Source organism: Equus przewalskii, chromosome 8 (assembly GCF_037783145.1).
Source record: "Equus przewalskii isolate Varuska chromosome 8, EquPr2, whole genome shotgun sequence".
NCBI classification, from domain to species: Eukaryota; Metazoa; Chordata; class Mammalia; order Perissodactyla; family Equidae; genus Equus; species Equus przewalskii.
The window spans coordinates 49,285,086-49,573,443 of NC_091838.1; the positions used below are offsets into that span (position 1 = coordinate 49,285,086).

The 288,358-nt window shown below is 41.0% G+C and overlaps 2 protein-coding genes and 7 long non-coding RNA genes across 28 annotated transcripts; 6 read left to right on the top strand and 3 right to left on the bottom strand.

The window, feature by feature from the left end:
• Positions 1-286: 286 nt before the first annotated feature.
• UBR5 (ubiquitin protein ligase E3 component n-recognin 5) lies at positions 287-124,007 on the bottom strand. Of its 16 annotated transcripts, none has more exons than XM_070630701.1 (60): positions 123,246-123,343; positions 107,766-107,798; positions 81,936-81,980; positions 80,983-81,064; positions 80,444-80,520; positions 79,601-79,720; positions 76,152-76,341; positions 75,804-75,963; positions 75,061-75,210; positions 73,084-73,277; positions 65,014-65,130; positions 64,818-64,928; positions 64,032-64,186; positions 63,076-63,193; positions 59,624-59,808; positions 57,191-57,300; positions 56,245-56,357; positions 54,743-54,886; positions 54,536-54,647; positions 54,130-54,284; positions 53,656-53,853; positions 49,320-49,530; positions 48,250-48,373; positions 44,165-44,316; positions 43,631-43,726; positions 43,138-43,261; positions 36,971-37,068; positions 36,026-36,174; positions 35,419-35,510; positions 34,054-34,200; positions 33,843-33,961; positions 33,603-33,729; positions 33,376-33,505; positions 32,098-32,258; positions 31,740-31,979; positions 27,834-27,957; positions 27,126-27,237; positions 25,899-26,030; positions 25,449-25,706; positions 24,626-24,894; positions 24,242-24,453; positions 22,805-23,035; positions 22,228-22,301; positions 20,833-21,005; positions 20,624-20,737; positions 19,430-19,650; positions 17,945-18,065; positions 17,763-17,861; positions 14,994-15,237; positions 13,440-13,551; positions 12,644-12,788; positions 11,573-11,703; positions 10,146-10,206; positions 8,106-8,281; positions 7,796-7,880; positions 6,164-6,319; positions 5,673-5,786; positions 4,031-4,175; positions 2,353-2,438; positions 287-895 (listed from the first exon to the last, which is right to left on the bottom strand). In XM_070630701.1, the coding sequence occupies exons 1-60, from the start codon at positions 123,305-123,307 to the stop codon at positions 683-685; spliced, it is 8,409 nt and encodes a 2,802-aa protein (XP_070486802.1). In that variant the 5' UTR covers positions 123,308-123,343; the 3' UTR covers positions 287-682. The 16 variants fall into 16 exon arrangements, with proteins under 16 accessions (XP_070486802.1, XP_070486801.1, XP_070486798.1 ...); XM_070630700.1 differs by having other exon boundaries at positions 48,250-48,376; positions 123,246-123,322; XM_070630697.1 differs by having other exon boundaries at positions 73,084-73,295; positions 123,246-123,322.
• Positions 124,008-154,916: 30,909 nt separating this feature from the next.
• Positions 154,917-164,776, top strand: LOC103565041 (uncharacterized). The gene is made up of 3 exons (XR_548196.2): positions 154,917-155,107; positions 161,780-161,950; positions 162,427-164,776. It is a non-coding gene; the product is annotated as an uncharacterized lncRNA (long non-coding RNA).
• Positions 164,777-177,847: 13,071 nt separating this feature from the next.
• LOC139085263 (uncharacterized) lies at positions 177,848-195,949 on the bottom strand. Of its 2 annotated transcripts, none has more exons than XR_011543483.1 (5): positions 195,824-195,949; positions 188,987-189,137; positions 179,786-179,831; positions 179,019-179,247; positions 177,848-178,739 (listed from the first exon to the last, which is right to left on the bottom strand). It is a non-coding gene; the product is annotated as an uncharacterized lncRNA (long non-coding RNA). The 2 variants fall into 2 exon arrangements; XR_011543484.1 differs by having other exon boundaries at positions 188,987-189,116; positions 195,824-195,939.
• On the top strand, positions 179,170-189,705 carry LOC103565036 (uncharacterized). The gene is made up of 3 exons (XR_011543485.1): positions 179,170-179,293; positions 183,862-184,051; positions 185,179-189,705. It is a non-coding gene; the product is annotated as an uncharacterized lncRNA (long non-coding RNA).
• Positions 195,950-228,087: 32,138 nt separating the features above from the next.
• ODF1 (outer dense fiber of sperm tails 1) lies at positions 228,088-237,210 on the top strand. The gene is made up of 2 exons (XM_008540997.2): positions 228,088-228,574; positions 236,641-237,210. Exons 1-2 carry the CDS (start codon positions 228,255-228,257, stop codon positions 237,080-237,082), a joined length of 762 nt encoding a protein of 253 aa, XP_008539219.1. The 5' UTR covers positions 228,088-228,254; the 3' UTR covers positions 237,083-237,210.
• Positions 237,211-254,887: 17,677 nt separating this feature from the next.
• LOC103565055 (uncharacterized) lies at positions 254,888-261,392 on the top strand. Of its 4 annotated transcripts, none has more exons than XR_011543113.1 (4): positions 254,894-255,393; positions 258,357-259,035; positions 259,174-259,261; positions 260,196-261,392. It is a non-coding gene; the product is annotated as an uncharacterized lncRNA (long non-coding RNA). The 4 variants fall into 4 exon arrangements; XR_011543114.1 differs by having other exon boundaries at positions 255,316-255,393; positions 258,390-259,035; XR_011543115.1 differs by having other exon boundaries at positions 255,325-255,393; positions 258,357-258,623.
• Positions 261,393-264,640: 3,248 nt separating this feature from the next.
• LOC139085087 (uncharacterized) lies at positions 264,641-267,383 on the bottom strand. Its single transcript, XR_011543117.1, has 3 exons — positions 267,237-267,383; positions 265,502-266,018; positions 264,641-265,003 (listed from the first exon to the last, which is right to left on the bottom strand). It is a non-coding gene; the product is annotated as an uncharacterized lncRNA (long non-coding RNA).
• Positions 267,327-271,132, top strand: LOC139085086 (uncharacterized). The gene is made up of 2 exons (XR_011543116.1): positions 267,327-267,497; positions 269,561-271,132. It is a non-coding gene; the product is annotated as an uncharacterized lncRNA (long non-coding RNA).
• Positions 271,133-278,855: 7,723 nt separating this feature from the next.
• Positions 278,856-281,177, top strand: LOC139085089 (uncharacterized). The gene is made up of 2 exons (XR_011543118.1): positions 278,856-279,645; positions 280,326-281,177. It is a non-coding gene; the product is annotated as an uncharacterized lncRNA (long non-coding RNA).
• The last annotated feature ends 7,181 nt before the right edge of the window (positions 281,178-288,358 follow it).

Below are 288,358 nucleotides of genomic sequence, written 5' to 3' on the forward strand. Positions count from 1 at the left end.
AAGTTGATAGTGATAAAGTATTGTGCATTGGCCCCATCATATGTACAAAAAAGTGCCCTCACTCAAATGAACAAATTACATGCAAAATATTAGTGATATCATTTAATATCCTAGAGCTCAATGCAGCCAAAATAAACCGCAATAAAAGTGGTTTTTATAGGTAAAAGTGATTTCATCTCTAAGATATGAATGTCCAGAACTTTTTACAAGTTCCATATACATGATACACAATTGCAGCCAACCACAAATTAAACACCATAAAAAAAGTTAAAATGAAAACACAGAACATACTTAATTTTTTATTTTGAAATTCCCTATTCCCTCTATACAAGAACCTTTGCTGAAACACTTTCCACAAAGGCAGCAGTGAATTTTCAGAACATTTTACATTTTTTCCCCTCAGCAAAAAGATAAATCACAGTGTAAATTATATTGTTCTGCTGTCATCTTTGGCTGGGGTTAGACCCAGAAGTTGTTGACTAGCAAACCATTATAGTCATATGTTGCTAGTGCTCCTCAGGCCTTTAAGCTACAAACTCAGCAAGGAATGTTTGCATTTAATCTCTTTAAGGTACCACCAGGGGGTGTGACAGCATTAACTTCCATAAACTTTTATAGACAAATGGAAAAAATCTACAAAATTAGCTAGTAATATTACACAGCAATACACACTTTTTATACTCTACACAAAACCAAAATTCTTGGTCTTAATGGCGAGTAGCAATTTCTGTTTGAGAATCTGTTTAGAGGAATAGAGTGGGACGTAAAGTCGAGAAATGCAAGTATTTGCGGTAGGAAGATGTTGGTCATCTGGCGGTCTTATTGTGATTGAGGGCATAGGCTGAAATCCTTCTTCACTGGCTGGTAATGATGGGCTTGATGTCCAAAAGTAAACCTAAACAGGAGTATAATAATTATAATTTTGGCTTTTAACAGATTAACATTCAACCCTTAATTCTGGCATATATACATAGACCCCCATTCTGGTGTTAAAACCTACAAAGGGGTAGTATTTTGAACTGGGTTTTAAATTTATTTCTTGTACTGAAAAGGAAAGGTTCAGGGTCAGAAGAGAAAAAAGTGTCAGATATGGAGAAAAATGACTGTTTCAGGGCCTCAGTTTCTCATCTGTAACATGAGGCTGTTGGACCAAATGTTCTCTAAGGGCCTTTCCAGTGGCTAAATTCCATGGAGTATCTCTTAGGGGAAATAAGGCACAAGGTCTCCAAAATAAAAACCTTCAAAATTCACACAGGTTATCAGAAAAGTTACTTTACATTTTATCTACTAGCAAAATAATCCTGTATTTTCACAGCATTGTGATACAGAATAATTTTGTAATAGTAATTAAGAGCTGGGGAGCATCTCCTGTACATCAAAATCCATGTAATAAGCCATATTGAGTTTTACTACACATCTGTTTTGTCCAACATAGTGGAAATAAGATAAATGATAACTTCTACTTTACTTTCCTGAAATATTTGTTTTTATTAATACACATCATTCCTCACTGATCCGTACATATATACATACATATCATTCTTCATTGATAGTAAGACAGTGCCTTTCTCTTAAGGTAAAGCTTTTTAAATCTAATGCATTTATAGTGTACAACTAAACAGACAAATATACCCAACATCCCAGAGTGACTAGGAAACCTGAACGAACTAATCTGCTATTTTCTGAAGCACGGTTTTATGAGAAATCTCATCTAGAATTCTATAGAAGGGGACAGAAAAAGAAACTCTGGTAAGTGTCAGGGTCTGTAGAATCTTCAAAGAAACATAAAAGGGATGGAAGGTACTCTAGAGATAAAGCTGGTCCAGTCCACTCATTTTATAGGTAAAAACAAGCTTAATGTAAAGGGTTTCTCCTCCAAGGATAAATGTGGTTAACCAGGGTAGATGACTATATCACTGGACATCCAAGAAGCTGGACGAAGAAAAATAATGGGGGACCTCTCAAAACTTCTACTAGTGAACTGTGACTCTTGAAGAGGGAAATAAATGATGTCGTTTTACCCAATAACCCTAGAAACTGTTTAATTTACAGGACTAATAATTCAAGGAAGAACAGTTTGGGAAACTGTGTTATATTTTCTTGTCCTCCTGCTCTTCCCCTCAGACACAACAGGATAAAACCAGCAATATGTGAAGGATGACCTCCCCAAAAGAGGAAGGAGAAGAACAGAAAAACAAAACTGTCTTTTATTTCTTTTATTTCTGACCTTCCATAATTTCCTTAGCCAAATTAAAATGATCAACCATTAAAAACTTAAAACAAAAGGCTATCATACACAGTATTTTAGAATTTTATATTTTCTTTTACAAATTTTGTGAAACTTTAACTTACAAGATCTTGTCGTTCTGTCATGCTCATCTTCTCTACTATTGACCAGAACCAACGCTTGAACTGCAAGAGCTTCTCAGCATTTTCTCCTAAGAATCAAGAATATAAATTCAGTATACTGTATTAGTTATATTTTTAGCGTGGTGTTTCTTATAAAAATAAGATATAAAATCAAAATGTTATTTAGGATGGGGAGGTCTGATTCCTGATACAGGAAATTAGGACCATTTGCATAATGTAAAATCTTATAGTTCATTAGTCAATCCTGACTCATGATGACCAAGACTATAAAAATGAACCACTAGCCTCAGAATTGCTAATCACGTAACTTTAATCCCATCTGTACATCAGGATTCTTCTAATGACCTTAATTAAATTAGTGCTTCTCAAATTTTAATGAGTTTACAAATCACTTGGGGGCGGGTCTTTTTAAAATGCAGATCCATTCACTAGGTCTGGGGGAAGACAGGGGAAAGGATCCAGAGACTATGCATTTCTAAAAAGCTTCCAGCTGATGCCAGTGTTGCTGATCTGAGGATTATACTTAAGAATGTCTTTATACATACATACATAAATATATATATTTTTTCCTTCCTAGGTTTTTGGTTTGTAACTGAGACAAATTCTTACAAGTATTGAAAATGGTATTATGGGGCCGGCCCTGTGGCCCAGTGGTTAAGCTTGCGTGCTCCACTTCGGCAGCCCAGGGTTTTGCAGGTTCAAATCCTGGACGCGGACATGGCACTGCTCATTAGGCCATGCTGAGGCGGCATCCCTCATGCCGCAACTGGAAGGACCCACAACTAAAAATACACAACTATGTACCGGGTGGCTTTAGGGAGAAAAAGGAAAAATAAAATCTTAAAAAAAAATTATATTAAAAAGTAGCACAAGAACTATTATACAATAATCTATATGTTGCCAGGCATGAAGGAAAAATAAAAACTTATCCAAATTTAGCTTACTATAATTTAGCTGAAGCTGTTCATAAAATACGAAAAATAAAGGGGAAAAATAGTACCTTCATGGATGCAATAATCTTAATTACAGGTATAATCCTCTCATAATGAATTTCTTGGAGGTTCCAGTGTTTTACTGGCTAGTCATAGCTAAAAAATCTATTACTAGACAATAGGACTTTGAAAGAAAGAGTTGCAGCAAATCAAGCACCGAAGGTAAATGTTATTCCAGGAGGATTATCACTACCTCTTGTTATTCTTTCTAGATTCTCCATGTGTTTGTGGGCTGTTATGCATTTCTAAGTGTGCTGTGGGTCCAGCTCTACAAAGCAAACATCATGCAAATTCTTTAACTAGGGAGTTTAAGAGACATGAATCAATCGGGAAAGACCAACAGAATTGTCATACAGACTATTTTATCTTCATATATAAAAATCCTTTTTACACGGTTGCTCACCACAAGAATTTTTAATTGTATTCACACTAAACCATATATTCTTTAAAACCTAGAATAATTAAGCAATAAAAGAATTAAGAATAACCAAATGCTAAACCATCATAGTTCAATCATATCTTAAAAAAATGTAAAAAAAATTTTAAACCTGAGTAATACAGCATTTCTCAAGCCCTGTAAATATATGTAAGAACCAGAAACTCAGAAAATGCTGACTGACCAAACTATATAGTTTATTCCTGAAATAAACATTTAAAAAGTTTCATACCTGACTCATCATTGAAAGAGGTGAAACTGATCAGCATTTGCACATTAACTTCACCACAGCCATTTACCAAAAGCCTGAAATCTTCTGCTGTTAAATCTTCTAATGAATTTTTCGGAAGCACATCCAATAGACCTTTCCTCATTGCCTAGAGAATTTCAAAAATTACCCTTTTATTACTGCCAGTACTTAATTTTCCATGTAGCATTTATTGTTGTTAAAGCCCACTAGCTAAGTTTAGTAGCCTCTCTAAGAAAAGTAGTTCTCATTTTAAACCAGAGAGAAAAAATTAATTTCTATATTTTTAATTTATTAACAGATTCAACAGGCAGAGGGAAAAAAAAAAAACGTATCGTGAAGAGACTACAGGTTCAAAAGTGAGTTAGTATTGTTATATACCAGAAGTTAACTGAAATAATTTTTAAAATTATGTTAATAACAAACAGGATAGCCATTAAATAAATAAGAATAGATTCTATTTGTCAAATCTGCTATCCTGTCAACATACTAGGAAAAGTAATGATAATGACCAAAACAAAACATCCCTGACACAAACCCTAAATCTAGAAGCTTACTGAGAAATTACCGTGTGCCAAGAACTGTTCTAAGCACCTTACATGGATTAATTCCTTTAATCCTATCCTCATTTTGCAGAGGAGGGAACCAAGGTACAAAATACTTAAGTAGTTTGCTCATGTCATACAGCTAGAGCGTGGTGCTGCCATGATTTGAACCCTGACAGTACGACTCCAGAGCCTGCACAATTATTTCCAGCACAGGGATCAGCAACACTTGAAAAATATTTTACCATAGAAGGGGAAAGAGTTAATATAAGCAGGTCTGATGTTGCTCTTTAGAAGGGCCTCATTGGGGGGGATGGCCGTTGGCTGGCATTTAGAAACTTGGATTTTAGAATGTTCCCTACATTACTGATATGGCTATTTTGAATGACTGGGGCAATGAACCCTGCTGTAACAGGCTGCCTAGACTATTTATGCAAACAATGTGATTTATGATGAGCACATGCTTTCCTCTGGGAGTCTGAATTTCAGTGATCAGAGCTGATTGCACAGACAGAAAATGCTTATGGGATTGGCCTCCAATAAAACCCTGGGCTGCGACTCTTACGTAGGCTTCCCTAAGCACAGACACTGCACACATATTGCTGTAATTCACTGCTGGAGGAGTAAGTGTGTTCTGTGTGCCCCCAGAGAGAGAACTTTGGAAGGCTGCACCTGGATTCCACCAGACTTGGTCTGATGTATTTTTTTTCCCTTGCTGAGAATCCTTTTGCTATAATAAACCATAACTATGAGTACAACTGCCTCTGAGTCCTAGGAGTCCTTCTAGTGGGACACCAAAAGGATGGGTGGTTGTAGGACCCCAAAATAGTTGTTTCAGTCCCAGAAGCATCCTTTCCAAACTTTTACTCACTAAGGCTACTTTGTGATGATTACAGGGTTTTTCCAAGTAGTTTTACTCAAAAGAAAATAAGTACTTGGTCTGGATTCAGGTGTAGTTTACACTGTATATAAACTGATTGACTTTTCATAAGTAGGTTGAATACGCTCTGAGCTTAGTTTACCACACAGGAGGACACAAATAGCCTCATCAGATCAAGGAACACTTTCTAGAAAACACTTACATGTAATGGCTGTTCTGCAACTACCAACATTCTGTGCTCTGCATATTTCCGCACATACTCATACACATTCTGGGGAGTGACTGGTATATTTACACCATTAGGAATAAGTTCAACCTGTAAAAAATTTAGCAGTTCCTTTAAAAGCAATTTTGTCAAAGCAATAATAACTTAACAGTTCCTAAAACAATTTCCTAAAAACAGTTTCTAAAACTTTTAAATCTAAAGATAATTCTGTATCTGACAAGTATCTAAGAGATGCAAACATTTTAGGCCTTAAATAAGTAAAAGAAACTCTTCTGCCTCTTAGTCTGTCTCACTAATTCTCCATCCATCTCTCTCTCTACCTCTAGTACTGTCTTTTTTCTATGTGTATTTGTGTGTCTGTGTCGTCTTCTCTTTATTGGTCACTATCCATCTAAATTGTTTCCATACAAGACAACAGACTAACCAAATTTTCTTGCCAGAATCAGAAAATTACATATTTGCTTTACCTGTCCTCCACCCTCTTCTTTACACAGGTCAATTGCAAATGCCAAATCCATTGCTGAGAAAACAGCATCAGCATCTGAACTCTGAGAAGCGAGGATAAGTTGCCGCAAACTCTCATACATCACAGGGTCAAAAAAGGCAAAATCATGCCAATTGACCTAAGAACGTAATCATAAGAAACTCAATTATGAAAGAAACATCCTTACTGAATTCATTAGTAAATTAAAGTCTATGATAAAGAATTTTATCTAATTTGAAGATAACACTGACAGTGATAAACAATAATCTTCCACTAAATATATAGAGGCAAAATTTTAATAAATATTTGGCTCTGGTAATACATTTAATTTTTAAAGTATAAAAAGTGTAATATATATTTTGAAAAAAATTTAAAGCCAATAGTGTAATAATTCTAAGTTCCAAGTAATTTATTTGCAAAAACCAGCACTAAGTATTAAACAGTGATTATGCTGAGCAGCTGGTCCTAAACTAAATACACATCCTGTTTGGTCTTAACGATCATAAAATATAGATTATTAATTCCAGATGATAAATTTGATGCTTGAAGAAATTCAGTAACTTGCTGAACGTCACATTATTGGGTTAAACCTGAGTCTATTTGATTCCATGATCTTCTCCATAATCCTTGTTAAAGGCTCAACAAATGAATATTTCTAGGATGCTGAGCTTTTTAAATCCAGTTCTTTGCACAAGAACATTTTAGCTGAAACACTTTAAGAATTCAATAGGGTCAGAATTAAGAAAAAAAAGAATAAAAAAAGAAAAACTATATATATCATAATATGATATGTGGTATTACAAGAAAACAATATTCATCAGTGGGCTTGATTAGAGAAAATATTAACAGACTACAGCTTTAGCAATGCTAATTCATATCAGATCAGTGATGTGCATCGCTGGAAAAAGACTATAAAATATTTTATTGTTTTGTGTCAAGTAATTCCTTTGAAATACCTTTAGGAACACTGGCAGTTGTGTTTTAAGTCAAAAGCTGCATAATTAGTATTATACACTAATTTTAAAGGATGTGTTTTTCCCCTCCCCCTAATCATAAAGCAATGTGCAGGTTGTCAAACTATCAAAACATACAAGGAAAATAAGCTAATTCTACCACCCGAAGATAAGTATCAAGCATGCTGTGCTATATTTTCTTACATTCTTTAGTCCCTCCTCCCCCATGTACATCTTACATATAATTTTGAAGCTGGAGATGCTCTTTTCAATACAATACTACTACTCTTCCACTACTCCCTGCTAGAACTAATAATGATGGTTAAAATCTACTGGAGCACTTACTATTTTCCAGGAACTAGACTGTTTTCCTTACCATTTTATAATGAGGAAATATGCCTTAGGGATCAGGGGATTTGTCTGCAACAGGATCCAGGTCTGTCAGAAACCCCCAACCCCACCTGTGTCACTCACTGTGTTATGCTATCTCCTCCATGTTTTGAGATTTTTCCCATGTTATTAAATGTTTGAAAATGACTTATAATGGCAAAAATGCTTTCAAACTTAATACTAAGTTAATGCCATAAACAGTATGATATAATTATTTTATAAAAGAAAAGTTTGCAATTGTAAAAGCAGTTAGGTTCATTAAAATCACTTACTTTCCTGCCAAGCAACACTTTAATTACGTGTCTATTCAATGTGATAGGACATAGTTCATTCTGTAACAGACATAGTCCAAGAATCCTAAAAACAGGGAAATAATATTTAAATTCAAAAACAATTCTAGAACACATACAACCCCACACTACATACATAATATACATACAATATTTTTAGAATTTTTCTACAGCCTCATTTCTAATCAGTATGAAATAGAGCATACACACATTTTAAAAGCTAATATATTTTAGAAAGTCTCATAAACTGAAAGTTTTTAAAAGTTCAAATATAAGATTAGAGTTATTTTACCTGCCAATGTTTCTGAAACAATTCAGCCTTGCTTCTGTGTTTTTGCCAGGCCTTGGAGTATAAAATCCTCTTTTTCCAGGTTGGTAAAACAAAGGGGCATTGTCATCCCCATCATCTGTATCATCTAAATCCATATCTACTACACTTCGACTAGAGCCATGACGCTTTCGGTTTTCCTAATAACAGAATATCAGAGATTAAGCCCCAGTTTGATTTTAAAAATAAAACCTAAGAACTTGTTCTCAAAATCACTCAAAGTGAAGTCAGATAGAGCAACCTTCATATTTAAATGTAAATAAACTTTTTAATTCATCCTTTCAGAATTGTAATATACAAAACTTGTGCCTTTTAAGTCTTTAAATTCTCAGTCCATTTAAATAAAATCACTTAATGTAACTTTTTGCTTCTTTCACGTTAATTCCTCAAAGATATTTTCACTGGGTATAGAATTCTGGATTGACAATTCTTAAAGCACTTTAAGGATGATGTTCCACTGTCTTCTTCGCCTCCACAGTTTCTGATAGGAAATCCAATGTCTTTCAAATCATTGTTTTCCTGTGTGTAAGGCACTGTTGTTTGCTGCTTAGTTTTACAGCAGTTTGATAATAATGTATCTAAACAGTTTTCCTTCAGTTTATCCTGGTTAGGATTCAATGACCTTCTTGAATCTGTAAATCTATGTCTGAGACCAAATTTGAAAGTTTTCAACTATTATTTCTTCAAATATTTTTCTGTAGCAATCTCTTTCTCCTCTTCTGAGTAGTCCCACAGTAACTCCTGTGGGATCTTATGATATGGTCCCACAGGTCCCCAAAGCTGTTCTTTTGTTTGTTCTTTGAAATCTTCTCTCTCTGTTCTTCACAACGGATAATTTCTATCTTCAAAGTGACTGACAATTTTCCTGTCATCTTCATTCTGCTATTAACCTATCCAGTGAATTTTTTTCTTTCAGATATTGTACTTTTAATTCTAAAATTTTCCCCTGGTTCTCTTTTAAAGTTTCTGTTTCTCTGCTATGAACCTCATTAGTGTTTACCTTTATCTCATAGGACATAAGATAAAGTCTTTGATAATTCCAACAAGTAGGTCATCTCAAGGTTGGCATACTGGTTCTTTTCCCAGGAGAACTGGTCAGTCTTTCCTAGTTCTTTGTGGTCGAGTAATTGTGGAGTGTATCCTGGACATTTTGAATAAAGTTATGAAACTGTGAGTCTTGTTAAAATGATAGAGAGAACGTTAATGGTTTTTGGCTTTACTAGGCAATCAGCCTGGTTAGGTTCATATTGGAAATGTCATCTTCTTAATTTTCAAAGCCTTTTATTTTTTATTATACTGTTTGGGTCTGCCCTGCATATGCCACATCTGAGATAGTTTGGGACCTGGACAGTGATTTATACTATAGTTTAATTCTCAGAGCCTTTGCTCTCCCAGCTAAGATGAAGTAACAAGGATCAGCTTTGCTCTTCTGCCTGAAACAATGCCATAACAGCTTTTTTAAGTTTTGACTTCCCTCTCAAATCTGTGTGCTACAGGCAGTTCCTTTTTGTCTTCTGTCCAGTTATTAGTTGTAATCAGTGGAAGAGATTGGGTTTGCTCCTTCTTGGCTGGCAGTGAAATTCTCAGGTAGCTTAAGAATGAAAAACATCATGCACTAAAAGCCTTCCTTACTGCTATACCGTATGTCCTATTTTCTCTGCATCTTTGGCACTCACTGCTTTCTTGAGGAACAAACCCAGGGATTCCATACTGCCTCTCTCCTTCTCTGCTATTAATTCATGACATCTCTAAATTAAAGCTTAATTCAGGCTGTGCTCGATTGGAGGCAACCAGTGAGTGGCATTACACTGAGCCCTAACTAAACCAATCTTATTATTTGATTCTGTACATGACACCTTTATACCTATCTTTACTTTTTTCTCTACTATAATCAAGCATGTTACTTATAAACACATAATTTCTTCATAAATGCAGCTTTCCTCCCCCTTCTGTAATTTAAATTCCAAGTGCTTATTATTAGCACATGTATAAAACATCCCTTACCTGTACCTTTTCTGAGGAGTCTAATAATCCAAGATCCAAGATACTGTCAGCTCCATTTTCCCTAAAAACAAACAAAAACCTTTCAGATTCCGGATAACTGAAACTTCTAGAATTTAGTGTAGAGAAAACATTAACATTTAAATTTATAAGAATTTATAAATACACTTAAGTTTTGAAGTAAATAAATATCCAGGACACTTACTGGTCTTAATGCAGTTCTAAGAGCAGTCAATAATGTACAAAAAAATGCACTACATGCTATATGTATGATTCAAAATAATGAAGCTAAAAGGCTACCTGATTTAAGACACAATAATTATAGTCGTCACAGGGATACCAAAACTTAAGTTCAGGGGGAGCATTGTAAAAGAACAGAAAGATGTTTAGAAGGCAATCACAATAGGAATCAAATTCTTTAATGTATTTAATTATTCTAGAACACTAATAAATTCACTGTTCACTCCATAAAGCTAGGTGAAAGCAGTCAATATTATATATTATTTGCATTCAATAGAAAATACTACTAAATTAGCAACCTTACATATATTTACAACAATCTTATCAAAAATGCACATTCCTCAGAACTTTTTATATAATGGGCTGAGATGTATCAGTGTGCTAGTACCTGTAGAAATAGGGAGGAGTAATAAAGAAACCATACATAAAAGTCAAGAAAAGAAAAATGTAGCAACAGCAAAGAAAATGAACTTTCAGCACTAGTCTTTGGCGTGGACCATTCAAAGGCTCTGAAACAGGAAAGTGGCTGGAACAGGTTAAGTGGCTGTTTAGTTTCAGTGGTTAGCCTACCTGCTTATCCATCTCTAGGACTATATGTAATTCATGACCAGGAAGAAAACACAGAAATTTTCCTCTAAAATAATTGACACTTCAAAGCCTCAAACTGGATATTAGAGCAGCCCCAGGAGAGAAGCACAGAATAAGTATGGCATATCTTTCTAATGTTACTTTTCTTTGTCACGTTGGGAAAAGAAGGATAAATAACTGTTAGATATATTGTTAAGTTTTAAAACAAATATATTACGCAACAGAAAGCAAAAACTTGCATGGATTTTTAAGGTAAAAAATGAGGAGGCCTAAAAGAAATGTCATGCTTATGGCAAGAACTCAGTGATTGTACCCCAATTCCTCGAGGTATTTGGCCTCTGCCATTGGGGTATTATGGCGGCGAACTAGAGATGAACTTCTTACAATTAATTTCTAAATATCAGGTACATAAAATATCTTCAGAACTTAAGTGACTGCTAAAATTCTTTGTAATACATGTGAAACTCGGCTGTCTCACCCATGGATTTTTAAGCCATCTCTTAAGAAACCATTTAAAGTCTTATACTTCATAGCATAAATTTCAAGATATGGCAGCACCCACATCCTAAAAATAAAGTAGCCTTCCCAACTGTGCACATTACCGTCCATGTGCAATAATGAGTTCCATGGCTTCATCCACTCTTGCTCTCAAAGAATCTTCACTTGCTAGAAGGAGAAGCAGCTGAGCTGGGGATAATTCCAGCAGCATGCCAGTGATTTTACTTGCAAATGCCTGTAAATAATGAACAAATGTTATTTGCCCCTACTCTCTGAAACTTCTTGTCTAAACCAGCAATCTTTTATCCAAAAAAAAAGAAGAAAAAAAAGTAAGAAACCTGGATAACAAATACGATAATTTCTAAACCAGCGAGGTATTTTATTAAATAAAACTGGAAGCTTAATTATAGAGAACTTTGGTAGGGAACGAACAGTCCATGCACTAGCAGAGTCTTGTTAAAGCTAGTTTAATACTTGTATGACAAGCCTTTTTTAAAGGTTTTTGATATCCATGAGTAAACACACAAATACTCAGTTTCCACTTTTTTTCCTCATCAGAGAGCCAAGAACGTTTCTTTCCTTTAGGGTAAAAAAGAAAAAAAGGGGAAGGAAGAAGTAAAGGAGTAAAAAGAGAGAAAAAGATGCCTGTATTTAAGGCTAAAGATTTACTGAAAGAAATAGATAATTGGTTTTCTCTGTTTTATTCTTTTGCTTAATATGTACATACGGTTATCTATGTAGACAAAAAACACAACTAGTTTATATGTTTCATATTAGAGGAAAGAAACCTCTGACAGAACATTCAAAATAAAAATCTTCCTGCAATACATATCAGCAGTAAAGTACATTATTTGCAATGTGTTCTAGCTACAGCTTGATAACAGGTAAAAAGTCTGCTTCAAAAAGTAACAATAATTGGTACAAGTAAATACAACACACAGATAATTCTTTAGCACAGAAGGAACCTGCAAGGTAGAATGCCAACCTAGCATAGGCAGGAAAAACAAACAAATCTCAACCTATATAATACAGTTACCCTTCAGCAAATGGTGCTCCTATCCCTCCTAAGCTTCCTTTTTACTGTAGTCCTCAATGACATGGCTTGCCAGTACCTGACAACTTTTAAAATACTAACTATAATTCAAAAGCAAAAATGCCAAGTGCACTGTACATACTGGTTGCATTGCTTGTACACGGGGATAAAGTCTCTCTCCAAGTGCCTGACGATGCGCTGGCAGAGGATCAGGATCATCACTGGGATTCCCTTCAGAGGCTGGTCTGAAGGGCCTAGTGTCGATGGAAAGCTGCCTTCTAAAGTCTCTGAAAAAAAACCAAAGCTATTATGACTTTATTTCCCTTGTCTGCAAAATGAAAATATTAGCACCAATAGTCATGAAGTTGGAAAACCTGAGAATACAGATAGCTCTGGTTATGGTACCAAGGAAGCAGAATGCCTAAACAGATAATGGTTGGGAAATAAAGATTATGTAGATTTTGTCACTTGAAAATCTGTGTATTTGCAATGCATAGTTCAATTTGATTCTAAGGGAGTAGGACCTTGAAATACCAGAAATCAAGAGGCCCACCCATAATTCCTGGAAATTTTAGCCAAAGTAAAATGCCACCCATCCTAATAGGAGAAAAATTGAAGAGTTTAAATAACACAATTGCCACAATTAAAATTTTACAACAAATTTCAGAAAGAATGATATAAAGTTAATAAGAATTTCCAATGATGAAGAACTTGAGTGGGATAAATAAAAAGCCAACAGAATTTCAACTGCCCTTGGGTTTATAAAGCAGAACACTTGCCTAACATTTGGCTAGACTATTTTAGCTATGATATATATATATCCAAATATTAGAACTTTCATTTTCTAAAAAATAGTCCATAACTGAGACTTATTTATAGGCCTACCTCTAATTCATCCCAAAAGGTGGTATTCAATAAAAGATAGAAAACTGTCTCACCTGTCCCGATCTCTCCGAGAACCTGCTCGCAAGCCACTACTCCTCCTCATTTCCCTTTCTCTCTCTCTTTCCCGATCCCTTTCTCCTCTGTTCCTTAATCTCTGCATTAAACCTGGAAGAAAATATAAAATATTCTTTGTTTAGATGAATGTAAATGCAACTACTTTAAATTTTAAAGTCAATGTGAGGACATGAGACAAACGTAGTAAGAATATGACAGCTAAAGATCACCTTCCTTAGCTGCTGTGTTAGTGCCTTTCTCGCACTCTCCCCATGGTTTGAGGGGTGGGAGTGATTGTGCAGAATGTGCCTGACATGTAATAGATGTTCACTCAGTAACTGTTTAATGAATTTATCCCCTTGTCGTGTGAAAGCTGTGAAATAATATGTAGCAACAGGAGCTATGTTAGTTTTACCATAAATAATGCTGAGATTTCTTACATGATTAAAGTCATATGTGAAATCTTCTCTACCCTTAGTTTTTGTCCTTAAGCATTATAACCACCAAGAACATTAGCTATTCTTATTTTAAAACCATAAGCATAAACTGAAGTATCGTTTCCTAAAGAGTGTGCAGCAAAGTTATTTTGAAACATTATGATTTCCCAGGTTTCCTCATTCACATTTGCCCATTTCTTTTTATTACAGGACTAGAGAAAGTCAAATGGTGAAACTAATGATGAAAGGCTGGGGTACTCTCCCCATCTTTCATCCTCAGTCCTTTCTAGAACTCATTCACAGCCTCTATGGAGGCAGTTTACAGAACCCCAATAAGATACAGCTACAGCCTAGGTAAAATAACAGGAATTTAGTAACTCCCTCTCTTTCAATTACTATATCCATCCACCTATAAGAGTGACAGTCTTCTGCCCCTACTTTTCATAAATCCCCAATTATCACCTACTTAAGGCTTTTGTAATTTTCAGAGATTTTTAAATTTGCTAACTATTATCTTGAAAATTAGGTAAGAATCCTAATTCCAAAGTGCTGGTCCTCAAGGAGGTAAAGAGCTTGCACCAGGGTATTAATATAGAAAATCTTACTACTAAAAAACAAAGTCTGGCTAAATTAAGCTATGAGGTTAGTGATATCGCTGATTTACATTTGGTTGCAGGCTCCATATCTCTTTGGGAACCGGTAGCAACTCTGCAAATCATACTTTGAATAGCAATGCTCTAGAGAATTGCATTTTCTTTTCAAGTATCTGTACTAATTAAATACAGGGATGGGGGCAATACTGCAATCTGCTCATTGAATTTTTATATTACCATAGATCTTACAACCTCCCACACTCCAAACATGTAACAACTGAGATGAAAAACTTACTAGTATAAGCACAAAGTTATGAAAATAATATGTCAGTAAAAGAGCAAACTGCTAAACTGTCTATTAGAGTACTTTAAACAAGATTAAATAATTAACCTAGAATAAAATTGTATAAAAATGTAAACGTACATTAAAGTTCTCCCACTATAAATACTTATAAAACCATGATTATCATTGTTTCGATCAAACAAGGAAAGAATTTTTATGATGCTTGTTATCTGTACTTACTTGTATGAGTGCCTTTGTTGGCATTTTGGATACAATCTAGATTTGGCAGTTTTTCATTTGACAAAAAAGCTTGTGCAATGGCTGTATAAAAACTTCGTGCTACACCACTGCCCTCTCCTGGCTCATCCTTAAATGTGACTTTTACTCTGTGTACAGCCATTGGTGTCGTTGCACATCTTCGGCCAAAGTGATTGTTAAGCTGCCTCATGGTCTGCTGAATAAGAAGATCTCGATCCCGATCAACCTATTATAACACACCAAAAAAGTAGTAAACTCAGTGCTGGAAACCACCTTAAAATTTTTCTATGTAAAATCTGAAAATCTAATTTTAGCTTTTCTCTGACAGTTTAAATAACTACAAAAGTAATGTGGGTTCTCGGAAGCTGATACATTCCAAATAAATAACATTCTAAAGCTTGCAAGAATGTCCTGCATTAAATCAGGATAATGGAATTTAACTCAATTCTAACACTTTCTTAAAAGGTCTACTGGAAAATGGCAATTCATTCAATTTCAGAATACACCAGGGGTAAATTTTAAGTGGCTCAAAAGTGTAATTTTTTTTTTTAAATAGCAAATACTAGAAGAAAACATGGCATATTCCATTGGTGACAGAACATCACAGGCAAAGTAAAAGAAAAACAAGAAACTGGGAAAAACATTTGCACATTCTATTATAGACAAACATACATATTGATGAATAGTGCACATATCACCTAAAGATAAAGTGCTTCTAAAAAACTAACGATAAAAAAAAAATGGGCAAGACATATCACCAAACAGTTCACAGAAAAATACCCTTAAATATATGAAATAATGTTTAATTTTTGCTAATAAGAGAAAAGCAAATTAAAACTATATTGACATGCCATTTCTTACCTATCAGATTGGCAAAAATCTGACAACAAACTGCTGACAAGTCTATGGGGAATCAGGCATTCTTGTATTGATGTTGAAAGTGCAAAAATATACAATTATTATCCAGACGTATTTGGCTAGATCATATATGCACATACCCTTTGCCTATATCTAGGATCCATGTCTAGGAATCCATCTCAAAGACACACTAGCCAAAAAGTGAAACAAACATCTGGCTATTCATCAACATCACTATTAATAACAGCAAAAGATTGGAAACAAACCTAAATGTCAATTAATAGGAATCTGGCTGAAAAAACTATGATACAACCATAAAAGGCAGTAATAAGACTAAGCAGCTATAAAAAAGGAAGGCAAAACATCTCTATATACACCTACGGCTTTCTCTCTGGGATATACTGTTAACTGGGAAAATAAGTATGAAGCTAAATGTATAGCATGCTCAGGGTGGGGAGTCAAGGAGAGAGATGGGTAAATGAATACACACAAGATCATACTTTTTTAAAAGGGCGGCGGGGGGATAACTAAAAAAAAACCTGAAGTGGGAAGGGGGACATGGTAAAAGAGAGGAAGGGAAATAGCTCTCTCTGAATATACCTTCTTCTGTAGAGTTGGCCTTCCAACACTGTAGAGGTTTTACATTAATTCTGAATCAAAACAAAATTTAAAAGAAAGCAATCCCTAAAAATTGAAATCAAAATGAAACGAAAGGCCCTAATTATATGGAGATGGTAGCAAAACCACATAAAGAGGAATTATTTCAAATGACTTTCAAACAAAGTAACTTGTACATGACCAATTGGATATGCTCTAAGGACAAAAAAGTGCAAATAAATCTTAAGCTAGTTTCAATAATCATTTCGTTGGTGGTGCTGATGTGATTCTGACTGTTGTGTGTATGCTGTGGGATAAAAGCAAATGAGTAATTTTATCAATGTTGTTCTAAAGTTGAATATTCAGTTAGGAAGAAAGGAGATAAAGACTAAGAGGTGAAAATAAACAAAACAACCCTGTAGTCCTAAATCTTGCATTTGAATTGGTAATAAGAACTCATGATGTAATTTTTCTTCTTTTTTTTTTAAAGATTTTATTTTTAATTTTTCCTTCATCTCCCCAAAGCCCCCTAGTACACAGTTGTATATTCTAGTTGCAGGTCCTTCTGGTTGTGCTAAGTGGGATGCCACCTCAGCATGGCCTGATGAGCGGTGCCATGTCTGCGCCCAGAATCCGAACTGGCGAAACCCCAGGCCACCGAAGCGGAGTGCGCAAACCCAACCACTCGGCCATGGGGCCGGCCCCCTTTCTTCTTCTTTTTAAAACAACATTTCCTAGCTCTATCCACTAAAAGGGCCTAGAAACAATGACCAAGCCAATAGGCAGTGAGCAACCCTAGAGCCCAGATTATAATCTCAAAATACAATTTCCTACTAAAAGGAACCAGGGCTTCTTGAAGAAATGGCTGATTTAAGGTCTGCAACAGGAAATACACAAGATGAGACATAGCAAAAAGTAAGAAAGTTATCAAAGACTATTGGAGTCATGTCACAAGGACTCAGGAGCCAAAAAGGACCCAGGACACCCACTAGCCAAAGAAGAGACAATCTGAGCATCAATGGAATAATAACTTCAGTGGAATGAAGCACATCGAAAATGTTTAAATCCATGTATTCATAATGATACTTTAAAAAAAAAAAAAAACAACTCTAGAGGATGTTAGGAGACCAACTGCCAGAGATAAATGCTACTCTAAATTTGCTGGTTACCATTTATTTTCTTTACATTTTTAATTACACAGTCTATATCCCTAAACAAGATTGTTATTTTTTGTTTTTAAACTTTATATAAATGGCATATCATATGTATGGTATAGCGAAATTGAAATACCTTTACCTCTAGTGATAAATCTCTTGACTGCTGGTTTCTCAGTTTTTCCATTTCTCTACGGAATTTTGATTCTTTTACCTCAAAACCACCCAATTCGGTCAGGATCTTAAAAAAAAAATGCATGACAATTATTCTCTGAAGTATGTTCTTATCAGGCAGAAGAGAATTTAAAACGCTCATATACATACAGATCCAGGTTCTGCTCCAACATCTTCCATGAATACCCTGCCGAACAGTTCTAAAGAAAGGCGCCAACGTCCCAGCAGCATATCATGGGAAATAACCATTCCCATGAAGCTACACTGGGGCCTGGAAGAATTTAAGGGGAGAGAGAGAAGTAATTCAGCCAACTCTAGAAATTTCCTGGTTTTGGTTCAATGATAGTAATTTACTTGGTCTTTTAACATTCTGAGGTGTTAAGTACTTCAAACCACATCTTCTCTAAGGAGAACTTTTCTATAGCTATTCCTTCCTTGCAGAACATCTCATTGTTACTCCATTGTCTCTTCTGTCCTTTACGTAAAGATAAATCCCCAGGCTGCCACCCATCCTTCTCTTTCATTTTACCTCTTCTCCTTAAAGTCTAATGTCCATCTCCATCTAGGTGATTCCAAGATCCCTCTCTAGTTCGAATGATAGTCAGCTCAAATTCAACATGGTGAAATGGGATATGGCCTTTTCACTACAATGACATTGCCTCCTGATTTTTCAGTAGTACCATCTATTTCCCTATTGCACAGATTTGAAACAAATTTTAATTTTTCTTCCCCCCGTTCCTCCAAAGTGATCAAGTCCTTTATGAATTTCTCTTCCTTTCTATGATTTCCTTTCCATGCTTAAAGGCAGTATGCTACGTCAGCCTCTTTTTTACCACTAGCGAGAACTAATAGCAGCTTTCTAACTTGTCTCCCTACCTCTCATTCTTTTCTCCTTCTTCTATCTGCTTCTACATATTCTAACCATCTCAGCTCAACCATCTTGTCTCTAGGAAGCTTGGGCCACCCCAGTCCACAATTCTTCCTTGTCTTTTGTGTATATAAAATGTATATAGTTTCTTTAGGCAGCTTAACTCCTAAGCAAAAAAATTATCTGACATTACATAATCAAAATCACAGAACATAAAGCAGATACTCAACAAATCATTTGAGTGATTAGCCATACTGAGCCACAGTATATACTAGCAAATTTTTACTGGGAAGGCAAAGACCCTACCTCTTGCAAGAGAATTACCAAGTGTGAACCTGGCAAAGGAGTCCAAGTGAGTGTTAGAACCACAAATTTAGAAAGCTCTCTCTAGTTATTCACATGTTCCCCTTAGCTGAGCTGCTGGTAACAAGTCTATAATTGGTAATTTGACAAGGATATATACTTCAACGCAGTACTAAACATTAAAAACATAGCCTTAGAATTTCCTCAGTAAAGTGAGGAGAAAATAAGAATGCGGATAAATGACAAAATAGTGACATACACACAAAAAACACAAAAATCCAGAAAACTCAAATTTGACATTTAAATATCTGATTATATATAAGGAAAATACAAAAATAGTAAAATAACATGTAATTCTATTATATACACAAATTAAAGAAAATTATGAAATTTCTAAATAAAAATTCTTACAAGAATTATTACAAAGAAATGCAACAGAAAAACTATCTTCACGTAGCAAATACCTGAAAGACGTAAGAGGTGGCCCTTCACTTTCAGTCAGTCCTATTTCTGCTAGTAAACTGCTTTTCAATTGTGCAGCAAGATCATGAGCAGATGGCCCTGGTTTTGAACTCTCAGCTTCTTCTGGCACCAGGCTCTGTTCTTCTCCTTCTTTTTTCTGCCGATTTTGCATGTTCATTACATTTTTCAAATTGGCAGCATAAGACATTTTAGTTGGAAGAACCTAAGAATTTTTACATTTAAAAGTTAAACATTAAAAAAAAATGACTAGATTTCCATTTCAACTTACTAATACTCCAAAGAAATCACATGGAAGTTAAGTAATTCCTTTCTGGCACTTCAACTTGTAGTCTATTTCTTGTCTATCTGATTCCCCTGGCTGACCACCAATTTCAGTGCATTTACCACAGCAGCCTCTGAGAACTTTTAAAGAAATCTTAATAGTATCTGTGGTTACTTAAGTCTCTTACATTTTCATATTTTCAGTATTGCATTCTCCTTTATCATGTAGATGATAAAGAAAATTCTATTCAGCTACATTTCTTCTAGGCCTGCTCTTAAACAAGTTAGTACTTTTTCATTGGAGAAATAGTATGGTATAATTTTATGCTCTCAAATCAGACTTTTATCTGAAAACTGGATCTCTCACTTAAATAGCTGTATAACAACTGACATTCCCCCATGAAATTTATGTAATCTCTCTAAGCCTCAATTTCTTACCCATTAAATCAGGATAATAATGTTTCCTGCTCAACATGGTTATAAAGATTGAGACAGTGCCCATGAGATAGAATTATTCAACAAATGTTAGGTATCATTATTATTATTACCATATTTATTCACATTCTAGATTCAAAAAGAAAAGTTTCAAGCTAATATTATATCTGCTCGTATTTAAAAATATATATAAATTTAAATTTTCAGCAGCAGTACAACAATCAACTCTGAAACAGGCAAAGCACTTAATGAAACTGCCATTTTATAGATGAAGTAACCTGACACAGAGCAAGTTAAGTCTCAAAGCAGGGTACTGACACTGCTGGAATTCCTTTGGTTATGTCATAAGGCAGGAATTTCTGATACTTCCAGTATTTGGGGAAATACAATATTCTGAATTCATGCATTTCCAAAAATCTGGAAGGTGGGACAAGTGCTCATTCACAAATATTATATTGCAAAGACTTTTACTATCTTACCTCAAGGCAGTTTCTATCCACTGTAACCTCCATTAAGCATTTCCCACTACTGGCAGATGAAGAATAAAGACCCTGACTTGGACGGCCAAAAAGATCCTCCTTTCTAGCATTTGGCTGGAATTTTAACAGAAATATTCTAGTTACAAAGAACACTTTAAAAAAATAAATTCAGTTAAAAAGAAACCTTAAGATTATTTTATTTAAATCACCTGCAACAGATGTGGCTGATCAGCCAAGGGGATGGCTTCAGCCAGAGGCACTTCAAATGGATTTGGGGGTATACACCCAAGGAACGTCATGGAGTCTGAGCGTCGGAAAAATGGATGGTTTTGGCCAGTTTCTGCAGGAAGAGAGTCATCATCCTTATCATTCAAAGTAGCACCTAAACATAAAGAGAAAATGTTTGTTTTTTAGAGAAATTAATTATTGGAGAAGGATAAAAGAATCTTAACCTGCTCAATCCAAAACTGCCATTATTTCTTTATATAAAATTTTAATGCCTCTCAAAAACAAGTTACTAAGCCAAAATTCTGATAATATCTTTAAGTGATAATTCAGAATATTAGCAGTTTAAAATGGTTACAATGGTAAATTCTGTTGGTGTATTTTAACATAACAGTAAAAACTTGGAAAACAAATTAGCAGTAACAAATAGTATTCCATTTTGTACTGGACAGATGTTTCCCATCTCTCTTTATCTCTCTAGAGATTCAAACCTGAATACGGCTACATTCCTGACCATATTCAGGACCTGGCTCACTGATGACACCAAAAGGGAGGAGACAGACAGGAGCTGAAATTTAAGCATTTGCTTACTTGTAAGTTCTGCTTCCTCTATAAGAAGATAAACAGAGAAATATCTGGGCAATTCATGCACTCCAACAGGAAGTCGACACAGCAGCACTAACTCCCCTTAATGGAACAAAACTTTTGACAGTGCTTACAGTGTGCTGTGGAAGCAGCAGTGAGCTACGACTGGGTTCTCACAAAATAGCAGTTAGGTCAGCTGTGGTTCCCTGAGCTAAATAAAAGTATCAGCTGACAATACTTAAAAGGCAAGTGGACTATTTGACCTCACTTTAAAAATTTCTAAAGTCCACTTGAAATAGCTGAAAACTACAAGTAGACTGCAGAAGACCTTAAAATTCCTTGAGTTTAGAGTATTTCCTCTCTTTATTATATTAACTGTTAAAAGTTTTGATATTTGGAAGTTAAAATTGGTATTTCTTTTTCTTGACTAAATCTATTCTGCATCACTATTAACAAAAGTTCTGCCAAGACATTATTTAATTGTAGTACCTATACACTTAAGAGGAAAGGTAAACATAAAACTAAGAGAAATGCAAAGAAGAGATACAAAGATAAAATTGAAAATATATCAACTGTTGAAAAGTTCATAAAATTTCTTTAATTCATCCTTATTTATGAAACAAATAATGCAAGAATGTATAAGGAAAAATGGATAGAAAATGCAAGAAATGGGACATAGAGAAGAAAAGAGAAATTCCCACCCAGACAGAAAATAATGAAGTTAAAAAGCTTGAAGGGGAAATACTGAGGCAGCCATTTCTTGAAGTAGATTAGCAGATTTTCTGTACACTAACTTTGATTGGTGTCATCATCATTTTCATGTTCTGAATCTTCATTATCAATACCCAGTTCCAAGAGTTCTCGTGTCCTTTAAAAAGACAAGTGAGTCATTTCATATGAAGTATTTGTACAATATGAACAGGAGCAAAGGTCATGGGAACTATAAGCAAAAAAATACTGAAAAGGTTAGTTAAGTATCTAACCAATTTCAAACACTGTGATAAAAGTTTCAGACTCTGGGAATGGTAGACTGAGCAGGCAAATGTACTATAATTATAAAAGAGGCTCAACAGAAGCAAAAGCTAATCACACCATGAAATCATGAGTGCTTACACAAACTCTAAAAGAAAACATGATAAACAATCAGGCCAAACTATCTCAAGCATAATGCTTAACTGGATTCTTAAGTTTCCCGTTTTGTGAGTAGTAGCTACGGAGAGAGATCGGATAGACTCAAGCCTACTTTCCACATTAAATGTTCCTGTACTATCTGTCTTCTGTAATGCTGTTCTCTTTACTCCAAAAAATGTACTAACGGAGACCACACTGAGCAAGTATTTCTTAAACCAACCTCATGGCAAGTATGGATACCTTTTGCGTTCCAGTTGAGGTGTATCCAGTGTTGTCTGCTGATTCATTGCTTTAATCCAATATATAAGGGCTTGAAAAACATATGCCACATGCTTCAATGAGCAAACATCCAAAACTGGAAGAACATCAGAATGCTCATCATTATGAGACCGCATTAAAGACAGAGCATAATTTAGGAAGTCCCCTCGAGCAGACATCATTCCTTGACGGGCACTAAGCAATGTGGCACGTCTAGAGGAATAAAAAGAAACGAAAATGTTTACCAAAAGAACACAAATATGAAATTTACCACTATCATAAATATGCAAAATTAGGAACTGAGAATATCCATAAATACAAATTCACTAAGGCTATAGCTCTGCTTTAGAAATATAACCATTATGTATGATTTAGTCTGATACTTTTGTACAGGAAAGGAATTCCACTGTCCTTTGGAATGGTGGAGGGAACTCCTTCCCTAAAGACAATGGCTCTCAAACTTTAGTATCCATCAAAATCACCTGGAGGTGACTGTTAAAACAGATGGTATAATAATGATGGTTTATCAATGATGCTCAACCTTTATACTCTCTGCTTAAAGTTAACCAACGAAAACCCCTCAACTGGACTGAAGAAAATCAAAACGCCTTTGAAACCATTAAGCAGTCTCCTTTCAATGCTTGTCTCTCCTCCTTCCTGGCCTCCACTGCCCTACTTTAGTAACTCTTACCTCTCTTGTAGACTCCAACCATAGTCTTGTTAAGTTTCCTAAGCAGTCTCTTAGACCCTTGTCTCTCACCCTTTTATGATCCACTCAAAGTAGCAAGGTTGTAGCCTGAGCCAAAGCTACACCAAATCCTAGGACTGGGACTTCAGGTACTTTGACTATACGGTACTGCTAACTGCTCTACTGTTCAATGTGGGCTAATTCCTAGTCTTGACAAAGGTCATTTTATAACTGAATAAAAAGAACACAACAGATACATAAAGAAACATACTTTAATTATGATTCACCAGGCTGGGGGAAGCAGAAAAAGAAATTGGATTTGAGAAACGAAAGAGCAGCCTTGGTAATTACAAAGACTTTCCCCTTCCCTGGTATAAAGAACATTCATAGTGAATCATGGTCAAAATAAGTCTTTCCATGAATATGTGCCTTTCAAGGGGGAGGGAGGCAGGCCTGGGGGATAATGCAGTAAAGACGTAGACCAACTCCTTCAAAAATGCTAAGTATTTAGTATCAGATTCCTACAATACAAATGAATTTTTTAAAAACAGCATGGATTATAATTAATTTATTTTGCTTCAACTACACGACAATTTAGAAAGAAGTAATGCAAGGCACATACTTCCTTCACAATAGAGTAAGCGCTTATGTAATAGCAATCAAAAAGCTCTACCTTTCTAGGATATAAGGGCTCTGTCTAAACATACAAGCATACATGAAGAATTTCATACCGTCTGCCTTCAAGCGTTCGTAAACTAGCCTCTTCTCGTGCAGTCATCCTCTCTCTTCGAGCTGAATTCTGAGAAGCATGAAGAGGATGATTTGGATGTCCTGGATCGCCAGCAGATGCTAATGCAGAACCATAACGTAATTGAGCTTCAGTAGAATCCATAATACTGACCATCCAGTTCCAAGTGGGAATAAGCTTTTCTTCTACATAGTTCTATGAAGACCAAACTAAAATAGTTAAAACTATCCAAATAAACTTAAATTCGATATAGAAGTATTACATAAACATTTAAATATTTGCAACATTAATTCCCATTATATGGCAATTCTCATAAGTGACAGCCAAAAAATATATCTGAACGAGTAACTTTCCAGTGATTTCATACCTGTAAGTTGACTGCATCTTGGTAAGTCAATTTCACAGCTGCTGGAATCTGAGAGTACACTAGGTGATTATACTTAGGAATAAGGCCCATCAAGTCCGAGATTTGTCTGATGACAATGCTGTAAGCCCTGGCTAAACTGCTTGCAGATGTTAAGTAGCTGCTGGCATTGCTAGCTTCCAAAGCAGCTGCTGCAGCGGCAGCACTCGTGCTGATGGTACCACTCCGGCGTAAGTTTGAAGGGTCAATATAAATCAAACCCGCTGAACTTGCTATAAGGAAAAAAGGACAACCACAATAAGCTAATGTCAGTTGCTAATTGTGTTTCTCTAGTACTATGTCTGTTTAAGTAAGCTAAAAGACCAATTGCATTAACAAATAAAGTAACCGAGCAAAAACTTCTCTTAAACCACACTAGTTTAGGGAGGGGAATGATGAAGGGGACAAGAATTCCTATAACGTTCTCAACCAGATGTGATTTTGCCACCGCCCCTCCCCACCAAAAGGGGGAAATCTGGCAATGTTTGCAGACATTTTTGGTTATCACAACTGGGGACGGGGGGTGCTACTGGCATCTAGTGGGTAGTGGTCAAGGATGCTGCTCAATATCCTACAATGCACCATCACAGATAAAGAATTATTCAGCCTAAAGTAGCAATGGTGCAGGGGCTGAGAACCTTGCTCTAAGCACATATAAATAATTTTTGTATTTGAACTCAGCAAAACAAAAGAATTATTATGAAACTATTTGTTCTCTAGGATGAACATGCATAATTTTAAAAATCTATTTTAGGCACTCTTGGGAATACCAAGTTTTTAGACTTGCCTGCTGGTGTGGATGTGCTGGAAGGGGCTGTACTGGCTGCCCGCTGATGCTGGGTGTTGCGGACAGCCCACTGCATGGAACGGGGAGCTTGGGCAGCACCGTTGGCATGAGAGCTATTCGTGGTTCTCTCTAACGGCTCATCAAGCATAAAGGTCTCCTGTTCTATGTCGTCACTCTGACTACTGCTGCTATCAGAATCACTTGAGTCATTTGATTGCGAATCATCTTCAGAAAAGAAGGCAGGAACACTGCTCGCACCTATATTTTTCATTTTTAAAACCAAAACCACTGTAAGTTTGTTGATATTTAATCTATAGGGGGAAAGAATGAAGTCATAAAAATGCTTAGCCACCCTGGTGCATATCATACTGAGTATAGTTTAACCAATTTGTGCTGAATACACACATATCCTTAGTATAAGCAAGAAGTTGCCAAAATAAGGTAATATACCTGCTTCTGAGCCAGCTGTTGCTGCAGTGACAACACTTCTACGCCCACTAGCATTATCTTGGTTGCTATGGTTACTTTCACTGTCACTTTCGGTTTCAGCTGCTGCTAGCAAGTCTAGCTCCATGTCACTCCCTAGAAAATATATTTAAAGAAGAAGAAAAAAAGTACAAACTCACTGTGGATCAAGACAGTGTCTAATAAGCCAGCGTGTAACAATGGTGGGAACTAAGAAGGGAAGGGCAGAGAGAAGTGATAACTACTACAGTGAGCATAACTGCCTGCTTAACAGAAGAATGACTTGGTAAATTATGGGATTCAGTGGACCATTACATAGCAATTCAAAATCTGTCCTGCACAGCCTTAGGTATAAAGTGCTGGGGAAGCAGACTTTAGCCAGTGGGCAGAGCTCTGGGCTAGGTCCACTGCTCCATTTTCATCTATTTTACATATTGGGATTGCGAAAGGGGAAGGAAGTTAAAAGTGTCTATCTTCTATATTTTTACGGGATATATATATATACACATACATGGCAAAACACGTAAAATTTATAAATTTTAAATATGTGCAGTTTATTGTATGTCAATGACACCTCAAAAAAGCTGATCCCCAAAAAGTCTATCCTATGACTACTAATAAGAATGGTTACGATAACTATGTAGCAGAAAGGCCAAAATGATTATTCTAAGTGAAAAAAGAAAGTCATACAGATTATACATACAGTATCTAAAAGACATGCATGGGAATGGGGTAGTACAGGGGAAGACTAAAAGTAAAAATACAAACTGTTAGTGTCTGGATGAGATTATGGGTCATTTGTTATCCTTTTCTCTAATTTCCAAATGTTTCCTAATGTAGTTATGATTATTTTAATTTCTAAAACTCTTTTAAGAAAAGAGAAAGTGGGACTGGCCCAGTGGCATAGTGGGTAAGTTCGCAGACTCCACTTCAGTGGCCCAGGGTTCAAAGGTTCAGATCCTGGGCGCAGACCTACACACTGCTCGTCAAGCCATGCTATGGTGGCATCCCACATACAAAATAGAGGAAGAATGGCAAAGATGATAGCTCAGGGACAATCTTCCTCACCAAAAAAAAAAAGAAAGAAAAGAGAAAGTGACTTAAACCAAAAGGTAAAGGGAGGAGAGGATAAATTATTTCATACATATAATCTCTCTCTTTAAAGGTACCTGATTTATTCGTATTGAATAATTTCTCAAATAACCTGCATACCGTCTTCATCATGCTCATCGTGTTGTCCTTCTGCCTCAGCGTTTTCTTCCCCATGTTCTTCCTGTTCATCATGATGATCCTCTTCTCCAGCCACACCCTCCACCACCTCAACCTAAATCCAGAATCTTATTTGTATACAAAGTACATAATAAACCGCATCTCTACCAGTGTTCCTTCACAGCAATTAGTAAACTACAATATAAAGATCCCTAACTATGGGGAATTGTAACACTAAGCAGTTTCGAAAATCTTCATTTGCTAGTGACAATTTGCTATCAAAAATCATGTCAACATATCCCAAAGCTTATGATTACTGTTTATGTGTAAAGCCTTAAAATTAGAAATATAACAATTATGTGGAGAGTGTTTTTGTAAGCTTCCACAATTATAAAATGTACCTATTAAATATGCAGTATCCCCTCTCCCTTCACATACATTGCACAAAACTACTAAAACTCTTTTTAACATTGAGAATATCTTTTCTATTAACCCTTAAGTAAAAACAAGTTTATTTTACCAATTTCATATTAACCAGTAAATCAAGGATCATTAAAATATTTTTAAAATGCAAAACCACAAATGAGAACATACAACAAAAGTCTAAAAGCTGGAAGCAAATACATCTAATAGTGGTAAGCTAATGACTACTTTCCCTTCCCTCCCAAATAAAAGCCTCTCATCTACCACAGTTAAAACAATTAACACCACCTCTTCCACATCTGCCGAAACAATATCATCCTGTTCTTCGTCTCTGCCCCGAACAGGCTGCGACTGGCTGATGCGCCTCTGCTGTGGATTCCGGATGATGTAGGACGACTGAGACTGACTGGAGCTGTACGGAATCAGGAGTTTATGAGTGCACTGCCACCACAGCTCTGACACACATCACAGACTTTTACGTTTCTCAGTGTTATTCACTGTGATTCACTTGCTAGGATGCTATTTTAAATCTGACCTAAAAATTCCTGGAATCCAACAACAATTCATCTATAGTATATCAGAAAATATGAACCCCAAAGAAATTATTTTACCATAGAGATTTAACAAATATCTCAGAATTGTTTTTACTTTTTAGTAGGTCATTTCAAATCGGCATTAGTGCACATACTTTTATGAGTCTCTCCCACTGAAATATATTCCACAGGGAAGATTTTTCCTTTTCCATTGCTTGTAACACTAGCAGTTTTCAATTTCCAAAGGCTCCCAGAGCAGCATTCATCCATTAACAAGTATGCTTAAGACAAGTGATCTACTCTTTAAGAGACCTAACATGACCTACTTTGCATCAGCTTATTAACCATTGACTTGCTGATGTGTGTGGGGGAAAAAACATCAGTTCATAAGTATGATTTTAAAATAGAATCATAATGAAAGGTGGGGTCACAAAATAGTTTCACTTCCCTAAAAATCTGACTTGGAAACAGCCAAGAAAAGACAGATGCCTCCCCTTGGACAGAAGGGGAGAATCCAGAGAATGCAGCTTAAGATGCAGGTCTGAGATCAGAAGATGGTGCTAAATAAATAACCCTGTGACCTAACTATTATCCTTTATTTACAGATTGAGAATCACAGTGTAAAAGAGACTACAGTTAAAGGACCTGTAAGTGTTTACACTGATACTGTTCTTTCCTCACCTCAGCTGCTCTGAGAAACAAGAATCAAACCAGGCTGACTTCAAATAAACAGACAAGTAGTCTCAATATGCTGTTTAATACTAGAAATTTAACTAAGTAACTGGTAATTCAGACAGTGAATTACAAAGCATGTGAAGAGAGAGGCTCAAAGAAAATGTGAAGAGATGAAAAGGTTATTTCCAATCACTAAGATTTCAAACATTTTTGTTTTCCAATATTAAAAACAAAAGTCAACATCGTGTGAAGCCACAATTAATGAGTTAAAAAAAAAAAAAAACCTGGAACAAACATCCAAAGTAGCTACTTTAAGAAGTTATGTGCTTAGTACGTATGACACTGCCAATAAACAAAATATAACTCCCCATTGAGAAATGGAGCTTCAGTTTTTTTCACACCACAATTCAACGTTTTTCCCACTAGACTTCCTGGCACAATGAAGCACCAGAGTCCTGAAATCTGTGGACTTATTTCTGGCAATTTGCCAGACTGCGCAGAGAAATCCCTCCTGGCATGGAACGCCTAAATATGCTAGATAAAATATTAAAGCAAAAACAAAGCACCAGAATCCTGGTGATAAAGGCAAACAATCACACTGAATCAGCTTGAGAGTAATGGTGCCACCATTTACACCAAAGGCATCTGCTGATGTGTCTTAGGCTAGAAGAGTTTCAAGGAACCACAGATCTCACAGGAGACAGTCTGGGGAGACAGGAAAAACATCTCTTCAGAGTTTAGGACTGCAATTTGCACTATGAGGCAGGGTGGGCTTCCATGCTGATTAACCCAATGCCTCAACACTAACAATAAGCACCAAGCAGCAATTTCTCTCTCTACTCTGCATCTAATATTCAGGAGTATAGGAAAAAGGAAAATATCTGTCTAGAACTATCTCTAAATATCTCTAAACTTTAATAGCTGTGTGACCTAGGACAAGTTACTAACCTCTCTGAGCCTCAGTTTCTTCACTTTTAATATTAGGATGATAGTGGGTATCTATGAGTTACTGGGAAGATTAAAAGAAGTAACGCATCTACAATGCTTAGGAAGTTTCTAGTTCATACTAAAATTTCAGTAACGGTTGTTATATGAGGCATGGAGATAGAGTAGAAAAAGATTAGTTAGTAAGGACATAAGAGTTTTAAAGAGGTGGAGGAAAGCAACAGAATCAGCAAAACTACGAAACTCAAGACTTTACACTCAATGGAGTGATATACACCATCTACCATCCAACACAAGGGAAATCCCAGGGACTAGTCAGTGGATACTTTTTATTTAAGACATGCTTGGAACACTGGTCAAAATACACCCTTATGAGAAGAAGTGACTGTACTCTATTATAATGAAAGACTTCTATATTATATCAACAGTTGTAGAAAACATTGGCACTATTATCTCTTGATTATCAAATGAGATCTCCTTCTAGGAAGACATGAGAGATTGGCCCAAGAATCAACCAAGAGGAATGGAGCTTAAGAGTGCACAACTAAAAAGACTATGAAGCAGGGCAAGGTAACACAAAAACCTGAAACTAAGCAGGAACAGGTTCATGGGCACTGTTCAGAGATGAGATGATATGATCCCAAAATCTGCTCAATGGATAAAAAAAATTTTATGTTCTGGAACAAAACCAAGGGAAGGGTACAAAGAATTCATAAGGTAATACCACTTAAGTAATTAGGGGGTTTTCTCACAGGTATCAGGATCAGGAACATCATATGGAGCCAAAGCAGATTTTGCTGGTAGAAACACTGGATATACTGGATATATTTGGCAAGCCTTATACATATGTAGCTTGATTTACAACAGTTTTCAGCAAATCCTGGAAGTGTATCAGTGACAAGGCTACCATATGAGAGCTCTGACAGACAAATCTGGATTTAGATTCCAGGACATCTTAGGAGACCTGAGAATAACGGAAAAGTTAGGACACATAGACTGGCATATAGAGTAGTAAGGAGAACAGTGAGAGAGCAGATACTCAACACCAACCCAGATGAAACCCAGGGATGAAGTCTTGGGAAGTGTCCCAAACACTACAGCAGGCCATCCTTAACACACAGATGTTTCCAGAAAAGAGGAAGAGGGGGCTTTAGGTACCTAAAGATCCTTATTAAAACATTATTACACGTACACACAGTAACAAAATCAGACTAGAGAAAACCAAATAAAATAAATATTTGCTAGAGCCTTACAACTCAAAAATGTGGCCCTTAAATCAGCAGCATCGGCAGTGAGAGTTTATAAGAAATACAGAAATCTCAAGCCCCACCCAGACGTCCAGAATCAGTCTCTCCATTTTAATAAGATCCCCAAGTGATATGCATGCATATTAAAGTTCAAGAAGCACTGTGCTGAAAGACACCAGAACGTGTCAGTTTCTAAACATTCTGACTCAACAAACTTACAGTCTAGTTAAGGAAACTATCAAACAAATGGAAAAGATGAATGAGATTTAAGAATAATCTTATCACTAGAAACTTTTTATTATTGAGTTATTCTAGGCTTATCTCAGATAAGGTCGCTGTAGAGAATATTAAAAAATCCCAGCATTCCGGCTATTTAGATTACACAGTAACAAGCTGCCCCCCTAGCCCAAGCCTTTGGACAGAGAAAGTTAAATGGTCTTTTCATTTCTCAGCTTGGTCTTACAGCAGGCTACATTTAAAGGTAAGAAAAAACAAAAAATAATGATGTCTACAGAAGCCTAAAATAAACATTCTTATCAGATTACTTTATTGGCATAATAAAAATAGTGCCTTTCCAAACCAAAAACAACACTCACAATATGTATATTACCTTAGGTATGTAGACACAGATAATTTTTAACGTGCTTTCACATATTCCAAAGTAAAATCTTCACCATTTGTCACACAAATGAACATGTATACTATTGGAGTATTTAAGCAAAGGTTTTAGTAAGCCAAACATGACATTTCCAGAGGAAGAATTAATCACAATCTGTTACCACATAGAAATTTACCTGCTAGACTGATCAGATGATGGTCGTGGTGGCAGGGGCTCCACTGAAAATAATTCTTCACTGCCTTGCATGGCATCTATGCTAGTGCTAGCCAGAGTAAAAGGTGCAGTTGGGCGAGCAATCCCCATCCTGACAGGAACAATCAGCGACTCAGCTACGTTGCACAGTTCTTCCACAGCATAAGGTAGCAGCGCTTGGAATACACGCTTGCATTTTCCAATTGGCTGTGGAATAAAGTTGCTAAAGCAAAAAGGAAAATACAGGAATCTTTTATGAATCCTCTCTCATATATCATATCGTTAACACAAGAAATGTGTGCAAAATGATATAAAAGCCAAAATCAAAAAGGATGTCTTACTTTTTCTTTTTGGATGAAGCCATTTCCACACTAAGAATGACAAAAACTCTTGCTACTGAACGCAAAAACCTCATGGTCACAGCAATAGCTTCTTCTCTACGTCCAGGTGTATATTTGTTTTGGAGTTCTTTCACTAGGGTACCTAGTAGAGTATCTAGAAGCTTTAAAAAATTGTAATCACTCTATTAACATGGAGACGTGTCATAAAATGTTTACACATTCATAAAGTAAAAACTTCTAACGTTTTATTCAGTACTAACATTTCATAATAAAAATCTCAAAATAAATTTAACCAAACATTTACAACATCAGTGATTAATTTATGCCACATACCTACCACTGTGATTGACCTACAGTGGGTCTTAAATGTCTGATTTCTTGTTTTTAGTCTCATAGTCCTATGTATATCAATTAATATTTAGAAGAATACCAAATAAATCAGAAGAAGAATATATTTCACTCAATATAGGCTAATTACTGAAATAGCAAAGCAAATTCAGATACTTATATTAATAAGTTCCTAATTCCATCCCTCTCACGTAACCATTATTACTTCCTCTCATTTCTACGTAGCATCTATCATATAGATATTAATTACAGAGAACACCCAATTTCATGTTCTGTTTTCTCTGTTTTTTTAAAAATATTACTTAACCTTTTAACTTTTAAATTGCTGCACTACATTTCAGTAAGTGGTTGGGCTATAATTGATTCAATAGTCCATTGTTATTAGATTCATAAAGTATTTCCATTTCTTAATTTTACATTGTTCTGTGACATGATTTTTTTCTTTCTCATACCATAAATTATTTCTTTACGACAAGTTCTGAGGACAACAATATTTTTACAGCTCTTGACGCTACCAATTTGTTTTCCAAAAGAGTACCAAATGCAATGCCACCCCATGAGTGTCTGAGGTGTTCGTTTTACCATAACCTCATCAACACTGGGTTTTCTAGTTTATATTGTTCTCTAATTTCATAGCAAAAAGGTGTGCTGAAAAAAATTTTGCACTGAGTTACTATTAGTTTTGAACACTGCTCCATGTATTTTTATACTGTTGTATTTTAAACACATTTTAAGATCTTTATTTAGAATGAAAGGAGCTTCTGCTGTTAACTGAGATATTTAAATCACCCCCAAAATTCCATTCTCCTTCATGTACTGTTTAATTAGAGTTTATCAGTGCTTACGAGTTTGGATTAGTAAAATTACGGGAAGCTGAGTAGGAAAAACATCCTTTTCATATGCTTGTAAATAAATAGTCAAAGGACTTACCAAAATATCTGCTGTGCACTTCACTATAAGGCAATGAGTGAAACAGTCCAGCCGGATTGTGCCACTTTGCTGATTGAGGTACACTTGCTCTTCTGGCAAAAGATGGCCTATCCTACTGCTGGCACTGAGACTTGAGGGTGGAAGGAAAGACAGAAGAGAATGCACTGTGATTGCCTAGACTAACATGCCAAATGCATAAATCTAAAGAGTTTCTAGTGAATACATACGGATCTTTATTCTCCTGTGACCCAAACATAATCATGGATTTCAAAGCATTCCAGTCCTGTAGAACACGCTCCAATGCAAGCTGGGCAAACCTTGGGGGCTCTAAATCATGATCAGGCATATCCGAATCTAAAAAGGAAAAGAAACATTGGCTAAGACAGAAATAAATGTAATTGTGAATGTTTATTACCTTTACAGTTACAAATAAACATTCCAACGTCGTAACTGTCAAATTCACTCACCTTCAGGATTCGCTGTTTTCCGGTTCCGATCCTCCCTGATTCGAGGAGGTCTGTACTGGCAGTGCTCTACTGTCTGCCTTGCAACTGTCTGCACTAAAAAGAGTAAGAGGTGCTCTCCCCTGCAAAACGGAAGATTGTTGTGAGGGGGGAAGGCTACTTGGATGTGCTGTGCTTTTTCAACTTAATTTATGTCCTAAAAAATCCCACTTGCCTGCTGTTTGGCAGAGTGACTAGATTAGTAGCAGTAAGCAGGCGATAGAGCAGATCAAGACGAGCAGATTTCTGTCCAGCAATTAGAGTTTTACATTTACATTTCTCCCAACAATCACAATAGGCTGTGGGTGATGTCCGTTTGAGTCTAGAAAGAATTCATACACAAGTACAAAAATCGAAATTTAAAACAAATACAAAGCTCTACATTGAAATTGTGGAAGCCTAACTCATGGAAACCAGATAGAATCCTTGTTAATTTTTAAATGTGAAGTATAACTGTTAAAGTATACATAACAAGAAGGATTACTTAGTGGTATGAAGTCTATAAAGCAACACAAAACTCTCATGAGAAGAGGGATCTTGTCATGACTCGGGTATGTCCACTTCCTGGCAAGTCTCCCCTAATCCCACAGCCCCAGTTCAGTTTAAGCGGCCCTCCTATGTACACTAATGGGCCCTAACACCTTATGGGCAGGTGTTTCTTGTTTGTGTCCTCAGAAAGGACGGTAAATCCTGTGAGGACAGGGACTATTTTGTCACCACCCCCCTAGCATCTAGCCAATGAGTACAATTAGTAAGCAATCGGGAATAAATATATTATCACTTTTAGATGTTTAAAATAAGGAAGACAAACATATTATTTAAAATTCTTTTAATAAAAGTCACAAATAATGCAATATCTATAAAAATTTTCCACTTGTCCTATATAATTGCTTATTTTAAAGCACAACAGATGGTTTTTACAAACCAAGTCTCTATTGACTATAACATCTACACATGTGTAGCAGTTAAGCTGATGTTCCTATTAAGACTGAGACACTACAAATGGTAGTGCTGGGGCGGGGGTGTTTTGCTTCTTAGGTCTGTAAAAACTAACAAACTAGCCATGGTAACTCTATTGCTGGGTGAAAGGTTATTACATCTAGTTTAAGAAGTAAATAAGGCCCAGGCTTAACATTCACCATGCTTCTCTTACTGCCTGCAGCAATTTCCTGCTGGTAGACCCGACTGCAGGAGGCCAGAGACTGGCCGGAGAATATAGACAAAAATACTCTGTAGATATGTTTCTCAAAAGACTAATCTGATCCTAGTCACAATGTATGATCACATATTCCTTAGCATATTAGCCTACTTTTATTTAAAGAGGGCTACATTAGAATTAGCAAACATTTGAAAGTACACTTTAAATCAAGAATCACATTTTATTATATAAATTAGCTCAAAGAGGACAACCTGAGAAAACCTCATGCTTTCTGAATTATGAAACAATTAAAATATGACTTGGTACAGATTATTTTAATACAGCAATATGAATCTAAACAGTTTATAATATTAAAGCAAAAAAAACTAGAATTGTACTCACTTGCAATCATGACCTTTATGACAAACCCGTGCACATTCTGTACAACAACAGAGTGACTCCAGCAAGCCACAAGTTCGACACTCAAAAATATCCTAAAATTAAGAGTATACTTTTTAAAAGAATAATAATACATATATCTCACCTAATGATTATTTCTGGTATTTTCTAAAACAATTCAATCACGACAGCAAAGCAAAATTAATGTGCTCTGGAAACAAAGAGTCCTAGATGGGTACAATGAATACGCATTTTACAATATTATACAAATAAAAATCAAATATTACCAGTAAGGCAAAAATAATTTGTATCATCCAAAGAAAGGAATTATGGTTATGAAATCTCTATCAAGAGTTGTGGATCCGATTATACTACCCCATTAACATTTCTAATTTTCATAGTATTTCATAACTAATTTAACAATCAACTCCTGTCACATTTAAGAATTAAATAAAAATTAATTTTCTTTGGAGAATTTTATAACTCAGAGTAAAAGGAAATATCAGACTTGTAATTCCAAAGCTAAACTATAACTCTAACGATGGTCAAAGGGAAAAAAAGAAAACCTGAAGATAGCATAAACAACATAAGGAAATATAAAATAACTGACCTGGTTAATGTGCTCTGCTCCAGTCCATGTGAAACTGCAGGTATCATTACAACATAAGACATACAAAGGAGAGTCATCAGGGTTGGTACCTGATGGGCAAACCATTCCCATAAATACATCTTCCTCTTTTTCACTTGAGGATACTTCAGCTAAAAAGATTAAGAACACAATAGTTCATATATTAAGAAAGGACCTAGTCCCAGCCATCTACTACTTTCCTCAAATGGATAAGTTCTAACATTTACACAGTATAAATCAGAAACTACTATATATTAATTTTAACAATTGATATACAAAGTCCACGTACAAGGAAATCCAATCAATTCAGCTACAAAGTGTAATTATATCATAAGCACATAGGAGGGTTACACAAACCACACGTCAGCCGCCTGAATCCTTAACTCTGCGTTATACAGTGAGGATTCGAGTTCTAGCTCTATTTAACAAATTATAGACAATCACATAAATTATTTATAGCCAGTATTTTTAAAAAGATAATCACTTTAATCTTTTAAAGGCTGGATGGCAGGAACTGATACTCTTTAATGCTTGCTATTAAGCAGGAATTCCAAGTCTGAAGAACAATAAGACATTTGGGCCTATTATTTCTATAAAATTTTACCATTACCACCAATTAACCACTGACAGGTTCTATCCATCTTCATTTTCAAAAGACTAGTCATTAACTATTCATTATGGAATTTGTTTTTAATTTAAGAAATTTATACCAGCTTCTTTTTGATGGAAAGTTAGAAGATACAATATACTTTAAAAAAGTAAAAACACATGAATTTTACACACACACAAAAGAATTATCTTGATAGTTTCTAATCAATTATTTTTATATATAAAAATTAGGTCTGAATAATTATGAAATTTTATGTACAGAAGAGTATATATTCAAATTAAAAAATAAGAACTCATTGAAGACTTGAAATAAATTACCTTTTGCAATTTTCTGGGCTGTTTCTAAGATGGTAATTGCAGCTGGATAAGCTCGGCCACTTACAGCTGACATAAATGGGGTCATTCCTCTTGCATCCCTAAAATGAGAAAAACTGTACATTAAAATATTTTACTAACTCTTGTCCTTCCTGGTTATAAAAAAAAATCTGTTCCTGATGAAACAAAAACTAGTTTTGTTTTATTAATTAATGTCCCACCACTCAAAAAAATCATTGGTGGTATTTTCTGGCCTCATATTACCACATTTAAGAAAGAAAACCACCTCTGTAGAGTCCTTGTCTCTCTAAACCACACTCTCCTTTCTTGGCCTTAGTGACACTAAAGAATAGATTAGCAAGGGCTCTAAAGTCAAACTAATACTTTCTAGATCTGGGGATAGTAACAGGCTCTATCTTATACAATTGCGATAAGGATTAAATGAACTATTGCTTAAAAAGCTTTTAGCACAATGCCTAGCAAATAACATGTACTCAATAAAGATTAGCTATTATTATCATGCATTTTCTCTTAAAAATGTACCTTGGATATTCTTCACTGAATTTCTACTCCCTCCTGGATCTTGTGCATTTCCCAAAATTCAGTCCTCAACCATTTGTGCCTCCCTCTCTCATCCACCAGAGCAACTACCACTTCTATGACGATAACATAGTTCCAACATCTACATCTGATTACTTGACAAGTCTACTTGGGATTTCCCAGTGATACCTCACATTCAACATGTCTAACAACCTGCTCTCTACCTGATTTATCTATGGCAGTCAACTAAGAAACTAAGACAAAAACTTGCATTCTTCATGAAGTCTTCCTTCTAAATCAGTTTTTTACTATTGCAACTAATCTTTCTTTTCACTTTCAACAACTCATTAGTTCAGCTATTACAACACAGATATTAAAGGCTCCAGGTAGACATACAAAACATAGCCTCTATTCTAGTCTCTACTCTTGCCTATTTTAATCCTTTTTTATACCATTATCACACTATTATTCTTTTAACTCCACTTTGGTTCTATTACAGTCTAACCAAAACCATTATTCAGAAGATGCGAGCCCAACGAACAGAAACCAAAGTGGTGGTTTTAACCTAATTTTCCAGATTCACTGGCTATTGTTCTCCTCTTCTAATCCTCCACTTTTAATTGAATGAATCGCTGTTGCTGAAAATATTTATACTTCTCCATGTCTATGTTGTTGCTCATTCTTTTCCCTTCCTATTCCTCCTCATGGCTCTACTCAAGCTTCATCTTCATAAAGCTACCTAAAACAGAATAAACACATTTCTCCCTGCGGTTTACTCCAAAATACACTTATGTATCCCTCCTACCCCAAATTAATGTACATGTTACAAATGTCTAATATATACCCCAATTTAATTATGGGTTACCAGACAGCAGAGATAAAGTTTTAAAGTTTCCACAGTGCAATGTTTTTCATTTTTTAAAAAACATGTCCACACTTTTAATTAAAAACAAAACAACATACCAAAAAAAGCTTCATACTACTTCTCTCCTCACATTAAGTATGAGTTGGTTGAGAATTATAGAATACTTTGCATCTTTAGTAACCAGGATGATTTTATCAAAATTTACTTTCTTTAGCTTATATTATAAAAACAAAATCCAACCACCCACACCTGGGATTGGAGGGAGGTTGGGGGGGACCCTTAAATTGAAAATAATGAATATTCTTTTTTCAAATCCTTCATCCTCAACACATATGCACCTCTATCACCATTATGCTCAAACAGAGATTCAGAGCTCTGACGTATTCTCCCAGCACTTTATATATTGCCAAACACAATTAAGAATAAAACTTTTCTTAACTGAGTCATCTATATGGTAACTTATTTCCAAATATACCACTTAGGGAATTTTTTTTTTTTCCTGAGGAAGATTAGCCCTGAGCTAACTGCTGCCAATCCTCCTCTTTTTGCTGAGGAAGACTGGCCCTGAGCTAACATACGTGCCCAGCTTCCTCTACTTTGTATGTGGGATGCCTGCCACAGCATGGCTTGCCAAGTGGTGCCATGTCCACACCCAGAATCTGAACTGGTGAACCCTGGGCCACTGAAGCGGAACATGCACACTTAATTGCTGGGCCAGCCCCCCACTTAGGAAATTTTATTAGGGAAAAAAAGACCAATTTGAGAATCTCCATGCTTATCACCTAAAAGTCAGGAAAAAAAACTTTGCCTCTCCTCTAATTTGTTTCAAAGCTGCCATGACTACCAGCTTATTAACGGAATGACATATTGAGAGTTTTCCAGATATTTTACATATTTTCTCATATAAAGGGGAAAAAATCAACCATTATGAATATACTAAATTAAAGGACTAGTGAAATATAAATTAATTACAGAAATGCAAAATGGATTAAAAACAAAGAGAAAATGAATAAGAACATATGGTAAATTGTTAAACACCACCAAATGATTCTGAAGAAATTATACAAAGAGGATATTGCTTAAAAACACCATAAAAAGAAACTAAAAATGACAACTGAGAAAACAAAAATAGAAAGTTACACTGTATTTGTATATACATTTTTATCTATGTATCACACCACTAATAAATCACTAAGCTGCCTCTGTAGTATTAACTTTACTTATAAGCCAATGACTTTTTTTTTTTTTTTTACTAGTGGGGCAGCATTCATTACAGTAATCATAAATTCATAAAATGGGTCATTTTCATCATAAGGTCAATAAGGTTTAAACATAAAAACTTGCCCTCAAAAACAGAAAACTCAAAACACTTTCTTGTACTTAATTATGGGGAGGTGGCATAAAGGTGATGATTGAGAGTTTCAGTTCTGGAATCAAGAGATGAACTAGGGTTGGAACTCCAGCTATACCACTTACTAGAGTTTTGTGACTCTGGGCAAGTTAATTAACCTCTAAGCCTGTTTCTTCAAATGTGAAATGGGGATAATATTACCTACTCCAGATGCTTATTACTAGAATTAAAAGAGTTACAGCAAGTAGAGTTTGGTACAGACAATAGCTAACTTTTATAAAAATGTTTATTATTATAATGAGTTTATAAAAGAAGATAAACAATCACGCTGAAAGCAAAGAAATAATCTATAAATGGTTAATAAGCATTTATCCAGAATACTTATCAAAAACGCTGAATATCTCATGATGATTCTGCAAGTCAAAAAGATTTCTAAAGAAACCATCAGAATCATCCACGGTGTTTTAAAAGCTAGACTCCAGGCTCCATCCCAGACCTACAGAGTCACAGGTCTAGGGCAGAGCCTGAGGAAGAGTCTGTATAGCTTTTAAAGTTCTCCAGGTGACAGTGATAGAACTAGTTTATGGATTCACATTTGAGAATAACTATACTGTGATCTTTTAAAGATATAAATATATACCCTGATCAAGCTAACATAAAATTGATTTGTATTCATTTAGTGTATACTATATTATATCGAGAAGGCCCCTTTCTCTTTCACTGAAAGAAAGCTCTGTAACAGGAATACAATGCTAGATCCTGATTTGTTGTCAGCACCATCAAGTTAGTAGATTCTGACTCCTAGAAATCCTGTGTACAGCAGAGCACAACCCTACCTGGTATTTTTGTGCCATCCTCTCATCTTCTGGTGCTGTATCAGACTATGCACCACTATTATAGGGTTTTCATGGCCATTTTTTTCAGAAGTGGGTGGCCAGGTCCTTCTTCCTAGTCTGTCTTAGTCTGGAAGCTCCACTGAAACCTTCCACCCTGGGTGACCCTGCTATTATTTGAAATAACTGTGGCATAGCTTTCAGCATCACAGCAACATGCAGCTGCCACAGTAGGACAACTGACAGACCAGTGGTATGGTACAGTTCCATGACCAGCAAACAAACCAGGGCCACAGTGGTGAGAGTGCCAAATCTTAACCACTAGACCAGGGCTAGCTTAGATTCTGATAAATTACTTTAAGTTCACAGAAGATAACTGTTGTCCATACACTGCAAGAAGATCAACTTGAACAGTAAAAAGGAGCTAAGCTAAATCTTCACATCCAAAATATATTAAGGAAGTGACATCAGCATCGTGGCAGAGAAAGCTCTCCCCTTAGCCTCTCCCCCGCTAAGATATAACAAAAAGGACATTCATATACCAACAAAGGACATTCACACAACACAAAAGACATCTGAGAGACCCACGTAGCCATACGCCTGAAGGTGGAGGTTGCTGGACACCGCCCCAAAGGAAGTAGAAGATGGTAAAGGGAATCTCCTCTCCCTCTGCCAACAGCAGTGACCCTGGGCTCCGGATGGTGCAGCTCTGAGAGGAGAGGGGCATGGGGTGGCCCTCTACAAGAACACCTTTGCTCTCTAAGTTCCCTCACAGCCCGTGGGAAAATCCCACCTAGAGGTGACTAAGCTATTGCAGAGGTGTCTTCATCAAGCTAGCACCCCAGAAGAGCAGATAGTGAGGGCAGAGTGAGAACACTCCTAGGGTGGTGCAAGGGAAAACAAGCACCCCTCCCTGGCCCGGCACTCTAGCTCAGCTGGTCAGCCAGAGTGCCCACACAGATAGAAAAGCAGCAGCTGAGAGTGAGCAGGCTGCAGATCACAGCAGGTTCAGAATACACAGCTTTTGAACCACACCCAGTGGCAGCAGGTGGAAGCCATGAGCAGATACTATCACTATGCGGAGGCACAAATCCACACCATCAAACAGTATGAAAAAATATATTCAGTCCACAGAAGGAGAATGACAGGCACCCAGAAATCAATCCTGAAATACAGAAATTTATAATGTAAATGACAGAGAATTCAAATAGCTATCATGAAAAAAACTCAATGAGTTACAAAGAAAATACAGATAGACAGTTCAAAGAAATCAAGAACTTCTTCACAAAGAGATTGAAACTATAAAGAAGAACCAATCAGAAATGTTGGAGATGAAAAATACAACAGATGAGATAAAGAAGACTCTAGACTTCCTAAGTAACAGAGCCGGTATTACAGAGGAATGAATCACCAGTTTGGAGGACAGAAATATAGAAATGCTCCAGATGGAGGAGGAGAGAGAACTAAGACAAAAAAGAAATGAAGAAATTTTCCAAGAAATATTCAACTCAACTAAGAAATGCAACATAAGGGTTATAGGTATTCCAGTGGGAGAAGAGAAGGAGAATGGAACGATAACTTGTTCAAAGAAATAATAGCTGAGAACTTCCCAAACCTGGGGAAGGAGCTGGAAATAAAAGTGAAAGAAGCCAATACATCTCCTAACTGTAGCAATGTAAAAAAACCTTCTCCAAGGCATGCAGTAGTAAAGCTGGTAGAAGTCAATGACAAAGAAAAAATATTGAGGGCAGCAAGGCAGAAGAAAATAACTTACAAAGGAACCCCTATCAGGCTTTCAGCAGATTTCTTAGCAGAAACCTCACAGGCTAGGTGAGACTGGAATGACACATTCAAAATTCTGAACGACAAAAACTTTCAGCCACAAATACTATATCCAGTGAAAATATCCTTCAGATATGATGGAGAAATAAAAACTTTCTCAGATAAACAAAAGCTAAGGGAATTCATCCCCCAAAGAACCGCCCCCCCCCCCAAGAAATGTTCAAGAAGGCCCTCATACCTGAAAAAAAAGGGACTACAAAGCCTTGAGCAAAGAGATAAAGAGGTAGACAAAACCAGAAAATTGCAGTTCCCTATCAGAACAGGTTAGCAAACAATTAGAACATTAAAGATAAAGGGAAGGAAAACACCAAAAATAAATATAATCTCGTCATTTTAACCACAGACTCACAACACAAGATGGACTAAGTTGTGACAATAATAACTGAGTAGGGGAAGAGGCAAGACCTGGAATCGGCTTAGTCTAAGGAAATAAGAGGCTATCAGAAAATGGACAGATATAGCTCATCTATAAGATTTTTTTATACAAACCTCATAGTAACCACTAAAAAAATAATCAGAACAGACACAAATGATAAATAAAGAGAAAACTAAGGAAACCATCACAGAAAACTACCTAACTGAATTGGTAGTCCAAAATACACAGGATGAGAAACAAAGGAAATGCAGAAGAGCCAGAAAACGAGCGATAAAATGGCAGCATTAGGCCCTCATACATCAATAATCACTCTAAATGTAAATGGACTGAATTCTCCAATCAAAAGTATATTAAACTTCTTACTTGGCAGAGAGGAGTTCTCGTAGATAGGGCTGCAGAACAACACTGTCACATAACAATTTTAATATAAAGTGAGCGTTGGCCTTTCGATCCTTAGATTCTACTACAGATGGCTCTGTGGAAGGACCTGTAATTAAGCAGAGCCATTTGGTAACAAAATAAGAGTAAACAAGACAGAGTGAAAGAATATTCTGGAATAACATACCAAATACCTATTAAATAAACCACCAGACAAATATTCTACTATTAGTAATAAATAATTTCATTACAGAGAATTTAAACACATTAACACACTTTACAAATCTCAAGTGATGAAATATATGTACATAAACACCACAATTTCACTGACATATGGAAGGTAATTCAGAGACTTAGATGCTTTTCAAGCCAAGGAAAGTCTCCTTAAGATAAAATGTGGATCTGTAAAAACCTATATCCAAAATGTGTCCTTCTATCTTCCAAAGGCCAAAGCAGATAAAATAATACAGATTCTCACCTGGAATGGTAGAGGTGCTTGGTCCTTGACCGGTGCCAGTCGCTGCTGTGGTAAGAGATCCCACAGCAGGGGCCAGGATAAAATCAATGTCACCATCTTTCAGTAAACAGAACAGCAGGATGTACATCATTATAGGCAACATATCCCTAACATGTTCTCTTAACTGGCCTTAAGGCTTTTCTCTGCAAGCCAAAGGTCAAATCAGACAGAGGTTTAAGTGGAAATTTCTTTTCCAAACTCTAAGGGAAGGAATCCACTAGGCAAATTATTGATTTATCTTGATATGTTACTAGCTAGCTTGTTACCAGTATGGAAATACTTATTTCAATAAAAGAGGGATACCTGCCAAGAGCTTCTAGAATTCGAATTTTTAAATTACAAACCCCTTAAACCAAATCTTTATAACTAGTTATAATACTCATTATGCTACTTTTAAATATTTCAGATTTCTAAATGTCCTATTAAAATATTCAATTTCTTTTCTTTCATGACCTTGTCTTTTTGTTAAACACTAAATAAAATAATAGATCTTACCAGGATCCATTGCAGGAGGGTCAGGAACCCAACTAGGGGGAGCTATGGGGGGTGAAACTGGATCCTGGTGGTCACTGGATGAAGCTCCAGCTTCATGTCTACCCAAACCAGCCGCTCTCAATGAACGTCTCATCATTTCCCGTAATCTCAAACTAGAGGAACATAGACAAAATCAGGGCTCACCACTATGTCTAAATATAATGAAAAGGTGCACAGAACTTCTCATCTGAGATCAAAGTTTGCTCTATAAGCAAATAATCCAGGCAAGGGAAGTGAAGTACAAATGCCATTCTGGAATCACAGAATAAGTCAGTGAGGGAGAGAAATGCAACTGGGGGCTCCTAGTACCCAGTTCAGCACTAAACCCACTAGAGTAAGCTCCCACAAACTTAAGCACAGGGAACAAAAGTTGCGATGAAGTAAGATTAAAAAATAATCTTTCATACAGTTAAGATAAATGAACAGCTGATCATTGAAACAAAAAATTTTTCTGTCCCCTGTTTATAATCAAGAATTAAGTTTAATAATAGACATCAGCAAACACACTGATTAGCACAAAACCAATATTGTTAGCCCACTAAATCCCTTTTCTGTGATCTCAAAAGTTACTGAACTAATAATCACACAGTAAGTAGTTTTAAAACAAAGACCAATTTAGATTTATTTTTTATACAAAAAATGTTTTTTTAGCAGCACAACTTGCATCCCAAGGAAATGAATGAATGAAATTAGAGCTTGTAAAATGTGTTGTTAATGTCTGGGCGTGACATTTTTTCTCCTGCTATATCAAAAAAAAAGAAAAATACTGCACAGATGTGCACATCACTAAAAAGGAAAAGAAATAATCACAAACACAGACCTCTTCAGGGGAAGTGGTAACTACCTGTATAAAAATCTATACCTCTGAATAAAAGTTTACAAATGCTACAAAATGAACACATTAAGAACTAACAGCAATTAAGAGAGAGCACAATAGGCAAATCCCTTCACTCAGCCACAATTTTAGAGCTTCTAAATGAATAAAGAGTAAAAATTTAATTTTAAGGGCCAGGCAACACACAAGGGGCTTCATTCTCCCATGCAGATTTAACCCCAAAGACATGACATTTCTGATGTGAAAGATCTTACACCTTACCAGGTGAACATTATATATCTAAAAATAAGTAATCTAGAAAGACTTTTATTAACGTTTGAATCTCTAATTATAATTACTATTTAATCCAAGGCTAAATGTGTTTTTCCACATCAATACACTTCCAGTTTTATAAGAAAAAAATTTTTTAAAGCATTTACAAAAATGTCTTTTAGAGGCTACTTTCAGGAACACGTCTATTTTATAAGATTTGTGTATGATGAAGCACCTTTGGGAACAGACACATTCTTTGGAAGATTCTGCAAAGTAAATTTTTTAATGTCTCAAGTAAATATATTAGTTATTATAGTATTCACTATTAAAAATACCTATAGTTAATTCTTTTACGGTATCAATTTCTTCTCTCTCCCAATTTAGAAATCGGAGTCTAAGAGGTTTTATAATATGGAGGGGAGCGGGGCACAGAGATTATTTCAGTTGAGGTCACTTCTCTGTCCAAAGTCACCACCCAAAGAGAAAGACAGGCTCCTTTCCAGCGACAGCACACACCAGGGTGACTGTTCACACTGTGATACTCCTTTACAATTTTAATTAAGCTCAACATAGACACTCGGTACCCTAATGGGTCTTACTCAAAACACAGAGAGAGGAAGAAAAAATCAGCAATAACTGGGAAGCACTGCAAATAATCCGAAAATAAATGCATGTTTTGGGCTTATCAAGAAGAATGCTTACACCAGGGTCACAAACTCAATGCCTACTGGCCCAGAAGGTAAAATAAACTGAGGGAAGGGCAGTCAGGTGTAAGTAGGGAGTAACAGCAAACTAGAGGCATACATGCTCATCTAAAGGCATTCAAATTTTAAGGAAAAAAAATTCTGAACATAGCACAGGCCAAACAAAACATGTGGGCTATTCTCCAACCTCTAGCTTAGAGTAGTTTAAGAATAAATGAAGATAAATTGAGACCATAGTCTCATCTTGAACTTGCAAACTCTCAACTTTGTTGTTGTGATGTAGTCAATTCAATATTAAGTGAGGGGGTCATTCCTTGTCATTTAAAAAATTGTCCTTAACCTCTTTTCTTCATTAGGTCTCGGGAACATTTTTAAGTACAATGCCCAGCTCCTCATATAGATTCTTTAAAAACAAAAAACCAAAAACAAAAAAAAGAAAATTATTCTTCAAGATGTTGTACACAATTCATGAAGATTCACCTGTATCCTCAGTGGCTGAGGACAATACTGAGGAGATACCACCTTGGCTGCTAAGATTCAGAGTTTTGACATTTCTTCGTATAGGCTTGCCTGGAGTCATCGTATTTTCTGACAATATGGAAGAATTCAAGGATGATGTAATTTCCTCTTTGTAAGCACGTTATATCCATGCTACAGAAGCCTTAGAATCCAGTCATGTTCAAACATAACACTGTGACAAAAAAGCGAAGGTCATGTGTCTTCCAGATTAACAATCTCTAGAGTACATACACCTGCAATCAGATGCATCAATCAAGCTTTCCACTAAATCTGCCCTTTGTACTCAGGAATTATTGAGTCACATAACAAAACTTCTGAGTCAAATCATCATCTGAAGGCATTTAACAGTACTCCATTCAATATTGAAATTGCATCAGTTTTGAGCTTACAGCTCATGAATCCCAGCCTGCATACTCATCAAGGGGCATCGCCTAGAAAATCCATTGTAGGCTAGAGGAGGGTTTCACTTCAATGAAGCAGTCTGTGGACTTCCTACTGCCCGGCGTGGATAATAAGACTCCTGTGCTTTCATCTGTTCAACCGGCAGCCCTGAGTTTGAACTGGTTAAGAGCACTGCAGTGAAATCTTCGGCAAATGCCTCAAAGGAGCTTACTCTGCAAATTATTTCTGTGAGCAACACATCACCCACTCTTGAAGCTCCTTTTAGTCTTTGCCTTCAAAATAATCCTTACATGAAAAAAGATGGCAGCACTGGCATTGGACCAACCATATCAGAGTCCAACTTGATTTGCACCTGTATTTTCCCTGAGGAAATGAAATACCTGAAATAATTCAGACACTAATTTCTTCAACAAGAATTTAAGTTGCTTTCCATTGTAGACCAAACATTTTGTCTGCCTAGTATAGTCCTAAACAAATAAGCTGGTGATAGTTTCCATTTTGTATAGTCTACATGTTTTAAATTATAATTTGGTCACTCACAGTTTTTGATAAATCTCACTTCAGGATGTTTTTTGAACCTTGGAAGCTATCAAGTTGGTACCAATTTTAGAAGAATCATTTTTAAAGGGAAAGTTGAATATGGAACAGAAAATAGGCAAAGAGAGTCTTCATTTTAAGTAGACTTTACAACCTATCACATTAGCACAGTGAGCAGTGCTTCCCTTTATGATCTGTCACGTATCCAAGAATTTTGGTTCTCATGTCTAATGTAAATGTGCATTTTCTTCAGGAAAAAACCCAACTATATCCTGAATTCTTTATATTCTTCATCTATTCAAACATCTAGTGATTTTTAATGTAAGATTTGTCCATCCCACAACTCAGAAAGCCTGAAAATTTAAAATATCAAACATTCATAATACACACCAGCTTTTCATTTCTTCCCAGATCTTTAAGACATCTGAGAAAGTAACCTAAATAAGCACTCTGAAAATAAAGGATTGATGTTCTTCCAATTATTGTTATTACTTGTTCTCCAACTAAAGAAAATAACTTCCTAGGAAACAAGAACGATGAATTTAAAACACATTCAAAGAATCAAGTTTGAACTACTTGTCTAAATTATCCCCAATTTTTGAAGCATCCTAGGCCCTACTGTTCTATACTTAAACTCTAAATATTATCAGGTATTTTTCCCAGGGTGATATTGGGAGCAACAATAAAAAAACAAAAAGACCCACCAATTCATGCATATGATGGGTAAGAGATACATTTCTTCCTGTACTTGGATTATGTTTCCGCCAATTAAACTTCCCTGGTAAAAATCACATTACCTTCGACTACTTGATGATCCAGCCCGATTACCTGGGCCATTGCTTGAAACGACTGATATTGCATTTGCAATGGCCTCAACAGCAGAAAGCCTTTCTGCGAATGTATTTCTTTCAGAGCGCTCTGCTTCTGAAACATAAGAGAAAAAATTAGGATCAACTTAAACTTCAAAGATAATTAAGAGATTGTGTAAGTATAGGCCTCTAAATGCTAACTGCTCTGTATTTTAGTGCTCAGTTTACATACTAGAGCTAATTAATAGCTTAGTTTTTCCTCCTTAGAGCAACAAACACTTAAGACAGACAGAACTCTGACTTTTAATCTGTGAATTATTTCCTTATTTTGCCTTACTTTTCAACTCCAAAGGTCAAAAATAAGATTATTCATAAGCAGACTGAAATTTAGCTTTCACTGCCAAGGAAGAAAGACCCACTCATCAGACCCTCAGTCTCAACTTATACACTGCTCATACTCCCTTAATGATCATGAGCTAAAGGTCAGAACCTGCCAACCACTATTCAAAACTGCAGCTAACAGAACAGCTTCAGCAGAAGTCAAAATAAGGAAAACACTATGACTTACACAGCTGCAACTTAGGTTTTCAGTTTCCACCTTCATTTAGCCAATTTTTAAAAAAGCTTATTTACTTTTCCAAAAACATCTAACAATTCACTAGGTTATTTTTCCTTCTCCATTCTGAAAAGTGGGATACAAAGTGCCTCAATATAACTTGCTAAATAATTCTCATGGTAATAAAAATAATCTGCAATTATAAAATCAGTAAAGCTTATTATATATTACACACATAGTTTGTATATATCATAGAGAACAGAACTCAAGACACCAAAAACACATTGATAATTTTATTTGCTTATATTACATACCCATCCTAATAAGAGGACAGGCATTTTTACCTTCTGAGAATGTCAAATCTCCTAGATTTTAGAAAACAAGGTAAAGAACACACAAATTCTTTACAGTGATTTCCTTTTCTTTCCTTTAATAGTTATAAAATATTTTCAAAATTGCCTAAAATTCCTTTTAAAGACCTTGTTATATTTCTTAATCTTACCCTCTTCTTCTTTAGTTTCCTTATTGCTGGTTGGAAAGCAAACTGATACACAAGCATGTAAAATATTTCGATTTCCATCACATCTGTGGCTGATGAACGTCTGCAGCATCTGTAGATTCTGCTCTAACACAACCGCTTGCTCAAGATTCATAAGATATTGTCGACAGGCCTCATAGTCACAGCGCAGGATGTGCTGCATTAAGGTTTGTTTCTGTGCTCAGACAAATTAGGGAAAAAACTTCAATGAATCTGAACAGCACATTACACACTTCAAAAATTCCTCATGGCCAACACAGTAAGATAATCAGCTCTGCAGATAAGTAGAGACAATTTCAAGTAGCCTAGCAAAAGGAAATGAACTTGAGGGTACCCTCTAAGCAGAGTATACAACTGACAGGAATGGAAGAGTGGGTAAATTTTCTGTAAAGGACAAGTAAATATTTTCAGCTTTTGCAACTAACGCAAGTCTGTGGCTGTAGCGGGAAAGCAGCCACATACAATGCACTAATGAATGGGAAGGGCTGGATTTGGCCTGCAGGCCTGAGTCCGCCAAACCTTGGTTTATAATGTATGTAACTATTGAGTTAAAACCCTATTAGCATTGCTAACCAACTAAGCAAAGGATATTTATTTTACTTCAGGCTTCCTTAACACCCTCTTAGGCTCTTAATATATTACACTGTGATACCTTCAACTCCCGAGAAATCATGATACATGCAATTTCCTAAAGGTGACAACTAACATATTTCGTTGTCAAAGACAAGGTAGTACATATCATTAACTACCTGAGGAACAGCATGCTACAGACTAAATATCTGTGTTCCCTTCAAAATTCATATGTTGAAACCTAATCCCCAATGTGATGGTGTTTAGAGGTTGGGCCTTAAGGAGGTGATTCAGTCACAAGGGTGGAGTCCCTACGACTGAGACTACTGCCCTCTAAAGGGGCCAAAGAGAGTGGAGATCTCCTTCTACCATGTGAGGGCACATGGCCATCTACGAACTAGTGAGCAGGCCCTCACCAGACACCAAATTTGCCCACACCTTGATCCTGGACTTCCACCCTCCAGAACCAAAAGAAATAAACTTCTGTTGTTTATAAGCCACTCGGTCTACAGCAGCTTGAATGGACTAAGATACAGCATGAACATACCAAGGAGATCAAACACACTTCTTTCAGAATGTGAAACTATAGTTATGGGATATTGAGTAGACTGAATATAAAGCATTAGTTTTGGAAAACAAGTAAATTTGTTCATTTTAACTAGAATTAGGAAGTGGAAAAAGGCAGGTGGACAAAGAGCGTGTAGGAACACAAAGGGAAGGACAATCTGCCGCCTCGCCCAAACTGCCTCAACAGCCTACCCCTTCCCCGAACCTTTTCCCAGGACCTGCCACACATGAGACTGACCATTTTGATTGTGGAAATAAGGCTCTGAGGTGACCCCATAAATTACAAGCTCCAGTTCAAGAGTATGAGGTGGGCCACATACCACTAAACTTGCCAAAGTCTGGCGACACACATGCATTAATCCATTGATTAATGCACTGAGAGTATGTCAAAGTCTCGCCAAAGAATAAAAAGCACAGAGCTTTTAAAAATAACTAAAATCAAGATACTCTGCTGCACACTGCTGTGATGGAGAACATTTTCAAGCAATCAGCCAGTCATCTGGCCGGAAGCAGCTACTCTTACAGGGAACTCCCATCTCCAACCTCCCGGACTGTACAGGCTCTCACACTGAGAGTATCACCACATTTACTGTGTTACAAGCAAAAAAGCTAATTCTGCATCACTATATGTTGGATTTGTCACTTACTCTTTTGGCAAAAGGAAGGAGATTTCAGTAAAAAATTTCTTTACAGGCCTGCTATGTGCCAAGCCTTAGTCACTGAGGCACAAAGATAAATGAAGACACACTTTATCCCCACCCAGGGGGATGATGACACCTTTTACCTTTACCCTTGAGATGCTGACAAAGTGCAGGGGTCAAAGAATCAAATGCCTACAGAAGCATTTTAGACAACATAAATGAGTGGAGGAGGCTGGGTGTAAAAAAGATAACACAAGCTGTACCATAAATAAATGGCAACAACATTTGGACTCAGAGCAATAAATTTTAAGTAGTAGGAACTGCAATGAATTGGAGACCACGTATAGCCTCTAAAAGGGGCTAATGTTTTTATGATAGCCCAGTGTTACTAAATCTTCTAATTTTTAAGAGCAAGTGAAAATCAGGATTTTAAATATAAGTCCTGTGATTTTTTAAATGTTGGCAACTAATCAAGAATTCTAAAACGATGTGAAGGCTATTTCTATCGGCTAAATTCAGGCCACAGCCACCTCCTTAATCAAACAGCCCTACCAGTTCAGAACTAGTCTAGCAAGGTTACAATCAAAACTAAACTAAGAATACGAGCACTGTCTCTCTAAACAAAAGCTTACAGGCAGCTTTCAGGAGCACCTGGTTTCAGACTATTTAGATGCAGTTCTCACAAGTTTGCTTATCATCTCCAGCCTAATGGAAGCTAAATAAGCTCCCACACTAAGCTCCATTTCCATCCTTTACAGAAAACCCCCTCAAAAAAGTTGTGGATATTTATTGTCCAGTTCCTCACCTCCCCTTTCCTCCTTAGCTCCCTCTAACGAGGTTTTCATCCCCAGTGTCAACAGTGACCTAGATGGAGCCAAATCCAGTACTTGCCATACCTGGCCCCCAGCATCATTTGACACAGTTGATCACTGCATCCTACTTGACTCATGCTCTTCACTTTGCTTCCAAGATAACACTCATTCTAGTTTTCCTCCAACCCTTGTAGATGCCCCTTCTCAGTGGCTTGTGCACATTCCTCAGTATATCCCTGGTATTTAAATGCTGAGACTATTCTCATGGCTCAGACCTTTTCTCTTCTCCATGACCTTGGTAATCTCATTCAGTATAATTCCTTTAAACGTTACAGATGTACTGACAACTCCTAAGCATATTTCTTCAGCTTGGTCCTCTCTCTCCTGGTCTTCAGACTTACACAGCTAACTCTCTATTCAACATCTCCGCTTGGATAGCTGATAGGCATCTTAAACTTAACATGCCTAAAAACAAATTCCTGATATCACCCCCTCTCCCTCCTGACCCTGCTTCATCCCTACAGTTTTCACCTTAATAAATGGCAACTTCATTTTTCCAAACCTTTCACCTGCTTGCTTCCTCTATTTCACTTACCATGCCATAAGCAAATCCTGTTGGTTTTACCTTAAAACATATCTAGTATATCTAGAATCTAATCACTTCTCACTCATAACTCCACCTCCTGGGCCAAGCCACCATCACCTCCCACCTGGATTATTTTAATTACCTCCTAAATGGTTTCCCTACTTCCACTCTGTCCCCCTCGTATTCTTTGCATGTCAGCAATGATCCTTGGAAAATGTTAAGTGAAATCAGGTCAATCTCTACTCAAATTGCTCCAATAACTTCCAGTGGTATTGCCTCTACATCTAACAAATACCACAACTACATGTTCAAAACTAAACTCGCTCTCTTCCCTTATCCCAATTGTTTTCCCTATTTTTCCTCTCCCCATCTCCCCATCAACCATACCCAAATCAGAAGCTTTCTAATTCCTTCCTTTCATTTACTGCTGATGTCCAGTCACCAAGCTTTAGAGCTTCTACTTCCTTAAGATCTGTCAAATCCATGCCTCTTCCTCATTTCCAAGAGTTCAAGCTTACTTGGTTTCTAACCTGGATAAATGCATTAGCCATTTTATCCGGTCTCTCAACTTCTGTTCTCTGTCCAGTGCTAATCTTTTTGTTTTTTTAAAAGGCAGCTTAAAATCCTTCTCCTCGTAGCTCTCAGGGGAACCTTTACACCACTCAGGTTAGCACACAAAGCACCCTACGGCTTTTCTCCAGCCATATCTGTTATAAGCGCTACTTTCTGCCTTCTGCTTATAGCAGAAGAATGTACACCAAACACATGATGAGAGTCACAAAGGCTGCTTCCTGCCTGGGATAATACCTCCCACCTTCATCTTGAGTCTAGCAGACCCCCATCTGATTATGCACAGCTGTGTCCGGGCCTCACCTCCTCAGAGAAACCTTCTTTACAGTCACAGTCTGGTTTCTATCCTTCCCTTTTGTGTTCCTACCACACTGTGCACACCTTTCTCAAACACTTAGATTACACTGTAATCAATGGTTTACTCATCTCTCTTGTCCTAAGAGACTATTAGCTCCTGTAAAGAAGTGGCAATGAATGATCTGCTCAAGATTATTTCCCTAGACTAGCAGTGTCTTCTGAGTTAAAATGCCAAGTACTTTCAAAAGTCAAATTACCTCTACAGCCATGATGATAATAGCAGCTTTCTTTTTGATTGTTGAGTTGGCAGGAAGATTTATTAAAGAATGTACACCCATTCCAAGACTACTAATAGGTGGAAGATCAAGCCAATCAGGATCCCTTATTCCTCCCATGCAATCTTTGGCCATTGGGTAAATAGTACCATTTCCATCTCGAAGAATAATAGGAGACTCCTATAACAGAGGGAAAATAATAAGTTTGGCATCCAATCAAAAGTGTATCTCTGATTTTTACAACAGATACGTTTATTTTCAAATTATATTAGTTTTATATACATATATATAGGTTATAATATTGACCAAATGAGAAGCTTAGTATTAAAATGTGCTAAATATTCAAAATTCTTCACTGGCTTAATAACAAGCAAACTAGAGCCAAACCCTAAGGTTCACGGAAATGCCAATGTTGTCATCGTATTACTTTTCAAAAGCAAAAATAAGCCTCTATACCTGCCCAGCAGTAAAAATGGCTACATTCCTCTCATTCTGACCAAGGAAAGCAATGCTGCTTGTGGGGAAATTATTTTCCTGTTCTGCTTTTCCTGTAGCAAGATCAAAGATACAGTATCGTACCCAATTTCCAGTCTTCAAAACAGCATGCACACCTTCAGAAACACATAAATGTAAAAAAAAGAAAAAAAAGTTACACACCTTCAGTAATCTCTAATAAGTACCTACCAAATTTTAACATCTCTGGCCACATTTGAAATGTAGATACATTTCATTCCATAACATTATTAAACACGGGGAACAAAAACTACCAAATGCCCCAAACCACTTTATCTTATTCCCATTTACTGTTCAAGCATTAATAGGATATGGAATATGTCAGTTGAAAAAGTTACAAAATCTGTACCTTTGGAATCCACATTCACTGCTAATATTTCTGTTTTTTCAGGTATACAAAGCTTTTTAGGAGTCCTTTGGAAACAGTCAGGAACTTTTGGTGTTCCACCAGTTTTGACAACCTGCACGACACAAAAGGAATTTTGCTCTCAAAGTCCATAACACACTCAAGGTGCCAGTCCCAATACTCACCTGCTGGCGATTCCCCTATACTTACCTGCAGTTCATCAATTCTAAGTAACCTACAATCTTGCAGGAGAGAAGAAGGGTCAGCATCGGAAGCAGAGCTGCTCTGACAGTTTGCATTACTGGACGTTCCTGGGAATTTCACAGCAACATAGGCACCATCCACTTTTAGCACCTAGAAGTACAAGTAAATACGCTGAATATTAACACTAACTAATATGGAATCAATATGCAAATTATATTCATTGAACTAATTTAACATTGAAAGCATTTAATTCCTTAGGAGTATGTTTCTTCAATGATCACCAAGTTATAAAATTAACCTGAACAGACTCATCAAAGCTTTGTTGTACGTCTATATTTGAGGCTTATTTTCTAGAGAAAAACTGACCCAGTGGCCAGTGATTACAGTCTGTGGATGTCTAGAAATCAACTGAAAAAATTAAGTATAAGCCACACAATCCTCCCACCCTCCCTCTATTAGTTTAGAGCCCCACTCTGCAAAAGAACTTTTGCGATCATGTTAATGTTCCATATCTGCCCTGTCCACTACGGCAGCCATTAGCCGTAAGTGGCTACTGAGCACTTGAAATGGAGCTAATGTGACTGAGGAGCTGACTTTTTAATGTTATTTAACTTTAATAAATTTAATGAGCACATATATAGCTAGTGGCTGCTGTATTGGACAACACAGGTATAGAGTCACCAATGCACAGAAAGATAAGCACAGGACTTGAAACCAGGATACTTGAGTCCCACCTCTGCTACTTACTGCTTTTGATTTTGAGCCAGACTCATCTCAGAAGAAAATACCTGCCCACAAACTACAGTTCTACTTTGAGAGTCAAATGGAATAGTGTATGAGAAAGGCCTTTGTAAATTACAGCGCATGGGCTATCTACTCTTTCAAGTAAAAATGAAATACCATCACATTTCAGAAACTAATGAGCAATCAGGAAAACCTTTACTTTGCAGATATCCTACAGCTATAGATCCATTTTGTTTTCAAGTGTGTGTGGAGAAGTAGGTGTGTGGAATTAAGTATGTGTGTAGAATTGATGGCACTCCAGGTGATGGACTCTAATCACTTGCTTTCTTAGAAGGCAAGACCCTTACCAGGAAGAGGGAAAGAGAAAGTGGAGGATGACTTACAGTAGTAAGATTCTTTTAATGTTATAGAATATGATCTCCATTAGAACTGTCTAATAGTTCCAAAGAACAAACTGGATCAAAAAGTAGTATATCTCTTGGCAAATCTTCTATAAATCTAAAATTATTCCAAAATAAATTTTTTTTAAAAAGCAACATATCACCATAAATGCTCAAGGAGAGGCCTAAGAACCATCTGTTCATCTGTCAGGGACGGGGAGAGAGCTGTATCTGAATAAGGGGCGGGATTAAAGCAATCCCTGTAGGGGATAAATAAAGCAGCCATGAAGAAAGGGCTGATGAACACTCACCAAGCATAAACTCTTGGATAACCAGTACCAGCACAGTTCACTTAGCAGTTAACTCTTAGCTATTTGAACAAACCTTGCCAACAGGAACATTCTTAACATCTTCCACAAAAACGACTTCCCGAAGAGACCACTGCTCTTCGTTCACCTTTTCCTCCTCCTTCGGGGCAGGGGTGGACCGTCGTCGTTCTTAGACAACAACAAAATGGTAAGTACCAAAAAGAAAATGTGAAAGACACTTTATAGATTTCATCTAAATATGTGAAAGAAGATCATTTTTAAAGGGATACATAATTAAGATACCTAAATAGAAATTTAGTGAACTACTGCTTTATAAATTGTGGTTTTATGACCGACTTTCACTTCAAATGAATTCACAATAAAAAAATGACCATATCTGTTAATGCCTACCTATGCTGACATTACTACAAACAACCGCAAAGAAATAAGGAACATATTTTGGGCACTCAAAATTAGGGCTATCTAACCAAGGTTTATGAACAAAGATCTGTTGGGTTGTCCCTAAAACTATCAGATAACTATTAAAGTCTAACTTTCATTTTCCTCAGGTGCAAAGCAACTATACTATAAAATAAATTTATTTTGAGGAGCTTTAAAAAAACTCTTTAAATCCAAGGTGCAGCAGTAAGTCTAGGCTTATAAATTCTACAAATTCTGAGCAAAAGTCGTGACCAAGCCATAACCAATTTACCATAATAACAGTCTCAACAAAGGTGGGCAGATTCCCATGGAGTGGCAGTTATTTCCTTCTATTACTGCAACGCATTTTGCATACTGGAAAAAATTACTAACTCTCAAAAACAACAGGAATAGTCAACACTGCAAATAGTATTTTTCCATTTAAATAAAGCTGCACACAAAAATAAATCAAACTAGTAGAAACACTTTTACATAAAAAGATGATAGAAATGGTATGAGTTGCCTCAAATCAGAAACAAACTCAACACAGCTGTCTGCCTGGGACCTTATTTTGACCAGTGTGTACTACACATAAAACTTACTGTATGGCATGGACGCACTGCTGGCGATTGAGGACGCATCACTACACGTGGACGCCGGGGATGGCGGAGGACCCATTTCTGTTTTCACTGGTTCCTGCTTACTTTCAGGCCTGAGATTAGAAATAAGATTCTCCTCATAATTAAGAAAATGAAATATCAGGAATTTGTCAAGAGGTTTATTTTCAAGAGTCTAATTATTCTTATAAGGGAACGAAACATTAAAAAACATGAAAAACAAAACAGTAGGTTTTTAGGATTCTAGGTACTGACAAAGTACACAATGCATACTTCAAATTTTTAACATTTTAAAATAGAAAAGAAAAATATACCATATATAAAGCTATCAACAATTGGAACAATGATTCAGAGAAGCCTTATCTAGGAATAACAACCAAAGCTACACTCGATTTTGCCTCCTGAGCAAATAAGTTTCACAGTTCAGTGAACCCTGCCTTGAACACAGGATTTTAACTGAGAAAATGGTAAAGGTAAATAAATAAAAAGCCCACTAAATCATTAATTTCTTAGAGTTCAAAGAAAGAACTCTACTCAAATGGTTTACAAAAGTTTATTCTTGAACCACCTAGTGATGAAACATCACCTGCTATAACTGAAATGAGAAATTACAGCATTAATACTCTAACCCTCTTCGTTGAATTATTTTATTAATTATACTCAAGAAGATACCTACAGCAACTATACAATATACTACAGATGGTAAAACCATAAATATTTTTATTCATTAAAGGGCAGAAGTCAACTTTCAGTTGGAAACATATTACTCAGAAATGCATTACATACAGATCATTCAGGTACATATTATAATCAGGGCCATCATCTTAACTCCTTCATCTCCTATTACCCCCACCTGGAATTTCACCTGAGTATACAAATAGTCCACAGAAAGTCAATTTTATTTCCACCAGCATCTTTGGAAAATGCACAGCACAAGCACACATGAACACTCATGGCTGCTCTGCAAGTCGCATGATGCGGCAAGCCAGCTGACACTGACTCGTCACTAACAAGCCCTCAGAGTGAACACACTTCATGACTAGCACAGAAGAGAGTCTCTGACATGAAAATGATTACCTTAATGTTTCATTTTACTTAGCTCTTTTGCTAAGTTTATTAATACAGATGGCAAATTTCAAGGAAGATCCTGAAAAGTCTCATAAAGTACAGGATTTAAATAGCATATTCTATTTGAATCTTGTTTATATTTATAAATATCAAAAACATTTCAAACGTTTTACGAAGTTTCATAAACAATGAAAATGTGTTTTGTTACTTTTATTTTTAGGATAAAAATCAATGTAATTAGGAAGACAGTCTATAAATGTATTTTTAAAACAAGACAGAGAGCACTAAAACAAAGCAAAAAAAACCTTAATTAGGCATAAATTACAATAGCTTTGGTTTAATAAAGATTATTTTTGAACTCATTTAACAGTAATCTGTGTTTTCTGGATTTCAATTTGCATCTTTAACGTGAAGAGGAACAGCAGCACCAAAGATAGCAGATTTACAATCATTCCATCATGTGAGCAAACTAAAACATTTCACAACTTTAAAAACCTGTTGTATGTGTAGTAAAAAACCTGATGTATGTACAGTACATCTCCAATCATTTCTTTGCAATGCCTGCATATATTTAGGAAAAAATAATATACATCAAAATATTTAAAATGTTATTCTGGAATGTGATATTATTACTCTTCCATGTAGCTATAATGGTCACATATTTTTACAAGTTTAAGAAAAAAAGTTATTTAAAAACTTTATTAAAGTTTTTTAGTTCATGTACCAAACAACCAAATTATAATACACATGAACATTTTTAAAAATGAGTAGATGTTTCTAAAAGTACAGGTGTTAAGATCTGTGTACCTGGTTCGCAATAAGCCAGCCCCAGAATGCGGGCTATACACAGTTCAGAGGTGTTTCTGTTTGCACCTCTCTCCAACCCAAAACTTTACAAACCCTTTATATAATTTCCCTTCCCAGCACATTAACCTATAAAACCCTTCCAATGATCAAGATGCAGGCAAGATGTTAGGTAAAAATTAAGATGATCACACAGAGAGGAGGAGAAAGCTGGCCTAATACAGTAAGGCTGAACACATTATTACTGCTATATGCACCTGCAGAGCACACGCTCTAAGCACAAAACAAGACATCAAAAGAGAACTTGACATTCATTCTGGCCACTAAACATCAAGAACAACTATAATATACAAATAACTAACAAAGCTGTAAACAGTAAATTTTACCAATTCCTTTCAAAACTCCTGAGGATTTTAACAAGAACCCATCCTGTTGGCACCTTTCTTCATCACTGTACACCTCTAAGTCTCCCTGGATTACTCCCCTTCATATACAGAGCAAACCAGAACGGTGTAAAATCAAACTTAGTTAAGGTAGAGTACTTACTTAGCTTCAGTAGTTTTGCTAGCTTTGTCCATGCTTTTCAAGCTCTCAGGAGATCTAAGTTGAAATCTACAGCTATCATTCATATTCCAAACTGATTCCATTAAGACACCAACTTTAGGAATCCCAGCACTAATTGAAAATGCAACTGCTCCAGCATGATAAAGAGGATTATTTCTTAAGCACACCTAGCAAACAAAAGAAAAATCACCATCAAGATGAGATATTTTTAAAACACACTATCAGATTTATTTCAAATGTATGAAAATACAATATATAAAAGTATTGCTTCTTACATTTTCTAAATACAATCTTACACAATCAAGACAGCTGATAAACCATTGACCTAAAGGTCTCCATCAAGAAAATCTGTTCCCCAAATTAAGGAGCAGGGATAATTTTAGCACATTTGCTAAAAATTAACTTTAAAGTTGCATGCAGCAAATACTCTGAGCATTCTGCTACAAGGAAGTAGAATAGAACCAGTAGAGAAGAAACTAAAGAAGTTGTCATTAAAAAAGTAAAATATGAACAAAACAATTACATTTTTTGTCTGTTTCTTATAATTCAAAATTATTTTCTTCCTTAATTCATCATGCTCTCTATAGGCTCTATAACTTCATCTCTATGGATGTTTGTTTCCCCCCAGAAAACTGCTGTTTTCTACAAGCCAGAAGCTTTACTGTATAACATAAGTTTTCTCTCAAATTAAAAAAGACTATGTGGGGCTGGCCCTGTGACCTAGTGGTTGGGTTCACGGGCACCGCTTCGGTGGCCCGGGGTTTTGCCGGTTTGGATCTCGGGTGCAGACCTAGTACCACTTGTTAAGCCACGCTGAGATGGCATCCCACATAGCACAACTAGAAGGACCTACAACTACGTACTGGGGGGCTTTGGGGAAAAGAAGAAAAGAAAAGATCATGTAACACTGGTGTTAGACACTAACTGAGTTCAGCAGTGAACAGCCTATAAATTGTCACTGCCAGAGAGCACAATCAGGTCATACTCTCAACCAACAACTTGCAAGGTGACAGTGTGAAACACACCAACAATAGCTCCAAATGAGATATGAACCATTACTTTTGGAAATCTCTGGTGATTTCTCCAATAGCCCAATCTTACTGACATTCTGTTCAGTCATCCAACAACTAATGACTATGTTGTACGTGACAGTGGCATATATGAGCGTCATGTTTTATGGTGGTTTATAACAAAATATAAGTGACGTCGAAGAAGGTGGAACACTTGAGAAGCACGGGAACTGAAAATATTGGTGTAGAGCTGCTGTTTCATCAAACAGTTGTGTTGTCACTAAATACAGTTTTGTGGCATAGAAGGAACAGGTCATAAGAGCCAACTTCTTTAAAAAGGTATGTCCTGCTTAGCTGTGACTTAAAGGGAAGTTTCATCCCAAATTTTCAGAAAGGACCAGTAAAAACTTAAAGCCTAAAAGAGGCTCAATAAGAAAAAGGCTGTAATTGAAAGAGAAATGTGGCAAGATATATTAGAAGATAAGTTATTTATTAATGTCTTCTTATAAAAATAAATGCACCTTAAAAACAAGGAGGTGTGTATTCAGGATCCAGCATGTAACAAGATATGCAAAGAATACTGAATATTTGCTAAATACACTATCCTCAATAATTATGATCTGCGAGTGCAGGTGTAGCTGAAAACCATAACTGATCAACAATCCTTTCTGATTGTTAACACATGAATGCTGTCCTTGTTCTGTAGCTGTGACTATCTTAAACCCCCAGTTTTCTATAGGTTTAAAACAAAATCTTAATTCTATACCAGTGTATTTTAATATGCTGCTATCTTTCAGCAATTTAGTGTCAAGGTATTTTGTTTAAAGCTTTTCTTCAGTTCATCTTTAAAGTGTTCTTCTGCCCTCTTTGGCTATAGTCATGTCATCCCACATGCCAATAAGGCAGCTGCGAGGATATCCTGCCATCATGTGAGTCCAGGGAACAAGCAGCTGTGAGAACACCAGAAATCAGTATTTGAACTAAATAGGAGGAGAGCTCCTAGGAGAAAGAGATGTCTCCAAAGCAAGTGACAAATAATGAAGGCTGAACACTAACATTCAAAATAGTAGGTAATCGCTGAAAACTTCCTCGTTGGAAGGCCAGCAAAGGAGTAAGAACAAGACAACCATGAACAGAACAAGAACCTGAGCCACCGACAAAAAGAAGAGGTACCTTCACGCTGGCTTCTGGAGAAAAGTAACAGCTAAAGAAGTGACTAGTTTTTAAGACATAGGGAATTTAAGTGAAACCACCTTGTAGTGATGAGAAAAAAGCTGAACTGAAATAAAGTGTTAGGTGAGGAAACAAGTACCACATTACATAATAAAAACCACCATTTGTCTAAGCATTAGGGATTATAAAGTCCTTAAACATTCATTGCAGCACTTGCTATAATGAATATAAGCATCAAGTTTTGTCCTGAAGATTAACTTCTACAAAAGCCTAATGTATTAGAAGTAGAAGAACAGATCTCAAACTCTTTATCTCAGGACCGTTTTCCCTATTAAATGTTACTAAGGACCCAAAAATCTTTGGTTTATGTGGGTCATTTCTAGGTAGTATGTAATGTATTAGTAATTAAAACTGAGAAACTTAAAAATATTTAACAGTAAAAAAAACTCCATGTCAATATAAACAATTCTTATAAAAAGTAACATTTTCAAAAAAAAATCAGCAAGAACAGTGGCATTATTTATATTTTTGCAAATCTCTTCAAGTCTGATTTAATAGAAGACAGCTAGATTCCCATGTCTGCTTCTCCATTCAATCTGCTATGGTATGTTAACGGTGACTAAAGTATACGAAGACAGTTCAACCACACACAGATACATAATTGGAAAAAGAAGGACTCTGCAGACTCTCTGAAAGGGTCGAGAAGCCAGCAGGAGTTCCTAGACCGCACTTTGAGAACCACTGGGGTATTAGAAAAATCACCTTCCATAAGATAGCTATAGGAGCCAAAACTATCTCAGAGTCAAAAACAGAAACTGGTGGAAACACGGGATTTGACGAAGCCTCCTGCCTCAGGCTGACAATATCCCCAGAGAGCAGTATCTTTCAAACTGCTTGGTCCTAAGAATCCCCTGAGATGTCTGTTAAACACAGTGATGCCTGGGCCCTGTCACCAGAGAAACTGAAGAGATGTTTCAGGTAAGTGGCTCCAGACTCTGCATTTAAATACCAAATGAGTCTTAAAACGAGGCAAATCTGGGAACCCTGCCCCATAAGGAAACCAACCCACTGACACTGGAGCAGAATCCATACATTACTCAACTACTGAATAAAGACTGATGCGGCACACACATGCTACCAGAACGTGGTCCTTCAAATGACATTGCTCATGGGGGAGTTACTTACAGAGGAAGAAAGTGATTTTGAAGAGAAACAACATCCTTTAGGACAGGCTTAATTCTAATCACTCACCTGGGTACCAACAGTGATGTTCGGCATGGAAGAAATACCAGCACTAGATTTGGGCTTTTTATTTTTCGCTCTAGCTTTCTCTAACATTTTTTTCCTTTGACTAAAAGGGACTACACCCCTGAAAAGGAAAAACATAAACTGGTCAAACAAGCAGGGAAGAAGCCCATTAAATAAATCTGAAATTACACATATTACCTATTATCTAACCATTTCTGGTGTATTCCTTCTCTAATATTTTTGCTTCAGAATAATATTAACATGTGCAATTATTAATCGTAAATTGATCATAGGTTTTATAAATAACTGGCTCCGTTTTTCTCAAACATATAAGACTAAAATTTACAGGAAATTCATCATTTGATATTTTCTTCCAAATAATATTTCATTAGTAGATTCCCCTATATATTATTTCTGCCAGTGCATACTTACTAATAACTCCTTAAAACATAACAGAGAATGCATTTAAAGTCCTTTTCTAACAGTAAAGGAATAATTAAGCGAGGCATAGAATATGCATACAATGAAATACTTTAATAACCTTTAAAACTATATTTTAAGTAATATTGTTGAATGAATAAAGCATGAAAAAATACCGTATAACCTAAGCTTCCAATTATGTAAAAGCAAAGCACACATTTATGTACAGAACAAAAGATTAAAATACCCCTAAAGGTTAACAGTAGTTATCTTTGGGTTGTAGGATATAGGTGATTTTTGTTTCTATTTTATACTTTTATAAAATTTCATAATTATAGTCACTAAGTATGCATTTTCTATAAGCTTTTCTTTTTTTAAGGTCTTTTTTTACTGTTACTTTGCTCCAAAGTGAAATTTCCCTCTCTACACAGCATTGTCTTTCGACTGACCTTCTCAGGTCAGTATTCCAGTACTCAGCACACCTATCTCTGCACGTGAAAGCATTCACAGATAAGAAACACGCCTCTCTGCACACTCACCACCAATATAAATTGTTCTCTAGCTGGGCGCAGGTATAAAGGGCACAGCAGTGTAAAGAAACAATCCGTTCGCCTTGCAGTTCTGAGTAAGTCTGAGCAGTGTGCTCTAACTTAGAAGCCACAGAGCTTAAAGTCTCATCCACCCATGTAGCAACCTAAAGAAGAAAATATTAGATGTTTAAATAAAAATAAAAACAATGATGGTTGTCAAAACTAGGGCTAGGCATACATACTCTATGGACTGGAATTCTAAAATGTTTTGATCTGAATGCTAGAAAAATAAGTCATTCAGAAAAGGTTCTTAATAAGACTAGAAACTAAAATACCTCCTTCACACAAATAAATAAAAATAGCAGTTATTGAAAGGAATGTCTAAAAGCCATCTCTAAGACATTAATCAAAAGTAAACATTTGCTCCAATAATTTTTAAAAGAATTTAGTAATTCTAAAGCCAAACTGATCATCTGAGGTATAGTATCCATACTTTCTCAATGTATCTATTATGGCTTTTCAATATCTCCCCTTTTTGTAAGCACTGATCTTCAATATTTATTCCCTTCCCTTAAAGTACAAAGCTACCCTAAAGCTGGATTATAATATAGAAGTAAACCAGCAACATGTATAAAAGATTATACACTAGATTACTTTGCTAAGGCTTGAGACACTTTGTATTTGTGGATCTAGTCAGAAAGACAGAAAATGAAAAGATGGAAAACAGGCAGGGAGAGGAAGAAACCCAAGAACTGAAACATGAAACGGTATCAATCCATGCAAAGTGTGTCATACCTTGTTATTTTCTGTAGCTACAGTTGCTCTTATGCTATTTGCAGACAGGAGGACTATCTTTTCATTGGTTAACCCCAAAAATGTTGCTCGTGGATGATGTAATGAAGGATTCTTTGAAAGCATTAAGAAAAATGATTACCATTTTGTATGTTCATTTGTAGCACTATTTGACGCAAGATTTAATATAGTAAAATACCTGTGCATTTCTGTAAGGCTCAGATTCACTCCACTTCCACTGATAAAGTTCTCCTTTACTGCTGACAGCCAAAAGCTCAGAATATAGAGCCCCAATACAGATGAATTTTGTTCCATCCTATAAAGTAAAAATAATACAATGGTATAAATATTACAACTGCCAAACCTAATGATATGGATACAACACTTTAACCACTCCATCAAATCTGGATTAATTACGTGAACACACAAACCATAGCTACGCAAAGTCTTTAGCACAGCCTGCAAGGCCCTCCGTAACGTGGCCCCGGCTCCCTCCCTGAACTCACTCCCCTCCAGTCACAAGGCCCTTCTTCCTGCTCCTGGACCATGTCCACCAGGACCCCACCATGTCCTTGTTGTTTCTCAAGTGACTCATTCCCTCCCCTCAATTGAGTCTGCTCAAATGAGACCTTGTCTGACCACACTACCTACAAAACCACCACTCTATTATTCTATCTTCTTACTCTGCTTTCTTTTTACTTCCTAGCATTTCACAACTTGACACGTGTTTAGTTGTTTACAGTCTATCTTACTTGAACATAGGCTTTTTCGTGGTCACTACTGTATCCTCAGTTCTTAGAAAAGCGCACTAACTAGGTGCTCAATAAATGTGTTGACTAAATGAAGGGGAAAAAACTCAGTAAGGAGCTGAAGCAGGGAAGCCGAGTGTCAAAACAGACGCTTCCTTCCCTGCAGGCTCTTCCGAGCTGCTGAAACCAACGTCCAGGTTGTTTTCAAGGTAAAAGTTCATCTAGTCTTAAAGCAATGCATATGCAATGAGTTGGAATACAATTAAATTATAAAAAGCTTAGACAATAAATGTAAATAAACAGTACCAATGATAATTTTTTTTTACATAAGACGAATATGATCAGAGTCATAAAGCTACCCAAAAACCCGACAGCAAAACCTGCCAAAAACAGATTTTAGGATGTACATTTTGCTATTGGTCTATACACAACTACTCTGCTCTGTGAAATTCTGGCTCCAGAGGATGCTAAATTAATTGTGTCTTTTTGGTTTGCTGTCAACTTTCAATCTTATTTGGTCAGATGTATTATGGTACTTGGCTAATGCCTGTGAAGTCTGCCAAGATTTATAATATAAGTACAAGAGGTTATGCCTCAAGTTGTACAGAAAGAACACTAATTTTAATCTTCTATTTTACCAGTACCAGTCAGCTCTATTTTCAAGTCACTTCTATAGAAGGATGGGAGAGAGACCAAATTTGAAATTCTCCAAGTTAGCAATTCTTCTCTTCCCATCACCAAGGGTATCTGAAAACCACCGTCTACTCTCTCCTGCTGCATCAGATCTTAACACTTCTACCTCACAATTCCTTCTCAACCCCTTGGTCAAAAGGATGATAGAATCAAACCAAGTGAGTCCAAAACCTGGATCCAATACTTATTAAGTATGTGACATCATGTGAGTTATTTCTCTGAACCCATTTCTTCATCTCTAAAATGGGAATAATAATAATAATAGTACATTGAGGAGAGGAGGATAAAAACCAAATAAAGTAACATAAAAAGTAAACAGCACAGAGCCCAGCACTAATAAGTGCTCAGTGAAATTCATCTATCATTACTCTGCCCCTGACTTCATTTCCTACTCACCCAGAAAGCACAAGCTTCCTGAATATTCCTATTTCTAAGATTTATTTAACGAAAAAACACAATTCTCTCCTCTTGCCCTCCTCCATCTCAGAGAAAGAAGTGTCTTCCTCTCCTCTTTAAAGACAAACCTCATACAACTGGGTGCAACCCTCTCTCATAACCCCAACCACCATCAAAACCCATCTCTTCCTCAGTTCTACTCATGGGAAAGTGAACTGTTACTTGGCATACGTCTCACCTCACCAGATTTCACTGACAGCTGTAACTGCACTTCCAACAGCCATATCAACGCCCCATGCATTTAATTAACCCACCTTATCTTTAAACTCCTCAAACCATTTAACCCTGTTCACCATCTGTTTGGAACCTCTCCTCTGCCTTGTTCACAGGTCACTACTCTTTACTGGTCTTCCTCCTATCTTCACAACTACTTTCTCCATCTCCCTCGCACCACCATGCACTCCCTGCCCCAGATTCTATCCTTGTCCCTTTATTCACATTATGTTCCACCCTCAGCCTTAGTGACAGCATCCACTAGGGCACCATGCTTTTAAACAAGTAAATCTCCTACCTCCAGAATGTCCTGCAAGGGCTCTCTACCCTGGATGTCTTAAAAGCACCGTAACATCTCCAAAATGAATTCATCTCCTCCTCCAAAGCTGCATGTCCTCTGCAGGCCTCCTCTCCATGAATGACATCCAGCACCCACCCGGTAAGAAAAGAGAGACTTGGGAACCTGGGCCTCTCCTCAACTCCTCCTCCTTTTCTCTCAACAATATACTGACTAGAAAACCATGTGGCACTTTGCTCAAATTCCTCTCAGGTTCTTTCCTTCCGCTTGTCCCCACTGCCATTGCTTTGGCTGAGATTCTCACAATTCCTTTCTTTCACAATTGTACCAGTCTCTTAACTGACTAGATTTTTCCTATTACTATCTTTCTCCCACAATGTCAATAGTGTTCACTTCCTTAAAAACAAACAAAACCTCACCAATCTCATCATGTCACTTCTCTAAGAATTCTGTTGGCTTCCTAGTGACTACAGGACAACATCTTAACTCCTTGCAAGTTGTCCAGGGCCCTTTGCAGTCTTACTCATCTTGCTCTTCTACTCCCTACCACAGAGCAGCAATTCTGAATTTCTCTTTGTTCTGCAAACAAACATACTGTGACCTTTCATGACTCTAGGCCCATGCCTGATATGTTTAGAATGCCTCTGCATCTTGGTGAACACCTACTTAACCTTAAAAATGCTGCTTAAATGTCATCTCCTCTGTGATGTCTTTGCCAAATCTCTCAGGTGGTATTAGTCAGTCTCCACTATGAACCCCTAAGCACTGTATTCTCACCTCCAATCTAGCACTGATCACACTGTGAACACATTATATTGCATGTGATTTTAACAAAAATCAAATCATCAGAGGTTGGATCTAATCAGGAAACTTTCAACTGTCTGAATAACATTAAACAGGTCATCAATCAAACTAGAAATTCCTCCCCAAAGGGAGAAGAAACTGTTAAAAATATTATAAAAATTATCTAGTGGCCAAAGCTTAAAAAAAACCCCACTCAGCCAGCAACAAGAACCCCCACCCCTACATCTACATTTAGTCATTTATATTTTGAAAAAGCTGGCCTTTCCATTCCTAAATTTCTCCCCACAAAACTTGGTTTGCATCCTTTTTTTAATTTTCCTACTATCAGCAAACACTAGTCTTCCCATTAAGTGGTAGCTCCAACAGTGCTGTGCTGTTTCTGTCACTGAACTAGACGGAGTGCAACTACAAGCTATACTGCACAATATGGCCACCTGTACTGGTTCACACTTGGCCTCTCCCCGCCTGTCTACTTTTCTGGAGTCTCCTTATACCTGGCTTCTGTTCCCTCTTTTGACCATTTCTCCTTTTGCTCTATTTCATCATTAAACAGCATTTGTGACACACCTAGCTAAGTCCTCACAGATACTCCCTGGAAACTTCGAAGTGTCAATAAGACAAAGACCTCCCAACCCAACTTCCACTTCCAGAACCCTGAAGGTAAAGCAATACACCCACAAGTTTGATTCCAACAAAAAGGCTGCTCCAAATAGCTTACGTAAGGAGCCAAATGTCATGGGGCTATTTCCTCTCAACACCATTCAAAGAAACAGAATAACAAACAACTCTACAATTCAAAAGGCCAGAGGGAATAAATTGCCTCATTTTTCCTAGATTATATGAAAATAGTTCCAGAACTATAAAGGATATGACTATAAATTAACAGTACTCACTTGCTGAATCAGTTTTATTTCTTCATCACCCACCATACAACTCTCACCAAACTCTTCTCTGAGAGCTTATTAGAAATCAAGGATGTGTGCAGCCTTTAAATTGAAAGGGTTTGTTTTGTTACAAGACACAAAGCAAAGTTCCTATGTTTAGCTTCAGCAGATTTACTTAGCATGGATTTCCATGTAATTTTTCTCCCTTCCATATTTATTACTTAGCTCTTATCTTTGCAATCTACTTGAACAGTCTCTGTTACTACTCTAACTGCATTTTTCTTCCCCTTGTAAGTCACTTTAGATTCTTGCTGGAAGTAGGTTGGTATAAATACATATATAGTTACAATTTACATGTACACATTCAACAACATAGAACTACATTTCTAGCCTGAGAAAAGTAAACCGCAAAAATGACACAGAGGTGAAAAGGGAGCCATGTCAGACAATCACCTAATTGAAACATTTCATCTTCTCATCAAACTAACTGAATTATCAAAGCTATTTCCAGAAATATAAAGCACAAAAAGCATAAAGAGGGAAGGTCAGAGATGGGGGAGAGAAAGAAGTGTTGAGGGGACAGGGGAAAGGAAGGAAAAATGGATGGATGGAAGGATGGACAGACAGATGGTTGTCGGGGACAGAGTTAATGAGAAAGTTGGGTAAAACGACTCAGAAACTAAGTTGGCTAATGAGCATCAGGGACTTGGACTTAGAGGCACACTTAGGCCCTCTCGCCGCGTCTCACTTTGGTACATAAAGACTGAGTGCTAAATTCCTATTATGCTAAATTATTATTGTAATAAAATGTTCGCATTATTTGCATTTTAGTCCAGTCAGACAAGGGGCATGGTATGTATCTCTTTCAGGTTGTACCCAATTCTCTACTAGCAGAGAACCAGGCCACATGGACCCACTCGGAATATCCAAACGCACTGGGCTCGCTCACCCTTCCCCGATCTGCAGAACCTGCCTGTTCTCTTTGTAGAACAAGACCGTTTGTAGAAGCTTCCCCTTGCTCTTTACACTTTACATACACGAACTCATTCAATTCTCCTAACAATACCACAAGGTAAAAACCATTATCCCCATCTCAGAGATGAGAAAACAAAGTCCCAGGGAGGTTAAAGAATTTGACCAAGGCCAAACAGCTAGTAAGTGGCAGAGCCAGGATATGAACTCCAGCAGCCTGGCTCCAGAGTCCATACTCAGCAATCACTCTGTGTGACGTCTTGCAATTCCCCAGAGTCTCGTATCTAATTCTATTATTGTATTTTCTCAAAAGTACTGACATAATTTTTCTGCCTTCCTACAAAATTTTCACCCTAACACCTAAGCAAAAGGCTTAATAGATAGTACGCATTTAATCAAGGCTACTAAATTAATACTGATTGAATGACCCTCACCTCTATCTTCATGGAGCTTTTAACATCTTTATGGTAATTTTCAATTACACTTTTCTACTAGTTTTGACATTTACCTCAAAGAATAATTCATGGAAATATCTAAAGTTTAAAGTAGCCTCAAATATTTTCAGTTCAAGATTATACCGGCTTAAAGGCTTAAAGAAAATGTTCCACCATTAAAGGAGCTTTATTAGCCTACAAAATGATGAAATTTTGAAGAAGTGAGTGTTCCCCTAAATGGGAAAGTCAGTACTAATCCAGATAACTTATCAACAGAATTTCACATGTACCCTAAAAAAAGGAAGAATGAAAATTCACAGATACTAACCAAAATCACAATTTAAAAACACTGGATTAGGTCATTTCCGAAATTAAGCTGGAATGTATATTTTGACCAAAAAATAAAAGACAGAGAGACTACTTCCAAGTAGGGCGCTGTGCCACCCCACCTCCCTGCACTCTTCATCGCCTAGCAAGCCTCCCCCAAACCTCTTCAGGGCTCACTACCCACAACTGTGAAGGACCAACGTGGTATTTATCCTATGCACTTGCATGACAGTTTTGTATACTGTCCTAAAGTTACCTGAAGGTAAGGTCTTTTTTTCCCTTAAGGACTTTTTGCATTCTCTTTGTTCGTGGAGCATTGAGCCCTGCAAACAAGCATCTACTGGTATTTGTTGATAACTGTGACCCTATTCAACAGCTTAGTCAGGCTTAAGCTGTTTTCTTTCCCTGAATTAAAATTTTTGATGACTAAATTTCAATCACTAATTAATAAAAAGTGGTTCTTTTTCAATGACAAGATTTTAAATTAGGTGTTTATCTACTAGGAAAAAAAGGTATAGGTAGGACATACTTTGTTTCACATACTGCTATTCCTCCTTCGTTCAATGTCTAAACAAACCAAGGAAATAACATACTAAGTAAGGTCTGGGGCCAGCCTGATGGCACAGCAGTTAAGAGTGCACGTTCCACTTCAGCAGCCTGGGGTTCGCTGGTTCGGATCCCAGGTGCGGACATGGTGCCACATGACAAGCCATGTTGTGGTAGGTGTCCCACATAGAAAGTGGAGGAAGATGGGTATGGATGTTAGCTCAGGGCCAGTCTTCCTCAGCAAAAAGAGGAGGATTGGCAGCAGTTAGCTCAGGGCTAACCTTCCTCAAAAAAAAGAAAAAAAACTAAGTAAGGTCTGTAGAGTGTCAAGATTTCAGGAGGCACTCAGTAACTACCTCTGAAAACAAGCTGTACCTAAAAACATTCCTATGCATAAAGGCCAACAAAGACTGGCTAAATCTAACAGAGGGTACCCTGGCCAGGGAAAAAGTTTGCTAAACTTGTACTATTCAAAACACTTTATCATTAACCAAAAATACTACATGATAAAGAATTCTAGACTAATATGTATGTGATGGTACTATTAAAACAAGATTCGTGAGTCCTCTATTATTTCCTGCCAACTGAAGTAGACACAGGCCTAATATGATCCAGGCAACAGAAAGAGGAAACACAGAACAATGTATTAAAAAAAGAAACAAAGAAAAGAAAAGGAAAAAGCCCAGTGGTTTCAATCACCTTCTGCCATTGAAGTAAAAGTAGAACTTGAGACATTTCCAGGTTCATGGAAATAAGTAAGAGAAGGCAATTCAGGGAACGTTTGCCAGCGGGCAAAAACAGAATAACCTTCTGCTTACAAAAAGAGTGATTAAAATTCATGTTCCTTCTTGCATTCAAGCTTTCCACATGAGCTGAATGCAGAGGAAAAGAAATCAACTACATCAAGATTCACAATAACTACAAAAAATAAACAAATTCAGAAAGTTAAATAATATTTTCCTTTAATATCCCAATTACAAATTCAACTTCAATGAAAGAAAAGAAATCCCTATTAGAATCTCCCTATTTGCTAGAGATTAACCTCAAAGTTCTTATCTTCTTTTACTTTAGTTGTACTTAAGAAAATTTCCTACTGGCTCAGGAACTAAGAACAAACAGGCACTCCAAAAGAGATGAAAAACACACAGCGTCCTACAGGAGCCGTCGAAGACGAACAACCAAGCACCTGAGACAACGAAACCTACACGCCATCCATCAACAGGACGCACAGGCTCACTTGTGGCCAGGATGGATTTTTTAAAAGAGTCAAATCAACTTAAATTCTGGATGTTCTCTAGAAGCCAGTCATTGTACTTCTCCTCAGGATGCAGAGCAGAACTCCCCCAGTCCATTCCTGTTCAGCCTGTTCTGAGGTCTCCCACAGCATTTAGAGCAAAGGCCTGTCAAAATTCTCTGCCAGCAAACAGGACAGCTAATTTATCAAAGAAACGTGGATCCTAATCTTGCCCTGACATGCAGGCTTGTGTCAATGACCACAAACTTGCCCTGCAGAACTGGGGTCCACTTGGCATTACAAAACAAATTTCTACCAAGGGATATACCATCAGTTACCGGAGTAATTATCACCAAAAATAAAGCCCTGAAGCAGAATGCTCATGTGTTACCTGCAACTACCATTTCAAATTCTCTGATTTACTTCATCACGTAGAAAAAAACTGCACCACCAAACACATTTTATTAAGATGACTCATGTGGTGCCAAATAAAGATGCTCTACCTATATTTTGAAACAAAATAAAAATATCACTTTATGTCTGTGTGTGTGTTTCTAATACGTAATAGTAGTACAAAATCTGAAAATCTCCCTTGAGGGGGTTGGGGGTGTGGAGGTGGAATCCATTTAAATGGAAAGGGAGATTTTTTTCCCAAATACCTTATCAGGCCACCACTGCAAATCTTCTCCTAGAGACACTGGACTTTGTACAGGCGTGTTCTTCTTATCCACGTTCGGCTCTCCTTCCTTGCTGGTAGAGCCCCTTTCATTATCAAATGAGGCTCCGTCAAGCCACCTTCGTTCACGTAAACGTAAAACGGACTCACGTTCACGCAACAGCTCAGAGTCTCTCTCTAAGGGAAGAAGGAGAACTGGTATGCAATTGGGTCACACCAGTGGGATAAAAGTAAGCCACTCTCTAGTAAAGACCCTTCAGGATGCAACTAACAGCAGTTTATCTACTCACAAAAACTTAATGCAAATGTGTATCTAATAAGCCTGACATGCAACATTCAAAACATTAACTCTTTCAAGAAAATGTATGAAAATTATAAACTAGTATCTTTAAGAACTATTTAGAGGCAGATTTTTCTGAAACCCAAATACATGTTTTTAGAGCAGAACTGCTTTATTTTAAATTGGATTTTTAAAATGGAGTTTAAAATTTCTGGCTCTGATTAAAAATGCTTACCATAACTTTTTTATCTATTCAAAAACGTGCATAAATTAGAATTTCAACACATTAGATACATAAATTTTTATAAAACAAGTATTTGTTAGAAAGTCTTCAGTTACTAAAAAAAAAACTACACATACAGGAAAAAACACTTGACAGGGTTAAACTACAAACCCATTAACTATAAAACTTCTGATAAAGCCCTGGTTTAGAGTAATTTTAGAGGCTGGATTTTTATGGATACGTCTTATTTAAAAATTTTTGAGAAACTAGACAGGCATTTTTTTCTCTTAAGAATCTTTATAGAAAGATTTCCTTATAAAAATGCTTACTCTGCAACTGGCCTACGAACTCTCTAAAGCCAGTTTTTTTTCAGCCTGCTCATACCTTATGTTTTGAACAGGTAATCAAAATTTACTTTCCAAGACTTGGATAAGAAGGACTAAAAACAATATTAAGTTGAGCCATATGAAACTGCCACCCATGCAAGTCAAAAATGGTCAAGTACCAGCAATTTCATATGGTTCAAAGTAAACAGTGCCAAGAGAGAACGATGATCTACAGAAAAGCAAAAAGGAGAAATTTAGAAGGAATTATTTGTGTTAGATATTGAATTTTTGAAAATGTAATACTTGATGCATTTAAGGTATACTTTACTATACATTTATTTAAAAATTTTTTAAGCTATTACATAATAGGTTCAATATATTAAAAGATCATCATAAGTTTCTTATTTTAAAATTCTGCTTTTAAGTGTTAGGTGTTTGCAGCAAGGTCTTTTCCAGTTCACTAACGTTAGTAAAAGATTCAGCTGATTCTTGTCTATTATTTGAATCAAGCAGTTTGACATTCTGGAAGGTAAAAATATTGACTTAATAAAAGTTAAAATGCAACTAAATCGATACCAACATATACAGAGAAAGTCTTATATTTGTTATGATTTCAAAATCTTCTTTCGAACCTCTACTATGTACTATACCTAAGGATTTCAAACTTTTGGAAATAGCATTCTACTAAGCTAAACATTTCTATATATTTACTATTGGCCAATCCCATTCTAGTAACTTTTCTCCTATTTCACTCTTCCATCTAACCAGGATTTAACATGAACAGAATAATCACTTTATTTTAATCAATTAAATTAAAGAGACTTGTTTTCTGAATGCTGCATGTCACTGTAAAGTAGAATTCTGCTTTTAGTTCAGAATCCATATTCCTAATTAAAAACATAGTTAGGTAAGTCATAACCCTTGATAAGTATTCCACCATGTAGATAAGAGCATCTGTAAAGTACTATTGCAGTCTTCAAAATCAGTAATAACTAGTTTTAATGCCAAAGCATCCAAAAACACTAATAAGTAATGAGTTTATTCCTGTAATATTAAAAGTTCAAATATAGTGAATTCTACCATTCTCTCTCCATACAGTCAATGATCACAAAGAAATAAATGCAAAATTACCTCGAGATGAGCCTAGCCTGGAAAGCGATGAACGACGAAAAGAAGGGTAACCAAAATAGCTAATGTCCTCAGAAAACATGGCATCCGCATCAATAATGACACTTGGGTGGGCAGAATGAATGTCAGCATCAAGAAGAGACATAAGATCCTCTATAAACAGAAACAAATACGAATAAAGCAGATATAGAGAAAACATCTGTAGACCAACTGAAAGCTCTCTGAAAAGTAAAATAAATTAAAATCAGGGACTGACTACTTACATAACCTGAGAAAAAAAGCAACAACTATGCAGGAAATAAAGTTAACATTATTAAGAAAGATTTTAAGGAACATGAAATGGATGATCATTGCTTGGGCTACCTACTAAATCATAAGAAAAAAGATATGTCTTTAAGATACTTGCGACATCAGAGAGATAATACAGTCAAAATCTAAATACAGTTATTACACATTCAGTAATACGGGCATCAAAAAACACATTCCAGAGCCACCTATGAGCAAGTGATAAAGCCATGCACGTATATCCACGTCTTTATTAGGACCAAACACAAATCCACTGAGCGAAAACATTTCTCTGGTTTTCCCTTAAAAAGAATTTTACAATCAAATCAAACACTATAGTGAGAAGTATACACCACCTTGGAAAGAACAGTGAGAAAATCCAATGCACTTTAAAATTCCATTCCCTAGGCAAAAACTCTCTCCCCCTAGAGATGATAAAACCATGATGGTGATCCACCAACCTCCAGGCAAATAAGATTCACTGGCTGTATCATCCCCATCGTCTCCATCTTCATCATCCCGGCTAAGTAAATTATTTACAGCAAGGTTTACATCAAGATTTGTTCGCTGAAGCTCCCGAATAATGACACTTCTGGATTTGCCTTGTAAAACAACTTGGGCCTGAAATTATAAAAAAAAGAGTGCTATGCTAATTTTCTTTTGATAAATTCTTTATGAAAATCAGCTTCCTAGGATCAATACTTCAGTATCTCACAATTCATGATGAGTCATGACTACAGCCCCACTATGTTCCATCAAACCTCACCTTGTCCTGTTGTCTTACATTAAGCCTTCTACAAGAGCCATACCTGTGAAATCAGCTCCTCTGGAATGACGGAGGCTGGAATAACTGGCTGGGGCTGACTGCCCAAAAGCCCAGACCCTCGATCCCGTCCGGTCCGAATGACTCGAGTCTGTCGGCGGGAATCGCGAGCTCCAGCTGACGACCTACCAGAGGACCCTCCTCCACTTCCACCGACTCCAGAACTCCAGCGACTTCTAAACAGTGGAGAATTTACAGAATTAAATGCACTTTAAATCTCCATTCTGAAAAGACTGCTTTGGGTCTCATTCTCATTCTCTTAAGCTAAGATAAAGCTATTTGTCTGATACATATTTTATAGTAGTATTTTGATAGAACAAGTTAACAGAACTGACCTTTAAAATAACACTGTTCCCATTTTTTTAATGCTTATAAACACATTCACTTTTTACAAAGAGAACAATCACACTTTTGCATCTTTTAAATAATTTTTTAAACATCCACATACCAAGTATTTCTATAGTTACAACTCTAAAATGAGTTATAGAATACATCTCACCTTTGCATGAAAGACCCATCAGACATAACTACCAACAATCTGCTACACAAAAAGTAAAATTCATTGAGGACTCCAAGTGCTTTGCATGAAATAAAACATTCATTTACAAAGATAGTAGCTCATTAATATTTAGCACCATTAACCTCTTCGACTAAGGGGAAGCCACTATTTGAAACATTCATTAATTTTTTCTTAAGTATGGGAAAACAACTTAGAAAGGGCATGTCTACATTTTCACATATTGCCCCAAACATGAGAATTAAGAATCTTCTGGCCTTGGGGCTTGGCCCGTGGTCGAGTGGTTAAGTTCGCGTGCTCCGCTTGTGCGGCCCAGGGTTTTCGCCAGTTCAAATCCTGGGCGTGGACATGGCACCACTCATCAAGCCATGCTGAGGTGGCATCCCACATGGCACAACTAGAAGGACCCACCACTAAGAATATACAACTATGTACCAGAGGGCTCTGGGGAGAAAAAGGAAAAAAATAAAATCTTAAAAAAAAAGAGAGAGAAACAATCTTCTGGCCCTGTGGCATAGTGGTTAAGTTCAGTACGCTTCACTTTGGTGACCCGGGTTCATGGGTTCGAATCTCAGACATAGACCTACACCACTCATCAGTCATGCTGGAGCAGTGATTCACATACAAAATAGAGGAAGACTGGCACAGATGTTACTCAGGGCATATCTTCCTCAGGAAAAAGGAAGAATCACAACCATAATACAATTGTTTTTCTGCATTCAATCAGATCTAAAAGATAAAGATCACACAAATAATGTTATTAGCCTTTAAATTATGACAGTGCTGGCTCTCTTAAAAATGAATCTACTATGTACTTAGAGATCATTCAATCTAGAGAGAAGTACTTTATTTCCAACTCCTCTTCATTGCACTCACCTAAGAGTGAAACCTTCAACCTCCTATCGCAAACAGATTTAGTTTAAATTTGATCTTCCAAGCCTTTCTTTTTTCCCCTTAAAAATGTTTGAATATACTAACCACTAACAATGCTCAAATCAATACACAACAAACTTCTTGGTCTCTCTTCTCACTTAACTGGAAAGCCCAATATCTGTCTAAACAAACAAAACACTTTACTTACTTATTTATTTCTTTTGCTAAGGAAGATTCGCCCTGAGCTAACAATCTTCCTCTATTTTTCAGTATGTGAGCCACCAGCACAGCATGGCCTCTAACAGAACAGTGTAGGTCCATGCCTAGAAACCAAACCCTGGCCACTGAAGCAGAACGCACTGAACTTAACCACTGGGCCACCAGGGCTGGCCCAAAAAACACTTTTTAAATAGCTGCCTCAGTAAAAAAAAAAACTCCAGGGGGCTGGCCCCGTGGCCGAGTGGTTAAGTTCGCACGCTCTGCTGCAGGCGGTCCAGTGTTCGTTGGTTCGAATCCTGGGCGCAGACATGGCCCTGCTCATCAAACCACGCTGAGGCAGCGTCCCACATGCCACAACTAGAAGGACCCACAACGAAGAATATACAACTATGTACTGGGGGGCTTTGGGGAGAAAAAGGAAAAAATAAAATCTTTAAAAAAAAAAAAAAAAACTCCAGAAAACCTGGTGTCAAACTTCTTCCAGGTTTATCAAAATGAAATGAAAATTTCATTTATTACATATTATTTTGAGAATTATCATACACGGTTATGTTAGTTGTGTGCATAGGACCATTAAAAGGAGATACATCACATTTTAATAAAGACCAGAGCTATGTTTCCTATTAACAGCTCTAGCACAGAATGAGTTAAAAAGGATACACTCATCTAAATGACCTTCCTCTACCTCAAAATAAACTTAGGTCAGCATAAAAACAAAAAAGCAAAGAAGGTAAGCATCTTGGGATCTCAATTTTTAAACCTAACTTTACCAAGAAAGCAGTGTCAAAATAAGAAAAATGTTTAAAACCTTCCTCCTCTCCTTGAAACAATTTAAATTGCTTCTAGTTATATTCCTCTGATCAGCCTTTGAACACATGCCAAGCTGACTGATTTGGCATTACCTAATCATCAATTGGGTAACTTCAGAAAATCAAGAATCAAGGTATAAAATGAGCTAAAGTGAAATCATCTGGCTTAGAATTTGTATATTATTTCTTTAGTTTGATAGCATACCAATTTTAGATAAAATGTAAGAAGAGTTGAATATCTAGTTTAAAAGGTATATATTTCATAAATAATTTAAAAAGTAAAAATAAGGTACAGAATTCCAGTCATAGAATAAGTAAGTTATGGGGTATAAGGTACAGCATGATGACTATAGTTAATAACACTATATTGCACATGTGAAAGATGCTAAGAGAGTAGATCTTAAAAGCCCTCATGACAAGGAAAAAGAATTTTTTTTAACTACATGTGGTGATGGATGTTAACAAAACTTACTGGGATCATTTCACAATATATACAAATATGGAATCATTTTGCTGTACACTTTAAACTAATATAATGTTATATGTCAATTACAACTCAATTTTTAAAAAGTAAAAATAACTTTAGTAAAGCCTGTAAGGTTTAGTTACATGATTCTCAAACCTCACTATATTAACTCAGAAAAAACTACTAAATAGGTAGTAGTCTTTTCTAAATAGGATACCAAAAAGGAATAAATGTTACATATTTTTTACCCAAGATTAAGTCACAAATAAGACAAAAGATGGTATCTTTGAAAATTTTAAATAACACAAATGGCATAATAAACGCATGTAAACATCAGACATTTTTAAAAGGTCAAGAGCCCCGGGGTAATGGTAGTTAGCCTGTGTGGGTTATTTTTATCCTGGTGGCTCGCCACGAGCAACATGCGCTCCAGCCCAGAGTTCAGGAGAGTTTCCTCATCCCATCCCTAGCTGATACTGAAGACGATCACTCAGAGCGTACTACAGGCGGTGGCCTAGACCACCGCAGGCCATCATCCGGCCACAACTTACCCCAGGGTGTTGCCTGCCAGCCTGCCCAGAGTCTCGGAACCTGAGAGAAACCATGGGGAGTCGCTTGTCCTACCAGGCCTCGATGTCCTCCCCGCCCCCGAGTTGCTGTTCAACTTTGACCTGGGGAAAAACAAGAAGTAGAACAATCACAGGACAGTCCCCAAATGCTAGGAACAAGCCTGGAATCCCAGGCCTCACCACTCCAGGGCCTACTGTGGGAAAACACTGCCAGTCTAGTAATTCTCTCTCACTCCCACTGAGACGCACACTTCCTATCAAAGAACAAACCCAACAACCTGCAGCCTCGTAACAATCCAGAGTTCTTTCCTGGATGAAACTGCTTTCATGGTTTGCTTGCAAATGCATCCTTTAGATTTTTAAAGTAATGATGCTTTCTTTAGAAAGAATCAATTGAAACTCATCATACAGTATCTAGCAACCTTTTTTGTATGCCATCACTTACAAAGACCAAAATTTTAAAGACCCTGTCATTTTCAAGTATTAAAAGAGAAAAAATGTGATCTAAAAAGTCATTTCAATCAAAGAACAGATCTGACTCAGGACCCACTAAACACATAACACCATTCTTCTGGTAACCTATTTCTGTTAAGCGATGATCCACTCCTCTGCTACTTCTAATGCTAAATACTTCAGCTGAAAATCAGTGCTTGCAGAAAAATTAAAATCAAACTACAAAGTAACCATTTCACTCTATTTTAAACCTATTTTCTACCATAATGCTTTTTTTTTTAACTTGAGGGTTACTAAAATCAAAACACGAGTTCAATATAATACCTTTTAAGAGCTAAATATTAACTAAATAGAAAGGACATAACGTCTTACCCATCATTATTATCAGGTTTACCCAATTCCAATCTGTCTGGCTGTACTGAAAAACCGATCCTGCAAACTCTACCATCCTAAAAGCAAAGAAAGTAGAAGAAATTTCCAAAGTAAAAATACATAGTATTAAAATGTGAATTCATTCAACAAACAGATTATGTATCTATCACTGTCAATTCAGAAGACAACTCCCTTCCAGAAGGTGCTCATACCTGAGTTGGGGAAATATGATTTACATACACTATCAAGAAAGCAGTACAAATAATTTAAAATATCTCAGTCTAACAGAATTTAGAGTAAGGAAATGACTGGATATCGTGAACTTCTGCATTCTGTTACTAACTGGTTTCAAGCTCTATTAAATCCTGTAAGCTTTCTCTGGACCAGAGAATTTACACACGAAGGAAATGGACCTGGGTGATCTCTGAAATAACTCTTGCAAGAAACTGCTGTTTTCCATGGTTAAAAAGGAAGGCACATGATGACACACAGTTGTATTTTAACTGTTCATTTTCATTTCTCTATTTTAAACAATTTACCTCAAGAAGAAAGGCAGCATGATTTGGTCCCACCACACACTGTTTAATAGTAGCCTGTTCCAACACATTCAAAGGGGGATGGCTGGAGAATTAAAAAAAGAAAAGTATGCAAGTAAAGTTATTTTTAAATGATAAACATATCCTAGGTTTTTTTTTAACCAATTAAGAGAAGAAAAAAGTAGGTGGCAAAATGGCAAAAATTGTTTTAAAAAACTAATATTTTGAAGCAATCATTGAAAATAATAATTATGATATCCCCAGTTATTACAGCTCCTTGGCATGCTAGATTTTTTAAAAACTAGTATGAACAGAAACTATACTTCAATTGACCCAACTCATAAAAAGCAGATATTTAGATTAAAATATTCTCACTTTTTTTTTTTTTTTTTAAGATTTTATTTTTTTCCTTTTTCTCCCCAAAGCCCCCTGGTACATAGTTGCATATTCTTTGTCGTGGGTCTTTCTAGTTGTGACATGTGGGACGCTGCCTCAGCGTGGTTTGATGAGCAGTGCCATGTCCGCACCCAGGATTCGAACCAACGAAACACTGGACCGCCTGCAGCGGAGCACGCACTCAGCCACGGGGCCAGCCCCTAAAATATTCTCACTTTTTTAAAGATTGGCCCTGAGCTAACATCTGTTGCCAATTTTTTTTTCTTTTTTTCCTTCTTCTTCCCAAAGCCCCTTAGTACAGAGGTATACATTCTACTTCTAGGTCCTTCTAGTTCTGCTATGTGAGATGCCACCTCAGCATGACCTGATGAGTGGTGCCAGGTCTGTGCCCAGGATCTGAACCTGCGAAAGCCCGGGCCACTGAGGCGGAGCACGCGAACTTTAACCACCTGACTGGCCCCTAAAATACTCTTAAATAGCTGCTGCCTAAATATGAGTTCTTTCTCCTAATAAAAAGATTGTTCTTTGTCAGGAAATTTAAAATATCTTAAAATTCTTACCTGTTTAAATTATATTTGTTCAGTTTCTCTGAAACTTCCCGTAACCTTTAAAAGCAAAACAAAACGTAAATAAACCACATGTACAGATCTTTTGTAGAGAAAACAGTTGTGATGGGTACTTGTACCATTATTTTGAGGGTTTCTAACAGTAGTATACATAAAATTTGCTTTGGCAAGAATGTTTTTTATACTATCTTTGATTTCTGTCCCCCAAAAGATCACAAGTTAACTCTACAATCCCTTCCCTCACCATGCCATTAGCAACTTAAATAATATTTTTTTAATATTTTCTTTTTTTTTTTAAGATTTTGTTTTTTTCCTTTTTCTCCCCAAAGCCTCCCAGTACATAGTTGTATATTCTTCGTTGTGGGTCCTTCTAGTTGTGGCATGTGGGACGCTGCCTCAGCGTGGTTTGAGAGCAGTGCCATGTCCGCGCCCAAGATTCGAACCAATGAAACACTGGACCGCCTGCAGCAGAGCGCGCGAATTTAACCACTCAGCCACGGGGCCGGCCCCTTAAACAATAATATTAATCCCATTTTACAAATGAGGAAACTGAGGCTTCTAGAGTTTATATAACAAAAAGTGGCAGCAGAGCCAGTATTTGAACCAATGCTCAATGGAAAGCCACTTTTTTTTTTTTTTCCCCTTTTTCTCCCCAAAGCCCCCCGGTACATAGTTGTGTATTCTTCGTTGTGGGTTCTTCTAGTTGTGGCATGTGGAACGCTGCCTCAGCATGGTCTGACGAGCAGTGCCATCTCCGCGCCCAGGATTCGAACTAAGGAAACACTGGGCCGCCTGCAGCGGAGCGCGCGAACTTAACCACTCAGCCACGGGGCCAGCCCCAATGGAAAGCCACTTTTTAAACACTGTGCTATACACGCCAAAAGAGATCCTTGAATGTACACGTATATCATGAAATGAAAATCTACTAAGAATTTAATACAACAGGGCAGAAAAAGCCTGAAAGCCTAATTGACTTAAGACAGGGCTTCAAGTTCTTAAAGGACCTTATGACACAAAACTATGCAAATTAAAACCTCCATGTCACAGCCAGCCTGGTAATGCAGCAGTTAAGTTCATGCGCTCCACTTCAGCAGCCCAGGGTTCGTAGGTTCAGATCCCGGGCACAGATCTATGTACCACTTATCAAGCCATGCTGTGGCAGGCATCCCACATATAAAACAGAGGAAGATGGGAAAAGATGTTCACTAAGGGCCAATCTTCCTCAGCAAAAAGAGGATTGGTGGCGGATGTTAACTCAGGGCTAATCTTCCTCAAAATAAAAAAACTCCACACGCATATATATAAAACAAGGATAACATCTCCTTCCCCACCACCTTTTTTTTTTTTTTGCTGAGGAAGGTTTTCCCTGAGCTAACATCCGTGCCAACTTTCCTCTATTTTTCAGTATGTGGGCCACCAGCACATCATGGCCGCTAACAGAGCAGTATACGTCTGCACCCAAGAACCGAACCCTGGCCACTGCAGTGGAGCATGCCAAACTTAACCACTAGGCCACCAGGGCTGGCCCCAACATCTCCCTTTTTTTTTTTTTTTTTTTAAAGATTTTATTTTTTCCTTTTTCTCCCCAAAGCCCCCCGGTACATAGTTGTATATTCTTCGATGTGGGTCCTTCTAGTTGTGGCATGTGGGATGCTGCCTCAGCGTGGTTTGATGAGCAGTGTCATGTCCGCGCCCAGGATTCGAACCAACGAAACACTGGGCCGCCTGCAGCGGAGCGCGCGAACTTAACCGCTCGGCCACGGGGCCAGCCCCTCAACATCTCCCATTTTTAAGAATACTGAATGCTTAGAAAAATCTCAAAAGGCTGCATAACAAAAAGATATTAACTCGTATTACCTATTATGATTTTGTTGTTTCTCTCAAAGAAATAGTCTTGAATTAATATAAAATATCATAATACTCATTTAAACTAGGCACTTTTGTCAACCTAAGGAAGTCATTTTATAATGTAAAGATGTAACCAAATCTTATTCCTAAGCAAGAATAACTTTCAAATGATGCCACACTTAATTTCTCTCCCAGTAAGTAGATACTCACTGGTGACTTTATTCTCACTCCCAAAAACTCCCAAAGAATAGCCTCTGATCAAGTGTGATGTGGCCCCCAACAAAATACCTTTTTGTAGCCTAATGTCGCATTTACTTTTATTAACAAAAACGTGTTTTCACTGATCCTGTAAAGTCAAGCTTTTTCACCAAATCCCAGTTTGCTCATTTACAAGGCACACTTCTGTGTTCCAAGACAAGATAAAACATCCTAAGAGTAAGGCACTATGGAACTCATGAGCCCTGAGAGAAGGCTGACTAGAAAACGGGAGAAAAATAAACTGGGACGCTCCGTTCTGGGCAATAACAACAGGCTTCAGAAGACCCAGAGCAGAGGCGGGAGCTCTGATCCTCTTCGGCCCACATTTACCATGAGCAATTTAAAAACTTTTCACCAGGACAAGAGCCAAGAGAGTGAGAAAATGCTGGGAAAGGTTTTACTTCCCAATACCATAGTAGTGACACTTTCAAAAGGTACTCGTTCACTGGTATACAACTAAACCATTCATTTCCATTCCTTTCTTAGCCCAACACTGTCTTTGGAGCGTTCAGCAAAGTTTACAGCTCCGGATGGGGGGCGGATAAAATCTGTCAAAGTCTTTCAAAACTGGACAATAACTGAGATTAAGAATTAAATGCTGCTTTCACGGCTTCAAATATTCAATACACAATATTTATAAAACTAAAATAAGCTCTGAGGAAATCAAAATGTGAGAAAGTAGTAACTCAAGAACTCAATAGCAAATTTCAGGCTACTTAGGGGATAGAAAAAATGGTTACTGCCATCTAATTTTAAAAACCATTCTAATCTTAAAAATCATGGTAGACCCCTAACCACATCTGAAATGTACACCTATTTGTACTGGAAACAATACCCACTGGAGAGCAAGAAATCTGGGGTTTACTCCCAGCTCATCTACTAACTGGGCTCATTTTAAGCCCATTAGGTCTCAGGTTCTCATCTACGTGGGGAAAGACTAATAAGTCATCTCTGGTTCTTTTCAGTCCTGAAATTCTTATGAACGTATGAAAAGCAAATACATCAGTGGAGGATGTATATGGAATGTTTATATGGAAATAGCACTTACTAATTGTCATATTCAATTTCATCTTACCCATCTGAAACTTTCACATACAAACTGATTTTACATGGACACTTAAACTGTCTCCCCAAATACCAAATTTTTTAAATTTCTTAAATTCAATCCCCAAAATTTACACAAAACATATCATTCTTTCAAATCTCAAGACAGTTATCATGACTAAATTGGCCCTCTACACACTAGTTTACATAGATCCCAGATGATAGTAACAAAGAAACCTTCAAGCAAAAAAAAAAAGTGAACTATAAAATCAGGAGTATTTGCTTCCCTTTACCATCACAGTCCTCGGCAGACATGTGAACTGCAGAATAGTGCAGGCCAGGGAGCGCATTCATCTAATTCACTAAGTCACCGAGCGTCTCCACACAGGTACTAACACGCATCACTCTCACGGCTCTTCCTCCGAAAGTTCACAGTGCTTAGTTATTAACTGTATCTCCTTTCAGAGCAACATTAACAAAAGTTTTCCCTGTTTTTAAAATAAAAGGAAAATCACGCTAGCGTTCACCAAATTCCATTTCAGAATAAATCTTTACATGTGGTTGTGATGGAAAACAATTTTAAGAGTACAGCGTAACATTACAAAATAACCTCCTAACTCAGCATTTAATCTCACTGAGGGACAGACAGGAAAGCCTCTGTGGGGTGGCTGTAACACACAATGGATAGGTTAGCAACAACCTTTTGACAATCCTTGGTACTCCTAGACCAAAGATTTATTCTATATTCCGATTTAATGACCTATTTTATTCCTTTAAATCTACAGACATTTTACAGACCCAGAGGCTGGAATTTTCTTTTTAAAGCACTAAGGTAAAGTAACAGCAAACTGGTGGTAACAGACAAGAAATCAAAGTATAACAGTACCTGCTAAAAGCTAACACATTTCATGGCTGCCCTTGAAATCCCCTATAATTTCAGTCTCATTTTCCTCAAATTTAACATAATAATTTCAAAGATAATTCATCTTCTCACTTATCCTCAACTGGCAAAAGCGCTCAGTGAGGTTCTACAGTATTATAATTCTCTGCCTGCTCCACCACACAACAATCCTGCCTGTTCAGACACACATACCCTTAAACTGAATGAAAACTGATGGATTTCTAGCTGAATTTCTAAGCCTAAAAAATTTAGGCATCTTTAGATCCCTAAAAGGCTCCAATTCTCCAGGACAGAAAGCTATCCCTGACATCCCATGTTCTATAAGATGATGGTTTCCGTATACCCGCAACTGTAAGACAAGCTACACCCATCATGTTCCAGGTTTACCAGCAATCACTTTCATGGTGGAAAATGGCATAATCTGTGCCGAACACATTTCCTCCGGTCTCATTCCCACTTATTTTCAGGCCCAGCTCGAATGCCTCCTTCTCCATGAACTTCGCCGGGTAGCCCTAACTTTCTTCCTACAGAAGTCTACGGCTTCTCCCTTAGGGAGGACCTTCACTGTCTGCTTTACATTCTCGCCATTGGGGTTTCTGTCTCAAGTGGCTTCACAGACTCTAAACAAAGAGAAGATAAAACTTACCGAGTCTTTCTGCACTCTTTCACTTCTTTAGATACAGTTCCAACAGTAAAAAAGGTACAATAATACTTGCATACAATCCATTTCAGAGGCAGAAACGGTTCCTGATCTTAATCTCAACAAAACTAACTCTCCAGGTCTTGCACCTCAAATTAAAGCTTAGAACAAGCAAGAGAAGTGAATATACAGATTTCTTTTCAGATAGCTGCCCATATAACTCTTATAAGCAGACCAGGCAAAACAGAGAAACATTTAATGACTCACTACTTACCCAATGATCACATTAGCAAACTGCCTTTCAAGTGACCCCACTCCAACCTCCAGATATCCACCCACGGAATAAACCTTTTACACACATATAATTTTATTTTGGAGTAAAGGGTTTAATAATCCATACAAAAAAACAAAAGCCAACAGTCAGTAGGGGTTACCTCCAACACTAAACTTCATAGACACCCACAGAAAACGTCTTCAAACCCACCTCTTGCCATCCATGTGAGAGAAGGCAGGTACTGCCAAAACCCAAGTGCAGTACATTAAAAACCTGTGTCCAGATTATTTTCTTGTAGAAAAAGATACACAGTAGGAATACTTCTGGGAGTTCTCCAAAAGCAAACTCTAAATCTTAAAACAGAAAACTCAAAAAGCAATGAAAATGCACATAAACATGGAGCAACAACTACATTCCTATTACTGGACAGATGGTAGAGACAGGAGCCAAACCCACCTCTAACCACAGAACACGGTCTTTCCACTACATCAGCATACACTTTCCTAAGTATGGGCAGTCAGTCCTTAACTGTCACACAGCGTTCTTTTATACAACTGCTGCACCATATTGTACACTGCCACCTCTGAACTGCTTCTTTGCATGCCAAGTGTTCACATTATCACTAACATCAATACATTCAAGCTATCACATAGTGGTCCCACCTGCCAGCCACTGTCGCTGGGAGAAGAGGCTGTGCTTCAGGCAAAGTCGCAGAGAGCATTTTGCGATGGTCATTTACTTGTGCCACATCTAGTAGGCACATCCCCACCCCTACCAGTAAACTGAAAGCCTGGAGAAAGCTTATTAATCCAGTCCAGAGGGCATCCAACCCAAAGCCCCTTTCCACACAGTACTGGAGAAAGTCAACAGCAAACCGCCTAAGGCATGCTCACAGGGGAGCCCCTTTAAGGGGTCTTGGGTGTAAGATGGTCAACTGAGACTTCTCCTCATGCTGCCCTGTGGATCTGCTTTTGTGTAAAGGGATAAAGTCTTCCCCCCTATCTACCCACTCTCTGTTGTGGCTTAAATATTAGGAGCCACCTTGGCCCACGGGGCTGAGGATGGCAGGGAAGAGCCTGGAAGGAATAGGGTTGCCTTGTCCCATGCCAGAAGCACCAGCACATTAGGGATGATTCTCTTCATCTCTGTGCTTATGAAAGACTCTCACTGTATGTCTAAAATTTAACTTCAAGACATTCAATTTTCAGATACACTTTTTTAAATCCATTTTGTACTGCTTCTATCTGAACCTAACCCTGATCATGGGCTCCCCAACTTCGGGATTTCACGGAACAGTAAAGAGGAGTGAGGTGGGTGGAAAATGAGAGAGGCGATATAACTATTTGGACAACACACACAGAGAAAAAAGAATCACTATACCATTTTCACAGCAAAAACGTAAGAAGGCCATAACCCTAGAATAAAATAAATTTAGCTATATTAAAAACTCTGTATTTTGTCCTTAATTTTCTCCTGTCACAGCTGACTACAGAAAACTTCAAGGTTTAACATTAAGGAGCTAAGGAGTAAGAATATTGTAACGGCCCAACAGGAACTACAGATGTTCCCAGAAACAAAACAGAAGATTTCAAGGCTTTGAGAAAGCAGACCATAAGTTTATTTTTTTGTATCTCCTATGGAAGGGTTTTCTCTAAAAGTACATAAGGATCTCTGTATGTGATGTGTATTTTTCACCTCCTCAAATAAATTAAGAGTCTTCTCAACAGCCTCCCTTCCCAATCCCTCATAATGTATTTTAATGATTCTCAAACATTTTAATCTCAGGACCACTTTACACTCAAAAATTATTAAGGACCCCAAAAAGCTTTTGTTTATGTGGGTTACATCCACGATATTTATAATATTAAAGTAAAAACCAAGAAAATTGTGAATATTTATTTTAAAAATAGAAAACCCATTACATATTGACATAAATTAGCTATATATTATGAAAAATAACTGTGATGGGAGACTGTTTTACACGTTTGTGGACCTCTTTCTTATCAATCTTAACATAAGATAGCTAGATTCTCAGATCTGCTTCTGCATTCACTATGTCACACTATATTGTTTTGGTTGAAGTATATGAAGGAAAGCTGGCCCTATGTAGACAACTTGTTGGACAGGGCAGGAATATTTTAATACCCTTTCCTGATCATTGTAGATATTTTTCTCTGATATTACACCGAAACTCAACAAGTGACAGTTTCTTAAAAGTTGGCTGCAATGTAGAATCTGAAACTCAATCAACGAACTTTTCATATTGTTATACTAAAACCCATTGGTGCATCTTGCACTCTGAATAAATCATTTATCCATGGATGATTCTTTTTAGATATAAAATGGCACAGCAAAGTGGCATGAAGTAGCATAAAGCATATTAAAAAATTTAATACTGTCTCCTGATAGTATTAAACTCCCAAAAAGGGCAGTGAGCGTCCGTCCGTCATTCACTTGCCAGTGGTTCTCAGTTGGGGAGTAGGTGGCAGTAGGGGCAAGGATACAAAAGAACCTCTTTAAGACTTACATGCAAAAGCTACAGTCAACTACTAGAAGGAGGTAGGGGGAGCCTTAAGGAGATGTCACAAACCACCCGCCTACGGATGTACACATGATATTGAATCACACGGCATTTTAAATTTTTTAAAGATTTAAAAAATTCTTGGCTAACATTTAAACTTGGAAGATTTCAAGCAGAATTTCAGATTTCTAGCTTCTTTTGAAAAATGAGATCTAACAACTGCACTGGTGACTAGAGGCGCCCTTGTCTGCCTAGTACCTGCAGGCCTCTGGGTAACTGAGCTGGTGACTAGAGGCGCCCTTGTCTGCCTAGCACTTGCAGGCCTCTGGGTTTGAGAGGCTGATACCAGAAGTACTCCTCCCACTCTCTGAACAAGGACATTTCCTTGGTGAAGAGGAATACGATCACAGTTTTATAATTCCAATCTCAGCTTGTACATTGATCCCTAATATATTTTTGCTCAGCCATAAGTCTTAACCACATTTTATTTCTTTAAATTTGATTTGATAATTTCTAAAATAGCAGTCTGACTTTTCTCACTTTTTGCCTACTCAAAAAAAATTATGCCAAGTAGCAAACATCTGACTTTACTCTTGAAAGACCCCAAATTACACAAATGATGGCTTTTGTAGAGGGAAAATCCATCTGTCAGCTTCCTGAATGACAATTATACGTAGGACTTATACATACTTTATGCTTACGGAGATGACAAATGCCAGTTTATATAATGTGTTCACTTTACCCTAAATAAATGATACAGGACATTCACCTTCAAGATGCATTCAAGACCAAAAAGAAAAGAAGTTTCTAAATAAATATTATAAACGTATAAAATGATACAAATTTTTTAAATGGGAAATTCTTGTAACTATTCCCCTTAAAACGGTTTTCAGTTGAAACTGTTCAAAGATTTCTATAAGACTAAGATGAGAAAATTCACGTTACAGAAACACTCTGCAAACTATCATAGAAAAAAATGACATTATACTTACAAATAATTTCTTCTCCTAACCTGGAAAATATTCTGGTTGGAAACTCTTATATATATAGTGTCATAAATAACATCTTTCCTAATAAAATGAAAAGGAGACCAAAATCCCAAACTACTGTGCCATTTGAAAGATAAACACATCTCTGAGAAACTAAATGCTAAACACAACAAAATGAGTCATTTTCCTTAAAGCCAAACCAAGAATGTTATTTTCAGCTTCATTCAAAACAGGAAAAGGGAAATACACATGCCAAATAGACAAGAAGAAATTTGGTAGAAAAAATACAAGATATGGCCTTCATCCATTAATTCTTCCTGACAATTTCTTAAGCTCTTCTGTCTCATCTAATTTCACTCCCTAACAGTAAGACTATACATCTATACAAGAATCAAACTGTGCCAACAGACAGGATAAGAAAATTTCTTTAGAGCTCCATCTAAAAAGTATTAGCATCCAGGCCAAAATTTCAAGAGAAAATTCTTGGTCTTCTTCACCCTTAGGCCATATCCACATTCGGACTATCTGCAACATCGTTCATTAAAGTATCTGCCAAATGCAGATAATGTATCAAATCGTTACAAACCCAATCTTACCTCTCCATGCAAATCAAATGTCTCAGGAGAAAACTGATGCACTTCACAGTATAAATACTGCCATCTGGCGAGTTATTCAGTCCTTGACATAGAACTGTAAACTCAAGTAAAATACCTATAATGAAATGCAATTTTTCCATAGAAACAAGACAATGAGGAGATTATATTCCTGAGCAAGGATCGTGATGCCATTAGATTCAGGAAAGCTTCTTTAAACCGGAGCTACTACTGGATGGCTTCTCGTTGCCCTTTAGCATCAAAGATGAAGCAGCAGTTTCACTGCCTTTGAAACAGCCGTTTTACATTGCTGAGCTGCCAATCCATCTGCCCCGGCAACCACACCTGCAGTCTTGTGAGGGCTAGCACGGTGGAGAGGGAAAAGAAAAAGCTGTGGAGTCAGACAGACAAACCTAGCTTCAATTCCACCCCTACTGCTAACTGGCTCTGAAGACTTGGGCAAGCGTACTTTAACCTCCCAGAGCTTGGACAAGGTTTCTTGGTCTGTTAAATGGAGATAAAACCACTTGTCTGGTAGTGCTGCTGTAAGGATTAAACGTAATTTTGTAATGTACCTTGGAAAAGCCAAGCACTTAAATGCTCAATAAATGGCAGCCATTATCATTATCACTGAACTATACTTGTCATCCTTGGATAGCTTGCTATATATATTGCTGCTTCAAATCCACCAAGTTCTGGCTTGACCTGGTTGCCAAACTAAATAGCCCAATTTGAATCCTGAGATCTGGCAGGAATCTGAGCATCCAGGGAGTGACAGCTAAGTCTGGGAATTCTTGGAACCGGAAATCTCCAGGGGCACTGTAACTCTCTGTGTCTTGTGCATGGGTTTTTATTTCACAACGAGTGAAAGATTACCTCCTCTTCTCGCCCCTACTACCTCCAATCTCATCTCCTCACTCTTCCAGAGCATTCTACATGCCAAACATCACTATACTCTCACAATTCCTTAACTAAAGTACCCTTACAAACTACTCTCTCTCTTTTTGGGGGGACACACCTATTCCCTCAGCCTAGAATAACTATACGTATACACCACGCCTTCTACACATCTAGCTACTCTTCACTCGAGGTGAGGCTGAAAGAACCTGTGGGAAACCTTAACTCCCCTTCCATGCCAATGACACCTGGGGCACACTTCCTCCACAGCACTTCTTATGCTGTAACTACTGTTTGACGGAGTATTTGTCTCCTTCACCGTCTCACGAACTCTATGAAGACAAGAACCATGTCTTACTAGTTTCTAAATCCCCAGCACCTGACACATAATAAATCCTTAGTAACTGTGCAGGCCAAGAGATGTGTGACTGAACAAATGCATGGACGTTTATATGTCTTGGCTCTGAGTCCTACACTGCCTCAAAATGGTGGGTTCACAGCTTTTTTATTCTTTTCATAGGCTTTTTTTTCTTTTTAAGATTTTTAGATGTTCCGGTATGCTCAATATGATGAGACTAAGTTTTTTAAAACACACCAAAGGAATGTCGTCCTATAATAACCCCTCTGGAGGCTCTACCCTAATTCAAAAGGTCCTGGGGTACTATGAGGAATCTCTGAAACTCTTTGAGAATCATCCCCAGAAAGAGTTTACCAGACAGGAAAATCACTCAGTACTTTACGGCCTGGGAGACTCCCCCAGGCCCCTCTGCTTAGAGGACAGACGGTCTTCTTTCTCCCTCCCTCCCTCCCTCCTCTGTGGTTTAATCTGGTGTTAGGAAATGTGCTGAAGGGCCAAAAGGAAGGTGGAAACAAAGGGAAGAGGGAAGGAGAGATCATCAGGAAGAAAATTACAGATAAAAGCCCAGTGTGCAGTTGCCTGCTTAAGTGCCTGAAACCGATAACATGAGTCTAACTGGTTAAGTGCCTTAAAATGCAAACTACAGAAAGTCTGTTCACTGACATCTATTGGCATGTAATGCAATAAAATATTCTAACATTTAATGCTATAGCAAAATAGGAAGAATTGGATATAAACAGCTGTATTAATTTTTCATTTGTTTGTAGCCACGAAAAGGTAAAATTAGAGTCAGTTGGTCCTACCTAGATACCCAAAAAAGCCCTGGGTTTTGAGTCTCAGCTCTACCATTAAAAGATGGAAGAGGACCTTGAGGAGGTCACTTAGCATCTTCTGCTCTCATGTTTCCACCTCTGCCTAAAATGGCGGTTACCATATCTGTTTCACAGAGTTGTTTTAAGAATATGATAATACGCCACATGCAAAAATAATGTGTACCATCTAAAATAACAGTGTCTAAATCTGGCTAATCATCACAAGGTCCAGGGAACGTTTTAAAGACATATTCCCAGGCCCCACCCAAACCTACTAAATCAGAAATCTCCAAATACAAGGCTCGGTAATTTATATTCTGGCTAAATAAATTATGGCACATGCATGAAATCTCTCTGGAAGGAATAACATTAGTCACCTACAAGGAAAGGAAGTAGGCAGCTAGGGAACAGAGCAGGAAGGGAAACTTTCCACTGTGTGCCAAGGTACACTTTCTGAATTTTAAAAACCACATATATAGATTATCAACTCAGAATTTAAAAAAAAATTTCTAAGCTCCCAAAGTGATTCTGATTATCAACTAAGTTTGAAAATCACTACTCTAAAATACCACAAATACATGTAAGGATTGCTTAAAATAGGCACAAGATTACTAATCCATTTAAGGAGATATTAATAACCCCACTATTTCAGGTTTTGGAAACGCTTAGGACAGCCCCTCTTAGAAATTCACAATTCACACATCTCTATTAGACTCTGGAAGCCCTACAATATAGAAACCCATTTAACTATGCTTAGCCTTGTGTTTTCCAAACTGAAGCTGCACACAGAACACCGTTCAGGACACTGGTTTGAGATTTAAGCTCCCTGAGGTATAGACCATGTCTTACTCATCTCTCTACCCCAGCACCCTGGAGAGTGCCCAGCACAGCCTCTCCAAGAGGCAGAGCTCAACGTGGTGACGCACTGCCTTTCCTGTCTTTTCTCTTTATCTAAACAAAAGCGATCCCCCCCATTTTCTTATCTAATCAACTTCAAGGACAAAAAAAAAATAAACAGCATAAACAATCCCATTCTGTCTAAAATTATATTGTTAAAAAACGCAAACTATCTACAGCAGATTTTTTTTTAATTAAAATAAGATGGGGACAGGTATTTTTATTCCTTTAAGTGGAAAAATAAAAGATCTTTAACTATGATTCAAAATCATCTACTTTTAGGAGACAGCAATGGATTTCAGTATCATTTTCCTTCTACAGAATAAGCAGACCTTGCTGGGCATCTTTATTCCCATGAAGCCAGACTAATCGAGTGAACTTTATAATCAAACTGCCGAACTATCTTCCTTACTGCTGAAAGGATGCTCATCGGTGTTCAGGGTGGGGGGAGTGAAAGCTGTATCAAACGGTTTCTTTGAAATCTGCACCTACTGGCTTCCTGACATTGGGTCTCTAACCCAGAAAACCTTCCTTTAGGCATAATCCAGAGATCTAAAACCAAAGGAGTCAAACAAATGTCATCAAAATTATAAACCACCAAATCTAAGGGCTCAACCAGATCTCTACTGTTTTACTAATCTGGAACACAAACAAACACAAATTTCTCCGCTCTGGCAACACAGCTACCATAGCAAATGCCTGGCTCCCACATCTGGCCTTCAGGGATGCACCATTAACGCTTCCAATCCATCTAACAACAAATACTCAACCCAATCAATGCCGACTCAACAAGCAGTCTTCCATTTCCAGATGGACACTCTTGCAGAGAGGCCCTCACCTGTCTCAGTGCCCACCCTCTTCACTTCCCAACCACTAAAAAACACATTGGTGCTTTTAAATAGTGTGTGGATATGACAGAGCTAATCCTGGGAAAGATTAGGAAGGAGAGCGGCCTATCTGTCTACCAATCCCTAATTATCACCCCCAAACTGCTGGCTTTCTTCTCCATGCCTTTTTCTTTAATGCCTGACTTACTAGTCAGAGATACCATGTTCTTTGTTTTTTTTTTTTTAAAGACTGGCACCTGAGCTAACATCTGTTGCCAATCTTTCTTTTTTTCTTCTGCTTCTCCCCAAAGCCCCTGAGCGCATAGTTGTAGGTCCTTCTAGTTGTGGCATGTGGGATGCCACCTCAGCATGGCCTGATGAGCGGTGCCATGTCCACACCTGTGATCCGAACCACCGAAACCCTGGGCCACCGAAGCAGAGCACGTGAACTTAACCACTCTGCCATGGGGCCGCCCCAGAGATACCATGTTCTTAATCTTGAGGCACCAGGCACTAATAAGTTTATTGTTTAATCAGCTACCTCCTCTCTTCATAACTAACTTTGACTATGGAGAGGGAGAGACAGTGGGATAGGGAGTGAGTTACATGAAACATTTCCTCATCTCCAGCCTGGCGCTCTTCACACTCTCCACCATCGCAGACCTGTCCTAGCCATCACCAGGTCAGAACAGGAATGCCTGCAAAACTCAGTCTCCATCATCATAGCTACAGCCCACAGCATAGCCCTTCTGTGCCCCACAAAAACAACGGGTATCATATAATGCTTTAGTGTTTACAAAGCAAAACAGTTAACAAACCTAACAAAAACAGAGCCTACAACAAGAATACTATTAATAAATATCATCACTTCACACTAGGACCCTACAGTTGCTCTGAACTAGACTAAATTCTCTACACCTCCTTCCTTCTCTGAACACTGAGCACCCCACCAAGCCTGATGTAGACAGTCAACAAAGAGGTCATTCCACAGGTCTGAGGGGTCCTGTTCTCTTCACTTTCTCTCTTTTCCATCTAAAGCTAAAAACAGTAAAGTAGGTAAAACTAAAACAAACAGAGGGGAAAAAAACGTGTAAGATACTTATCAATTAACAAGTCTTCGCTGTATATAATGTGCAGGTGTGCAGACAGGGGTGGAAGACTGGGTGAGTAGAGACGGTGCAGTGAGTTCACTTTGGGAAAAACTCTCCTACTCTGAACATACAACTACGAAAAACAACTGAGAAAAAGAGAAACCCAAAACACAAAGCCAAGATCAAATGTAAGAGAAACAATCTCCACAGAGGCCAAAGGAGCTCCAAGTGCTCCCCAGTGAGAGGCTGGGCACCAGGGTCAGGTGCATCCTGGAAGCTGGAGCTGGGCTCACAGTTTTGTTAGAAAACATAGCTGAAAATTTTTACAGTAACCACTAAAAGAATAGAAATACAATCTATGGCTTCCAAATCAAAAGGCGGTGGGGGAGGAAGGGAACGCAGAAAGCTAGAACCCTAACAGAGGGAAAAAAAGCAGCAAATAAAAGATCAGAATATATGAAATTCAGACAGTAGAAATAAATTTACTTACTGGTTCACCTCACACATTAAAAGTCAAAGATTATCACAGTGAAGGAAAAGAAAGCATTAATTGGGATAAAGAGAGACACTATACAAACAACAAAAGGAACAATTCACCAAGAAGAACATTCAACATGCATGAATTTGAACCTCAAAAATATACCTAGCAAAAACTGACCATTTGAGAAACTGTCAACTCCAATGAGAAATTTAACATACTTCTACTGGAAACAGTTCAAGCAGAAAAATATTAGTAAAGACAGAAACTTTGAAAAGGAATGCTAACAAGCTTGATCTAACAAATAAAGATGTAGAAACCTGTTCCCCAAACTGGGGTGTCAGAGACTTTTTTCTTAAAGCATAAAGCACAGTGTTACCTCTGACTTCTGGATTTAACAGATAAATAAAATTTCCTTCGAATTATAAGGACAATCACAAGGCTGTCAACTTTTCATTTTGCCAAGTTTCAGAAAAAACAACCAACTACTGTTAACAATATTTCATAAAAAGAAAGATGTATTTAAAAAGAAGAAAGACAATCTGAAATAAAAAATTTGTCTCATTAACCATGGACTGTGAAAGCTTTCTTAGAAACTGGCACCAGTACAGAATTGTACTTAATCCAGTAGTTCTTAACTTTTTTTTTGATCTCAGGAAAACAAACACATACAGATTTTTTTCATCTAATATTGTGTCCTTGATATAACAGTCCCCTTGTTTGCCAACTGAGAAAACAGAAGACTACACCGGTTAAGCGATTTACCCGCACATACTCAATTAAGGGGTGGGAGAGAGAGTGCGAGACAAAACCTCTCCAGGCCTCCATTCTTGCCATCACTCCACACCTGCCTAGGGTCCAATTCAATCAACAAATACCTCCTCAACGCCCAGAGTATAAAGGCCTGGTGTTAAGTATTACAGGAAATAAACTGTACTATAAAGTACACTGGGGAGGGGGGAGACAAGAGAAGCACCTGAGGGGGGTTGCTACATACTGGGGGACAGCACCCCTAATCTAAGCCACAGCTACAGAAGACAGCATGAGCTCCCCCTGAGGAAGCCTGAGGAAAAAGGAAAGTTGAAAACCACTGATTCAATCCATGCATCTTAAGTAATTTACGATCTACTTTTAAAAACAAAATATATACATAGAAAGACAAAAAAATAAAACAGTAAACCAGGTGCCAAGATGAGTGCTATAAACAAAAATTACTACGAGAAGGCAGAATTCATTTGGGGTTAGAAGAGTCAGTGAGGGCCAGGGCTACAGGGGAGTCAGGATTTTGAAAAGGGCCCTTGAAGGGGGTTGGGATCCATCATCTCAGAAAAGGGGGAATATTCTAGTGGAAACATTTACAATGATTTATCTATTAAACAAAAAAAGTTCGGCTCTTAGACGACTAAAAAAGTTACAGTTCTCCAAAACACTTCAGGAAGCCAAGAAGATAATTCTAGGATTTGGAATTATGTAACTTTTCTTACAAGTCATCTGAAATGGACAGTGCTAGAGAAAGTCTACTAGTCAAAATATAAGTGCATGAATAAAAAAGACACACTATATACCACCTTTCTATGATCAAAGAATTACTCTTTTTGAAATCAAAATCTCCCCTCAAATAAGGCTAAATATCAAAATAGACTATTTAAAGGCAGCCAATATGACAAAACAGTAAAAAGGAAAGACCAATGACAGATGCAGCTCTCAGAACAGCAGATACAAGGGACACAGATCAGCAAGCCTTCCACTTGGCTACGTGGTGTGGACGTGAAATCACACAAAACGAAGGCTGCACGGAAGAACACGAATGCTCTGAGGAGAACCTTAATAAACGGGAAAGCAAAGTAAAAAACCTTTCTTCCCGCCCCTCACTAGACGTAGAAGAAAATAAAAAAGAAAACATGTCAAAAAAAGGCAATAAAAAAAAACATAGGCCCTGATTACAATAAGTTTTGAAGAACTTTTTCCACGCCTGAAGACCAAGGGAAGCCTCCCAAAATTCTATTTTGAGTTGGGCTTGAATACATTTTGAATTATTAAACCAGCACATCCTGGGATACTCATTTTCAGAAGAAAACGGGAGGGTTACTCTAAAGCCAAGAGCAAGCTTCAAGCCTCTCCTGAGAGCACACAGGGCCATGGCCAAGAACCACAGACAGAGGAGCAGAAATTACGGGAAAAGCGTACAAGCCAAAGAAAGAATCACATAAAAATCATAAACATCATCCTGCGTGCTACAGACTGAATGTCTGTGTCCCCCCAAAATTCCTATGTTGAAACCCTAATCTCCAGTGTGATGGTATTTGGAGGTAGGGCCTTTGGGAGGTCATGAGGGCGGAACCCTTGTGATGGGACTGGTGCCCTTGTAAGAGACAGGGAAGGGCTGGCTTCCTCTCTGCTCTTGCCGTGTGAGGATACAAGGAGAAGCAATCATCCACAAGCCAAGAAGCAATGCTGCACCAAAATCCGACCACTATGGCACCCTGATCTCAGACTCCCAGCCTCCAGAACTGAGAGAAGTAAACGTCTGTTGGTTAAGCCACACAGTATGGTATTCTGTTACAGCATCCTGAGCAGACTAAGACATCTAGTTACCGTATTCAGAGCAAACAGGAATCACTTTCTTGTCTAGAACTTGTAGTTAAACATAAGTTTATCTCCACTATCCACTGCAAACCCACTAAAATGACACGTGAGTTTTAAAGTTTTAAGGACAAAGAGAAAGAGAGAAGGCTAGAGCGTTTAAGCAAGAGATGCCAACAAACTTTTGGAAGCTGGAGGGCAGACAGCAGGGAAAACTGAAACCTCAAGTCTGCAGGAGGAAAGCCAGAAATGAACAGACCAACTCTTAGAAATTGGAGGCACCATGTACCTCTGAAATCTGGGAGTAACCCCAAACAGGAAGACTGTTGAACTTTTGAATAAGAAGCAGTTAAGATCCCTAGCCTACAGACAGGAGACTGCCCTTCCCAGACTCGGACAGAACTGTTCCCTACTTACAAAATCCAACCAGGATAATAGCCTGGGGATGCCCAGCTAGGCAGGTGTGGGCCACTGGAAGCAGTGAGAGCTGCGTATTGAAATGAAGAGTCCACTAGCCCCCACCACAGAATGCTTGCAGCCACACCGACCTGCCAGTATTCCTCTCTGGGGAAACTGGCCCAACAGGAGAAAAAGATCTTCGATGTAATATAAAACAAAAAGTCAAAGCGATGGAAAACAGGGAGAAAAGGTAAATAAATCAGAGTAGCAATAGAGGTGTCAAGCATCCAACTACTAGGAGTTCCAAAAAAAGAAAAATGAGAAAATGGATAAGAGAAAAAAGTACTAAAGAAATAATCTAACAAAATTTCCTAGAACTGAATATGAGCTTCCAGAATAAAGGGATCTATAAAGTGTTTGAGGCCCAAACTACAGTGAATAAGAAAAGGACCTATATCAACATGAAATTTCTCAGCACCGGCAACTGAGGGAAGACCCTAAAAGCTTGGGAGGGGTGGGGTTGGAGCAGGTCAAGTAGTAAGAACCAGGAGTCAAAACAGCACTGAACACCTCAAAAGAAACACTCTATAGAAGCAATGTGACGATGGTGCAATGCCTTCAACATTTTGAGGAAAAATTATTCCCAACCAGAAATTAAATGCCTAGCCAACAACGACATACAGACAAAAATTCAATTTGCCTTCATCTAAGTAAAGTAATAAAATGGCACACTGGTGACAGAATAGAGACAAGCTTTTAAAAAAAAACTTTGAAACTATCAAAACTAGATCCAAAATTCCTTTAAGTGTTACCCAAACTGTGAACTAAGTTAGAAACAAAACCAAAAACTTCCATTCTCCCTCCTGCCTTTTTGGATACAGAAAGTACATAGACTCACTTGTCCAACACACCTCAGAGCAGTGACCGCGGCCACATCTACGAAATGATGGCCAAGTAAAGGTACTATTTGTGTTTAAAGTGTATATGTGCAACTTTACACACCTTTAAATAGTCTGAAGATTACTGGACATCAACAAAGCCAAGAGCCGGGGATAACGGAAAAGAGCAAGTAACAGAGCAAAATCCAAAATCAAACAAAACAAAAAAAACCCTAGGGTCAAAAAATCTCTATTAAAAATAAATAAATAAATAAGGGAAGGGCTCACTGAGCTTACGAAGGTCCTTGATCCTCCTTCCTTAAACTCTCTTACCAGTTTCTCGAGTTACTGGCTTGAGCAGAGTCTATAAAGTAGACAAGCCAGAAAAATTCTAACCACAACAATCAGGATGTAAAAGACTGACCTTTACACTAAATCAAGAATTTTGATTTCAAATACTCAGAAAGGGCTGTTGAGTCCCTCAACACATCCAAGAAATAATTTAGACCATAAATTCACTTCTATCATGGTAAAGTTTACTTACACATTTAAACCAATGGGGTACTGTAGCACATAATGTGCTTAGTACAGAGCTTGGCACAAAATATTAACTGCTTCTGCTATTACAGTCATGTCACGTAACAACAACAGGAATATACTCTGAGAAACACATCGTTAGGTGATTTCATCATTGTGCCTAGATGGTTTAGCCTCCTACACACCTAGCTATATGGTACCAATCTTATGGGACCACCGTCATCTATGCGTTCCAGCAGTGACTGAAACATCGTTATGCAGTACATGACTGTACTGTCATTACTGCTGCTGACTGAATGAAAGAAAAGGAACTGCTAAATGGGAACTGGCGAAAAGGAATTTGGGGATGCAGAACTGCTATTACTGATGGGCAGTACCACTTTGGATGAAGACAGCGAAGAGTGAATCCAAATATCTACCATCATACGCCATTAAAAAACAGGCACTGAAAGATATCTGAAATAGACCTCATGACTAACACATAACAATACCAACTAGACATAACTGAAGCTCACGGATGAAACTGTACTTGTCAGTTCACACTCACTGTAAAATGAACGTGAAGCCAGCATCTACCAAATCCTGGTTATCTCAACTTCTCCAAGTTACATTTAGAATTGCCTCTATCCTACCGAAATATCTACAAAAACTATAATGAAGATACTACAGTCCAGTGGGCACTTCCTCTTTTGTACTCCTCTAGAACTTCTCATTAATTCTATTCAATTTTGCATTTAAATATTTACTGCTTTGAACTGCTGTCTCTGATACTGCTATTGTACTTATTACATTTCTAATTCATTTTCCCAACTACCCAGTGAGCATCTTGACTTAACTTTTTTCACATTTAGTAATTAGTATTTAGTACACTGTAGGTACTGCATAGACTGACTAAAGCTACTAGAATATTATCCAAAACCAGAGACCAACTGTTCACCACACTGCTTACCCAAACAACACATAAAGGATAAAACAATTCAGCGTCTCTATGGTAATGATTCTAACGCGTCCCCCAGCCCACCATCTCACACTCTAGCATGTCAGGATGGGGAGTGCAGGAGAGCTTAACACATAAGTACTGGCATACTGGCTTCAGAAATGAACAACGGTCCTACTTTCAACAGCACTCAACTGAGCACCAAGACTACCTGTCACTGTATACATGGTCCCCTCTCCTCTATCAAACCCTAGGCAAGAGGGAAGAAAATATACACAATGATGATCCCATCCTCTGCAAAGAGATTGAAATTTTAAAGCAATAAAAAAATGTATTCATGTAGGCACAAGATAATTAATTACTGCTTTTAAAGGCTAGAGCATGGTCCTTTACCATGACATGTTGTTTTTATCTACAAATATTTAAAACTTCGGTTCACAGAGAAGTACCCAAGAGCCTCAGCAGCAGAGCCTGTTCAGGCAACTTCCTAATGAAGGGTCTGTACTCAGAGACCTATCACTCCACAGCCTGGGAACTATGTGGAATCTCCTTCAACTCAAGGTTCCTCCGCAACAGTGCTGCCAGGTGTTAAATGAGAAGTCTGGAAAATAAAATGCTTCATACGTAGTATGAAGTAACAACAGTAAACCATTAATAGTAGTTAATTAATTAATAATAGTAAATGGAGTAAGAGTAGTAAAATTAATGTTTAAAGTGAGCAAACCTCATGATTTACAGGATCAGCATCTAAACATTATATAATTCTAAACCAGAGAGTTACCCTCCTCAGTCCCCAAAGAGGGGCCGCCACAAAGCAAGGACTCAGGGGCTGGCCCCGTGGCCAAGTGGTTAAGTTCGCGCGCTCCACTGCAGGCGGCCCAGTGTTTCATTGGTTTGAATCCTGGGCGTGGACATGGCACTGCTCATCAAACCACGCTGAGGCAGCGTCCCACATGCCACAACTAGAAGGACCCACAACAAAGAATATACAACTATGTACCGGAGGGGCTTTGGGGAGAAAAAGGAAAAAATAAAATCTTAAAAACAAGGACTCATAACTTCAGTTTGTACCAGTGCTCAATATAGTCACATAAAGAAAACTTCTCTGTCAATCATAAAACTCGCTGTCCATTAAGCTTTTTAATGTCTCTAAATGTAAAAAAGATTCACTAAAAATTTACCTCAGAGCATGATTATGAAAGTTTCTCTCCGATATAACATAAGCAGTGTAATTTTTTAGCCATTGCTTTTTGTCTTGGCTGCCAGAAGCCCAAAGTATGATTCAACTTAAACTGTCACTTCACTGACACCTCCTACGATCTTTACCAGCCAGAACTTCTCCCCACTCTCTTCTCAGCTTTGAGGGTTAGACCTGGGAAGGCCCTTAGAAACTGTCCAGTCCCACGTCCTCCTTTTCTAATGACAACAATAAGGCCTCTTTAAAGAGACAAAACAACAAATGGTACCATATGTGCAAAATAAATACAAGGTCTTTCTTTTCCACATTCACACAAAAGATGCTGCAATTTCATCACATATTCCATTTAATAAAAACTGCAAAACACCAAGAAAAATGACACATGACTAATATCACTTTAAAATTGATCACAAATAATATCAAAATACTACCTTAGGCAAAGCTATAAAATAATAAGGCCTATTTCTAACAAACTTTACATGCAAATAGATGTCGTCTTCATATTAATCATACTGGTAAGCTCCACATACATTGCAACAATAATGACCCTGTCCAAAAGATTTCTGGAAGTCTCCTCTTGGAATAGGCTGTAAGATTTCTTCTGAATGCCACTACACAGCCAGTAGCTAGTACAATGCTTGGCACATAGTAAGCATGAAAATGATTATTAAAATAAATAGACTCAACAGGAAAATATAGACATTTCAGGGCAGATGTATCTCTGGAAACAGAAAACACTAAGTCCTAAAACTGACTAATCAAATGGATGATGAAGCTGAGTAGTTCTTGTCCAAAGAAAATTCTGTTTCACGGGAACTAACACCTGGCAAGTCTGAGCAGTCACGGTAAAGAACTAATCACTAGCCCACATTTCAATCTTTAAGTCGCAGAACATACCAAATGTTTCACATTTTCTAAATAAATGCACCCAACCAACCACCTGATTGTACAGGTAATACCAGTGATGTCAAAGAAAAACATTTATATTAACTTTCCTTTTATTCTGACCTGGATGCTTTTTGGGGGACTTCTGTGATGTTAAGCTGTTGAACTGTCAATGTTAACACTTCTGTGTGAAATTATTGTGTTCGTTAATATGCATTTGTGTTCCACAAAATGCATTATGTCCAGAGCCGTAAATGTCAAGTCTTGACTGTTTCTATTTTCAAACACATGGTATCAATCTTTTCTAAAACTTTCATGGTACCCAAATCTCCTTGTGAATAATTATACTTTACTATTAGTTTATCATCTCTTCTAGTGGTCACGGTGATTTAGAAAAATATCTATACGTTCTTTGACACTCCTCCCATCAAGAGGTGGAGTCTAATCATCCCCCCTTGAATATGGACCTTATACCTTGCTTCTTGAGAAAAGAATGAGGCAGCATTGACTCTGCCTGATTTTTAAGGCTCTATCATAAAAAGGCACTCCACTGCAGTCTGGCTCTCTCCTCCTTGGGACACAAGCCTTCAAAACGCTGAGCTGCCTCGTAAGAAGTCTAGCTACCTCAAAGTCTCCTCGCTGCAGAGACCACCCAGAAAGACCACCCAGAGGGAGAAATGCCTGAGGAAGCTCAGCTGCTCCAGATCCCTGCTGTCTGAGGCTTCTAGATGCCTCTGGCTACCTACCACTTGACTGTAGCCGCATAAGAACCTAGAATAAGACCCACCTAGCTGAGGATTGTCAATCCCCAGAAATAACAACCATAAATGACTGATGCTTTACACCAGTAAGTGCACACAACAACAAAAAACCAGAATGATCAAAGAAAACCTCAACATTTTCTTTGGTCCTAGTTCCACTGGTATATGAATAAAGCCTCAGTTATGCTTCATTTTTGATATCTTCCTTTGATATCTTGCCAAGTTTAAAAAACAAAACTTTATATTACCTATACCTGTGAACTTCCTTAAACATTTATTTCAAATTCTTATTTACAAATCTATTTAACCTTAGATTCATCTGAATAGTAAATCTTTGCTCAAAATAAAAGCCAATCTTTATGTAACATCAACAAAACCTCATCCTTCTATATACTCTAGTGACTAACACAACACTGACAGGCCAAGTCTCCTGTCAATCACACCAGGAAGCAGAGTGATAGAATGTTCTCATCTCCTCACTCCCGCAGTCAAAAACCTGCATAAGGAAACAAAAGCTGACAAGGCCAAGGCCTTCACCAGCCCTGATCTTTTATTAAAATGGTCTCCATCCAACCCTGCAAGTTTAACAAGTGCACAATCACCGGCCAATCACTGCCACACCTTTTGTAGCCAAGGTGCTGTTGATTATAGGATGTTATCTGACAAGACAATGTAATCCAATGCAAAATACACACAAAGTGAAAGGGCAAATCTTACAAAAGAGGCAAGATTTCCTAAGGTCCAGGAAAAGCAGTACTGGAAAATTCATCAAAACACACACATAGGGGCCGGCCCAGTAGCTCAGCAGTTAAGCACACGTTCTGCTTCAGAGGCCCATGGTTCACCAGTTCAGATCCTAGGTACGGACCTACGCAGCGCTTGTCAAGCCACGCTGTGGCAGGCGTCCCACATAAAATAGAGGAAGATGGGCACGAATGTTAGCTTAGGACCAGTCTTCCTCAAAAAAAAACAGAAACACACGCACACACATAGCACTGACAAATGAAAATTGTATACATAGACGAATTGAAAGCTCAAAGAAATTGAAAACAATGACACAATTGTGCTTTCAAATAAAAAAATTTCAATATTTTAATGACTAAGTGTGGCCCTTGGAAAAACAGCAAATATTTTTACAAAAATGACTCCGTGACAAAATTCAAATGAAGCCAAATGCAATGTGTGAACTCTGATTGAATTCTGGTTTGAAAAATCTGCTATTATTTACAGACACTCTGAAGATAAGTGGAGAAAAGTGAATATACGCTGGCTATTAGATGGCATTACGGAATTCTTGTTAATTTTCTAAGGTGTAATAATGGTATGGTGGTTGTACAGAAGGTCCAAGTTCTTAGGAGATGCAAGGACATGTATTTAAAGATAAAGCATTACGGGGGCCAGACCCATGGCCGAGTGGTTAAGTTTGTGCACTCCACTGCAGCAGCCCAGGGTTTCGCCAGTTCGGATCCTGGGTGTGGACATGGCACTGCTCGTCAGGCCACGCTGAGGCGGCGTCCCACATGCCACAGGTAGAAGGACCTGCAACTAATATGTACAACTATGTACGGGGCGGGGTTTGGGGAGATAAAGCAGGAAAAAGAAAAAAGACTGGCAACAGTTGTTAGCTCAGGTGCCAATCTTAAAAAAAAAAAGATAAAGCATTATGGTGACTGCAACTTCTGAACGGTTTAACAGTCATTTATATATACATGTATATTTTGCAAATTTCACAAAATGCTAATATTGAATCTAGAAGGTGAATAACCAGATAAATCATTTTCATTCTTTCAATTTTTCTGCATGTTTGAAAAAGTTTACAGTAGAATATTGGAGAGAAAAAAAAAACTAACCTTACCAAAAATACACACACACACAGTCAAGGATCACCATTTAAGGAGGGCCACTTACATAAAATATGGGGCGGGGGAGTCAAATGAAGTTGTACTGTGGTATCTTTCAATGTTATTGGAATAGTACATGCAAAAAAAAACCCCAAACACTTCATTCATTCCCATTCCAAAAATGAGAATAGAGTTGCAATAACTAACTTATTAAAATAAATTATTTTACTCATTTTTGAAATTCAGATTAATGTAATAACAAACATGTACTAACATCCATCAGGTCCCAGGAATGCAGAGACCACAAGGAGCCCGTCTTCAGAGAGGCCACCTCTCCCTCTCTTGTCGGCGCTCATGGGCTCACCCGGAGGAAGGGCCAGTTTAAAGAGTGGCCCAGCACTTCAAGGATACTGCGCAACCAACCATTTAAGGATATGATAAAGACCAGTTAATTCAGTGGGCTTGGCCATCATTTCTAACTCATCACAATTTTTAATAAGAACACATTTTAAATAGATGTAACGGAAATTAAAAACCACACTTTCCAAAAGACATGTTTCACAATTATTAACAAGCATAAAGCATGTCACTAGAACGTAAGCTCCACAAGGGCAGGGATTTTTGCCTCTTCTGTTCCCAATGCAGCCCAAGTATCTGGCCCAAAGCAAGCCCTCAATAAATATCTGTTGACTAACAACAAATAAATGAATGAAACTTTTAAGTCGAATTTTGGCTTTCTGAGAACGTTCATTCATATTTAAGTTATGATGAAAATTCTGGTCACCTTACTAAAAGAAAAGAAGTGCTTAAATTTTACCACAATTATTTTTACAAGCTGTCTTCTCCCTGAGTGAACTCTGACTGTAAAATGGAAATGGGAAATTCCTGTCCAAAATCCAAAAGGCTTTCATTACACACCATTTCTTTGGGGCAGGGCTGTGAACAAATATTCTGTAAGCTCAAATCAGAAACAATGCATACATCTGGATCCTAATGGGCTTTGTTCAATATCAAAACTCAAAATAAATTTTCAAAAATATAGAATCACCCTCAATTAGTTTTACACAAAGAATTATAGTTCCGGGGCCAGCCCTGTGGCCAAGTGGTTAATTCCGCATGCTCCACTTCAGTGGCCCAGGGTTTGCCAGTTCGGATCCTGGGCAAAGACCTAGCACCGCTCACCAAGCTATGCTGAGGCAGTATCCTGCAAAGAAGAACTAGAAGAACCCACACCTAGGATACACAACTATGTACTTGGGGGCTTTGGGGAGGAAAAAACAAAAGAAGAGTAGGAAGACTGGCAACAAATGTTAGCTCAGGGCCAATCTTCCTCACAAAAAAAGAAAAAGGAGGAAAGAAAGAAAGAAAAAAGCATACCTTAAAGAAAATTGCATTTCCTGTAAGTGGTTTCTAGAGAAAAAATTGTAATCAAATTAAATCAGTATTCTTTACACAATGCTTTTCATGTTTTTGTTTTAGGAGAATAACTAAACTAAAACACCTTCCTAGGGATTTATTCTTTTTCTATTATTAAAATAATAACATACTTGTATAGAAGTATATAAAATACTGAAACACAGTAGCAGATATCAAAATGAATTATCCATAACCCAGGAAGAAGTTCACCGTCATTTTCTTTCATCACTTATGAAACTTTCGTCTTTATATGGCTAAGACCATAGACTGTTTTATCCCTTAGACAAATGCTCCATCTTCTATTCATCCCAGTGATATTACCGGCCCATGGGAGGATTTGCACTGTCTTCCCAACAGCAGTGAAGCATTTGAACTGAACCATCCATCCAAGTTTGTTCGTCCCCATTAACAATAGCAAACACCAACAACTTGGCTGGACGGAGGTGAAGGAGGCTATTTGTAGCAATGAAATCAAGCAACTGGCCTAAACTGAGATGGAATTCACACCCTTTACTGCACTGGTTCAGTTACTTTAAGTCCAATGCACTAAATTAACCAATCGCAGCCAATACATGACCTAGCACATCAAATTTACTTTATCATGATAATACCAAGCTCATTACTGAAGACAGTTCACAGGGTATCCTTTTCTACAAGAAAAATATTCAACTGATTTGAAACCCTATGTCCTTGTTACTCCAAGCACTCTGGGCTTCTTTTAATTCTTCGAATGCACTGCACTCTCTCATCTTAGTTAGGGTCTTCACACATGCTGTTCCTTCTGCCTAGAAAACTCTGCCAGTCCTCAACAGCCTGCCCTCCATCATACAGCTCCCCTACCAGCCCCTCAGCCTACCTCCTATTCAGAATCCTGATCCTCCTTTTACAGTAGTTCCCCCTTATCTGCAGTTTCAGTAACCTGTGGTCAATGGCAGTCTGAAAATATTAAATGGAAAATTCCAGAAATAAAGAATTCCTAAGTTTTAAATTGCACACCATTCTGAGTAGCATGAAGGAATCTCGTGCCCTCCCTCGCCATCCCGCCCAGGACGTGAATCATCCCTTTGTCCAGCGTATCCACGCTGTATCCACTACCCGCCCATTAGTCACCTTGCAGCCATCTCCGTTATCAGATGACTGTCGTGGTATCGAAGTGCTTGTGTTCGAATAACCCTTATTTTACCTAATAATGTCTTCAAGGCACAAGAGCAGAAATGCTGGCAATTCGGACATGCCAAAGAGAAGCCGTAATGTGCTTCCTTTAAGTGAAAAGGTAAAAGCTCTCCACGTAAGAAAAGAAAAAAACCATATGCTGCGGTTGCTAAGTTCTGTGCTCTTACTATAGTATACTGTTATAATTGTTCTATTTTATTACTAGTTATTGTTAATCTCGTACTGTGCCTAATTTATAAATTAAACTACTGTAGAAAAACATAGTATATCTAGAGTTCAGTACTAAACACAGTTTTAGGCAGCCACTGGGGCTCTGGGACAGTACTCCATGCAGAGAAGGGGGCTGTGGGGTACCGTAAACATCTCTTCTTCCAGTAAGCTTTCCTTCTTCAAAAGCCTGCGCTATGTGCCTCTGGGAAAGAATCCTGGACTTCCTCTTTCTTTTTTTAAAGATTTTAGTTTTCCTTTTTCTCCCAAAGCCCCCCAGTACATAGTTGTGTATTTTCAGTTGTGGGTCCTTTTAGTTGTGGCATGTGGGATGCCGCCTCAGCGTGGCTTGATAAGCAGTGCCATGTCCGCACCCAGGATTCGAACCAGCGAAACCCTAAGCCGATGAAGCGGAGTGCACGAACTTAACCACTCGGCCCCAGGGGCAGGCCCCTTCCTCTTTCACTGTACTCATCACAGTGCCCTGCCCTGTAATGGCCTGTCTTTCCCATACACTAAGCTCCACCACCATACACCTAAGACTAGAACTGACATGTAGAAGCTCCCCAAAATGTGCTGAATTAAATGAGATACTTTTTTAATGGCACACACATATATATTATACATACACACTGTGTGTGTACACATAGTAGTATTTAATTGCATTTATATACATTAATATATATGTGTGTGTCATAAAAACAAGTAACTTTCCATGCCCGTTCCAAAAAGAAAAGGAAAAGCAGTAAAGCTGAGTTACTGCAGAGTCTAGTCTGTGCCACTTAACTAGTCATCTGGGCACTCCAGCCCTCAATTTCCTCAGCTGTAAAATATGAAAATCCTAAAATCCTCCTTGGTGTAAAATTTTGAAAATCTCAAAAACAACTTTCTACTCAGCAGTCAAAGTCCAGCAGACTTGCAGTCTACTCAAGTCAAAGATAACATCAATTATGATGGCCTAACATACAGAATGATAATAGGTATCCCTGAAAATAGAAGATAAATTCCCACTGAGCACCTAGCAGCACTGGGATCTCCTAAACAGCCTTCCAGAAGACAGCAGTCAGTTCCACCCACTGGAACTCAGAGGTGAGCAACCACTCCCCAGCCCAGAGGTGGTGCCGTGCCGTCAATGTGCTTTTGCTTTATCACACTATTTCAAACAGGCTTTTGCCACACCGAAACTTCTCCCATTAAATTTATACGGAAAGCATAATTAAAAGATAATATAGTTGTATTACATTCATGTCAGATTAAATATATCAGCCCTAGCAGTTTAAAATTTAAAAAAAATAAACCCAGTAAGGAAGAGTTGGGCTGGTTTTTAAGAGCTCCCCTCCAGTTAAACAAACAAGGTGCTAAGAGTTTAGAAAGCCCACTGCTTCTGAATACCCACTAGAGCGAGTACAAAAGGGCAGAGGAGCAGGTCTGAGGCAGGAAATAAACATCAAATCTTAAAATGGCAAAGCTGACCAACATACAGCAAATACAACTCATGAAACAGTATCTACAGGCCTAGAGTCACAGAGATTCAAAACTGAAATGAACCCTCAGACCTCAAATACATCCCTTCACCTCACAAATGACAGTTAAACTAAGACTCACTGCAGGGAAGTGACTTGCCCACAGTGACACAACTGGCAGATGAAGGAAGGATCAAGCCTCCCAAAGCCGAGTCTAATGTCTTCCCAGTTCTCAGAGCTCTCTCCCCATCAGGGCCTGTCTATGGTACGCAAAATCTTTCAGACACACAGTAACATTCCCAAATTCTATAAGAATTATAATACTTGATAACGAATGTCACTATCATAAAACAAAGCTTCTGAAGACAAAAATGTATTACAAAACAAAGGAGTAAACAGCTCCATCTGAACACAGAAATGTATTTTTGACTATTTCATCTTATCTTGGCGTCTTAGAAGACTGAATCTGATACAAAATTCTATATCCACTAAAACACTTATATCACATGAGTATCTATAACCGTAAATAATCTTGAAATATTTATTGGCAATGCATCATATGAAATTAAGTATTTTAAACCAAGACAATAACGAAAGAGTCAGGACACTTGGTCTCATTTTTAAGTGTCTCTGCGCTATAGCACCACTCTCTTGGCAGCATTCAAGGTGGCCCCAGGGTCAATCCCAGCCTGTGCACAATGAGTGAACAGAAAGGAGAACAGACTCCCAACACAAGCTCTGCAAGCGTCCCCCCTCCCCTGCTTGCCAACTGCCAACATCATCTCTTCCAGCACTAAGTCAAAGCATTAGGATGAAGCAACCAACCGGTTTTCACATCCTGATGGGCCATTATCTTCTTGTCTTCTTATCCCTAGACAGTATCTTTGGCAAACAAAAAGCACAGGAACAAAAAATCAGTCTCTATGTAAACTGTCCTCATACAGCACAAAAGTTCTAGACTATTATTAAAACTCCCATTATCAATATCAAATGCAGGGACCTATGATGAACCCCCGATTGCTAACAGTATCTTCAATGCCTGTAAATGAAAATTCCTTAGGCTCAAGAGAACACCCTGCCACCTTGTCTTCAAAGCTCTTCGTAAGCACATTTACTCATCAGATCCTTCTTTCCTGTCACTTAATTATCTATTAGCACTTACTTCTTTATTTACATGTCTGCCTCCCCATTAAATTGAAAGATCCATGAGGACAGAGGCCATCATCTTTGTATCCCGATGCATATAATTAGGTTGGCAAAATACCCACTGAATTGAGTAAAAGAGTAAAATTTATTTTCCCACTTTCCTTGTTCATTTCTTCCATTCATCAACAAAATTTAGGTAAAAGAAATCAGACAACCATACACTCACAGTTCTTTCTCCCTCTGAGCCATTTTACAATACAAAACCTTTTCCCTACCACAATCCTAAGAGCAGAGAAATTGGAGTGCGAAAGACCTAAATGATCTTACCCAATTCTTTCATTTTATAAATGAGAGTCATATCATTTATTCTTGGTCACAGGGCCAGTGTCAGAGACACACGCACACACCCCCCAAAAAAAAATCCCTCACCCCTGACTTCCTCCAATTTATATTCTATTCACCATCATCTCAAAGACAGACTGACTAAAAACTTAAACGCTGCCTAGTACATATATCATCAATTCAAAATCATCCAAGAATACCAAGCTTTCTTTAAATTTATGTCTTCTAATCCATGTTATCTTAACAGAGAAATAAATTTTTGAAACTGCACATGGGGAAAATGCCCCTTTCCATCTCCAGTACAAGGATGTCGACAATACCCGACCCAATCAAGATGCTACCATTGGAGGAAGCTGGGTTATGGGGACACAGGACCTCTCTGCACTGTTTTTGCAACTTCTCGTGAGTCTCTAATTATTTCAAAGTAAAATTTAAAGAAAAATACACGGCACCTTCTCCTGATGCCAATCCCTGGGCCTGCTAACCTATCACTTCACACTTCAAATTTTCCCAGTGAGCCATAAAAAGTTCCAGCTACTTCTCAACGCAAAGTTCTAGGAAGGGCTGGTGCGGCAAGTGAAACACGGCGGCCACCCCTGGCCTAGCACGGTGTTTGAGAAGCACACAAACACTGACTGAACAGGAAAACTAATCTAACACTGTTCTCAAACTCCATTCAGGCAACAACATGGCAAATATTTACCCAGGCCAAACTCAACTAACTCTTTCACCAGTCTTTCAATCTGCTACTCGCCTGTGGACCAGCTTCATGCCCCCAACTAGACTGTAAGCCTCTCAGCACTGACATGCGCTTTTAAAAAACTATACACTCAGTGTCTTACAGTTCTAGGGAGGACCTAATATTTATGTAACTTAACCCAAATTTTAAAAATTTCATTTGTAAAAACAGACAAGCAAAAAAATTACTCTAGCTTCAAGGAGCAGGAAAATACCCTACTTTCAAACAGACAGCTATAGAACCTTAGTCTAAGGGGGAAAGGATGGCTGGGGGCAGTGAGGAACTGGCAAGGTTGGCACTATTTGCTGTCATCAATCAATTTTAAGACCAAAATAACCTGCATAAGAGCCTTTTCTACAATGGTCCTCAAGCTTCTGTGCTCCTAAGGATGGTGGTCCATTTTGACACTATGAGAAACACTACTTTAAACTTTAAAGAATCTCTTAATCAGGAAGAGACAGCACAATAAATGATTTTACTACAATTCGGTTAGGTTATATTACTCTCATACAACTTCAACATTATTGTCAGAAAATCTTTCCATTAAAAAAAAAAAAAGGGAAGGGGCTGGCCCCATGGCCGAGTGGTTAAGTTCGCGCAGTCCGCAGCAGGCGGCCCAGTGCTTCGTTGTTTGAATCCTGGGCACGGACATGGCACTGCTCATCGAGCCACACTGAGGCAGTGTCCCACATGTCACAACTAGGAGGACCCACAACAAAGAATATACAACTATGTACTGGGGGGATTTGGGGAGAAAAAGGAAAAAAATAAAATCTTAAAAAAAAAAAAAAAGGGTTTAAACACACCATGCCCAAATGCAAATGCTATCACCCCTCCAGAATGTCTTATGCGACAACATGGATGGACCTTGAGGGAAGTCGGACAGAAAAAGGAGACAGTCAAATACTGTTATGATTTTACTCATAAGTAGAAGATAAAAGCACCAACAACAATTTTTTCTATTTCCAAAGGGTTTTCTAAGGACTCAAGAGGCCCTGGAGAAGAAAAGCAAAAGACCAACTGCCCTAGAGTCCCTGCCACTCAACAGAGTTCTGTGAAACCAGAAACACCGTGGGATGCTATGGGTGGCGGCTAACCGCATACGGATTCCTGTCGCTGGATGCGGGTGTTGTAGGTATTTTTTCAGTAGCTCTCAGCTCTCAGAAGTAGCAGAAAGATGAGCAGCTGCCAACACAATCAGCCCACATGTCAGCTCTGACCTGCAGACCAACCTCACCTACAGAAGACACCCATTCCTGGTTCTGCATCCCCTCAGCAGTGACAGAAACCTAACAGGGAATCAAGAGGAACATGTGGCGGCAGTTTGTATTCATCCCTGCTAGCAACTGCAGGAGGTGAAGAAAAAAGTAGTTCCTAAAGATCCCCAAAGAAGCACCAGAGAAACGAAAGGGCACACTGCCCATCCAGAGCATCCAAGTACTCCCTCTCCCGCAGTGTTCTCCACCCACGTATAATAATCAGAGCACCCGGGAGGCAGGAAACACAGCCACTTAAGGAGAACATCAAGGGATTTCTAGATGAAGACTTAGGTTTAAACCCACTAGAAACATAAGCATACTTAGAGAATGAAAGTTTAAACTAGATTTGCACACAATTTAAGAAAAAATCACTTGACTGGTGCTTCCTTTAAAAAGCAGGGTTTCTGCATGCAGATGATGACACAGAGCAGTAAGTGGACTAGTTCAAGTTACTTTGGACAGGAAACAAAGCCACTCCTACGACATGAGAAAACAGACGATGAACTGCACAAACCCAATGCGCCTCCCCTCAAAGCCTCTGATATAAAAACCCTGTCTTCATCATGTAGACATTAAAATAACCCTACCACATTGTCTCTGGTTTTTTGACTTTCTTCATCAAATTAACTTCCTATTCTCAAATTTGGCTTTTTCTTTAAAGCTTACAAAACCCATCATCCTCCACTTCTCACATCACAGCAAGCAGGCTGTCACAAAAAAACACTAGATGAATCTCCACCGTGCCCCTAGGTAAGGGTCTCTGGAGTTTCAGGTCTTCTGTGAGGAAGACCTGGTACCTGCGTTCACGCAGAGACCTGGAACACCTCATAGCCTGAAGCCTGGAACAGCAGATTCAGGATGAACCAAAGCCAATTTCCTGAAATGGTAGGTTCTCAAAACTTTTTCTTCTATGCTACAAAAATGGGGTCTGACCTCATGGGAAAGGAAATAAAAACCTATCTATTGATTCATTCGCAATTCACAGTGTTTCCTAGACTGGAAACTATCATAACCTTTATAACTAGCAATCTAGAATACCACTATTACTAATGAAATTCTAAAATATAACCTCTTTATATATACTAATACATGTATTTTTAATTAGCATAAAAATTTACTATGAAGGAAAATGTAAATTTTTAAATGATGACTGGCTTTTTCCTATGAAAAATATATTAAAGTCAAGAAAAACTCGAAATATATAAAATTATACCCAGGATGATCACGATTATATAAAAATGCACCAAAAAAAATCCATGTATAGAAAAAAAAAAACTGGAAAGTCACCAAAACGTTAACAGTGATAGCACTATTGTTAGATTTCTAAATTGATCTTCTGTATTTTCCAGATCTTCTATGAGAATCTTTTTTATAAAAAGGAATTTAAAAAAATAAACAAAGACTAGGGAATAGGCAGAAACTGAAAACAACCCAAATTTACATCAGCAAGAAAACAGATTTAAAAATTGTGGCATATCCAAACCATGAAATACTACCATTAATACAAAAGGAGAAAACCTACTACAGGTGCTAAGTAAAAACACCAGACACACAGTTCCATTTGTACACTACTCTAAAAAAAGGCAAAATCACAGTGAGAGAAAGCACAACAGTGGTTTTCAGGGGCAGGGAGTACACAGCGGGTGAGGGACAGACAATGCAAAGGGACACCAGGGAACTTTCTGGGATGATGAAAATGTTCTATATCTTGATTGTGGTGGTGGCTACACAGCATATACATTTGTCAAAACTCACAAACTGTACACTTAAAATGGGTGAATTTCATTGTATGTAAATTATACTTCAATAAAGCTGATTTATAAAATAAATAAGAGTAGAGAAAGTTGAAAACATTTTATTAAGGTGAATGACACCATCAAAAACTGAACAAACAACACTACTTTTGCTGTATAGGTAAGACAAATTGTGTCTTTTTTTACATATAAAATAACATTAATTTTTAACGCTTTATTTAATATCCCAACAAAAATGAGAATGTCACAAAGCACAGCTATCTAAAAATTTACCATATTTCTCATTTTGAAGGGGTTTATTACTACTACACTGCCTCTAACAAGAAAGTGATATGAAGTATGATCTCATTAGACAATAAGTTCTAATAGCCACGTTCAATTTACTAATAGTCTCACCTGTAGATTTTAACGTAGAAGAATGTAACAAACTTCTCACAAGACTTAATCTTATTCGTCAATGTGCCCCACAGAACATCGCTTCATTTCAAGAATCCCATCTTACCATCGTTACATAACCATTACAAAGCGAGTGCTGATAAAGCGCTATCACACTGGAGGCTAAGAGACAGCACTGAGCTGTAAAGAACCTTAGGAGTCCAGTGGGATGCCGCCCCTCTGTCTAAGGCTACAATCCAAACAAGTTCTCTCTCTTTCTTAAGAATGTCAAGTTTTCTAACATGTTAGAACCCAATTAGTCTTATCATGTAAAATTATCAAAACTGTCAATCAAAAATAAGCATTTATGGGGCCGGCCCAGTGGCGCAGCAGTTAAGTTTGCAAGTTCCGCTTCGGCAGCCCGGGGTTCACAGGTTCAGATCCCGGTTGTGGACATGGCACCGTTTGGCAAGCCATGCTGTGGCAGGAGTCCCACATATAAAGTAGAGGAAGATGGGCACAGATGTTAGCTCAGGGCCAGTATTCCTCAGCAAAAAGAGGAGGATTGCCAGCAGTTAGCTCAGGGCTAATCTTCCTCAAAAATAAAAAAAAAAATAAGCATTTATGTGACAGCAGGATTTCTAAACAGATTAAATTTTAATATTAAGGTTTTTTTAGGTGTACATGTTTTTTAAAGTCTTCAAATCTGAGATACATACTGAAAGTTTATCAATTATCTGATGGAAGGGAATCAAGAGGGAAGAGGCTTGAAACCAGACTGGCCATGAGTTGCTAACTGTTGAGACTGGGTGATGACTGTCGTACATGAGTGTTCGTTTCACCATCCTCTCTATTTTTGTACATGCTTGAAATTTTCAATAAAAAGCTTACAAATAATTGTCAGAATAAAACTTAAAACTCAACTATAAAAACAAATCAACAATTCATAATCACAGGGAGCCAGGAGAGCAGGCTATTTTCACTTGCTCAGAAAGCCAAGGTGTCAAAATGACAGAAACACACACCATAACGGGCATTTGTTTTCTTAATCAGAAGTATGCATGATAAACACAGGAGGAAGAAGACACAAGTAGATCCTCCTGCAACACAAAATCGCTCCCTTCAATACACCCTCTAAGATCCACTGAAGAGTAATCTGACACAGTTTTCAGTGATTAAACTGTTCTTTAGAGACTATTTCTTTTCTTTTTAAAGACTTTTTTCCTTTTCCTCCCCAAAGCCCCCAGTACATAGTTGTATGTTTTAGTTGTGGGTCCTTCTAGTTGTGGCATGCCGCCTCAGCGTGGTGCAATGAGCGGTGCCATGTCCGCGCGCAGGATTTGAACCGAGGAAACACTGGGCCGCCTGCAGCAGAGCGCAGGAACTCATCACTTGGCCACGGGGCTGGCCCCTTTAGGCACTATTTCTTAAAAAACCTAATTGTTAAGGGAAAATCCTGACCCTTCTTAAGTCCATCGCATTATTCCCAGTTGTACTCCAGCGTAATGTGTCATTTCCATCACAGATGTCTGCCTACTCCTAAGCCTACAATTTAGTCAATGATTTCTTGATTTATAAAATTGACCTGCCCTTGTTTGTTTTGATTTTCAATTTTTTCTTTGGCTACTTCATACCCTGTCTTTAATCTTACTTTCCTTAATCAACTTCATTTCATCATTTTAGTTAAGCTCACCTGTACTTTCCCAGGACAGTCACTCTAGCATTGTTGTTTCTAGGTAACAACCTCAGTAATCAAATAGTGAGATTTCCCACTGGTTTGGTGATGCGATGCTCTATCCCACACAGACTAATACTTGTGTTTTTGGTGTAGCACACTGAAATTTTAGGCAGCTTTCAGCTATTATAACCTCTTCCCACCACAACCTTTGTTCAGCTCCACATAATCCCTGTTATATTTTCTGGCTCCTGCTGAGAGGGTGAGCATATGCCGGAGTCTTTAAAACCCAACAGTTTCTAATAAAAATAAGGACTACTTACTAAATGCCACACTCTATGCAAAAAATCACTTTCTATGTCAATGCTGTCCAACAGAACTGTCAGTGATGATGGCACCATTCTACATCTGCACTCTCCAACATGGTGGCCACAAGCGACATGCGGCTACAGAGCACTGGAAACATGGATAGTGTTACTAAGGAACTGACTTTTTAATTTTATTTCATTTTAATTAAAAATTTCAATGTAAATAGTCACATTTTGAGACCAACCATTTTTATTGCTCAAATTTTTCTTCATAAAAGTCATTTCCACTTAGTTTTACATCTGTACCTACGCATTCAAGATCTAGGACAGAGTTCCTCAACCTCAGCACAACTTGGACAGGATAATACTTTGTTGTGGTGGGCTGTCCTGTGCATTACAGGATGTTTAGCAGCATCTCTGGCCTCTCTCCACTACAGGCCAATAACAATGCCCCAGCTATGACAATCAAAAATATCTCCAAACACTGCCAAATATCCGCTGGGGGGCAAAACCGCACCCCGCTGAGAACCACTGAGCTAAGACTAAGAGTCTGGATTCTGCACTCAATGCTAACGACATTCTAGGGCAATTTCTTTGAGTTCCTGCTTTTCTATTTGGAAACCATTAACACATAAGAGTAGTTAAAAGTAACCATCTCTTCACAGTATTTTCCACAGAACTATATTATAATATTTGTGTTTTCCCACTCAATATCTCGACTGTTCCACATCCACCTTGAGGTGGGTACTATGCCTGATTTAGAGACTGCAGTGTGTAGGGGGTGGGGAGGAGGAGAGACAGGGAGTGAGGTTCTAAGTGGTGAAATGACTCGCCTATCATAACACAGTTAATAAGCAGGTGGGCAGAGACTAACCCAGGTTTAGAAATTCCAAATTTCAAACTCCCCTCTACACTATCTTACCTTGTAGGCTTATAGCACCTAAAGGGGAACCGCCTTAGAGAAAAACTCTTTTGATATGACAGTGTCAACCAAGACTGTTTATGATTGCACGACACATTACAACGCCAAAAAACTCAAAGGACAATTCCACACGTAGACAAACAGTGAGAAATGGTTTGTACTGTAACCAATCTGCATCCCAGGGAGTAATTCAGGACAGGGACAAGTCATGCCACACCCACACCACCTTAAAAAGGCCTCTCCTAACCTAGTACTAGGAAAGGGTTAAGAGGGTCAGCCCCTGACAAAAGGCCTAAGGCAATCTGGAGCCCTGGAGGGAGAAGTTGAGGAGAAGAGGAAATCAAAACTCCAAAAAGACAGGTGTCTGCTCTAAGGCTGGGATGCCCCAGAAAGCAGAAATATCCCTGAACACAGGCCACATGGAAGAAGGGAAAGAGCCCCAGACTTTAAAAAGTCAGAAGACTGAGCCAGCCCTGATGGCCTAGTGGTTGAAGTTCAAGGCACTCTGCTTTGGTGGCCAGATTCAGTTCCCAAGCACGGAACCACACTACTCACCTGTCAATAGCCATGTTGTGGCAGTGGCTCACGCAGAAGAACCAGAAGAACTTACAACTATACACAACTATATACTGGGGTTTTGGGGGAGGAATAAGAAAAAAGGAGAAAGACTAGCCACAGAGGTTAGCCTAGGGCAAATCTTCCCCTGCAAAAAAAAAAACAGTGAGTAGACCCATCACGTGGACCTCACTTGTCAGTAACTCACTGTGTACCCCTGGATAAATTCAGTAAATCTCTGGGCATGTTATGCAATTCATTAGTGAAAAGATTGGTCTACATGACTGGCATTTTCCAGGTCTTACTGAGCAGGCACTTCCAGCTCTCCTCTCAACCTCAACATGCAGAACTATGTTCATAAAACTGTTTTTGCTATTTCTCTGAGACAGTCAGGAACAAAGCAGTAACTCAAGAAATTCACCAGAAAGAAAATCAAAATGTCACAAAAATATCTGAGCACTGAATGGTTTCAATCCAACACAATGAATATTTGCTGAGGGCCAGCCACTCTGCACCAGGGACCTTGTAATCACTTCAGGAAGCCATAACCAACTCCTAGGCTCTCTGAATTCCCCTATTTGCCCTAGCGATCCCCACCTATATTCATCAACTGCATTCATTATTTGGTCTCCCAGGGCCAATAATTAAAGATTTTAACCAAATATACAAAGACTATCACAGAATTAGCAAGTTTGAAAACACAAAGTAAGAGAAAAATATCAGATACAACTTTCTTTTTAATGCTGAGTGCATTTTAGATGTTTGAGACATCACACTATTTCATGAACAAAATATTTGACTTTTAACAGGATGTGGCTATTTAAAGAAAAACTTATTTGCAGAAGAAAAAATTGATGTTTGAGGGCCTAAGTTTTAACTGAGCAATTTATTTGCAGTACCATACTGCCTGTCCAACCTTATGCTTTTGGGGTAAAGAATAAAGTCTACCTACTGACAGCCTTTTTCATCCAAAACTATCATTTATTCATTTGTGACATTTTAGATACATTTTTCATATAAAAATCCAGCCATGGTAGCACACTCTTTTCTATTACCAAAACTTACTAAACCTTGGTAAAGTTTTTATCTGAAGGCAAAAATATTCTGGGCTTCTTGTTCTAGCTAGTTAAATGGTTTCAGAAAACCAACCTCTTTTGGGAACTGATTTTTCTCAAGCAATGCAACAATAAGTTGATCCTACTACTCTGCAACTAGGTATGCAGAGGATCCTTCCTTTTGAAGGGGAGACACAGAAAAGCTCCACCATAAGTTAGCTACTTCAAAACTTAGGGTGGATGACCTCCTCAGGGGCTGCCTTCATAAATGTCAACAGAGCAGCCATTTTTACAGCTACCAGACACAACTATATGTCCCTAAAATTTTACCTAGTCTTTTCCCATTTTTTCAAATATCTGCCACTGTGAGGCACACATTTTATGATCTGAATCAAGTCCACTTGTCTTTTTTTAATTCCATGAAATGAAAATTCAAGATGACCTAAATATTCTTAATATTGTACACTGACACTACAGAAATTAAAAACAAAGCTGATTACCTGTTTATGCTAGGAACAAAAAAAAGAAAAGGTAGCTTAAAAAAAGATACATTACTTGTAAATTTCTCAGACTAACTGAAGCAAAAGGCAGGCTCAAAAATGAATCAAAGTGCCCAATGCAACTGGAAAAGAGGTTTTGGCATGCACAGTCAATTGAGTAAGCTAGTCAGGACTCTCGGTATATAAAGTGAAGACTAATATAGAAAACATGCCCTACTTTTCTCCTCCCCGTGCAATTTTCTAAGTTACAAGACAAGTTACACCACAAGCACTACCAACTTGGTTCTATGAATGACAGGAGAGCTATTCTCACCACTAGCCTGGTTCTAAAATTTACCAAAAAATCTTATGTCAATGTCTTAAAAAGACCTCAACGAAATAGGATCAAAGTAAGGCTCACATAACAAAATGTTAAAATGAGTGACTCAAAACTCCAAATGGTTAATATTTTCAGAAAGTATTCCAAAAGTTTCACAAACATGTTAAACACAATATGGCTGCAGCAAAGATTAGACAAATCTGAACTCAGTGCCAGAAACCCAGCCGCCAGCTCCCGGATTGAAAAGCTGTCCGCCCCACCTGAGGCGGTTAGATACTCCGAGACAGAGGCTAGGATCTCAGCAGCAAGTTAGGCCTCTTCCTCCCTCCGGGAAGCGCATGACAAACAGGGCGTCATGCAATTTGTCACCCGGTCACTTAGCAAAAATTCTATCTAACTTCTGAACTTGGGTCCAGCCAGCCTTCTATACTCAAAAGAAACAGCAGCCAAAGTATTGGGGGAGAGGCAGGCTTAAAATGCCCCACTTTCTGACCCTACAGACATTTACCCCATTAGATCTCAGTCCCAGATTCTAAGACTTGCTTTAATGGAGGCCTCCCTCAACCACCTCGGAGTCTCTGTTTTGCAACGGTGAAGGAACTTTTCCTGCTTTATCTCAGTTCTTGAGAGCATGCGGCTCTGCAATTCAATATCCTAAACTGGCAGGGAACGGCAGAGGAGGGAAGGGGGAAAATCCACGGCCAAAACAGCCTTCTTATGAAAGACAAAAAAAATCTTAATTCCTCCTCCGCCCATAGCAAAACCCATCCCAGAAATTTACAGCGCGTTAAGAAAGGCAGCATTGCGAACTGCAAACGTAAGAGTTTTCCTTTGACTCTACGCACGGTTTTCAGCTGTCAAATTACAACTCAGGAAAACACTACCATTAGAATAAAAAAGGAAACAAAAAAAGCTCGCACCATAGGGGCTGGGAGCAGGAGCTGCCAGCACCGTTCCGGGAGAAGGAGAGCAAAGGGAATCCAAACCACTTCCCCACCCCCGCCTGAATTCAACCCCTCCCCAGGCTGGCAAACCTCACTGCAGGGGCTCAAATTTAATAATAATAACAATAATCATGGCGCTTCCTCCCTGCCCCCACCCCCACCGCGATCTGCCGGGAATCAGCCTCCCCCCTCCCCCGGGATCTCCAGGCTTGGCTGGTCCAGACCACCCCACCGGACACTGCTCCCGGGGGCTCGGGCGAACCCAGCCTACCCCGGGGCCCCTCGCCCCGCTTCTCTTCTTCCCTCTCTTTTTACCTCCACCATCCCCCATCCGCATTGTCTGTCTCAATTCAACTTTGACTAATATGGATTCCTCGGGCCTGGGCCGGGCGGTAATTACAGCCCGCCCCCCCGGGAGCCGGATCCCCCCCCCCATCTCCGCGGAGTTCAACACGGCTCCTCGGAGGGATACCGGGGGGAGGCTGCAGCGCGCTTTCCCGTCTACACCGCGCTCCCCCCACGGCCCCGGACCCCCGGGACCAGAAGTTTGCCCCGGAAGGGGCCTAGCCGGGGGCAACGAGGACCCCCTCGCCGGCCGGCCGGCGCGTAAACACGGGCGCCTGCCCCGGCGCGGCCCCGTGGGGGAGGGGAGGGCGGGGAGGCGCCCCTCCCCCCGCCCGCCCGCCCGCCCGCCGGCCCTATTACCTGTCATTGAGCTGGTCCTCGGTGCCCGGCAGCGGGTGAACCACGAAATGGATGGACGTCATGGTGCTTCCTTCTCGTCCTCCTCCCGAGGACGGCCCCCTCCCGCTCTCGCCCGCCCCCCCGTACCCCCTTCCCCTCCCCAAAACCCACAGCGCCGCCGCCGCCGCCGCCGCCTCCCAGTCCCCAAATGGAGGGAAGCAAATGCGCAGGGGCCGCCGCCACCTCCCTGCCGGGCGTGTGTCCGCGGCCCCGCGGTCCGGCGGGGCGGGCAGGAGGGCGGATCAACACGCCACCCGCTCCCCGGGCGACAGCGCGCAGGAGTGCGAGGCCGGCGGCCGGGACCCGGGGCGCGCAGCCGCCAGCGGCAGCCGGGCGGCGGGAGAGGGGGCGACTGGGGAGGGCGGAGCGGGGCGGGCGGCGGGCTGCGGGGACGGTGTGGTCCCGGCGGCGGACGGGGACTAGGGAGAGGTGGGGAGGGAGATGAGCCCGCACCGCGCGTCACTGGCGAGAAGCCGCCGCCGCCGCCAGCGCCGCCGCCGCCATCTTCACTTCTGCCCCAGTTTCTCCGTCTCGCAGGCTCCGCTCCCGAGCGGCGGGGGAGGGGCGAACGGGAGGAGGAGGAGACCGGCGGGCGGGGGCCCGGCTGCGAGGGGGCGGGGCTCCGGGAAACGGGCGGTAAGGCCCTTTCGATTGGGCGGCTCAACGTTGTCGGGCCACGACGCTGTAAGGTGCGTGTGGATTGGCCCGCTCGGCCCCGAGCCCAGCCCCCCGGGGGGTGGGCCAGCTCCCGAACGAGTGTTCCGGAGAGCACGTGTTAGGGAAGGCGGAGGCGGAGGGGCGAGCCCGCCCGGCGGCGGGAGGCCGGGAGGGAGGCGGAGAGTGTGTCCCCGGGGAGGTGGGAGGGAAGAGGGGCTCCAGCGCTCTCTCCCTTTGATTTCCCTGAGGCAGCCCTAATTATTTTGCGGACCCTGAGGGGTTTTTTGTTGTTGTTTCTCTTTCTTTATCCGCAATTGTATTTAAAGTGGCAGTGTAAAATCGGTTAAGGGGCAAGAAATGCACAACCTTTATTGGAGAAGTAAGGTAGTTATATAAGGACCTTTCCAGAAAGTCCTATCGTAGGATCTTAGGGCTGACTTTGCAGCAACTTCTTTATCACCCTAGTCTCTCCCAATTTCTCCACCACCACCGTCGTCACGTACCCGCACAAAGACAAAATGTGGAAATTTCCACCCATTTCCTGATGTAAATGATTCATGATTTTTTTTTACTACTTTTAAATGAAAGCTGATATATCACTTTTACAAAGGCGTGCTTCAACTTATGTTCAGTGGGATCCTAACGGGGAATTCCTGAATGGATCAATCTGCTTTTTTCCAGGGAACCAGCTCATAGCTTTCTTCTCAAAGGCTTCCATGGCCCCTTCAAAAAATCGAGTATTTCTTTCAAGACAAAAAGTGAAAACATGAAGCCTCTTCTCCAGCCTGCATGGATGTTCGTTAAATCAGGGGTCCTGTGAACCGTTTTTAATGTTAAATACCACTGTTCTTCTGTTAACGCATTATATACAAATACACTTCTGCTTAGGAAGTTCTTTTGAGCAAAATATATGAAAATTTATTTATAAATCAGGATAGAGTAGGTACCCCTTGAGACAGATAACGGAACACTTTTGTAGGTCACCAGCTCCAAATTTGGCCCAGATTAGTTTATACTAAGAAGTGATTTCAAGGCCACTATTTATTAGAAGTCCGTGCCAGCCATGGGGAAGCAGGTAGATCAATGGACACAGCTAGTTTGAGAGCCAGACAGACCTGGATTTGTGTCCTATTTCTGCTAGTTTACTATGTGACCTTGATTAAGTTATTTAACCTATCACAGTGTCTGTTTTTCATTTGTAAAATGTTGCATAGTAATAGATCTACCTAGGGTTGTGGTGAAGTCTATGTAAGATAATGTATGTCAAGCACCTGGAGCACTTCATAACACTTAGTAGGCTCAGGAAATGGAAGTTTTTATTTGTCAGGTGCTCACTCTGTACCACTTTATACACTCATGCCTTTTAATACTCAAATCACACTGCGGGGGGTGGGGGGGGCAGTAATATTATCCCTGTTGTACAGATGAGGACACTGAGGCTCAACACCTCTGGTAAGTGCTGAAGCTGAGACTTAAACCCGAGTCACCTAACTCTGATTCCATTGCTCTTTCCACTATAGCACAGCTGCCATCTACTTAATAATTTAAAAGGAACAGACTATTCAAAGCCAATAGGAAAAATGTGATATGATAAATGCAATAAGAGTGCTGTGGAAGTTAAAGGAGAAAGTGATTCCTGCCAAGAGAATTAAGAAAAGTCATTTAAGCTGAGCTTTCAAGAATGTTCTGGACAGAGTATCTAGCTTAAACCTAGTCATTTTTAGATTTACCCCCAGAACAAACTCCACACCATACCCATACTTGGCTTCATTACTCTTTCTTCCAAATCTGTCTTTCTTCATCTTTTTGTTGTGCTTCCACCTTGCTTCCAACTTGATTTACCCACTCCTAGTTTCCTAGAGCTGAGACTTTCTCTCCTGGTTGAAGGCCGGTCTCCTGCCTCTAGGCAGTCCATTCAGACTGCCCACTTGGTCTTTATTTGACAACCATCTTGGCATTGCGACCTTTTTGTTGTCCCAGGCTGGCACATTAGAGAGAATTTTCCTCTCCCAGGGCCCCAAAACTTTGCTGGGTCACACTTTGAACAAGGAAAAACAAGAATACAGACATGGAGTTGTGCATGCCCGTCACGTGGGGGGAGGAGCAGGGAATATAGGTAGGGAATGGTGGTAAGCAGTGTTCAAGCAGAAGCTCTTTGAAGAGTCAAAGTGGAATACAAGCCTAGAAAAGGAGGCTGAAGGGCTGCTTTTCTAATAATTTGCACTAATTCTTCCTTTGAGAACAACTAGAAAAGTCAGACAAAATATTTCTTTAAATCTGCTTAAAAGCACAGGAGAGTTAACAAAATAATGATAAATTACCAAACCGGGATCCAAAGGATGAATAAGACCCAAAAAAGTGAGTCCTCTGTTTGGAGCCACTTTTTCTGCTGGAATAAGTGCCAATTCCAGGAAGAGGGAGAAACCAAGAGGCTGAGCGGTTCTTCTGACAAGTGCTCAGAGCTAAGACAACAGGGATTGAAGTCCAGGGTCCCCCAATGCAGTGTGGAGTGCTAAGGAACCCCTCTCACTTTGTGTTGAACCCTGAAGGACTGCACCCCCGAAATAGGTCATGTCTTAGATTTGGTTTCCCTGAAAACAGACCTCGAGACAAGGATTTGGCTATAAATAGTTTATTTAGGAAGTGATTGCAGGAAGCACTGTGTGGGGATGGAGAAATGAGACAGGGAAGGGAGAAAATCTAATAAAAGATGGGCCATAAATGTTTTACCACTGTGGGCCACTGGAATTCAATCCCACTGGGGACCATCTGAGAGGCTGTGTGGGACACACCTCAAAGTTATCTTCACTGAGCAGGGAGGGAGCTGTAGGTATTTATCCATCAACCCATCCCTTGGGTTGTTAACTCTCTGACAGTTCCAGCTTTCCCCACTTGTGCACAGAACACATTCATACAGCCAAAGATAGCTCAAGAATGAAAGAGAAATAAAGACATTCACACACAAAAAAAAGAAATGTGAGAAATTTTTAGCAGTCAACTCATACTAAAGGGTATTCTTTAAGCAAAAGGAAAAGAATTCCCCAGTGTAAGTTCAGAGATGCATAAAAAGATGAAGAAGAATGAAAAGGGAAAATATGTAGGTATATGAATGTTGACTGATGAAACAATGGGGCTTAAAAATCCAAAACACTGACCACACGAAGTGCTAGCAAGGATGTAGAGCAACAAGAAGTCTCATCCATTGTTGTTGGGAATGCATGATGGTGCAGCCACTTTTGAAGAAGTTTGGTGGTTTCTTACAAAACCAAACATACTCTTAACATATGACCCAGCAGTCGTGCTCCTTGGTATTTACCCAAAGCATTTGAAAATTTATGACCATACAAAAACCTGCACGCAGATGTTTATAGCAGCTTTAGTCATAATTGCCAAAACTTGGAAGCAACCAAGATGTCCTTCAGTAGGTGAAGGCATAAATAAACTGTGGTACATCTACACAATGGAATATCACTCAGCACTAAAAAGAAATGAGGTATCAAACCATGAAAAAACATGGAGGAACCATAAATGCATGTTACTAAGTGAAAGAAGCCAGTCTAAATGGGAACATACTCTAGATTCCAACTATATGACATTCTGGAAAAGGTAAAACTATGGAGCCAGTAAAAAGATCAGGGGTTGCCAGAGGTTAGTAGAGAGAGAAAGATGAATAAGCAGAGCACAGAGGATTTTTAGGGCAGTGAAAATAGTCTTTATAATGCTATAATGGTGCATACATGTCATTATAAATTTTCCCAAACCCGTAGAATATACAACACCAGGAGTGAACCCTACTGTGAACTATGAACTCTGGGTGGTAATGATGTGTCAATGTGGGTTAGTCCATTGTAACAAATGCACCACTCTGGAGGAGGATGTTGATAATAGATGAGGCTGCGCATGTATGGAGGCAGGGGGTATATGGGAAATCTCTGTACCTTCCTTTCAGTTTTACTGTGAACCTAAAACTGCTCTAAAGAATAAAGTCTATTTTAACAAATTCTTAAATATTAACAAAACAAATTTATCAAGATATTGCAAGGATAGTAGATCATAAACAAATTGGATGATCTGACATGAAAATCAACCAATGTAATTCACCATGTTAACAGAATAAAGGAGAAAAATCATTAAATCATTTCAATAGAGTAAGAAAAAGAATGTTATAAAATTCTATAACCATCCATGAAGAAAATTTCTTAGCACCTATGAATAGAAGGAGGCCTGTTTAATTTTATGCAGTGTTTCTAAAGACACTACAGGAAATGTCTTTTATAATCACGACATGTTGAAAGTTTTTCCCCTGAGGTTGGAAACAAGGGTGTCTATTCTCACCATTGCACTAGGGTTCCAGCTAATGCAATAAGACAAGAAAAAAAAATGTAAATATAGGGATTAAATTTCCAAGGCAGCTGCCAAAGTTGGCAGAAGGGCAGATCCTGGAGCTCAATGGTTGCAACCATCTCCAGGGCCACCACCTGGAAGCCAGAGTGGCCAGGCAGATACTGCTGGGCTGGAAAGTGGTGGTCACACGCTGTGAGGACATTAACATTTCTGGCAATTTCTACAGAATTAAGTGGAAGTACTAGGCCTTGGTCTTCTTCCAGAACGATATAGACACCGACCCGTCTCATGATCTCTTGCACTTTCAGATGCTCAAGCACGTCTTCAGGACTGCAATGCATGCTGTCCCACAAGATCAAGTGTGGTCAAGCCATTTAAGACCACCTCAAAGTGTGTTTGACAAGAAAAAGTAGATGATAATTTCTGCTCACACTTTTGTGTGTGAAGTCTGCACATAAGTTTGCCTACCCGAGGCACCTGACTTGGAAGGCTGGCTGGAAGTACTAGGTGAACACATAAACAAAGGTCCTCAAGACTCACAGACCCCTCATCTGAGCCCAGTGAAAACTGTCCCTCAAAAAAAAAAAGTTTTGGGAAGGAAGATATAAAAATATCATTATTTTCGCAGGACATATTTTAATATATATAAAAGTTAGAATTAACAAGCAGGTTTAACAAAATAGCTAGAAATAAGTGAGTGTCCCACAAAACTCAATTGTTTTTATATACCAAAAAAGAAAAACCTGAAAAGAATTAGAAAATGAAAAATTTTAAATAGCATTTAAAATAAATTTAGAACTATCTAATATCTAAGAACAAATTCAATAAAAGATGTGTAAAACCTCTACACAGAGAAATTTTTTTTGATGATTTTATTTTTTCTTTTTCTCCCCAAAGTCCCCTGGTACATAGTTGTATATTTTAGTTGTGGGTCCTTCTAGTTGTGGCATGTGGGACACCACCTCAACATGGCCTGATGAGTGGTGCCATGTCCATGCCCAGGATCCGAACCGGCACAACCCTGGGCCGCCAAAGCAGAGCGCACACACTTAACCACTCAGTCACAGAGCCGGCCCCTACGTAGAGAATTTTTAAACATTTTTGAGAGAAATCAAAGATGATCTAAAAAAATGGAGGAATATACCATGTTCATGGGCTATTACAACTAATATTGTGAAATTGTCAAGTCTCCCTAAACTGATCTATAGATTTGGTGCAATCTCAATCAAAATTCCAACACTTCTCCTCTAGCCCAGTGAAGCTTCACAAGTTGTTTTTCAAACTTATATAGACATGTAAGGAGAGACAAAGAGATCAATGAAATAAAATAAAGAGCTCAGATATAGATCAAACGTTAATGAACACACGATTGACAAAATAGGCACTTCAGGGCAGTTTGGAAAGGAAGGTGTTTGCAATAAGTTGTGCTGAGATGATTGGGTATCATTATTTTAAAAAATTAACCTCTACCCACATCATGCACAAAGATCCAGGTGTATTGCAGATCTAAATGTAAAAGGCAGATAATAAAATCTCTAAGATAATATAGAAGGATATCTATATGACCTTAGGATAGGAAAAACCTTCCCAAACTGGACATAAAAGCTGTAATCATAAAGAAACAGGATCATTATCTTATACTACATTATAAATAAGAATTTTTGTTCATCAAAAAGACATTAAGAGATTGAAAAACTAAGCCATAGAATGGAAGAAGATATTTGCAACATGTATTATTGACGAAAGACTTGCATCCAGAATATATTTTAAAATTCTTAGAAATTACATATTAAAGAAAAAGGCAGAAAACCAAAAAAGTTTTTTTGAGGAAGATTAGCCCTGAGCTAACACCTGCCACCAATCTTTTTCTGAGAAAAACTGGCCCTGAGCTAACATCCGTGCCCATCTTCTTCTGTTTTATGTGGGATGCCTGCCACAGCATGGCTTGACAAGCAGTGTGTAGGTCCACACCTGGGATTCAAAATGGCGAACCCCATTGTCACCAAAGCGGAACATGTGAAGTTAACTGCTGCACCACCAGGCCAGCCCCCCAATTTTTTTTTTAATGAGCAAAAGACTAGAATTGGCATTCCACCAAAGAAATATACAAATGATCAATAAATATATAAAAAAGGTGCTCCACCTCACTTGCCATCAGGGAAAAGGAAATTAAAACCACAATGAAATACCATTGCCCACCCTCCAGGCTGGCTAAAATCGAACAGACTTACAATAAAAAGTGTTGGTGAGGGTGTGGAACAAGAGCACTTATTTACCGCTGGTGAGAGCTTAACCAGATACAATCACTTTGGAAAACAGTTTGTCATTTTCTTCTAAAGTGAAACATACACATGTCCAACAATTCCACTCCAAGGTATGCACCAAATATACGTCCATGCCAGTGCACCAAGTAACAAGGAAAAGAGTGTTCATAGCAGCACTATTTATAAAAGCCCCAAACTGTAAACAACTCAAATAACCATCAAAAATAGGATATCATGACATGTTCATGCAAAGTAATACCATTCAGAAATAAATATGAATGATCTATAGCTACTTGCAAAACCTGAAAGAATCTCCAAAAAAATGTTGAATAAAAGAAGCCAGAGATGGTACAATTCCGTTGATATGAGCGTCAAAAATTGGCAAAGTGAAACTATATTGTTGGGGATGCATGTATAGGTAGTAAAACTAAGAAAAGCAAACCAAGGCTTACATTAAAGGGTAGCAGATGCTTCATGGGTTAGGGGTACTGATCACAAAGTAGCATGATGGGACTTTCTGAATGCTGACAGTGTTCTATTTCCTGACCTGCATGTTGGTTACAGGGGGTTTGTTTTATCATAATCTATTTAGCTGTACATTTATTTTGTGTACTTTCCTATATGTGTGCTAAATTTCACTATAGGAAAGGATTTTTTTTTTCTCTTTTTGCTGAGAAAGATTTGCTCTGAGCTAACATCCACTGCCAATCTTCCTCTTTTTGTATGTGAGCTGCCACCACAGCATGGCCACTGACAGACAAGAGGTGTAGGTTTGTGCCCGGGAACCGAACCCGGGCTGCCAAAGTGGAACATGCTGAACTTAACCACTAAGCCACCAGGGCTGGCCCAGGAAAGGGTTTTTTAAAAAGGAAAAGTGACTCTACCTCATGCCATATAGAAATATTAACTCAAAATGGATCATAGACCTAAATGTAAGAGATAAAGCTTTAAAACTCTTAGAAGAAAAAGTAGGAGTAAATCTTTGTAACCTCAGATAAGGCAATAGTTTCTGAGACAAAAGCACAGACAACTAAAAAAAAATAGGCAAACTAGACTTCATCAAAATTTAACACTTTTGTGCTTTGTTCAAAGGACACCATCAAGAAAACAGAAAGGTAGCCCATGGAATGGGAGAAAATATTTGCAAATCATATATCCGATACAGGACTAGCGTCCAGGATATATAAAGAACTCCCACAAATCAACGATAAAAAGACCAATAATCCAATTCAAAAATGAGTAAAGGGGAAAGAGGAGGCTGAGAATGAGCTAAAGTTTATGACAGAGGAAGATGAACAGAGGCTAAAGGCCTGGTTTGTGGAGCTGTAGTAATGTAACAGGTAGAGAGAGAAGGCAGAGTGTGTTAGTCCTGACTGCTGCATCACAGGGTGCAGCCTGGAAAATATAGGAATACATATTGTAAAGGTGAAAAATTAAAGTTCATATTATGAGAAAGGCTATCACAGAGCATCGAGTTGTCTTAAATGAAGTCAAGCCTCTAGACCCAGATAACCTATATGCTATAGTGCCCAATACAGCTTAAAAAATCTTAGGGGGAAAAATGGGTGAAGGCTTTGAATGATATTTCTCCAAAGAATATATTCAAATGGCCAATAAGCACATGAAAAGATGCTCAACATCATTAGTCCTGAGGGAAATGCAAATCAAACCCACCATGAGATATTACTTTTCATCCACTGGGATGGCTAAAATAAAAAAGCCAATAACAAATGTTGGAGAGGGTGTGGAGAAACCAAAACCCTCATACATTGTTGATGGAATTGTAGAATGGAGCAGCCACTCAGAAAACAGTTTGACAGTTTTGACAGTTCCTCAAAAAGTCAAACATAGAGTCACCATAAGACCACCCCCAGGTATATACCAAAGAGAACTGAAAACTTACATCCACACAAAAATTTGTACATGAATGCTCATCATAACATTATTCATAATAGAGGAAAAAGTGGGAAACAACCCAAATGTCTACCAACTTATAAATGGATAAGTAAAATGAAATATTATTTGCCATAGAAAAGAATGAAGTACTGATACACCCTACAGCATAAATGAATCTTGAAAAGTGAAAGAAGCCAGACACAAAAGGCCAAGTATTGTATGTTCCCATTTATGTGACGTATCCAGAATAGGCACATCCATAGAGACAGAAAGTAGATTAGTAGTTGCCAGGGGCTGGAAGGAGGAGGGAATGAAAAGTGACTACTAATGGGCATGGGTTTTTTTGGGGGGTGGTGAAAATGTTCTGGAATTAGACAACGGTGATGGTTGCACAAATCTGTGAATATACTTAAAAAACTGAATTATATACTTTAAAAGGGTTAATTTTATGGTACGTGAATTGTATTTTAATAAATTTGTTATTCAAACAAAAGGAAAGAAAAGAGGTTGTATGACTTCATACTCCAACTAGCAGGGAATTGAGTTCAGGCTGGTATATACAAATTTTAATTAACTAAACTAGCTTCTACCTTCTCACTGCATTTTTTTAAATGTCTCTGTCATTCATCCAAAGAATGATTTACTGAGCGACTACTGTATGTCAAGCACTACGTATTACAAATAGATGCAATAGGATAGGCAAGGTCTCTGCCCTCATGGGGCTTCCAATCCAGCGGCTTGGGTGACAGATGGGGGTTACAGATACTTTAACAAGAGGTGAGTCACTTGCATAAAGTCACACAGTTAGTAAGTAGCAAGATCAAGTCCAATAGGACTCCAGTGGTCATTTAATCTAATGCTCTCATTTCACAGAAGAGTCTGAGGCTCAGAGAGGTTAAAGTGCCCAGTGACACATGGTTTGTTACACATTATCATGAATGTACAAGCATCTCAAGTTTGGGAGCCCGAGGGGACTCTAGAAAACTTTCAAAGTCAATCCATCTAAGACCTCTTTCATCCAACCTAAAGGGCCTTGGCAGGTCAAGATGCCCCTTGGAAATGGAAAAGCCCTCCAACATGCATTTCACAGCTATTCATTGTTTGCCACGTGCTGGGTATTCTGCCACACGCTGGGAACGGAACCTGGCCGTGAGCAAGACCGAGGCAGTTCTTTCCCTGTGGCTTTGTGGAGTCTGGCAGTTCCCAAGTGCAGGGTGACAGCTGTTTCATTGGAGACCTAAGAGTCATATTGGGAGACAAAGATACCTACAGAGTTTTGAGCCCCTCCCGGATTGTGATTCCGTTGGTCTGGAGTGGGTTTTGGATCTGTATTTTTGACGTTCTCTGAAGGCAACTCTGGTGAGCAGTCAGGTTTGGGAACCACTGACCTAGTGCATCCCACAACTTGGCTTGTAGAGTTGAGAAAAGCAAGACCTGGAAAGATTCACCCAATCTCACAACTAGATGAAATCTATTTAATGCCCAAACCCTGGGGCAAAGCACTTATTCATTCTTAAACAAATATTGAGCACCTACCATGTACCATGCCATCTGCCAGGAGCTAGGAATACAGCGAAGATGAGACAGCATGTTCCTGCTCTCTCGGGCAGGTGGGGGCAGAAGTGAGAAGCAGGGAGGAAGCCAAGAAAGAAAGAAACCAGATAATTTCAACTCTGATAATGAGAAGTACTACAGAGTGAGACCAAGTGAGTGCCAAGTCAGCAGGAGAGAATACGTTAGGTTGAACCATGTAAAATCGCCAATATTTGAAATTTTTAATCTACAGGAACAACAATTTCATGTGGTTCAGCTTTAACAAATAGGGGTTAGAGGCTGAGTCCTTTCTCCCCAGGAAAAAAGGGGAAAGTGGTCTCACAAGATGGATATGATTTGAACATGAGAATGACAGATAAAAGCCTAGAGGAAGGGTTTTGTTAGAGCAGAGTCTCCGAGGAGAAATTGTGGAAGAGAAGCTGGAAAGAAGAACATTCGTTCCAGATGTGTATGGAACACTGTGTAGAAGCTGCACAGCCATATAAGAAGTGTAATGCACAATCATTATTCCTAACAAAGTTATTTACACCTTGATTAAAGACACACTCAATAAACACCGTGAATAATAAAAAATCAAATACTCACTTCCACACAAAGATTCATGCTATACTCACTGCCGAAAGCTGTCCGTCCTCTGTCTCTGACCCAAATGTCCCTTTTTCTGTGATGTTATCCCTCATCTCCATAGTCAGGTGAGATTGCTCCCTCCCCTGAACCTCCATGGTTCACTCTTCACACTTCTCTCTCCACCTGCTGTACCACAGTTGTGTATGCGCTTAACTCCCCTCTTCGCTCAGTGTGCTTCCTAGAGAAGAAATGAATGAATGGATGAAGGAATGATTGAATGAATGATGACTATCTCCGGATTTGTGTTGTATTTAAGGTTATCTAAGGCTGCAGTAAATTGTCCCAAGTAACTAATTTAGGGATTAAAGGACAGTTTAGGCCTGCAGTGAACTACTTGCCAAAGTTAAGGTCCCCATCCCATGGGCACCTTTAAGCTCCATTTCACAAAGATAAACCTTTCAGTGTTAGAGGTCAGCCTATGTTTGCTCAACACGATTAAACTCCGTGACAGTGACTGCCCCCAGGCTACGTCGGGAAGGGGCAGTCTGGCCCAGTGCATAATCAGGTCACAGCCCCTCTGGCGCTGGCTTTGGCTGTCCCATTGCCCTATCGTACAGAAATCTCCCACCCGACTGACCTCAAGAGATCTTCATCCTCACCACCTGCCAGTCCCATTTTCTGTGGAAATGGCACACAGCTACCCGCCACGTTTCCTGCAGTCACCCTGCGTGTGCTTGGAAATCATTAGGTTCCCTCCCATCTATCTTTTCTGTAGAGCAAATAATGCCTTCTGCTTTTCCTCATAGGCCCCATTTTCCGGCTGCTGAAGTTGCCATCAGGGCTCTGTACTGGACCCAGCCTAGCAAAGTGTATATGATCCAGGAGCTGGTTATTCCAGTTTGTGAATTACCTAGGACTTTTGCTTTTTTTCCTCTCTGCTTCTGCTCTTTATGTGTGAGGAAATTTCACTGCTCAGTAACATCTCCCTCAGTGTCTGGGAGGAATACTAATACTTACATTTGTTCAGTGCTTTGCAGTCTACAAAATGACATTACCTGTACAAACTTATTTTAGCCTCCTAACAGTGCTGTGGAATAGATTTCATTACTCTCTTTTTCCAGCTAAGCAATGATAAATGACTCGTCTGCGATCACACAGCCAGAAAGTACAACAATTGGGTCTTGAACCCAGCTTCTGATTCTCTGTCCAGAGTTGTTACTGCTAAACCCATCAAGGAATGCAAATTTCCCACTTTGTCATCCATTAGAAGTCATAGAAAGAGCTGGATGGGAAAGTGGTTTCCTGATACTACAATTAGGAGTTATCTGCAGATTTCATTTTGTCAGTCTGGCTGGCTGGAAGTTTCCACTCTGGCAGCAAAGCTGTGGCATCCACCCTTGAGTAGTCCACAGATTCAACAATCATACGGCTTTGGCCCCAAATTGTCACACTTTCTGAGAAGTGTATTTTTCAAATTTATTGTCTCTCCTGGGGGTAAGAGTGTGCATCCTATTGACATTCTGTCCACTGGATCACAGTGTATTAATCACTCAAATAAACAAAAATCAACATTTACATTGTACTGTACAAGTTTCAAACCATTTTGTAACAATCCTCTGCACCATATATGGAAGGAAAATAACAATATTAATAACCCTACTTTAAAGATGAGAAGAAGAAAGCTCAGAGAACAACTCTGAGCAACTTTTCAAGGTCACACATCTGGGGGCCGTGAAGGGAGGAGTGTCTTCTGACTCCAAATTTTATGCTCTTTCTAGAAAGACTAGTTATCCACAAAGTTATATATAACGATAATAATTAACATGTGTATAGGGCTTTAAAGTTTTACCAGGCATTTTCACATATATTAGTTCATTTAATCCTCAATAACCCCTGTAGGTTGATACTGTTATTAATTATCTCACCATTACTTTTAAATTCTCAGCCCTATTATCATCATATGCATTCACCTCAGAGTAGTAAATGCAGCTCTCAAGAACATTCATTTATTGATTCAACAAATGTTTTTGAGCACCTCTGTGTAAGACCCTGCACTGGTTACTGTGGTCAGAGCCTATGATTTCTGCACTCCTGTCTCTCCTGGTATGCTGCTACCAGGATGGGGACACCATATTTGTGATCAGCTGGGAAATGACAAGGGCAGATAGACCAACCTGCTATTTTGTAATCAGAAATGGGGTGACTAGTTTTACAAGAGGGAAGTGACCTACCACAGGGCAAAAAGGGCAGGCTCACAAATGGCCCCAGTTGCTTCAATTAGTGGCTGTTTCCACAGACTAGAAAATAGGTTTTATATGTGCAGCCTAAAAAGGAACACTGGCCTGGCCTTGCTCTATAAGCCGTGTTCACACACAAAGATACCAATCATTATGAGTAATGTCATCATCAAATGCTGAGAATAATATTACAGGCCTTGGTTATTGAATCAACAAACGATTAAAGGTTGGCTCCAGAGCCCTTCCTCCATGGGGTTCAAGTGCTCACAGGCCCACACATGGGGAAATCAGTAGGGCATCTTCTCAATGCTTAAGAGAGGAAGAGGAAAAGGCCACACACTATCATTTCTTCACTTCTTCCTTCTCCTCTTCTTACTCTCTTTTCTCTATAGCTACCCAGTGAGGAAAGGTCAAGAACTAAATGGAGACACAAGAGACTAAATTGGAGAAGGTGTATGCGACATTGCTGGCCTGGGGAGACTGGATTCTGTGGTCGGAACCCATGATTTATGCACTCGTGATTCTCCTGGTACCCTGGGTAAAGGATGAGATTGGTGGAGATGTAGGTTTGCCCTGACATGTTAACCCACACGAGGGCAATTCACCACTGCTCCTATTGTTCAGTGCCACTCTGACTGCCACCAAGCTGCTGAGCAATCAGCCAGGAGACAGGCATGATTTCTCTCACCTTTCCATGAGAAGTGTAGCGGGGAGGAGCAAGTGGAGAACAGGGTAAACGTTTACACCCCCTGAAGACATTCTCCCAAACTGGTGCCTTTTCAGCAATCATTTAGGTACTGTTTTGACTTGATGAGTCATTGGCAGAAGCAGTGTGAAAGCAAGACTGTGAAAAATTAAAAGAAGGTAGTCAGAGTGCTAGCAATTTATGTGTTTGCTCTGCACCCACACTAACCCATACGCCCTCCAACCAAGGGTGCAGGCCCCACCTGTGCTGGACAGTCTACTGCCTCTCCAGATCCACTCCACACCCTTCATCACAGTGCTCTGGCCCTAGGAGGCTGACCTCTGTTTTCTGCATCAATGAGGCTCCTTTGCTTTCTGGTCTCTAGTTGCGTGAGGCCAATAGGTGGCACTAGTGGGAGATCAAAGTGTTGGAGGAGAGAGAGATTGGACATTTATTCCCCCAGCACTCTCCATACTGGGATGAGGTTTCATAGGGATTACATTCCTGACAGAAGGCCACACCTGTCTCCTACAGCTATGGCTCTCCCCAGGTTCCAATAACTGCTCCTTCTTCTTTCCTCTTCAGGCTGGGGATGATAATAGCTTCCAGCTGTTCACCCCCTGGTGCTTCACCAAGTCTTGTTGGTTTTTCTAAATATAGTCATCCCTTGGTATTGGCATGGGGTGTTGGTTCCAGGACTCCCACAGATTCCAAAATCCGTGGATGCTCAAGTCTCTTATATAAAATGGTGTAGTACTTGCATGTAACCTCTGCACATCCTCCAGTATACTTTAAATCATCTCTAGGTTACTTATAACACCTAATGCAATATAAATGCTATGTAAATAGATGCTATACTGTATTGTTTAGGGAATAATGACAAGAAAAAAGTCTATGCATGTTCGGTACAAACACAGCTATGGTAGGCTTTTCAATCCGTGGTTGGTAGAACCCTCGGATAGGGACCTTGCTGATAAGGAGGGTTGACTGTAGTTGCTTCATTAAATGTTATTTGATCACCTCTTTTGAGAGTGCCATCTGATTTCAGGCGGGCCCCTAACCATTATACTATCCCAAAGCTTGCTCCTCCTAAGGTTTCCACCTGTCCATGTCCACTTTCCACCCCCTTCACTGAGATCCCACCCCCTATGCCTCCTTTCCTCCTTCCTCAGTTTACAAATTCAAAGCTCCTAATCTTCTTCCTTGCCACTTCCTTTAGTGCTCATCTGGGTCATTCCAATTAATCCACATGAAAGTAATACATCCTAAGGCAATGTTTCTTGACCTCAACCAAAAAAAAAAAATCTCCTCTAAGAAACGGAATTGTCAGGCTCTCTTCTAAAGTGAATTTCCATGGACAGCCATGTGCAAAAGAATGAAAATAAACTATTCTTTTGCACCATACACAAAAATTTACTCAAAATGGATTAAAGACTTGAATGTAAGACCTTAAACCATAAAACTCTGAGAAGACAACCTAGGTACTACGCTCTTTGACATCAGTTTTACCAGTATCTTTTTGAATATCGTGTCTTGTGAGGCAAGGGAACCAAAAGCAAAAATAAACAAATGGAACTACATCAAACTAAAAAGCTTCTGCAAGGCAAATGAAAGCATCAACAAAACGAAAAGACAACCCACCAACTGGGAGAAAATATTTGCAAGTAGTATGTCTGACAAGGGGTTAATTTCCAAAATATATAAAGAACTCATACAACTCAACAACAAAAAAATGATCAACACTATAAAAAAGTGAACAAAGGATATGAACAGACATTTTTCCAAAGAAAATATACAGATGGACAACAGGCACATGAGAAGATATTCAACATCACTAATCATTAGGGAAATGCAAATTAAAACTATAATGTGATATCACCTCACACCCATCAGAATGGCTATTATTAAAAAGACAAGAAATACCAAGTGTTGGAGAAGATGTGGAAAAACAGAAACCCTCATACTCTGCTGGTGGGAATGTAAATTGGTGCAGCCACTCTGGAAAACAGTATGGAGATTTCTTAAAAAAATAAAAATAGAAATACCATATGATCCAGCTATTTCACTTCTGGGTATTTATCCAAAGAACACGAAAACACTAATTCAAAAAGATATGTGCACCCTTATGTTCATTGCAGCATGACAAGAAATTTTCACATATTGAGGTATATGGTTTAAAACTGATTCAACTTGAACTAAAGAAGCCTGACCTATGGCCTATCAAATGTACATTGTACATCTGCTTTAACCATTAAAGTAGAAGAATGTACTCTTTGAAGATAAAAATGCATACTTACCCTCCTACTAGTATCGGTAATGCCCGTATCAGTACTCCTGAAGATAAGTTCCCTTTTCCACACATCACGGTCATGTTGACCTGATAATTTGCAACTGAATATCTCTTTGACACTTTGATAAATATGTATCTTGAGCATATTTGACGTATGTTCTTGTTCCGAAAACCACACTTCTGCGGAACACTTTCTTCCTTTGTGGAGACTGCCTTCCTGTATCATAGTCCTCACTCTGGCTCAAGTAAAGGTCACCTTATCTCTCTCTCATCTGTGGAATGGCTATGGTTTATTTTGGGTCGACAAGCATTATTCACAATAGTCAAGAATTGGAAGCAACCTAAGTGACCACCAATGGATGAATCAATAAGGAAGATGTGGTAGAGATATATGTATACACACATATGTATCTATATACACAACAGGATACTACTCAGCCGTAAGAAAGATGAAATTTTGCCATTTGTGACAACATGGATGGACTTTGAGGGTACTACGTTAAGTGAAGTAAGTCAGACTGAAAATGACAATTACTGTATGACTTCACTCTTATGTGGAAAATAAACAAACAAACACATAGATAAGGAGACCAGATTGGTGGTTAATAGGTGGGAAGTGGGTAGGGGGAGGGTGAAAGGGGTAAAGGGATACTTGTGTATGGTGACAGATGGAAACTAGACTTTTGTGGTGAACACGACGCAGTCTACACAGAAGTTGAAATATAATGATGTACACCTGAAATTTATATAATGTCATAAACCAATGTAAAATATAAATAAATAAATAGCTTTGTAAGAAAAATAAAAATAAATTTAAAAAAGTGAATTGCACCCAAAATAAATGTAAGCAAATCGAAACAGTGCGTCAAAGGGCAGCATGGTCAACTAGGCCTTCCCACTTGCTTTAAGATGCCTCCTCATCTCCTAGGAATCTCTAAAATATGGATGAGATTTCTCCTTAATAGGAGTCATTTGAATTTAAAAAAAAGATTTTTTTTCATTCTAAATGAACCTGCAGAAGTTAGAATGAAAGGACTGAAGACTTGGGGTCTTTTCCCTGGAGTCTCCTCTTGGGATGGCTTCTTGGGCTCTATAATTAACTGCAGCTGAATATAAAATACTTAATCCAGGAGATTTGTGGTGGGGTTTGTTGTGTAAGACGGATGCCGAACCAAGTGTGGAACTCCTGTCCACACTCCAGACGCGGGAGTCCGTCTGGTCTGAAAGATCCAGCAGAGAAAGAGAAAAAAGAAGGGAGAGTAGAGAAACTGCATGGCTTCATTTCCAGAACTACGAGTGGAGAAGGGGGTGGTTGGATAACAGAAAACCTTCCTGCCACAAACTCCTTTAAATGCTGGATAGAACACCACAAACATCCCTTGAAATGTGTAGCTGAGCTCCTGAGAAAGAAAGAGAATCTCCAAAGTCCCAAATGAAAGATGAAACTAAAAACTAGAGAGAGAAGGGCTGCGTTGCTGCTGCAGCAGCTCAGATCGGGTGTTTGCCCCCACGAGGTGATCAGGGCACTGGGGATTTTATGGCCACAAGGGGACAGTAGAGTAGGCAGAGAGTGGAACTCGAGCGATGCCTGTAGCTACAACCCTCGAAGCGTTATATTCTGGGGGAAGGGAAGAACTGGGAAATATCCACCCACCAGCATAGGGAGACTGGAAGAAAGCTGTCTGTTTCAGGCCAGGCTCTGGGTGGAGATAAAAAAGGGTCACAGCTGATAATTTCTCACCCTGGCTTACCCTCATATGAGTTTGGCGCTCCAGCGTATTCTACTTCTGTGATTTGCAGATCTTCAAGCTAAGACATTAATTCAGAATGTGGTTCTAGGCCAATGATACACCTATGGACTCCAGCAGAAGTGTGCAAGCTTGCGTGTGTGTGTGCACACACACACGCACATCTGAAAAACACCCCTTCAACTCAGATTGCACAGGAGCTCTCCTGGTAAAAGCCTGCTGAAGATACGATTACAACAGAAAATTCAATATTCACACTAACTTCCAAGCAGAATAAATAAAATTAAATCCACACCTTGACATGTTGTGGGAAATTTCAAAACACCAAAGAGAGTGAGAGAGAGAAGAGTTTATGTCCACAAGAACAACACTTAGGCTGACAGCAACAGCAACAATAGAAACTAGAAACCGATGGAGTAATATTTTCAAAGTGCTGAGAGAAAATAACTGCCAACCTAGTTTATCCATAACTGTAGAAAACAATGAAATACAGATATTTGCAGGCATAACAGACAGCTGCCCACCAAGAGAGCCTTACTGAAGGGACAAAAAAGAGTACGTTTAGAAGAAGGACACTGAACACAGAAGGAGGGAGGAGTACTCAAAATGCACAGGTGGACAAAGAAATCAGTAAACATATGGACAAATCCAAACGAGAATTGATGACATAAAACAAGACAATAGTAACAACTACTTAGGGAACATAAAAGAGGGAGACTAAAACCCTGGAATAATATGTAAGCCAGGGGCAGACCAATCACAGTGAAGTCACTCTACAGTCCTAGTCTAGTTTGAGAGAAGGGTAGAGATGTGGCACGGTTCATTAACTTAGACTTTGTCAAATTACATTACACTTAATTAAAAATTTAAGGGTAGGGCCCTGCCCCATGGTTGAGTGGTTAAGTCTGTGTGCTCCACTTCAGTGGTCTGGGGTTCACCAGTTCAGATCCTGGGTGCAGACATACACACTGCTTGTCAAGCCATGCTGTGGCAGCATCCCACGTAGAAGAACTAGAATGACCTATAATTAGGATATATAACTATGTACTGGGGCTTTGGGGAGAAAAAAAAGAGAGAAAGGTTGACAACAGATGTTAGGGCCAATATTCCTCACTAAAAAGCAAACAAAAAAAAAAAAATGTAAGGGTAACCAGGAAAATAATAGAAATTGAATGAATGACTCCTAAACCAGAAGAGAAGAAAACAGGTAGTGGTCTCAGAGAGGAGAAAGGCAATTCCACCAGAGCAGATCTGGAAGGAATCTCCCACCCACACCGGCCAGTGCTCATGGAGAAGTCCAGGCCCAAGATGAGGGGAAACTTGATCTTAGGTGACAATGCACCCAGAGGGGGTCTTCAAAGAGTCCAAGGTCAGCAGAATTCCAGGAAAGCTGAGAAGTCTGATTAGAGACAGACATCTGAGCTCAGGGCTTACGGGTGGGATGAATGGAGAGTCAGTGGCAAAGCTGTCCAGGAAAGCTGTCTCTCTGAGCCATTTACACACTTAATGTTGGAAGTGTGTCTGCTCCCTACTGTTTTCTGTTGATTAAACTTCAAAAAATAGCATTTATTTCTAATTTAAAAATAATACGTTTGAAATTCAGAATGTACAAAGAAGAATTCAACTTCTTAATGCAATTATGTGGTTAGAGCATCTCTACCGTTATTTCAAGTGTTGCACCAGCTCAGCCATCGGTCCTGAACCCCTGCCTCTGGAACCTACCATTCGGATGCCCTGGGAGAGGAGACTCCTGCCGTACCTCCACACTATCTCTGGACACCCATTCTCCTCCCTTCCACTGTGAGTGGAAACACAAAAAACCAGGGTCATAACTCAGAGAAAGAGCACGGAGCCATCTCAGTAAAACCCGAGTATTTTGAAATGGGAATGAAGTCCATAAATGCAGAGCGCCCTTTCCATGTTCAAATTGCCCAAGGAAGGCTAAATAAAACATCACTTTACTCATAGAATCTTCTAAAAGTGTGTGTTTTGTTAAACATACCAGTTTCATCCTTAGTTTTTCCCCGTTTTATTTTTAGACAACAGTTCTATGCTAGGTCACTTGTGGTCCATTTATTGCTTGATTTGTTTATTTTTCTTATGAGACATTTTGCTCCCCATGGAAGTGGTTATCAATAGCATCCTCACCTCTGTAAGCCTCAACTTCCTCCTTATGCTGTGGAGATGCTTGGACCTACTGCACTGAGATACTTGAGCTATAAATATTTTATGTCTATTAACTGGCACTTAGTAGGTGTTCACTTAATGTCATCCCCCTTCTAGTTAATCTAGAAATCATTTGCAAGCTGAATCCAGACAGCGTATGAGTTTGACTCACAGTTTTGTTTGTTTTTTAATTAAATTATTTGCTAAATTGCAGATTAAGGGAGGTCGCATAAAATCCAGATAGCCAAAATTACTTAAAAATTTTTGAGTTCCCCTCACCCGCATCCCCGTCTCTCAGCACCTGCCTCTTCAGACGGAACACACACTCTTAGTTGGGCCCTGTCTCCACTATTCCCCTTGTCATGTGGGGCCACCCTCATTGACTGTGTCCTCTACATGGCCCTGCTAGGCATTTGACTCTGACGCTACTCTAATCTTTTATTTCCCATCCTGGCTTACTGCCTGAAATAATTCCTCAATAACTCAATACGTATGGTAAAACAGTCGTATTTAAGTACACAGAAGTCATAAAATGTCAAAAATTAAAGTCCCCTACTATAGGTAACATGTCACTTTCATCTAGTTACCAAAGTTACACTATCAAATATTTTTATCCTCAATATTAAAAATTAATCCAGGGATTACACAAGTTGTTGATTTGCAAATATCCTAAATTTTCTTTCTGGATATTCCTGCCTCTGTTTTCTATTAGTGAAAAATCACTTCTTAATCACTTCCTGCTTCAAACTACGTAACATCACAAGACAGTGTCTAAAATTATAATTGTTTCAATATCCTTAATGTTCAGCAACTTCAGTAATCTCCAAAATAGAATGTAATCAGGGAATTAACTTTTATACAGTTTGGTTATTCTTTGCTTGAAATATGAAACAGATCTCTTTCTGGGCATTTGGTTTTGATACATTTCAGAAAGTTTGTTAGTTTTTAGTTTCTTAGCTCCCCCACATCCCTGCAATTTTCTTATACAATTATCTACTTACAATAGGTTTCATGAAAAAAGGCATGTAACTGGCGTCTAATTTTATACTGCTGGCCTATTTGCTTTGTTTTAGCCAGAGTTTGGCAGACTTTGTAGAATAAAACGAAATCTCGCCCTAAAACTTCTAACACTTAAATAGTCAAAATACACTAGTTTTGTTGCTCTGCCAAAAATCTCTGTGCTCATGTTCTACTGAAATTGAGCTGTGGGAAAAAATATACACAACTTTTTCTCAAAAGGATTCAGAAGTCATTTAAAGTTAATTTCTCAGCAATGATTAGAGAAGACTCTCTCAGGAAGCATACCTCAAAAGCACATGGAGAATTTTCGTGACCCTCTCTGCAGGGTGTCACACAGCATTTTAAAAGTCATTGAATATAATTTGAACTTAGTTTTGAGCAAGATGTATATCTACAATCCAGAAAATTCTATTTGCCAAGTTAGTGATTAAAAATTTCAAAGGCCTTTTCCAACTGCCTTTCAAAATTCTTATTTTGTTCTTCTTTCTTATCTTTTACTTCTACCTTCCTCAACTTCCTCATCTTTTCTTTTCTCAACTTTTTCTCCATGAAATATACTGGTTTTCCCAGACCTTCTGGTTCCTTCTCATTGTATGACACTACAATACAACAACAAAAGAGTGAATCAGTTATTCACTAAAATGTGGGGGGGAATTGTTTTGCTGTATTACAGAATTCAACTTTACTTTAGGAAACTACTTCTAATTAATATACCTTTTAGTTATTCAAGAAATTGGATTTTGGGGGTGGTGGTGAAGTCGTCTTAAAAAAATGAAAATAAAGAAAGATCTAAATAAACAAACACATGGACAAAGACAACACATTAGTGGTTACCAGAGGGGAAGGGGGTTGGGGGATGGGCATAAGGGGTAAAGGGGCGCATACATATGGTGACTGACAAATAAGAACGTACAGCAAAAATTGCACAGTGGGGGCCAGCTGCGCAGCTGAGTGGTTAAGATTGTGTGCTCTGCTTCGGTGGCCCAGGGTTTCACAGGTTCGAATCCTGGTCACGGACCTAGCACCACTCATCAAGCCACGCTGAGGCAGCATCGCACATGCCACAACTGGAAGGACACACAACTGAAAATATACAACTATGTACCCCGGGGCTTTGGGGAGAAGAAGGAAAAATAAAAGCTTTAAAAAAAAAATGCACAATGTTATAAACTATTATGACCTCAATAAAATAAAAATAAATAAATAAATAAAATTTACTCTTTTCTCCCCCTCCTCAACAAAAAGATCTGAAACGCAGCTGGCCAGGGGCGTGAACTTAGTGCTAGCGGTCGCTAACAGGCTCTCTGGTTGGTCACGGGACTTGCCACTCCCTGTTGCTTACGCCAGCCCGGTTACTTCCTTTCTCCTGCTTTCCTCATTCAGGTGACCCGCCTCACGCCTAAAGCGTTTCAGTTTGTAGCCCCCGAGACAGGAAAAACCTGAAATGCTGAGGTCAGGAATGTCTCATCTCTGCAATTCAAGGGCTTCTGCGCAGTGGGGAGACTTCAGGTCCTACTCGATTCTGGTAACAATTCATGGCACCTAGTGAAACCTTCTCACGTTTACAACACGTGCAGCTGCAGATGGAGAGCCACTGGTCATCAGCCCAGAAAGGCAAGGCCCTCCCAGGATAACGGGCACCATTCTGCAGAGAGCTCGTAGTGAAAAACAGCATTGCACAAATCTAGAGTAGCCAGTAATGACAGGAGTGTAGCACTTATCAACAAAGCCATTGCTAAGCCACTACTTTACAGGAGAAACTCTCTGACCAGAGGCAATCAGGACTTTTAGTTTGTCTATTAATCAAAAAAACTTGCTTAGAGTATGAAACCTTTTAAAAAAAGACACATAGATAACTTATACATTTTACTTTAACTTAAATATACAAACACTAGTCTTTAAATGTAGGACCAATTTATACAGCTAACTCAAAATATATAAACACCAGTCTTTAAATGTAGAGCTGAGTTCTTTTAGTAGGAATCAAGGGGTCTCTGGGTTGTCTTTCCTGCAAAGGCCATGCTCATAAGAGATGCCTTCGATTTCCAGTTTGGGGGCAACAAAAGTGAACAAAACCTTGTGAAGCAAATGGAAGGTATTTTTCTGCAAAATTTTTGCAATCTTCTTTCCAATCTTTTGCAATTGTCATGTTCACATCAAATTCAAAAGCAGCTTTTTTCAGCAACTCATCTTATCAAATCTTTTCAAAGTAATAAATTTAGTTTTCAATAGTGTATTAGTTTCCTATGGCTGCTGTAACAAATGACCACAACCTTAGCTACATAAAACAACACTCATTGACTGTCTCACAGGTCTATAGGTCAAAAGTTTAGTGGGCTCTGCTTAGGGTCCCACAAAGCTGAACTTGAGGTGTTGGCAGAGTTTCATTCCTTACAGGAGGCTCTTGAGGGAGACTTGCTTCTAGAATCATTTGGGTTGTTGGCAGGATTTAGTTCCATGAGGTTGTAGGACTGAGGTCCCCTTTTCCTGGTGGGCTCTTGGCTGGGGGCCATTCTTACCTTCTAGAGGCTGCCCACATTCTCTGGCTCTTGGCATCGTTTCTCAGTCTTCAAAGCCACCAATACTGGGTGAGTCCTTCTCACACATGAGGCAGAAGGGGAGATCAGGAAGATCTCTCCTCATCTCTCCTGCCTTCCTTCTCTGCTTTTAAGGGCTCATGTGATTACTTTGAAGCTATCCAGAAATTCCAGGATAATCTCTCTATTTTAAGGTCAGCTGATTAATAACCTTAATTCTATCTGCAAAGTCCCTTTAAAGCAGTACCTAGATTACTGTTTGAATTACCAAGGGATGAGAACTGTGGGGGAAATCCTTAGAATTCTGCCTACTCCAAATAGAATGAATAGCTCTTTCACTTCCTACTATTACTATTATTTTGCCAAATTACAAAATATTTGATTAAATTAAGTATTTTTAAAATAACGAGTGGCAAAAAGCAATTTGAGGACAAACAACAACTGAACAAATCAATTTGTAGGGACAGAAGTATGTGATGGTACTAGAGAGTAGCCTACAGCTGTGAGCATGCACTATACAGTAGTCCCTCCCTCAGTTTCACTTCCCTCAGTGTCAGTTACCCACGGTCAACTGAGCTCTGGAAATATTAAATGGAAAATTCATTACGTCACAATGCGTACGTCACTCACTTCACTTCATCTCATCATGCAGACATTGTATCAATTCACATCATCATGAGAAGAAGGGTGAGTATAGTACGAAAAGATATTCTGAGAGAGACCACATTCACATAACTGCTACTACAGTATATAATTGTTCCAGTTACAAGTGTTCTATTTTATTGTTAATTATCATTGTTAATCTCTTACTGTGCCTAATTTACAAATTAAACTTTATGTAGGTACATAAGTATAGGAAAAAGCATAGTATATATGGGGTTTGGTACTATCCCTAGTTTTAGGCATCCACTGGGGATCTTGGAACATATCTCCTGCAGATGGGGGAGACAAGAGATGATGAGCACTGGTCAGTAAAATGTAAGCTGATTGAGAGAGTTCTGCTGTAACAGATGAGAGGAGAAAAGCATGAGATCATTTTGATAGATGCCGATTGGAAGCTCTGAGTGATTGGGGGTGTTCTGATGGCATTTTCTCAAGGGTAATTGAATGGGGTCCCAGCCTATTTTTGGCAACTCTCCCAGATTAAAGTTGGGAAATTGAAGTTTCTTCTTTGAGCTGACCGCTTTCTCTGGAGGGTAATCCTCTAGAGCTCAGTCTGGGGTGGAGCTGGTGGTAGGAATAAGCCCAGCCTCTAGTGTTAGGGGAGCCAAGCTTGGGAATGGGGCCAGAATGTAGACATTTAACTTTTTCTGTCATTGTTTTCAGCCTGTCTACTTCCTCCCTGTGTTCAGAATGACCTGATACTGCCAATTTCTTGAGTTCTGCTGGTTCATGTTGTGTTTCCTGCCTGAAATTACCTAGGTTTCAGCTCTCTCTTCTCTGCTAAATCTTACCTCTCAGCTTACCTACAGCTTTAAAATTTTTGTTTCCTCTTGTCTCTGTTTCTACAACATCTGAAGCACATGTCTCCTTACTTGGCACTTAGTACACTTTTCAAAATGTTTACACATGATTTGGACATTTTACCAATTTTATTGGGAATGTAACTTGAGACTTCCTTCCCATCAGATTGTTAAAAATATTGCACTGAATTTGGGGAATGTAAATATAAATTTTTTCCAAGTAAACACCAGCCAAAAAATCTTGTACTGTGATATATGCATATATTAAAAACTAAGAAGCATTTTATTGATAAAACATTGAATAGAAAGGTATTCTGTAGGATAAAGCTTCTTTGCGAGAAGAAAATTTGCTCTACCCAAAGGAAAGAAAGAAGAAAAAATAAAAGTAGAAATATGAAATGTCAAATAAGAAATAAATCCTAACACAATATTAATTAAAGTAAAGGTAAACGGTAACGTTACTGTATTAGTGCTCTCTAGAGAAACAGAACCGGTAGGATGTATATATATAGTAAGGAACTGGCTCATGTGATTACGGAGGCTGACAAGTCCCCAGATCTGCAGTCAGCAAGCTGGAGACCCAGGACAGCCCATGGGGTATTTCTAGTCCAAATACCAGCAGACTTGAGACTCCGGAGGAGTCGATGTTTCAGTTCAGACACAAAGGCAGGAAAAAACAATATCCCTGCTCAAGACAGTCAGGCAGGGGAAAATTCCCTCTCTCTTGCTGGAGGGTCAGGCTTTTTGTTCCATTTGGGCCTTCATCTTATTGGACGAGACCCAGTAACATTGGGGAGAGTAATCTGGTCTACTCGGTCTACTGAGCCAAATACTTTTCTCACGTAAGAGCACCCTCATAGACACGCCCAGAACAACGTCTGACCAAATATCTGGGCACCCTGTGGCCTAGTCAAGTTGACGCATAAAATTACCCATCACAATTACTAACTAAAAGAAAGAGATGTCCATGTCGGATTGAAAGAAAGATATTATATAGAAAAAACACACTTAAAGCGGAAAGACACATAAAATTTAGAAACAGAAGGATAAGAAAAGATATTCTAGACAAAAATAAGAAATTAAAAGAAAGTTGAGGTAGCAATCTTAATATTTGACAAAATAAAGTTCAGGTAAAAAAAGCATAAACGTTAGTAAGGCTAGTAATAAATGCCAGATGATGTAGCCATCATGCATGCATACACACTTGATAAAGCAGTCTCAAATATATAGTAAACAACAACTGACGGAAACAGAGAAGTCAACAATTACAGTTGGAGATTTTAACTGATAGATCAAGCAGATAAAAAATAATAGAGATGAAGGTATTTCTGAAAAATGTAATTAATAAGCTTGAGCTGACTGAGAAAAGTAAAAAGGAGAAGGAGATCCTCAGCACAATGTCATTTGTGTAAATTTTTTAAAAGTTCACAAAGAATATCATCACTAATCATCAGGGAAATGCAAATCAAAACTACACTAAGATATCACCTTTCACCTGTTAGAATGGCAAAAATATCCAAAACCAAGAGTGACAAATGTTGGAGAGGCTGTGGAGAAAAGGGAACCCTCATACACTGTTGGTGGGAATGCAAACTGGTGCAGCCACTATGGAAAACAGTATGGAGATTCCTCAAAAAGTTAAGAATAGAAATACCTTATGACCCAGCCATCCCACTACTGGGTATATATCCTAAGAACCTGAAATCAGCAATTTCAGAAGCTCCATGCACCCCTATCTTCATTGCAGCATTATTCACAATAGCCAAGTCATGGAACCAACCTAAGTGCCCAGCAACTGATGATTGGATAAAGATGTTGAGGTATATATATATACAATGGAATACTACTCAGCCATAAAAAAGGACAAAGTTGTCCCATTCACCACAACATGGATAGACCTTGAGAGTATTATGTTGAGTGAAATAAGCCAGACAGAGAAAGACGAACTCTGTGTGACTCCACTCATGGGTGGTAGTTAACACATGGACAAAGAGAACTGATCGGTGGTTGCCAGGGGAAAGGGGGGTCGGGGGAGGGCACTAGGGGTGAAGTGGTGTACCTACAACATGACTAATAATAATGTACAACTGTAATTTCACAAGGATGTTAACTTTTATAACATTAATAAAAAAAAGTTCACAAAGAATAATGATGCGTATTTTACTGGTATACATACAAGTAGAAGGATATGTGTCACTCATGGTAAAATGGTTGCCTAGTGGAAGGAGAGGGAGGGGGATAAGGAATGGGGAAAAATACATTTAAAAAATAAAGAGAGAGGCCTCGCATGAACCAATAATTATGGAAATATTAAATCAGATCTTATAAAACAATGACAACAAAATTCCCATACCTATAACTCTTGATGAATAAATAATAAGCATAGGATATATTGGAGTATATGAGGAAGCCATTTGGTTTAAAACTAATTCAGCCTGACCTTGTTTTTCCAAAAAGGCCTAATGTGGCCTATTGAACATGCATTGTACATCTGCCTTAAACATTTACAACGTCCCAAAGACAAGAATGATACTCTCAAAAATAGGGATGTAGCTTCCCCCATATCAGCACTGCCTTAAGGATAAGCATCCCTTCCTAGAGACTAAGGATTAATCACCAAGCTGCTGTGTTCATCTGGTGACCATTGACTTGCTGACCACCAGCCCGCTGAGTTCCTATCATATGTGATGTACGCTTTTTGTTCCAACACTGTATATAACCACTCTGTACAACCCACTTCTTTGGAGTGCTTCCCTCCTTCATGAAGGTACTCTCCCAGGTTTTATGGTCCTTAGGGTTGGCTCATAATAAACTCAACCCAATTTTGATTTATAGATTGATTATGGATTATTTACATTGACACCCTTCTTACCCCTCACAAAGGAAATACTCCTATTTATAAAGGTTAAGTCTCAAACAGTGTTGAAAATGAATTGAGCCCTCTGTTTCAGGACGGTGAACTGATGAGGGAAGCCATCAACTGACGAGAATTTGCACACATTTCTGGAGACAGAAAGCAGAAAATGAAGTGGTAACTGCTGAAACATGGTACAGGAAACTGCTTCTTGGAATGCGTAAGAGTGACCTGCAACCGAGAAGGGGGCGGACTTTCCTGTAGAAACTCAGAGAGGTTCAAAGACTTAAAAGTGGCAGCTGCAACAGAGGGCAAAAGTGAAGTGTGGCAAAAAACAGGAGTCTGCATATGGAGCAGTCACTTTTCCTGGCCCTGGTCAGGGGATATGAGGCCGCCCTGAGTGTACCCCCAAGATTAAACTAAATAGGAAGGTACTTCTCCAAGGAAATGGACTAATCTGCTTGGAGACAACTAGATAACAGTGCAGGACCTCTGCATTTTGGTGTTTTGGAGTCCCCCAAGCAAATTGGCTGATCCCTAACTGCTCAGCTAAAAACAAAGCCTGCCATTCAACAAGCCCATCCACACAGCCAACCTCCCAATGAATGAGCTTTTCTGTTGCCTCGTTTTTAAATATGAATGAGCAACCAAAGATCACTAGACATTGGAGAAAAGGCTGCAACAAGAAAAAGAAGGACAAAATTAAACAGAGAAATTGATCCAACAAGAGACAAGTAATTCAGAAAACAGCGGATAACTTTAAAAAAAATACCCTTTTGTCTATCCAGAAATAATTGAAAAATAAGAATTACACCTTTAAAACAAGAAAAGGATGCTGTAAAATTGGTAGCACTAGAGAACAAGAAAGAAATCTTGGAAATTTAAACTGGTTGCTAAATTTTAAAAATTCAATAGAAGGCTTAGAAGATAAAGTTGAAGAAATCTCTCAGAAAGTAGAAAAAATAAACAGAGAGGTGGAAAATATGAGAGTAATGAGGTCTAGATAGCATAAATTAGAATTACAGAAAAAGAGAATAGAAACAAAGGGGTGGAAATGAAATCATGGGGAAAAAATTGATTTTTAATGAATTCTTGTACCTGTAGACAATCTAAAGTTGCAACTGACTAATGAATGTAATTCTAACATGAATGTTGGTTAATATTTTTCTCTACATTAATGAGTTAGACGAAACTGAAATAATGGAGTATGTTTGAACTTCACTCGGTTGTCAATGATGTGAGCACCTTTGCTGAATTAGATAATAGTTTTCAAATATTGGAAGAATGTTTCCTCATTTTTCTGTGCTATTTACCATGTAATGGCTACAGATATGACGTGCTTTTAAATTTAATCTGCATTTTTAACATTTTCTCCACTACTTTCCCAAATCTAGAAATCAACAAAACTCAAGCCCAGACTTATAGCATTTGTCGATTTCTGTGGTGCAAATGAAATCAGCTACCATGGCCCATTTCAAACTACCAACATGACATCACTGAATGCAGAGCTGGGAAGAGATGTCCAGTAACATATATCTACACATGTTATATATTTCCACCATACAGATACAATGCACATAAATGACCTTAAGAGCATGGATAATAGTAAGGCATAGTAAAATAATTAGGAAGTTTTGAGTACTCTTTTCAGTATAATTTATTTAATCATAAATTTATATAATTTAATTTTTAATGATGGCTGTGTTTAACAACCGACTCACAAATTCCTAAAAATGAAAACAATTGGGTGTCAGAGCTCGTTTGCACGGACTCCAGCCACACCACTAGAACTCACCCATGCCACCAGTGCCGGGTGCAGCAGACTCTCACCGACACCCCAGAAGGCCCTCCTGCCCTTGCCAGGCACTGCCACCCTGAAAGATACCCGCTATTCTGACTTCACGGGGTGCACTTTTGGGGTGAAGAATGTTATTTGGGAAAGTTCGAAACGTGACTTGAATGTTTGTAATGTTTCTAAATGCCATAGCAACGAACAAAAACAACTGTAGCAATCAACGAATATTTAAAATTGTATTTTAGCTATGTTTTTATTTGCTTTTAATTATATTTCACAGAATACCTTGTTTCTTTTTCTATTTTGCAACTTTTTTAAAAGTTTGTTTCATTCATCTTCATTTTCCGACATGAACTCCTGGTCTGTATTCGAGATCTCTGCTTTTCATTTTGGTTAGACTATCGGTTAGACTCATAGCACAACGTTTGTGCAAGAAATGGATGCCCAGGCCCGAAGAGCCATTGAGACTTGATGAAGCGGGGAATACCTTGGCGTGGAGCTCTTCCTCAGAAGCTGGGAACATAAGGGCTACTGGACGTTGTTGTGTTCCCAGTCCTCACCCACATGGATGATATTTTACAAAGAGATGTCATTAGCAGACAACAGTGGCCATTTAAGCTGGTCATATTGTCATTTCTCCTCAGTTTTTCTAGGAGTGATAATGCACTATCAATTTCATTGACTTTGAACTCTTGATTTGCAAGTGAAATGGTTCGGGCTGTCTCAAGCTCATCTTTGAAAGTTCTTAACTCTGCAAGAAGGGCTTCAGTTGCTTGTGAAACCGTTCTCTGGACCCTGTGATAGCCGCCTATTTGCAGACCTGTGGCAAATAAGAACACTTGATATTTTGCTGCTAAGCTTTGCTTCCTTTCTTTCTAGCTCCTTTTGTAATCCTGTCATTTCCTCTCTGAAATCATTGCCAAATGCACTTGAAAGCATACTTTAAAATATTACTGATTAATGACCTCAAAGGAGAACACCACAGCCTCCCTTTCTCAACTACGGAATAATAAAGTACTTAGGTTTCTATAAAAAATATCATATACTAAAAATCAGGCTTATACTTAAGTGGGTATTATTTGTTTCCTCAAAGAACTGCATAAGTATAATGTCAAGGTAGAACAAGGATAGGGTAGTGGTGGAGAAGGGAGTGGTGTGGTGGGCATGGGCCTACCTAACCTTCCAGAGGAAACAATAGTTTATCTCAAAGCAGCTAAGTAAATTATAAGATGTAAGTCATTGCTCTATTTATCTTGTGAAAACGTAAAAATATCCAATTTTTCATATAGACAAAAAATAAAGAAAAACTAGGGACACATTGTGGACTGAATGTTTGTGCCCACCCAAAATTCGTGTGTGGCATCTCTACCTCTCACTGTGATGATATTAGGAGGTGGGGCCTTTGGGAGGTAATTAAGATTACTTGGGAGGTAATTAAAATGGGGTCCTGAGAGCGGAGACCTCATGAATGGGGTTAATGCCCCTTTAAGAGTCAGAGAGAGTGTGTTTCCCCTCTTAGCTCTCCGCCCTGTGAGGACACAAGGAGAAGTCAGCTGTTTAAGAACCAGGAAGTGTGTTTTCACCAGACACTCAATCTAACGGCACCTTGATCTTGAACTTCCAGCCTTCAGAACTGTGAGAAATACATTTCTGTTGTTTATAAGCCACTCAGTCTACGGTATTTTTGTTACCGCAGCTTGAACGGACTAAGACAGGACACTATTGAGCATCTCTCCTGAGATGATGGTGAGTCCTGGCCTTGTTCTGTGGTTGAAATGTTTTGCCTGTGTCCCCATGTGGACTTGTTTATTCCTGTCAACAACTGAACGCTTTTGCAAGTCTTGGTCCAAACATTTTGTTGTTCTTCTTCTTCTTTAGCAGTGTGATATTTCAATCGTGGTAGTTGTGTGTGCCTGTGGGAGTTTTGTTTGTTTTGGAACTATGGTTATTTTAGAACACTGTCAAAATAAGTCTGTCATTATCTTTAACAAAATGGGCTAATATTCCATTGTAAATTGAAGAATGATGCTGATGATGGTGACATGTAATGGAGGGCCTTCTCATCAGCAACAAAATTAATCAGAGTTCATCTATGAGCCAGAGAATGATTCAGCTTCCACTTGCGATCCTGCATATAGATTGAAGTTCATGAAATGATATGATAGGCGGATCAACACAAAGTTAGCTGAAGATTATGAAGCATGTCAGGTAAATTGCAAAGCTTTAAGAAAATTGTTTCAATGGTTGGAATGTGGTATTACAAAGAAAGCAATATTCTGTTACTTATACTTACTGGTCTCTCCCACTTAAAAAAATCAATCATGAAGAATTTCTGATGAAAATTAGTCTTGAAAATTTTTAGGAAGCATTGACAATTTTCAGAAAGCATGAAAGAGTTGAAATACACTTGAAAATACTGCGACTCAAGAGAGAATATTGATTTTTGTGGTAAAATCATTGATAAAAGATTATCTTCACTCATTCAAGACAAGTTGAAAAGAGTATAATATACCTGAAAATCGTAGGTGAAAATATTTTATTTTTCTTGGAAAATATCATTTATTCTTAGGAGTTTAATTCATCTGTATATAAAAGCAATTTTTTAGCATTCATGAGTTGATTTCTATAAATGTACAAATGTACAGTCACTGGAATGATAAAGAGAGGATAATTGCAGGATGCGATAAAAAGATCATTTTCCTTGCTTACTCAATACTATTTTACAAGAAGACTGATAGTGCAAATCAAAAACAACTATTGATTAATGCAAGATGACCACAGAAAACAAAGTCTATACTTAACCAGAGTTTCATTGATAATAAAGAGATGGCCAAGATGTGCTCTTCTTGGTTATAAAATTTTTGCAATAAACCAGAGTCGATAAGAATTAAATGCAAGATTTTGCCTATGATACTGCTGCCAACATGAATGGAAAGTTAACAGACAGTTGCAGTGAAGCGTAAGTAAGAAAAGCCAAGACTGTTCCTTCTCGTGCCATGTCATGCTCGTCCTCTAGATTAGTCATACGAGGTATGGAGGGAAATCAAAAAACATCAAAGTTCTCTCAATACTGTCAATTCTTTGTTTTCTACCACTCATGTATCTGTGAAAATATTGGCAATATAAAAACATTTATAAACGCAGTTGAAAGTGTAAAGCACTGGAAGCGATGTGATTCTTTTGAAACCTATAGATCTGGACATCATAGCTCATTATCAGCAGTGAAGAACTTCCAGAGACTTTTGGAAGAATCCAAAAGCATTTGCAATTGGCTCTTTAGTTACACCAGTAACTAGTGAATGGAACAGTTTGCTAGTATAAATTTCCAAACGTGACTTCCTGTTTGCTTAAACTGTCTTTATCACATGCTAAGTAAGTATGTGCTTGGGTAATATACAATTGTCACTGTAGTCATTTTAGAATTTCTAAAATAGCTTACCATTGACAAGAATTAAATAAAATATACTCTATCATTTTGAATACAAATATCTGCCTTTGCTTTTGTTAGGTCTAGCTTAAATTGGAAACGTTGAAGGAAAGAAAGTACAGTATGATCAAATGCTTGTGCTTTTTGGTCTACTTTCACTGCTGAATGCAATCAGACACTAAGTCCTGGTGCTTTGACGAGGCGGGGTTCTGCCAATGTAAACCGGGGGGCAACAAATCTCAAGGAGCACCTGACATTTCTACATCCCCAAATAGATCTCAGACAGTGTGGATGAATGAGAAGAATGCTGTTTCAGAAATACTAAAATCTCATCAAACGGATTCATCTCAAATGAAGAGACTTATTTTGAAGCGTCTTGAAAGACTGTTCATCCTATTGCCAAGCCAAGGAATCCCCATATGATTGGAGAGACCTTGGCAAAAGCACATGCCCTGAAATTCAACTATTTGGGGCCTTGAAGCTGAGATGGAATATTTCAGTTGATGTCACCCACTCCAAAATGTATAATGTCCCTTTCTCATATTTTGAAGCAAACCTTCGAATAATTGAAAGTGATAACATTTCTCTTTGGCATGGAAAAGAATGAAACTATAAACATTTCTCTGTGACTTTCTGGGTTTTGTCTTTTATTTGCATACTGACCAATGACATCAGAGAAAAAACCCTGTTTTCTGAGCTCATTTTTGAAAATATAGATACCACTAACTTCTTTAAAACTGTGGAAAGTCTTTGCCCAGCAAGCTTTGACGGAACGAGAACTCATCTCGGGTTCTAGGAGGCACCTCTGGAACCTCAGTAACCCATCTGCTCACACTGCCTTGTGGAAGGAAGCAGCTCTGTGTGTCAGCCGCGGGCATCGTGCCAGAGACCCTGCGAACAGCCTTGTCTAAGTGTGAATATCTTTATCTTCCTCCAAACTAGGGCCTTGAATCACCATCTTTTCAAGAGGCTTTGTCAGATAACAGGAGCAGAATATTATCAACCGCACGGAATAAGACAGGTCATGAAGTGCTTATTGAACTTGAAGCAGAACTTTGCGTGGGTCCTTAAGAGACAAAGAAAAGGAAAGCCAATTCTCCAAGCAATTCTACTGGGAGGAGCTCGCTCACAGTTTGGTTTATTAGGCACATAGTTCTGGTCATTCTGAATGAGGTAAATCTTTCAGTTCAAGGTCCTGGAGTCATCAACCTCAATCTTCTGAAAAACAAAACAAAAAAGTACAAGCTCTTTTGGCCAAGCATACACGCTTGGAAGAATAACTTAGAGAGACAAAACCTCAAACTTTCCATCACTGAAGGAAATGCTTCTACAGGCTGGAATTGAGAGTGACAAAGAAGAAGCTTTCTTGATTTCTTTGCAGTCAGAAAACTGTAGCAACCTGAAAGCCCTCAGAACACTTTTGAGCATTACTTCTGCTCAAATAATCTTCAAGTGGAAAGTGAATCTGTAATCCTTTCCTTGTTGACACAGATGGCAGTGATGAAGCAGACCTTGCCAAATATGACTTCATGGACTTGAGGACAAAGGAAATGAAGTAACAAGAATTCAACTTGAAGAGTTGTAGAGAATCCTACAGCTAGAAGACTTGTAGGTGTCCTTGATCCAAGCCCATTCTTAGCTGGCCACTGATTCTATTTGTTACCACAGACTTTACTGGGTCAGGGTTTTGACAAGAGATTTTCACATTTTGAGGTATATGGGGTAACTATTCAGGTTCAAAACTGATTTGGCTTGAGCTAAAGAAGCCTTACTTATGGCCTGTCAAACATACATTAGCCATCTACTTTAACCATTGAAGTAAAGAACGTGCTCTCTTAAGATAAGAATGCATACTTCCCCTTCTACCCCTTTTGGTAACCCCCATATTAGTCCCCTTCCCAACATCAGGATCATGTTGACCTGCTAATTTGCCACTGAATACCTCTTTGAAATTTTGATGAATATGTATCCTGGGCATGTGTTTTTTTTGCTGGGAAAGATTTGCCCTCAGCTAACATCTGTTGCCAATCTTCCTCATTTTTTCTTTTCCCTCCCCAAAGCCCCAGTACATAGTTGTATATTCTACTTGTAGGTCCTATTCGTTCTTCTATGTGAGCCCTCACCACAGCATGGCTCCTGACAGACAAGTGGTGTGGTTCCATGCCTGGGAACTGAATGCAGGCCACCAAAGTGGATTGTGCCAAACTTTAACCACTAGGCCTTCAGGGCTGGCTCCTGGGCATGTTTAACGTATGTTCTTTGTTCTAAAGAGATATAAGACTGTACCAAAAACCAGGCTTCTCTGGAATACTTCTTTCCTTTCTGGAAAAAGCCTTCCCAAGTTATAATCCCCACTCTGGCTCAAGTAAAAATCACGTATATCTCTTACCTATGGAATGGTTGTTCATTATTTTGCTTTGACATTTCCAACCCTTATTTCTATCAAAGGAAAAGTTAAAATCAATTGTATGATGATGTTTGTCTTATCTTTTCAAAAACCACATAACTTCATATTAAACCAAAGGAGCCTCCCTGGAGGCAGTTACAGGAAAGTAGCTGTGGTAGGCAGAATTCAAAGATGGTCCCCAAGTATCCCAACCCTGGGATACACAGCTTGTATAATCTCCTCCCCTTGTGCAGGCAGAACCTATGAATATGATAGGTTATCACTCTTGTGATTAGGTTTCTAATCAGTTGTCTTTGAGTTAATCCAAAGGGACATGGTCCAGCTGACCAGGATCTAATGAGGTGAGTCCTTAAAACGGGCTGAGTCCCTTAGGAAGTCAGAGACATATGCTACTATTGGCCTGGAAGCAAGCAAACCTCCATGCCAGGAACCGCCAATGGAGGCCACATGGCAAGGAACTTAGGGCAGTATCCAGGACTGAGAGTAGTCCCCAGCCAACAGCTAGCAAGAAAATGGGGATCTCAGACCTGTAATCAAAATTCTGCCAACAATCTGCATGGGCCTTGAAGGGTACCCCAAGCCTTAGGTGACAACTGAGCGCCCTCAGCTTCACTGTGCTCAGACTTGTGACCACAGAAACCTTGAAATAATAAATGAGTGCTGGTTTCTTTTTTTTTTCCCCCCAAAAAAAACCAATGAACAAAATGGACAAACAAAATAAAGCAAAGGAGCAGCATCTTTTTTATTAAAATTACTTTAGAAAAGAATTAACATATTTTTTGTTCTATGTGAACAACTTTTACTTCTTGTAATTTTCTTCAAGGAGTGGTCATTAGTTTTTGCTTGAAAAACCAAATTTGCAAAGTATAACTTTTTTTGTAATTCTCCAAGAGAAGGAAAAACATTTCCAAGGCAATAAAATTAGTTATATGCAAAACTTTATGTATGTGTTTATGTGTGTCTTTCTGGGAGTAAAGTCCACAGCTCTCAGTAGATTCTCAGAGTGATCCATGATTCAAAAACTGTTTCAAACCATGGACATAACTAGAAATCACATCCCAGTTCTCAAAATCTAGGTAAGAATGGAGATTGATTTTTTGGAATTCTTTAAGTGGAAACACTTAAGCACCCATACATATTTACTTTCCTCAACTTCAAACCTCACTCCATTTCCTCTCCTAGCAACTGGATTTTAACATATTTGGTTTTAGTTTTTATCAGTGGTTGGGGGACTTAAGCCAATTTTGCTTAGATGATCTTAGATTTTGTTCATCTTTTCTATTTAAAGGGATGAGTAGCATTAAGGATAACTTTTAAACGAAAGGAAAGGACCTATAAGATGTCCAGCTCTTTTTACTTTCTGATGTATTTTTAATGAGGTGTGATGGACAGAGATAGAGACAAAAAAGAATTTGTAAGCCTTATTTATTATATGGACAATGACCAAACACTTCCCACTTAGATATAATTGAAGCAAATTCAATGAAAAATTACTTCTTTGATTTATCTACTGTTCACCGAAAAAAACTTAATTATGCAAAACAGTCTTTCATACACAAAGGCACCACTACTCACATAACATGAACAGTGCATGTTCTTTGAAGTATTATATTAATAGTAGGAGAGACCATTCAGCGCTGATCTATCAATAGCTATCCGTCCGTGATCTGCACAGGCAGGCTTTGTCTATGGCTTGGAACAGGAAATCAACTGGCCCACGTGAAGATTTCTTCCATGACCATAGCGTCATTAGCACAGCCCTGTCCAACTGGGAGAACAAATTCAAACTATATTTGTGACAATGATAAGATTTTTTTTCTTCATTCTCCAATTGCCTTAACTATCTATCCCCAGCAGCCCATCCAAGACACCACTTTTTACTTTCCCTTTCACAAACGTATCGCTTCCAACAATGTAAATTTTTTTAAAGACTTCAGTTTTTTTTAGAGCAGTTTATGGTTCAAACAAAATTGAGAGGAAGGTACAGAGATTTCCCATATGCCCTCTTCCCACACACATGCATAGCCTAGCCTATTATTAACATCACTCAGTAGAGTGGTACATTTGTTACCAAGGATCTACACTGACACAGCATAATCACCCAAAGTCCATAGTTTACCTGAGGGTTCTCTCTTGGTGCTGTATGGTCTACGGGTTTAGACAAATGTATAATGACAGATATCCATCACTATAATATCTTACAGAGTATTTTCATTGCCCTAAAAATCCTCTGTGCTCTGTCTATTCATCCTTCTCATCAAGTTCCTGGCAACCATTGATCTTTATATTGTCTCCATAGTTTTGCCTTTTCCAGAATGTCATATAGTTAGAATCGTACAGTATGTAGCCTTTTCAGATTGGCTTCTTTCCCTTAGTAATATGCATTTAAGTTTCTTCCATGTCCTTCCCTGCTAGCTTCAAAGAGACTGGAGCTTCCTACAGTTTTGATCTGGCTCTCTGGCAAACGGGATGTGATTTGTTTTTAACATTTATATTTCCCCTGCCAAGGGCATGCTATTTGCTTGGACTTATGATCTTTTAGTCATGATATTTATACTGTGTTATTCCATGGACTCCATGACAGAATCAATCATTCTTGGAACCTGAACACTAAGCCTGCTGATGAGTGAGGTCACACTCATTTGGAGCTGCTGGAGAAGAAGAAGGCTATTTCCTTATGGACCTTACTGTTAAAGACAGATGTAATCATCAAATGGAAAAATCCTCAAATACTTAGAAATTCCAGCATGTGAAGGTAAATCAGGAGTTGGGATGGTCACCCACAGTTAGCCTTAGAAATTTTTATCATTGTTAGTCCCAGTGACATACATTGTTATTTGCTCCCAATATTCATTTTCCCTTTCTTTCTTAGCATTAGAGCAAATGGGTATGTGGGGAAAGGGGAGTCATGATTTCCAGGAAGTCTCACTCTAGGGAAAACGTGTGTCCTACTTCTCTCTGAACCACAATGTGAAAGCCATATGTTGAGAATGAAAAAGCAAGATAAAATGAGCGTGGGTCCCCACTCAGTGCAAAGCCACGATACCAGTTCTAGACTGCCCTTCTAGACTTTTATGTAAGAGAGAAATCAATTACTACCTTGTTTAAGCCATTGTCACTGTGAGTTTTCTGTAACTTGGAACTAAGTCTAATCCAGATAAAGTCCCCACCTTTAGAATGGATATTCTGGACCAGGCCGAAAGTGATCTTTTCTCTCTCTTTCTAATGCAGAGTCTGACTGCACAAGCGATTGGAATGAGGAGATTAGACCCAAGGCCTTCAATGCAATTGGTGACCTTTTACTAGCTGAGGTCTATGTAAAACTCTGTCTTTGAAGGTGAAATTTCTTCTCTTACCACTTACCAATGAATCATCGATAACCAAAAATGAGTTCAACCTGCAGAGTGTCCTGGTAAACATGGTAGATAGTCTCCAAATATTTACATTGACAAAGATTGAGGAAACACATGTGATCAAGACACCATCATATCTGAAACATTATAAATTTCTCATCACCTAAAAAAAAAGTAGGAATTATGCATCCCAGTGGGAGGCTATGAGTCTGGCCATCAGAGACAGTGATGAGGGTAGATTATGGGGACAGTTAGCAAAGACATAAACTTGGTGACTGAGGTCACGGAGGCAAAGCTCTTGCTTGAGATGTTAGTGATTCCCACTGCTTTACAAAACAAGGTCAACTGCTCAGATCTTTCTCTGGCTGGAACCTGATAATTATGCCTCATTTTAAATAGTTGATCAAAAACTTCAAGCTGAAGCCAGCCATGATGGCCTAATGGTTAAATTTAGGCGAGCTCCACTTCAGTGGCCCAGGTTCAGTTCCTGGGCATGGAACCATACCACTCATCCATCAGTAGCCATGCTGTGGTGGTGGCTCACATAGAAGAACTAGAAGGACTCACAACTAAAATATACAACCATGCACTGGGGCTTTGGAGAGGAAAAAAAGAGAGAGAGAGATTGGCAACAGATGTTAGCTCAGGGCGAATCTTTCCCAGCAAAAAAACCCCTTCAAGCTGAATAAATGTTTGGAGGAGATTCCAGGCCCCCAAATTACTTGGAGGACCACCTAGAGCAGTCAGCTCAGATGATCTCAACCTGGCCACTTTCGTGACTCCCAAGAATATGTTGCTCTCTGGTTTGACCCAGAGTGTGGGTTTTGTGCATTTTTCAAAGTGACCAACTAGGGACTTCTGCTGCTGGGAAGATGAAATAGACATACTTTTCCCTGTTCTACCCACTAAGTACAATGAAAAACCCTGAACATTATATATAAAACAAACATTAAGAAGACTCTGAGAAGTGGAGAGAAGACAGGAGACCAGCTAGGGACATCAAGACCCGACGAACAGCACAGTTTGAGTTCCCTAAGTTTTCTGTTTGCCTCGTGTATCTCAGACTTGGAGTTAAAGAAGCCAGCAACCTAGAAATGCCAACAAGCTAAGAAAAAAAAGTCTAACAAAAGCCTGCTCTCTCCGGTCAAAGGACCAGAAAAGGGATATCCTGGCAAGAACAGAAGACTTTTAGTTGAAAACTGCTCTACTGTGGCCAAACACCATAGAAAAAAACAATGTTAGCACAGGTTGAGCGGGGAGCCTAGATGTCCACCCTTATGAGGCTGTAATATAAATTGTGAATGTAAAATGTAAAACTACTGCCATGGTGGTGTGAGCGAGGGCAGAATAAGGGGCCTAGAATTTTATCCGCAATAGGAGGTAACGAGACCCCCCTTCATGGAATCAGTGGAGACCACTGGGGACCCTGGACTCATACCCCCCTACCCACAGTAATGTACCCCTTTCCTTCCCACTGGAAGCCTAGTGGAGAGTCAGGAGTTTCACCACTGCCCAGCTATGACAAGGCCACTCCCCATCATGTGGTGTCATTCGAGGCCACGTGGGGAGCAGTAACGAGGCACCCCTACCTCTCCCAGCCAGAGAGGTGCGAGTACAGGCCTAGTGGAAACCTGGAACTCCCACCCACTCCCAGCAGTAATGAGGAGCACCTCCCCATCAGGTATCAACAGACCTGAGTAGGAAATATGAATTTCTACCACCACTTGGCAGTAACGAGGTAGCACTCTCCCTTCCCCTGCCAGAACAATTTCAGGGAAAGCCAGTTAAAACAGAAGGTTTAAAAGAACCCAAAGTCTCATAACATACCAAAATTCCAGGTTTAAATAAAAAATCAGTTGTCATACCCAAACCCATAAAGATTACAAACTAAATGGAAAAAGACAATCAATAGACGCCAACATCAAGATGATAGATGTTAGAATCATCTGACAAAGATTTAAAACAACCATGATAAAAGTGCTTCAATGACCAATTAAGAAGAGGCTTGAAATAAAACAAAACAAAATAAACTCAGCAAAGAAATGGAAAGTCTCAGCAAAGCAATAGAAGATATAAAGAAGACTCAAACGGAAACTTTAGAATTGAGAAAAAACTATAACAGAAATTAAAAACTGAGTGGATGGGCTCAACAGCAGAATGGAGGAGAGAGGGGAACAAATCAGTAAGCTTGAAGATAGAACGATAGAAATTACCCAATCTGAACAAAAGAGAGAAAATAGACTGGAAAATAATGAACAGAGCCTCGGTGACCTATGGGACTATAACAGATGACCTAACATTTGTGTCATTGAATTCCTGGAGGGAGAGGAGAAGGAGGACACACTCACTGAAAAAGAATTGGATTTTTTTGAAAAATAAAAACAACCTCACCACACCCAGTATGAAATAGATCATTTGAATAGCCTTATAACTATTAAGGAAATTTAATTTTTAATTAAAAGATCCCAAAAAGAAATCTCCAGACCCAGATACAGTTTCACTGGAAAAGTCTACCGAACACTTCAGGAAAAACTAACATCAATTTTACATAATCTCTTTCAGAAAATAGAACTCTTCCCAATTCATTTTATGAAGCTAGTGTTATGCTGATGCCTGTAGGGTATTTGACGGACTTGAGGGATGATTGAGGAAAAAGATACAACCACAAAGGAAGTAGCATGCAAGATTTATTGGGCTGTGCTTGGATAGGGTTGCATGTGAGGGGAAGTTCCTCACAGTATGAGACGGTCCAGAGGCTTACGGCAAGAGGGCCACCATTCAGAAGGGGAGGAGGGCAAGGGAACTCCCAAAGGAGAGGGGGATCAGAGAGGGAGTTTAAGTGTCTAGGTGATGTCACTCAGCAGCATGGTGTGGAGTCTCTGGGTCAGAGAACTCTGAGGCAGCTTGGGGTCTTATACCACGAGGCTCTATCTTACCAATGGCAAACAAATGTGGTTGAGGTTTTGTGGGATATGCAAATCAGGCAGACCCTAAATGGCCAAACATTTGCCTTTTGGGACTATTTTTTGACTAATTGGATGTTGGATGTGTAAAAATTTGAGTTTGGTGCCAGTGGGCTTTTGAGCTAATGGGTCTCAGCCTGCAGTGAACCTAGGGGACAATACACAGAGGCTATCTTGGACTCATTTATATAACAGTACAAAACTAGACAAAGACAGTACAAAAAAAGGAGAACACTACAGTTTAATATTCTTGCTTTTTCTCTTTATTTTTGGTGAGGAAGATTGGGCCTGAGATAACACCTGTTGCCAATCTTCCTCTTTTTGCTTGAGGAAGAGTGGCCCTGAGCTAACATCTATGCCCATCTTCCTCTAATTAATATTCTTAATGAATATAGACACAAAAGTCCTTAATGAAATATTAGCAAAGAGAATCTAGATATATATAAAAAGAATTATCCACAATGATCAAATGGGGTTATACCAGGAATGCAGGGCTGGTTCAATATTAAAAAACCAATCAATGTAATCCACCATATTAATGGCTAAAGAAGAAAAGTCACAGGATCATATCAATTCATGCAAAAAAAGCATTTGACAAAGTTAAACACCTGTTCATGGTAAAAGCTCTCAGAAAAAAAAAAAACACCTACAGCTAACATTGTACTTAATGGTGAAAGACTGAATGCTTTCCCCCTGAGATGGGGAACAAGGCAAGGAAGTCTGCTTTCACCACTCTTATTCAACATAATGCTAGAAGTTCTACCCAGTGTGATAAGGTAAGCAAAGGAGATAAAAGGCATACAGATTGAAAAGGAAGAACTAAAATTGTCCCCATTTGTAGATAACATGATCATCTATAAAGAAAATCCTGAGGTATTTATCCTCATCCCCTCCAAAAACTCTCCTAGAAATAATAAGTGAGTTCATCAAGGTTGCTATATGCAACATAAATATATACAAATCTATGGTATTTCTGTATACCAGCAACGCACTTGCAAACACCAAAATCTAAAATATAATATCATTTAAAAAAATGGTTCTCTTAGGTATAAATCTAACAAAACAAATACAGGACTGGAATGCTGGAAACTACAAAATGCTAATGAAACAGATCAAAGAAGATCTGATAAATGGAGACATACTGTGTTCATGGATTGGAAGATTCAAGTTATTAAAGATGTCAATTCTCAGCAAATTGATATACAGGCTTAAAGCATTTCGTATCAAAACCCCAGAAAGATTTTGTAGCTATTACTAGATTATTCTAAAGTTTATATGGAAAAACAGAGGAACTGAAATAGCTCAAGCAATTTTGATAAAGAGGAAGAAGTGGGAAAAATCAGTCTACCCAACTTTAAGACTTACTATATAACGACAGCAATCAAAACCGTGTGGCATTGCAGAGGAGACTAAGACCAACGGAACAGACTAGAGAACCAACAAGTCGAACCACACGAATACGCCCGGCTGATTTTGACAAAGATGGAAAAGAAATTCAATGGGAGAAAGAAATTTTTCACAAGTGGTGCTGGAGTGATTGGGCATTATAGGCAAAAAAATAGTCCTCGACCTAAGTATCTCACCTTACGCAAAAAATTACTCAAAATGAATCAAAGACTTGAATGTAAAATGTAAAACTATAAAACTTTTAAAATAAAATAAAACAAAAAATTTTAGAATAAAAATCTTCAGAATCTAAAACTAGGTAAGAGTACTTAGTCTTGACAACAAAACTGAGATCCATAAAAGAAAAAATTAATAAATTTGACTTCATAAAAATGAAACATTTTGCTTTTTGAAAGAGCCTGTGAAGAGGATTAGAAGACAAGGTACAGACTGGGAGAAAATATTTGCAAACCACAGATTTGACAAAGGGCTAGTATCCAGAATATATAAGGAACTCTCAAAACTCAATAATAAGGAAAACCAAACAATCCAATTAGAAAATAGGCTCAAGATATGAAGAGACATTTCACTAAATAGCAAATCGTTACCTGAAAAGATTTCAACACCATTGTCCATTAGAGATATGCAAATTAAAACCACAATGAGACATCACTGATACCTATCGAAATGTCTAGCAGAAATAGTGACCATACCAAATGCGGAGAAACAGGGTCACTCATATATTGCTGGTGGGAATGCAAAATGGCACAGACACTCTAGAAAAGAGTTTAGTAGTTTATTGAAAACCAATCATGCAACTACCATATGACTGAGCAATTGCACTCCTGGGCATTTACCCCAGAGAAATGAAAATTGATGTTCATGCAAAAACCTGTACACATATATTTATAGCAGCTTTATTCATAGCAGTCAAAAATTGGAAACAACCCATCTGTCCTTCAACAGGTGAATAGTTAAACAAAATGTGGTACATCCATACCTTGGAATATTACTCAGCAATAAAAAGGAACCAACTATTGACAGATGGAAGAACTTAGATGAATCTTCAGAGGATTATGCTGAGTGAGAAACCAAGTCTCCAAAGGTTACCTACTGTATGATTCCACGCACGTGTGTTTGTACATAACATTCTTGAAATGATAAAACTCTAGAAATGGAGAAGAGATTAGTGGTTGCCAGGAGTTAAGGAACGATGGGAGTGGGAGGGAAATGGGTGTGGCTATTGAAAAGATTTCATGATAATCCTCATAGTGATGGCAATGTTTAGTATCTTGACTGTATCAATGTCAATATCTGGGTTGTGATATTGTACTATAGTTTTACAACATGTTACCATTGGGGGAAACTGGGTAAAGGCACACAGGACCTCCCGATATTATTTCTTACAACTGCATATGAATCTACAGCTATCTCAAAACAAAAAATTCAACTTAAAAATTGGAAGTCTTTTCCTTGCCTGATTACAGATCTATTAACTTATTAGATGTTCCACGCAAAAGGTGGTCAGTTTTTACTACAAAATGTAAGTCTGGGTTTTTCAGGCCAGTACTTAACATGAGGAGCCTAGGGTTTTATGTGTAACTATTCCACCATAAGCCACTATTAGATTCTTTGCTACCTTGAAGAGAAATCTGTCTGTAACAACATAAATGGTGGTTCTTACAGGCTTTTCCTTGGCCGGTGACTTTATGAACCTCGAGTGGGTCTAGGCTTAGTTGCATCACTCCTGACCAGTGATGCTCGTTAAAACCTACACATGAACCACCTCGAGAGTCAGAGCAGGAAGTGACTCTTGACAGATCAGTTAACAACCTCTAATGGGATAAACCTGGAATTTGTTTTGTCTTCTCCTCCTTTTGACTTAGACTTAGATCATAATAATATTGTTGTTACTTTTGGGTCACTTATATGCATAACTTCCTGTTATAGAGAACAGAAAGACATTCTCTTATATGCAGACTACACATATAGACTTATCATGATCTAAGAATGAACATAACAGGTATTTGGTCCTACTGGCTAATTGTTGCAAAAAAGAACAGCTTCAGGTCAGTTATGCAAAAGCCAAATTCACTGTTTTGAAGATATCCCTCAGCTTTTTACTAGTTTGTCTCAAATAATCCCATAAGACCAGTAAACTCATTTATGGTTCAAGATTTATGTAGAAAAGGAAGAGGGGCATGATCTGCCCACCTAGAGATGAGGGGCTGTGCTTCTCCAGGGAAGGCAATCAGACTGTTTCTCAGGCCTTAGGTGGTACCTATTATCTTTGGCAATTTCCCATGGTCTGTTGGGTGGCCCTTGGTCTTATGGCCTTAGAAACCTAGTTTTGTCAATTACATTCATCTTAACCAGGCATATGAGATTAGACATAAAACCAAAACACCAATGCACTGATTCACTGAAAAGTGTGTTCCATACATGCTTTCATCAATGCTTTGAGGCTATGAAGAAGGTTTTCTCTAAGAACCAGGACATGAAGGTGTCCACTGAGACTTAAGCTATAAAATCAAAACATAATGGGGACTGTGGACTGGAATACCTAAGTGGGCACAGGCAGCCCATTTTTTCCCTTTAGTCAAGTTGTATGGGAAGCCAAATCATAAACCGAGTAACGATCAAATTCATTTACAACATCAAAGATGATTGTTATGATGGGAATACATGACGTCCATATTTTCCACACAAAATTTCCCTGTAGGGATCCTGACATGGGAAGCCAGAGTAATCAAGAGATTGCTTATAAACATGGAAGGAGAGCAAGAGGAGTGGGAATAATTGAGTGTTTAATGGTCTCAGACATCCATCCAGCTCATATTAGGGAGGTTCTTGTCTGGGAATCTGAACATTTATGGTCACTTGGTTACAATCTCCTGCTTTAATCCCCACATGGGGAATAGCCTTTCCGGCCAAAAAAATAATGAAGATTCAAAAACTGTTGGCTAAGATTTCTGTTCCCCTGGACAGCGCCCCTTGCTGGTCCACTGCCTGTATTTCCCTCCACGCTTTTTCTAGGATAGCCAGGTCCTGCCTGGGTAGCATTCTCTTTCTTTAAGGTGATTTTAAATATTTCCAGTTCAACCCATTATGTTTTGATTTTACAGTTCAGCTCTCAGAGGAACATCTTATTCCAAACTCTTGAGATTCAACTTGGTAGCCTACAAATACTGACAAGCAAAGATTTTTGCGACTTGTTTATCTTGGAAACCACCCCAAGAAACTATGTGGTTCAAATCAATAAAGATTTTTCTTTTATTGACCCAGGTGGTCTTTGGTATAACTGTTCTAAAACCCTTCAAGGTCAAAGTAATTTCTGTGTTACTAAGGGGGTGGAGACTTGGGGATTTTTCCATGGTCCATTTTAGAGCATGCTCCAAATCATTTTCTACATGATCACTTCTCCCCTCAGTATGGGGAAAATAAACAAAATAACACAGCACTGAGACTGTGCTGTGTACTGAGCTAAATGTTACTTCAAAGTAATTGTATTTAGTCTTTATTTCATAAGAACTGATATATGTGTACAAAAATAGTGTTCTATTCCCCCTTTTGAAGAGTCTATATTTGTCTGTTTTCTACCAGTGGTTCTGATGTCTTACTTTTGCCATGGGGTGACATTGGATGACAAAGCAATTCATCTGCCAGAAAGAAGTACAAACACCCTTCTTGTGGCTGGGTTCATAAACATTATCTTTTTATGCTGCTGACAATAATTCCTCTTTTCAATCTTGCCATTGCTAGTGAAAAGTGCTTACATTTACTGTGGAATTTTAAGCACAGAATTCCTCTAAGTGGAGTGATAATGGATCTTTGTTGTAGTGCACCCGTAATGGGCAGGCAGCTTTGTGCAGGGGTTGATCATTGGCAATGATAAGGACACACACTAGTTTCTTCACCTGGGTCCCTGGTTCACAGCAGCTTGAATGATGACATACCTTTGCTGCCACATCCTCTATCAGTCGTCATCAGATGAAAGAACCTGGACCAGGGACTCGAGTCTAGGTGCCCTCGTCACCAGAAGGCAGGAGCCAGAGGCATGCGAGCCAGGAACTGAATTAGAGAGAGCTTCGGAACAAGCATTCCAGGGTTAGGCTCCAGGGGCTCAACCAGGTGGTTGAGCGTTTAGAAACCATTAACTTCCCAGGCCGTTCACAGCATACATATGCCAGGCAGAGACCCCCCCCCTGCAAATAAAAACTCAAAACGTTAATACACACAACACGGCCCCACTCTCCCTCCCGGTTCTTATTTAACGGTCTGTGTTGATGACACAGACTGAGTCACTGCAGGTGGCCTGTGTTGTAAAGGCATTTCATACAGAACTTCTTTGTCTCCTTACGACCTTCATGCATTTCTTTGAAATTCATCAATCTAAAAATCACTACATTTTTCCTGGAAAGCTATCTCCTAGAAAGTTACCTTACTGAAGCATTTTTTACCCTGATGTTTAGTTTTACTAGCAAACTAGTTGTCAGTTGTGCTAATACATTAGACCACTTGGCTCTCAGTGGAAATGTATCAACACAGTTATGTCTTTTTTTCCCAACTATCACTAATCCATCTCATGGCCTTGGAAAAATCATTTGTTCTGGGTAATTCCTGTCCTACCAATGTCATTGCATAATGTGGGGCTGTAATAACAAAACTAACACCAAGAACCACCACCACCAAAATAATAGTAGCATTGAGCATTTCAATGTTTTGAGTACTGTTCTAAGAACTTCACATATATTAACACGTTTCATCCTCATAGTCTCATGAAGTGAAAATTGTTATTATCTTCATTTTATAATGGAGGAAACTGAGGAAGAGAAAGGTTAGCTAACTTGCCTAAGGTTATACCCATATCAAAAGAGATGTGTGCAATTACTCTTTAGAAAAATAATTTTTCTGTTTTTAGTCAATAAAAATGATGCATGCTTATGGTTTTTTAAAAAGTTCTTATGAGACTGAGAATTACAATTTAAAAAGTTTGAAACAAAATTGCACCACATTCTACCAGCCAGAGTCGACCATTGATAATAGTTAAGTGAATTTCCTCCAAACATCTGTTTACATGTTTAGGATCATATTGATTCATGATTACCATAACATAAATGGGATCCAAACACACAATACTTCTCTGTAATTTACTTTTTACACTCCATTATATGACCTGGGAGTCAGCAGTCCTTTGCAGACTTCACAATGTTACATAAATCTCTCTGGTTATTAGAATGATTAGGGCCGAGGGGAGCCTCCCAGCCCTGTCAGAAGAGAACACTCAAGATCAGACTGTTTCCAGTCCCTGAAGGACTCATGCCTTGCTTTGTAACAGGTTTTATTTTAGTCTGATGTTCAATGTAGGCATCCTTGAGAATGCCATAAAAATTCTTTCTAGAATGCAAGCCAAGAAGCACTGCTGGCCAGTGACTCAGACCTGAGGGCCTGACCTCCAGCTCTCCAGAGAATTAGCCAGGCTCTGGCTATGGTGATGTCTGAATCCTGTGCCAGCTGGCACCAGGGAAGCCCAGCAGGCAGACACATACCCTTGCTGGGGAAGCTAAGCTGAGAGCTGCCACTGGGTTATGTTAGCTATTTCAGCAGCACAGTGACATGTGATGGGCTTGTGACGGAAGTCCCAACTTCTCCAGGAAACCAGACAGGGCTGCTCCCATGCACCTCACTAGGAGACACTGTTCACATCCATCTACGTGAATGATACCCTTGAGTGCACAGCATGAGTAGCCTTAAGTGACAGCCCCACTGTTGGTCAGCTGAGGCTGGGCCTTCAGGACAAAGTTATACCCTGTGGCCAGTCGAAAGAGAGTAATTCTGATAGAGCTCCAAGTATAGTAGCTGACACCTTGCAGAACACCCATAGCCCTGGTTCTCCTTTTAAAAAGTCTTGTTGAGGAATCAAGGTAGAAAAGTGGTAGCTTAAGAGTAGAGGTGCCCAGGTGGGAAAGTGGATTCCTAGGCTGGCTGTTGCAGGAGAGAAACCTCTGAGCACACACACTCATCTTGTCACATAATCTCTCTGGGACACTTGGTATTGGGCAATGTGGGAGTGGCTCCAGCTCACCAGAAACCCTTGTAGCACATTTTAAGGAACATTTTAAATTCTATCTTTGGACTTAAATGAAATCAAGAAAAGAAAATAAACATCGTCTATAATTCTTTCAACCTCACCCAAAATAGCCATGGTTAATACTTAGGTCTTTTTCCTTCTAGCTTTTTCTGTTCAGCATTGTTTTAAAGAGAGTCAAATATCTATCCAAATTCACTTAATATTTTATATTTCCCATTTTCATTAAAAAATTCTACATAAATATAAACTGTAGTGGCTGCATAATATTCTGCTACCCAAAGTTCTATCCGAAGTTCTAGCCACCAAAACAGTCCTTTAAAGCAATCGTCTTTCTTAAAGAAGTTGTCTGGGAACCCATGCTCATAGATCATTTCACCCTAAACAGATCCCTTATGTATTTCCATAAAACATTATCCAAGTAGCCCCTGCTGTCTGCGGGGATGGCCTTAGTGAAAGGATGTTGCTCCTGCTTTCATTTCTTTTCTTTCTCCCCAAAGCCTCAGTACACAGTTGTATATCCTACTTGTAAGGCATTCTAGTTCTTCTACGTAGGATGCCATCACGGAGCGGCTTTATGAGCAGTGGGTATGTCTGTGCCCAGGATCGGAACCAGTGAACCTTGGGCCACTGAAGTGGAGTGTGCGAACTTAACCACTCCACCATGGGGCTAGATTCTTGCTTTCATTTTTACTTTAAATATTTTAAATTAATTCCTACACATAGTAAACAAACAAACAAACAACACCCAGCAAACTTCAAAGTATTAAAAGAATTTATATTGAAGAAAAAGCTTGAGGGCTGGCCCCGTGGCCAAGTGGTTAAGTTTGCGTGCTCAGCATCAGTGGCCCGGAGTTCACCAGTTTAGATCCTGGCCATGGACTTACGCACCACTCATCAAGCCATGCTGTGGCAGCATCCCACATAGAAGAACTAGAATGACCTACAACTAGGATATATAACTACGTACTAGGAAACTATGCTTTGGGTAGGAAAAAAAAAGGAAGATTGGCAGCAGATGTTAGCTCATGGCCAATCTTCCTCACCAAAAAAAAAACCACATTTTTTAAAAAAGCTCACTTCCCTGTCTCCAAATTCTCCTCCCCAGAGATGACACTGCTGTCAGTTTCTTGAGCACTCTTCCAAGGACATACTGTGCATATGTAAGCATGTAGGTAAGAGTTGTCCCCAGTTTTGTTCACACAAATGACAGCACACTCTACACAGTGCTCTTGCCTTGCTTTGTGCCCTTCATATATAGGGTGTGGTTTAGTGGTTAAGAATGCAGGATTTGGGAGCCAGACTTCTAGGGTTTAAATTCCAGTACCATCATTAATCAGCCATGTATTTTTGACCAAATTATCTAATCTCTCTGTGCTCCAGTTTCCTCATTTGCAAAATGGTGCTCACAGCAGCACCTACCTCATTGGGTCCTCGCATGTATTTATGGGTTGAATTATGTTCCCCTAGGAAACTCCTAGGAAGCTAGGAGTTGAAATTCTAACTCCTAGAACCTCAGAATGTGACTTATTTGGAAATAGGATCTTTATAGAATAGCTAATCAAGTTAAAATGAGGTCATTAGTGCTGACCCTTAGTCTAAAAGGACTGATGTTCTTATAAAAAGGGGGAATTTGGACACAGACATGCACATAGGGAGAATGCCACGTGAAGATGGCACAAGATGCCATGTGAAGAGGCTGCCACAAGCCAGGGAACTTCTGGGGCTACCAGAAGCTGGAAGAGTCGAAGAGGGAGCCTTCCTTACCGGTTCCAGAGGGAGCATGGCTCTGCCGATGCCTTGGTTTCTGACTTCTAGCTTGCAGAACTGGGACAAAATAAATTTCTGTTGTTCTCAGCCACCTTGTTTTTTGTACTTTGTTATGGCAGCCCCAGGAAACTAATAGACACGGATTAGATGAATTAATATATGCCCAGAATTTAGGCTATGCCAGCTACTCATCAATTACTATATAAGTGTTAGCTGCCATTATTATATAGACCTGCCTCAATTTTTTAATGACTGCATATTTTTTTGTGGTTCTGGCAAAATTTATCATTTAAAAATTTCTTATTATCAAAGCAATGTATTGTTTAAAAAATTAGTACTAAAAGGCTTATAATGAAAATAGTATTTTTCTCTACTCATCTTTGAATCAAATTTCTCTATTCACTCCCCAAAGGCGAGCCTTTTCAAATACTTGGATCTCCCTTCTGGTATTTATCTTTCTAAGGAAAGTGCTTATACTGTTACTTCTTGATTTATCAGTTTTAGACCCTCTCTTCTGCCTTCCTGTTTTAATAAATAAGGATTTTCATTTATGACAATCTCTACCCCCAACACACACACACACTTCCTCTCTCAAATTCATGATATGATTATATAACCATTTTTAGTTATGTAAGGGATTGTTAAAATAGATTTTTTAAGTCTCTGAGATTGAACTGAGATGCCAAAGCTGAGAACAATAGGTACAAAGAGCCCCCACGTTCTAAATAGAGATTCCAGACAAGCTATGCAGGGCTTGCAAATCAGGTGGCCCCGAAGTGATTCTTCCAGCCTCAGCCACTAACTACGTGCAATCTCAAGAATTAACTAGGGGGCTGAAGGGCCTGTGCCGGGAATTGTTTTGGAGAGAGTTAGCAGTGTGTGTTTCCCATGCCATCCCCAGCGCAAGACGGGGAGAAGGACTCCTCCCACTCCTGCTAAACTGAGTGAGGGGGATTTCAAAAGGATCCTCAGAGAGAATGATAGGCGTTCCCTGAAGTTTAGGGGGATAGTCACATACTTAGTGACTGACTGACCTCTGAAAAAAAAAATAGTCTGAAGGCCAGAGGCTGGCTGCAGTAGCCTGCCTGGTAGCAGGACAAAGAGTCAAGGTCAGCCAGCATTTCCAGGGATTGGTGGGGCAAGGATGTGGTTTTCTGTGGGCCAGATTGGATTCTGTGGAAGAGAGCTGCCAATAGGCTTTCAAAAGTTCCCCACTCAACAGTATCATCTGGAAAGATGAAAATGACTCCAACAAAGGTTGGACAACCAGAAGCCAAGTGCTTAGTGGACAATTGTCTGTGGTCAGCCAAATGAGGCATCTTCTAGGTCTAGGAAAGTATAGCTAAACATCTCCTGCGATAGAGGGTCTCCCATGAGTCAGGCTTGGACATACGACATACAAAGAGGGTACCTGTGGCAGATGACAACTCTGCAGGCCAAGAGCTTTTCTTCTCCTTATTTCTACCCTTTCCATCTCTGCATCTAACCTTAGAGGAGCCAAAGGCAGCACAGTGAGCAAGATGGAATAAAATGACATCGACCCTCTACCTAGGGCTGCCAGATTTAGCAAGTAGAAGTACAGGATGCCCAGCTAAATTTGAATTTTAGATAAACAATGAATGTTTTTTTTAGTATGAGTACATCCTATGCAATATTTGGGACAAAAGTAATTGTTGCTTTCCAGAATTCATATTTAGCCGGGCATCCTGAATTTTATTTGGTAACCCTACCCACACTTGCCCACTGCAAATTTCAAGCCTTTGCCAGGCTCAAGCTGTGGGAGATGAGAAGTATAAATCAGAGAAGAGCTTGGTGTTCTGATAATGGACTACACTGGATTTTGGATAACCTGAAAAAAATTGAGACTATTCATTAATAACCAAAAAGTACTTAGAAAAGTTAGAGAAATTGTCTGATATTTCATCCATGGGGCTGAAAAAAATTAGATGACAGTGAGAAACCTTCCAAGTACATCTTATTTAATCAGCTACTTGCTGATATACTAAGTTCAGCATTTAGGTGATTATTTCTATATAAACAGTATTTGTTGCTAAGTCAAGTTGTGAATTAAGATTGTATTTCTTATACAACTTTCTATTTTTTTTTGAGTTAATAATTCTCTAGTTAAAGCATTTTCCGTATTTAAAAGTCATCTGTGTTTCTCTCTCTGTGAATTGCGTGTTCATGTCCTCTGTTGGGTTGTTGAGATTTCTCCTATTAATTCAGAAAATTTTCTTCATATATTAAGGAAATTAACCTAAATGAATGCTCTCCTATGGGGAAATTGGAAATGGCAAGTAACAGAGGATAAGTGGATCTTTCCTGACATTCGTGTTGGGAAGCTTAGACTTTCACTGTGCCCTGTTGTTAATGTCTAGTCTTGCTCTTCCCAAACAAATTTTCTCAAATCAATAGTTTCTTAAATATTCCTTAATGCTTACATACTCAATTCTGGGTTAAAATGTTCCCAAGGAAGACATGTATGACTAAGACAGTCTAGCAGTATTTTTCTCCTTTAGACATGATCATTCATCTTTGGGATTTGTTTCCATGAAATCAACTCACATCAGGAAAATAGCTGCAAATATCACCTCGCAGAAATTATGAGAAATTTCTCTCGAGATACTATGACTATGTGATTAGAACATGGAACACAAAGATTAAAATTTCAAATTTGTTCCTTCCTCTGCTCATGGTTTATGATTCGAATCTGATAACAAATCTCATTATTCTTTTCAGTTTCTCATTAGAAAGTCAAGACCTTCCTGCTTAACTTGCTTACAAGATTTCATCTCTGAGGTGTCTCTGAAGTAATGGGAGCTGTAGGATAAGGTGAATGTTGCGCTTTAGACCACTGCCACTGCATACAAATTCCCACTGTAAATGGTTGCAAACCACTCAGCTAATTTTCGCGTATAATTCTTTTTGAAGAATCCCTTTGTTCTTGAGGGAGATAAAACATTCCAAAAACAAATACTTTAAAATATGAATTTGAAAACGATTTTAGAGAACAAGAGACAGAAAAATTGCATTTCAGATGAGCTGGCAGTAGAGACCCACATTTGTCAATAATTCCTCAGAAGAGCCCAGGATGTGCTCCATTTTCTTATTTTTATTTATAAATTCAATTTTAAGACTGCAATTAGGCATACTGATTCTCCTGTTTCACTGTCTAATTTATTTATTTCTCTAGAATGAATGACATGTAGGAAGGGCTGGCTTCCAGAATCCCTTGGCCCTGGGATAAAAAATCTTTGCATGTCTTGCAGATGCCAGCTCTGTTCAGTCTCAGAGATACCATCCTCGGCATATGTAATATCTCGCATTCCTGTTCTGTTTTTATCTCTCTATTCAATGGGAAACTAGCTTCTTGGGAACTCTTGTCTTTAAAATCGACAAATGTCTCCTTGCTTTGTCCCTCTGCAGCACATAAGTTCTTCTCTCAGGTTTTGTGCTTATGTGGTAGAGTGATGACAAAATCTCACCAGTGCACATATCAGTCAGTCAATCAAATGTAATATAGGATATACAAGGCAATGCAGAGGGAGAACATGAGTGTTTGCTGAGGGCTGGTCAGGTTCCCGGCACAATGTTGAGCGTCTTCATTTGTGCAGTTTTGTTGACCTCTTGAGACAGCTTCCTCAAGGTGGATGAGAAATCGGAATGTCAGAAAGTCAGAGGTACTTGCTGAAGGTCTCCAACTGGTGAGTGCCAGGGTTTCCCCACTGCTTCCTGCCTCCTACCCAGCACTCCAGCCATGCTGAACTGTAGGCAGTTCTTAAGCTGGTAGTCCTTACCCAAGTGTCTCTGGTTAGTTTGGGCCACAAAAATCATCATGATCTGAATAACCCTGATGCAGTGTTTCATAAAATTGATGGAAGTGATGTTGGGGAAACGCTAGAATCACAGGTAGACGCTGATAAGGAAGAGTCTTGCAGGGTTAAAGCCAGTTCATTAAAGAGGGGAAAATGGACATCATAGGATCTGCAAAAGAGAAACATTTGAAAATCACAGGTTAAGGGAGGCAGCCGAGAAAAATGAAGGACTCCAACATATTTGTCAAATGTGCTACTAGACAAGTTTTTTTTAAAAAGTAGGCTCCCAGACCCTAAATCAACACTTTGTTCTCTATTTGAAAAATTAGGGCAGACTTACGATTATTACCTAAATTTTGTTAAACATATATAATGATATAGATGATTTTTATATTTTTTCTTTTCACTTTCCAAGATCAAATTGTAAGCCATTTTTCCCATATCTTACATGAAATTTTTGTGTTGGGTTCCCTTTATGTCTTCCTCAGACATCAGCTGTCTGCGTGTGAGACTCCTGGATGCTGTCCTGCTGTTTCCTGCTTCTCAACCCTTGTCTGCAGTGTCCACCACCTGCAGGAACTTTCTCTGTTGTTTTACAGATAAACTCTTCTCTGCTGCTCTCCATCGTCTCCAATATCACCTCTTGCGTGAGAGTTTCCTCTGACCTTTACCGCCCGCTCAGCCAACATACGAATACAGGAAGAAACACACAACTTAGAAAAGGTAAGTTACAAAGGAAGCAATGAATTATTCGGTGGCAGGAGGCAGTTTTCCATGGTGGTTTAGAGCACAGACTCAGGCAGCAGATTTCTTGGATTGAAATCTGAGCACATATGAAGAACATTTCTACTATCGCAGAAAGTTCTATTGGACAGCTTTGGCACCTACTCATGAAAACAAAAGCAACGGATGAAAAAAATAACAGAACACCAAAAAAGGAATTCTGGGTTTGTTTTCTTTTTAAGTACTTGGTAGTACTGCTGGAATGACTATGGGAGCACGTTGGAGGGGTCCTTACCAGGGTGGGAGGCTGGACAGGGATATGATCTTTAAGCTAAGACTTGAGCAGGAATTAACTAGGAATGTGTGTTTAGGGGGAACGGGGGTGCTGTGCATTGGTTTGGAAAGACGGTGCCAGGGATACGGAACTATAGACATGGGGAACCTGAAGAGAGAGGGCTCAAGATGGATGCCTTTGGAAGAAGCACAACATACCCATCAACCTGTAATTCAGCAAACAAGTTCATGGTTGACACTGCGCCTGTATTGAAAAATAAAATAATATGACCTAAATGTGGATTAAGTGTCATAGAAAATAAACTCTTGTGGTTATACCAGGTCAAGATGATCAGAAGGGATGATGTGTCAGTAGATTTCCTATTAATTCTTTACTTTCAGTATTTGTTCATTTCACACATCACATGTCAAACGGTGGTAAGAATTCTATTAGGAAACTCATCAAGTGCCCCAAATAGACTGGAGATATTACATAATGAATGGAAGTTCATGATCTTTTTGTCTTCAGAAGATTTTTGTTCCAATTGAACTCACATCTTGTTAATGGACATAGTAATTATGAGTATCAGATTTTGGTTTCCAGTGCGGTGTGTCCAAAACATGGCATTTCAGAAGCCCTTATGGTGCTTATTAAAAATCCCTATTCCCTCTTTCTCTGCCACCAACGAGCTGGGTGGAGGAAGAGGCTCAGGCGCATTCAAAATTTGGCTCCACTTGTAACCCACCACAATGGCGTTGCTGCTGGAGGTGTAATGGGTGCTAATACTGCTTCACTGGAGGTGCTGAAGCACATGGAATTTGCAAAGCTGCCAATGCCTTGGCACCAAGCCCATCTTTGTGAGCTTGCACCAACCATGATGAGTCTGTGCACGTCAAGTTGGTGGAGGCCCTTTGGGCTGAACAACAAATCAACCTAATTAAGGTTCAAGACAATAGGAAACTAGGGGGATGGGCAGGACTTTGTAAAATTGACAGAGAGAGGAAACCATGTAGAGTGGTGGTTGGTGGCAGTTGTGTGGTAGTAGAGAACAAAGGTAACAAAGAATCTCAAGGATGTCATCAAAGAATACTTCAAATGCAAAGAATGAAGAAATAAAAACTTAGCTCTTGTTAAAAAAAAAAATGCATATCCGTAAGCCCACCATGAACCTACTCAATCAGAATTTTTGTGGTGGGATCTGCAGGGCTGACAAACTCCCTGGGAGATTCTACGGCCCACCAAAGTTTGAGAACTTGCACTCTCTGGCAGTCGTTCTAAAGTCTTAATGGCACCCTGGAGCTGAGCTGGCTACATAAGAACTGCCTAGAGTTTTGTTTTTGTTTTTAATTATTAACTTTATACTCTATTTGGATTTCACCAGTTTTTCCACCAAGATAATTTTCCTGTCCCAGGATCCTGTCCAAGATGCCACGTTACATTTAGTCAACGTGTTTGAGTCTCCTCTGGTCTGTGACAGTTTCTTAAAGTTTCCTTGCTTTTTCATGACCTTGAAAACTTTGAAGAGTCTTGGCCAGGTATCTTGTAGAATGTCCCTCAATTTGGGTTTGCCTGCTGTTTTTGTCATGGTATACTGGGGTTACGGGTTGTGGGGGAAGAATACCACAGAGGTGAAGTATCGTTCTCATCACACCGTATCAAAAATACATCCTCTCAACAAGACGTATCAGTGTTGATGCTACCTGATCCCCCGGGCTAAGGTAGTGTTTGCCAGGTTTCTCCCTGTAAGTCACTCCCTCACCCCAGCACTGTGGTGTTTGGAGTCACAAAGCACAACCCATAGTCAAGGAAAGGTATTAAGTTTCACTTCCTAGAGTGTGGAGTATCTACATAAATTGTTTGGAATTCTTACAATTCTTTTGTAGGGAGATGTCTCTTCTTCCCTATTCATTTATTTAAACATTTATGTATACCAATATGAACTCATGGCTATTTATTTTAGACTCTGGGTTATAACCCAATACTGTTATTTATTTTAGTGCTCAAGTTTCCAGCTTTGGCCTTTGGAGCTTTTTTCAGATTGGCTCCTGTGTCCCTTTGACATGCCCCCATCCTTTTGTTTTTTTGAGCACTTCATTACTTTTGGCACTAGAAGATGCTCCAAGCTCATCTTGTATATTCCTTATCTCAGCCCTGGAATCAGCCATTTCTCCCAGTAGACTTCTTTTTTAAAACATAAATTCCTGCCTCCCAAACCTCAGAGACTCAAATCCAGTTGGTTTAGGGAGGGAGTCCAAGAATATCTTTTGTTTTTTTTTTAATTAAATGAAATAGAATATGCTCATTGTAAAAATAAATTCAAACAATGCAAAGGGGATATATATAGTAAAAGTGGGAGTTTCAGTCTTCCCGCCCAAAGGCAGCCTATTGCCGGTTTCTTATAAACCCTTTCAGAAATAATCTACACACATTTATGACTACGTATATATGTGCATATGTGTATATCACCCATATTTACAGAAATGACAGTACACTACAACACTCTATTGCATCTTGCTGTTTTCACTTACCACATCTTGGCGATTGTTACATGATCACAGATTGACATCATCTTTTTCTATTGTGGCAGAGAGCTTCAGCGGATGGTCATGGCATGCTTATTTAACCCACTATTTATTGACAAATATTTAGATTATCTCTGGGTTTTGCCATTATAAGCAATGCTGCTATGAACTTCCTGTATACACATTTTCATAGATGTGTTAAGACATCACTATGCTGAACTAATACCAGTGAAATCACTGGACCAAAAGACATATGCCTATAATATTTTCATAGATATTGACAAACTGCCATCCAAAAAGGTTATGGCAACATATATTCCCACCAACAATGAATAAGAATGTCTTTTCTCCACATTATTGACAATGAAGTGTATTGTTAAGCTTTTTCATTCTTGCCAGTCTGATAGGTGAAAAATGATACCTCAATGTTCAAATGTTCATGACTTTAATTATGAGTGGTATGAATTGTATTGTCATATGTTAATAAGTATCCAGAATTTTTGTATGTGTATAAACTCCCTATGCATACTTTTTGTCTTTTTTTTTCTATTAGGTTATCAGTATTTTTCTTATTGATTTGTAAGAGCTCTTTATACATTAAGGGAACAAATACATCCTTACTTTCTGTGTTGTACATATTTTCTCAGAATACATACATTTTTTTAAAGTTTCCCGGTGATTCTGATGAAAGCCAGGTTGGGAACCATTATAGGTACTGTATATTAATCAGGGTTAATATGTTCTATGTGTGGGAAACCTCCAGTCATAAGTAAATGCAACCGCTGCCTAACACGTATCGTCTCAGGGTAACAAAAATATCTGTCTGAAATTGTCTCAGTTACTGGGAGTGGAGAGTCCCAACATTAAACCTACGCTTTGAGAGGTAAAGCAGAGGTTACCAGGGAGATCAGTAGCATACTGACGCATTATTGTGCAACAGCAAGACCACCCCTCCCCTGCATGTCCCTGGGACTGGACACAGTTCAGACTAGGATAAGAGGGGGAGACTTTTTTAGCATAATACCAGAGGACATAACCATGGCATTGTTAATCAGGCAAGATGAAAGTTCTGATTATCTTGTATGTGGCACATCTTGAGGGCAGACAAAGTGGAAGTCCTGCTTCTCCCTTTTTCTATCTCCCACTCCTCAGGTCCTGAAGCTTAGTAATATAATACCAAGGTGGAAATGAACAACACACAGCCCAGCAGAAGAAAGGAACCTAAAGAGGACCCCTGTGGGGAAGGCGGTCAAGACAGGCTATCCAGGAGAAAAGGCTCTTCCTCCAAAAGGAGGGAGCAGCCACCTGGGTGCCTGAGGGTCATAATGAGGCCCCTCTTTAATGAGAGAACCCCAAGATGGGCAAGCTGGTGGGAGGGGGCAGAAGAGCCACTCCAAACTCCCAGCCCCTTTGTGGTCTCTAGAACGGATTGGGATGTTCTGCTGAACAAGAAATGAAAGGGCTGTTTTATACATAACTTTGAACCATGTCTGGCTAACTACATCTGTACTGCCCCCTCCTTCCAAGATATTTTCGTAGAGGGAGGCTGTGTGTTGAGGGCTGCATTCCGGGATTGGACCCAAGCTGAGGAATTAGGGGTGCCTTAGATGAAAAGCACAGACCAGTGGTTCTCAAAGTGTGGTCCTAGGACCAGCACCATCAGCATCACTTGGGAACCTGTTAGAAATGCAAATTCTGGGCGCCCCACCCCAGACCTGAATCAGAAACTCTGGGGATGGGGCTAACAGGCTCTGTTTTAATAAACCCTGCAGGTGATTCTAAAGCGCGAGTCTGAGAACCGCCACTATTGACAGGAGCCACTGACATCCGCCTTGGCATCCAAGTTAGCAGAATGGAGCCTCTAAGCAAAAAGAAGGCACCAGGGGCAGTAGGACACTCAGGATATTCTCCGGGGTACAGGCACACGGTGTGCAGCTGCCATCTGAACCCTGAAACTTCTGGGTAAGTCTTCGCTGGGAATAAATGTTTTCCCCAGAGAGCTGGCACCAGAGTGCTCTGTGTGCTTCCCAGATGGGTTTCTGAACAAGAACCTCCTACAGGAGTTTCCAGGGGAGACCCTGGGGAACCGGGCTTGTCTACAGGCAAGGAATTCTGAAAGACCTGCCCCCCTCGCAGAGGTGGGATTTGTAAGGAGAGCAGCGTTGCAGGAGGGCTGGGGAGGCTGGTCCTTCTTGTTTCAGCAGAGGCAGAGCAAGGTCTGCGGGAGCTTCCCCATGCCACTTTGCTTCTCCGGTTCAGAGCTGAGCTAACTGGGAGTTATTTACCCAATCCAAAACCAGTTCGCCTTGCCAAAGCTGAAGAACGAGAATACCTATATCTATATCTATATATCTCTATCTCTATCTCTATCTCTATATCTATATCCATATCCATATCTATATCTTTATATATCTCTATCTCTATCTCTTATCTATATATCTATATCTATATCTATATATCTATATCTATATCTATATATCTATATACTATATCTATATATCTATATCTATATCTATATCTATATATCTATATCTATATCTATATATCTATATCTATATCTATATATCTATATCTATATATCTATATCTATATCTATATATCTATATATCTATATCTATATCTATATATCTTTATATCTATATCTATATCTTATATCTATATATCTATATCTATATATCTATATCTATATCTATATATCTATATCTATATCTATATATCTATATCCTATATCTATATTTTTTATTATCTATATCTATATCTATATCTATATCTATATCTTTCTATATCTCTATCTCTATCTCTATCTCTATCTCTATATCTATATCTATATATCTATATATCTATTATCTATATATCTATATCTATATCTATATCAATAGCTTGATAGATTTTTCAGGGCTCCAAAATAATTCTGGGCCTGGATCATTACTTCAGCTCTCTCTGTCGGCAACCTTAGTGAGGACCATCTTATGAGCTATCGCCAATTCACATTTTTCTGCAAATATTTTCCTGTAAAATATTTAAGGCTACATCTGACTTTGGGTCTTTGGAAGAGACTGTTTCCTCTAAATGTCTAATGCACCCTCTAGGGTTTTGGCCACAGCGCTGCCAATGGGAAAGCTACTGACGGGCAGCTCTGCATGCAGGATGCTGGCAGCTCGTCAGCCCCACCCAACAGAACTTTGTGTCACCTGGAAAAAACGCAGCAGACCTAAAAATTTTCAGAATTATTTTTTAATGACATTCCTCTGTTTTTCTTCCTTTGCTAGAAGTCAAATTCAAAAACTCCAAATACCAAATAGATTGTTTAAAAAAATGTTTAGTTTAAGGGCTGGCCCCGTGGCCGAGTGGTTAGGTTCGTGTGCTCCGCTTTGGCAGCCCAGGGTTTCACCAGTTCAGATCCTGGGCGCAGACAGGGCACTGCTCATCAGGCCATGCTGAGGTGGCGGCCCACATGCCACAACTAGAAGGATCTACAACTAGAATATACATCTATGTGCTGGGGGACCTTGGGGAGAAGAAGGAAAAAAGAAAACAAGAGGTTGGCAACAGATGTTAGCTCAGGTGCCAGTCTTTAAAAAAAATGTTTAGTTTAAAAAGCCATCTGAGTCCCAGCCTGAGGTCAGGGGACAAAAAGGGGCTGCATGGGCCCCTCCAAAGAAGGCTCTGTCCCATCAGGGATGTTGGCGAAACCCTGAGGCCTTCTAGCAAGGGGAGACAGAGGCTGGCTGTGCAGCAAGCCAGACCCCGTGCAGTGCTTCCAAGAACAGACTCCACAGTCCTTCTGCAAGACCAGACAAGTTTCTCTCAATTCCCTGCTCCAGGCTGAGGGAAGCTGAATCTGAGGACTGGGACCCTGGCGTTTACACTGGCAGAAGCTGGGCTTCTTAAGTGTCAAGTTTCCCAGAGTGATCCGACTTATTGACATTACACTTCAGGATGCAAACTGAGAGCTCCAAAAAGCTGTGTTTACTTTTTTAGGGTTTCAGCAGCTTTTACACACACACACACACACACACATATACACACACTCACTCCAGATTGTCTTTGTGCAAAGAGAGCGTTGTGTTTATATATTATTTTAACAAGTCTTCCTGGTCTCTTCACTGTGCATTTCTAACAGCTGTTCTGGAGGTCAAAAAAAGCCGACCTCTGGACAGCCTCCAGTAGTACCGACTCTTAACCTGAGGGCTACGAAGCCCCTGAAATGACATGCCAAATCGTGTGTATGAGCATTTCTTCTCCTGGGACTCAAGAGGACTTAGCTTTCATCAGAGGGTCAAAGGGGCCTGTAGGTGTTTAAGAACCTCAACAAGTTGTTCAAATTTAAATGCCAGGGCAGTGATTAATTTCTGTTGCCTGCAAGTAAATATTCCTGGACAACCGTGGTCACGGCTGTTCACCAAAGCCTCCCCACCCAACACAACACAACACAACACACGTACATGTACAGGTACCAAACCAGACTCATGGCCATATTTTTGTTTTCTGAGAAAAAAGAATCTTTTCAATATAGAATAGTGTTCTTATGTCCCAACCATCATCCTAAATTCAGTTGTTAATATTTGTCCTTTCAGGCTTTAAATTTTGTTTTTGTTTTAGTTAAAAGAGAAAAAACTTTACAGATAAAATTTTAAGTCCTCTTGGCTCCTGGTCTAATTCTTCTTTCCAGAAGTAACTACAATGACTAATTTAACACGTGTCCCCTGAGCCCATTGTTTAAAGCTTGTACATAAATGTAGCCCAGAACAATATACATTATTGGTGGTATATCTTTAAATGGTATCATTCTGAATGCATCATTCTGCAACTTGTTTTCTTCACTCACAATTATATTTTTAAAACCACACTGATATACAAAAATCTAGTTCATGCTTTTACATTTACCATTTTGTATTTTAACAGTTAAATGCACCACATTTTATTTATTCCTCATTGATGGATGCTCAGGTTGTTTTTGATTTCCTGATCTGACAAACGGTGCAGCAATGCATCTCCTTGAGCGAGTCTCCTGAGGGCGTCTTCCTAGGGTGGGGACCTAGAAGTGGAACTGCTGGGCCATAGGGTATGTGCAGCTTCATATGTAACAAACACTGCCAAATGGGTTTGCAAAGTGGACTGTTTCAATTTTCACTCCTCCAGCAGCATCTGAGATTGCAGGACTATTTCCCACTGGGGTTCAGATGGGAATGTACCTGATCTGAGACTTCCTGCCTCCCTCTACGTTTCTGAGTTTAGACGGCTCCTTCTCTAGGCACAGAGATAAGAGCCCTCCAAACAAACGCTTTTGGAGGGATCTTTCCCAAACTGTTGTTGACTCATGAGGCACTGGTAATCGCTGTGACCTACACCGGGGGGCTGTGCCCTAGCCCAACTGTCAAAACTCTTAGCTTTACTTCTCCTGACTTGATAAAACAAATGGAAACTCTTCGTCTGCTCATACCTGTGTCCTAAACCGACCCCACCCAGAGCCCTGATATCAACCAGGGAGGGACCAAGTATCACCTTGGTTTGACCTTAGGTTGCCTAAGGTCAATACTGCTGCTTGGTTTGGCCTGTCCATTCATTACACAAGTATTATTGAGCACCTGGGGGAGCGGTACAGAGATAAACAAGACAACACTCTACAGTAGTTGCCATCTGTCCAGCGTGTACACTAGCAGCTTAGGTCCTTATCTCAACTGGTCCTTCCAACAAACCTATGAAGTATTATTAACCCATTTTATAGGGCAGGAAACTGAGGCATTGAGTCCAGGATGACCTCACTTGCCCAGACGAAGCTAGGGTTCCAACCCACATCTCTGTCTCCAGATGCAATGTCTAAATAAAGTGGTAGGAGGAGCTCTCTGGAGCTGTAGTGAGAGGTCACTTTGGTTAAGAGGATCAGAGGAGAATATAGAAAGGAAGTGACATTTGGTCTGGGCCTAGAAGGCTGTTGTGTATTTTAATGGGAAGTGATGGTGGGAAAGGTAGAGGATGCACAAAAGCACGAGATGGGAAAGAGCAGAATATGTAGAAGAAATTGTAGGAGTAGAATGGGACATAAACCAGGAAAACAAGTTGGGACCTGATCACAGAGGGCCTGGAATGACAGGCAAGGGCTTTTTAACCTAATTCAGCGGAGAGAATGAGTCATCAGAAGCTTTTGAGCTGTGGAGCTGGAAGCAATAAAGAGAATGGAACTGTGGGGAAGAGCAGGGAAGCTGGGAGCCCAGCTAGGAGGTGAAGGAGACATCGAGGACTAGCATCTCAACATACATTCTAACCTGTACCACTAAGACTGGAAAGCTGGGACCTATAATTCACACACTTCTTTGTAGCTGGACTTCTGGACAAGGATCCATTTTGCTGACATGGATGATACAGAGGCAACACGTGCCAGGGTCACTTGCTTCCTGATTCGAGGACTTCTGTAGCGACAGGAATTGCTTTCCAATTTTTGACAGAGGTAATAGGATTCCAAGAGTTGGATGTTGTTCCTGGAAGCTCTGTTTCAAATGTCTTTTCCAGCCTTTTCAACAATTTGTTAGCCACCTAAACCTGAGTTGTGCTCAAACTAGCTTGAGTGGCTTCTGTTTCTGCAAATGAACCCTAAATGAAGTGGCAATAGAAGGAGTAAGGATTTCAACTTGGGTGGAGGCAACATGGCTGGAAAGAAGGGGGAGTGGGTATGCACATTTCAGAGGTAGAAATGCGCAGGATGAGGTAGATCTTGGGATGTGGGGTGGAGGAAATTGTCAAAGTTGATGCTGAGGGCTTACACAGCAACGATGTGGGGAGTGATGGGTCCTTAATGAGCACAAATAGTGGATTTTGAGAAGTTGACTTTAATCTGGAAGTCTGGTGAAGACCCAAATTTTGGGAGGTGAATAAAAGAGTCAGTTATGATGCAATTACCTGTTTAGAAGCTTCTTTCCACTGGAAGATGGAGCTCCATGTGGTCAGTGTCCTTGCTGGCTTATTCATCATCGTAAACTCTAGGCCTGGTTCAGTGCTTGGCATATTGTGGAAACTCAAGAAGGATTTGCTGAGTAACAAAGCAAAGGGTCTAAGGTGCAAGAAGAGTTAGGAAAGAAAAACATTTTTAGAGCAAGAGGGTAGGAAATAATGTAAGAGGGATAAAAGAGGTTTAGAAGTAAGAAAAAGACTACCAGATGTGACAACAGGTGATGGATAAAACATTTTAAAAGCTTTTCTAAAAATAAGCTTCTAAAAAAAACTGAAGTAAAATGTACTGAAAGCATATATCATAAATGTAAAGCTAAACGAATTATCACAGATTGTGACCACCTTCCAGATCAAAACCCAGAATCTTCGCAGTGTATCCAAAGCCACTATCCTGACTTCAAGCATCATAGATTAGTTTTGCCCATTTTGAGCTTTATATACAGTCATACACTGTATATTCGGTTGTGTCTGTGTTCTTTTTCTCAAAATTATGTTTGTGAAATTCATTCATGTTGTATGTAGCAGCAGTTTGTTCATTTTCATTGCTGTATAGTATTCTGTAGTACCGGTGTACTAAAATTTATTTATCTGCTCTACTGTTGATGGACGTTTAACTTGCTGCCTGATTTTGACTATTAATAAAACAGCTATCAACATTCTTCCATAAATCTTTTGGTATACTTACATACACGTTTATACTGAGTGCATATCTACACGTGAAATAGCTGGAATAGAGGGTATGAATAGAATCAACTTTAGGAAACATCATCGAACAGTTTTCCAAAGTGGTTGAATTAATTTATACTCTATCCAACAATTGTACTTTACAAGTGTTCTGAATTTCTCCAGAAAATTAGAGCTCTTTGTGTTCTATTTGAGAAATCTTATGCAACTTCAAAGTCAAGAAGATAGTCTCCTATTTTGTCTTTTAGCAGATTTATTGTTTTATCTTTCACATTTAGATCTATAATGTACTTGGAGTTGATGTTTATATATGTCGTGAGGTATGGTGTCAGGATTAGTGTTTATTCCATTTGGACATCCAATTGACCCAGCACCTTTTATTTGAAAAGACTGTCCTTTCTCCATTGTTCTGTGGAACCATCTCTGTGAGCCAGATTGTGGACTGTCCTAAAATTTTGACCCTGCCATTCACCCAGATCCTAACTTTTCCCTCTTAACATTTTATATTCTCTGTTCCAAGAAGTAGATATTAGTGATCAGTCATCTATCCAATTTGCAATCAATACTGAGATTCATAACGAACGCTGAGCTGGATCATTCCACTGGGAACCATGTTTCCTAGAATTCCTTTCTCTGTATGATTCTGGGTTGAGTTGGCCAAAAGTGAAGTTGTGTAAGACTTCAGAAGCAGAAATGAAGCAGGCACCATTACATTCTAAAGGTCGTCATTGGTAAGAGGTGGCAAGAGATAGACACAGAAGTGTCAGCATGTTTAGCTTGCCCTCGTTCTTTCCCACTCTGCGTCCAGTTCTCCTTCCTGTCTCCCTGCTCTGCCAACAACAGCAACCCTGGGCCTGCCAGCAGCTGCTGTGCTGTGAATGCACAGAGGCAGTCCCTATGTGAAGAGCCAACAATCCTCAGAGACTTCTCCCCCAGCCCCCCTCCCAATCACACTCCAGAAGCTGGACCAGCCTGGGTTCCAGATTTCCCTGAAAGCCAGGGCTGCTTAGTAACTTTTCTCTGATTCTTCAGCTCCCCTTTCTAGACCTTTACTTCCTGAGCTTCTCCCAAAATTGTGTAAGGTCCATTTCCTATAATAAATTCCTTATCCCATAACTCATAGCGGTTGAGCCCCAACCGATACACACATGCTGAAATAATCAACACAGTGGAATAGCGGCAAGACCTAAAACTGCACCATGGTAAAATTTGCAACAGATGGAAAGTCGACTGAAGAAGTGCGCAGTGGTATTCTGGGCTCATGACACTGGCAACATGATCACAAGTTGATTTTGAATTTAAGACCTTGAAGCTGACTAATGTACCTCTTTCCCTGTCCACCCCATTCCTAGCTTCCTGGGACTGTTCCCTTTCTAAACGTCTGTGTCTATCTTTCCCTCCAGACTGCAAACTCATTTAGGGGCTTGTCTGAAGCATCTTTGCATTCCTCTTTGCCCAGGGCCACAGGAATGCGAGGAGGGCGTGGCTGGAAGGAGTGGTCAGCTCTGGCTGGAGAGCTCACACAAGCCTCCACGGGGTGCTGGCTCCTGGCTCAGGCCTAAATGTCCGAGCCTCAGTGGGCAGGAAGAGAGGGAACGCGGAAGCATAGGACACATTTTTCTGTGGATCACATGCGAGGCACTGTGCTGAGGACTTTCCGCGTTAACTTATGCATTCTCGCGGCACTTCCACAAAGCAAGTGCTATCACATCCTCATTTCATAGATGGGAAACTGAGACCCAGAGTAACTAGGAAACTAAACCTTCACCACGTTTCTCTACTAATTAGTATCCAGACAAAAACTAGGGATGGAAGTTGATTCGTCTTAGAATTCAGGAAAAGCCTTTCCTCAGGAGTAGTAATTTTAAATCTTTGGTGGGGTCCTTGAATCTGCAGGGGAGGCCTGGAAAATGGGAGGAATTTGTGTGTGTGTTGGGGTGGTTGGTTTTTGTGTTCTTTTTTTTTTCTCCTGAGCGATAGAAAAGAAGCAAGAAGCTAGAAGGACAGAAGATGGAGAGGAGGTTATGTAACCTGGCCTGGCGGCAGACATGTCTGAGGGATGCTTTGAGAACGTGACCGAGGAGGCTAGGGTTTATTTTTAACTTGTCTGATTTTCTGTGATACAAATTCCTCCATCTTCCTGAATTTTTAGTAAAAATAAAGTCTGCTGTGCACACAAAGATGTGTCAGTGTGAACTTACAAAAAATAAGGGAATGCCTGAGTCTCATGTTTAGGTTATACAAAACAGCAAGATGAGCCCTAAGCTGAACTAATTCACAGAAGCAGAAGGTCAGAACAAGAGACAGCCCAGAACTTAGGTCTCCCAGGAGCTGGCAGAAGCCTTAGAGAAGGCAGGGGGCTTTGGAATGGGGTATTTGAGACAATCTTCTCTGGATTATAAGGGGCAAGAGGCTCCAGTTGACACTTCCATTACTTAAGAACTGCGCAAGTGTCCTGAGCCCGGAGGCAGGAGGTGTGAGCTAAATTTGGGGAAGGGCCAGTAGGAGCTGTGGCTGGAGGGTAGGGCTGGAGCAGACTGCTATAGGGGGTTGAGATGGATAAGTTACAGCCCTGTTATTGTGGAACTCAATGTCTGTTTAGGGACTCAAAACGTACAGATAAAAGCAGGGGTGAGTAACACAAGACAGTATCCAATTCAGTGGATGGCGGATCCCTTTCAAAGTCTATTCACCATTTAGTTATTTTGAATGACCTTTGGTAGTGGAGCTTCTGAAAATAGGCAAAAGGATATTTAAAACCACTAGCCTTAATGTGTGTCTACAGCATGGACAAATGCACAGTCACCGACCATCTTCTCCCACGTTCCCCCTAAATCCCACCCTAGGAGCTGCTCCCTCTGCCTTCCTGAAGCTTGATCAAAATTAGTAAGGAATAAGGAAATTCAGGACCTTTGGAACAGGAACTTCATTATTCCAAAATATCTACCTTTGGGAATTTTCTAGAACTAGATCTTAACCAATCTTTCAGTGTTAATGGTCTCTTATGAATGCTCAAGTCAACAAATGTTTATAGCGCATAGACACTGTCAGGCACTGGGGTTGCAGGGGGAGCCAAGAGCCAGACCCGCCCTTGACGGGCAGTGACTTACAAGAACCCAGGCAGCCTTGTAAGTATGTAGCGACTTGGCCAAATAGTCTTGGAGAAACATTCAACATTTGAGCTTCATAATGCGCTTTCCTCCACTTAACCCTCTTTCCTTTCGTGTCTTTCCTCGCCAAAAAGATTTTTGTTAAATATTAAAATATCAGGATGTTCTTTCTTTTAAAGGATTTTTCAACAGAGCTTTATGTTTCTCAAAAGAAAAGAGATGTACAAATCCAGTAACTAGGTGGGACAGAATGATGGGTTCTACAATGCTGACAGCATGCCTGAAGTTGAGTGACATTAAATTTATTTTTCAGGCTTAATTAAGCCTGAAGCCGATGAATACCGCCATTCCTAAACCACCATTTACTACAGAAGAGGAATGCAAATGACTTGAAATAATGAAGAAGAACTGCAAAACGGCATCTTAGGATTTTGTCAGAAACACTGAATCCTCCGAAGACACTCAATAGCAAAATTACCCCAAAGAGCTAATGGCCATCCGTCGACTGTGGCAGAGTGGCTGATGGGGTCCCTGCTCCTGAAGGCTGCTTTTGGAAATGAGGGCGGGCTCCAGCCCTCCCAGGTGAAGCACTCTGCTGTGCATTGTGCTTGGGAACAACTCCATGCAGGGACCTCCCACTGGGCCGCTCAGCTTCTTAAGATCCTAGAACAATAACACTTACACTTAAAAGCAAAATCTTTTTTTCTAGTATGTTGTTGATAATTTCTACAAACTTGGGGATCCTTTATGTGTTCGAGGACATTAAATGATATTCTATTTCATGTATTTGTGACTTGATTTTTTATTTTAAAAGTTTTTATGGTTGTAACATGCATACAGTAAAGTGTACGAACATTAAAAAAAAAAAATTGTCTCTCTTTCCAGGCTCATGCAAGTGTCATTGCCTTTCTCAAGATTTCTGAAAATTCCCAAGGGCCTCATGGCCTCGAGCATCTGCTTCTGTAACACATCTGTGTCTGTAACACAGGGTAAACTCAGGGATTGGCTTGCTGCCCTCAAGTGTGTTTCCTGCTTAGACTTGATCAACCCAGACCTGAATCTCTGCCCCTTTCCATAGTTGACATTAAAAGCCTCTCACACAAGTTATTGTGTGTGTGTGTGTGTGTGTGTGTGTGGTAGTTTGATAAAATAGAGGGGTCTTATACTTCAGCACACAACATCAAATATAACATTAGTGAGACCTATTCTTACAAGTCTCTCAGCACCCTGCATGTTGCCAGGCTCATGTTCCCTCTCTTCTCTTCTCACTTCCCTTCTTTCCTTCCTCTGTCCTTCTGACCTATGGTTCAGATCTTCCCATTTGCTTATGTGGAACGATCTAGCTCTCCTCAGCCCCTGCCCCTACGTTCAGCTCTAGGCCTCCCTTCACAGAGCTAAAGACGTGGTTTATGTAGCCGGATTACGTTTGTAGACAAAGGCCATGTTCCTCCCACGGAGCAGTGTGGTAGTTTTGAAACATGTCCACAGATTCCCTGATACGTCTGCTTTCAAATGCAGTGCGGGCTGAACTTGATGACTCACCTCCAACAAATAAAGTATGGCAGAAGTGACATGTGACTTCCCAGGGGAGCACATAAAAGGCGCTATGACTTCCTCCTCTCGCTCAGATTACTCTCCTGGGGAAAGCCAGTTGCCATGTCACAAGGATGCTCAAGCAGGTGTGGAAACCCAGAGAAACTTCTCTCTTCTCTGTCTCCATTGCCAACACTTCCCACCTACACAGCTCTGGGTCAGAGTGTAAAGTGTGCCTGGGGGAGGGGATGTGCTGGGTCACAGCAGAGGAGACAGACCAGCAACACGGAGGCAATCAAGTGCAGTGAAGAGGGGCACAGGCTCTGGAGTCACGAAAACCTGAGTTTGAGTCCAGCTCCACTTCTTGCCACCAGCTCCTCTAAGCTTCTGAAGCTTCAGTTTGCTCAGCTGTAAAATGGGGCTTTATCTCCTTCTGAGAGAAGTGGGTTGAGGCACAGATAGGCTTGGTGCTAGGCCTGGCCCCATGGAAGTACTTACTTGGTGGCAGTAATGATGATGAGTATTGGCTGAGTACCTACTATGTGTCAGGCTCTGTGATAGCTGTATCACATACATTATCACATCATTTTAATAATCACACAGCAACTCAATACGGTTGATAAGTTGTAGTGGTTACATAGCGTCTCCCTAAAAGATACATTCAAATCACAATTCCAAGTATCTGTGAATGTGACCTTATTTGGAAATAAGGTCTTTGCAGATGTAATTAAGTTAAGGATGTCGGGATGAGAGATCCTGGACTTAGAGTAGGTCGTATGTTCAATGACTGGTGTCCTTAGAAAAGAAAGGAGAAGAAGACTTGAGACGTAGAGGGGAGAGACGGGGGAGAAGGCCATGTGAAGATGGAAGCAGAGAGTGGAGTTCTGTTGCCACAAATCAACGAAGACCAGAACTGGAGGAATTCTCCCCTAGAGCCTTTGGAGGGAGCACGGCCTTGCTGACACCTCAGTTCTGTACTTCTAGCCTCTAGAATTATGAGGAGAATAAATTTCTATTGTTCTAGGCTACCAAGTCAGTGGTCATTTGTTAGAGAAGCCCTAGAAAACGAATACATGTGTTTTTATCCCCACTTTCCAGATAAGGAAACGTAAGTGAATTAACTTGCTTGGGGTCTGTTTTCATACAAACAACCGATTTCTGCCAGATAAACATAAAGCTACTGGGTGCCCATAAGAGAAATGATCAGGAACCAAAACAGGAAAATTAGGACAAATGTGTAGCTCCAGGTCTCCAGCGGAGAAAAGGAAAATGAGTCCACATCACTTCACTTAATGTGCAACTTCGCACAAATACCAAGCTCATTTAACTAGGTCAGGAGACACCCTCTTGGAAGGAAAAAATTAGCAAAATAGAACTCAGGGTAATATGTAAAACAGCTTAGCCCAACTCTGGAAGAGACCAGACCAGCCAGAACCAGCCAGAACCAGCCAGAACTCACCCCAAAGGCCAATGATTTAGACTCTTCAGAGACTGAGCATATTAAATTAGCAGAGCAATTGGAGGCAGGAAGCAGGCTAAGTCTCTTCAAATCTAGGAGTCAAAGGGAACTTTCAGAACGATTTGGTTTGTAGGAAGGAACTGAGTCTTGCACTTTCATTTCTCTTTGTTTGGTTTCTTTTCAAGATGCTGAAATGGCAAGTCTGAAGAGCAATAAATAATCAGATTTCTTCTGAAATGCAAACGGCAGGGAACCATTAATTTCTAAGGTCTACCCATTTCCCCAGGAGCCAAGGAGCCGTGCCTGGTCTCGAGGGTTTAATCCACTGCCACACGGGGGAAAGGCTTCTGGCCTATGCCATCATCACCCCATGAGGCTTCTCTTGCCATTCTTTTAAAAAAAATTTGCGTTTTCCATAGTTGCCAAAATAACAAATGTTCAATGTACAAAACTTGGAAAATTTGAAAAGACACGAAGAAAATAAAGGGAAAAAATAAACTTATAATCCCACCTCCAACATATTGAAATAGTTTCTTCTGGTATTTGAGATATAGCTATAGATGTAAATACATAATTCAAAACCAAACTGACTGTAGCTGCTCCTGTGTGTCCATGGGAGGGGTGGGGCCAGGGCATAATTCATATTTGTGGGAAAAAAATAAAATAGCTAACATTTAATAGTATTTGCTTTGTGTCAGATGTTATTGTAAGCACCTCATACATATTAACGCGAAGAAACTTTTGCCTTCCACCAAGACCAAAGATATTCTTCGGTACTGAACTCATTTAATTCTCAGAAACCCTATTAAACGTTAGTGCCATCCCCATTTTGTAGATAAAGGAAACTGAGGCACATGAAGAGCCGTGCCCCAAATTACACAGCTGGTAAGTGGCGGAGTCCGGATTTGCTCCAGACCACTCGGGGAGCAAGTGCTGGGCTGTGTCAGCATCTTTCACTACTCCTTCCTAGAGCCTGGCAGAGGCCGGAGGGACTCACGGTTCAGTTTCCCCTTGTTGGTCTCTTCCATCTCAGACTGACGTCTGTCAGAGTCATCGAGGAGTCTTGGTTTGTAATCTTGGGGTGGAGAGCACGACATAAAGATGGGGAGGGGGAAACTGAAGTAAGGAAAGCCAAGAGAGAGGGCCCTTGAGATGCTCACAGCAGGAAAGGTAGGCACTCAGTGCTCTAAATTTAAGGAAAAGTCTGCCACACACGCATTTGCATCGTGCAGGTGATTTCGAAGAAATTCAGGCAAGGACCTGAATCCCACATCTGAGCTGGAGCAGTGAAGGGAGAAAAGAAGCTTGGGTGGGCCGAGAGGGAGAGTTCGCAGGCAGCAGTGAGCCCCTGGGAATCTGGATAAATCTGCAGCAGGATATTGTACATTGTACTTCCCATAAACATGGACTAGAGGATACAACCAATTTTATTTCAATCCCAAAGGACTGAATGACGTCAGCGACATCAAGAAGAGAGATATACATTCATACATGCATACACATATACATTCTCTTAACACGTATATTATGTTACGTGTTACATATAATATACATGACATAAAACATGTATGGAGGGGCCGGCCCCGTGGCCGAGTGGTTAAGTTCTCACGCTCGGCTTCGGCAGCCCAGGATTTCGCTGGTTCGGATCCTGGGCGTGGACACTGCACTGCTCGTCAAGCCATACTGAGGCGGTGTCCCATCTGTCACAACTAGAAGGACCCACAACTAAAAATATACAACTATGTACCAGGGGCTTTGGGAGAAAAAGGAAAAAAAAAAAATCTTTAAAAAACATGTATGGGTAGACATGTAAAAAATTCTTTACAAAAAGTGATGTTAACATATATAATATAATAAATCTACATAGTATACTATATATTCTATAAATGTGACATATGATATGACTATATTATTTGACATAATGTATATTCTATAACCTATACACAACAAAATACACATTTTATATATGATATGCAAGCACATATTGCTATAATTTTTATTAAAATGTAATTTAACGTATGATTTTAATCTTTCCCATTAAATATCTTGACAAAAAAGGAACATTATTATATATACAGTTTTGTGGGGTTTTTACTTAGGAATGCACCGTGGCGGTTTTGTCATTTTAGTAATATTCTTTTACAATATGGTTGTTAACGTATTTTTATATTCTATATGGAGGCATTATAATTTGCTTAACCAGTCTCCTAGTTTGGTTACTTGGGCTGTTCTGAGTTTTTGTTATTATAAATAGTGCTGCTAATGAACTTTCTTATAAATAGGTCTCTGATTTGACACATAGAGCTGGCACCAGGCAGGGCCTGACAGGAAACAGGTGGCACTCTAAAGCTGGGTAATTGAGGGATGGCTAATAAAGGGACATGTACAAAGGTGTGAAACCACCAGGGACGGTGCAGTGCCTGAGGATACGACCAGCCCTAGCCTGGAGCTGGCGGGGAGGGAGTAGTTGCCAGAATCCGCAGAGGGTGCTGTATGGGAGGGTCGTGTGATAGGAGCTGTGGCCTTTGGTGCAGGGATGCAGCGAACTCAGGCAGCAAAGGAAGCCAAGAAACAGTAGCCTCATCTCTTCCCATCTTCTTGGCTTCTTCCCATGACTCTCATTAGGCGGGCCCACCCAGAGGCCAGTCCACACAGATCAGCCCCCAGTGAAAGAGAAGACAGTGGATCTGGAGGGGCTAACTGAGGTGAACCCACTGTAGGGAAATAGGCGTTCTTTTCCACTGCTATTGGGTGCAACATCATTAACATATTCCTTTATGTCCATGTAGATACTGGGCATTACCACTTGTAGGAAGCTGAAAAATGCCTCTCAACTTCGGGTCCAAATCCCTGGAAGCTCTAAGTGTTACCTTATATTGAAGAAAGGCCTTTGCAGATGTGATTATGTAAGGACCTTGAGATGGGGAGATTACCTTGGATTATCCAAATGGGTCCTACTTGTAACCACAAGTGTCCTCATAGGAGAGAGGCAGAGGGAGATGACACAGAAGAGGAGAAGGCAGTGTGACCAAGAGCAGAGACAGGAGTCATGTGGCCACAAGCCAAGGAACGCCAACAGCCTCCAGAAGCTGGAAGAGGCAAGGTGTGGACTCTCCTAGAGCCTCCAGAGGGAGTGTGGACTACCGGCACCTTGATTTCAGCCTCGAGAATGAGCTCACGTGGTTTTAACCAACCAAGTTGGTGAAAACTTGTTGCAGCAGTCATGGGAAAACAACACGCCACTCTTCAGTCTGTATTAGTCACGGGGTTGGAGGGGGGAGATTATTTCATTACTGCTTCATTTTCTGTTTTCTTGTTACTGGTGAAGTCAAACACTTTTTTGTACTGTTAGCTTTCTTTTCTGAATTGCCTTTGCCCATCAGGGGATTAGTCCTTTCTGGTTGGTCTGTGGAGTGTTTTATATCATGAGCATATCAGCTGTTGGTTTGTTTCCCCAAACATTTCAGTGGGTTTGTTATTTTTTATAGGTGGCTTTTGGTGTTTTGATACACAGGAGATCAACATTTTTCTGTGGGCAAGTCTTTTAATCTTTGTCTATATGTTTTAGAATGATGCCAATTTCAGTAAAATTACATAAAGAGAATTTATAATATATTTTATAGTTTCTTTTTTTAACCTCTAGTTCTTATCTTCTTAACCAGGGGTATAGCTGTAACTTTCATCATCAATTAACCATTTAAGCTAAACTTCACAGAACTGAATATGATTCCTCTCTCCCTAAAAAATAGTTTAAATCTTTCCAAACACCAGTATCATCATGAGTCATTGTATTGACTGACTTTGTGGTCTTCCATTATAGTTTCAAAGCAAGGAGGAGTAAATGTACTTTTTCTTTTTTTAAGCAAATTCATCTTCTAGGTGTTGCACGTATAATACACTCTGTTTCCTAAAGAGACCACTTGCCTGAGCCTTAGCAGATAATCCCTGACTTAAAACATCTAAGGAGAGCTAGAAAATTTTTTCAAGAATCATCTTTGAGGTGAGTATAGTTAATAACATGGTACTGTATACTCGAAAGTTGCTGAGAGGAGATCTTAAGCATTCTTACCACACACACAAAAAAGAGTTACCTGTGTTAACTATGTGAGGCGACAGATGTGTTAATTATCTTGGTCTTGGTAATCATTCTACAAAGTACATGTATATCAAATCATCACACTGTACACTTTAAATATATGCAATTATATTTGGCAATTATTTCTCAATAAAGCTAAAAAAAGAATCATCTTTAAAATGTTCAAGATGGATTAAGTGGGGGAAAAGCAGGTTTTTAGAAATAAAACCAGTTTGTAGAATATGATACAAACATATAAAATAATATATGAACACAGACTTGGAGCCCATAAGTCTGCATTTGAACCCAACTTCACCACTTATAAGCTGTGCGACCTTGGACAATTTCCTTAACCTCTCTAAGCTTTAGGTACCCATATGTAAAATGATAATAATATCTTCTATCTAATTGTGTTGGTAACAGGATTAGATGAAATAACAAAGCCAATGTGCTAAACACAGTGCCTGGACTCCCCCTCTTCATTGATCTAGCAGGGGTCAGCAAACTTTTCTAGAAAGGGCCAAATTGTAGATTTTTAAGGCTTTGCAGGGCCATCTGATCTCTGTTGCGACTACTCAGCTCTGTTGTTGCAGCACCAAAGCATCCTTAGACAATTGTTGGGAAGGAAGACATTTTCCTCTCCCTTGCTAGGTCCTTCTGGTTGATCTAAGAATTAAATCGACGTGAGATGGATTAACAGCAGAAAATCAAATTTAATTTTGTACATACAGGAATCCTATATATGTGAGACAGTCAAAGACCCCACATTTATGAGCGGTTCAGAGACAGAAAGGGAAAATGAGGTGTATTTGCTATCTTGAGCTAAGGAATGGGATGGGGCCCGAGGCTTCAGACATAGGTCATAAAATTTTATTTCTGGTAATAATTCTTATTATGGGCAAGACCCCCAATTTAAATTCTTTGAGGGAGAGGTAAAAGTTTCTCTTGAGCCCACAGGGTCTCGATTGCTCAAAACAATCCACACCTCAAAATGATCCACATGCCAAAATGGCACATCTTAGGGAGGTCTATTCTGAATCCTGTCACAACACATAACTGCATAAGCATGGCTGCGTTCCAAGAAAACTTTCCTCAGAAAAACAGGCAGGGTGCAGGGTTTGGTCTATGGGCTATGCTTTGCCAATCCCAATCCTTGATCTAGATGAGAGAGGAGTTAGCAAACTATGGCCCATGGACCAAATATGGCCTGCTTCCTGTTTTTGTAGCTTGTAAACTAGGATGATTTTCACATTTTTAAAAAATGGTTGAAAAACAGGGGGCCAGCCCCGTGGTCAAGCAGTTAAGTTCGCACACTCCTCTCTGGTGGCCCAGGGTTTCCACCAGTTCAGATCCTGGGCACAGACCTAGCACCATCAAGCCATGCTGAGGTGGTGTCCCACATAGCAGAGCCAGAAGGACCTACAACCAGAATATACTACTATGTACTGGGGGACTTTAGCGAGAAGAAGAATAATTTAAAAAAGAAGATTGGTAACAGATGTTAGCTCAGGTGCCAATCTTTAAAAAAGAAAAAATGGTTGAAAAATAAAGAGAAGATTTTATGATGCATGAAAATTAAATGAAATTCAAATTTCAGTGTCCATAAATAGTTTTATTTGAACACACTCATTTGTCCATATATCAGCTGTGGCTGCTCTCATGTTACAAAGGCAGAGTTAAATAATTGCAACAGACATTGTATGTGACACTCTCATTGGTCTGCTCTGCTGCTCAGTGGCTGTTGTATGACAAAGAATTCGGCTGGCCTTTGTTCCTGGCTCCTGGGAGGTACCCTCAAAATTCTTGGAATTTCCCAAGTGATAGGAGTGTCTTTGTTATTCTTGGTGGGTCCAGATAGTTTATGCTAATGAAGTGACTGTAGAGGATCCCTGGATAGTTTATGCTGATGAGATGACAAAGAATGGGAACAGAAAGACCACACCAGAAAGACCAGGGGGCTGGCCCTGTGGCGTAGTGATGAAGTTTGGCATGCTCTGCTTTGGTGGCCTGGGTTCACAGGTCTGGATCCCAAGCACCAATCTACACCACTCATCAGCTATGCTGTGGCGCTGACCCACATATAAAGTGGAGGAAGATCAGCACAGATGTTAACCCAGGGCTAATCTTCCTTAGCAAAAAAAAAAAAAAAAAAAAAGGGAAAAAGAAAGACTAACCATGTGATGAGAACCAATTGAACCATGGGATATGGGGGGAGGGGAGTGCTGGTGATTGAGTTCATTCCCTTGGCTATTGATTCAATCAATCTTGGCTATGTAATGAAACTCTAGTAAAAATTCTAGACCATGAAGCTTGAGTGAGCTCCCCTGGCTGGTGATACACATCAATATGCTGGGAGAGTGACACACCTGGGGACATAGAAAGCTTTACCTGTGAGACCCTCCATACTTTGCCCTATACATCTCTTCATTTGGCTAGTCCTGATTTGTACCCTTTGCAATAAAATTAAACTAAGCGAATTTTAAAGACCTTATTGGCTTTGGCTTTATTCAACAATTCATGAATCAGGCAGCATCCAATCCAGCAGATAGAAAGGAACTCCAAGGAGCTGTATGAAATGAAAGACTTCTATATGCAGAAGGGAGGGGAACAAAGAAGTTATACTAGACAAAAAAGTGGGTTGGTTATTGCAAGGTCACTTTCCTTCAGGGGATGGCAGGGGTCTATCAGGCAGATTACCTAACTAGTGCTGATTAGGTGATTCCTGATTGACTGTTTTAAGATTCCTTTCCTGGGAGAGCTAAAACTGTAATTAAGTCTTGGCTTGGTGACATGGGGCTTAGCATAAGTGACTCTGTTTTGGGCTTGTTGTCTTGTTTTAACAATAATAAAACTGTAATGATAAGTATAGCACTTTCCTGAGTTCTGTGAGTCATTCCAGTGTATTATTAACCTTGAGGGGGTAGTGAGAACCCTCAAATTTGTAGCCAGTTGGTCAGGAGTGTGGATGGCCTGGAAAGCTCAGAGCTTGAGACTGGTCTCTGAAGCGAGAGGAGTCCTGTGGAGAACTGAGCCCTTAAGCTGTGGAATTTGACCTAGCTCTGGGTGGTCACCATCAGAATCGCACTGCAGCCATGCACTGCAAATTGCAGTAGCACAGTTATAACTCAACAGTATTTTGAATGTCAATCACATCACCATGTGGTGCATTAAATGTGTTTTATTATTTTATATGTATATAATATGTGTATACCCATCACATCAAAACAAAAATGAGGACAAAAGTAGACTTTGAATATCACATTTTTAAGGCGGAGCAGATTATTTTGTTATTGAATCTGATGGCAAAGCATGCAATGACACTAATAGCTAAAAGAATACATCAGCGTTACTAGATTAAGCACTCATCATAGTATTCCCAATTCACAGGAAAGCAACAATCAGAAAAATTACAAAATTTTAAATGGTGTATCTCCTGACAGTAGAATTTCTTCACAAAAATGAAAATGAGGGGCCTGGCCCCGTGGCCGAGTGGTTAAGTTCGCGCTCTCCGCTGCAGGAGGCCCAGTGTTTCGTTGGTTCGAATCCTGGGCGCGGACATGGCACTGCTCATCAGGTCACGCTGAGGCAGCATCCCACACGTCACAACTAGAAGGACTCACAACGAAGAATATACAACTATCTACCGGGAGGCTTTGGGGAGAAAAAGGAAAAAAAAAAAAACAATCTTAAAAAAAAAAAACTTCTTAACAAAAATGAAAATGAGCCTGTAACCCTACTGAACAATGATTGGACGAATGAAGAAATCAAAGGAGAAATCAAAAAAGACCTGGAGACAAATGAAAATGAGACAACATGCCAAAATTTATGGGATACAGCAAAAATGGTTCTAAAAGGGAAGTTTATAGCAATACAGGCCTACCTCAACAAACAATAAAAATCTCAAATAAACAATCAAATAATGCACCTAAAGGAGCTGGAAAAAGAAGAACAAAGCCCAAAATCAGTAGAAGGAAGGAAATAACACAAAGCAAAGCGGAAATAAATGAGATAGAGACTAAAAGAGCAATGGAAAAAATCAATGAAATGGAGAGCTGGTTCTTGAAAAGATAAACAAAATTGACAACCTTTAGCTAGACTCATCAAGAAAAAAAGAGAGAAGGCTCAAACACAGAAATGAAAGAGGAGAAATTACAAAGGACACCTCAGAAATACAAAAGATTGTAAGAGACTACTATGAAAAGCTACACACCACCAAACTGGACAATCTGGAAGAAATGAATAAATTCTTAGAATCATACAACCTTCCAAAACTGAATTAAGAAGTAGAGAATTTGAACAGACCAATCACCAGTAGGGAGATCAAAACAGCAATCAAAAACCTCCCCAAAAGTGAAAGTCCAGGACCAGATGGCTTCCCTGGCGAATTCTACCTAATACCTATCCTTCTCAAACTCTTCCAAAAAATTGAAGAGGAGGGGGAGGCTTCCTAACTCATTCTACGAAGCCAACATTATCTTGATACCAAAACCAGACAAGGACAACCAAAAAAAAGAAAATTACAGGCCAATATCACTGTTGAACGTCAATGCAAAAACCCTCAACAAAATACTAGCAAACTGAATACAATACATTAAAAAGATGATCAAATGGGATTTTATTCCAGGGATACAGGGATAGTTCAATATCCACAAATCAATCAACATGATACACTACATTAACAAAATGAAGAATAAAAACCACATGATCATCTCAACAGATGCAGAGAAAGCATTTGACAAGATACAGCATCCATTTATGGCAAAAAAAAAAAAAACTCTGAATAAAATAGGAAAGTATTCCTTTCTGAATAGAAGGTAAGTACTTCAACACAATAAAGGCCATATATGACAAACCCACAGCTAATATCAAACTCAGTGCAGAAAAACTGAAAGCTATCCCTCTAAGAACAAGAACCAGACAAGGATGCCCACGTTTACCACTCTTATTTAACATAGTTTTGAAAGTTCTAGCCAGAGCAATCAGGCAAGAAAAAGAAATAAAAAGGATCCAAATTGGCAAGAAAGAAGTAAAACTGTCACTATTTGAGATGACATGATTTTATATACAGAAAACCCTAAAGAATCCACCAAAAAACTTTCAGAAATAATAAAAGAATACAGTAAAGTCGCAGGATACAAAATCAACATACAAAAATCAGTTGCATTTCTATATACTAGTAACGAAGTAGCAGAAAGAGAAATTAAGAATATAATCCCATTTACAATTGCAACAAAAAGAATAAAATACCTAGGAATAAATTTAACCAAAGAGGTGAAAGACCTGTACACTGAAAACTATAAAACATTGTGGAAAGAACTTGAAGAAAACACAAAGAAATGGAAAGATATTCCATGTTCTTGGATTGGAAGAATAAACATAGTTAAAATGTCCATACTTCCTAAAGCAAACTTATAGATTCAATGAAATCCCTGGCAAAGTTCCAACAACATTTTCCACAGAAATAGAACCAAGAATTCTCAAATTTATATGCAACAACAAAAGACCCTGAATAGCCAAAGGAATCCTAAGGAAAAAGAACAAAGCTTGAGGTATCACTCTCTCTGATTTCAAAATATACTACATGCAACTGGAGGTGAGAATATTTTCAAAAAAGTTGAGAAAATTAGTTCAGTACAACCTGAAGTGGAATCTGCTAAGATGTGTTGCAACTGATGGTGATAAAAAAAGATATGTGAAGCAGAAAAAGAAAGTATTCATTGGAAAAATTTACAAAGCTTGTGAAAATGTAGGGTATTAAAAACCTATGATTATTCATTGTATCATTCATCAGCAAGTACTTTGCAGGAAATACTTGAATCTATCTTGTATTGTTGAACCAGTAGTGTCATTTGTGGTTGTCAACTAATCATTGAATTTTTTGTGAATTTTTGTCACAAATAGAAGCTAAATATCATGACTTTCACTACTACACCACAGTTCCATGACTCAATGGTGGTAAAGTTCTATTGTAATTTTTGAACTTTGGCCTGAGATTGAAATTTTTCAGAATGAGAAGAATTTCCTTTATTATTTTTATTTATTTATTAAGCAATCATTATTATTGAACCGTGAATAGCTTTGACAATTAAATTTTGCTGCAGACTTGATAATGCTTCTTAATGAATTCAGTCTGAAATTCAAAGACAAAACAGTGTTTATATGCAAAACAGTGCAATAAAGTCATTTTGATCATAATTAACGTTGCTTGGATCACAAGTAATGTCAAGCTGCTTTATATGCTTTCTGAGCTTTCAAAAGTTACAATGAGAAGTGAGATCTCTACTCCCACACAAATTTTCGGTGAATATATTTTCAGAGTTCAAACTATAGTTTCAGCAGCATTTTTGAACCTCCATACAGGTATAAAGGGAATTTCCATATTTTAGAAACCCATTTAACTCCAACTAAGAAGCTTCCATATAATCTTCAATTGGAAGTGATTAACCTGCATTGTAATGATATGCTAAAAGGCAAACAGGAAGAGGATATACTAGAATTCTAAAAATTCCTTGCAAACAATGAATATGCTCAATTAAAATTGTATGCTTGTGTAGGGGAGGAAGACCTTTCCTCTACGCACTCTAGTTCTTTCTGGCTGGACAATGAAATAAATTCACATGAGACAGAATAACAGGAGAAAATGAAACAAAGCTTTATAACATGTATACATGGGAGAGACCTGGGAAAACTGAGCAACTTACCAAAATGGCAGAAGCTCTCACCTTAAATACCACCCTCAGCTAAAGACAAAGATGTTGGGGGGTGGGAAGAGTCAGTTCTGGGAGGTTACCAGAAACTCACAGTAAATAACAGTAAGGTTATAATGCAGATTTAATTCCTTGCCTTCTGCATTGATGAGAGTTTCTAGAGATAAGGTCATCCCCCCTCTTCCTGGTGTAGAGAGGGAGACACCTTTACAGATGGAGATTTCCTTTACAAATGTAAATGTCTCTTAACAAAGGGTAACTTCTACTTTTCAGGGTTTTTCTCATGTCTGCAGTTTTTAAAAGTAACCAGCCCAAAATAATCCTCATGCCAAAGAGACATATCTTGGGGTGGCCAATTCCAATCCCCCACACTTGTAAATTGATATCAGTATGTGGTGGTACTTAAATGTGTGAAAAGACATTTGCAGAGATGAAATGCATAAAATTTCATGATGGATCAGTATTATTTTTTTTTGAGGAAGATTATCCCTGAGCTAACTGCTGCCAATCCTCCTCTTTTTGCTGAGGAAGACTGGCCCTGAGCTAACAACCATGCCCATCTTCCTCTACTTTATATGTGGGACGCCTGCCACAGCATGGCGTGCCAAGCGGTGCCAAGTCCGCACCCGGGGTCCGAACCTGCGAACCCCAGGCTGCGGAAGCGGAATGTGCGCACTTAACCGCTGTGCCACCAGGCCGCCCTACAGATCAGTATTAACAAATGAACATTTCCAATGGATTCTGATGAACACTAGTGGGAACACTAACTTTGAACCCCAATTAAGCAAAAGCTTATCATCTCCCAAGAAAGAGTTCCATTCTTACCATTAGTAGACCTATATTACAAAAAATTGTACTCAGTTATGATTGTTTATGTTGCTATTATTATATTTTAAATTTTGTCAGTAAGAATTTTATGGCAATTCATAGTCTCTCTTGTTATATAAACACCTACATAACATCCTCAACTTTACCTCTTGGCCTACAAAGCCTACAATATTTACAATCTAGTACTTAACAGAAAAAGTCTGCTGATGTAACCAGATTATGATTCTTTTTTTTAAAGATCGGCACCTGAGTTAACATCTGTTCCCAATCTTTTCTTCTCCTTCTCCCCAAAGCGCCCAGTACATAGTTGTATATTCTAGTTGTGAGTGCCTCTGGCTGCGCTGTGTGGGACGCCACCTCAGCATGGCCTGATGAGTGGTGCTATGTCCATGCCCAGGATCTGAACCAGTGAAACCCTGGGCCTCTGAAATGGAACTCGAAAACTCAACCACTCAGCCACAGGGCCGGCCCCTAGATTATGAATATTTTGATTTACTTTTTATTCTTGTGATTTGTGTTTTCTCATTTATCAGCAATGAACATGTATTAACTATGTAACAGAGAAAATAAGCTATTTACCAAATCAGTTCTATAAAGAGAAACTATTTCTCCAATCAAGTTAATAAATGAGTCACTAGGAAAAATATTCTGTTCCATTCTTACCAGGTAAGCAGCCTCACTTCTACGGAATTATTGTCTTTCTCATCAGGAGTGGAAAATTGCATTGAAATTGAGGACCTCCTGTAAGAGTAGCCCTTGTGTTTTGCTCAGAACCACATCAGAGCAGAGAATTTCCAGGAGGACGCTTTCATCTGCCATAAGGTTGAATCAGACTTTTCAGAAGCCCAGCTCTGCCTTATGAGGAGCAGGCAGAATGGGTGGCCCGTGGGGTGACCTCCAGTCACAGCGTCTGACATCCTGCCACTTGAGAATGCTCCATAGCGGCCTGCACATTTGATTGGAAGTAACTCTCCCAAGAATGATCCAGGACCACAGGTTAGAGGCGATGGGGGTGACAAATGAGCTCCGGCCATTTTGCCCAGTAACAGTCTGTGCCAAAGGTGGTCTGGTAGGGCGCTTTTCAAATCTTTTATCTATTTTCAAAAGAAACTTTACACTGAATTTCAATATATTAAAGCCCACTTTTTATCTGTATAAATTTATTTTATAATTTCAAATGGCAATATTTACCGCTTATAATAATCAAACAAGGGAAATGAGGCTGTCCAGATAAAAATTAAAAATTAAAATTAGCTTCAGCTTGGCCTCAGCATTAAGTTTTGTCCTCCTGCATTATATTTCTGTTGCATGGAATCCATAAAACCCTGATTCCCACATGTGTGTGACTGCCAATGGGAACAGCTTCTGACTCTTTGCTTTGTGACCTTGGGATACCCTTCAGTTAAACTGATCTAAAAACTTGAAAGAAGAGTAGGAGAAAATTTTTGTCTCAAAAATTGTATCCCTAGCATTCTCTCCTAACTGCTAATATTTCTTATCATAAGCGTAAAAGTCAATCAAGTAGCATCTAAAACTAATAAACATTAAAATGATTAGTATGGTATGTTTACCACCTGAAGTACCAATTATTGCACAACTCACTATTATGTTGAGTTTGGTTTTAAGTGAATGGATATGCACAGATCTGAATATTTTTAAGAAATGAGGGTAGAGCTATGATCTTCGTAATCAGTATAGTTACATGAGAAGCATATAGTACATACTCAATAAACACTTGCTAATTGAATGAATGAATGAGGGAGGTTTTCTCTACAAGAGGGTTAGTCTGGCACCACAAGTTTGCATGGCTCCACCATGCTGAAATCTGATATGGAATATCCAAGTAAACGTGTTTGTGTTTGTGTGTGTTTGTTCCCGTTTTTAGAGACTACGTAGTGAAGTAGTTATGAACGAAGACTCTGCATTCGGATTCCATGCGTTCAAATCCCAGCTCTACCATTTACTAGCTACGTGGCCTTGAGAAAACTGCTTAACATTTCTGTCCCTTAGTTTTCTCATCTGTAAAATGAGAATAATAGTAGCACCCACTTCACAGAGTAGTTGTGAGGATTAAATGAACTATTCACGTAAAGAACTTGATAAAGTTTTGCTATTTAAAGCCAGTAAAATAATTAAAATATACTTAAATAATTAAATATTTACATTTGCAATATAATACGTCAATATTTATATTAAATATACTAAAGAAATATAAATTGAATATAGTTTGAAAAACAGTGATTTGGGAGAAAATGAGTGTGTGTTTGTGCATCTCAGAGCATAATGAGCTCCTCCTTTTGTTTCACTGCTCACTTTACCCCAGAGGAACTCTCTGGTGCGTCCCCACACTCCTTCTTTGACCTGATTCCAAAATCTTCATTCCTATCATGTGTGTGACCAAGGTTCCTCTGAAAGAAGGATGGTTTAACAGTTTCCTGGGGCTGCCTGAACAAATTAGCACAAACTGGATGGCTTAAACAAGAGAAATTTGTTCTCTCACCGTTCTGGAAGAGCGAAGTCTGAAACCAAGGTGTCGGCAGGGCCACGCTCCCTCTGAAACCTGTGGGGGAGCCCTTCCTTGCCTCTTACTGCTTCTGGTGGTTGCCAGCAATCTCTGTCATTCCTTGGTTTGTAGACCCCTCACTCCAATCCTCTGTGTTCACACTCGCATCTTCACGTTGTCTCTGCGTCCAGATTTCCCATTTTCATGAGGACACCAGTCAGAGTGGATTAAGGCCACCCTAATGACCTCATTTAACTTGACTGCCTTTGTAAAGAACCTATCACCAAGTAAGGTAACATTCTGAAGTACTGGGGGCAGGACTTCAACATAGCTTTTTGGGGAGACACAATTCAACCCGTAACAGACGGCAATGAAGAATGTCCAAGCTGCTAGGGGTTTGAAGGACAGGCAAGCAGCTTAGGTGTCCCAGCGGGACTGGACAGGCCTCAGGGCTTTGGAAATGTTGAGTGAGTCCCCGCACCTGCTTGGAGCAGGGAACTAGCAGGTTTGAGTTCTGTCAGGTGTGTGGTGCTGTATCACACATGTGGCCAACACGCCGTCAAATCCACACTAGCCCCTTGTGAGACAGGTGTTATTGCGTCCATTTTACAGATGAGGAAACCAAGGCCTGGTTCTGACACTATATGGTCAGCAGACTAGGGCTTGACCAATTTGGGAGTCTAGATGTGGTCTACTAGAGAAAGTGGGGTTTGCTGTTTGTGCTGGTGACTACGTCACTTCCATTCCCACTTTATTCCCCGACTGTTGGTAGATTTGGAATCTAGTCGATGATTATAGTGAGTCAGTCCCCTCCCCTAGTTTTAGATGTGACTTCCTGGGTCATGTCCTTTATCCGGATTTAACCATGAGTATCATATGAAAGTAGAAGTGAAATATTTTGCCCTTTTTCCCAAAGGTGCCACAACTGTTGCAGTTTTATGACTAGGCACTGAATTGAAATGCTGATTTCTGAGTACCCAGAATAGGCTGAAAGATTCTTTTTTTTTTTTTGGTGAGGAAGCTTGGCCCTGAGCTAACATCTGTCATCAATCTTCCTCGGGTTTTTTTTCTTTCTCCCCAAAGTCTCAGTACATAGTTGTATGTCCTAGTTGTAAGTGCTTCTAGTTCCTCTATGTGGGATGCTGCCACAGCATGGCTTGATGAGTAGTGTGTAGGTCTGTGTCCAGGATCCGAACTGGCGAACCTTGGGCTGCTGAAGCAAAGCGAGCGAACTTAACCACTACACAACTGGGCCAGACCCTGAAAGACGTTTTTAATTGAAGAACAATGTGAAACTGCATGTCACCGAGACATGTGTCAGAGATGGTACCAAGAACCATCCTGTGCCAGGCCCCAAGTCTAAGCATGTATATATATTTTCTCATTTAATTATCAAAAAATGCTCAATGAGATTGCTATTTTAGCCCCAATTATAGATGAAAAAATGGAGGTCCGTGTCTAATTGAATTTCTTCTAAGTGGTAGAGGCGGGATTTGTCTGATTTGAAATCCCATGCTCTGAATCATGACTGCCCCCCAGTGACACACAACACACACACACACACACACACACACACACCCCAGCAAACACTCAGCAGAGTTCAAGCTTAGGAGAATGCAAGGACCTTCACCTTGAGAGTGTTCACGCCCTGCTCCCCAGAACCGGGAAGGGGCCTTACCCCCACCCACATGGTACTACAGGAATGGCTCATCAGCCCAGGGGTCCCCCTCCCCCCCAGGCCAGGTGGCTATTTCGCATTGAACGTCAAAATGCGCAGACTGAGGTTTCTCTTCATGCTGCATTTCCTTTGTCTCCTCCACCCCCACCCACCCTCTCGCCTTGTACTTATTAACACCACAGGTTTACCCAGCACCTTTTTTTTTTTTAGGATCTCAAAATGTTGGAACAGACATTTTTTATTATTTTCTTGTGCTTATGACTGGGAAAATCAGAATCACAAAGACTCTTCTCATCATATGACTTGGATGGGTATGCGACAAACAATTTAAGATAAAGGCCTTGGGGGTGGGGAGGGCCTGACTGGTGCCAGGGTTAGGGGGATGGGTTGGACTCAGAACCCAGACGAGGGCAGCCACACCTCTGCTGCTAAACCCCATGACCTGTCTCGAGGCCTCAGGGCTTGCTGATCTGTGTGAAAGCAGTCCCTTCCTTCCAGGGCCCTATCTGCCTCTGCCGCAAGGAGCATTATTGACGGGCAGGGAGGCCGACAGCTGGAGTGATGCTCACCCGCGTTAGCCATTTTAACAGTAATTTAAAATTCATTTCAAATACTAGGAATAGCAGTTTGTCGCTTTCTCTGTTGTTGTTCTTCCACAGACGTATTAATATGGATGTGCTTAGCAGGTTCCAAGCTTTGAATTGTGCTCATTAAGTCACAGCTGGCTGGGAATACGTGTCAATCTATGCCTTTATTTCTCAAGTCGGTTTTATAATGAAATTAAAATGGACTCCTCCAGACCCCCCTTCCCTGCAAGCAAAGCAGCTTTACTCTCTGGGGAGCGAATACCATGTTCAGATGATGCTCTTTTCTCAGAAGAAACGCATATATAATTTCGGTAATTAAAACATTTAATCTGGTGATTACCCTCACAAAAAGAAACCACTGGAATTAACCCTGGTGGGGGAACATTCCATCCAGCTGTTATAGCCAAGGCTTTCTGCCTCCACCTCCCCCTTCCTCTGCAGGAACAGCCCACCTGCTTGGGGATGTCCACCTGACGCTCACCCTATACTGGTTTTCTGAGTGGAAGCGTGGCTGGCCGGATGGCCCCCAGTGTTACTCACTTTCCTCTGCTGAAATGCATGGTTTGGTTTCTGAAACTTAGTATTTATTTTTTGAAAGAGCTAAGGAAAAAGCTGATTCATTGTTACTCCAGAGGAATTTCTTAAGGGAAGATAATAGCCTTAAGACCAGACATTTCATGAAAAATTTTTCGGTTTAAGAAAAACTAGCTACATCGAATAAATTTACGTAGGGAGCTTGTTAAACAAGGGGATTCCCAGATCCACCCTGGACCTGCTAAAACAGGGACCTGGGCAGAGGCCCAGGATCGGCCTTTTTAACAAGCTCCCTGGTGATTCATTTGCATCCTAAAGTTTGGGAGCCATTGGGGGTGGGGTGGAGGAGGGACACCCACTCAGCAGCAGTGCAGGGTTGGGGTGTAGCCATGAGTCACTCAGGGAATGAGTACCTGACCTTTGATTGGGTGCAGCTGAACTCACCCGGCAGCCTCTGTGCTTCATTTGGAAATGACAAATTAGAAAATGATGTGCAATTAAGCTTTTCACAAGGCAGTTAATCAGTTCATCCCCCCCTTGTAACTCAGAGCCAGCCTTTGTGTCCTTGGGTAATCAGGAAATTCATCGAGACTCCCCATATGTGTGGGCTGAAGGATGACAGAGCAGAAGCCCTCAGATGTCGCCCGTCAACCTGGAAAACAGAACAGGCTGAGTGAGTCCTGCAACCTCAGCCTGGCTGGGTTCTAACTCTCAGAAGCTGCTGAGGAGGAGCCCAACGTATATCCCCAGGTGTTTTTGTAGTGGTTTCCAAATGTCAGCCACCCCACAGTCTGGACCTGGGCTGACTATGTCAGAGCCACCTGGGGAGCCGATTAAACATACAGATTCCTGGGCCCCAACCCAGAGCCGCTGACGGAGTGTTTTGGAGGCTGGGCCCTGAAATCTGTGTTCATAGCAATCCTCCTGGGGGTTCGAGGACCACTGTGAAGAGACAGCACTGCTTGTTGGATCATGAGGTTGTTAGAAATAAACCCACAGAGAAGTCGATATAAAGAAAAGGAAGGAGACATCAGATGGTAGGAGAACTGAGTGATCCTGCAGCCCGCGGAATCAACCGGAAGTCCTCATAAAGGGAAGGCAATCCATGAGGATTGAAAAGAAGGACGTCCCTTCAAAAGATGGTGTATAATTCACATTTGTTTTGCTCCCGTTTAGCAACAAGCGCTTCCAGAAAGATGGGGAGAGTGGGATGGAGAAGATTCTAATTGCACAGGCTGTGGGCCCATGAGGGATTTTTTTTTAATGGCTATTTCCAGTGGTGTGCTGTAAGTGGGTGCTCTGGGAAAAAACAAACATATATAAGCCCTGATTTGTAAAGTTTGCTGATTTCCCCGGGGTAAATACTCCCTCCACGGTGGATTTCAAACTACCACGTCATGTCACTGAGCCTGGCCTTGGCAAGTGATGCACACAAATCCGCTCTTTCTGCTGGCACGAGCCTGCTCCAGCACACCTCAGAATATTTCCCGAATTCAAAGGAGATCTTCCTGAAAAAATCCAGCAGCATCTGCAGCAACATCACCAGAACGTGGCCGTCCTGGAATCCCCACGGGCCGGGGCTCGGCAGATAAGGGCCTGTGCGGTTGACAGCAGGCTTGCGGCCACGCTCGCAGAGATCAGCAGGAGCCGTACCAGGAGCTGGTGCTTGAGGCCCACACACGCCCTGCTCAAAAAGCCGGCAGCCTGCCTGAGGCAGAGTCCGGGCTCCTAAGGAAGTGGGGACATGCAGAAGAAACGGGAACTCAGAATTCCAGGTGGGAAACACTACTGGTCATCACCGAGGACCAAGAGTTCACAGTGAAGGAACTGATGTCGCCTGCAACCCTAGTATAGGGACAAGCGGATGCTCCGCCATTATCGGCAGCCAAAGGCAGCCAGGGGAGAGCTTGGTACTAGAACACTTTCTGCACAGCCTGAAGTGGAGTGGAATCGAAAATATCCAATTAATCATTCAAATTTGTGTCTAAGGAACCATGATGTTCAGTTATGAATTTCAAGTACTTTAAAGAGCTGCTCTGGGGAGAGATGTAAAACCCGTGATGGATATAAAATTAGCACATATTTTCCCGAGTAGGTTAAAATGGGTTGGGTAAATAATGGGAAAGAAAGCAGAGGTTTCTGGGAATTACCTCATTTGCATAAGTGAAGAAGCCGTGAAGAAATGAAAATGCAGAGCCTCGGTTTGAGGGGAAATATCTTGCCCACGCTCGGCCCTCAGGGAGAGCTGGTTGGTTCTGGAAAAAAAGCCAGCCAACTGGGTACAACTCAGCTCTGTTCCTATGTGCCATTCATGTGTCGAACAGGTTCCGAGTGACAGATAAGGAGCAGAGAGACAGCAGAATACAAGGATCCCTTTACTTTCAAGTCACTTCCTGGTCTGAGAATGAAAGCCTAGAGCCCAGTGTGTGTGTGTGTGTGTGTGTGTGTGTGTTTGGGGTGGCAGTAAGGGAAAGCTAGTAAAATACCATTTTACTAAAAAACAAGCAGGTGAGATCCTGCCATACAATGAATTACTATAAATATTTGCTTCCGGGATTGGCGGACAAACAGTAGTGTGCTGCAGCCAGTTGCACTGGCTGGTGGCAGCCAATGGAGCACATTTCTTCCTGACGATAGGCAATGATGTCACACTGATAGCTTGAAACCGGCCAGAGTAGGAGTATTTACACCAGGGTAATTGGCAAATCCTATAGATCAGGTCGTTTGTCACTGGAGAGCCGGTTGTTACAGATCTACCACCACACTGCTGCCAGCAAATTTCCCTGTTGACAGGTTGGATCCTAACCATATGTGTCAGTCTGCTCAGGCCGCCATAACGAAATCCCACAGACTGGGTGGCTGAAACAACAGAAATTAATTTTTTTCACAGTTCTGGAGACTAGAATCCAAGATCAAGGTGTCAGCAGGGTTGGTTTCTCCTGAGGCCCCTCTCCTTGGCTTGCCCATGGCTGCTTTCGCACCGTGTCCTCACACGGCCTTTTCTGTGTGTGCACGTCGCTGGGGTCTTCCTCTTCTTATAGGGACACCAGTCATGTTGAATTGGGGCCCACTCATATGACCTCATTTGACGTGAATTACCTCTTTAAAGGTCCAATGTCCAAATACAGACTCATTAAAGATTAAGGCTTCAACATATGAATTTGGGTCAGGGGACAACCCCACGTGACAGGTACCTGAGGAGGATGCATTTTATTTTCAGGGCAGTGTAGGTATAGGAATTTCAAGCCCCCTAGCATGGGGGAGCATGGGAAGAGGTCATCATTCTGTGGAGTAAAGGAGTCTTCAATCTGGCAGTGGTGCTGTTAGCAATATAGCTGTTGGGAAACAGTCGTCTTCTCCCAGGGAGCCCTGGGAAGGCCTGGTGCCAGATCCTGCATCATTGACAACTTAGTGAAACAGAATAGAGGAGGGAGGGCAGTGGCTATCAGCCTTGTTCTCAAAGATGGAAACATAGGAAAACGCAGACTTCGAAAATTTCAATTCAAATATTTACACAGGACTTGCTGAGCACTATAGCAGTAATGCGCTTTCACAGCAATAAGGAGCGAGCATGTGATGTCAGTTGATGCGATCAGAATGAAGCCCAGGACTCTTGTTGGTGGGTGCAGAATAGATACTGTCTCTCATCCAGGTGCAACTTAGGAAACAGGTAACCTTGGTTATTGCTATTAACCATCTTGTGAGCATGAGGGAAGCAAGCCTGAGCATGAAGCCAACACTGAGGAGGGCAGAGAGGGAAGAAGCTCAGAGAAATGGAGCTAGGGTCTTGATCAAACCATGCCTACAGCCCTGGTGTACACACATGCAGATTATGTGTGTTAATTATGTAAGTTAATAAATTTCTTTTATTGTCTAGTCCAGTTTTCACTGGGTTTTCTGTTACACTAAAGATAATCCTCTTGGGGTGATAGTACAAGAGTGTTCTGTGTGTGAGGGGTGGGGGTGGTTCATACAACCTGTGTGCTTCAGGGACGTTAGCATACACCTATTCAAAGAACTTGCTGTCCCTGTCTGGACTGACTAACAGTTCACGCGTCCACATGAATAGAGAAGTGGGAATCGGTTCAAGGAGCAGGGAAGTCCTGCCCAGGACGGGGCTGTGGCAGTAGATCTGGGGGATGTCCTCTCAGCTGTCTCCTTGAAGGTACTAATGGTGTGGGAACCCTTAGGAACCTCCAAAGGGATGTGTCCTCACTCAGGGTCAGGAGGGGCTCAGGAGAAGCTGGTCTCATTGTGTGGCAGCTCCAGGTCAGACACAGCAGTCAACAGCAAGAGGGGAGGAGATGGCCAGGAGGAGGCTGAGGGGCCTCTGTACCTGAGGCGGTTTCCTGAGGTGCATCTGGCCTGAGGGCCCGGGAGCATGAGTCTGCCTGCCTCAGCTCCACCTCGCCACCCTCAGTTTCTCCACCCTCAGCCACAGCCTCTTGCCTGTTCTCCATCCATCCCTTCATCCAGTCAGCCCTCACCATGTCTACTGGGTGACAGGCACTGTGCCAGCTGCGACGGATGAGGAAGTGCACGTGGCAGGCCTGGTCCCTGGACCTGTGAACAAACCATTACAACCGTGATGCGTGCTTGAGACAGAGTGTGTCTTGGGAGGACAGAGTAGGTTGACCCCAGGGAAGTAGTATTTGGTCAGCTAGGTCGAGAGGGGGTTAAGCATGGGGAAGGCAGAGCAAACTTTGCTTTGCAAAGGCACTGAGGTGGAAAGAGCGAGAGGTGCTCTGCAGGCTGCAGTCAGTGCTCCCCTTCTCCCTGGGACCTTCTCCCAGCACCCACACCCCCACTCAGCTCAGAGGAGCCACAGAGTCCTGGCTTGGCAGGGAGGTGGGGAGAGCTGAGGAACTGCTCCTAGACCAGAGAAGGTGAAGAGCTCTGGGTGGGATTATTAAGAGACTAAAGTCCTCCATAAATTTTTAAAAATCTTCAGTGTGTTGTTGAGAGAATGAGAGAGCTGGAGAGTAAGAGACTGTGATCAGAGAGTAGAACTTCCACAATTAAGACGTGAGACGTGAAGCAGTTCCAGCAGAAGATAGACGCTGGAGGCACCTGGGGGTGGGTGCTGAGGTGAAGGTCATTGAAGGCAAGCAATTCAAGAGACCACGAACCTAGAGAGATGCCAGCCTGGGAGTGGCAGGAGTTAGTGGGGAGAGACAGAGAGTGACCTGGCTGAGGAGTGAGGAGACGCGCTGGATGAAAAGATCACGTCCAAGACCACAGGCCCTCTGCTCACTGCGTCAGCACTTGAGAGTATGGAAGCTTTTACAGCCTCCGGCTCTCCCTCCTTCCCCACTTCCCTGCTCCAAGGGGGAACAGTATTGCTGTGGGGGTCGTGTAACAAGGCCCGTGGTAAAGGCCAGGGTTTGGGGACAGAACTTTGAGAAACATCAGGAAAACAACAATCTGGTTTTATTTATGCAAGAGAGAAGCATTTGTTTACAAAGCTAGAAGTAAATGAAATTTAAAAAGGGAAACACAAACTCAGGCATTAGTAGTATTCTGACTGTCCCCTGGTTTCCTGGCCACCCAGAGGCACCCCCAGAGGAGTAAATTAAACAGTAATAAACCACATTTGTTTGGATGGTGTCCCCCCGTGGTGGAGCACCCCCAGCCTTCTGGGAGCTCTGTGGGAGTCTCTCTAGAAGCTCACAGCAGCCCTCTCCGGCCCTGCTCAGATCTATCACTCTGCCCATTCTCTGCTCCAGCTCACTCAAAGGAGAGTCCTGGTCCTCTAGCCTAGGAGTCACCTGTGGGTTTCTCATCACTTTCCCTGGGGTGGGTCTATCTTGAGGACTCTGACATCCTTGCCAGGGTGCCATCTCCTGGGGCTTCCAGCACTGATGCTGCCTCTAGCAGCTTCCTTGGAGTGGCATTGCTCCTGGATGCCTCTGTTAGTACCTCTGGGACCTCCTCCAAGTCAGCTCTGAGCACATCTGGGGCTGCTGCTAGCGTGCTGAAGGGTGGAAGGTGGCAGAGCGTTGCTCTGTTCTCGGGAGCCATTGATGCACCAAAGCCATCCTTTCTTCATGTCAAAGTGGGGAGACTATTTCCCCCCTTTTTCTGTGTGATCCAAGAGTCAGCTGGAGTCCCTCTGGCCCTGGTGACTCACAGGTTGGACCCCTCCGTGCGTGCCCAAGGTGATCTCTGAGATTCCTAGGGGAGGCTGTCATTCTCAGTCACCTGGGGCCCTGGGCTCCTGCTCATAGTTAGTTCAGCTCGTGGGCCCTTCACCATCTGCCACATGCTATTTTCTGTTTCACACCAGCTTATCCTGCCATCAACCTCAGCTCATTCTTTGGTTTTTGTCAAAAAAAACCCCTCTACTCATATAAGTGATCTCTGAGATGTGCTAGATATTACTGAACAGTTTAGGAGGGGATGGAAGTTTATATCACAGCAACACACATTCAAACAGAGATTAAACATTCCTTAGTCTTAAAAATAACCTACTATAGATTGTATATAGGTACTCACACTTTGGAAAACTGTTTAGGAGGGCCTAGTAGAGTTGAACGCATGCATATCCTATAACCCAGCACTTCCATTCCACAAAAACACTATGAATGTTCACCAAGACGTGTAAAAGGATGAGCATACGGCCCTAGAACCAACTATAGCCCCAAATGGAAAATGCCCAAATGTCCATCTACAGAAGTCCATCCACATAGAAAGCATAAATAGATTGTGGTATATTTATATAATGGAATACCATACAGCAATGAAAAGGAGTCACATACAACTACAGGCAAGAACGCAGACTGGACTTACAACTATCATGTTGAGTCAGAGAATTGAGACCTGAAAGAGTAGATTTTTGCATATTTCCATTTACATAAAACCAGGCAAAATGTATTTTTGGCACTAGAAACCAGGAAGGGAGGCTAACACCAGGAAGGAGACATGAGTGGGGGCTCTGGCACGCTCAGAATGTTCTGTTTCTTGATGCAGGTGCCGGCTCCATGGGTATATTAACTTTGTGAAAATCACTAGGCTAAACGCTTCCGATCTGTCACTTTTCTACATGTATGTTACTCTTCAATAAAGTTTATATTAAGTAAAAGAAAGCATCCCTGCCACTGGGGAATTTTCCACTGGCCATGTCAAGCTGCTTCTCACCTTCCTCCTTCTCCACCCCCTTCCCACTCACTTCCTGGAGCCCCACGGGCCCCTTTTATTGGTTTCTAAGGCACAGGAAGCAAGCTGCCTGGCTGCCCTGGCTCCTGTCCCCTCAGGGTTCCCTTTCCCAGGCCTCTCTCTCCACCTCCTCTTCTTGAATAAAGAGAGTTCTCTCCCTAAGAGAAATTCTTGTGCCAGCTTCTAAGAATGCAATTTCCCCCACTGGAAATGATAGGACGGCTTAGGGAGGAGCAGGAAGCCCTGGCAGCACCATGTGGCAGGTACACCTGGAGCCGTAGGGACGTCACCAGCACACCTTCTGCCTCTGGGACTTGCCAGCTGGGAAGCCGTGGAAAATTGACGTTGCTGCTCTGTGCTGCAGATTCCTCTCCTGTGAAATAGCGACAGTGTTAGCATCTACCACAAAGGGTTGGCATTGAGGATCAAATGCGTGAACACGTGACCAGCACCTAGAATATTGCCCGGGATATGTAGGCATCATTACTGCTTTGAACCCCTCATCATACAGAATATCTAACAAAAGAGCTCCACTTCTGTTTTGGTTTTTGCTGTCATATGCCCTGCCATCTTCCTGTACTTAAGACTCTAATACAAATCTAGGCAGGGGAGGGGAGGAGTGTGGTAGAGCGCTGAGAATCAGGACATAGACACTAGGCTTCTCTATAGTCTGAGATTTATACTCCCTCCTCCTTTTTCAAGAAGCACATGGACCCTAGCTGGACCCACCACTCCAGTCTACACAATGGGCCAGACCCAATTAAATCCCTAAAGGGGATCACAACTTGGCTGAAGCCAGGACCCTGCTGTATATACTTTGTGTGTGTGTGTGAAGAAGATTGGCCCTGAGCTAACATCTGTTGCCAATCTTCCTCTTTTTGCTTGAGGAAGATTGTCTGTCAGGTAACATTTGTGCCACTCTTCCTCTATTTTGTATGTGGGATGCTGCCACAGCATGGCTTGATGAGCAGTGTGTAGGTCCACACCTGGGATCCGAACTCACGAACCCCGGGCCGCCAAAGCAGAGCATGCAAACTTAGCCACTACACCACCAGGCCAGCCCTGATACATTTTTAAAATTTCACTTATAGCTAGTAAACTCTCCTCCTTCTTTCTTTTACACACTCACGTGCATGCACACATTCATTAATCACAACTGGACTTTGAACTTTTAGCTCTTCCTACTCTTTTGAGGACCACAGTTGCTCTTGACCTTTGGATGCTTGCTAGAAGAACAAACAAATGGGATAATAAATTAGCAATGTGTTAAAACAGAAGGCTCCTCACTTGAGAGATTCGAAGCAGGACATAGAAGCCATGAAGAGTCAAGGGTTCCACAGCTAAGGAGGTTGCCCCACGTCAGCATCCTCGATCTCTAAGTTCAAACTCCTTTAGTCCACATTCCCCAGTGCCAAAGTCCCTGAAGAGAGAAGCTGGCTGATCCCCATTGTTGGGAGCCTCTCTGGGTGCAGAAACTTACACCCAGGGTGGAAGGCAGGTCATATCTTAGAAGGATTTCTGCCAGCGTCCTCCCAACACTCCCCACAGTGGGTGTGGGTGGGGTTCGGCTCTTAGAGAAGGAGATGGGTGGGTGGGCGGATTCCCCAAATCTCTGTAACAAAGTTCTGCAATGTGAGGCTGAATTAAATGTTTTGAGAAAAGCTTAGTTATTGCGGCTTTGAGGTATTATGTAACTTCCAGAACTACGCATTAAAGCAGCAATTCTCAACGTGTCATCCCCAAGCCCCTTCCAGCGGTCTGAGATGTCCTCCCTTTTTCAGCTCCACATCTGCGAAAGGCTGGATTCTCTTCTATGCTTAAAGCAAATAACCTCAAAGCAAATCGAAGGCAGAAGGAGATATTTCAGCTGTCCTCTGTAAAGCCGGACATTAGAAAGATTTGTAAAAATGTAAAACAATGTCACTGTTCTTATTTTTTTTCCATTTTGGAAAACACAGTTCCGATAAAAAAATGTTACTTACATTAACATGTAATGGGTTTACTATTGTTATTTTTAAATGATTACATAGGTTGTAACTTTCTCAGTTTTAATTTCTAATATGGTAAGTACTCAGAGATAAAACCCACACAATCAAAAGCTCTCTGGAGTCCTCAGTAACTAAGAGTGTAAGGTGGTCCAGAGGCCAAGAAGTTTGAGAATTGTTGAATGAGAGCAAGACGATGGGGACCACTTTTCCTTTCCCTCCTTTCTTCTGTTCCCTTCCTCCTCCTGGGGCCACCTGTCCCACAGCTCAAAGGGACCCTGGCTCTTGGCCTCTCTTCAACTTCGAGGCATCAAGGGTCCCACCTTGTTCTCTCTCTGCTGGGCTTCTGTGAGGAATCGAGAAAGAGTCAGGGATCTTAATGTACCTCAGCTCCTGGGAGCTTTCCCTGGAAAGCTGAGTCACAAAGAACATTGGGTAAAAAGAGGGTTTTGTATTTCATGTTCTCTGGTTAAAAGCAACCCCAGCTGGAGGTAGAAAATCCGTTCCCTGTGCAGAGAGCCCTGGCAGAAAGACTTGGTGTCTGTTTTGTTCTGAATGCATCTTCCTGGGTATGAATTGACAAGGAAAGTTCTTGCTTCTCTACAAAATAAGCCATCCGTGCTGTGCAAGGGAAAGAGGTCTTGGTAAGAGATGTTCCTATGGGAGAGAGGGCAACTTCCATTGTGGAGAGGAGAGAGAGGGTTTCAATGGCTGGGCATCACTGAAGAATCCCTTAGGAAGCAGCCCCACCCACGACGCCTGATGGCAGGTGGGATGCAGGGGTGCTGAAGAGCGGAAAAGCACATCGCTCCATTTGAACAATGTGTGCAGCAAAAAGGTCTGTGAACAATGAGGGAAGCAGGAAATCTGAAAGTCCCAAGGCTCAAATCTAGTTCTTCTGTTGTCTTTAAGTGAGAGTAAAGAGAAATTTTCTTCTCAAAGGTCTTTCCTCTTCAAAGACAAAGAGACGAAGCTGACTACCTGGGTGGAACCCTAGCTCTGCCGCTTGCTGTGTGAACTCTCTGTGTCTCAGTCTCCTAATCTGTAAAATGGGGATAGTAATAGCTCCTACTTCAGGGGGTCGTTGTAAGGATCAGCCTGACACACTCAAGCACTCATGAAATCTGAAACATCATCGTTATTCAGGTAAGCGTCTATTAAAGAGTTAGGCAGCTGTGATGGTGGTGGTGGTAGGAGTATAAGAATTCACAACCCCCTCGGGCTGACTGAGCCACCGTCTGCAGCAGAAGCAAGTCCTTCTGTTTCTAGGAGGACATGGAAAAGCGCTCTTATGTTTGAATGATTCCAGTGTGAAGTTCAGGAAGTTTTTTGGTCTCATCAAGAGCAATCCAGATTGCAGCTAACAATTTTTCTTGGAGAGTTCGTGAGGCTGGAGGGGAGCGGCGGGAGAGGGAAGGGACAAATGGGGACGTGAGAGAGTGGGAGAAAGAGGAGTTAGAGACTGTCGTGGTCACGAAGAATCGAGGATACATAAAAAGACTCCTTACTCTCTTTAAAGGCAGACAGTGAAACACAGGTTTGCACCCCACTGAGGCCAGCTCCCCCGCTTAGACTGGGCAAACTGTGGATGGACCACCACCAGCACTTTGTATTCCCACCTTCACTTCCAGTCTGCACCTGCTGCCCCAGTTTTGGCACCAAAGACCTACATCCCAGTGAAGCATTCAGTCCCAGGCAAAACAGGATGGTGAGCACTAACACCCCCGTCCGCTCCTCAAATCTTAATGAGGAAATTTACTCACGTATATGCTTCGTATGTAAAACTCCTGTGACTCCTTCCCAAGAACACCTGAATGATCATATTTGCTGAAAGACAAAGGAAAACACCTCCTGGGATGCTTTTTCAGACCCTGCCAGCCAAGAGCAGCCTCCCTGCTGCAGTGACTTGGACCCCAAATTCACTCCTGTTGGGTGTGGTGGCAAGAGTAATTTACCAACATCCTCTTCCTTTCTATCTCTCACCTTATTTAGCAGGAAGAAATTTGTTAAAGACGAAAGACCTTGTGGAGCTGGGAGGAAGAGAGAGATAAATTACAGGAACCAATATGGTTGGTCATAGGAGTACAGCTCATCCTAAACCAATAAGGGGGCATCTCATCCCATATGCAAGCCCCCAGTTCTTCCATGCTTATCTGCCTAGGATGCTTGAGCTGAGATCCCCTGTTGAGTAGGAGACTGGTCTGATGACTTGGGTTTTCCAAACTAAAATTCTGAGATTCTGACCCCAGCGAAGCCTCTCTTATCGCAGGGACAGTGTCCACGGATGGGCCTTCCTGGGTGTTTCCAGACATTTTCCCTAGTTTGAGTCACCACCATTGTCCCATACCCACAGGGCCTTCAGGAACAGCAGCTGCCCTGAAGCAGCTAGTTCTGGGTTAAGAGGAAGTAGCTAGACTAGCATAGGACAATGTCCCCTGGAGCAACAGTTGACCTACAGATTCAGCCAGGAGTGGTCCTCCTTGGATGGGTCCATGGGGATAGCTGTGACTATTAGTAACAAGTAACTGAAACTAACAGGGTAACTAAAGAGAAGCGGGAATTTATTAGAAGGATATGGAGTCGTTCGCAGACTCAAAGGAAAGCTGAAAAACCAACTTGAAAATTACAGAATAGGGCAGTAACTAAGGTGTAGTCTCTTCAGCATCCACTGCCAGCATCAGTCAGCTCCAACCATCTTTAGTCTCTCTGCAAAAGATGAAATTCCCAGAAGACAGTTGCATGGCCAGCTTTAGTTACATACCTGCTCCTTGACTGGGCAACTTTTTTTTTTTTAAGATTTTATTTTTCCTTTTTCTCCCCAAAACCCCCTGGTACATAATTGTGTATTTTTAGTTGTGTTTCCCTCTAGTTGTGGCATGTGGGATGCTGCCTCAGCATGGCTCCATGAGCGGTGCCACGTCCACACCCAGGATTCGAACCAGAGAAACCCTGGGCTTCCCAAAGTGGAGCATGTGAACTTAACCACTCAGCCACAGGGCTAGCCCCTGACTGGGCAACTTTATTGGTAGTACCTAATGGCCAAGGGTGGGATAGGAGGGGAGACAGTTATTTTAACCAAAGAAGGTGCCACGGATGATGAGCAGGCCAAACATTAGATGTCCATTACAGGAATATTTCCCCAATGGCAAACCTGCTCGGAGGGATTTGACATCCCTGACATCCACCTCCTGGATTTTAGAGGCGGAGGCCAGAGGTGGGCTTAGCAATTCAGTGCGAAGCTGATAGTGTGACAGACAGCACACTATCAAAAAGTGTTTCATTATAAAATTGGTGATATCCTCATTGAATAAATTTAGAAATCACAGAAAAGTCTAGAAAAGAGAATTTTAAAAGTTGTCTATTATCCTATTACTCAGAGATAACCACAGTTAATTTTTCAGAGTGTTTCTCTCCTTCTACGGATTCTTGACACAGTTAGGACACATCGTGTATGATTTTGTATTGGATATGTAAGTACAACATATCAGTCCAACAACTACTGGAGGAATATCTCTGTAACATTGACCCATAAAATGGACTTGACCTGTAGCTTTCTTCCCAGGTGGAAGAGGCAGAGGAACCCCTCTTTGGCCTGTAGTTTCACCAACACTGGTGACCAAGCATCTACTTCGCCCAGACTGGGAAGTTGCCTAGGCCTGCCCTCCATTCCTAAGAGGTTCCATCTGGACACCAACCTAGGTGGACAAGAGCTTCTGCAGACACAGTCCTGTGTGAGGAAGGGCCCCCACCCCCATGTTAGAGCCCACGGAAGCTCTTTATGTTTATGCTTCAGGGGACTGTGACTGTAGATCATTCCTGTAGGTTCTGAAGAATTTCTACATTGTCCTTCTGACATGCTGAGATCACATTTCCATCTGATGTTTGAAGGAGACACTACCTTTGTTAAGTCACTTGAAATGATGTCAAGAATATACTTCATGAGGAAGAGTAAAATTACTAGGAGCATGGGATCATGGGAGAATCCTAGTCAAAATAAAGCTGTAACCATCTTCATAGTGTGCTATGTATATACAGATGTGTGTACTCAAATTCCTGAACCTGTGTATTTAAGAATCTAAAACTGAGAGCTTGCTTATTTTAACCTTTGCTGACATTTGCTAAGGGATGGAATTCGTGGTGCAATAAGAGTTCAGAAGTCTATCACTTGGAGTTAGAATAATCTGTACAACTCCTGCAATGGACTCTCAGGAGAGTAGGCCATATTCCTGTTAACAGAGTCCACTCTCAGAATTGGGTGGAATCACTCTAGGAAGACTTCAGCATTTTTCCATAGAGGAATATTATTCATCTTTGCTTTTTAACTCATCCCATGTGACTCAGGGGCCAGCCTCCCAATCTAACCTCTGGGAAAACTTGCTTTCTTTACTAAAACACTTCATCAGAAAGGGGCTCCCTAGGTCAAGGCTGGGGAACACTGGGGAACGCTAGGCTTGGTCTAGTGATACACAAGGGACTTCAGCATAGGGGGCTCTTACCTCTCAGATTACTCCTTCTATGAGCCTTTCATGAGCTCCCTTACTTCCCTCATTTCTTATTATTGTTCCTCAGGAGTCTGCCTCAGCCCTCTTCTTTTTTCAGTCTATTCCTTCTCCTCAATCATCTTTTCCACTCCTGGGGTCTAAAGGTCTGTGGAATTGTGGCTCCTGAATCGGTGTCTCTAGCTTAGCTTTCTTTCAAGTTCCAGGTGCAATTATCCACAGGCTACTCCACATTTCTACCTTAAAGTTGTCACTAGCACCTCAAGTTCAACATGTCCCCCAAACTTATTTTCTTCCTATGTACAGAACAGCATGCACAAAGTCCTGAATGAGGTGGAATGAGTGAGACTTCAAGGAAGGCCATTGTGGCGGAAGTGTAATGAATTAGAAGAATAGTGATGGCAGAGGAGACTGGAGAGGTAGGCAGAGGCACCATTGTTTAGCACTTTGTAAGGATTTTGGCCCTTCTTCTAGGAGGACAGAGAAGACTTTGAAGCCTTTAGGGTGGTGGGGTTGAGGGATGATAGATTTATATATGAAAACCAGCCTGGCTGCAATGTGGAGAATGGACTGGATGGGACCTGAGTGGATATAGGGGGAAGGTGATCCCATTGGCTTCCTTCCTGCCATCCCAATAGCCATGATCCCCAGGCCAGACTCAGGCTATCTCTTGTCTTCCAGCAGAAGACACCTCTGCTGTTGTCCTCTTACAATGAACCTTCAGTGTGGCTGTCGGACTTACCTCTCAACTTCTCTCACAGAAAAGAAAATCAGTGATTCTTCATTATGCTCAAAATAAAGTCCGAACTCCTTAGCTAGCCCACAAGTTCCTTCAAACCGGGCCCTTGTCTCCCTCAGTGTTACATCCAACCACTTGTCCTCAAGTATCCTATGCCTTAGCCCTTAAAAAGGGGATTCGTGAGCTGGATAGCAGTTTGAGGGGAAGGCCCAGAGAAGTAGAAGTATGAGAGCCAAAGCTGAGGCTGAGCCCGAGGTCCAGGGTGTTGATCCAGCTGAGATCACAGGAAACTGGCCCCAGTGGGGTTTTCAGGTAGTTGGCTGTAGGAGAATCAAAGACCAACATTTGGGAAGCACTCGAGGACAGGGCATCTGGAGGTGTGGATGCAAGACCGGATGTGTAGTTGTTCAGAGGTGACTGAGGACAGGATCCTGAGCACTGAGAGATGAGAGCTTAAAAGCAGGACCCTAGCCACCAGAGAAATGAGGTTCCAGAATAGCTGGGACACCAGCTAGTAAAAAATGGGCAGGACTCATAGACTCGGGGCTCAGAAGCTCAAGGTCAAAGGCTGACTTGACAATAAGTTGGTAAGGAGAACCATGGGAAAGCTCTTTCTATTCTACATAGAAAGAGCCCAGGAGCCAGAACAAATCCTGGAGTGTAAGGGTAAGGCTAAGCAAGCATCAAGTCAAGGCTAGAGCTGGAAGGGCAGGGAGAAGGGAGCAGGCAGCTCCTTCCACGGCCCACACCACGATCTTCACAGCCACAGCTAGCCCTCAGGGCAAGTACAAGTCAAGGGCACTAAAGGTTAGCCCCATGGACCCCAAAGAGCTATGATTGCTCCGTGAACCTATCCAACTCCAAGCTGAATGAAATCTCCACATTGATGTGGTTCTGAGAGTCACTTTGTAACTTTAAGGAGGGTCTCTGGAGACCATGACTGTGTACAGTTCACATGGTAACCAGAAGACTATGACATACTTAGAGGGTGGTGAGGTCATAGAACACAAGCTTTAAAGTAAGTGAATCATGTGTGCCTCATTTATTTTTAAAGGAAACTTCTGAGAAGAGCTTAGGACAATTTTTTCCCCCCGAGTGCCATTTCCCAAAGGTACTCACAAAACAATAAGGTGTGACTGTAATGGCTGCACTGAGTTGTCTTTTGGATAGTGTTAGAAGGGACATAAAGAAGGTGGACAGAGAACTAAGGCAATTGAGATGCATCGACGAGCTGAGCACACGATGCCTGTGCGACTTGTACATGCACCCGTACTGCTGCTGTGACCTGCACCCCTATCCGTACTGCCTGTGCTATTCAAAGCGATCACGCAGCTGCGGCCTGTGTGACCTGTATCCGTGTTGCCTGTGCGATGTCAAGCTGTACTGTCTTCGACCATCTCTCAGAAGTTTGGAGAGGAAAGCCATTAGAGCCATAGAGGACGAAAAGAGAGAGCTTGCCAAGTAAAAAACTTTTTTAGATTTTTATAGTTGGTCTATTAGCCTTATCAGTGGGAATAAGGGGGAAAATGTGACAATCAATACTTGAACAAAGATAAAAAGGGTTCAGGATAATGACTCTGGTGACTTAGCAAAGATTTAAGAAAAGAAGAGTAAATGGGTCCATGATGGGAATTGTAAGATCCTCAAAAGACAATGTAACGACGTCGATTGGCAGGGTTGTTGTTGGTTTATAGCAGGAGTGCCAACATGATAAATAATGTGGCTTTAATGAGGGTAAGAAACAGGGGGTATCATTAAATAGCTATTGGAAGCAGCCAACTAAACATTTTTTCTAGTTATGAGTAAAGCGATTTGAGTATATTTGGACTTACAGAAATGACTACAGGAGAAGTAATAATAATTGATCAAATCCTTAATGTTTGCCAGAGGCTTCAAGAGCAGGGGAGCAAATTGAACAATAGAGGCATTTCCTCGCCTCTGTAGGAAAACCTATCTCCCATTCCCCAACTCCAGACAAAGACTGAAAATTCATCTGGAGTTGGGTCTATTATGTCGGCCTCCCGCTCCCACGCCTGTAAATGTTGTGCAAATAAATTATGGAACTGAGAGTTGCAGCCTTCAGAATAATGTTGAAAAGGTTTTAATAGAATTGGGTAATTTTAAAAGCCGGTTTTAAAAGTCTTGATTTGCTTACATTTTACTTTTTGGTCTAGGGAAGGCTTTTCTTTTCTAACTTTGTACACATGCCATTTAATCTGTTAATACTGATGAAAAACATGATTGAAAGCACTGACCCTGGTTAAACAAATTCTGGGACATTCATACAATGGAGTGATATGCAGACGTAAAAAGGATTGATGAAGCACCTTATGTATTGACATACTAAGCGAAAAAAGCAAGGTGCAGAAAAACTATTTATGTGCTATTTTTTAAAAGATAGGCACAAACAGATTTTTTTTAATTAAAATATATTTGACATATTGTGTAAATTTAAGGTGTACATGTTAATTTGATACAATGATATATCGTAATATGATTGCCATTTTAGGATAATTAGCGCCTCCATCATGTTAAGTAATTATCAGTCCTTTTTAGTGGTTGGAATAATTAAGTTCTAGTCTCTGAGCAAGTCTGATGATTATAACACAATATTGTTGTCTATATTCACTATACTGTGCACTAGCTCTCTAGGACTCACTTACTACTTGGTGTAAGTTTGTGCGCTTAAATAATGTCTGTCCTGTCCTGATGATAGATTGATTAGAGAGAGACAGATAGGCAGACAGATAGAGGATGGGTGGAGAGGGAGAAAGGGACCATGGACAACAGTGGCAGTGATCTTCCCTGGAAAGGGCAATAAAGCAATTATTGTCCAGGTCATCAGTCACCAAAGCTCACAGGAATGGACCTCCCTCAATGGTATGGGATGGGGCTATTGCTTATAAACTCATCTATACTCAATTCGAACCAAATTTCATTTTTACTCAGAGTACCAACTTACATCAATCGTGCGCCCTGTGAGTCAGGGATTCTTTTTTAATCTTTGGTCTAAATGAAGGGGTCCTGGGGAGCAGGTCTGTGTCCATGCTCCATGGCCTTTGACTACTTGACTACCCTTGATCCAAGTCCTTTCAGCCTGTGTCCCCTGGCTGTCCCTACTCTCCAGACTCTCCAGGTGAGAATATGTCTCTGTTCTTTACCATCTGGGGGCCCTCCGCCTCTTCAAGGATCCCTGATTTCCTAGTATGCAGGAGACACAACTTCAAGCTTAGTTCTCAACAGTGTTGTTTATACTCGAGGTAACGTTTTCTACCTGACAGTGTCTGGATTTTTGCTAATTTTTTTTTCTGTGCCTGCAGCAGTATATGAAGCTGGGAACATCTCTATGTTAATCCCCGGATCTCTGAACTGATAACTCCGAGTCCATTTTGGAAATGGCCTCAGGCTTGCCCTCTTGCATCTCCTCCCGGGCACTTTTCTTCCCATTCATACCACCTTGTGAAACCCCCCTAGGTTTATTTCTGACAGCTTGACATTTCACTATCCAGAAGGGCTTAGTGTCTCCTGCAAACCTAAATGTTCAATTTTCCTGATTATGGATGAAAATGTTAAACTCTGATCCAGCCCCGACCCCAGAGGACTCCCACTGTTAATATTTTTTCTTCCAGTGAAATGCCTCTCTTTTCTTAGCTCTCAGCTAGCTCCCAATCCATGACCAAATAGATCCAGAAATGCCATGTTGATTCAATTTTTTAAACAATCTTTGGTGTGAAAACTTGCCTGAGGCTTTTTGAGTTTAGAAATCATATTCACATGACATTTTACCCCCTTAAAGGAGGCTAGCAGTTAGGTACAACATATCCTTTCAGATGCCAGGCCGTGTCATCCAGAAGGTTCTTTGCCCAACAGGAAAGTAAGATTCCCTGGTCTGTGGTTGCCATGGCCTCAGTGGAATTGTTTTCTGTGTGAGAGTCAATCTGCTCTGACAATTCACTTGCCCCCATAAGTTTCTCGAGCATTCCCGAGTACATGTTATTTGATTGATGTGTATGTGGGTGCGCATGTGTGAGTGTGTCGTATTTTTTTAGACTGGGTATAGAAGGTCCAATCCACTTCTATTGTTTACTGAGCAGATGCTTCAAAAGACACCTTGGCAGTATCTTCCTTAGGACTCAAGTAAGTACTTTTGATTCTTTAGCTTCTTTCATATTTTCTTTTCCTCCTCAAATTACCTTTTACACCCCAAACACTAGCAGTTTCCCTGCCTCTTCCTTCCTCTTCTGGATTGAGAGGGAGTGAGGTAAAGGAATTTGGTTTCCTTCCTAAGCAGCCACGCAGCAGCCTGCCGTAAGTGTGCGCCTGATTCACCAGAACTCTTCTCGGGCTTCCTGACCTCTGTCCTAAAGTGGCGGCAACAAACAAAAGCCAGCCTCTCCTCCATCCGGCCTTTTGGAGTTTGTTACCTAGTTAATGGATGCCCTGTTGCAGCTCTGGCATCTGGCACTAGGCCTTGTGGGCAAAGGAACCTCGGTTTGCAGCCGCATGGTAGGGGTGCATTGGCCTCAACCCTGCGCCCTTTACGGGTACCTGGAAACTAATCCTGAGACCGCGCTAACCTCCACTCACCCCAGTGTCTGTGGTTTGCCAGAAGCTCAATGAGAAATTCCCTTGAAAACCCCCACATGAGGGGCACCATCTTCTGAAAACTTCGAAAATTTGCCTTCTCATTTGTTTTCTTGTTTACCCTTTCACACTCTGAGTGAGAGGTTTCCACTGAATCACTCACTCCGTGAGGCGAGGTGGATGACTGTCAGCCCTCAGGGTGTGTTCTTTGCCAGTTAGCAGTGCCCCTCGAGGTCTGAGCCCTCAGGGAAATCTTTCCTCCCGGCCATTCGCTGACCCACGGGTCAGGGCATACTAAGTGTGGGAAGCCCGCAGAGAGGAACCCTGGGGCTTTATGGCTGGGGAAAGGTGGGCTTTCCCACTGAGAGGAGAGCCCCCCTCTTTCCCTCTGTGTCCCTGCAGAGGTGGAAGCCAGCTGGGCCTGCCTGGTCCTCTCTCATCATGATCTCTTCGTACCATAGGTCTTTGAGCCCAGTCACCCCACAGCTGCAGGGGGAGAGGTTGCTGCCCATCTAAGCCAAATGCATGTCTACTATTTGGGTTGACCTTGTTGTTTAATGATACAGGACTTCTGGCTTGGTGACTGAAAGCCTCAAGTTTCGGGGAAGTCTGTGTAAGGAGGAGCCTGGTACAGTGATAAACAGACTTACGCTCTATTGAGTGAAAATTCTGTGCCTAGCACTTCATCTTCATTTAATCTTTGTAACGTCTTGTCCGTCTTAGAGATGATGACACAGATTCAGCGGCAACGTTCTTGATCACTAGGAGGTGGGAGAGCAGGGGCTTGAAGCCAAGTTTCCCTGAGTCTGCAATCCATGCACTTAGCTGTCTGGACTGTGGTTCTTAAAGGGTGGTCTCTGGACCACCAGCAGCAGCAGCATCACTTGGAACTTGTTAGAAATGCAGATTCCTTCTTTTGGGGGGTGGTGGTGAGGAAGATTAGCCCTGAGCTAACATCCGTACCAATCTTTCTCTATTTGGTTTGTGAGACACCACCATAGCCTGGCTTGACCAGCAGTATGTAGGTCTGTGCCAGGGATCCGAATCCACGAATCCCGGGCTGCCGAAGTGGAGCGTGAGAACTTAACCACTGTGCCATGGGGCCAGCCCCTAGACACGCAGATTCTTGGCTCCTCCCCGGACCTGCTGAGTCAGACACTCTGGGGCTGAAGCCAGCTGAGCCACCTGTGTTTTAACAACCCCTGCAGGTGACCCAGATGTACCTGTATTGTGCTCCTGTTGAGTCACACTGCTCTTCAGTATCACCCAAAATTCTGGAGAGGAGACACAAGGCAGAAAAAGAAGGAAAGGGAGAAGAAAGAAGAGAAAGGGAAAGATGTGTTGGAAAGGCGGAATCGCGTTCAGTGGGTCTTCAGAAGGGGTCTAAATCGAGAGAAAAAGCAAAGTCCTTGGAACACGGCTAGAGGAGGACCTGCCCCCCTTTGCTCCTGGATAGAGATAGGCCTTTTTGACGTCTTCATTACTTTATTCATCAGCAGGCTGAATGTGATTTACGTCTTGTGAAGATGCTGACTGGATTGCTCATCACTGCTGTGGGCAGTGGGTTTCACCTTCAGGAGCTTGGTTGTACAAACAGGTGAAATTTGGCTTCAGCAGGAAGAGGCGGCAGCTGAGAGTGGCCGACACAGACACCAGCTGCCCACTCGCTTTTCCCCAGCTTTCCTAAGAGGCTTCTGCCACAGACCAAAGGGGCTGATTTCCCTGCATTTACTGTGGCAAAGCTCCACTCTCAAGATAACAAGTATAGGAGGCAATCTCCCTTTGCCCAGAACCCCACAGAACCGTGGAAAACCCCATGTGGGGTGATGGGTACATTGTCAGGCAGGAGTCAAGTTGCAAGTTCAGAGTTGAGTCTGATGAGTAAAATGCGGCTTCTGTAATTTCTCCTAAACCCACACATCCCCACTGATAAACCCTGACCTAGGGGCAAAAGGAAGAAGAAAGCTGACCTGGCCAAGAGTTTTTAGGCAATTTCCTGAAGATCCACATTGGTGAGAGCCCTGTGCAGCTGCTGCAGGGGCAGAGGGGCCAGAGCGACAGGAATAGAGGAAGGGGGGATCTAAGCGGCAAAATACATGAAATTGTCTCCCGAGACTCAGGTTGCTAAGAGGAGATGGACCTGGGAGCCAGCTTTGGCTTATAGATCTGGCTCCCAGACCCATCTCCGGTGGAGGGCAGGAGGGCTTTGCTGGACTCAGCGTGGCGGTAGCCGGAGGGCCCTTCTTTGTGAGGCTCAGTCCTGTCCTCACGGCAGGATTTGATAGTCTCATCTTCTACTGGAAGGTCGGAGCTGAACAGGACTCTGACTCTCAGCACGCACCATGGGAGGTTCTTACGAGACCCAGGGGGCACCTGTTCTGCTCTGCGCTTCACTCTTAGCCTTGGCTGTTGGGACTTTGAGCCAGTGGTCCATCCAGAGAGGGCATGGGGCATCTTTGTGAGCTATTCTCTGACCATCCAGGGAGATAGAGTGCTTTTTCTTCTGTGTTTCTCACAGAGATGAAGATTTTAAAGAAGGTCCAGTTCTCTTCCTTTCTCCTTAGTATGGCCTACGGGTACCTTGGCACTCCCAGGGCATGAAAGACGCCTGTGTCTCACGCCACCCCCACGTTCCTTGGGGCCAGGGGTGGAAATGGAGCTGAGGGATAGTCACAGTCCTCTGGGTGCCTTGCATATATTTTCTGTTGGCCTCAGCATCTCCTAGGACCACATTTATTTGATCGTTTTGAAATTAGCCGCTAAGTCTTGGATTGTAAGCTGCAGTACAAGGGCTCATGCTGTTGTTAAACCAATTGTGTTAGGACTTATCAAGTGAAAATGAAGTCAAAGCAGTAGGTATAGCATGATTTCATAAGAACATGCTCAAAACTCTCTATATGGATATAGAAATACACATGGAAGAAAGTCGAACGCCGAAACGTTAAATAAGATTATGGATATTTTAAAAGTTTTCCATCTTTTTGCTTATCTGTATTTTCTAAGTTTTCTACAATGAACTTATGTAACAAAAAGAAGTTAATGTATAAACAAAATTCAGCATAAAAAGTAAAAATTAAAAATGTATCTCAAACCAGTCAATCAATCATAGAGTCCAGACTCCTCAAACTGAAAGAGGTTCCAGAAATCACACATTCCAAGAACTCCCTTTGGAGGCCAAGAGATGCAAGAAGATTTGCCAGGAGGGTCTCTTAGAACACAAAAGAGGACTTTTGGTTTTTTTCCCTAATACTAAGGGATAAAAAGACGACCATGTCAGAGCATTAGGTCGCTTTTGGAAGGACCAGGTGATTAGAAGGAAAAGGGACCCTGAGCAGGGCCAGAGCAGTAGGGCCAGCGCCGGGAGGCCGTGACCACGAGTCGGGGGTTTTCATCACACGGGCTCTGTCAAACTGATGGTTAAAATCATAGCCTTGGCCTTAAACAGGCCTGAATCTGAATCTAGGCTCTGCCATTCATGACATTTACTGTGTCCCCATCTGTAAGAAGGAGATAATTACATCTGCATTACAGGGTTATTGTAAAGATTAAATGAAACAATGCCTTTAACAGCTTAGCACTTTCCATGGCAACTGTAAAAAAAAAAGAGAGAACCCTAACTCCTAAGCACGTGCCAAGCACTATCATATATATTTTTCATTCATTAACTAACGTAAGCCTCACAACAACCCTAAAAGTAGGTCACTATTGTCCCAATTTTACAGATGAGGAAATGAGGCACAGAGAGGTTAAGTAACTTGTCCACATGGCAGAGCCAAGATTTGAACCTAAACACTCTGGCTTCAGAGTCTGTGCTCTCAGGCACTTTGCTTTACTACCTCTGATGTATCATAAGCGATCAGTTAGTGTGAGCTGCTGTTATTATTGTTTTATTATTAAGGATTCACACAGCAGGACTGCTAAGCAGCAACAAGGCAGCTCTGTGGGCACTGTGGAGGTCTGTGTTTGCTGCTCCAGGGGCCACAGGCACCTGTCGGGGGTGGAGGGGTGGGAAGAGGACAGCCCCGGTTTGCAGTATTTACCAGTTGCCATGGTGTAAACATCCCCACCTTGACGATCTCAAGCTACCGACATGAGGTCGCAGGGTGAGGGGGTGGGGAGAGATGTGCACAACCAGTCCTTACGAGCTGGTAGGACCCGGATCCAGCACACAGCCCCTCCAAGCTGACTCTTCCCGCTGGTGCCAGCCATGCAGAGTCCAGAGCAGCCTCCCGGCAGCAGGACGATGTCTCAGGCCCTGGTGGGCAGAGCCGGGCTGGGGCACTTCTGCCTTGTGTTTGTTGACAGAGCTTTCAGGCTGAGTCTGTGTGATGGTCCAGTAGTGGCACCAGTCCCTTGGACCAGCGGGGCTGGGTTCTGATGCTGACAGACGTCTTTCAAACACGGATTTTAAATGGTATCTTATTAGCTGGATCACCTTTAAAAAAGAAACAAACCTGAGAGTCTACATATGCTAGTAGTAATAATAACGATCATGATAATAATTAAGCAGGATTTGTAATGTGCCCAGCACAGTGTTGAGCCAAATCCATAATCTCATCTAATCCTCCCACAGCCCTATGATGTGGGTGCTGTTATTATCTCCATTTTACAGATAAGGAAACTGAGGCACAGAGAGGTTAAGGAAACCGCCCCAAGCTCCACAACTACTAAAAGGAAGATCTGGGACTTAAATACGAGAGAGAGATCTGGAAGGCCAAGCACCCATCTGTTGTTAACAGAGGTTTTCCTGTGGGAGAGTGTGATGTACACAGGAGGATTCTCAGTTTTTACTTGATACACTTCTGTGAAGTTTGACTTTTCACAAGGACGAGAGTTTACTCTTGCTAGTTAAGAAATAGAGTTCAGAATATTGCTTCTTAAGCTGTGTCTGAGTTCCGAGGTCTGAGCTTCTTCTTCCCATCTTTCCTTTTTCTAAATCCCAGACTGAGAAGAACAACGAATAGAATTCTGGCCTCCTCTTGCTGTAGCAGTAACATTTTAGGATCGGTGAACGTCTGCGGCTTTGAACCTGATCAAGTCAAAGTTCGGGTGAAGGATGGAAAGGTATGTGTGTCAGCCGAGCGGGAGAACAGGTACGACTGCCTTGGCTCGAAGAAGTACAGCTACATGAACATCTGCAAGGAGTTCAGCTTGCCCCCGTGCGTGGACGAGAAGGACGTAACGTACTCCTACGGGCTCGGCAGTTGCGTCAAGATCGAGTCTCCATGCTACCCTTGCATCTCTCCCTGCAGCCCCTGCAACCCGTGCAACCCCTGCAACCCCTGCAGCCCCTGTAGCCCCTGCAGCCCATGTGACCCTTGCAACCCCTGCAACCCTTGCTATCCCTGTGGGAGCCGATTTTCCTGTAGGAAGATGATTTTGTAGAGTGTAGGAACTCATAACTTAGCAGAAGTCCGTACTCCAGCCAGGCAGCTCTTCCAGTGTTTCTCTTCCCCTTCCCGTGACCTGTGTTATTCAGGTACATAAGCAACCGAATACATAACTGCAATCCACTGGTGTTGTGTGAAGTCTCTGAGTTGAACCCACTGCAGGAGCCCTGCCCAGTCAGTGGGCATCGGAAGAATTAATGGATGGGAACAGAAGATGAGATGCTGAGATCTGCTGTCCTTGTGGCCCCCTCCATACTCAACTATTGCCTAATTCCAGGGAAAGATACTTTTTTTTGGTGGGCATTCCCAGACACTGTTTTTCTAAACGATCCAGCCCAGAAACCAAACTGCCAAAGCAGAAACACACTAGTCAGGGTTGAAGGCAATGCAAAGCTACTGCAGTGGGGAGCGCTGGACAGAGTGACTCCTCGAGCACAATGTGGTTGGGATTTTTACTGGGGCAATGGTCAGAGTACAAAAGGAGGAGGGGGCATGGTCATTGACCCAGGGTGGGGTGGCCGTACAGCTTGTGTTTCTCTACATTCCTCTGATTTGGAGGAATGGCCAGCACTGGTTCCAGGTAGTTCGCAACCTCCTCAGGATTTATTTCAACCGTCTGCTTTTTTCTCAATTTCTGAAACTCCTTTAGGCACAGAAGTTCATTTCAAAGTTCATAAGTGGAAAAGCACAGCTTTCACAAAATGATAGCATAGTTCACCTGAACGTGAATCCTCATGGACATACCCAAGAGCCGTTCATGACTGCCAAACAGAAATAGGTTTAAACGAAGAAGGAGGTGATGGGCAGGGATCAGAACGAGGAGACTGGCTGGTTTCAGACCTGACTCTTGCCAGGAACATAAAACCCTCACATTTGCACACTACGTCTTTCATCAGTCTCAACTGCATCTGGGTTAAAGCAGTGGTTGTCAGCCTTGGCTGCACATGGGAACCACTTGGGGAGCTTTGAAAACATGGATGCCAAACCATAAAGAAAAAAAAAAACTTAAAAAAATGTTTTAAAAAAGAAAAAACATTACCAATGCCTGGGTCCCGTCTCCAGAGATTCTAATGTAATAGATTTGAGGTACAGCCTGGGCGTTAAGACTTTCAAAAGCCTCCCCAGGTAATTCAAACATACAGCTAAGGTTAAGAAACTCTGGATGAGATCTTGAGCTCTCCCAGCCCTGTTCCTTAAAAAGTTTCCTTCAGGGACCGGCTCCGTGGCCGAGTGGTTAAGTTCGTGCGCTCGGCTGTGGCGGCCCAGGGTTCGGATCCTGGGTGCGGACATGGCACCGCTCGTCAGGCCATGTTGAGGCGGCGTCCCACATCCCACAACTAGAAGGACCTGCAACTAAGATATACAACTGTGTACAGGGGGGGTTGGGGAGATAAAGCAGAAAAAAAAGAAAAGATTGGCAACAGTTGTTAGCCCAGGTGCCAATCTTTAAAAAAAATAAAATAAAATAAATAAAAATAAAAAAAAGTTTCCTTCAAGTTCAAGGTTAAAGAAGATTGATGATGATAGCAAACATATTTTGCTTTCAGTTGAGGGAAGTAATTCAGGTGGTCTTCTAATACAGGTGGTGAATAAAAAACATTGAACATTTCAGAAATTTATTACCTAGCAACTGGGTATAAATGAGTATGTTTATGTGTACCAAATTGTAGTTATCCTTCTGAGTGTCTTGCCGTGCTTTGATTAGAGGTTCATAAATATTCTAGTTTCTTAGTTACAAATTTTTGAAAATGATTTTTAAAAAGCTTCCACCCTCTAGAGTCAGTGGATCCCACTGGGGTCCTGAACAGTAGGAATCTCTGTCCTCTGGGCGTTCCGGGGCGCTCCTGGCAAAGAGCTCACTCACTCATTCACCCACCACCTACTCACACTCCTGTCTGTTAATTCAGCAATTCATTCATTCATTCTTTCAACCTGAAGGACAGACTTTATCATTTTAGACACCAGGTAGTATGCTCCGTAGCAGGGACAGAGAGAAAAAATACCCTTTTTACAAAAGCTTCAAATTAAATTCAAAGAAGGCTTCTGTGGGGGGGATTGGAGGAGGAGGGATTTCTAAAGAAACTGAATTTACAAGGGCTAAGAGAGGCCAGAGGGGCCTTCCAGACCAGTCTTGGGCATTTCCATGGAATGCATTGTTGACATCACTGGACACCTCAGGGAAGCCAGGGGCCTCCACTCAGCTCAGAGCCTGGCCTGCCTGAGTCTGCTCACCACCCTCCCGGGGAAGGACTCGGTATAAAGGCAGATGTTTATCTGCTGAGTACCTGCTATGAGCAGAGCACAGTGCCAGGAGCTATTGTCAAAGAGAAGCACCTTTCCAGGAGCTTCTCATAGAGAAGGCAAGACTAACACCTGTGATATAATTGTCAAGACACTTGACAGTATGTAATCAAGAACTAAATTGTATGGTGTGGATGTTAAGTGCCCTCCAACATCAGAGAATGGGTGTGGGAGGTGAAGCAAGCCAGAGGAGGAGGCACAGCTTGGGTGTGGGCCTTGTCTGAGTCCTCGAGGAAAAGCACAAGACAGGGCTTATTCCACGAACTAACTGGGTTCCCGAGAATGAGGAGAAAGTGGATAGGAGGGAGGAGAAAGAAGAAACATTTGCTGTTTCCAAAATTGTCTTTCACTGGTCAGATGGACCCCTGGGCTGGGACAGCTCTGTTGTGGCCTTTAATGCACTTGCAGATCAGAGTTCAACTAAAACATCCTACTCCAGCTACCAGAGGGGAGGACAGGAAAGGGGGATGATTCTCGAATAGGCAGAGGCAAGAAATTGGCCCAACTGAAGGATAAGTGAGGCTCTGAGCTACATCGCTGTCCAGTGTCTTATCATGAATGAACCTATAAATTAACATACCACCTTCTAATAAATGTGCTTGGTAAATATTGTAGAATTAAGGTTGGGGATGAAGTTAATTACACTTCTCAGTGAACACAGAATACATTCTAGAGCCAAAGAGCCGTTTACTAGTACCATAAATAAAAAGTTTCTCAGGTACAGGATTGAGGGGAATCCATACCCAATGGCTAGCATATATTATTTATTTATTTTGAAACTCATGCCATGAATTATTCTGTAAAATGAAATTAAAGATCCTCAGCTGACTGTTCTTCAGTCATTGTAAAATAATTTTATTTTATTTAGTTCATGTCCCCAGAACTACCGGAATAAATAAAAGTTTTAAATGATCTCCACTTTTCTACACAGAAATTCCTTCTTCTATTTCTGTCTCTGTCTCTCCCCTTGTCTGTCTGTCTTCCTCTCTCTCTTTCTGTCTCCCTCTCTCCCATCAAAACCCTATGAGTGTCACAGACTGGAGAAGGTTGGGACACACTGATTTAGCCTTTTGGCTGAGGACATTATACTGAAAGTTAAGATAAAATTGATACTGAAACCAGAAGACTGTGGGTTTGTAAGAAAAATAACAGGGGAGGGCTTTGCTGGGTGACCCAGATGAACTAAAACGAAGTTTGTAGATTTTTTGGCATTTATCATAGCAGAGTCTTTAACACGATTTGTGATCGTGGGTGGAAGATGGACTCAGAAGTTACCCTCAGGGAGCTACTGTTTTTGATGCTGACCCAGAAGCACTTCTTTCCGGTCTGGAGATGGACAGTAAGTATTGGTTCCTTTCTCTAAAGTTATAACCAAAACCAAAATACATCCTTTACGTAGGCCTCTGCATCCTGATGAATGCCTAAAATTTGACAATCAGACTTAGGTACTCTTCTCCCTAACAAACACTAAGCTCTAGGACCAGGATTAGTCACACAAAGCTCAGCAAACCTGGCAGATGTAGCACCACCTTGAAGGCTCATAAACCTGGCCTTTGACAGATAATGAAGCCCATGATTCCTGGGTGTGCTTCAGAGAATGTATCGGCACCAAGAAGAGATCTAGAGCTGGGATGCCAGAAAGAGTGTTTGAAATCCAGCATTCACTGTTCCTGAGGCAACTGGCCCATCACTTAGAATGTCTTCAGAAGGTCATCTTTCTCTTTGCGCCACAGAGAGCTCCCCACCGGCATGGGCCTAACCCTGTGTGGTTGAATAACTTCTGCTCTTAGTGGAATGGGGACCGCCAAGCATTAGAAAAACAAGAATTTCCAATCTAGAAGATTCTGGGGGAAGATAACCCTTCTCTTCAAATAAAACTTCAGTGATAACTGTACTTTCAGACATTAAGGAAAATGACATTAGATGAGTTTTACTCTGGTTTGTGATTTTTTTTTGTTGGTATAAAACAATCATTTTTTTTTACACTCATGAATCTGGAGGTCAGAAGTTCAGGGAATGGTGGGGATGCTTTGTCTTTGCTCCATTTGGGAAGATCCAAATGGCTGGAATTTTCTGGAGGCTTCTTTCCTCACTACCTGGCACCTGGGCTGGGATGACTCCAGGGCTGGGCTTAGCTGACACAGGCATTGGGCCTGTGATTGTAGATGAAAAGTCTTACAGTAGTGTAGAAAATGTCACACTGCATTATAAACACAAAGAACTGCTCTTATTGACAACAATACAACAAGATGTTCACAATATTAAGCATTAGAAATGTTTCCACTAACGGAACATTTGAAATTAATACTGCGTTAGAAAATTACAGGAATATGGTCACCATGCTTGTGAAAACAACTACAGTCAGACACACTTAAGCTTTGCTCATTGTTTTTGTTTCCCATACGTTTGTGGTTATTAAAACCACTTAAACTGAAAATGGATCAAGGCTGAGTGTTGGCTCTTATAAACATAATGAGTATATATCCCAGATTTTCTGGGACAGCCCAGATTTCAAATGACTGTATCCTGGTCTGAGGATGGGAGAATGTGGTCCACAGATGTTGCCCGTGGTCAGGGTCTGCTGGTCAAGGTGTTCAGGGACTGGTACAGCTCATTCAGATACCACCTGAGACAGCAACAGAACAAAAGTACACAAGAACAAAAATAATGTTTGAGACAAACTGGCAAACCTTGAAGAAGTGTGCAAAGGTGGCAGGACAGCGTGAGGCCAGGATTTGTCTGGGCAAAACAACTTAATAGATTTGGAACCATCTTGGAAGAGGAAGTTGGTTTTCTTGAGTCAGCAGCTTAGTCACCTTCTGGTATCAGTGGCAAATATTTTTAGCCCTCAGGGCCTGGCCAGGGTCTTCTGAGGTGGTTCTACTTCCTAGGAAGGGGGTAGATTCTAGAAGAGTGGGCCTATGGGGTTTATTTGTGGAAAAGTCTTCATTCCTTCTTCACATGAACCCACAAGAAGACCTACTCTGTGCCCAGCAGCCTCCAAGAAGTGGGGCAGGATGTAGAAATGGCCAAAACCAAAATCTTTGCCTTTGAAGAATTTTCAATCCAGTGTGGGAGATAGACATATAAAGTAGTAAGTTAGAACTCCATCTTATAAAGGATTCCTATTGAGAGAGAACCAAGTATGGAGGGGCACACAGAGGAGACAGCCACCATCCAGGGGAGCTGGAGGTGACTCAGGCAGGACCTTGTGTGGTGGGTCTCACACGAATCTTTTCTAGGTCCTCTGCTCCCTCAGTGGATGAATAAGACTGTCTCCTTCTGGGTTTGTGTAAGCTCTTCTGAGAAGCCTCCTTCTACTTCTTTCCCTATTTTCTGCCCTTTAGGACCTGTCAGAGGCTAGGTGAGAAACAGAGAGTACATTCAGCTGGGATTTTTGAAAGACTTTTTAACGAAGTGGCTATTTACAGAGGTGTGGGTAGCTTCCCATAAGTAATAAGGGATGTTGGTGCCCACAGCAACTACCAGCAAGGGAAGCTGCTCTCACACTTGACCTGCAGAGGCAGAGGAAGAAATGCTATGACTGGTGCCCAGGTGAAAGCTGGAGCCCTGGACGAGGGGCTGCTTGAGAGGAGCTGTGGCTGTAGAAGGATGGGACAGCTGCCAGAAGGACTGCCCAGCAGGTGGGGAGTGGGAGTGATAAATACTTCCACCTCTCTTTCCTCCCAACCTCCAATTCCCTGACAGTGCATCCCACTGGCCAACCCCAGTGGAGACCAGAAGACAAGGGAGCTCCAGTAATGTGGTTCAATGAGGTTAGCTACCTAGGGCCTACAGCAGAACAGAAAAGAACTTAATATGGAACCTCAGAGTTAATGGAAAATAATCACTCACTCCTTTCCTTCCCTCCTTCCATCATTCCTACCTTCCTTCCTTCCTTCTTTCCTTCCTCTCTCCCTCCTTCCCTGATTTCCTGCTTGCCTACAGGGCGTCACACCAGCCATTGAGGAATCAGGAATCAACAAGCCAGACCTGGTCCTCAACTTTATGGAGCTTACAGTCTAGGATGGAAACAAATATGGAGCATGCGAATAAAGGGAGACATTCTTGGGATGAGTGAGCTCAGGGAGCCAACCCTGGGGTTTGGTTTTTCTTCTCCAAAGTCAGGCCACACAGCTCCTTACTCCTAGAACTACAGTGTCTAAAGATACCCCATGAAAACTCTTACTCAGAGCCGACCCTAGAAACCCCAGGTGATGGACTCAGAGTTCAAAGGGAAAATGTTTCACAGCCCCAAGTCACTATCCCCCCATGCCCTGTTATTCTTCAGTATTTCTATCCCTTTTGCTTAAACCTGTGCACTCTTCCTTAATATATGACAGAAGAGAAAGTCATAAGAATAACTTTTAACCTTGGGATGGAGGAAAACAATCTGAGAAAGACAGGGTACCCAGAAGTCATACAGAAAATACAGATATATTCAATCATATATTTAAATATTGTGAGGCAAAAATCACAAGGTCAATGGAGAAATAATAGACTAGGAAAAAAGTAGTTGAAACATGACAAAGTTTATATCCTTAACAGACAATTCGAAAGGCAAAGGACAATTTAGAAATGGGCAGGAAGAATGTTTATAGCAGCTTTTTCATAATCTCTGAAAATTGGAAGCATTCAGGATGTCTCTCAATAAGGCATTGAATGGATAAACAAATTGTGGTACATCCATACAATGGGATATTATTCTGTAACTTAAATAAAAGCTATCAATTCACAAAAAGACATGGATGAACCTTAATTACATATTGCCAAATGAAAGAAGGCAATCTAAAAAGGCTGCATACTATACGATTCCAATGATAAGAGATTCTGGAAAAGGAAAAACTATAGAGACAGTAGAAAGATCAGTGATTGGCGGAGGTTTGGTAGGAGTGGGTTGGAGGATTGAATAGATGAAGCATGGGACTGTTTTTAGGGTAGTGAAGCTATTCTGTATGACACTGTGGAGATACAGGACACTATGCTTGTCAAAACTCATAAAACTTTACAGCACAAAGAGTGAGCCAACGTATACACATTAAAAAAAAATCATTTAGGAGGTCGAGGGATCCCAGGATAGAATGCAGACTGCGACAAAACAATCTGTATTACAAATGTATTAAAACATCTCTTTAAAGGGAATGAGGGGGAAAGGTGCTGACCTAAGTAACTCTGGAAATAATTGAAGGCATAAGACTAAAGGCAAGAATAACTGCACATAAAACTGTTCTCTGGCTGATGAAGTTGTTTCCCATGAGGGTACAGGTTAACAGTTCTGATACTGCCAGACATGTGCCCTGGAAATAAACAGTTAAGTAAATGTTGGCTGTTGGTGGGAGCCAAGCTTCTCCCCACTGGAATGGGCATTTACAAATAAGCCAGGGGAAGAGGCTGGAATGATCCCTGTGGTAATGGACTACAGTTGCAGACATGGGAATGAACTCATGTTCAGATACATTACCATTCTCTAATAAAGGAATCCAGAACTCTTGGAGAAATAGCTGATTCTAGAATAGGGTTGGAAACATACAAGAGGAACTTGGAGCATCTTGTAGTGCCAGAAAGTAAGGAAGTGCTCAAAAAAACAAGAACTACGCTGATGGGGGTATGTCAAAGGGACATGGGAACCAATCGAAAGAAATCCCAAAGGCCAAAGCTGGAATAGTTTGAGAAACAAAATAAATAAAGTAGTATTGGATTATAAGCCAAAGTATAAAGTAAATATTCATGCATCTAATGGGTATAAACGAACGATTGAATGAACAATTAAATGAGGGAGAAGAGACAAACCTTTTGTGTGGAAGAATTCCAAATAATTTACGAAGACACTGTGCCCTCAAGGAGGTGGAGGAAAGCTCCCCACACCTTAGTGTGGGCTGCCCACAGGGACCTCCTTCCAAAGAGGACAGGAGGGAAAAGGGAGGAAGGGAGTAACTTGACAGTGGAGAACTCCGACACACGTGACCTCGGCTGGTGATGGAGGTCAACATCAACAGAGTCAAGTCAGGTTGATGGTCTGTACTCTAGCGATCAAGAGAATAAGATCAGACAAGTGCCACTACAGGGACATTCTACAAAATGCCTCACCAGAAATCTTCAAAACGGTCAAGGTCATCACAAACAAGGAAAGTCTGAGAAGCTGTCAAAGCCAAGAGGGCCCTAAGGAGACGTAACAACTAGATGCAACATGGAATTCTGGATGGGATCCTGGAACAGCAAAAGTACATTAGGGAAAAACTAAAGAAATCTGAATAAAACGTGGATTCTAGTTAATAATAATAATGTATCAATATTAGTTCATTAACTGTAACAGATGTACTATATTAATGTAAGATGTTACTAATAGGGGAAACTGGGTGTGGGCTATATGAGAATTCTCTCTACTATCTTCACAATTTTTCTGTAAATTTAAAATTGTTCTTAAAAATAGAGTTTATTTTAAAATAATAAAATGAAATAAAAGAAAATGAAAAAAATGATAGGCAAGAATACAAGAAGGCAATTTGTAGAAGAAGAAATGCAAGTGGTCAATAAACATGAAAAAAACCCCTCAACTCCTGTGGTCTTCATGGAAATGTGAACTAAAATATTAACTGCAGGCTCTTTTTCACACATCAAATTAGCATGAACCATAAAGAGCAACACGATTACACTTTGGCTGGGAAGTGGTTTTGCAGTGAAGAGGGCATGCTCATTTAGTGCTAGTAAAAGTGTAAACAACTAAAACTTTTGGACAATAATCTGGCGTCATCTACTAAAAATGCACCTCTCTTTGGAGGCCGTAATCCATGTCAAGGAACCTTTCAGAAATAAGAGCACTGGTGCGTACAAACAAAAGAACACATTTTGAAGCTGGGTTTGAAGAGCTGGAAATTGGAAAACTGTCTGAATCTCTCTCAGTAAAGGAAGAGTTGAATCAATTACATTTGCCCATCCTGTGGAATGTTTGGCTAGTTAATAAACATGAGGTGAGGTCCCTGTGGATTGATCTGCAGGGAATCTATGATAGAAGAAGAGGAAAAAGTTGCAGATTAACATGTATGATCCCGGTTCTGTGAAACAACAATCAAACAACACAATGACACTGATTAGTATGTGCGAGGATAGGCATGGACTGCAAGGACTGAGTCAAATTTGTAATACTCTTTATGGACGGGAGTTATCAGGGGAGGGTGGGCTGAGCCATCACCTGTTCCTTATACGTCCCCGTATTGTTTGTAACACAAAACAAGTGTGTGTTACTTTTTAAGAAACTAAATAAAGTTTAAATGAAAAAATTCAATGGTCACGTGATAAGCAGGATAACTTCTCCACCCACTCAAGATGCCCACGTCCTAATCCTGGAACCTGTGGATATGTCACTCTGCATGGCAGCAGGCACTCAGTCACAGCTGCAAGTGTAGCTAAGGGATTTTTAAATGGGGAGATTATCCAGGTGAGCCCAATATAATCACAATGGTCCTTAGAAGAGAGAGGTAGGACGGTTCCCTCCAGAGGAGGACATTTAATGCCAGATGCAGAGGTTGGAGTGATGCAAGCCAAGGGGCCACAAGCCAAGGAATGCAGTGTCCTCTAGGAGCTGGAAAAGGCAAGGAAATGGATTCTCCCCTAGAGTCTGCAAAGGAACCAAGTCCTGCTGACACCTTAATTTCAGGGCTTCTGACCCCCAGAATTGTAAGGAAATAAATCTGTGTTGTTTTAAGTCACTGAGGTTGTGGTACTTTGTTACAGTGACAATAGGAAACGAATCAGGAGTCACGTTTAAGAGGTGGTCCATCATTTCTCCTTTAGTATTTCTGAGTTCCTGAAGGGAGATTTTTATGGGGTAAAAGAAATAGCCTGAATATTTCAGATTTCAGCTGGAGAGAGTCAGTACCATGGAAGAGAACTGTGAAGAAAATCCTGAAAGTTCATAAAATTTTTGAGGGCTGGCAGTGGTCCTCAGCCCCGGCTGTGCATCAGAATCAGCCAAGGATGCTAGTACACGCCTCCCCAAGGGAGTCTCACACAGGCCCACAGGGGACAAGCACGAGGGTGCTCACTGAGAACTGCTGGGGCTGGAGGACAGCTGAAGGCAACGTGGGTGTCCATCACTAGGAGAATGGAAAGTCAGGTGTGAAGGATGCTGCGCAGAAATGAGAAGCCAGGAACTAGATATTCATACATCAATAGGACAGAACCTTAAAACATAGCATTGAGGGAGAAAAGGAAACAAAAAATGAAATTTATGAATGTACATGAAAAACACATACACCCAAACAACCCTAATGTTTATAAGGATACATGTACATTGGAGAACATACATAAAACACACTCAGTACCCTCAGCAGAAGGGGACGAGAGGGGAGATCAGGGATGAAGAGGTCAAGTATGATAAAGAAAATTTAAAAAGAGGTTCTATGAAGGCACTAGCGATGGTAAAGTGGTATACGTGGGGGAGTCTGATCAATTCTGTGCCGGGGCTTCAAAAAGGAAGAAGAAACGATTCAGGTTAAGGAGATCCAGCTGAGGCCTAGGTCTGGGTCATTTTTAAAAGCTCCAGAGATTATTCTGGTTTCCTTCAGGGTTGAGCACTTGGGGCCCACGCTGAACACAGGCGGGTCTGTAAATAACCCTCCAGAGAAGAGGTGGCTTTGGAGAGAGGACGAGGCGGTGGTGGAGACAACGGGCCCCTAGAACATCAGCTACTGTAGTAGGATGATGGCTTTATGGGTAATTCTCTTCCTGTATCTTCTAAATTACTTTGAATGCCATTGTACTGCTTATATATTTTTGCCCTTTTGTTTTTAAGTAGTTCTGAGTTTCTAGGGAGAGCCAAGAGCCATGAGGAACTCAAAAGCCACTTGAGATTTTAAAGCTCACACTGAATAGTAGCAGGGGCCAAATTCAGCAAAAATAAATGCTAAACTGCAGTTGAAACAAGAGTTAACACTGTAAGATAGGAAGAAGTTTCAACAGTTACGCTTAAAACATTTGTCCTCATGTGTTGCATTTCACCATCTAAATACAGGAAGTGCATTTAATCTTTTCTGTCTAAATAAATGCTATGCTTATGAAAAGAAAGTGAGCATGAAGAATGGGGAGAACATGTCGGCTGGGTCTTCTGGGAAGTAGGAGCAAGACAAGATGAAAAGTGCAAGAAATTTATTAGAGGAAACATTTGCGAGAGAAAACTAGGAGAGAGCCTGAAGAGGCTGAGAGAGCCTGGCTTCACAGCACAATGCAGATCTGACGCTGAGTGAAACAGGAAGGGAAGGAAAAGTGGGTGGAACGACCTAAGATTGCCCTGCAGTGGAAAGAAGGATGGGCCTGGCTGTCAGGGAGTTTCCAAGCTTAAGTTACCAGTCAGAGGAGGCCACGCCCTCCATCAATAGGCCCGCCTCCATATCCTTGCCACACTCCCTCATTGGCTGGAAACAGCCTTGGGAGGCGTGGTCTCGGTATGAAGAGGGATGAGTTTCAGGGCTGGGCTGCTGTGGGTGATTATGCTCCCTGCAGTTGGAGATGAGAGATGCGTTTTCCTGGCCAGCACAGAGATCCTCAGTTTTGTTAGTAAATGTTTGTGAAGTAAGCCTAATGTCTATGCGTGGACTACGATAATGACATATCATTCATTGAGTGGTGGCACCTCTTATTTGTGAGGACAGTCACTAACTGGCAAGAATTTAAAAGTTTTTCTAGGACTTGCCTGAAACTTTCACTCAACTTGTTTTTGTGATGACAAGATTAAGGAACATGGAAGGTGGAGGAGAAAGACACGTGATAATGACAGAGAACTTGCTTGGTGCCAGGCCCTGTGCTGACTGCTTTACTTGCCTTCTCTTTCTCATCCTACCAATAGCCCCAAGAGATTGATGCTGGAACCAAAATGTTCTTTTGTGTTTGCTTCTCCCTGAACTTCAGACCCCTCAGACTCTGCCTCCAGGGAGGTTTATGCTGCTAGATTAGAAAGCAGAAGCCGTTCATATCTAACCCGCCGTTCTGGCTTTTGTTTTTGGAACCATGAGTTGCTCAGGGAGAAAGATGTCAGGGGAGGAAGACTGCATGCTGGGCAGCATGTGGGGGAGATTCCTGAGGAGGCTCCTCAGTGGTGAGCGGACCTGGCTGTATAAGAACTGCCCAGAGAACATAGCAGGACTGCAGAGGGCCCCGCGTGCCCCCTATAAGGATATCAGCACTGTTCGTCCTGAATCGATGATGATAGGCCTTGGTTGGGGGCACCACGTTGGCCTCCTGGATGCTATGCCATATTAGGGAGAAGGACAGAGCACCAACTGACCTACCACCAGCTTGGCAGAGTGGAGACTTGGAGACTAAATTTGACTTAAAGAAAGTAAAAAGTGTGATGTTTCTGGCACGCCCATATCTATGGAGTACGAATCACAGCCATTTCATACTTGTTTTGTGTACGTATAGCGGGAAGTCCAACTTTAGTCATTTTTTAGGGCACCCTCCTCTTAGGGTTGTACAAGGATCCTGGGGCACACAGGAGGAAGACGTCTTTGGGCCTGCAGCCACATTATGCAACTCTGCCCCCTTCTCCGCCCGTCTCTGGTTGTGGAGTTGCATCTGAGTGGGACACCCTTGTCCAGTGTCCTTCCCAGGCCAGTGAGGCTGTTCAGGTGGTGGGCTGCCCACCTGGCAGCCTCTGCTCCCTTTATGCTTCCTCACAAGACACGTATCTCATACTGCTTCTCATTTCTCAAATGTACTACATCCAGATTAGTTAGGGTAATGCCACCTGTTGCAACAATCAAACCCCAAAGTTTCAGTGGCTTAAAAGATAAAAGTTTATTTCTTGCTCACATGAAAAGCAGGTATTCTTGGCTGGCAGATGGCCTTCAGGAACCCAGGCACCTTTCATCCCTCCTAGAGCCTTGAAGTTCTCTGTACCCATCCAACAGCTTGTGTGTAAGACAGAGAAAATGGGGAAAGGTCTACCTGCTTCTTAACCTCCTTAGCCAGGAAGTGCCACAAATTGCTTCTACTCACAGTCAATTGGCACTAGTCACATGGTCTCACCTAGACGTAGAGGAGTCTGGGAAATGTAGTTCCTGACTGGGCAGCTCTATGAGGGAAGGGGAACGTGAAGGAGCATGAGTCTTTGCTATACAAGTGGCCGTCCTTGTCACACACTCCATAGTCCCAGTTCTAGCTAATGACTACACTTCATACTTCAGTGGAAAATGGAACCATCCAGACCTTTCCTTATCTTCCTAGTACCGAGTCCACCAGAAGACGTACCCACACTCTCTGCCTTCTCTCTTGTCACTGGTGTAACAGGATGTTACATGGTCCTTTCCTTATTGTTTCCATTTTGAAAAACACTCCATTTGAAAAACAATGCCAGAGGTGCTCAGTAGTCCTAAATCCTAAAGTGGAGTGCTAGACCACAGTGGGAGGCAGCCCCTAAGATAGCTCCCAGTGGTCTTCATCTCCTGGTATTCATGCATCTGTGTAATTTTCTCCCCTTGAGTGTGGACTGGGCATCATGTTTCACTCCTAATAAATAGAACACTGCAGAAGTGATGGATGCCACAATGAGATTAGATCATAAAAAGATGTGGCTTCTGTTGGGCTCCCTCTCTCACCCTGAAGGAATCCAGCTGCCATGTTTGAACTGTCCTATGGAGAGGCCCACATGGCAAAGAACTGATGTCTCTGGCCAATAGTCAGTGAGGACCCGAGCCCCACCAACAGCCATGAGAGCAAGCTTGGAAGCTGATCCTCCTCAGTCAAGCTCGGGAAGACTGCAGCCCTGGAAGACATCTTGATTGCAGACTTGGGAGAGAGCCTGAGCTCGAGGCACCCAGCTAAGCTGTGCCTGAATTGCTTTGCAGGCCCACAGTGTATTGTTTGCTAGGTCTCTTATAACAAAGTACCACAGAATGGGTGTCTTAAACGATAGACATTTGTTTTCTCATGGTTCTAGAGGCTGGAAGTCCAGGATCAACGTGTTGGCAGGTTTGGTTTCTCCTGAAACCTCTCTCCTTGGCTTTTAGATGGCCACCTTCTCACTGTGTCCTCACATGGCCTCTCACCCATCTTATAATGACACCGGTCACATTGGATCAGTGCCCACCCTTATGACCTCATTTAACTTTAATTACCTCTTTAGAGGCACTATTTCCAAGTACTGTCGCATTCTAAAGTACTATTCAACACATGAATTGTGGAGGGACACAGTTCAACCCATAACACACAGAAACTTGAGATAATAGTGTTTGTTAGGTGCTAAGATTTGGGGTAATTTGGTACACAGCTGTAGAGAATGAATTCAAGCATCTAGACGAGACTTTCTAAGAGGCCTTGAAACCACTTCTGCCCATAACGTCCTCCAGGCATCTCCGAGAAGGCTGGGGTTTCCCTGGGCAGGAAGTGGCTGGTAGTGAGGATTGCTTTGGAGAGAAATGTCAGGGTGCTGAGCTGTGCCACCTCCACCCCACCTACCCACACCACTGGGGGAGAAGGAGGTCATCCACCTCACCTTAGTCAGTGTGGGAAATGTTAGGGTTCAGGACACGCTACCCCCAAATGTGGCACCTTGGCATACTGAATATTTTAAGCTGAAGGGGTCTGAGGAACAGCAGAAGCAGAAAGTTCACTCTGACCTTCCTTTCCTGCCCTTCTCCCCGAAACAGGTCATAAAACCCTCATGTGAGAGGTGCCCTCCCTATACCCAGGGGAGAGGAGCACCCTACTTTCTGAAGACAAAGGGATGCCAAGAAGAATCCTAATAACAGACCTTGCTAAGTTTCCCCCAATTTACGACACTTACCTCATACTCCTTAGCTTATCACATTTTTACACGACTGCCCACTCTTCATCAAACCCAGCATAAAAATACACAGTTCTTCATTTCCTTTCCAATGTTCCTGTGTCACATAAAACTTAAGTAAATTTGTGTGCTTTTCTCCTGTTGATCTGTATCAGTTTAATTTTCAGCCCCAGCCAGGGACTCTACGAGGGTTGAGGAAAACTTTTTCCTTCCCTACAGAAGCTTCAAGAGAATACTTGGAGAGTCTGAAGTGTGTCCCCTGGAGTTTGGAGGAACAGTGGCTGGGACTTGACTCTGCCTGGGGAACTTAAAAGGGAGAGGCTGTGCTTGAGGGTGACCCCAGCAGGCTGCAGAGCTGAGGGAGTGGGCCAGGGGCAAGCCTGTGAAGAGCAGCAGGACCTGCCACCCCACATAGGCCACTTTCACCTGAGGATTATTTTGAACTGAAGGCAACTGAGAAGAAGCAGATACAAGAAAAGCTCCCTGCCCTCCCCCTATTTGCCTAAAAGCAGGACGTACAGTTATAAAGGTGTCTCCTCCCTTCTCTATCAGAAAGGATAGATAATTCTAGAACTTATCAGCACCAGAAGACTCTACACAACAAACCTTGCTAAAACTAGCTCTTCTCTACCATTAATTCCTTCATATATTTGCCTTCTTACAATGTGCCACCTCTAGAAGCTCAAAGTTCTTTCCTTTTGTCTTGTCACCTCTCTAAAAATGTATTCTTCTTTTGTTAAGATGCTATATAAGCCTGAGTTCTAACCACTCCTTTGAGTTCTCAAGGCTGAGTGCTCCCAAGCACATACACCTGCACATGTTAATAAACTTCTGTTTGTTTTCTTTTGTTAATGTGTCTTTTGACAGTCTAATTTGCAGGGTCCAGGGGGAGAATCTATGATGTGCAGAAGAAAAGATTTTTTTCCTACCCTACACAAATTTCCCAGGGGCCAGATGTAGGTGGGTGGAAGCGGGCTGGATTTGGGGGGCCTATAAAGGGACTTTGGTGAAGGGGTTGACTGGAGGGGCAAGGTGACCTAGCAAAGAGGGTTACTGCTGGAATTCTGGGGATTGGGGGCTTGTAAGCCAGACCTCCTCAAACTCGACCATGTGTCACATCACCTAGGGTCCCTGTTAACATGCAGATTAGGATTCAACTGGTGTGGGTGAGCCTAAGCTCTCCATTTCTGCCAGGGGATGCCTAAGATGCTGGCCCCTGGCCCACGATGACTAGCAAGATGGTAGGCAGAAAGCTGGAGGAGGCACCCTTAAGTGGGTAAAACACCCTCAGTGATGGTGGGCTCTCACCTAAGGTCCTCCCCTGAGGAAGAATCAGTGATTACGTATTTGGCTTAGTCACGGTCACAGTCACGGTCACGGTTACGGTCACGGTCATGGTCATGGTCCCTTGAGGACTGCAGCACTCATGAAAGACTTTGCCTGCCTATTACTCATCTCCCTCCTCCCTCACAGCCCCAAAGCAGCAGCTGGGAAAGGGGAAAGAGAGGAGTAACCAGCATGTTTCTCTTTTCACCTTTTCCCCTGTGTACAAAGCAGGCCCAAGCTGAGGAGGGGGCAGCCTTTCAATTGGATGGAGATACAGAGTTTCCATATCAGATGGGACTGATTTGATAAGCTGAAAACATTTTTTTTTTACCCAAAATAAACTGAGGAGCTGTGGGATCTGCCTGAGACCTCACTCAGGGGCTGGAAGGAACTGCCCACAAAGGGGGTGAAAAAGGCAGTTGGGAGAAAGAACAAGTGGCTTCCTGCCTGCACCCTACTGAGTTCAGCTGGTTCCCTAAGCTGGGAGCCCCAAGAAGAAAGGGCCCCTGCTGTGTCAGCCCCCCAGGTACCTCGGCTCTGGGCCCTGCCTCCTGCTCCAGGGGCCACAGCCCAAACCTGCCCACTTCTCCTGGATCATCAGCTCCTCTTCCAGCCACGCACTAACGTGAGGCTCTCTCCTCTTTAACAAACCAAATCCTTGCCCCAGCCCTTGCCTCACTCAGCCACTGTTCCCAGGAAAAGTTCTCCACAGAATGGCCACATTTTCTCCACCTCCTTGCCTCTCATTCACTTTTTTTTTTACACATTTAATTTGGGAAATACGTATACAAAAAAGGGTAAAGCAAAATTTTCTTGCTCCTCCGACGAGTAACGAACTTCTCCGAGGCTTCCTTTTCTTACTGTCAGTAAGGACACCGCCTTGCTGTGTTATGAGAACACTAAATAACTCTGCCAACCACTGGAGACACTAAATAGATCCTCAATAAATGTTGGTTCTGGCGGAGATAAGAAACCCCTGTGGGCATCGGCTGGCCTGTGTCCTGGATTTCCTTCGCCTCCCTCCCTGCCCCGACCAGTCCCACCAGCTCATATCCTTCATTCTCTGTGGCCTGAGCCAGAGCTGAGAATTGCAAAATGAAATCGGCAATGCAAAGGGCAGTAATGAGGCTCCAGAAGACCACGCAATCTACCCACCAGCCCCCAGTGCACTCCCTAAGGCACAGTGCATCCCTCAGGTCCCGGGGCTGAGGTGATCTCTGGATCTCTGTCCCTTATTCCACATTGGTCACACTGTCTTCTTATGCCTCGTGTGCTGAGGGCATAAGATGTGCCAACTGTGAAGCCAGGTGCTGTGTGCTTTCAGAGACTTACAACCCAGTTTGCTTCCTGTCCTCCAGGAGGTCATCTGAGGGGACAGCAAAGCAATCAATTTCCAAATCCGGACAGACTTCATTCGGGAACAGCTGTGTGGCCTTGGCCGAGACACTTCCAGGACACCCATTTCTTCATCTACAGAATAGGGAGAGTAAAAATCTCGTTGCGGGGCTGTTTTAAAAATTGCATAGTGCAATCTAGCTCTCAGGATTGACACGACAGGAATTTTTCTGTTTTGTTTCGCCTGTCGAGAAAAAAATGGAACAGCCTCCTAAGGAAGGGAACTTCTTTCTAAAGATAAGCAAGCATGTTGGAGATGATAAATAATACATAGGAATGCGCAGTATAATCTGAAAGACAGAAAAGCAGTTTGAGGAATTTTTCAGTTCTGTTGATAAGTACACCCCAGCTTTGCTGGTGAAAGGTTATGTCAATGTCCAGGCTTTGGTGTGGCCACTAGGGGGCGTCGGTTTGTAGAAACATCATGACTGCCAGTAATTCCACTCGCCCGGTGGAAGGCTGAAGAGACAGAACACAGCTGGTTGCCCAGAGCTCAGCTGGGGCAGGTACTGAATTTTCATTTCACTTCTCAACTTAGTTCTTAAACCATGTGACGAATATAATAAAAGAGACTGCCAAATGCTAAGGGAGTGAGAGAAACATGCATGTTGGTCTTCCCCTTGTAAAATACCTCCTGGAGAACAAACAGTATTATGTTGCTGTGCTGTTAGATTCTCGGGGCTTGGAGAGCACATTATTACAGGAGTTAATTAATACAGATTCCACAATAAGAAGTGAGCATGGAACATCGTGCTGTGGGAGTTTTCTTACTTGATTTCTTGAGGGATTTCTTTTGATTCACATTTACCTGGAAATTCATGTAAAACATGAAAACATGGTTTGCATTAATTTCTCTCTTAAATGGTTTCTGTTTTATTTTCCCTTCTGTGGGGCTGGGGACCAACAGCGCCCTGGGAGCTGTCCTTCTCACCCACTTTACTCAGGATTAAAAAGAGGATATTCGCTACCCTCTAGTGGCTGGCTCCGGTCTCTCTGCCAGGTAGAGACCGCGGAGGAGCCAGGCCAACAGCAGCGCAGAGCTGGTGTCCACGGGAGGAGAGCCTGAGGAGGTCTCCAGGCGGGGCAGGAGAGGCAGAGAGGAAAATTACTCCCGCAGGGAGGCCAGCCTCTTCTGCTCCCCTCCCCACTCTTGGGCAGGGAAACAGGCCCAGGTACCGGCAGCTGCAGCAGCTCCCCCTCCCTCCGGGCAGTGCCCAGGAGGCCCTGGCCCCTGGAGAGGCCACGAGGGCTGGCACAGGGAGGGGGAGCCAGTGTGGAGGCCACTCCTGCCTCGTGGCTCTGCACTGCGAGTGGAAGGAAGGGGGGCGCTGTGGCCTCAGGGCACCCCCTCACCTTGCTGCGCCCCCGTGGGCATGCTATGAGAGGTGAAAGTCCTCTGTGGTCCCACATCCCAAGTTCACTATGTCACTGGCTGGGTGGCTGGCAAGCCCTCCATTTAGGAGTCTGCATCTGTGCCGGTCGTGGTGGGAGTAGGAAGGATTAGGGAGCCTCCAAGCAGAGGGAGTGGTTTCCTGTTGTGAGCTTCCCTGGGGACCCTGAATCCTGCACAGACCGCCTCCACCCGGCCCCCTCCTCAGGGGAGGGGCCACAGTTATCTGTGACTGTTCAGTATATTGGGATGCAGAGCAGGGCAATGCTGTCCCCCAGCTCTTTCACACTTTCCTGACTCTTTGAGGTTGTAATGAATCTAAACTTTAATAGCCGCATGTGGCTATTGGCTACAGTATCAAACAACGCAGTTCTAGAGAGACCGCGTGAGAGGGAGAACTTTGTAACCCGGGCGCTGTGCATGAAAAGGGCCATCTCAGGAGTGGATTCAGAATGAACTGTGCAAGGTTTGAAGTGAAGGTAGGAATGGGATGGGATCTGGTCAGATGCACACATCCATTCATCCATCCACCCAACGACCCTGTTCCACCCACCTGCTAACAGTGTTCAAATATGTGTAGTGCATCCTACGGTTGGCTCCCCCACTAGACAGGGACTGGAAGCTGAGACTCTGTCCTATTCACCCTGTTCATTTTGGTATCCTCGGTACCAAATATAGTACCCACCATGTAGGAGAATCTCAAAAGTTATTTGTATTGAAGGAGTGGAGCTGTGCTGGGCCTTCGGGGAGATGCCAGGATCAAGCAGACATGGACCCTGCCTCCACCAACCTATGGTCCAGTAATAAACGCTCGTGTGAAAGCACTGGCACTGTGCCTGACACAAGTAGGCCCACATAAATATTAGTTTCTTTCCTCCCTTCTTCTCTTTTATTCTCTCTAGGACCTGCCCTCCAAAGATTTCCATGAAGAAGATGAAGTGCTTGAGGGTTTAGAAGAGGCAAAAATTAATTGTGTCTGGGAGAGCCAGTGAAGGCTTCCTGGAGGAGGTAGCATTTGATCTGGCTCCTCCAGAGCTCTAAGCAGTACAAACAGAGACATAGAGTCATGCTGGAAAACGGGAATGTGTGCGGAGGGAAGCAGACAAGTTCAGTTTTATTCGTGGAAAGGTGCATGAAGGGAAGAGGTAGAAGAGAGGGTAGGGAAGCCCTGTGGTTACTAGGTTAGGGCAGGCTCCAAAGCCAGGTGTTAAGAACCTGGGTTTCATTACCAGAGAGACCAGACAGCCCTGGGCCTGACCCAGAGGGGCCCCTCCATCCCTCCCTTCCTCCCCTTTCCCACAGCCCTAGTCTTGATGGTTCTTGGAGAACTGAGAAGCTCACCTGGCAAGCAGGCCTCTGGTATCTAACTACTCTGTGATGACTGAGGGCTGCCAACTCTGCTGAGCCTCACTTCTTTCATCCGTAAAATGGGGGTGATTCTACTTACTCTTTAAAAACACAAGTGAGAGCACACTGTAAATATACGCTGTTCTAATCTTTTTCCACTTTGGAAAATTTTCCATCTCAGCACATACAGGGTTGACCCTATATTCACTTATATGCCATTATCTTAATTACATTAACCACTCTTCTCTTTGTGGCTATTCAGGTTAAATCCATAAATTGGCATTGCTAAATCAAAGGTTACATGAAATCTAAATATTGACAGAATTACCAAATTGCTCTCCATAAACAGTGCATCAGTTTCCACTCTCATCAGCAATACGTATAAAAGTCTGTTTCCCTATGTCTTCAAAATACAGTGTTACCAAACTTTTTGGGTTTTTGCCAATATGAAAGCTTTTAAATTGTTATCTATTTGTAGTTTTAATTTACATTTATTTTATTATGAGTAAGGTTGGGCATCTTTTCAATGCTTAAAAGCCATTTGTATTTTCTTCTCTGGGAACTGTCTATTTTTTAGCCTGGGGTCACTTCAATTTGGTTGTTAGTCTTTTTCTTATTGATTTATAAGAGTTCTTTATTTATTAAGGAAATTAGCTCTTTGGGATATAGTTGCAAATGTCGTTCATGGTTTGTCATTTCTCTTTCACTATGTCTATTTTTTTTCCCATGCAGATATTTTTTCTTTTTCTTTTTTTTTTGAGGAAGATCAGCCCTGAGCTAACATCTGCTGCCAATCCTCCTCTTTTTGCTGATGAAGACTGGCCCTGAGCTAACATCCATGCCCATCTTCCTCTACTTTGTATGTGGGACACCTACCACAGCATGGCTTGCCAAGCAGTGCCATGGCTGTACCTGGACCCAAACTGGTGAACCCTGGGCCACGAAGCAGAACGTGTGAACTTTGCTGTGCCACCGGCCAGCCCGATATTTTTTCTTTATGTAATCAGATTGCCCATTCTTTTCCTTCATAGTTTCTGAGTTTTGAATCATGTTCATAAAGGCCTTTCCTACTCCAAGATAATAAAAGAAATCTTTGATCTATTTAGGGGTGAGGAAAGAGGCAGGGAATTCTGCTTTTCTTTTTTCCAGATGGCAGTCACCCCAACACCATTTCCCAGGATTCTTTTAAGCAGAAAGAGCCATTCAAGAACCACTCAAGGGCTCTGCTTAGAGGAAGAACATGTATTGATCTAAATGCTTGATGTGTTCTGAATGTCGTTTTATTTGATCCTCACAAGAACAATGTGAGGCATTGATATCCTTGTTTCTCAAATGAGAACCTTCGGAGAGACTGAGTAAATTGCCCAGAGTCACACAGCCAGGAAGTGGCAGAGCTGGGATTTGAATACAGGTCTGTCTGACTACAACGTCTGTGCTCATTCCACTTGCTAGAATTACGATTCAGAAAGGGAAACATCTATACAGGCTTTTACTGAAGTATTGAAGGACAGCTTCTCAGTCTTATCCTCTCCATTCCTTCCCTCCAAAGGCCTCCTACACTGTGTGGCCAGAGCTTCCCATGGCCGGCAGACGGAGGTGCCTGTCCCAGCAAAGCTGCCCACTCGTCAGGAGCACCGGTGAGGAACTGTTACACAAGCAAGGAATAAACTTCTGTTGTGTTCACTGAACTTTTGTGGTTGGTTTGTAACAGCAGCTGGCATGAACCTAAGTATTACAATTGTTCAGTGGGGATGGATTCCCGAGAGACCGCATGAAGGGAGTTCATCTCTGAGAGCATTTCCTTCGGTCTGTCCACCGGTCCTGGAGGCAGTGGGTCCTTCTCACCCATGCGCCCCTCCGTCCCTCCCTCCTCTTCCCCTCTGCCTCCCCTTTCCCACAGCCCTAGTCTTAACCATCCTTGGAGAGCTGAGAAGCTCACTTGGCGAGCAGGCATGTGAATATATTCCATCGCACATTCAGGTCAGAGGTTGTTAACAATCTTTGTTTCCACTTTGGAGTGGGCTAGAGGAGCAGAGAGAGGGCAGAGGGGGGAGGGAAATTCACAGGCAACACACAGCAGCGCTCCGAGGGAAACCCGTCTGCCTGCTGCGCTCTCCTTGCCTGGGCTGCTGCGGGTGCTACGTGACTAATTTCCCACCAGCCGCTCCAAGCAGGACACGGGCCCAGCGGGGAGTCTGCCTGGCCTGGTCATGACATCAGCTTTCGTTCCTGTTCTTTCTGCATCTTATCAGTCGGGGAAAGGGCCCGGGCTTTAGGCATGTGTCCAAAGATATGAGCCAGCCTCAAAGCAGCTCTCTTTGGCCCAATTCATGTAAGTTATGCTCTGAGAGGTCAAAGAGAAAGGTTAGGCTGTCTGTAAATGATGGTGGTGGTGGTGGTGATGGGAGAAGGGTAATGGGAGCGATAGCAGCAAGGCGAAGATTCCAGAGGCGTTAGGGGGCAGTCTCAGTAGGAATTTAAAAATGCCTCCATGGGAAAAGTAAAGACCTACGGTTGAAATCAGTCAGACTGTTTCCTTTCTGTTAATAACAGTGTCTCCTGTCCTTCCAGATGTTAAGGGGCGTCAGAGTGGGTGACATGAGCTACTTGGTGCTAACTACTCCCTGGCCTTCTTCTTGAGCAACCACTTGAATGTCTTTTGGCCTCGAATTCCTTAAATTTTAAAACTGATTCCTCTCACTCCCTAAGCACTGCCAGTATGCTGCAAGGATAGAAGTCCATTTGTGCCTTCCCGGTTCTGCTACCTTATTTTTTCTCTACAACTCAGCTGGGGTGTCATCTTTTCCAGGAGAACATCTCAGATTCCCCTCACTCTCCAAGCCAGGACTGGTTGAATCTCCCATCTCTGTGCTTTCAACTCTCTGAACATACTTTTAACATAGCCTCACCCTCCCTTCCCCTCTGGCCCTCTCAGCAGATGGTAAACGCCTTGAGACAGGGATGGTTCCCTACCCGACTCTGCATGTCCAGCTCATCCCAGTGCCTCCCAGAAAGCAAATGTGTCCAGCTGAACTCAACCTTCTTAGCCAAAGTGGAATATTTTTCTACAGATGGTGTTAGAAAAGTAAGCATCAAATTATATGAAATTGGATCTTTGGACTTTGACACTGTATGGACCTGACCCTTCAGAAGAGGAAACTGAGGCCCTGCAGATGAAATGGCTTGTCCAGAGCAGAGCCAGGTGTCAGCAGCCGGACCGAGATATGAGCACCTTTACTGGTGGAGCAAAGCTTGTCAGTGATGGCAGAAACCTTCCCTGGGCTGAGGTTTGTCCTATAAAATGGCCCCAAACATGCTCATCAGCCGGGGTGGTCTTTGGCCCCCAAAATGTAAAAACTCTCTGGCCTCTGAATTTTCTGTCTTTTTTCATTTCTACTACATATTCTTCTTTCTTAAAATTTACCTTTTATTAATTTTGATTATAAAAGTATAAAAATCTTATTATAGAGATTCTGGAATATGCTGAAAAGTAAAAGAAAGAGAAAATTGAAAACTATTTGAATTTCATCAGCCAGAGACAGCCTGTATTATTATGGTTTATCGCCAACAAATGAATGCATGTGACTGAGATCAACCTGTATGTTGAATTTTATGTTTTTTCCTTTTTGGATTATTGTTGGATTGTGAGCATTTCTCTAAGTTCTTAAAAATGGGGTGTTTTCTCTGCAGCCTTTGTGCCATGAAGCTTTTCAATCAACACACTTTGTTCTGCATTAATTTATAAATAAAAAGGAGCTTGGGGCCGGCCCGGTGGCGCAGCGGTTAAGTTTGTACATTCCGATTCTCGGCGGCACAGGGTTCGGTGGTTTGGATCCCGGGTGTGGACATGGCACCAAGCGGCAAAAGCCATACTATGGTAGGCGTCCCACGTATAAAGTGGAGGAAGATGGGCATCGATGTTAGCTCAGGGCCAGTCTTCCTCAGGAAAAAGAGGAGGATTGGCAGTAGTTAGCTCAGAGCTAATCTTCCTCAAATAAATAAATTAATTAATTAATTAATTAAAAGGAGCTAATAATGAAAATAAAAAGGAAAAATGCTACATAATCTATTATTTGTAATAGCTACGATTTAGTCTATATGGATATACCATATTTTATCTAACATCAAGGCGGTTTGCAATTTTTCATTGTAATAAATGAAAAATGTGCTTATTTCATCATCTCACTGTGATAAAACAATATCTTTGTATGACATCTCTGCCGGTATTTCTGATTACTGCTTTGGGAGTCACGTATTGTTTACGTCCTCAACTTTGAGGAAAAGATTTTTAAAAGACGAAATATTTCAAAATTTAGGATCAGCTCGAGAGATCTGTTTTTCAAGTTGTCTTAAAAGCATTGATTACATTTCAATCAGAAAAAGGAAAAGTTGTTTTTTAACAAACAGCACAAAATACAATATCGTGAAATGGTGTTAGGTCTAGCCTGCAACCAAAGAGACCTGGCTCTTAATATCTGAAGGAGAAGTTGATTCCCCTTTGTACCCAGAGCTGTAAACTAGATGTTAACTGCCATCATGTAATGCTATAGAAGAGGTGTTGCTTTTTGAACTGTTTTTTCCGTTTGTATAAAAGTTAAATAGTTTGAGTTCAAAGACAAAGAAACAAGAAAGAATATTCTGGTTCTTAGAACATGGAAGCCAGCTCCTGGATTTAAGTTCATAGCCATAGAAAATGCCACGGCAAAATAAAGCTATTTCCCTAATAATCTGCTCACAGCAGAGATTTCCATCTGAAGCCTCAAAATATGAATTTTAAATATCTGTAGCATCGTAAAGTATATTTTAAACAAGGTAAAAGCTAAAACAGAATTCAAGTTTGACATTAAAAATGAAAGTGAGTAATCAAATTGCCCCCTCAGTGTTCTGTTTTTAGGTTGTGAATGTATTTGTGTTGTGGAAGTTATACAGATAGTAGATTATGGTGATTATACTTTTGTTTCACAAACTTACAAACATATTTCTATTATATTAATATGGTCCAACTATCAAATCTTTGCTTATGATGGAATGAACACTAAGAATAGTTTTAAAAAGGAAACATTATACCTCAAAACAGCTTTCAGTATGGCATGTATTTTCCAATTTGCCTTGCATCATTTTTCTTTTTTAATCACTGGAGAAAACTGCTTAAAAACAGGATTAATGATGGGCAAACAAGATTGCTATGGAAAAGAGTTTGAGGCTACAAGCAATTTTGAGCTCACATGGGGACTAAACCGCTGAGGATGTCTTCCAAACAAAGACTCAGGTTTCAGGGAGCGTTCCCCAGGAGGGCAATCGGCAAGATCATAACGAGGGGAGCCCTCCGTGCAAATCTCTCGCAGATTTCCAACAATTGCTCCCATTTATTGACTCATCACTGTGTACCAGGGGCTGTGCTGGGCGCTTTGCAAACATTATGTCATTTAACCCCCTCCCATGCCCTGCAAGGCCCTGTGAAATAACTGCCCCATTTTACAGACAGAGAAGCCGACGTCCAGAGAGGTCTGCTGTCTCACCCAGAAGTCACGTGGCTGGAGAGTGGCTGGGATTCAGTCCGGGTTTGTGTGCTGACAAAGCCCCAGCTTTTAACTTCCCACCCCTAATGCTGCCCCATTAGGCAAGTTTTAACACTGAGAGAAAAGAGAAAATAGAGCAGAAATAATAAAATAAAATAAATAAATTAAATAAAATAAATAAAAATAGAGTCCCTCCAAATTGGATTCTAGACTAAAATGCAGGAAAGTGCAGTGCTTTGTCAAAAGAAGAGTCTGGGTTCTCAGTGGACTCTGTGGATATGCAGCTTCAAGAGATGAGAACCGTGAACGCAGCAGAGTGGGATGCTCAGTCGGCAGACTCAGGCCCCTCTCTCCCTTCCCCTCACCTCCCCCTGGAGAGGAGGCACTGCCCTGACTGCTCCCCAGTCCTGCTGCCACTTTGTTCCAGGTCCAGCCTCGCCTCAGAATCTAGACGGGCTTGCCTGCCTGGGTCCTAGAGCCACACACCCACCTGCAGCCCTGTGCCGGGGGCTCTCCGCTGGCCGAGGTCAGGATGGCACCCACCCTGAGAGGAGAGGGGGAGGAAGCCCCGTTTCCCCCCAAATGTCCCCTGAGTTCTCTGATCTGACTTCACTAATAATGAAACTCATGCTCACTTTGCCACTGTGGGTCCTCCTGTCTATTTGAAAAACCCAGAAGTGGGAGAGGAGGAGGGGGAGAAAGGGGGCAGTAGGGGATTAGGCCCTGGCCCCCCCACCCCCCCGATCTTCCCCCACTCCCCCCACACTCCCAAGTAAACCCTCCCCTCCACCACATGATCTGAGATCAAATGCCTTTACCCTCAAGGCCTGAAGCTGGGCTGGCCTCTTCATCCTCTTTGGGCCCTAAAATCCTATGAAATTGATTCAAAGTAAAAAATAGACTAGAAAAAGAAATAAGGACAGGTCACTTAGAAAAAAGAAAGATGCTTTCGGCTTTGGGCTATTTAAAACCTAACCTAAAATATTTATATTTAGAACCTAGAATATTAAAAACCAACATTCTTTGAAAATATCATTTTTAGAACAAAATTCAGCCCAAGTGAATTGCTATTGGTCTCCTGAGATTGTCACAGAGAAATCTTTGATAACCTGGCCTTATAGTTTGTCTTTACCTCCCAATTCTACTTCGGTAACCCAAAACATACCCACTCTCGGATCCTCTGCAGCATGGAACTGACCATTGCTAAGGCCTCCAATCCTGTGTCCCCTTCTGATCACAAGCTCCTCTCCTCCTCCCCGTCTATCCTTCCACCACATTCGACCATGAGTCCTTCACTCCTGCCTTTCCAGCCCTCCAGAGAACATGGGTCTCTTGCCTACCTGGGATCCGTTTCCCCTTTGTCCTCACCTGCTGTTCCTCCCACACATGGCCACTGTGGTCTAAGGGGATGACAATGGGAGACGTGTGACTCAGGCCTGCCCAATATCTGTTCAATAAATAGTCGGATGGTGCTTACTTTGAGCCAGGCACTGTTCTAAGTATTTCATAAATGTTAATTTATTTAGGCCTTAATAATTAATTAAGCTTTAATTAACAACCCTATCAGGTAAGTACTACTATTATTCTCATTTTATAAATGAGAAAACTGAGACATAGAGAGGTTAAGTGACTTGCCCAAGGCACACAACCAATCAGCTTTGCTTTCTTCTGACTAGTACGATTGGTTCAGGGGTGGACATGCAACCAAATAAGAACCAACAAGATGCAATTGTCAGGACTTCTCAGAAAGAGACTTTTGTTCTTCTCCCCTGCACTTGCAGTCAGGTGGATGTGAGGTGCAGTGCAGCCAGCTGGTGACCACAGGGAGAAAGCTTCTTTGAGAGGGGAGTCATCATAGAACTGAGGGAAAGAAAGAGAGAAATTGAGTTCCCATGACAAAATAGGAGCCTCTGACAAGCAGTGCCTGAAGCCGGATCTATTCCTGGCCTTTTCAGTTTGGTGAGCTAGTGAATTATCTTTCTGCTTAAAAAAGTTTGGAGTGGGTTATCTTTCACTTTGCAACCAAAAGATTCCTAACTGGTACGGTTCAGTTCATCAACCTCATAATTCAGTCTAAATATATCTTTTACTATTATCAAGTCAATTGACGAGAAAAGTGAGCATACTTTAATGACTAAGAACACTTAAATACTTCAAAGTTTCATTTTGGTAGCATATTATACCAGAAAAATCATGATTCATACAGATAAGCACCACTGTGCACACTCGTATAACTTTATGAGCACAAGCATGCACGCCCTGTTTTTTTAATCAAAAGGCCAACGCTTCTGTAAATGTCCAAGTCAGTCTCACATTTACAAAAAGTCTGCACAGAAATGGCACCAATGGTATTCCTACCTCCATCCTGGTGTAAGGTCCCGTGCCTAATTTAGGGCCCTATCAATCTGTTGAAATACTGGCGAAATCAGAGTCTCTCGATGATCCTTGTTTTTGTGGACTTTCTGCACATTTAATGCTGTTTGCCCTCTTGTTTCTTTATTCTCTTCCTTGGATTCTATGGGAGTTCACTTCTTTTGTTTTTGTCTCCACTTTTCCCACTTGTATCCCCTAAGTGTTGGCCTTGTCCCAGGTTTGATTCTCACCAGAAGTATTAGTATAGTGGTACTTAGGATCCAGGCTTAGCTGCTGTAACAAAAGACACCCTCCCCTCAAATTCACCAACAGCAGCAGCTCAGACAAGCTCCTTCACTGGCTAGCCTGGAGCTACAAAGGCAGCCCAGGGGAGGCAGGCGTCTGCGGTCCACCCGTCAGCCAGGAGCCCGGGCTCTTTCTGTCCTGCTCTTCCACCATTCCTAGGAGGGGTCTCCTCATTTTCATGTTCTAAGCTGGTTCACCAGCACATCAGTGTCCCAGCCTGTTGAAGAGGGGAAAGAAATGGGAGAAAGGAAGCAGCTTCCTTTTTAAAGGACCTGACATAGGAGTTGCATCACTTCCACTCATGTCCCCTTGGGCAGAACTTCGTCGTATGTCCACACCAAGGTGCAAGGGAAGCTGGGAAACATCATTTCAAGCTGGGCATCCGTGTGCCCAGCTCAAACTGGGAAGACTGGATCCTGGCAACAACCAGCAGCCTCTGCCCAGCTTCCCTGTCTTCTTCCTCTGTCTTCTCTCCCTGGGCACCTCACCTTCTCTCCTGGCAACAGCTCTGTCCTCGACACGGTGACTGGACTTCCGCACCCGCAGACCAACCTGCACTCTCTTCCCCCAGCTTCCCTCTGCCTTCCCTGTGCTCCAGAGGAACCATCCACACTCCTGGTCATTCAGGCCCCAAATTTTGTATCCTCTTCAACTCCTATTCTGTGCCCTGTGGCTCCCCATTCCCCCACCTCTACTGAGTAACCCCCAGTGAGGGCTCCTGTCCCTTACTCTGTTTCCTCCTTCCCCCAGTGGGAGCTGCTGTGCCAGCCCCTTGCCTGTCTCTGCGCATCCAGGCTCTCTCCTGCGGCCCAGCCTTCCCCATGGCTAGCCAAGAAACATTTTAAAAGCATAACTCAGATCACGTTATTCCCTTCTTTGATCACAAAACCCTTCTTTGACTCTGTTTGCCTATGGCTGGAAGTCAGAACTCCTTGACAGGCAGTTTCAATTTACCCTTCCAGCATTTTCTCCCAGACTCTCAGAGTCATAAACTCTGGGTACAGGAATGTGTCACCATGCACTAGTGTGCCCTGATCCCTCCTATTTTTGGCTCAGGCTGTTCCTTCTGCGGTTCTTCCTGTTCACTCCCCATCTGCCTGGCAAATCCTACCCACCCTCCAAGGTCCAGCTGTCATGCCACCTCCTCCCCTCTCCCAGCCACAAGTCCCAGCACCCACCCTGCCCGCCACCACCCCAGACACCTTAATTCTCTGCTTTCAGCTCTTTGCTTATAAACTCTCTTTTGGTCCTTGCCCCAGTCTGCCTCTATGTGCCCAGATGCCTCCTCCTTGAGGGATGGACCTGAGATTTGTCCCTCGGGTGCCCCCCTGCCCTACACTGCAAGGTCTAGTGGTGTCTGCTCCTTCCTGTTGCAGGAATTAACTCTATGAGCCTTTCTTATTAAAGTGCGAAACTTCCTGAGGGGAAAGGGCACCTCTGTGGAGGGAGCTTGCCGCCAGGTTACTGGAGTCCACAGCGCCGGTGTTTGCATATTGGCCGGCCCACTGCGCTGGTGGCTCTCCCTGTGTCAGCATGACGAGAATCAGCTGCCGCGCCCTCTCACGCCAGCTCCTGCCAGCACAGCCTCCTGCCTTCCAGAGCTGTTGAGACTGTGGCAGAAATGCTATCTGTAACCCGACTCAGGGTTAAAAATAACCAAGGTCTGACCCACTCAGAGCCTCTTCTGATCTTCCAGGTGGGGTAAGCTTTTCCTGGCAGCACACGTGCATGCTTTAAAACGACCCCGCTCCACCGCAAGCTGCCTGGGGCCTTTCCTCTCTGGGCAGAGAGCCTCTCTTGGCCCAGCTTTGGGGAAGGCGCTGGCTTCCTCTTTCCTGGTGGGGCTGACAGAGGGCAGTGGGTCCCACCCCTTCATCGGCTTCCCAGGCCTTGGGTGGAACTGCGGAGGTCACAGCCAGATGTTTCTGCTAACAGACACCGGCCAGAGACACGGGCCCTGCTAGCTCGACTGGCTGAGCGCCCCTTCACCCCCAGCCCCAGCCAGCTTGCCAGAGCCCCTCAGCCAGCAGCCAGCATGAGGCGAGCTGAGAGCAACTGCTTTGCCTTCCTGTCAGCCAGGAGGGACACTATCATCTCTGTTCCCCCAGCATCTTTCCACCCAAAGTCAAGGCCAGATGGAAAGTTCCAGCTGAAGTTTTTCTTTGGGAGATTGCCATTGGGGGTAGCCACAGTGCGGAGACTGGGCTTCTCTTCCTGGCCGGGGCCAGAGCCTCCTCTTCAGCTCCAGGCAAGCTTCAAGTCTCTGCCATTTGAAGCATGCCTCCAGGCAGCAGATGACACCTGCAGGTCTAAGACAGGAGCAGCCAAGTGCCCCAGGCCGTGGGACTCTGGGGTGGAAGAATGCAGGAGGAAAAAGGAGAAACCTGTTTGAATGTTGGTCACTAAAACCCAAGACTCCCTTGGGTGCCTTGATTCCAGAATTGTCCCCTCTGGTGGAATCCTGAAGAATTCTGTGCTTTCTTTAACACAATCCCACCTTTTCCCACACAGCCCTACTCGCACACACATACACATTACCATCACCACCGTGAAATACCAGCAGGAAGTGGCTCAACTGAGGGTGGGATCAGAACTCATCCAAGGAAAGAAGCTAAAACAAGTGGAGCTTGTATTCTGGGCTCCCTCTCGCCCGGGTTCCTTTAGGTTCTCCTTGACCTGAGGTCCCTTGCAGACCCATCTGGGCCAGCTTTTCTCTCAATCACTCAACAAAGAATTGATCAGAACCTATTAGGTGCCAGGTACTGGTGTCACAAATGTAGGACCAAATCTCAGTCCCTAAAACCAGAGGAACGGGAACTGTAACTTTATTTTTCTAAAGCTTAAAACTATTAAATTGACTTAAATTCTATTTTGAGTCCCCATTTAGTTAGGCAAGTTTGCAGCGATTCATGGAAAAGAGGCTCACTTTTTTTTACCTCTCAGGGCTTTGTGCCCTTTCTCGGGCTCAAGTGGAAGAAGTGTGGCTGCAAAGCTGAAGGACAGGTCTCCAGTCTTCAAGTATCCAGGTTCCGGAGATCCATAAAGGACCCGGAGGTGCAGGCTCAGAGGAAGCTCAGACTCTCAGTGACTGATGAGACAGCTGGCTCCCGGTGCAGGAAAATACAGGGCAGCAACTGAGCATTCTAAAAACCTCCTGAAATCACCTTTTCTTCTCCCTCCCAGGGCTCCTTGGTTTGGGCGCTCCTCACATCTTGATGCACTATAACAACAGGTCATGGTAACAAACAGTGGTTCTTCTGACCCCAGAACGGAGCTGCTCCTCTTCTCCATCTCTGGTCATGTGTCTTGAAGGGAAACTGCCGTTGTCTTGAGATCTTGTTATCTTGGCCACTATTGATTGGACCAGGGATGGATACTTGACCCAAGCTTGGCCAATGAGAGCACTTCCCTGGGACATTTGATCTCGGGACAGAGGTGGTGAGTGTCATTCTCTGGTACGAGTGATAGTGTGAGATCTGAGGCCCAGGACCAGAGAGCAACCATGTGTCATGTAGAGTAAGTCAGCCTGAGAGACTGAAGCCAACACACAGAGAGGATCAGAGTTGGCTGCAGAACCCGAGAGGCCCAGCAGTGATCCAGACCCAGGTTCCAGGTGTTCCTGAAGCCCAGCAATACCTCTGCCCTTCCTGTGGCAAGGGAGCTAGTAATTCTACTTCTTGTTATTTGCATTTGGGTATTGCTAATTGCAATATAAAGGGCATGATAAATATATCTTGTAATTGTTCTCTCCGCCTCCAGGCTTGCCAACCTCCAATCCTTTCTCCAAATGGCTTCCGTATGGATCCTTCTAAGTTGCTGGTCCAGATACACCATCTTCCTGCCCAGAACTCTTCAATGACTCCCAATCATGGAAGAAAAAGTTTCAAATTCTTTATGGCAATCCTGTAGACTCTGTAGGCATCTGAACCAACATTTCCAACTTCACCTCCTGCCTTTTCCATTTCTTCAGCTTATGAAAGCCTGCTCCCTGGTGCCAGGACCGTGCCACACAGCTCTAGGGATGGCTTAGACCTCTCCTTCTGCCTGAAGTGCCATTTCCCATCGAATGGACTCCAACTTGTTCTTCAGGATCCGTCTCTGATGATGATGATGATGATGACTTTGCCAATATGCAAACCCAAATCAGCTGTTTCCTTAGCTTCAGTTTCAAAGCACTTTATTCATTTACCATTCAACACTTGTTTGTTGAGCAACTTCTACGTGTCAGGTACTGTGCCAAGAGCTGATAAATTCAAATGACACAGTTTTTGCTCTCAGGGAATTTAGAGTCTAGTTGGGGTGGGTGGGAGGCAGGTAGGGAATATAGATATATTAGACAGGGTGCTTTCAGCTCCAAGTAACAGAATAACTCACTCAAAGTGGTTTAAGCAATAAGTCCTATATTATAACACATAAGAAGTTGAGAGGTAGGCAGAACTGAGAGTTGATGAATTCAGTGGCTCAGTGGTGTTGGGTCTGGGGATATAAGGTGGGATAAGGGGTCTACCTTACAGGACATCTGTGGGATTAAATGAGTTCATGCTTTTAAAGCAACAGAAGAATGGCAGGCACATAGTAAGGTTTTAATGCATTAGTTATTTATGAGCTCAAAGATGCGTGAACAACCCATTAACGGATGAATGGATAAACAAATTGTGGTTTATTATACAATGGAATATTACTGAGCTATACAAAGGAATGAAGTACTAATACATGCTACAATGGGGAATAAATCTTGAAAATATCACGCTAAGTCAAAAAAGCCAGACACAGAAAGTCACATATTATATGATTCCATTTATAGGAAATATTCAGAATAGATAAATCCATAGGGACAGATTCGTGGTTGCCAGGGGCTCACAGAAGGGGAGAATGGGGAGTGACTGCTTAATGGGTCCAGGGCTTCCTTTTGGGTGATGAAAATGTTTTGGAACCAGATAGAGTAGGTAGTTATGCAACATCGTGAATGCACTAAATGCAAATGAATTGTTCACTTTAAAAAAATGGTTAGTTTTATATTATGTGAGTCTCACCTCAATAATGGACAAGGTTGTTCTTTGAGATGTGGTCTGAAATAACAAAACATTGGATATAATCTAATATCCATCAAGGTTAAATAAATCAGAATCTATCCATACCATGGTATATCAGTTAGCCGTTAACACAAGTGAGCTAGAGCTATATATAATAATTTGGAAAGAACTCTAATCATATTGTTATGTGCAAAAAACAAGTCATAGAACATTATAGCGTGATTCTATTCATCAATTATAAACTGATATGTGTATGTGTGTTAGCTTATACAAGCATTAAAAGGGGCCTAGAAACCCACTTACCTGTTGAGAATGGTTACTTTAAGGGAGACATGAGAAGTGAAAGGGGGTCGTACTTATTACTTTATATACTGAAGTATTTTTGAAACTTTTATAATGAGAATCTAGCCAGGAGGTACAAATTGAAGCAAAAATGAGATATCACTTTATATGCATCAGATTGGCAAAACTGGGAAAAAGTTGGGGGCTGACCCCGTGGCCTAGTGGTTAAATTCAGTACACTCTGCTTCAGCAGCCCAGGTTTGCAGGTTAGCTCAGGGCTAATCTTCCTCAAGCAAAGGAAAAGGAAGATTAAAAAAAAAAACTGGAAAAAAGTTTAAGACCTATTGCTAATGAGGATACGGGGAAATGGGAAGAGCTATGGCCTCTTTGAAAAGTAGTCTAGTGGCATCTATTAAAATAAAAATACGTATACATTTTGACCTAGTAATCTCATTCTTTTTTCTTTTCTTTTTTGAGGAAGATTAACCTGAGCTAACATCTGCTGCAACTCCTCCTCTTTTTGCTGAGGAAGATTGGCCCTGAGCTAACATTTGTGCCAATCTTCCTCTATTTTATATGTGAGACGTCTGCCACAGCATGGCTTGATAAGCAGCGTGTAAGTCCACGCCTGAGATCTGAACCGGTGAACTCCAGGTCACCAAAGCAGAGTGCAGGAACCTAACCACTTGTCACCAGGCCGGCCCCATCATTCCTTTTTATAACAGTTCTATTGAGATATAATTCACATGCCATACAATTCACCCATTTAAGGTATATAATCCAAGGGCTGTTAGTATGTTCAGAGTTGCGTAACCATCACCACAATCAATTTTAGAACTTTCCTCTCTATCCGTTAGTAATCACTCCCAGTTCCCTACAACTCCTCCCACCAGCCCTAGGCTACCACCAACAACCTATTGCCTGTCTCTTTGGATTTGCCTGTTCTGGACATTTCATACGTCCAGAATCATACAGACTGTGGTCCTTTGTGATTCCCCTCTTTTACTTAGCACAATGTTTTCAAGGTTCATCCATGTCTGCACTAATCTTGTTCTTGGGATTCCATTCCATACCCATAAAAGTGCCCATGCCTCAGGGCATCTTACAAAAATGTTTATTGCAGAAATTTTTATAACAGTAAAAAAAAAAAATAAAAAAGAAAAGAAGAGAAAGAGAAGAAAAACTGGAGATGCTGTGGACACTCACTAATGGTGACAGAGCATGCACACCACAGAATATCACACAACAGCTACAGAGGAATGCGTTAGCACTATGCCAGTTGAATTAGAGGGAATTTCTCAAGAAAAAGGAAGATACAGAAGAATGCATATAATTTTATAATTTAACTTTTTTTTCCTGAGGAAGATTTGTCCTGAGCTAACATCCATGCCAATCGTCCTCTATTTTTAGCATGTGGGCTGCCAGCACAGCATGGCTGCTAACAGAGTGGTGTAGGTCCAGGCCAGGGAACTGAACCTGGGCTGCCGAAGCAGAACATGCTGAACTTACCCACTAGGCCCCCAGGGGTGGCTCCTAATTTAACTTTTGATATACAAACTAATTTTAAAATATATTCCTCTATATTTAGGCCTTATGCCTGAATCTGAGAAGAACTGAACTGGGTTCAAAGATGAAATCCTGGAATACTGTTCAGCCCTACTCACAAGCTCCATTCAGCCTAAAAAGTATATGAGAACAGCACAGACAAAGGATACATCTGAGAGAGGGCAGTTCTTGGGGCTGCCTTCTCTTCCTCCTATAGAGGGCCCCAGCCAGGTGAGGAGGCCGCCCTAAACAGAGGCCTCCTGGACTTTTGCCTTCCACACCTGTAAGGGCCCCAGCAGGTGGCGCTCCTCAGTCAGCAGTTCTGCGGCTCTGCAAACTGTCGCCGAGCGCACTGTCTGGAGCCTGAGAGCTGAAACTTGCTTGTCCACAGTGAGTGAGCTCCTCTTTTTTGGTGCCTGAGTCTCAGATTGTGTGACTCCCCGTTATCTGTGCCTGCATTTGCAGGATTCAGGACTTTACCATTTATACCCACTTAGGAGTTTTCCATGGGCAGTCCTGGCTATGGCCTCACGTATAGATTAAAATACGGATGCACGTTTGGTTGTAATCATGGGCTACAAGTGAGTGGGTAGGGAGTAGAGATCACATCATAAAGGGAAGACCAGAGAGGGAAGGGGGAACCAATAATAAACAGAAAAGAAAAACAAAGAGGAACCACATACAATTGCATTTACGCATCTGGAGAAAATTTTACATATTTTAAGGCATATATAAAGAAATTAAATTCAAAAATGAAAAAGACAGAGGGAATATATATGCTACTTAAGTAATTTTTTTGTTGTTGAACAAGATTCACCCTGAGCTAATGTCTGTTGCCAATTTCCCCTTTTTGTATGTAAGCCGCTGCCACAGCAAGGCCACTGACAGCCAAGCATTGTAGATCTGCAGCCAGGAACTGAACCCTGGCCACCGAAGTGGAGCATGCTGAACTCAAGCACTAGGCCACTGGGCTTGCCCGGTTTAGGTAATTTTAAAAGACACAAAACAAAAAACACCAGCTGCCTGATTCCAAAAAGAACTTGATTCTCCCCTGCCTTCCTCTGTATCTTATCCCAGGGAAGGGTTCTGTGCAGAGGCCTGCGAGCTCTGGAGCTGCAGTTCGGCTTCATGTGTTCCCTTAACACAGCTTCCTAGAGCACATTAGCTGCCTTTCCTACAAAATTCTACCAGGAATCTCTGAAATTAAGCATTTCTGGTCAAAATAAGTCAACATTGAATGGCACATTGCCCTGATTTTTCCTGTTTCTTACATCCTTCCTAATTCACCAAAAGTGATAATTTAAATTACATTTAATTTCCCTGTCTTATTGCTGAATTTGCCAGGTTCCTCTAAACTGATGGTTAGGTGAAAGCAGCAAATTAACTAGGGGGAAATCTTGCATCGGAGGCCTGACTGCTGTATGTGTGTCTGAGGAAGAGCTGTTAGTTCTCATTTCAAAACTTCTCGATTAATTGACATAAGCCTTAGAGGTGAGAAATTCTGGCCTTGAATCAGTGGCTCAAAAACCATCAATGGGTGACTGATGTCATCAAGAGCACTGAATCTTTCTAACATTCTTCTCTGGCATTCTCACGTTGACTTTCCACATGTTTCCATCCTAGACTTGTTACCTCACTGTAGTGGGTGAAATAGTGGCCTCCCAAAAGATATGTTCATCCAGAACCTGTGAATGCAAACTTATTTAGACGAAGAATCTTTGCAGATATAATTAAGTGAAGAATCTAGAGATGAGATTGAAGCCAGGTACCTGAGGGTCACTGCAGATATTCAGTAAGAACATGATTGCCTTTTGACCTTGATCCCAACACAGATCTAGATGAATCTTGTCAATTTGCTGTTTTCTTGTTTTTGTTTTTTTTTTTTAAGATTTTATTTTTCCTTTTTCTCCCCAAAGCCCCCCAGTACATAGTTGTGTATTTCTAGTTGTAGGTCCTTCTGGTTGTGGCATGTGGGATGCCTCCTCAGCATGGCTTGATGAGTGGTGCCATGTCCGCACCCAGGATTCGAACTGATGAAACCCTGGGTTGCCGAAGCAGAGCGAGCGAACTTAACCACTCGGCCATGGGGCCTGCCCCCTCTGTTTTCTTGTTTAACTTGAAGGGTGACTCAGGTCTCAAGGATTTGGGAGTTTGTTTGACAGAAGTAAGAGAATGACTTCCAGGGAAGTTGCAACTACCAGATGGCCAGCCCCAGCTGCTGTTGACGCCCAGAAGTCAGATTGCATAGGGGCTTATCAGGAGTGACCCCTTTGTTTCTCCAAAGCTCCTCCTGCCAAGCCCCTTAGCTCCATAAAACCCTCTGCTTTCTGCTCTTGTTAAGGCGGATTTGAGAGAGCCTATCCTCCCACCTTCTCATTTTGGCCAATTCGAATAAACCTTTCTCCATCTCCAAGGACCAATGTCTCAGTGTTTGTCATATCACACATCAGGCACACGAACTTGAGATTAAGAGGCTCAGTATAAAGATCATCCTAGATTAGGATGGGCCCTATATCCAATGACAAGTTTCCTTATAAGAGAAGAAAAGGGGAGGAGAAACACAGAGTAGAAGGTGATGTGAAGACAGAGGCAGCGATTAGAGTGATGTGTCTCTAAGCCAAGGAATGCAAAGATTGCCAGCAACCACCAGAAGCTAAGAAAGAAGTATTGAGTGGATTCTCCCTCAGAGCCTCTAGAAGGAACCAACCCTGCTGACACCTTGATTTCCGACTTCTGGTCTCCAGAATAGTGAGAAAATAAATTTCTGTTGTTTTAAGTCACCAAGTTTGTAGTAATTTGTTACAGCAGCCTTAGAAAACTAATACACTCATGGTCTAAATATGGCTGCTGTATCATAGACATCACATCCTCACACTATTATATTTAAAGCAGAAAAAAAGAGATAGGGGACAAGAATGAATATTTTTTATTAGTAGAACTTCACTCCTCTTACTTCTTATTAGCCAGGTCATATGGTCACCTCTGGCTGCAAGAGGATTTGGGAAAATGAATATTTAGAAAAATGGAGTAATGGGAGTTTGAAAACATAGGGAAGGGCAAGAGAGAGGGGAAGGACATTTTTAGTTGTCAAAAATGGCTACTGTCATTTAATGAGTAGGGACCAGTGATCCTAGAAGTCCTGTAATATGCAGTCTATTGAGACATTGTGGAGATCAATCATGAGTTATTCCTGTGGGCTCGAACCTGGCTGCCCTGTTAACAAAGAACAGGGAGGGAAGAGGGCAGGAGGGGTGGCAGATGGGTGGGCAACGAACAGGGACTGCAACAACATGGGAATGACTCACTGTGATTCGATAGCAGAACATTCTAGAAGGCCATGGCCTAGACACTGGGATTGTAGTAAGTGTTCTTGGTTTTTGTTGGTATATGATCAGATTCGTTCACTCATTCATCCATTTATTTATTCAATAAACACAACTCAAACTGACTTAAGTAAAAAAAGGTTTGATTTTTAGTATAAACAACCAGAAGTCCAAATGAAAATTTTTGGGTCTCCAGAAATTCTAGTGCTGTCATCAGGACTTGGTCTCTTTCCGTTTCTGTCCTTTGGCTCTGCTTTCTCTGAGTTAATTTCATTTGAACAGGCTCCTCCCACTCGGAGGTAAAACGGCCGCCAGCCATTCCAGGTTCACATTCCAGTCTCTTGGGAACCCCCAGGGAAAGGGAACACTTCTCAAGTGTTCCAATAAACATCCCTACTCGAAGTCTAATTGGGCCACTGGCGCACTCATTGCTGCACCATCTCCGTGACTTGGGGGGTAGATTATACAGCCATCAAGGCTTGGATTACATGGTGGCCCTGGATCTGAGAGGAGGTGGTGTTGGGAGTAGGGTCATGGATTCCCCCTCTCAAACCACATGCACTCAGACTTGGGAACAAGTAGTCCCCCAATGAAAATCAAATGTTTTAAAAAAAATTCCAATGAATACAGAGCAAGCAATGTGACAAATGGCTGCTACATTCCCAGTTTGTAAAATAAATGCCATGTCATACAAGCATGAGCTAGATGTATATGGTTCAATGCAAATTCATCATTACTCTCGGTAGCGGGAGGGCAATTTAGAGTGTTAGGAGGGCCTGGCAGGAAGGGGTCAGTAGTATTATCTAGATATATAGTAATAATTGAGTCCCAAGAAGGGAAAGCTGGGGGTGCTTTAGGAGCCCATACTGAAAATTACATTCAATTAGGAGCTATAATACTCAACAGTCTGTAAGGTGTGATGTTGGACATGAATCAGGCTGTCTGGTTTGATATTTAGTGGGCTTTCCAAACATCAGAAACATCAAAATGAAGTCCAAAATCCCCTTCTATTTAATTACTATGATTGGTCACACAAATTACATGGCTCATTTGTGAAGAATGGTATGAGGTGTGAGTGCTTGGGAATGTTTTCAAGGTGACGCTTCTGGTTTCCACTTAAATAAGGAGATGAAGAGAAAGAAGAAGAAAAAGAAGTCCTATAAAGTCGGTAGTACCCACGTAGACCCGTGGGCATGTCTCCAAGCAACAGCTTTAACTAATGCTGTTGTGCACGGTTTCAGAGGAAAAGACAATTGGTGAAATGATTTGATCCCATAAATGGAAATGGTCTTCTCTGTACAGCTCTATATGATGTGAGCATCTCACACCAAGATAGTAAACCTTGGCTTTTGTATATAGCCAACTTTTCACCACAGTATGACAAAGGTCCCCGCATCCCCTTACGCCAGTTCCAGGCCCCGGCAAAGAAGAGCTCGAGTTCCCCATGACATGACTTGGATTCATTCCCAGGTTAGTTTGCCAGTAAACTTCTCTCTTGCCCTTGAAGATGACTCTTCTAAAAAAGGTTGAAGAACATGGAGAATGCCAATCTGGGCTACCAGAAATGGCATGGTGGTGGGAGCCTTATATTAGATCTGCGTTCTTTGGAGGGCAAGGTTCATACTTCAAGTTTTCTGCTTCTGGCTGCCTCCCCAGACATGCAATTCAGTACTGAGCATGTGCTTTCAGTTACTGCTTGTTTGGAGTGAAAAATCACGTACATCTCAGACGTACTTTCTCCCTCTAAGATCCCCTCAAAATCAGGGACATATAGTCTGCCCAGAAATGCTCAAGGCCTCCAGGTGGCAAAACAACACTCGAGTGTGCTAGGCATCCAGGTGTTTGGAGAGCTGTGATAAAGTACTTCTCAGTGTTCTGCATTCTGATACTGCCATGTTTTTCTCTGCTTTTTACTGCATATTGATTATTGAAAAGATACAGATCTGGCATGAAAACGTCTTAGAAGAAGATCAAGAATCAAAGTTATGTATAAATAAATATGTTCTTCTGCTTGAATGTTAATAACAATTACAGTAACTTTGTATTCCAGTTACTCTGCTGAGCACGTTATAGGTAATATATCATTTAATCCTCACAGTATCTCAATGAGGTACCTATCGTTCCCATTTTACATATACGGGGAATGAGGCTAAAGAAGTCAAATAACTTGCTCGAGGTCGCACAGTAAGTGACAACACTGGGATTTGAACTCAGCAAGACTGATTTTCACACTATCCAATACTAACCCTCATCATATATCTGATCATCATGGCATATCAGTTTTGATTCCTTTGAAATAAGGAATAACACATTCCTTTGAAATAAGATTGAGATGCCGTCCATAATGCTTATTTTCAATAATTGAAATCTCTAATTTCCACATACTTCGGGTTTCAGGAGCTGGGAAGATTGGGAACAGTGAGGGATCAAGCTGAAAGAGCTCATCAGCCCAGCCCGGGCCAGCCCAGCCCAGCCCAGCCCAGCCGGTGCAGGCAGGCGCTGGGACACTCAGGAGAAGCTCTGACAGCCCGAGCTGGGCCCTGGGTTTGCGGCACTCAGCAGCATTCCAGGCAAAACAACCGGGCATGGGAAGGTGACAGGAGCATTCACTATCTCCGGGCCCAGCCAGCTGGGGACTGTTAGGCACCCCTTTTTTTTTTTTTTATCTAGACCTAGGTCAGAAGTTCTCCTAAAAATAGCCAGGCTGGGTTAGCTCTGGAAGTCATCGCTGCATCAAAGGTTTATTAAAGTTCACAAAACTCGCCGTAGCAAAGCCCTCCCTGACGGGTCAGCAACGAGTCAAGAAATGGTGCCTGTTGCTTTAAAACCTATCCGAATAAGCGCCCTCCCCGCCCACCACGTGGGGTTCAAGGCTCGGTCCTTCCTGTGACCGCGGTGGGTGGAAGAGCGAGGGAAGACTGTCCCCGCTCCCTGCGCCGTCCGGAAGGAGGGGGCGGCTGGGCAGAGGGCAGGACAGCCGGCCGGGGGCGCCCAGGTCTCTCGGGAGGCGCGGCCGCCTGCCCCCTACCGGGCCCGCGGTGCGCCGCCGGGAGCCCGCCCGTTCTTCCTGCGGGAGAGCCACGATCGTTCAGCGTCAAAGAGGAAAGTACACTGCTAGGGAGAAAGATGTAAATCTTCCCGCCAAGAGTTAAGCTCGCGCCCTCTTTTTCTGCTTTCTGTGAATGGAGGGTGCAACTTGTCATCGTCTCCAGGCTGACGGGGAAGTACCTGAAGCGGGTTCTCACTTCTGCACCTTCTCCTCCCCCCCGGAACAATGCCCCGTTCTCCGGGCCGCATCCGGCTGAGTGTGGACACACAAACCTCACACATTATTACTCTGAGACAAGCTGGCTGGGGCTGACCCGAGGGAAGGGTGCTCTCCGCGCTGCCCAAGTTACCGGGTTTGCTTTTCTGCAGAGGAGGACGGTAAAATATACATAAAATTTACCGTCTTCACCACTTTTGAGTGTATAATTCGGTGGCATTAAGTACAGTCACGTTGTTGGGCAACCATCACCACTATCCGTCTCTGGAACTTTTCATTTTCTCAAACTGAAACTGTCCGCATTAATCAGTAGCTCCCCAACCTTCCTGCCGGAGTCCCCGGAAACCACCATTCCACTTCCCCTATCTATAAATCTGACTACTCTAGGGACCTCAGGTAAGTGGAATCATACGGTATTTGTCCTTTTGTGACTGGCTTATTTCACTTAACAGTGTTTTCAAGGTTTATCCATGATGTAGCCTGTGTCAAAATTCCCTCTCTTTTTAAGGCTGATTAACATTCCATTGTATGGATATGCCAGGTTTTATTTATCCCATTCATCCCTGTGAATCCATTTCATCCACATAGACATTTGGGTTGTTTCCACCTTTTGGCCGTAATGTAGCTCTGAACCTGGGTGTACAAATATCTGTTTGAGTCCCTGCTTTCAATTCTTTGGGGTACATATCCAGAAGTGATCAGGTTTGCTTTTTAAATTATATATTATTGACCCAGGCAGCTTGCAGCCTATGCTGAGCCTTAGACCTTGCACCTCCACTCTGGAAGAGGAGATAAAGCCAGTGTATAAATAGCAGCCTTACACAGCAGAGTGTGGCATAGACATCTGTGATATTGTGATTTATAAAAAGAAACATATATTTGGTCTTCCGTTCTGGCACTAGCTCGTAAAACCTTTGTAATTTTCTAAGTGATACCAGCTCTGGGGGCATCTCTTGTTCCCAGTTCCTGAAATAGCACCAGAGCCATAAAAGTGAAATGGATGTCTTTTGTTATTCATAACAGGCCCCTTTCAACCACACTTTATGTTAATGAGGTGGCTTTTGGAATGCCCCTAGGTAACCTAAGGAGGATGGCTGGTTGCCAGGGGAACCAACCTTGATTTGAGGATTAAAACTTTCAGCCCCTCCTCCTCACCTCTGGGGAGGGGAGAGGGGCTGGAGGTTGAATCCATCACCAATGGCCAATGATATAATGAATCACGCCTCTGTAATGAAGGCTCCAAGACAACAACCACCACCACCACCACCACAAAAGGATGAGGTTCAGAGAGCTCCCAGGTTGGTGAACATGTGGAGGTGCTGGGAGAGTGGCTGCTCAGAGAGCGTGGACTCTACGCCCTTCCCACACACCTTGCCCCGTGCATCTCTTCTGTCTGGCTGTTCCTGAGTTACATCCTTTTATAACAAACCAGTAATCTTGTAAGTGGACTTTTCCTGAGTTCTGAGAGCTGCTCTACAAATTTATCAGACCCAACGAAGAGGTCATGGGAAACCTGGACTTACAGACGGTTGGTCAGAAGCACAGGAGACAACCTGGACTTGCATTTGGCAATTATCGCCTGAAGAGGGGGCAGGGGACAGTCTTGAGGGGCTGAGCTGTTAATCTGTGGGATCTGATGCCATCTCCAAGTAGACAGTGTCAGAATTGAGTTAAGGGGCTGCCCCCGTGGCCCAGTGCTTAAGTTCGTCTGCTCCACTGCAGGTGGCCCAGTGTTTCGTTGGTTCGAATCCTGGGCGCAGACATGGCACTGTTCATCAAACCACGCTGAGGCAGCGTCCCACATGCCACAACTAGAAGGACCCACAACGAGAAATATACAACTATGTTCTGGGGGGGCTTTGGGGAGAGAAAGGAAAAAAATAAAATCTTTAAAAATAAATAAATAAATAAAATATGTATAAAAAAAAGAATTGAGTTAAATTGTAGGACAGCCAGCTGGTGACACAAAATTGATGTATGGAAAACCCACACATCTGCTGTCAGAAGAGAAGCAAAGTTGTAGTGAAGTATTGAGAGTAGAGGAAACACACGGAAGGAGTGTTTTTTCTTTAGAATCTGAGTGGAATCAAAGTACAGTGAAGCAAGGAGGTGAAGATTCCATCCCTGACTGTGAGACTAGAGGGCGGGCACTGCTCATTTCCCTCGGGTACCCAGCATCTCGCCCAGCCCTGTGCACAGTGGGCAATTAGCAGACGTTTGTGGATGGTATGCTTGAATGAGTGAGAAAATGAAACGACATTTTGTTGGGGAGATTTAAAAAGATTTTGCCAAGCACTTAAACGACCCCTGAAGAATCTGTGGGAGGAGGTGGGGAGTGATGGAATGCTGGACGTGGAAGGAAGGCATTCCAAGGGGAGGAGAGTGAATAAGCGAAGGCGTGGAGGCAGAAAAGCCCCGTGCATATTCAGCAGAGGAGGAATCTGGCTTGTTAGAGCTGTGAGTTAGACAGTCCCTCCGAGCAGTGCTTTGGAAGACAGAGGCTGGAGGCAGGAAAACAGGGATGTGGTAGAGACTGCTGGTAGTTCCTCGGTATCTGCCCTCTTCTATAGCTTAGCTGGACAGATGGCTCCTGTTACAGGCTGAATTACGTCTTCCCCAAATTCCTGAGTTAGAGGCCCAACCCCCAGTGCTTCAGAATGGGACTGTATGGGGAGAAAGGGCTTTAAAGAAGTGATTAAGTTAAATGGACCGTTAGGGTGGGCCCTAATTCACTCTGACTGGTGTCCTTAGAGGAAGAGGAAACTTAGTCACAGAGACACCAGGGACGAACACAGAGGAAAGGCCGTGTGAGGACACAGGCAGATGGTAGCCATCTGCAAGCCAAGGACAGAGGCCTCAGGAGAAAGCAAACCTGCTTGGACTTTTAGCCTCCAGAACTGTGAGAAATAAATTTCCAGTGTTTAAGCCCCCCAGTCTATGGTACTTTGTTACGGCAGCCCTAGCAAACCAATACGGTCCCCACTAATTTTCAAAATCCCTGCGGTCAACAGGCTGTGGAGGGCAGACCGCACGCCACCTTTGGATCATGTCCTTACGAGGCAAGGAGCTCATGCTCCTCTTCTGCCTCTTTCATCCCGTGGGCTGTGGATGTGTTGCTGAGCCATCTTTGCACAGGGAAGGCAACACCCTGGGGGAGGCTGACCAGCAAGATGGAGGGAGCCTGGGCCTCTGATGGCTGTTGAGTCACCACCCCAAAGCTGGAGTGTCCACCTGAACTGTTCTGTGAGAAAGAAACAAACTAGTCTCCTCTTCCAGCAGCCCAGCCTGTGACCCCATTGACACAGCCGGCAGGCTACTCCAGGTGCCAGCCAGTGACTAGGACCTAAATAGTGAGGCCACTGGGGATGGACAGAAGGGAAGAGGCTAGGAAACACTGCACTGGGTGGGGTCTAAGCTACACAAAGGCTTCCCTGGCACAACCAGGAGCACGGCAATCCTTTAACAGAGGGGAGGAACCGGGTCTCTCCACCTGCTTCTCGTCTCACTTCCAGTTCTCCCTGGTTTTCCCGCTGTGCTCCCTCCAACCTTCCCCCTCCTCCAACTCCTGCTCAGTCCTTCAAATAGTCTTTGGCAGCTCCTCATTTTCTCATGCAGTCTTCTGATAAGAGGCCTCACCGAGTACAGGGGACCAGCAGTGCCTAGGGCCCTGCCATCCCAAGGGTGTGCTGTGGGTCAGGCTGCGCCACCAAGAATCACGGGGCGCATTGTCAGTTAGAAGGCCTGTGAAGAACTTAAGTTCAGGGCCGGCCCTGTGGCGCAGAGGTTAAGCGCGCATGTTCCGTGCCGGTGGTCCAGGGTTCACCGGTTCGGATCCCCAGTGTGGACATGGCACCGCTTGGCAAGCCATGCTGTGGTGGGCATCCACATATAAAGTAGAGGAAGATGGGCATGGATGTTAGCTCAGGGCCAGTCTTCCTCAGCAAAAAAGAGGAGGATTGGCAGCAGATGTTAGCTTAGGGCTAATCTTCCTTTAAAAAAAAAAAAAAGAAGCTCAAGTTCATTTAGTTAAGAAATAAATACTGGGTACTTACTCTGCTTGCCCCACGCTAGGCCATTTGGGGAGCTGGGGGGTGTTTGATGATGGAGTTGGCATACTAAGACAAATAAGACTATTGACATTTCTTAAATGACTATGATATGCTAGGTGCTTTATAAAAATGTGCTTTCTCATTTAAATCTCATAACAATCCTGCGTTTTCCAGCTGAAATGGATAATTTCAATTTTTGAATAATTTATCAATCATTCATTATTTGCTCTTAACAACTATCCTATATTTTTCTATATAGATGAAGAGACCAGAGTTCAGAGTGATGAAGCATTTACTCAAGCAAAATGATGAGCAGACCCAAATTAAAGAGCTAGCTTTGCCACCTGATAGCTGTGTGCCCTTGACAAGTTACTCACTCTCTCTGACTCCATTTCCTTATCCACATGAAATGTTAACAATAAAAGAGCTGAACTTTGTAGGAGTATTGAGAAAATTAAAAGAGAAATGACATGTAATGCTTAGTTCAGAGCCTGACATTATACTATTGACAAATAAAAATGGCAAGCAATAGGATATATTGGAGAATATGAGGAAGCCATTTGGTATAAACCTAATTTGGCCTGACCTTGTCTTTTCAAAAGGGCCTGACTGTGGCCGTTGTGCATGCATCGTATATCTGCTTTAGATTATCCCTATGGCAAGAGCAAAAGGCCCTTGAGGTAAAGGTGCAACTTTCCTGCCCCTCCCAACTTGGCGTCTCCTTAAGGATTAAGCATCTTTCCTTAGGCTAGAAGCTGATTGCTGCGCTCACCTGTGACCGCCCAGCTGGAGACAATAGACTTGCCTCCTGCTACGCCCACCAAGATAGCAGACCCACTACCTTCTGTGTCCATCAAGTGCTGTGCTGACAGGGCAATCTTGTGACTATTGTGGGAGGGACATTTCAATCATATGTGAAACACCCTCTTTGAGGGTATATAACCACTCTGTGCACCCCACTTCTTCGGTGCCCTTTCTTCCTTTGGGAAGAAAGGCCCCGGGCCATGGTCCTCAGATTTCAGCTCAGAATAAACTCACCCAAATTTTCATTTACAGATTGGTTATGGATTATTTTCCTCGACACTATTTATTCAATAAGTTTGAAAAAATCCCCAAAAGCTTGGCTCAATGACAGAAATATGTTTTTAAATATGAGAAAAAATCATACTCATTAAAGCGGCCACATTTTATTCCAGAAAGCAAATGGGTGGGCTCCCTGACATTGAGAAATGATGATGGTGATATGGTGATGATGATAGTAGGCATTTATTTGGTACATCTCTGTGTCAGGCATTGCACTAAACTCTTCACACGGATTATCTCATTTAATCTTCATTAAATGAGATACAGGGTGGTCCTCATATCCCCATTTTAATGAGTCAGGAAACTGAGTTTTTCAGAATTTAGAAAGATTGCCCGAGGCCACATAGGAAGTGGCAGAGCCTGAGAAGAACCCAGGGGTGGAGCCATTCTGGTTTGTGTTTCATCCTCTCCAAACCATTGCAATCAATGCCAGTGCTATTTTTCCAAGGACACAACAAACCATCTGAAACTTTCTAGAACACGGAAATTCACTTTTTTGTGGTTATTTCCCTTTTAAATAATTGTTTTAGTTTTGTACGGATTTTAAAACTTGCAAGGGGTGGAGAGGTAGGAAGGGAGGGAGAGAATGGAGTCCTGATTTCATTATGTGCATTTCACAGGCTTCCTAATCCACATTCTGCATTAAAACGGTTTTGAGGGTGGGTAGGGTTAATTACAAGAGCTTTCTGAGTCTGAAAAGAGATATGATTTGAAAAGAGATATGAAAAGAGATAAGATTTGAGGATGGGCGAGAAGTACAAAGTTACTCAGACTCACAGTTTGCCAGAAAAACAGGATGGAAAATAAACAAGGGACAAGATGTCCAGAAAATAACCCAAAAGGCACCAGCCAGGTCAGCTGCAGACAATTACAAAGCACCGGGGAATCCAGCCTGAGACAGCCACCCGCCAGGCCAAACATCTCGCCTCACAGCACGCTGAAAATTGGCATACCCCAGGAAGAAGGAGGGCGGCTGGCAAAGGAGCCTGTGGGGGAACCGACCCAGAGAAAGCGCTTCTCCAACTCCCAAAACCCTCCTCGTTCCCCAGGGGGCACCCTCTCCTTCCCCTTCCAAAGCTGACTCCCCAGGTGGTCACCATGAAATGGGAGACATTCTCAAAGATTTTATCTCGCCTCGTTCTTCCCCAAAACGTTTAGCCCAGAGCAGTGTTTCTCTAAGCCTGATGGGAATACCCCGCCCCTCATAATCACCCCCTCCCAGCCCTGCTGAACCAGATTCTCAGGGCAGGGCCTCAGGAATCAGCCTTTTAAACAAGCTCTCCAAATCTAAACTCAAGGGTAAAGAACCACTAGATTGCAAGCAACTTGAAAACAGCGATGGCGTGCTGTCCACTGTGGTCTTCCTGGAGCCTGGCACGGGGTCTATGACTGTACGTGGTCAGGAGTTACATAGTGGATGGATGAAGGAATACCAGGGGCTACTTCGGGTCGGGGCTAGCTCACAGAGGAAGGGTCTCCTGGAGGGCTCAGGCCTACCTAGGCCCGGGCAAGCCTCCTGGACCCTTGCTTGGGGCCTGGCATCTCTTATCTGCCCCTCTCACCTCCCCTTGCCTTGCGCTGTGGCTCAGCCACATCTGAGCAGCCCTGGTCTGGCCCAAAGCCCAGCAAGGCCACCCTGCAGTCAGACGCTTCTCTCTCCATCACACTGCCAGACCAACCACACTGGGCTCTCAGGATTGGAATTTGACGGAACAGAAACCAACCTCAGACTTGCAGACAGCATGCCACCCCGCGCCAGGAGGATGGTGCTGGGGTCAGCCCCAAGAGGGGTCGCAGGAACTCTTGGCGGTTTAACCCAATTAAACAACACAGAGCTGCCATCCAGCCACCGGGGAAGGAGTAGGGCTCGCCCTTCTGGGGCTGGCTCTAGTTTGCTAAAGCAGTGAGCAGTGCCCTGTCCTGGCCCTCATGGAACTCTGAGTTCCCTACGAAGCCTACGAAGGTCTCTAATGTGATCACATTGCCTCCTGTGTGCAGAGGGCAAGTAACTTTTCAACGTGTTTTCATTTCTGTTATCTCTATTGTCCCATTTCATCCTCCTGGAGGTACAGGGGCGTTATTACTCCATCTGACTTAAAGATCCGCGGAGCGAGTGCTCAAGGCCGCAGACCTGCTGAACGGCAGAGCCCACGCCAGGACCGAATCCAAGGCTTTGCTCAGGTCAGACCTGGGACAGGCAGCTGGCCACGTGGTTCTTAAACATAATTGAGCTTAACACTCACCCAGGAGCGTCTTTACCAAGCAGGTCTCCAGACCCTCCCCAGAACATTAAGAGGGTTCAGTGCACCTGGAAATCTGCATTTTAATAAGCACCTCCAATTGGTGTGAACAGAGCAACAGGCATTTTAACACTCTCCTGGAGACCTCACTGGTTCCTGTGGTTTGACAAAAATGAATGATTATATTGGTGAGAATTTGGAAGCCCTTTGAAAAGAAAATTGTGCCTTAAACCCTCAAGCCCTTGGCCTGAGCTGCAGTGGGGGCCCCTTTAGAGTGAGTAACCCCTGGGAAGGAGATAAATACACCCTAAAACCCTTAGCCCGCTGTTGGGTCCTTTGGCAGCCAGTGCTCAACCAGTGAGTGTTGGTTTCTTTCTTCCTTCTCTTCAATGCCAGTAAACTTTGGCTGTAAATTCTTAGGCTAATTTTGAATTTTGCCCCATTTTTGCTTTTAGCTGTTTTTTGAAAACACCTTTGGTTGTCACAATTTTATTTCCCTGTCTTTCAAACTCCTAAAAGCTTGACCTTTTCTTTCACACGCCAAAGGCTCCCTACCTCAAAAATGTCTTGGGGCTCACATAGGAGCAATCGATTTCCATCTAGGTTCCACCATTGCCACAGCCAACCTCGGGCCCAACCAGCCCTGCCGCCCACCCCACCAAGGCCATTGGTGGAATTTATATGTACAGTTGTCCCTCAGCATCCGCAGGGAATTGGTTCCAGGACCCCCACAGGGGTAAAAAAAATCCATGTATGCTCAAATCCCTTATATAAAATGGTGTAGTATTTGCATATAATTTACACACATCCTCCCGTATACTTTAAATCATCTCTAGATTCCTTATCATACTTAACACAATGTAAATGCTATGTAAGTAGTTGTTACTTTGTACTGTTTAAAGAATAAGGACAAGGAAAAAAAGTCTGTACGTGTTCGGTACAGACGCAACCATCGTAGGCCTTCTGATCCGCTGTTGGTTGAATCTGCAGATGCAGAAGCTGCAGACATGGACAGTCCGCTGTATCTGCTGTGTTCCCTGTACTGAATGCTCCTAGAGATGGGGAAGGTGCAGAATGACGCCTCCAAGCCAGCACAGCCCGCAGGCCTATTTCTACATGAGAGCCTCCTCTAAGTGAAATTGACAGGAGGATAGTTATGGAAAATGAAGAAAAATCTACGTCAGCTCTGACCATGTCTCCTAATCTCTGGTAGATTTAGAGGGATGTTGGTGTGTCTGAGGTTTTGATACAGGCTGCTGTCAACTTTTTCCTTCAAGTGAAGCGCTCGTGTGTTCCCGAAGAGCTTGTTCCTGAGATGTTTCACTTAACATTTGTGTTTCGCTCATTTCTAGTCTCTGGAAAATCTTTGCATACCTTGGTTTCTAATTATAAAAATGCATTTTTATTTAGAAAATTTGGAAATCCCAGAAAAGTATAAAATAGGAAAAAAATCACCAATGGTCTCACCACCCAGAGTCCTTCTATTAACATTCTGCTGTATATAATTCCAGTTTTACATCCACAGAATTTTCAAAAATATATTTGGGGGTCCAGCCCCGTGGCCAAGTGGTTAAGTTCGTGCACTCTGCTTTGGCAGCCCCAGGTTCCGCCAGTTTGGATCCTGGGCGCAGACCTAGCACTGCTCATCAAGCCATGCTGAGGTGGTGGCCCACATAGCAGAGCCAGAAGGACCTACAACCAGAATATACAGCTATGTCCTGGGGGTACTTTGGGGAC

Excerpts from the sequence above, each read along its gene's own strand:
- UBR5 (XM_070630696.1), bottom strand. The coding sequence starts at position 123,307 with ATGACGTCCATCCATTTCGTGGTTCACCCGCTGCCGGGCACCGAGGAC. Across the intron at positions 54,887-56,244 it reads AGAATGTTCCTGTTGGCAAG|GTGCTAAAAGTGGATGGTGC; the intron begins GTTTGTTCAAAT and ends TTGTACTTCTAG. Across the intron at positions 37,069-43,137 it reads CGAGAACTCCTCTCTGCCAA|GGATGCAAGAGGAATGACCC; the intron begins GTAAGAAGTTTA and ends TTCTCATTTTAG.
- ODF1 (XM_008540997.2), top strand. The coding sequence starts at position 228,255 with ATGGCTGCACTGAGTTGTCTTTTGGATAGTGTTAGAAGGGACATAAAG. Across the intron at positions 228,575-236,640 it reads GAAAAGAGAGAGCTTGCCAA|ACTGAGAAGAACAACGAATA; the intron begins GTAAAAAACTTT and ends TCTAAATCCCAG.